This window comes from Erinaceus europaeus, chromosome 7 (genome assembly GCF_950295315.1).
Source record: "Erinaceus europaeus chromosome 7, mEriEur2.1, whole genome shotgun sequence".
In the NCBI taxonomy this organism is placed as follows: domain Eukaryota; kingdom Metazoa; phylum Chordata; class Mammalia; order Eulipotyphla; family Erinaceidae; genus Erinaceus; species Erinaceus europaeus.
In genome coordinates this window covers 50088683-50377040 of record NC_080168.1, presented here as the reverse complement: position 1 = coordinate 50377040, position 288358 = coordinate 50088683, and the positions used below count along the sequence as shown (strand labels likewise).

General features: G+C 44.7%; 6 protein-coding genes, 1 non-coding gene and 1 pseudogene across 12 annotated transcripts; 3 read left to right on the top strand and 5 right to left on the bottom strand.

Annotated features, from left to right (window-relative positions):
• Positions 1-9007: 9007 nt before the first annotated feature.
• HEBP1 (heme binding protein 1) lies at positions 9008-41665 on the top strand. Its single transcript, XM_007515778.3, has 4 exons — positions 9008-9169; positions 16778-16916; positions 19959-20139; positions 41227-41665. The coding sequence occupies exons 1-4, from the start codon at positions 9092-9094 to the stop codon at positions 41396-41398; spliced, it is 570 nt and encodes a 189-aa protein (XP_007515840.1). The 5' UTR covers positions 9008-9091; the 3' UTR covers positions 41399-41665.
• Positions 41666-60969: 19304 nt separating this feature from the next.
• Positions 60970-73966, top strand: GPRC5D (G protein-coupled receptor class C group 5 member D). 2 transcript variants are annotated; one of them, XM_007515776.2, is made up of 4 exons: positions 60970-61125; positions 64985-65940; positions 72185-72252; positions 73714-73966. In XM_007515776.2, the coding sequence occupies exons 2-4, from the start codon at positions 65028-65030 to the stop codon at positions 73783-73785; spliced, it is 1053 nt and encodes a 350-aa protein (XP_007515838.2). In that variant the 5' UTR covers positions 60970-61125; positions 64985-65027; the 3' UTR covers positions 73786-73966. The 2 variants fall into 2 exon arrangements, with proteins under 2 accessions (XP_007515838.2, XP_060050381.1); XM_060194398.1 differs by lacking the exon at positions 72185-72252.
• Positions 73967-78027: 4061 nt separating this feature from the next.
• On the top strand, positions 78028-78161 carry LOC132539704 (small nucleolar RNA SNORA26; annotated as a pseudogene).
• A 22053-nt stretch (positions 78162-100214) lies between these two features.
• Positions 100215-176849, bottom strand: GPRC5A (G protein-coupled receptor class C group 5 member A). 4 transcript variants are annotated; one of them, XM_060194412.1, is made up of 5 exons: positions 176765-176849; positions 120040-120131; positions 106810-107744; positions 102096-102154; positions 100215-101149 (listed from the first exon to the last, which is right to left on the bottom strand). In XM_060194412.1, the coding sequence occupies exons 3-5, from the start codon at positions 107735-107737 to the stop codon at positions 101057-101059; spliced, it is 1080 nt and encodes a 359-aa protein (XP_060050395.1). In that variant the 5' UTR covers positions 107738-107744; positions 120040-120131; positions 176765-176849; the 3' UTR covers positions 100215-101056. The 4 variants fall into 4 exon arrangements, with proteins under 4 accessions (XP_060050395.1, XP_060050397.1, XP_007515837.1 ...); XM_060194414.1 differs by lacking the exon at positions 176765-176849 and adding an exon at positions 124154-124327 and having other exon boundaries at positions 120040-120121; XM_007515775.3 differs by lacking the exons at positions 120040-120131; positions 176765-176849 and adding an exon at positions 124158-124317 and having other exon boundaries at positions 106810-107738.
• An 826-nt stretch (positions 176850-177675) lies between these two features.
• DDX47 (DEAD-box helicase 47) lies at positions 177676-207682 on the bottom strand. Of its 2 annotated transcripts, XM_007515773.3 has the most exons (12): positions 207571-207682; positions 206211-206304; positions 198297-198485; positions 197539-197610; positions 196525-196643; positions 194426-194497; positions 193411-193527; positions 192707-192853; positions 191856-191993; positions 182602-182672; positions 181477-181606; positions 177676-180492 (listed from the first exon to the last, which is right to left on the bottom strand). In XM_007515773.3, exons 1-12 carry the CDS (start codon positions 207655-207657, stop codon positions 180361-180363), a joined length of 1368 nt encoding a protein of 455 aa, XP_007515835.1. In that variant the 5' UTR covers positions 207658-207682; the 3' UTR covers positions 177676-180360. The 2 variants fall into 2 exon arrangements, with proteins under 2 accessions (XP_007515835.1, XP_060050390.1); XM_060194407.1 differs by lacking the exon at positions 197539-197610 and having other exon boundaries at positions 207571-207676.
• Positions 194214-194348, bottom strand: LOC132539680 (small nucleolar RNA SNORA14). The gene has a single exon (XR_009551009.1). It is a non-coding gene; the product is annotated as a small nucleolar RNA SNORA14 (small nucleolar RNA).
• A 21238-nt stretch (positions 207683-228920) lies between the features above and the next one.
• APOLD1 (apolipoprotein L domain containing 1) lies at positions 228921-234285 on the bottom strand. The gene is made up of 2 exons (XM_007515772.3): positions 234145-234285; positions 228921-232800 (listed from the first exon to the last, which is right to left on the bottom strand). Exons 1-2 carry the CDS (start codon positions 234268-234270, stop codon positions 232057-232059), a joined length of 870 nt encoding a protein of 289 aa, XP_007515834.3. The 5' UTR covers positions 234271-234285; the 3' UTR covers positions 228921-232056.
• A 45147-nt stretch (positions 234286-279432) lies between these two features.
• On the bottom strand, positions 279433-284900 carry CDKN1B (cyclin dependent kinase inhibitor 1B). The gene is made up of 3 exons (XM_007515771.3): positions 283801-284900; positions 283153-283282; positions 279433-280795 (listed from the first exon to the last, which is right to left on the bottom strand). Exons 1-2 carry the CDS (start codon positions 284270-284272, stop codon positions 283161-283163), a joined length of 594 nt encoding a protein of 197 aa, XP_007515833.1. The 5' UTR covers positions 284273-284900; the 3' UTR covers positions 279433-280795; positions 283153-283160.
• Between the last annotated feature and the right edge of the window lie 3458 nt (positions 284901-288358).

Genomic DNA, 288358 nt, shown 5'->3' with positions numbered 1-288358 from the left:
GTAAATTATGCCATACCTTGGGCATTGCTCATAATAAAAACTGCTTATACACCCACAAGATGCCTGTGACAAGATGCTCTGCTAAAATGGGTCCATCTGCCCCACTCTCCATCAAAAGGTCTCATCTCATATCCGAGCCTGGTAGCCCAATTGATAGTCAAGAAAAAGACAAGATCAAAAAAAATATTTAAAAGAGATATACAAAAAATAGTAATTCCTTACTCTAGGTTACAATTTAAACAATTGTTACAAAAAAGTGATGATTGAGGTTTGGCCTTGATGAGATATACAAGACAGATTAAATATCATCTGCCTAAGCACCCTATAATAAAATTTGTAAAAGCAGAGACAGGCTATAATTAAAAAAACTCATCAAGATGTAAAAACACAGATAAAAAAATTACAAAAAGCCAGCCCTTATTTAACCCCCACCATGTTTTGTCTCATGCCTTGTTTACTCTTAACCATTTAAATCTCAATGACACAGGCCAGTCAAAAATAAAGAGACATTAAAATCCTTCCCAAGATAATCCCAAACCCTTGGTAAAATAAAAAGATCAGCTTACAAGACTGTAAAAAGGGCCAGACCCTCTTATAACTTCAGGGCGAAGATATGCTTGTGTCTTTCCACAAGATAAAAAATCTCCCATCTAGATCCCAGATCGACTCATCAGACACGTCGCGACGCCCCAACCAAAACCAAAAAAAGATAAAACAGCTACAAAAAAAACTACAAAGGTACACACTGACGCCACAGCCGATGGCGAGATCGCTCCCAACCATGAGCCAGATACAGCGGTTGATCCAAGTGGCCACGCAGACAGTACATGAAGAAGAAAAACCCCCTTTTATGGCTAATATTTTCCTTGCTTACAAAAAAGAGTTTGATGTTATGCTGTTAATAAAAAGACCTGCTTATGTTATGATGCCTGTAGACCTTAAACAAAAAACATGGTTTAAAGATACAAGACTCATGGTTATACAAAGACTAAATAAATTATTGCGGCCAAAAAGATTTGTGACAACACTTATCCTAAAAATTTCAGCCTTAATAGCTATCCTTACCTCTTTCGCCGTTTCGACAACAGCTTTAGTAAAAAACATCCAGACAGCCCATTTTGTAAATGACATACATAAAAACATTTCCTTAATACTTGCTAAACAACATATTATAGATAAAAAGTTAAAAACAAAACTCAACGCTCTTGAAAAAGTGGTTATAGCCCTGAGACAAGATGTAGCTAACATAAAAGCTAAAATGACAACAAAGTGTCACGTCTCCTTTAAGTACATTTGTGTCACCCCAGCTAAATATAATGATACAAAAAATTAAAATAAGACAAAAACACATTTACTAAAAATCTAAAAAGATAATGATTTAACTCATGATTTTCAAGAAGTACAAGATTATATCACTGCTACCAACACTGCTCATTTAAATAATTTTAGATTCAAATCCCTAGCTCAACAGCTCTATGAAAATGTCTCTGCTCTCTATCCTTTCACTTGGTGACATTATACAATAGTGACAGCTGTTGCCCTAATAATAATCATAGTGGTTTTCATAGTGTTTCCTTGTCTTTTCAGAGCTCTCCTATTGGCCATCAAAACCACCCAGAGAGACCTAAAAAAATTCCGTCTTAAAAACAAAAAACCGAAAACTGCCACACCTGTCTGGCCAGATAGGCAGGCCACGACCGCGGTGTGACAAAACAGTGCGGGTGACCTGGTTAGAAAACCAGACAGGGGCCTTACAAGCTCCTGTACAAAAAACCATACCCAAGATAAGTGGTAGACAAAAGCCTAGATATTTGTGTAAACAGATCCCTGGGTCTCCCGGTTGACAAAAAGGCCTTAAAGGGCTAGGTAAACTTGGTTTCGCTTCTAAAAGCTTACTGTTGTTGTTTATCATGCTTTATACAGGCCACCCAAAAAATGTCCAAGAGACTCCAGAGACACTTACAGTACAACCCCCCAAGTCTAGTCTAGACATTCCAGATGAGACCCCACTAGATAAAAAGCCCCTTACAACAATAAATCCCAACACTTCAAGCCCCAATGACTTGGCTATCCAGGTTAAACAAAGACTAAACACTATTCTCAAAAATATTACATTCAATCATACAGACAATGGTCCTTTAGCTTTCCCAAAAAACATGTTACATAACAACCCTAAAATACACCTACATATTGTCTTAGGTAGATTACAAAAAAGTGAACTTGACATAAAGATCAAAACAAGGCGCCGTGTTCCCACTAGTGCCCCCCCTATTCTGGGTATTAAGGTCCAGTGCTTAAAAAAAAAAAATAGCCTTTTAGATAAATAAAAACAATAAAAACATTTAGTTCTTACTGATAAATTGACTTTTGTCTAAAACCAAAAAAATGTGGTTAATAACCCATAAAAAAACAATATAGCTGTGCTTTCGTTTTGCTGATAGTTATATGCCTTCAGTTCCTCCTGTCTGTGTTACTTATAAAAAATATACCCTACGTACTTTGTGGTCAACTGACTTGGCCAGCTTTTGATTTATGCTTCTTTGTTATGCTATTATAAAAAAAATCTCTATATCAATAAAAAATTACAACAACATTAAAACTCATGTGTCTCAGTGTTGTCTGTCGCGCCAAATCCACCTCCCACCTATAAGTCTCATTCTCCCTAGATCGGCCTGCTGAGCCCCCAGTTGGGTGGTCGGCGGCAACATCAGACAAGAGGCTAATAACTAAAATACAAAAATAGCTTGCCAAACTCAACAACAAGAAAATAAATAACCCCATCCAAAAAATGGGGAGAGGACATGGACAGAATATTCACCACAGAAGAGATCCAAAAGGCCAAGAAACACATGAAAAAATGCTCCAAGTCTTTGATTGTCAGGGAAATGCAAATAAAGACGACAATGAGATACCACTTCACTCCTGTGAGAATGTCATACATCAGAAAAGGTAGAAGTAACAAATGCTGGAGAGGTTCTGGGGTCAATGGGACCCTCCTGCACTGCTGGTGGGAATGTCAATTGGTCCAACCTCTGTGGAGAACAGTCTGGAGAACTCTCAGAAGGCTAGAAATGGACCTACCCTATGATCCTGCAATTCCTCTCCTGGGGATATATCCTAAGGAACCCAACACACCCATCCAAAAAGATCTGTGTACACATATGTTCTTAGCAGCACAATTTGTAATAGCCAAAACCTGGAAGCAACCCAGGCGTCCAACAGCAGCTGAGCAAGTTGTGGTATATCTGCACAATGGAATACTACTCAGCTATTAAAAATGGTAACTTCACTGGTTTCAAGCCCATCTTGGATGGAGCTTGTATCATGTTAAGTGATATAAGTCAGAAACAGAAGGATGAATATGGAATGATCTCACTCTCAGGCAGAAGTTGAAAAACAAGATTTGAAGAGAAAACACAAGTAAAACCTGAACTGGAATCAGTGTATTGCACCAAAGTACAAGACTCTGGGGTGGGTGGGTGTGGAGAATACAGATCCAAGAAGGATGACAGAGGACCTAGTGGGGGTTGTATTGTTATATGGAAAACTTAGAAATGTTATGCATGTACAAACTATTGTATTTACTGTTGAATGTAAAGCATTAATTCCCCAATAAAGAAAATTTAAAAAAAATAGGTGTAGGGGTAACTTAGAAATTGAAGGGAAGTCGGGCGGTAGCGCAGCAGGTTAAGCGCAAGTGGTGCAAAGCACAAGGGCCGGTTTGAGCCCCGGCTCCCCACCTGCAGGGGCATTGCTTCACAGGCGGTTAAGCAGGTGTGCTGGTGTCTGTCTTACTCTCCCCCTCTCTGTCTTCCCCTCCTCTCTCCATTTCTCTCTGTCCTATCTAACAATGATGACAACAACAACAATAACTACACAATAATGAAAAACAACAAGGGCAACAAAGGGGAAAATAAATAAATAAATAAATATTTTTTAAAAAAAGAAAGAAATTGAAGGCAGGGACAATAGGGAGAAAATGGGCAAAATATATATAGATATAGATACAGTTATAGGTAGATAAAGTTAGCTGATATCTGTGTGACCCTGGGAGAATTCCTGCTGTTTCCATTGGAGGGGATGGGAACACAGAGGTGGTGAGAACATTATGTAATTATACCTCTATGACTTATATATATACATACATATATGTATATATATATATTTATAATTTTTTAACAGAGTACTGCTCAGCTTTGGCTTATGATGGTGTGGGGGATAGAACTTGGGACTATGCATGGAGCCTCAGGCATGAGAATCTGTTTGCATAAACAGTATGCTATCTACCCTCACCTGATAATTTTGTAAATCAGTATTAAATCATTAAAAAAAAAAAAGAGAGAGAAAAACAGCTATAAACTTGGGGGGACTTTCACACTGACAAAAGATCTTATCAAATCTGCAGTCCTGACAGTCGGCCACATTCTTTACAGCATATTTTCCCTGTATGAGGCCCACTCCATAGTCACATAGGGCATTTAGTTGTCATGTCCCTTTAGTCCCCTTTACTCTGGACCAGCTCCATGCCTTTTTCTTGTCTTTTCAGATAAGGACACTTCTGGCTCCTCTAACAAGCAGCTTAACCTCTGCCTTCCCCTACTGCACTGGTGGCATGATGGACATATTTGGTTGTTTGTTTGTTTGTTTGTTTGTTTATTATTTTACTGCCATCAGGATTATCACTGGGGCACAGTGCCTGCACATGAATCCACCATTTCCAGTAGCCATTTTTTCCATTTTTTTTTCTTTCTTTCTTCTTCTTATCTTATTGGATAGAAGAAAGAAAAATTGAGATAGAAGAGGAGAGAGGGAGAGGGAGAGAGACAGACAGACCAGTAGACCTGGTCTCCCCTGCAGGTGAGGGCTTGGGCTCAAACCCAACTCCTCAAAGGGGAATTTCCTTCTAAGTCTCTTCCCTCTGAGCTGTGTGTCAGTCTAGGAGTATGGGGTACCTTCCCCATCCTCCCTGTCCCCTCACTCCTCTCTCCAATGCAGGCAGCATGGAAAAGCCAGAGTGTGCAGTTAACCAGGGCCCCTGCGTCACACAGAGAGTCACTCTGCAGTGCCAGCCACCTCCACTACTCTCTGCATAAGGAACATTCCCTGGGCTCAGCCATGGGTCCTGATGTTCTTATGGCAAGTAGTGATAAGGGTCTTGACCAATCTAGACAGTTATAATGGCAAGAAAGATAATACCATCTCTCTCATCCCCTCCCCCCCTTCACATCCAGCTCGCTGGATTCTTGTATTCTTTAGCAATTCCACTGCTCACTGGTCAATTTTTGCATCCCTTTTATTTCAGATATAGAGTGACAGAAAGAGAAGAGAGACACCACAGTTCTGCTCCATCATCCATGGAGCTCCCCCAGATGCTATGAGCTCCCAAGTGGTGCTGGGCTTAAATACAGAGTTCTATTAGATGCACGCCCTACATGTGAGCTATCTTTCAGTCCCAGAACATTTTATTCTTAAAGTATCATGTAAGCAATACATGTAATATCTTTTGGTCTATAGTGTCTCTGTGTGTGCGCACATACACATACACCTCCAAGATGCCAATACAATTTCAGCACCACTCAACCAAAACAGCAAATAAACTACAAAGTATCTCACAGTGGGTGATAGCACACCTGGTTAAGCCACAGGTTACCACTTACAAGGACCAAGATTCAAAAAAAAAAAAAAATCCGACTTCTCACTTACAGCAGGGAAACTTCACAAGCAGTGAAATAAGTTTGCAGGTCTCTCTCTCTCTTTCTGTTTCTCCCTCTCTCCTCTCAATTCCTCTCTGTCTTATCAAATTAAGAAGGAAAAAAAAGAAAAAGAAAAGAGATATGGTCACCAGGAGCAGTAGATTCATTAGTTTAAGCACCAAGTCCCAGTAATAACCCTGGTGGGAGAAAGAAAGGAAGGAAGGGAGGGAGGAAAGAAGGAAGAAAGAAAGAAAGAAAGAAAGAAAGAAAGAAAGAAAGAAAGAAAGAGTAATAAAAAAGGAAGAAATGGGAGTCAGGCAGTAGCACAGCCCATTAAGTGCAAGGACGGGCGTCGGGCGTAAGGCTCCTGGTTCAAGCCCCCGGCTCCCCACCTGCAAGGGACTTGCTTCACAGGTGGTGAAGCAGGTCTGCAGGTGTCTGTCTTTCTCTCCCCCTCTCTGTCTTCCCCTCCTCTCTCCATTCCTCTCTGTCCTATCCAACAATGACTACAACAATAAAACAAGGGCAACAAAAGGGAATACTAAAAAAAAAAACAAGAAAGAAAATTAAAAAAAAGGAAGAAAGAATCTCACAACATATCTTCAGGCAAAAAGAATCTAAGAATCCATGGTTTTAAGTGGTGCATCTGGACCACAAGACAGCTCACTCAGTACAGCATAGGGCTTATGCTGCATAAGACCCTGGGTTTGAACCCTGGCACCACATGAGAACATCATGATGGCACTGAGAGAGCCCCATGGATGGTGGAACAGTGCTGTGGTGTCTTTCCTCTGTCTCTTCTCTCTTTCTCAAAATAAATAATGCATCTATGTAAAGCTCTTACAGCAGGTGGGTTCAGTTCCTAGTCACTGAACAGACATGACCATGGTGCACAGGGGGATAGGAAAGAGCCCAGCCCTTCAAAGTTTAAGAAAAAAATTTAAGTACTTTTACCCTTTAGCCCATGAGGTGCCTCAGTACTGCAGGTGGAGACTCTGAGGCATTCAGTAAAAACTGTTACACTGTCAGGACAAAATTGATAGACATATGATTTTTTTTTTAACCAGATCACTGCTCAGCACTTATGGTGGTCCTGAGGATTGAACCTGGGTCCCTAGAAACTCAGACAAGAAAGCCTTCTTACATGGGTGGTGATGGACCCAGCTGAGTACACGTTACCATGCTCAAGGACCTGGGTTCAAACTCCCAGTCCCCACTTGCAGGAGGAGAGCTTTCATGAGTGGTGAAGCAGTACTGCAGGTGTCTCTCTGTCTCTCTCCTTCTTTACCCACCCTCTCTCTTCTCAGTTCCTGTCCTATCAAACAAAAAGAAGGAAAGAAAGAGAGAAAAAGGGAAAAGTAGAAAGAAAGAAAGAAAGAAAGAAAGAAAGAAAGAAAGAAAGAAAGAAAGGGAAAGAAAGAAAGGACTATCAAGAGTGGTAGATTTGTGGTATAGGCACTGACCGCAGATATAGCCCTGGTGGCAAAAAAAAATCTTTCTGCATAAATACTATTTTATCTCACCATCCCTAAGTCCCTATCTTTTGCCCCTTGTCTCCTGAACCCCAAATGTATCTACTGCCTGAGCATGCTTAGTCATAGGCCTTGTCCCACTGCACCTCATTAATGTGACTAGAGTAAGTGATTAGAGCTAATATCAAGGGCACTTCTGTTAATAATTCATCAGTTATTAAGCAACCTCCAGATGTGGTGAGTGATGGAGTAGCTGAAGGAAAACAGATCTTTGCACTTGACCGGATTCGTGTGTAATCCAGGAGGCATGGTCTTCAGAAAAAAAAAAAAAACCCAGGGACTCTGCAGAACAGCAGGGCCTGCAAACTGTGCTGCTTCACATTTAATGTCTCTGTGACTTGAATACCTTCAAGTTAACTGACCATCCAACTCTACTCAGTGGATTTTCTTTCTAGGTGGCACATAAAATAGTCAGGTTTCTTCCAAACACATGGCATCATAGGGTCAAGAAAACATACAGTAATTAAAGGACCATTTACTTTAGAGCAACGGGTATTTGCTTGTTGGAAAGTGAGCCTTTGTACAGGTAGTTAATAAAGTTACTGCGGAACTAGGGGTCATTGTATGGCTGTGATTGCTCCTTGCTGCCTGGCTCAGGTTCAAGGTTCCTACTCTCCAGAGTAGGCACAGCTGGGGGCAGGGGCTGGAGTAGGTGCCTGCACAGACCAGGCTGATATTATAGTTTCCGAGGACAATGGGGCCAGTGGGGTAAATGAACATACACAAAGAATCCTACTGGAGGCAGAAGTTCTGAATCAACAAGCTGCTTTGTGTGTGTAGACAGAAGAACCATGGGTGTTCAGAAGACAGAGGGAAAGAGGGCGCACAGAACAGCACACTATCCAGGATGGAGCTCCAGGCCTACAGGATTGGGGTGGAGGGCAGGAGCTGTCTGCTGGGGTATATTTTGATCTGCAATGAAGAGAGGGTGTGTGTGTGTGTGTGTGTGTGTGTGTGTGTGTGTGTGTGTGTGTGTGTGTGTGTGGTTTTCCCATCTTGGGAAAGGAACTTAAGTAATTTCCCCCTCAGATTCCTTCTTTGTGGGATGGTGAGCAGGCATCTGTGTTCAGTGGTGTGAGAGGGTTGGAATAGGAGTGCATGAATGAGCAAAGTCACTCGGTGAGAATTAAAGTGAAATCTGCCATCACAAAATATTGGAGGGGGGGTTGGGGAGACAACATAATGGTTCTGCAAACGACTTTCATGCCTAAAGCTCTGAGGTCCCAGGTTCAATCCCCCAGCACCACCACAAGCCAGAGCTGAGCAGTGCGCTAGCCTCTCCCCTTGTCTGAAAATTAAAACACTAATATCTTTTCACACACATTGTTTAAAGAAATACTAGAGGAAAGAAAGTGATGAAACAGAAAGCAGTTCGGCCCCTTCTCAACCATACAGATGGGGAGGGACAAGAAGGGACATGATGGAGAGTCTTGGAGTTGTGGCAGGTAGATGGCCACAATGGGCCCCAGCCAGGCTGCACCTAGAAGGGAGGGCGCCTTAGAGTGGAGGTTCGGAGAAGCGCAGGAGGGATCTGGGGGCTGTCAGGTCTCAGAGAGCAGACGCGGCTGTGGATACCAACAGTAGGAATAGTGATTTTTGTAGAACGTTTGCCACCACCTCCGCCTAAATCCAAACCACCGGAGAATCTGTTTCTGGCTTCCAGGCACAAACGTCCGATCAGGGGCCGGCAGAACTGCACCCGGCTGTCTACCCCGTGGAGGCGGAGCGTGCCCCTGTAGGTTCCAGGCTGCACGCCCCGCCCGAGGCCCTGGACCCGCCTTCTGAGTCCGCACAGTTCCTGGGCGGAACCCACGCACCCGCTCCCCTTGAGACCGCAGGCTCCCCGCACCCAAGTGCCGCGCCACCATGCTGGGCATGATCAAGAACTCGCTGTTCGGCAGCGTGGAGACTTGGCCGTGGCAAGTTCTGAGCACCGGGGCCAAGGTAAGCCGGCGGGGGGACCTGAGGAAGCTGCCCCACTGCTGTCGGCCGGGGGTAGGATTGACCTGGGCCCCCGGAAATGTGGGGGTCCCCGCTGGTGAGCGGGGATGGGGGTAGCTTTGGGTCGGGTTTCCCTGTTTAAATATTACAGACACCCCGACCTCCTAGGGGTTTGTGGGGGCGCCAGCCGCCTGTTGATTGCATGCCTTCATAGCTGCACGCCGATCTGCGGGCGAGGGGGCTCAGCTGCAGAACCATGCACAAGGCTCTGGGTTCCAGGCCAGGCTCCTCACGGAAACAGACAGAAACGGGGGCCGCACGGTGGTGCGCCTGGTTGAGTGCACATGTTACAATGCGCAAGGGCCATGAGTTCGAGCTCCCCGTCCGCTCTCAGTCCCCACCTACATTGGGGAAGCTTCAGGAACAGTGAAGCATTTCTGCAGATGTCTCTCCTTCTCTCCCTCTCCCTTTATCTTCTCCTTCCCCTCTCAATTTCTCTGTCTTATCAAAGTAAAAAAAAATAAGTAAAATTAAAACATTAAAAAAGAAAGAAAAATAGAATATCATAAATGGTAGAGCGATACTTTGCCCCCCCCACCTCAATTTAAGTTAGACAGAAAAGGACTAAGATTTCATAAAATAAGTATTCCGGGTTTACTGAGAGAACCCAGGTCACAAAACAGGCTGAGCAAGCCCTTGTCCCTGATTGTAAAGGATTCAGCTCTATTTGCAGAGTTCTTGTGGGTGGGAGCACTGGGAAGAAGCCCTCTTTTCTACAGAGGGTCTCCAGTATCTTCCCAAAGGCAGCATCCTCCGACCCCGCCCCCATAGATGTGTTGGATAGCATGTGAAAAGGCCAGGGGATGAGGGGGCACCCTGTGCTGTTGGTCATTACTGCTCTAGAAGGAGTGAGGAGGCAGAATTGCTGGATCCCCCAGATTTGCAGCAGTGCTAGCAGGGCACACTGGGCGCCCTCCCCCCAGAAGCCAGGGGTTGACTACTAGCTGACAGAATCTTTGCAGACACTCCACATGCTCAGCCTGGTAAGAGCCTCCTTTGGAGAAGGGTTAATATCTGGGGTCCAGGCTCTGCTACCACATACAGTGATGGTCATACAAAGCCCCCGCTAGAGTCTAGCCTTCTCTCCGAGTCACAACAACCAGGGACCCATCACTTCATGTCCCTTCACCCTTCTGCATCTCAGCTTCCTCCCCAGGAGCAAGAATAAGCCGCTTAGCTTGCTGGAGGGTTTTGTAGTCAAAGGCCCGCAGGCAGCTAGGTAGGCAGGCCTGGAGGTTCTAGACTAGAAGGCAGGGCGGGACTGAGGCAGATCCAGCCAGTTGCTATTCAGTAGTTACTAGGTTTTTAAGGAAAACCAGAAACTCAAGATTCTTTGTGCAAAATCTCCCCATTGACAATTCATTCAAGGATGGGAAGATGCCTCAGCAGAGCGCTGGCACTGCATGCGAGCACCACAGAAAACACCAGGCAGGATGCTGTGTGGTGAAATGGTGCTCTGGTGTCTTTTTTCTTCCTCTGCTCGCTCTCTCTCTCTTTCTCTTTCTCACACACACACACCTCGATCTAGAATAAAAAACTGTGCCGGGGGCCAGGCGGTGGCGCACTTGGTTAAGCACACATATTATAGTGTGCAAGGATCCAGGTTCAAGCCCCTGGTTCCCACCTGCAGGGGGAAAGCTTCACAAGTGGTGAAGCAGGGCTGCAGGTGTCTCTCTGTCTCTCTCCCTTTCTATCTTCCCCTCTCGATTCCTGTCTCTATACAATAATAAATAAATTAATTAATTTTAAAAAACTGGGCTAGGAAAGCCACTCACAGTCTCTTACATGTGCAGGGCCCTGGGTTCGTTCCCCAGCACTGCATTAAAGAAAAGAATCTATTCATTCAGCAAGTTATTTGTTGAGGGCCTAGGGTGTACCAGTCAATCTTCCAGGTAGTGGAGTTAAAGCAATGAACAAAACTGACAAAAGTCCCCGCCCTCTTGGAGCTACTGTTTCAGTGTGCCTAATGTTTATAGAGCAGTCAAATAAATGTATCACTGCTGTGAAGGAAAAACAAGCAGGGAATGGGGAGTGGGGAGGAGGAAACTGATATGAGGAGGTCAACTATGTCAGTATTAACTGCTGGCCACTAACTCCAGGTGTCCAGACACCACTGTCTGAAGAGCTGTCTGTGGACTTGGTTAGGGGACCTTGAGGGTCCCAAGAGATTTGTTGACGCCAAAGACAAAGCAACCATTTATTCCTCCAGTTAAATGGAGTTGTTTAGAATCAGCAACAAAAAGGCAGGAGCCAGCAAGATAGCTCACTTGGGAGGGTGGTTGCTTTGGACCTCTGTCCCTCTCAGTCTGTCTCTCTTGCTCTCTTTGTATCTGAAAAAGAGTCGGCCCAGACTAGTGAAGCCCTGCCAACAACAACAAAAAAAGGTAAAGGCAACATGGCCTATACCATCTCAGACAAGACAGGTACATTTCCCTAGAACAAAATCTAGCACCCCCTTATGTAACTCTTGAGGGGAAGTTCTTCCTTTCCCTGGGGGAAAGCCATCACTTCCTGTTGAAAAGGCAGGGCATGCTGGGTCCTGTAGTTTTAGTTTTCTGACTGCAGGGCTGGGCACTCTGGCCTCCTGACCTCACTTAAACAGGGCTTCTGAATATGTATTTTCACAAGTTCAGTAAATCCAGGTTTCACATTGTACTGAGTGTGGTCTTCATAATTTATAAAGGGGGGAAGCTTCATGAGTGGTAAAGCAATGTGGCAGTTTCTCCCTCTCTCCTCTCCCCTCTCAATGTCTCTCTATCCTATCAAGTAAAAGAAAGGGAAAAAAGGGGAAGAGGGAAGACCACCAGGAGCAGTGGATTCATCATGCAAGCCCTGTACCCCAGAAATAACCCTAGTGATTATAAAAGATAAGTAACATAGGGACCGGGTGGTGGTACACCTGGTTGAGCGCACACCTCACTGTGGAAGGAACTGGATTCAAGCCCTTGGCCCCCACTTCCAGGGAGAAGCTTCACAAGCAGTGCAGCAGGGCTGCAGATGTCTCTCTCTTTTCTCTACCTCCTCCTTCCCTCTCAATTTCTTCATATCCAAAATAAATGAATAATTTTTAAAAAAGTGATAGTAACTAAAATAATGATAAGTGCAAACCACCACCACCACCACCACCCCAAGAAGCAACCGCCCCCAACATCTAATGGGTGGAGAGGCCAGACTGCTGAGGACATTATCAGGGACCTGCAACTCTGTTTGCAGGGCAGGAGGGTGGGGACACCCAGCAGTCTGGGTTAGGGTTTGTGGGCCTTGTGGGTGCCAAGGGCAGGGCCAGTAATACTTAGCTGACATCTCCACAGACCTGTGTCTCCCTTGCTCTCCTTTAACATCATAGCTGTGAATCTGGGCACCTCCACTTGCCCAGAGGACTAGGGCACCTTGCTTAACCTCCTGTGCACCAGTGTCATCTGAAAATAAAGATTAAAACACAGGGGCAGGGGCAGGCAGTGGAACATCTGGTTGAATGTATTCATTACCATGAGCAAGGACCCAGGTTCAAGCCCTCGCTCCCCACCTGCAGGGAGAGGAAGCTTTATGGGTGGTAAAGCGGGTCTGCAGGTGTCTCTTTCTCCCTCTCTATCTTTCTCTACCTTCTCAATTTCTCTCTGTCTCATCTAATAAAAATAGAAAAAAAAAATCCACTGGGAATTCTTAGTGGATTCTTAGTGCAGGTACTGAGCTCCAGCGATAGCCCTAGTAACAATAAAAAAAATAAAAGTTAGGAAAAAATAAAGCACAGAAACTTGTCACATGTGCAAGGCCTGAGGGAGTGAATGGAAGAGTCCATGTAAAATGCCTCAAAGCAGACCTGACACTAGAGAGGACACAGGCTGACTGATGCTGGTGATGCTTTTCTTTAGAAGAAAGCTGGCCCCCAGATCATCATGGCCACCTGCCACAGTGATCTGTCGGGTCCTATAGGAAGAGGCATTCTCTTTTTTTTTTTTTTAATTTCTTTATTGGGGAATTAATGTTTTACATTCGACAGTAAATACAATAGTTTGTACATGCATAACATTTCCCAGTTTTCTATATAACAATAAAACCCCCACTAGGTCCTCTGTCATCCTTTTTGGACCTGTATTCTGCCCCCCCTCCCCAGTCTTGTACTTTGGTGCAATACACCGATTCCAGTTCAGGTAGCAAGAGGCATTCTTGCAAGATTGTCATTCTGGAACTTGAACTTGATCAGGGTTCCCACTGTATGCTACTTTGGTGGTGGGTGGGTGCAGTGTGAAGCTAAGCACTGTGATCTTACAATCTTGTAGCCCACTATGAATCACACATAACAATAATAATAAATAAAAGAATGATAGAGCCATCCTGTGAGCCTTAACCCCTTTCTCAACCGCCTGTCTTTCCTGCCTGAGGACAGAGCTGAAAGCCCCTGTCCCTAGAGACTCCTCTGCTCCAGACTCCCCTGGACACTGAGACCCACGTACAGAGCCTTCCCTTTGCAGCACACAGCTCACTGGACTTAGAGCAGGTGGAATTGACTGAAGGTCAGCCCCCCCCACCCCCGTACCTACAAGCCCTTCCACTGCTTGGCCAGACACCACCCACCTCTTCTGGCCTGCCGTGTGATTTCTTCACCACATCACGCAGCATCGCACTGCTCTTCAGCTCAGCTTCCCTTTTCCCAGGTGCCTGGCACAGTCCTTCCTAAATCAGTCATTGCATTGTACCTGCAGTGACTTTTCATGCAGTTCTTCTCTCTACCCATCCAGACTGCCCACATCATATTGACCTCCAGCTCTGTGGCACCGTATGGACACTTTCAGTAATTGTTGATTCCCTGGATCAAGGTGTCAATGGCTGAAAGGCCAGTTAGGACAATTCCCCCCACCCTTTTCTCTTAAAGATAAGACAGAGGCAGGAAGGCAAAGAGAGAAAGGGAAAGAGACCACAGCACAAAAGCTTCCTATGATGTGGTGGGGACCGGGCTTAAAGCTGGGTCCTGAACACGGCAGAGCAGCTCACTATCCAAGTGAGCTATTTTGCAGACCTCAGTTGGACAGTCTTCACCTCAAAGTCATTGTGGCCTACTATAATATGTAAATACACACACCCACTTCCCCTGCTCCCCCCAAAAAAAAAAAAACTAAGGTAAAATTTGTTTCAATGAACTTCAATACCTCCTTCAGGTGAGAGCTTTTGATTCACAAAAAGGCATTGCGGGAATCTCAAGCCAGGGACAAGACTCTTAGAGGATGAGGGTACTGTAAACAATGGTGAGCTCTGGCTTTCTCTGTTATGAGAGACCCAGAAAGCAAACCCCGACCCCCATGTTTACATGGTGCAGTTTGCTACTGGAAGCTCCCTGCAAGTGTCACTCAGCCTTTTGGGGAGGGGAAGGGCTCACAGCAGAAAGGAAGCAAGAACAGGACCCAGAGTCAAGGCCAATTTGTGGTGTCTGACTCTTAGTCTGGAGAAACCTCTTCTGGCCCATGTGAAGGGAATTTTGTGAAACTGGTGTCAGGGTTTGCTTTTAGCTGCCCCCTCCCTTCTCTCCCACAACTCTTCTGATTTTTTATCATAAGGAAACAGGTCTTTTGGCATTACAAGTATCAGACTGCAATACTAAACAAGCTCTTCTGGCATACTCAGGCTCCCCCACTCCAGCAGTCATGTCACTATGAATTGAGAATCTTGAATCTAGAATGGCCTGAGAAGGCCTGTTTGACCAGCCTGGGGCAGCCAAGTCCTCGACCTTCTCTTATTTTCCCAGTCGCCAAAAGAAGGCAGCTTCATAATCTGTCAGTTTGGAAGTGCCCTGAGAACCCACAGTGGAGCTGAGCATAGGGCTTAGCTGGAGGAGAGGTTGAGGCTTTGCAGAGTCCACGTACTCAGAGGGTAAGCAAAGGGCCTGACTTAGGCTGGGTTCTGGGCTGCAGGTAAACCCCACCTACCACACCTGCTAGTGTGGTAGTTCATCAGTGGGATGAACTAGGGAGATGCACCCACATCTGGGAAGACAGTGTGAACAGAACTCCACTGGGGCACGAGACAGCTAGGTGAATACAGCATATACCTCACTGTGCCTGAGGCCTGGGTTCATTCCCTGGCACCATGTGGGAACACCAGGACAGCTCTGTGGAAGGTCGAGCAGTGCTGTGGTGTCTCCCCCTCGCTCTCTTCTCTCCCGCTCTGTCTCTTTCTCCTCCTCAGAATGTATAATTTTTGGTGAAACTGGGTCAGTGGTGCTGCTCCGCAGTACTGCACATGTATAAGGTCCTTGGTTAATCCCCTGGTGGTGCTACATTAAAAAAATTAAAAATGGCTGAGAAAATAATATAGTGGTTTTGTAAAAAGAACCCAGATTTAGTTGCCAATACTATCATAAGTCAGAGTTTAAAAAAATACTGCTAATAAAAATTCTTAGAAATAAAAAATCGGGAGTCAGGCGGTAGTGCAGCAGGTTAAGCGCAGGTGGCACAAAGATCCCCATTTGAGCCCCCGGCTCCCCAGCTTCGGGGGAGTCGATTCACAAGCGGTGAAGCAGGTCTGCAGGTGTCTTTCTCTTCCCCTCTCTTCCCTCCTCTCTCCATTTCTCTCTGTCCTATCCAACAACGACAACAGCAATAATAACTACAACAATAAAACAACAAGGGCAACAAAAGGAAATAAATAAATATTTTTTTAAAAAGAAGGAAAAAAAATCGATTCTTCTTGAACTGTAACCCTGGTAAGCAGTATTGGGCATTTGAGTTTAGAACACTGTTGCAGGATTTCTTTCTCTCTTCCTGTCCCAGTTTCCTCCTCTCCTTTCACTGGCTCTCCTGCTACTCAAATGTTAGACTTCCTAGTTTAATCCTTTGATTTTCTTTCCTTCTCCTTTTTCTTTCCCCTGCACATAACTTTCTGGAAAAATTCCCTTTTATTTATTTATTTTTACCACCAGAGCACTGCTCAGCTCTGGCATATGATGGTGGTAGTGGGGGATGGGGGGGTTGAACTTGGGACTTTGGAGCCTCAGGCATGAGAGTCTCTTTGCATAACTATTATGCAAAGTTATTTGCATAACTATTATAACTATCTGTCCCGCCTTGGAAATTTACCTTCCAGCCTTCCTACTGATTTTTTGTTTCTGATGTATTTTTAGTTTCCAAGATATCTTCAATGTCTAGACATTTTTTTTAAAAAGCAATCTGGGTGTGTTGCAGTGGCAAGGGATACAGTATCTTCTCTTCTCTGTCTGAGAATGTTGATCATCTGCAGCCTCTTCTGCTGTTTTCCACTTGTCAGGAATCCCAGGGTCTATTCTTCATGGCCCTAAGACTCTAGCTCATTTCCCAGGTCTTGTCTTCATACCTTGGCTCATCACAGGTCCCCAATTTTACCATAAGCCAGAGTTTAAACAAAGAAATACTACTAATAAAAATTTTTAAAAAGAAAAAAAATCATTGATTCTTCTTGAACTGTAACCCGGGTGGTCAGTAGTCCTGGGCGTTGGAGGGGTATTTTGTCCCTCTGGCAGCAGGCCTGTTGCTGCTTCTGGAAGCATCACAGGTTGCTCCTATACACCTCTTCTCTGTTCAGGGAGAAATCTCCTATGAGGAGAGAACCTGTGAAGGTGGGAGGTTCGCCACTGTGGAAGTGACAGACAAGCCGGTGGACGAGGCTCTGCGGGAAGCAATGCCCAAGGTCATGAAGTACGTGGGTGGCTCCAACGTCAAGGGTGAGTGTCCTAATGGGTCCTGGGTGTTATTCATTTTTTTTATTAATTTTTTTTTAACCCTTGGCAAGGTACAGAAGAAACCATCCTATTCCCCTGTAGGTCCTTCAGAGGTTGGACAAATAACCAAAGAAGTACCAAACAGCCCCCACCTCTCTCCCTATCTCCACCTTCTAGATGTCTCTCTGTCTATATTCAGCAAATAAAGCATATATATATTTTTTTTTTCTCCCCCCACCTCCAAGGTTACCACTGGGGCTCAATGCCTGTATGACAAATTCACTGCTCCTAGTGGCTTTTTCCTCCTCATTTTATTGGGTAGGATAGAGAGAAACTGAGAGAGGAAGGGGAGATAAGAGAGGCAAAGAGAAAGATAGAAACCTGCAGATCTGCTTCACCATTTGTGACGCATTCCCCCAGCAGGTAGGGAGGCAGGGGCTCGAACCCAGATCCTTGTGTGTGTCCTTATACTATGTGCACACTGCTGCCAGGTGTGCCACTACCCGGCCCCCTAAGTAAATATTTTTTAAAAAGAAGCTTCAAACAAGCTGATTAAAGAGAAGGAGAGGAAGTTGGGCAATAGCACAGTGGGTTAAGTGCCTGTGGCATGAAGTACAAGGACTGGTGTAAGGATCCCGGTTCGAGCCCCCGGCTCCCCACCTGCAGGAGAGTCGCTTCACAGGCAGTGAAGCAGATCTGCAGGTGTCTTTCTCTCCCCTTCTCTGTCTTCCTCTCCTCTCTCCATTTCTCTCTATCCTATCCAACAATGACAACATCAATAACAACAACAATAATAACTACAACAATAAAATATAAGGACAACAGAAGGGAATAAGTAAATATTTAAAAAGAAAAACGAAAAAAAAAAAAAAGATATAGCAAGCCTACAGCCAACATCATACTCAATGGTGAAAAACTGGAAGCATTTCCACTCAGATCAGGTACTAGACAGGGCTGCCCACTATCACCATTACTACTCAACATAGTGTTGGAAGTTCTTGCCATAGCAATCAGGCAGGAGCAAGAAATTAAAGGCATACAGATTGGAAAAGAAGAAGTCAAACTCTCCCTATTTGCAGATGACATGATAGTATACATAGAAAAACCTAAGGAATCCAGCAGCAAGTTTTTGGAAATCATCAGGCAATACAGTAAGGTGTCAGGCTACAAAATTAACATACAAAAGTCAGTGGCATTCCTCTATACAAACACTTAAGTTAGAAGAAAGTGAAATCTAGAACTCAGTTCCTTTTACTATAGCAATAAAAAAACAATAAAGTATCTAGGAATAAACCTAACCAAAGAAGTGTAAGACTTGTATACTGAAAATTATGAGTCACTACAAAAGGAAATAGAAAAAGACACAAAGAAGTGGAAAGATATTCCATGTTCATGGGTTGGAAGAATTAATATTATTAAAATGAATATACTACCCAGAGCCATCTACAAATTTAATGCTATCCCCATCAAGATCCCACCACATTTTTTAGGTACGGGAGTCGCTTCACAGGCAGTGAAGCAGGTATGCAGGTGTCTATATTTCTCTCCCCCCTCTGTCTTCCCCTCCTCTCTCCATTTCTCTCTGTCCTATCCAACAATGACAACATCAACAACAACAATAACTACAACAACAATGAAAAACAACAAGGGCAACAAAAAGGGAAAGTAAATAAATATTAAAAAAAAAAAGAATATTCACCACAGAAGAGATCCAAAAGGCTGAGAAACACATGAAAAAATGCTCCAAGTCTTTGATTGTCAGGGAAATGCAAATAAAAACAGCAATGAGATACCACCTCACTCCTGTGAGAATGCCATACATCAGAACAGGTTGCAGCAGCAAATGCTGGAGAGGGTGTGGGGTCAAAGGAACCCTCCTGCACTGCTGGTGGGAATGTCAATTGGTCCAACCTCTGTGGAGAACAGTCTGGAGAACTCTCAGAAGGCTAGAAATGGACCCACCCTATGATCCTGCAATTCCTCTCCTGGGGATATATCCTAAGGAACCCAACATATGCATCCAAAACATATGCATCTGTGTACACATATGTTCTTGGCAGCACAATTTGTAATAGCCAAAACCTGGAAGCAACCCAGGTGTCCAACAACAACTGAGTGGCTGAGCAAGTTGTGGTATATCTACACAATGGAATACTACTCAGCTATTAAAAATGGTGACTTCACCATTTTCAGCCCATCTTGGATGGAGCTTGAAAGAGTCATGTTCAGTGAAATAAGTCAGAAACAGAAGGATGAATATAGGATGATCTCACTGACAGGCAGAAGCTGAAAAACAAGATTAGAAGAGAAAACACAAGGAGAACCTGAACTGGAATTGGCTTATTGCACCAAAGTAAAAGACTCTGGAGTTGATGGGGGGAGTAAATACAGGTCCAAAAAGGATGACAAAGGACCTAGTGGGGGTTGTATTGTTATGTGGAAAACTGAGAAATGTTATGCGTGTACAAACTATTGTATTACTGTCGAATATAAAACATTAATCCCCAATAAAGAAATTAAAAAAAAACACTCATAGCTAGGCTATGTTGCACTGTGTGCCTTTAAGGTACTTTGATATATCCGTGCTTTGGACACCTGCATGGCTCCCTGATTTTCACGGTCATAAATTCTGGTGCAGTAAATATCCTGCCACCTGTGGAGCCTTTTCCATATTTTGGATCATTTCATTAAAATTCATGTTTAGATAGAAAGTAGATACTGATTGGTCTTCATAGATTTTCTCAAATTTTTCCCCCAAAGAGCTGAGTCACTGCCCTTCCACCTCCAGCATATACAAACATTTTTTTTGTGTGTGTGTGATTGTATATCTTCATGTACATTACTTGCTAATGATTCCTAATGTAATTATAGTAGTAGTAGCTATTACAATGAAACAGAAATATAGACTAAACCAGTATTGCCTTATCATACTATGTGAGAAGTGTTTTGTTATTTTGTTACTCATCTTAAGAACAGATGGTCAGGGCAGAGCCTTGCGGAGAGCATTCTCTGCAGCACCATCTCACTTGTCTTGCCTGCCCACAGGAATTGGCATGGGGATGACTGTCCCCATCTCCTTTGCCGTGTTCCCTGCCCAAGATGGCTCCCTACAGAAGAAACTGAAGGTCTGGTTCCGGATTCCCAACCAGTTTCAGAGCGACCCCCCCACCCCCAGTGATGACAGCATCCACATTGAGGAGCGGGACTCCATCACTGTCTACTCCATGTAAGGAGCCTGTTTTTGCCCCCTTCTCCCCCCCAGGAGCGCTGAGCCCTCACCACCATTGCCAGTGAGTCTGTGTATTATTCTTATGTCTAGAGAGAAACATTAGGGACTGGAAGCCAGCTCAGCCCATCAGAGCCCCAGAACTGCAAGCCTGAGAGCCTAGGAGCAAGAGCTGAACACTGCTCTGCTTTCTCTTATGTGGCCAAGAGATGGCTCACCCCACAAAGCGCACACTTTACCATGAATGAGGATCCAGGTTCAAGTCCCTGGTACTGCTTGGAAACACCATGCACAGGTGAAGCTTCATGAGTGCTGTGGTATCTCACTCTCTCTCCCTATCATCTCTCAGCTTTTATCTGGAGAAGGGGCAGTGGAGTTGCACAGCTGTAAAACCCCAGCAGAGTCATGGTGGGGAAAAAAAAGAAAGTTTTAAAATGAAGCTATGGAGAGAGGGATGCAGTGGTAGTGTGTAGGAATTGCATCCAAGGGGCCCCAGGTTCAGTCCCCAGCTCTGTCATATGCCACAGCTGAACAGTGTTCTGGTCTCCCTCACCCTCTCAAAAATAAATCTAGAAAGAGAAAGAAAGAAAGGAAGAAAGAAAGAAAGAAAGGAAGGAAGGAAGGAAGGAAAGAAAGAAAGAAAGAAAGAAAGAAAGAAAGAAAGAAAGAAAGAAAGAAAGAAAGCCAGCCAGCCAGCCACTAGGGTTTGGAGAGGTGACTCAGAGGTAGTGCACATACTCTGCATGTATGAAGGGACCCTGAGCTCTGCCCCCAACAGTCCTTAGCAACAAGAAAGATAGAAACAAGCAGAGCATGGGGCCAGACAGTGGTGTACCTGGTTAAGCACACACATTATTGTGCACAAGGACACAGGTTCAAGCCCTTGGTCCCCACCTGTAGGGGAAAGCTTCATAAGTGGTGTAGTGTTGTTGCAAATGTTTCTCTGTTTCTCTTCCTCTCTATCTCCCTCTACCCTCTCAATTTCTCTCAAATTCTCTATCCAATAATAAAGTAAATAATTTTTTCTTAGTTTTTTAAAAAAATATTTATTCCCTTTTGTTGCCCTTGTCGTTTTATTGTTGTAGTTATTACTATTGTTGTTATTGATATCGTTGTTGGATAGGACAGAGAGAAATGGAGAGAGGAGGGGAAGACAGAGAGGGGGAGAGACAGACACCTGTAGACCTGCTTCACCGCTTGTGAGGCGACTCCCCTGCAGGTGGGGAGCCGGGGGCTTGAACCAGGAACCTTGCACTTTGTGCCAAGTGTGCTTAACCCACTGTGCTACTGCCCGAATCCCATAAATAATATTTTTTAAAAAGAAAAAGAAACAAATAGAGCATCACAAATGGCAGAGTGGTGCTCTGGTGGTCTTTCTCACACACACAATTAAAATGTGTATACATATTAAAAACAAATACTAATTCTGGCCCAGAGAGATAGCTCACGTGGCAGGGTGCATGTCTTGCCATGTACATTACCCAAGTGTAAACCCTGAGACCACAGGAGCACCATAGCTCCAAGGGAACTCCAGTGCTGTGGTGTCTTCTCTTTCTCTCTTTCAGTCCACCAACATTTGCATTTTGTCTGAATAAATGTCTGTGCCAATTGCCAAACTGCCTTGAGGAGAAAGAGAGAGTTAGAGAGAACTGCCTCTGCCTAAGCAGAACCCCTAAATGGGCAGGAGGAGGGTTCTGGAAAAATGAGAGACTCTCTGGATCAAGCTGTGGTGTAGGAATACCCACACATCTGGAAGCATTTTTTAAAAATTATTTATTTGTTTATTCCCTTTTGTTGCCCTTGTTGCTTTATTGTTTTTGGATAGGATAGAGAGAAATGGAGAGAGGAGGGGAAGACAGAGAGGAGGAGAGAAAGATAGACACCTGCAGACCTACTTCACTGCTTGTGAAGTGACTCCCCTGCAGATGGGAAGCCGGGGGCTCAAACCAGGATCCTTACTCTGGTCCTTGCACTTTGTGCCACTGTGCACTTAATCCGCTGCGCCACTGCCCGACTCTTGGAAACATTTTATAATCCCAGAATGCCAGAAGGTGAGAGCCCCTACCTTGCACCCCATTCACTGCCCCTGATCCCTGGGCCTTCAAGCAAAGCACATGTGCCACCCGTCACTCCAGTCCTGCTTCCTGTGCCTGACTGGGGCTCACAATTCCCTGACCATAGAATACAACTACCACAGAGCTGGGGAGGCAGCATAATGGTTCTGCAAAAGACTTTCTCAGGCTCTCAGGTCCCAGGTTCAAGCCCTAGCACCACCATAAGCCAGAATTGAATAGTACTCTTGTTTCTCTCTATAAATATAGGCATAGCTATAGATTATAGATATACACACATATATTATTAAAATAAAACAAGGGTGGGGTAGTTAACATAGTGGTTATGCAAACAGACTGTCATGCCTGAGGCTCCAAGGTCCCAGGTTCAATCCCCCATACCAGAAATATATATTATAAATAAATCTTTTAAAATATTTACTTATTTATTATGGATAGAGACAGAAATTAAGGGGAATGGGGAGACAGAAAGGAAGAGGGAGAGAATGAGAGACCTACAGCACTTCTTCACCTCTTGTGAAGCTATCCCCCTGCAGGTGGGGATGGGGGACTTGAACTCCTGTCCTAGCACACTGTAATATGTGCACTCAACCAGGTGTGCCACCACCCAGCTCCCAAGACAAAATATATTTACAAAAAAAGGACAGCTACAGATCACTGCATGTTTGCATTCAGATGCCAACCATGCCTTTCCCATAGAACCAGTGACTCCCCCTTTCATAAGAACACACTGTGTGCCAGCCCTGAGCCACACACCCACAGATCCCAGGACACACACATACAACCTCCACCCCAGAAGCAGCTGCCACTGGGGAGTTGGTTCTGTTGGTGGATACCCTCCTGAAAAATAAATCCATGAGAAACCTTGCAACCTTGCACTGGACAAAATTGGTGACCACTCCCACGGGCCTCTGAGTTTAGTTGTGTAGATGCTCTGCCCCGGTTCTGCAGCCTAAGGCCAGGTGGCACAGTGCCCCCTAGAGGCTGGTGAGTGTACTGCATCTGGGCTGCTGGAGCCTCCTCCTCCTGGATCTCCCAAGTCCTCATTCAGACTGTAGCCTCCACAGCAGAGGTTCAGGGGAAGCAGATTCTAATGAAAGAGTGTCTTTTCCCAGGGTGGCAGGTGCTTTTGGTGCAGAATATGCCAAAGTTGTCTGGGTACAGGAGTGCCAGTGAGACTGAGCCCTTCTGAGGGATGGGGGTGTGTCTGCTATCTCATGCTACTTACTACTACCTGCTTTGCTTTTTTTTTTTTTTTTTTTGCTCCCATGTCTTGGGAGGCAAGATATCTTGGTCAACCAAGCATTCTTTGGTTTAGATCTCAGCTGTCCTGCTTAGTAGCAAGGTGCTGTGTGGAAAGTTACTTAGTTTTTCCAAGACTGTTTCCCTCCTCTGTGGAGTGCTGATAATATAGAACCTCCCTCTTGGATGCCTACTAGGATTTACTGAGATATACTGTTTGCACAGCACTTAGTGTTTATGGCCTGCAGTGCCTTTCAGTCATTATTCTTTTCCTCTGTCTTCTTCTTAGTTCATAGACATGAGGATGATGTAATTAAATCAGGTCAGTGGAGATTCAAGCAGGTGGGCCAGCAAAATAGCTCACCTAGATAATGGGCTGCTTTACCGTGTGAGCAGCCCAGTTCAGGGCCCCCACTGCATTGAAGGAAATTTCAGTGTTGTGGACTCTTTCATTCTTTCTCTACCTTTGTCAAAATGGAGAGAGAGATGAGGAGAGGGGAGGGAGGGGAAAAGATTTCAAGAAGATGGGGCTAGTTTCTATTCATTGTTTTTTCTAGACCCAGGAAATGCATTGCTACACAGTCTGTGTGTGTGTGTGTGTGTGTGTGTGTGTGTGTGTGTTTTGCTACACAGTGTGTGTTTAACTACTTAGTAGGGGTGTGTTCTTCCATTTTGTGTATGTGTTCACTCTTCTTTTTTATTATTTTTTATTGGGGGGATTAATAGTTTACAATAGGGTGGGAATAAATAGCATAATGGTTATGCAAAGAGACTGTCATGCTAGAGGCTCCAAGGTCCCAGGTTCAATCTCCCCATACCACCATAAGCCCAGCTTTTTTTACTCTGGTAAAAAGAAAAAAGAATAATAGTTTACAATAAATAGAGTTGTTGGTCCATGTGTAACATTTCTGTTTTCTGCAAAACACTCTCACTCCCAGCCAAGGTCCTCCTTTACTAGCTTGCACCTGGACCTGAAAGTCCTCCCACCCCCAGAGTCCTTTACTTTGGTGCAATACAGGAATTTTAAAAATTACACAAAGATTGACTCAGATCATGGAACCCTCTGTATTCATCCCTCACCATCACTGAGAATGGACTTTAGGTCAATGTTGTCTTCTGCCCTCACAACCCATCTCCTGCCCTACATTTGTTTTTAGGTGAAACCCGGATGTTTTATTTCATTCATATCTCAGTGTGGCTACTGAAGACTTCTTAAAAACCAAATCCTAGGGAGTCAGGCAGTAGCGCAGCGGATTAAGCGCAGGTGGCACAAAGCACAAGAACCTGCTTAAGGATCCCAGTTCGAGCCCCCAGCTCCCCACCTGCAGGGGAGTTGCTTCACAGGCAGTGAAGCAGGTCTGCAGGTATCTATCTTTCTCTCCCCCTCTCTGTCTTCCCTTCCTCTCTCCATTTCTCTCTGTCCTACCTAACAAAGATGACATCAATAACAACAACAATAAGTACAACAACAATTAAAAACAATAAGGGCAACAAAAGAGAAAATGAATAAATATAATTTTTTAAAAAAATAAATGAATTAATTAATACTTTATTAAATAAAAACAAATAAATGAAAAAATAAAGTGAGCTGTTAAAATCAGATGCATAGATGTTCCCTTTTAATTCCCAGAATCTAAAACTGATAAAGGTGATAAGTTACTTGAGAGGCTGGCACCAAAGCACAACCTAGCCACCTGTGATGTCCTATCAGTTTGTGTTTCTCCTTTTTAGACAGTACTAGGATTTGAACTGGAGGCTCCACACATGTAAGGCATGCATTCTACCACTAATCCACCTTCTTAGCTCCTTGAACTTTATTTTAGTTTTGTATATGGTCTTGGGTTAGCAAATGGCCATTCCCCAACTAGCCACTTGGTGTCGCTGCACTGTCAAATGTAAGTTTAAAGACACTTTACAATGGAAGACCTTCAGCAAGGGAGCAGGAGGCAAAAGCACTATTACAAACAGAGTAAGTGCTCTTGAAGACATACATTTATTTATTTATTTATTTATTTATTTATTTATGCCTCCAGGGTTACCACTAAGGCCTGATGCCTGCACTATCAGTTCACTGCTCCTGCAGGCCCTTCCCCCCCCCCATTTTGTTGCCCTTGTTGCCGTTTTTATTATTGTTGTCATTGCTGTTGTTGAATAGGACAGAGATAAATTGAGAGAAGACAGAGAGGGAGAGAGAAAGATAGACACTTGCAGACCTGCTTCAGTGCTTGTGAAGCGACCCCCTCCCCTCCTGCAGGTGGGGAGCCAGGGGCTTGAACAAGGATCCTTACACTGGTCCTTGTGCTTCGTGCCATGTGCGCTTAACCCAATACACTACTACCCAGCCTCCCTCTTGATGACATTTAATTCTAGAGTGGAAGCTATCCATCCTTTATTCATTCTCTCTCTCTCTCTCCTCCTCTGTCTTCTCTGGGACTTCATCATTTTGCGAAATGGCTACAAGGCACAATGAGGCTCTGTGCTGGGCACAGGAAAATTAAGAGCAGGAACTAATGGTGATGATGAGGGGGAGAGGCCCAACTCAGCCTGAATTTCATTCTGTCAGGTTGAGCCAGGCTTATCCAATGTCATCGAGCACAGCACACTGATGGTGATGATGAGGGGGAGAGGCCCAACTCAGCCTGGAAAGGAACAAGGACATCTAACCCGCTTGTGAGATCTGCCCTCATGAGATCTGCCTCGCATGGTTAAAACACCTACAAAGGAAGACTTTATCTTATTTTTTAAAGATTTATTTATTTAGTTATGATGGAGAAGGAGAGAGATAACCAGAGCATTAATCTGGCCTATGTCATGCCAAGAGTTAAACCCAGGACCTCATGCTTTAAAGTTCATTGCTTCACCCACTGGACTGCCTCCCGGCCACCCTAGGAAGACTTTAGCTACTCAGGGGGAGGTGCAGTCAGGAGAGACCAGTGAGCATGTGCATTTAGCACTGGGTAGCATTTGCAGATGGCAGATTCCATCCTCACAGCCACACAAAGCCATGGGACGGTTTGCCCCATTGTACAGATGAGGAAACTGAGGCTCAGCCCAGAAGTCCCAATGTGGTAGAGATGGGGTTGGAACAGAGGCTACCTGATAATGACCTTACCATTTACAACCCTTTCCTTCTTTCCTCATCCTCCTCCACCTCCTCCTTCTTCCTTCTCTCTCTCACCAGGGTTATCTCTGGGGCTCTCAGTGCCTATACCACTCATGATGTCTATTTTTTAAATTTCCCCTTCCTTCCCTTCCTACCTCCCTCCCTCCCTCCTTTTATTGGAGACAGAGATCAATTGAAAGAAACAGGGAAGATAGAGACACCTGCAACATTGCTTCACCATTCGTGAAACCCCCCCCACACACACACTTTGGTAGGGACTGGGGGCTTAAACCTGAGTCCTTGTGTATGCGAATGTTTGTGCTCTACTAGGTGTGCCACCTCCCATTAGCCCTTCTTTTTTCTTTTTTTTTCTTTAATCTTTTTATTTATTTTTTGATAGAGACAGAGAGAAATTGAGAGAAGGGGAGATAGAGAGGAAGAGAGACAGAGAGATACCTGCAGCATTGCTTCACCACTTGTGAAGCTTTCTCCTTGCATGTGGGTACCTGGGGCTTGAACCCGGATCCTTGTGCACTGTAATATGTAATCCTCTAGGTGCAGCACCGCCTGGCCCCATGGCCCTTCTTATCTGCTGAGATATTTCATTAGACTTCTCACACCTCGTCCTGCAGCTGGGCTTTGCTGATCCAGTGTTAAATGCTGGAGTGGCCATCCTCTCTCTGATCCAGGTGGTCTAGAATGTGGCCACAGATCTAAGTCTGAGGGTAATACCATGCCGAAGGTATTCTGAGGATGCCATTATTCTCACAGTCATCTATTCATCTAAAGAGCACCTGTATTTTTGTCGTTGTTTTGTTTGTTATGATTCTTTTAATTAAAAAAAAGCACACCCCATAGCCCCTGGGCATGAGCTAAAATGCCATAAAAATAGTCTGTGAGTGTTAGCTCCACACTGCCAGCAGGCGGCATAGTGTGGACAAAGGCCCTGAAGAAACTTGCTCATCCTTATAGACAACCCCACTCCCACCCACCCCTTGCTTTCTGGTAGTAGCTAAGGACAAGAGGGGCTGAGGTGCAGAGTGGAGGGGCTGGCCTGAGGTTGGCTTGGAGAGGTGCTAGGAGCTGGCCAGAGGACGCCAGGCCTGCCCAAAGGCCACCCAGGTCCTTTGTGACAAATGTCCAGCAGGAAAAAACAGAAAGAAGCCAGTGTCTTTCTCTGAGTGACAGTGCTGGCTGGCTGTATGCATTGGGAAGAGTGTCATTGAGACTAATTCCCAGTTACCTGGGCACAGGCCTCCCTGGATGCCCGTCTCCACTGCCCACCATCTACACTGCTCCACCTAATAAGCCTTTTTTCATTGACTGCTCACTGCCAGGTTGGTGAGTGATGAGATTCACAAAAGCCTTTGCTCTTGCCCTCTGTCCCTGCATGATTCTCGTCATTGTTGGTCTCCTTTGTCCATCAAGCCCTCCTACAGGTTCAGCTGACCCCTCTGCCATCAGTAACCCTGCGGCCTGACCTCCGCATGGTTGGTAGCAGAGCCCAGGCCAGTTAGTCATCACAGGACAAGGGGTCAGCTCTGGGCTGGGCCTAAGTATGCGAGTTGGCAGGAAGCCTTGTAAAAACACCTTGTCATGGCATTTACAGCCTTCCGTGTTGTCCAGTCTAGGTCCCCAGTTGGCCTGGGGGTACGCCTAGCTCCCCAAACCCCCTGAAATACACACAAAGCATCCATTCCTTCCCTGCACCCCCAACTGGCTCCTGCCACATGCTCTCCCAGTCTCTGCTCACTGGAAGCTCATGAGAACAAGAAGTTCTCTGGAGAAGAGATCCTCATAGGATAACTCCTTATAGTCATCTCCTCCTTAAAGCCATCCCTTTATCCTCGAAGTCAGAAATGCTCCCTCTTCCGGAACCTTCTGTGTGTCCCCACCTTTCCCCTCCTAGGGCTTCCTCCAGTCCTCAAGAGTCTTTGTGGGTGTTTCAACCCTATGAGATAGACCGCACAAAGGGGTGAGATGTCCTCGCTCCTTTCCAGTCCTGTGGCTGCATGCTATGCTCAGTGACACTGACTTTGACAAACCTGGCTCAACCTGACAGAATGAAATCCAGGCCGAGTCAGGGCTCTCCCCCATGACCCGCCACCATCAGTTCCTGCTTTCAGATTTCCTGCACCCAGCACAGGTCCTCATTGTACCCAGAAGGTGCTTCACAGATTGGTGTTGACTCATTGATTGCTGAGATGTCATTTTATTTGTTTCTTTACCTTTGTGGAGCTGGAGCCTCATGCATGCGCGATTCTGCTGCTCCCAGGCTGATTTGGCATCCCTCTTATTTCATATTGAAAGAGAGAGAGGAGGGGGAGAGACACTACAGCACTGCCACTCTCCCCCTGTCCCTGTGCTGTCTGTCCATACTGCCCCATGTCTACTGGGTGAGCAATCTCCCAAGCCTGATCTTTAGTTAGAGCCCTAGCTCCAGTTAGGCTGAGAGGTGCTGTCCTTCTCTCCTCTCACGCTTCCACCAGACACGGCTATGCTTCTTTGCTTCCTGGGACCCAGGCCCACCAGGTCATCTGCCCCAGCACTTTCCAAGCCATTCCTTCTGGGTCTCTGGAGTGCTGGAGCCATGGCCCTCCTGGGCTCCCTGTGGCAGCCATGCTCTTTGTTGGAAGTGTAGGTCTGTTAACTCTACAGAGAGGTGGTGAGATGTGGCCCAGGGCCCCCAAGGGGAGCTCCTTTGCTCCTTTGAAGGTGGCGCCTATGAACAGCCCAGTGAAGACACTGCACGTGCTGTGACCTCTGAGGTGTTCGCAATGTCTTATGAACATTCCTGAGCTCACACGCCAAGCAGCAGGTGGCTTGGGAGGGCTGTGTTGGGGGGGGGGGTTCACCTCCTGATATGCTTGCAGGCCTGGGACTAGGGTCTGGGGGCAGCTGCCTGGACTAGCAGTGAGGAGAGCACAGGGGTTCATGCCACAGCTCCCCACATGGCTTCTTCCCCAGTGATGAGTTGATTTCCAGTCCCAACAACTCAAGCAGTCTGGGGCTTTTTTTTTTTTTTTTTAAATATTACTACTTTAAAAATATATATATTTATTTATTCTCTTTTGTTGCCCTTGTTTTATTGTTGTAATTATTATTGTTGTTGCTATTGATGTCATTTTTGGATAGGACAGAGAGAAATGTAGAGAGGAGGGGAAGACAGAGGAGGGGAGAGAAAGATAGACACCTGCACACCTGCTTCACCACCTGTGCTTCACTCCTATGTAGGTGGGGAGCCGGAGCCGGAGGCTCGAACTGGGATCCTTATTCTGGTCCTTGTGCTTTGTGCCATGTGCGCTTAACCCGCTGCGCTACTGCCCTATTCCCTATTACTAATTTTTTTTAATTTAATTTAATTTTTAAAATTTCTTTATTGGGGGAATTACTGTTTTACATTTGACTGTAAATACAATAGTTTGTACATGCATAACATTTCTAAGTTTTCCATATAACAGTACAACCCCCACTAGATCCTCTGTCATCCTTTTTGGACCTGTATTCTCCCCCCCCCCCCAACTCCAGAGTCTTTTACTTTGGTGCAATAAGCCAATTCCAGTTCAGGTTTTACTTGTGTTTTCTCTTCCCCCCACACACCCATTCCTGCCACTCCACACCACGTCACTTCACAATGTGGTCTCTGTCCTGGCCTCCAGGGGCTCTGTCCACTGCCACCAGAGGACCTGAGTCTGAGTATTGCTGGCCTATATATATTTTGTTTACTTATTTATTCACTCATTTATTTGGGGCAGAAATTGAGAGGGAAAGGGAAAGAGAGAGGAGAGTAAGAGAGAGAGACCTGCAACACTGTTTCATCATTCATGAAATATCCCCCCTGCAGGTAGGAACCAGGGGGGCTGAACCCAGGTTCTTGCACATGGTCACAGGTGTACTTTACTGGGTCTGCCACCACCCTATATATTTATTTTATTTATTTGACAAGAGATGGAGAGAAAGAGAGAGAGAGAGAGAGAGAGAGAACCAGAGCTGCACTCTGGCACATACAATGCTAGGGATCAAACTCAGGACCTTGTGTTTGTAAATCCACTTCTCTAGCCACTGCACCACCTCCCAGGCCGGGGCTCATCTCCATATTTTAAAACCCCAGTAAAGGTAACCCTTGCATCTAGGGTTGACTTCAGAGCCTTTTGACTGGCAGTCAATTTATGTCCCAATCTGGCCTCTTGTCCTGATTGAATTCCCGTCCTGTTGTCTCAGTCCATGTCTCAGATGTCTGTCTCATACGTGAGCGACCTTGAGGGAAGGGATGCAGAAGCAGGTGCTGCCCCTTCAGCTCTAACTTCCTGAAGACAATAACTGTGTTACCTAGTCCAGAACTGCTCCTCTAGCCCAGGGTGTGCTGTGTCAGGGGACAAACTGTGACAGGTCCTCTAGGGGCCAAAGGTGGCTCACCTGATAGAATAGAGCATTACCGTGCACAAGAACCTGGGTTTGAGCCCTCCGCCACCATGTGGTAGGGAGCTTCACAAGTGGTGAATTGGTGCTTCAGTGTCTTTCCTTTTGTCTCTTTCCCTCTCCATCTCTTTCTATTTCTCACTTTTTTATATATTTATTTATTTGTTTCCTTTTTGTTGCCCTTGTTTTTATTATTGTTGTAGTTATTATTATTGTTGTTATTGATGTCGTCGTTGTTGGACAGAACAGAGAGAAATGGAGAGAGGAGGGGAAGACAGAGAGGGGAGAGAAAGATAGACACCTGCAGACCCGCTTCACCACTTGTGAAGCGACTCCCCTGTAGGTGGGGAGCCGGGGGCTCGAACCGGGATCCTCATGCCGGTCTTTGAGCTTTGCGCCACATGCACTTAACTCACTGCGCTACCGCCCGACTCCCTGTTTCTCACTTTTTTTTTTTCCTCCAGGTTTATTGCTGGGGCTCAGTGCCTGCATCACAAGTCCACTTCTCCTAGAGACTATTTTTTCCCTTTGTTGCCCTTGTTTTATCGTTGTTGTGGTTATTATTATTGTTGCTGTTATTGTTGCTGTTATTGATGCTGTTGTTGTTGGATAGGACAGAGAGAAATCAAGAGAGGAGGGGAAGACAGAGGGGGAGAGAAAGATTGTGAAGCGACCCCTCTGCAGGTGGGGAGCCAGGGGCTCAAACCAAGATCCTTGCGCTGGTCCGTGAGCTTTGCACCATGTGCGCTTAACCCGCTGCACTACTGCCCGACCCCTTCTCACTTTTTTTTTTTTTTTTTTTTGCCTCCAGGGTTATCGCTGGGACTCGGTGCCAACACTATGAATCCACTGCTCCTAGAGGCTATTTTTCCCATTTTGTTGCCCTTGTTGCTGTTATTGTTCTTACAGCTATTGTTATCGTTGGATAGGACAGAGAGATATTGAGAGAAGAGGGGAAGACAGGGAGGAGAAGAGAAAGACAGACTCCTGCAGACCTGCTTCACCGCCTGTGAAGCAAACCGCCCCCCCTGCAGATGGAGAGCTGGGGGCTCGAACCAGGGTTCTTGTGCTCTGCGCCATGTGTGCTTAACCCGCTGCACTACCACCCAGCCCCTTGTTTCTCACTTTCTATCTAAAAGAAAAATAATGACCATCAACCATGTAGATACCAAGTCCCAGCTGTAATCCTAGTGGCAAAAAAAGGAAAGAAAGAAAGAAAGAAAGAAAGAAAGAAAGAAAGAAAGAAAGAAGGAAAGAAGAAAGAATGAGAGAAAACTTCCTTATATTCTACCATAATACAAGGAAGTTTTTAGCTATAAGCACTGAACACAGTATATAAATTACATAGGCAGGTGGGCCATGGCATGCCTGGTAGAATGCATGTTACCAACCATGAGGACCTGGGTTCAAGTCCCTGATCCCCACCTGCACTGGGGAAGCTTTATGGACAATGGAGCAGTGCTTCAGGAGTCTCTCCCTCTGTCTTCCTCTCTCCCTCTCCACTTCTCCGTTTCTACTAGAGAGAGAACAAGGAAGGAAGGAAGGAAGGGAGGGAGGGAAGGAGGGAGGGAGGGAGGGAGGAAGGAAGGAAGGGAGGGAGGGAGGGAGGGAGGGAGGAAGGAAGGAAGGAAGGAAGGAAAAGATGGCCATCAAGAGCAAGCACTGAACCCTTGCAATAACCCTGGTCGCAAAAGGTCTGGGTGGTGGCTCACCTGGTTGAGGGCACACATCACATTATGCAAGGACCTGGGTTCAAGCCCCCCGGTCCCTACCTGCAGGGGAAAAGCTTCCTGAGTGGTAAAGCAGATCTGCAGGTATCTCTGTGTCACTCTCATCTCCTCTTCCCCTCTCAAAATGCTCTCTGTTCAATCAAATAAATAAATAAATAGCCCTTGTGGCAAAAAAAAAGAAAGAAAAGAAAAAAATTGTGTAGTATGTTAGAAAATGGTAAATGCTGATTGAAAGAGGGAAGGAAGGGGACATGGAAGGAGTGAAAGATGGGACCCCGTTGAGCTCAGTGCTGAGCCAGCTCTTTAGCACCTACTGGGCTCTCTCACCACTGAGGTCCTCACCTGCTGGAGTTGGCAGTTGAACAGCTGATAAGAGTGAATGATGACGTTAACAGCAGCATCCGGTGTGCTGAGAGCTTAGCCTGTGACAGGCACCGGGCTCCACCATTTATAAACCTTTCCTCCTCTTTTATTTTATTTTATTTTGCCACCAGAGTTATCCCTAGGGCTCTGTGCCTGCTCAGTGACACCCCCCCCCGGGGGGGGCAATCTTTGTTTTTTCTCTTGATAGAGGGTGAGGTAGAGTGAGATGAGAGAAAGGGAGAGAAGTGTAGCTCTGCTCAAGCAGTGTCCCCCACAGGTGAGGACAGGTGGGATTGAACCCAGGTCTTCATGAATGGAAATGTGCACTTTACTAGGTGTGTCACCACCTGGTCCTTCTTTATTTTATTTGTTTGTTTATTTATTTATTGGTTATCACTGGGGCTCAGAGTGAGCAGTACAATCCACTGCTCCTGGTGGCCATTTTTCTTTTTTCTTTCCTGTTTTTTAAAATAGGTTAGAGAGAAATTGAGAAGGGAGAGGAAGATAGAGAGGGAGAGATACACCTGCAGGCTGGCTTCACTGCTTGTGAAACATTCCCTCTTCAGGTAGGGAGTCGGGGCTGGACCCACTTAATCAAGTGCGTCACCGCCAGGCCCTCCCTCTCTATGCTTTACAGCAGTCTCCCGAGATGGATGCTGTCATCACCTCCATTTAACAGAAGAGGGACCCAAAGATTAGAGAACCATAAGCTTGAACTTGGGAGCAGTCACACATATAGCTGTTTTCCTTCCAACTGGTTAGTGAGGACGAGGACCATGCCAAAAACAAAGGCATCAAGAACCACTAAGCACAGCTTGGTTCACAGCTCAAGGGGGTGCTAGAGAAAGCACTTAGACACACACACACATAGCTCAGGAGTGCTACAGAAAGCACTTAGACACACACACACACACACACACACACACCAGGGTCAGATATGTGGTTTCCAATCTAGAGATAATCCTCAGAACAGCGCCAACATTGTGCAGGCTTATATTACACACAACCCTTCCCGAATATTCTTCTACTAACCCCGTCTCCTCACTTGGAGGGGCAGAGATCCTAGAACTCCTCTCTCTTTGTCTGCCTTATAATCTTTCTTTGCAGAACCCAAGCTCCTCCATTCCAAATTGCTCTCAGCTCAGTCCATGTTGTGTAGCTGTTGTCTAGACATTAAAACAGCCAGTCCTGGGTGTTTTACATGGATAGCCCTATAATCAGCGTGACTGTCCACTTGTAAAAGAGCAAAGCCTGAGTCAGAGGGCTGCACCAAAAAACAAGGCATTTGGCCTCATCTTGGCCTGGTGTAGATTCAGATTTTTTTTTTTTTTGAGTCACAAAGCTCATTAGGAATGGGGATGCACTGGACTCTAATAAAGATTTTAGGGCAACCCAGATTTAGAGTGGTATATTTAGGGCAGGCCACGGGATGGATTTTAGAGCATAGGCAGATGACAGAAGGAGAGAAGAATCTTGAAAAGACAGGCTTTGTTGCTTCTCCTTCCCTGTCACCCCACTCCCACCCTCACCCACTTCTGCAATCAGTAGAAAAGCTGGTTTAGGAAAAATCATTTTAATTACTAGAAAAAGAGGCTTTCATAATTTGACCCAGGGAAGGAATTTATCACAGTGATTTCTTTCTTTCTTTCTTTCTTTCTTTCTTTCTTTTTTTTTTTTTTTTTTTTTCCCTGTTAAAATATTTTATTTTATTTTTTTTTCTTTATTTTTTTTTTATTTAAGAAAGGATTAATTAACAAAACCATAGGGTAGGAGGGGTACAACTCCACACAATTCCCACCGCCCAATCTCCATATCCCACCCCCTCCCCCAATAGCTTTCCCATTCTCTATCCCTCTGGGAGCATGGACCCAGGGTCATTGAGGGTTGCAGAAGGTAGAAGGTCTGGCTTCTGTAATTGCTTCCTCGCTGAACATGGGCGTTGACTGGTCGGTCCATACTCCCAGTCTGCCTCTCTCTTTCCCTAGTAGGATGGGTCTCTGGGGAAGCTGAGCTCCAGGACACATTGGTGGTGTCTTCAATCCAGGGAAGTCTGGCCGGCATCCTGATGATACCTGGAACCTGGTGACTGAAAAGAGAGTTAACATACAAAGCCAAACAAATTGTTGAGCAATCATGGACCCAAAGCTTGGAAAAGTGGAGAGGAAGTATTAGGGAGGTACTCACTGCAAACTCTAGTATACTTCTGCTTTCTTACTTTGGTGCCATACTCCAAACTCAGTCAATTTCTGCTTTGCGTTTCTACTTCTTCTTTTTTTTTTTTTTACATGCATAACATTCCCCAGATTCCCATTTAGCAATAAAACCCCCACTATTTCATTCATCATTTTTCATGGACCTGTATTCTCCCCACCCACCCACCCACCCCAGAGTCTTTTGCTTTGGTGTAATACTCCAATTCCATTTCAGGTTCGACTTGTGTTTTCTTTTCTAATCTTGTTTTTCAACTTCGGCCTGAGAGTGAGATCATCCCATATTCATCCTTCTGTTTCTGACTTATTTCACTCAACATGATTTTTTCAAGGTCCATCCAAGATCGGCTGAAAACGGTGAAGTCACCATTTTTTATAGCTGAGTAGTATTCCATTGTGTATATATACCACAACTTGCTCTGAATGACTCTGAAAATGTCCAATAGTTCTAGGTTATCTATCTCTTCATTTAGCTCCCTTATGTCTTTACTGATTTTCTTCCTGGATGATCTGTCAAGTTGAGATAGTGGGGTGTTGAAGTCCCCTACTATGATTGTGTTACTGTTAATATATTGCTGTAGCTCTTTCAGTAGAAGTTTGATGTATTTAGATGGCTTCTCATTGGGTGCATAGATATTAATAATTGTTAAGTCCTCTTGATTGACTGATCCTCTGAGCATTAAGTAGTGTCCATTCCTATCTTTTTTAATCTTATCTATTTTAAAGTCTATCATGTCAGATATGAGAATAGCTGTTCCTGCCCTTTTTTTGTGGGCCATTGGCTTGAATGATAGTTTTCCATCCTTTCACTTTAAGTCTGTGTTTGTCTTGTTGCGTTAGGTGAGTTTCCTGTAGACAACATATTGTTGGGTTGTGTTTTCTGATCCATCTTCCTACTCTGTGTCTTTTAATAGGTGAATTCAGACCATTCACATTTATTGATATCAAAGATTGAAGATATTTTAACGCCATTCTTGTAGAGTTTTAGAGTGTTTTGATATATGTTCTATTTGTGGTGGTCTGGTTGTTTATAGGCAACCTTTCAGAACTTCTTTCAAGGCAGGCTTGGTGATGGTTGCTTCCTTCAACTGTTGCTTGTCTGAGAAGGTTTTGATGCTTCCATCTAGTCTGAATGACAGTCTAGCAGGATATAGTATTCTTGGCTGAAAGCCTTTCTCATTGAGCACTCGATAGATATCTTGCCATTCTCTTCTGGCCTGTAGTGTTTGTATGGAGAAGTCTGCTGCTAATCTTATGGGTTTTCCTTTGTAGGTGACTCTTTGTTTTTCTCTTGCAGCCTTGAGGATCCTTTCTTTATCCTTATTCCTTTCCAATCTAAGTATGACATGTCTTGGTGTCTTTAGGTCTGGGTTAATTCTGTTTGGGACCCTCTGGGCTTCTTGAATCTTTATGTCTTTGGTGTTGTCTAGACTAGAGAAATTTTCAGCTATTATGGCCTGGAGAACGCTTTCTTCCTCCCCTTCTCTTTCTTCCTCTGGTAAGCCAATAATGCGTATATTATTTCTTTTGAAGTCATCCCATAGGACTCTGTTGTTGTTTTCAGCATCTCTTAATCTCTTTTTGAGATCTCTTACTTCTTCTTTAGTTGTCTCTAATTCATCCTCAATCTTGCTAATTCTGTCTTCAGCCTCATTGATTCTATTCTCTCTGCCCTCTACTGCTTTCTGGAGTTCATCTATTTTGTTGCCCTGCTCTGATACTGTTTTAGCTTGTTCAGCTAGTTGCCTTCTTAGCTCAGCAATTTCAGCTTTCAGCTCTCTAATAACCATGAGATAATTAGAATTTTCTTCCATATTCTCATTTGTTGTTCCTGCAGTTCTGATTACAATTTTTTCAAATTCTTTACTCACTCCTGTTATTATTTCCTTAGCTAATGTTTGGATGTTGAACTCGTTGTTTTGTGCTTTGCCCTCTGGAGGACTTTTAGCTGGACTCTTGTCCTGGTTCGAGTCTCCATTATTTTTTCTTGTTGTTTTAACCATTTTATATAAGTTAAGAGGTTTTTCAATCCCTGAGTTGGAGTTCAGTGGTGTAAAAGCCTTTTTTTTTTTTCCCCCTGTAGGCTATGGTAGCCTGAGGGCTTTTAAACTATCAATAGGCTTCTTGGCTTAATCAATGACTCCTGACCAAGAGATAAAGCAGGGTGTGGCAGAGATAATCCAGTGGTTATGCAAAGAGACTTTCACAGCCCTTCAGCTATGCCACCGAGGTATAGGTCTTCTCCTGAGTTTCCCGGTTAGATCTCTGTGCCCTGGTGTCCCTCCCTGTTGCTGCTCCAGATTCTGAGGGTAGTAGCAATGGAGACTCAGAGTTGTACTTGGTGAGTCTCTGGGGAGTCCTTTCCTCCCTTCAGCTGTCCCCTTGTTGGTGGAGCAGACTGGAGGTGTTGTCTCCACTGACAAACTGTCGAACTGTTAACAGTCACTTAATCTCTCCTTAGGCCCCTCTCTCCTCTCTGTCACCAGCCACGCGTGTTTGTACTCACGGGTGATTTACTGGGTTTCTGTGGTCATTCTAGTCCTGTCTTGTTTCGGTCCGGGTGGTCTCCTTTGGTATTCCTAGTTGATCCCTCTTTCTTTCTTTTTTTTAAGATAGAGACAAAGTAAAAGAGACCACAGCACTAGTGGTTCCCCAACACAGTGAAAGGTCACACACATGGCAGAGCAGTGCACTGTCCAAACTACCAATATTACTTTACATTAAGTTTTTTTTTTAATTATTTGTTTATTGGATAGAAACAGAAATTGAGATGGAAGAGGGAGGTGGAGAGAGGGAGAAAGAGAGACACCTGCACATCTGCTTCACTGCTTGTGAAGCTTTTCCCCACAGGTGGGGCCTGTGGGCTTGAACCTGGGTACATGAGTAATATGTACACTCCACCAGGTATACCACCTCCCAACCCCAGGGATTTAATTTCTTTATTCTTTTCTTGAGCACACTTAAATTCACATAGGTGTCCTCTCAGGTCTTCCTGGGATCCCTGTCTTTTTGTTTATTATTATTATTATTATTTATTTATTTATTTATCGGATAGGGACAGAGAGAAATTAAGGGGGAGATAGTGAGGGAAAGAGACAGAGAGACACCTGCAGCCCTGCTCCACCACTTGTGAAGCTTTCCGCCTACAGGTGGGGACCAGAGACTTGAACCTACGTCCTTGTGCACTGTAATGTATGCATTTAATCAGGCGTGCCACCGCCTGGCCCTTGTTTGTTTATATTGAAGTAACATTGGCTTATAGCATTGTATGATAAACATTATGTCTTATAACATACATACATGTGACACATGTACCTGATATAGACGTTAGGTGTATACGATAACACCTGTACAGACCACTGGAACCGTGGGCTTTAAGGGCCAGGGCTGGCTGGCACAGCCCTGGGGGGGGGGTAGCCTGCAGCTGGCAGACTGAATGAGGCTCAGGGACACTTGTCTCAAGCCACATCTGGAGAATAAAAGGACGGCCATCAGGCCTTCACTCCCATCCTGTTGCTGCTGCCCCTGCCCCTTCAAGTGATGAGCAATAGCTCAAACCTGTTACAAATTAGTTATAGGGGACAACTCACAGGGGGATCCAGGAAGATCATAGTAACCTCAAATCCCCATCCTCTGCCCCAGGTCCCAGCCTCTCCCCCCCCCCAGCTTTGTAAGGACCACCCCCCCCCCCCCCTTAGCTGTTCTCGGGATCAGAGGAGCAGGGAGGCGCTTTGAGCTTAGCTTCGGTCTCCATTCCATTCAGACTTCAATGACATACTTTTTTTTTTTTTTTAGAAATAATAAAAATGACATTATAGAAAACTTAGAAATTAAAAAATAGATATAAAGAAGTATATTAAAGCTGTACATTATTCCTTCAGAAATAACCAATCTCACTATTTAGATGTGAATATCTCATGCACTGTACAAAGCTGGGATCATACTGGATACGTAGTTTCATAACTAAAAAAAAATCAGCAGTGTATCATGGGGTGGTGTCCCTGCTAATAATATTCTTTTTTAAAAAAAATATTTTATTTTATTTATTTATTCCCTTTTGTTGCCCTTGTTGTTTTATTGTTGTAATTATTATTGTTGTCGTCGTTGTTGGATAGGACAGAGAGAAATGGAGAGAGGAGGGGAAGACAGAGAGGGGGAGAGAAAAGAGAGACACCTGCAGACCTGCTTCACCGCCTGTGAAGCGACTCCCCTGCAGGTGGGGAGCCAGGGTTCGAACCGGGATCCTTATGCCGGTCCTTGTGCTTTGCACCACCTGCGCTTAACCCGCTGCACTACAGCCCGACTCCCTAATAATATTCTTATACGTGAATGTAATGGGTTTCATATAACATGTGTACTAGTTATCCAATCCCCCTTATAGGAAATTTAAATGTTTGCATTTTATTTTTTTTAGAAAAACTGTATTTCTGTGCAAATCATGATTGTTTATTTCCTAAGAACTGTGTCAAATAACTGGGTAAATTATACTACCATGGATCAAAGGGTGTGCAAAGTGTTAAGCCTCCCCCCTCAGCAAAGCCTGTTGATAGCCATTTCTCTATTTCTCCCTTTCTCCTCTCTTCATTGAGAAGTCTTTACTTTGGCCCTGGTCAGCTCTGGTTTATGGTGGTGCGAGGGATTAAACCTGGGATTTGAGAGCCTCAGGCATTAAAGTCTGTTTGCATAACCATTATGCTATCTACCCCCTGAAAGACAGTGGCTTTCCACAGCATCCAGTAGGGAGCTGTATCTGGCCTAGACCTCATGAAGTCACTATCTCACCATCACAAGTCTAGTTTCCAGGTTGTTGTTTCCTTGTTTGTTTTTAGGAAGCTGCACCCGGCTGCAGTCTCTCCTTAGCTGTGCTCTGCGGGTGAGGATGTGATCCTGGCAGCCCCATCTAGACCCCACCCCCACCCCCATTGGAAGAAAAGAGGAGTGGGACAGTAGGGGGAGCTAGAGCACAGGGTGTGGGTCTGGCCTGGCACTGTATCTTGTGCTAACTGCTGTTTCGGGTGTGCACTGGAGTTTTCATATCCATTAGTGCATGTCATCACACTCATGACTGCCTTATCCCAGAAAGAACTCCTACCGTGTTTTCACAGATGAGGCTCCAAAGGGTTGGAGCCTCCCTCTGGGAAGTGGCAGGTTGGGATCAGACCAAGATAGGGGTGCTGAGTGACTGCTCTCAAAGACTCTCCTTCCTTTTTTCTTTCTTTTTTTCTCCTCCTCCTCCACCTTCTTTTTAAATATTTAGTTACCTATAAGAGCTGGCCAGTAGCGCACCTGGTTAAGCACACACACGTCGCAGTGTACAAGGAGCCAGATTCAAGCCCCTGGTCCCCACCTGCAGGGGGAAACTTCCTGAGCAGTGAGTGAAACAGTGCTGCAGGTCTCTTATCTCTATCTTCTCCTCCTCTTAGTTTCTCTGTCTTTATCCAAAATAAATAAAAATAAATGTAGTGTTCTCCCTCTTGATCTCCTCGATTCCCTCTTAATTTCTCTCTATCCCAAAATAAATAGAAAGAAAAAAGTTCTGGGCAGTGGCCCACCTGGTTAAGCATACGTGTTACCATGTGCAAGGACCCAGATTCAAGCCTCCATTTCCCACCTGCAAGGGGAAGTTTCACAAGAGGTGAATCAGTGCTACAGTTGTCTCTCCCTTTCTTTCTCCTTCTTCCCTTTCAATTTCTGCCTCTATCCAAAACATATAAATAAACTAGTTCTTAATTTTCAAAAAATAGTGATTTTTTAAAAAAAGTTTAGTTAATTATTTAGGTTTTTTTCTTTCTTCCTTTTTAAAAATTTACTTATTAATTTATCTAGCCATGCTGGGAATTGAACCCAGAGCCATACTCCAGCCCCAGGCATGCAAATCCAGTGCTTTGCTGCTGAACCACCTCCCAGAGTCCCTCTCAACAAGCCTCTTGCTCTTGTGCCCCTCCCAGGCAGTTCGGAGGCTACGCCAAGGAAGTGGACTACATGGCTCAGGCTGCCCGGCTGCGCGCCGCCCTGGAGGGCACGGCTACCTACCTCAGTGATGTCTACTTCTGCACCGGCTATGACCCCCCCATGAAGCCTTATGGGCGCCGCAACGAGGTCTGGCTGGTGAAGACCTGAAGGACTCAGGAGCCAGGGATGCCGGCTGGGGGTCCCACATGTGCTCACCCTGGGGCTGGGGGTGGGGGGGAGCCTCGCAGCTCCAACTCATCCCTGTTCCTGCCCATACCACCACTGCCACTTCCTGGGGTCAACAGGTGCCAGACCCTGAGGCTCTTCTCTCAGCAGAAAGGAGCCCATCACCTTCCCAACTGCCTTGGAAGGTTCAGTGGTGGACCAGGCCAACACTCTCTGATACCTGGGGAAATAAACCCTGATTACTAAGAATGGCTGAATGTACATTTCTATCATGGGGGTGGGTGGGTGTGGTTTTTTCTTTTTTTTTAATTCTGCCAGGGTTATTGCTGAAACTCAGTACCAGCACTGTGAATCCACTGCTCCTCAGCAGCCATCCCCCCATTTTCTATTTAATAGAATAGAGACAAATTGAGAGGGAAGGGCTGAAAGAGACACCAAGGCACTGCTTCACCGTGCAGGTAAAGGAAGTAACGGGGTGGAGGAGGTTCAAACCCAGGTCCTTGCATATGGTAGTGTGTGCACTCAACCATGCAGCCCCCAACTATGATATTTTTTCTAAGAACCTCTGTGGGAGACGTGCTAACTATACGCCTTGTCTTGATGCTGAATGCGAGCAACTACTAAAGCAGTATGATGAGTCGGGCGACCCAGATGTGGCTGACCATCTCATTGCCTCCCTGGATGCAGCACGCCAAGCCCGCTGGCAACAACTCACGGAAAGTCTGAACTTCACCCACTCAAGTAGGAAGGCCTGGAAGCTTCTTCACAGACTGGGTGCCGGTAGCCAACCCCCTCCCGTCTCCCATCCTCCCGTATCTCCAAACTCAGTGGCCAGTCACCTAACTCAAGTTGGACGTGCTAAGATCGACCCAGTCTGGAAAAGAGAAATTTCCCATGAGTGGTCATCCCACTTCCGGTTATCTTGTCCATCTCCAAAACTCCCTCCCTTTACACTGTCTGAACTGGAAGACGCTTTGAAGAGGGTTAAACCAGGAACAGCTGCTGGCTATGAACTCATTCTTAACCTGGGTCCCGCAGCAAAGAAGTGTCTTGCTTCATTCCTGTCCCACATCTTGGAATCTGAGTCTATGCCCAAAGTTTGGCGTCGTGCGAAGATTATAGCGGTTTTGAAACCAAAGAAAGACCCAACACTGGGAGAGGCAGACTGGGAGTATGGACTGACCAGTCAACACCCATGTTCAGCGGGGAAGCAATTACAGAAGCCAGACCTTCTACCTTCTGCAACCCACAATGACCCTGGGTCCATGCTCCCAGAGGGATAGAGAATGGGAAAGCTATCGGGGGAGGGGGTGGGATATGGAGATTGGGCGGTGGGAATTGTGTGGGGTTGTACCCCTCCTACCCTATGGCTTTGTTAATTAATCCTTTCTTAAATAAAAAAAGAAAAACAAACAAACAAAAAAAAAAGGGCACTGAAAGGGAATAAATAAATAAATAAATATTTTTTAAAAAGCAAAAAAAAAAAAAAAAAGGATTGGAAAAATGTGAATTCCAAGGCTTATTCATGATATTTTTACTTACCATGTACCCAGAAATATATTTAGCAAGGCAATTTACACCATCACTGGCTGATGGATTGTGGTTTTCTAAGTTGAGTTTTAAGATGTAAATGGGCTCCAATCAAAGCTTTGCTGGGAGAAGGCATTCCCCTTTGTAAGTAGCCTGGTCTCTGGGGCTCCAGCCTTACCTGGGCCACCCCGCCCCCCAGGATGAGCAGATGAACAAACAAACAGATAGAACGGTGGCCTGTGCTCCCACCCTCACAGAGGTCCTGCTAGGGAGACGAGAGCAGAGAGGAGAGGCTGATAAAAAAAAAAAAAGAAGAAAGACCCAACACTGGCAGCCAGCTATAGACCAATTTCTCTCCTCTCCGTGTGTTACAAACTCCTTGAGAGGCTGCTTCTGTCACGTATTTCTCCTCTTACAGAGAAATTCCTATCACCCGCCCAGGCTGGTTTCCGCCCAGGAAGATCTACCTGCGAACAAGCCCCGGCCCTCTCAACTTACATTGAAAATGGATTCCAGAAGAATTTAAAGACGGGTGCTGTCTTTGTTGATCTCACAGCAGCCTATGACACGGTCTGGCACCGTGGTCTCCTAGTCAAGATCTCAAGATGCCTGCCTCCATGGGTGGCCAACACTATATCGTTTCTTCTCCAAAACAGAAGATTCTGGGTGCATCTGGGTGACAAGTCTAGCAGATGGAGACCTGTCTCAAGTGGCCTCCTCCAGGGCTCTGTTCTGGCTCCTACGCTATTTAATATTTACATCAATGAACTCCCAGAAACTTCATCAAGGAAGTTCATCTACGCCGATGACATCTGCTGTGCAACTCAGGCATCCAAGTTCAACATCCTCGAGGAAACACTCACGAAAGACATGTCTCTGATATCTGATTACTGTAAAAAATGGCGACTAATCCCTAGCACTGCAAAAACAGTATCATCTGTTTTCCATCTTCACCATGCCTCGGCCTCGCGTGAGCTTAATGTGCAGCTTGGCGATACGAGAATCCGGCATGAAGCCCAGCCAGTCTATCTTGGCGTTACTCTCGATCACACTCTGTCATTTCACAAACATCTCATAAAACTGCAGCAAAGGTGGGCGCGAGGAATCACATCATTGCAAGACTGGCCAGCTCCTCATGGGGCACGAGCGCTTCCACACTACGATCATCATCTCTGGCATTATGCTATTCCACTGCAGAATACTGTGCCCCAGTATGGTTCCGTAGCCCCCATGTCCACTTGGTCGATTCCAAATTATATTCCTCCATGAGGATAATTTCTGGAACCATCCGTTCCACCCCGGTTCCATGGCTGCCGGTTCTTAGCAACATCGCCCTGCCAGATATTCGTCGGTATGCGGCATCATCTAAGTTCATTTCCCATATCTACGATCGACCGGACCTGCCAATCTACGCGGATATCTTCGTCCACCCTGTCCAACGCTTGACGTCTCGTCACCCAATCTGGTCCCCAAGCCTACACTGAACTTCTCTGTTCCAGTCTCTTGGAAACAGAGTTGGCAGTCAGCTGAGGTAAAGAACAAACACCTCATCACGGACCCCTGCAGGCGTCAACCCGGCTTTGACCTAGCACGTTATGATTGGGCCCTCCTCAATCGCTATCGAATAGGCCATGGCCGGTGCGCCGCTATGTTCCATCGCTGGAGAGCCAGAGACAGACTATGACCCACATAGTCAAAGACTGCCACCTCTCCAGATTCAAAGGAGGTCTCGAAACTTTACATCAGGCTCAACCTGACGCTGTTGACTGGCTACGGAAGAAGGGCAAATGCTAGAAGAAGAAGAACCTCCTGTATTTATTATTATATTTATTTATTTATTGGATAGAGACAGCCAGATATTGAGAGGGGCAGGGGAGATAGAGAGGAAGAGAGACAGAGAGACACCTGCAGCCCTGCTTCACCATTTTTAAAGCTTCCTCCCTGCAGGTGGGGACCACGGGCTTGAACTGGAGTTCTTGTGCATTGTAACATGTGCATTCAACCACGCGCACCATCTTCCAGCCCCTGAGAACATCCTTACAGATAATGTCGTGGTATTTACTGTCCCAGGAGTCCTCTAGTTAGCCTTCCCAAGCCCTCCAGGATAGAAACCCAAAGGTCCTGGTCTGGGAGCACATCCCATATGCTTGAATGTCTCTAACTCATGATGTTGCCTATACCTGCAGTGATTCCATAATCGAGATCGAGGGCTGTGTTTGTAGAGTTTAAGGGTCTCAACTGTCCTGAATTCAGACATGGAAAACAGAACCTCTAAGTCAAAGGTTTCTAATTGTCAATCCGCAGTGCAATAAGGCAGACTTTACCCAATTCTCCTGGGGATTTATTGAAAGGAAAGAAACACACATGTCTAAAGAGATCTATGTACACCTAACAGTAGATGAGTGGCTAAGAAAGTTGTGTTATATATACACAATGGAATACAATGTAGCTGTTGAAAATGAAGTCCTCTCCTCTGCCTTATCATAATTGGAACTTGAAGGCATCATATTAAGTGAGATAAGCCAAAAAGAGAAGGATGAATACCAGATGATTTTGTTATAGATGCAGCTGAGAAACAAGGACAGAAAGGGAAAACACAAGTGAATCTTGCCCTGAGTAGGGTTACTGCAGCAAAGAAAAGGCTCTCCGGATGGAGGGGAAGGGAGGAGGTGGAGAGGTCACTGGGTCAGGTGCACAATGGTGGGGGGGGAGCTTAGGTTGCGGGAGAGTGTTTTGCAGACGCCTATCATGGGGAGATGAGAAATCGAACCCAACAACCATCAACTGTACTGTAAACCATTACCCACAACCCCCTAGCCCTTCCCCCCAATAACAAGATTTTTAAAAAGGCAATCTTTACTTCTGACTCTTATCAGTAACATTTCCAAAACAGAAGATGCAAAGATCCTCGGCTCCACTTAAAGTCTCCTCTCCCTGAAACCTGGATCAGAGCATGTGACTAAGACTTTATGTTATTTATTCAGAGCCAGGGAATAAACTCAGGGCCTTACTATAGAGACTACTGAGCAGCCCTCCTGGCCCCATCTTTTATTCTGTTTTTTAGAGGGAGAGATAGGCCCAGGCACTACGCCACCATCCGTGGAGCTCCCTCCATGATGCTGTCCGTGGTGCGCCCATAGTACGCTGGGGTTCAAAGTCAAGACCTCATACACAGTAAGGGGTGTGCTCTACCCATTGAGCTATCTCCTAGCTCCTCTATGGCTAACATTTTAGACCATTTTATAAGGGTGTTGGGAGATGGTCCACAGGAAAAAATAGGTAACAAGGGACTAAACCCTGCACTGGTTTTACACTGCCACCGCCTTGGTGAAGTCACACAGATCCAGATGTTCAGCCACTGGCCCAGAAACCATCTGTGACAGTCACTCCCTGGTATATTTCATGAGCACCACCCTCCACTTTGTCCTGCGTATCCCCCGCACAGCCCTGCCATACCCCACTGCCACAAGTGCTCAGAGGTCATGCGGTGATTGTGGGCTCAAAGCAGTGGCCATTCAGCTTAACTCCCAGAGTTGGTCACTACTTGTTTGAAGAAGGCTTTCACATCTGGCTTCCCCACTCGTGACTAATCTCGCTTTGATCTGAGGCACAGTAATTGGAGCTTCCTGGCAGGCTGTGATGCTGAGTACTTATTTGACTAAATGCCATGGATTTTGTCTTTGCAATCTGTTTTTTCTCTTTGGGAATGCTTGTGTTTCTATAGCAACCAGCATTCTAGAGGAAGCTGGGGGGAGACCCACACAGTACCCGCACCCATAGAATCAATGGTAGCACCACATGAAGAGGGAGAGCCCACAAGGATGGATATGGCAAGGACTGGCCGGCCATGCAGGGCTCCAGGGAAGCATGAGTCAAACTGCCCACGGTCTGGAGCTGAACCACTTGTGTTGGCTTATGAACAATTCGTGCTCAAACCTCACTGACCCATTTGTTCATGGATTTTTTTTTTAAATGAATATGTGAAGCTTTTTCTATTATGATTTTCCTAACAGTATTTTCTCTAGCTTACTTCACTGTAAGAATACACTATGTGATCCATATAACATAGACAGTTTATATTAGGGCTGGCAAAACAGCTTACTTGGACAATGTGCTGCTTTGCCATGTGAGTGACCCAGGTTCAAGCCCAGCCCCTGCATTGAAGGAAGCTTTGGTACTATGGTCTCTTTCATTTTCTCCCTTTCTGTCTCATTACATATGTGCATATATGATATTTATAATATGTTCTATATATAAACCTATGTATATGTGTGTGTTAGTCTACTGTTTACACTATTGGTAAAGTTTCCTTTCGATAGCAGGCTCTAAGTTAAATTTTGAGTTGTGGCCAGTCAAAAATTATATGTGGTGGGCTGTGGACTAGCAGTGGTGAGGACTAACCTACTCTCTGAAGGGAGGCTGAATCAGCCTCCTCTGGTACTTGAAGAAGACTTGTACTGAAAGGAGTGAGTGCAGCCTAGAATGTTCCCAGATGTGACCAAGGACTGTGAGTTCAGTCTGACAAGGGTTTGGAAGTTACACAGGCTCTCAATGCATAAGGCTCTAAAGTCCCAGGTTCAATTCCCTGTACCACACTAAACCAGAGCTGAATGGATGTGGGGCCCAGGTCATATCAATGTGACAAAAGAGTTCACTATATTAATATATTTTCAAAATTGGGAGCTATTTTGTTTAAATATTTATTTTCCCTTTTGTTGCCTTTGTTGTTTTAGTTATTATTGTTGTTATTGATGTCATTGTTAGGACAGACAGAAATGGAGAGAGAAGGGGAAGACAGGGGGAGAGAAAGACAGACACCTGCAGACCTGCTTCACCACCTGTGAAGCGACTCCCCTGCAGGTGGGGAGCCAGGGGCTTGAACAGGGATCCTTATGCCAGTCCTTGCACTTCATGCCACATGCACTTCTACCACCCGACTCCCAGGAGCTATTTCTATTCTGAACTCTGATACCATCTTCCCAGACATTTCTAGTCGACCTCCATGTTAGCTATCAAGCTCAAGCAAAGATTATGAAAGTCATAGGCTTCTAGCAGTTTCTTTCCACACTAAGATCTCTATTCTTACCTGTTCTGTTCCTACTTTTTGGTTCCTGATTATTAAAATTTTGATCCTGCTTGACATCTCACCACCTTTTAGCCACCAAGTTGCAGTTGCTACTATGATTCCATTCTGACCTCCATGGTCAGACAACCTCACCTATGTGTCTGGGAACCTCAGGTTTCCAGAGCCCTACCCCTCTAGGGAAAGACAGAAACAGGCTGGGTGTATGGATTGACCTGCCAATGTTCATATCCAGAGGAGAAGCAATTATAGAAGCCAGAACTCCCACCTTCTGCACCCCAAAATGAATTTTGGTTCATATTGACAGAGAGATAAAGGATAGGAGAAGACCAAAGAGCTCTGACTCCCAGTTGCACCAGGACCCAAAGCATTTGTCACTAGGAATCTTGTTTTTCTACCATCATGGAAAGAGAACTGAATCTGGAAAACACTAGAGGAAGTCAGGCAGTTTCCCTTATCAGAGAGAAGAAAAAAAAGGACACTCAGAAGTAGTAAGTGGGGGTTAAGCGCACATAGCAAAAAGCGGCATGGACCAGCATTAGGATCCCAGTTCGAGCCCCGGGCTCCCCACCTGCAGGGGAGTCGCTTCACAAGTGGTGAAGCAGGTCTGCAGGTGTCTATCTTTCTCCCTCTCTCTCTCTGTCTTTCCCTCCTCTTTCCATTTCTCTCTGTCTTACCCAACAACAATGACAGCAATAACAACAACAACGATAATCAAGGACAACAAAAGGGGAAAAATAAAAATAAAACAAAATATGGGGAGTCGGGCTGTAGCGCAGCGGGTTAAGCACAGGTGGCGCAAAGCACAAGGATCAGCATAAGAATCCCGGTTCGAACCCCGGCTCCCCACCTGCAGGGGAGTCTCTTCACAGGCGGTGAAGCAGGTCTGCAGGTGTCTATCTTTCTCTCCTCCTCTCTGTCTTCCCCTCCTCTCTCCATTTCTCTCTGTCCTATCCAACAACAACAACAATAATAACTACAACAATAAAACAACAAGGGCAACAAAAGGGAATAAATAAATATTTTTAAAAAATTTTTTTTAAATGTAGTAATAAGTGTAGGAGTGTCTTAAAAAGGAAGTGAAAGCAGGACCAGAGAAAAAATGGGGGGAAAAAAGAGATAGTTATATAGAGTCAACCCTTGGGAGAAATACTGCAATCTGCAGAGGGAAAACTTCACAAGTGGTGAAGCAGTGCTGCAGGTCTCTCTCTCTCTCTCTGTCTCTCTATCACCCCCTTCCCTCTCAATTTCTGGCTGTTTCTATCCAATAAAGAAATAAATATTTTAAAAAAAGAAAGAAGGAAAGAGCTCTCTAAACATTGGAATGTGTCTACAAGAACTCTATGGAGGAAGTCAAGTCAATTTAGTTCTTAAAGAGACTAGATGGTGTGGGGTTACAAAATGTGTCTTTGGCAAGATAATTTCACAGGATGCTTGAAGGCAGGACCAAAGGTCACCTCAGAAACAGAACATACACATAAACATAGGCCCTTAAGGGATATGTTTATGTGTAAATTCCCTCCTGTACTGGTGAAGATCTAACCAGTATGGAGAAGGCAGAATTTAAATCAGAATGCCTGTCTCACTGAGTCTCCATGGGAACCTCCCTAACTGACTTTTCAGTTCTTCCTCCCAGCATCCTCTGCATTGGGCAAACATTTCAAGATGGCGGCTAAGATGGCATGGTCGGTTCTTCTAGGTTTCTCCCTTGTGTACAGGAATTACACACATTGTCAAAAATATTAATAAAAATAACCCCTTTATAAATCTCCCTCATGCCTGTTTATTTGCCCAGCCTCTGAAGAGCCCAGAGGGGACAGGATAATTGCTTGTGCTCCTCTAGCAGAGGCCACCCAAAAACCACACTGTAGCTCTCTCCCTCTCTCAAAGGATAATGTCCCTTGTTCCATGCAAGGTTACCCTTGGCACCTGTGCTGGTTGTTAGGGTTCTCACTTCCTTAGCCATCCCTGTCTGTTTTACTTCCTTCTGGTTTGCATCTCTTCCCTATGCCTTGGTTCCTCCTTCTCTACATGAAACTTAGCTGGTGTTCTCTAGTTAAAACAAAACAATTTGTAGGGTAATTTGTGAAAGGAATGAAACAACAGAGCTGGTACTCAGAAAGCAAGATAGGTTGGAGAGAAAGTAGTTGACTTTTTTTTCCCTTTATATTTATTTTCCCTTTTATTGCCCTTGTTTTTTCATTGTTGTTGTACTTATTGTTGTTGTTGCTTATGTCATTGTTGTTAGATAGGACAAAGAGAAATGGAAAGAGGAGGGGAAGACAGAGGGGGAGAGAAAGACAGACACCTTCAGACATGCTTCACTGCCTGTGAGGCGACTCCCCTGCAGGTGGGGAGCCGGGGGCTCAAACCGGGATCCTCACTCTGGTCCTTGCGCTTGGCGCCACGTGCGCTTAACCCACTGTGCTACTGCCCGACTCCAAGTAGTTGACTTTAAGAAAGAAGAAACGTGTTACAATTTCTCTAATTTCCCTTCATTCAAACTAGAATTATGTTCTAGTCTAGATATGGCAGCAATGTTGGAAACACATCCACAAGATTGTTTATGTTTATAAGGAAAATCTGAAGGTTCTAGAAGAATTATCCTTTCAAGGGAATACTGATACCTCTGGGATCCTAGGGGATCATAAGCCTTTGTTTCAATTAGGCTATTTATTTGGTTTTTCATGTGGCACAGAAGAGCGGTTCAAGGACCTACACAAACATAATACCACTGAGGGTCTCCCAGGCACATTTCTCTATACTTTTTCAGCTTGAGAGAGAGAGAGAGAGCGGTACCACAGCACCACTCCACCACCCATAGAAACTCTCCCAGTAATCATGTTAAGTGAGATAATCCAGAAAGAGAAGGATGAATATGGCATAACCCCACTCAGAGATTTAAAAATAATAACAGAAGGGAAAACACAAAGCAGAACTTGGACTGGATTTGATCTATTGAACCAAAGTAAAGTGCTCTGGGGCAGGGAGGTGGGTGGGGGAGTGTTCAGGTCCTGGAACACAATGGTAGAGGAGGACCTAGGTGGGGGTTAGAGTGTTATGTGGAAAACTGATAAATGTTACACATGTACCAATTACTGTATTTTACTGTTGACTGTAAACCATTAATCCCCATAATAAAGAAAAAAGAAAAAAAGAAGCTCTCCTAATGTCTCCAGGTGCCAGGGCTCAAACCCAGGGCCTCGCATACAGCAAGGCAGAGGTTGTAACTGGGTGACTAGACTTGACCCCTGACTAAACTATTTTAGAACTCTACAGAAATAGGCATGGACTGGATATGCAGCATAAGAAACTTCTTCAAGGAAGTTCATCTACGCCGATGACATCTGCTGTGCAACTCAGGCATCCAAGTTCAACATCCTCGAGGAAACACTCACGAAAGACATGTCTCTGATATCTGATTACTGTAAAAAATGGCGACTAATCCCTAGCACTGCAAAAACAGTATCATCTGTTTTCCATCTTCACCATGCCTCGGCCTCGCGTGAGCTTAATGTGCAGCTTGGCGATACGAGAATCCGGCATGAAGCCCAGCCAGTCTATCTTGGCGTTACTCTCGATCGCACTCTGTCATTTCACAAACATCTCATAAAAACTGCAGCAAAGGTGGGCGCAAGGAATCACATCATTGCAAGATTGGCCAGCTCCTCATGGGGCACGAGCGCTTCCACACTACGATCATCATCTCTGGCATTATGCTATTCCACTGCAGAATACTGTGCCCCAGTATGGTTCCGTAGCCCCCATGTCCACTTGGTCGATTCCAAATTATATTCCTCCATGAGGATAATTTCTGGAACCATCCGTTCCACCCCGGTTCCATGGCTGCCAGTTCTTAGCAACATCGCCCCGCCAGATATTCGTCGGGATGCGGCATCATCTAAGTTCATTTCCCACGTCTACGCTCGACCGGACCTGCCAATCTACGCGGATATCTTCGCCCACCCTGTCCAACGCTTGACGTCTCGTCACCCAATCTGGTCCCCAAGCCTACACTGAACTTCTCTGTTCCAGTCTCTTGGAAACAGAGTTGGCAGTCAGCTGAGGTAAAGAACAAACACCTCATCACAGACCCCTGCAGGCGTCAACCCGGCTTTGACCTAGCACGTTATGATTGGGCCCTCCTCAATCGCTATCGAACAGGCCATGGCCGGTGCGCTGCTATGTTCCATCGCTGGGGGGCCAGAGATGACCCGAACTGCCCCTGCGGCTACAGACAATGACCCACATAGTCAAAGACTGCCACCTCTCCAGATTCAAAGGAGGTCTCGAAACTTTACATCAGGCTCAACCTGAAGCTGTTGACTGGCTACGGAAGAAGGGCAAACGCTAGAAGAAGAAGAAGAAGATGGTTACACCAAAAAACTTTCATGCCTGAGGCATCAAAGGTCCCAAGTTCAATTCTCTACACCACCATAAGCCAGAGCTGGCCACTGCTGTGGTAAAAATAAGTAAGAAATAGGCATATAAGTAAGAAATAAGCATTAACTTGTAGAAAACTCATTAATGTTGGTACATACATTCTGTTCTGTAGTCTCCCTTTTCTTTCTTTCTTTCTTTTTTTTTTTGCCTCCAGGGTTATTGCTGGGGGTTGGTGTCTGCGCTAAGAATCCACTGCTCCTGAAGGCTATTTTTTCCCTTTTGTTACATTTGTTTGTCATTGTTATTGTTGTTGTCGTTGTTGGATAGGACAGAGAGAAGTGGAGAGAGGAGGAGAAGATGGGGGGGGAGAAAGAGACACCTGCAGACCTGCTTCACCACCTGTGAAGCGACCCCCTGCAGGTGGGGAGCCAGGGGCTCAAACTGGGATCCTTACTCTGGTCCTTGCACTTTGCGCCATGTGCGCTTAACCCACCACACTACTACCCACCCCCCTCTCCCTTTTCTTAGAAGAAATAGAAACCAAAGTACTGCTCTTTCATTTATGATATTCTTTTTGGTTTTGTCTTTTTTTTTTTTAATGCCATGCTGGGGATCGAACCCAGAGCCTCACTCATGCAAACCATATGCCTGGCTAAATGTTGAGTTAGGTGCCAGATGAACAGACAGCACAGGAGGGCCTGTTTCCCAGGTGGCTTTTCCACCCTGTGACCATGCCTTGTCACCTCCTTGGATGGTGAGCTCAGCTGGTGTAGTGACCAGAGGACCCTTGGGTGGCCTTTTGTATGGCTTGGGATTCTCAGAGCCAGTAGCTGTGTCTCAGAAGAATGATCTGGAGACCAGTAGCCCCAAAGACCAAAGCAGAAATGGCCAGACTCCCTTGGACCTGGACTCATAACTCACATGTCATCACTTCCACCACATTTATTTATTTATTTATTTATTTATTTATTTATTTATTTATTTATTTATTCCCTTTTGTTCCCCTTGTTGTTTTTTATTGTTGTAGTTGTTATTGATGCCATTGTTGGATAGGACAGAAAGAAATGGAGAGGGGGGGGGAGCAATACCACTCTTTTTGTTTAATATTTCTTTCTTTCTTTTCCCTTTTGTTGCCCTTGTTGTTTTTTTATTGTTGTAGTTATTGTTGTTGTTATTGATATCATCATTGTTAGATAGGACAGAGAGAAATGGAGAGAGGAAGGTAAGACAGAGACGGGGAGAGAAAGATAGACACCTACAGACATGCTTCACTGCTTGTGAAGCGACTCCCCTGCAGTTGGGGAGCCAGGAGCTTGAACCAGGACTCTTACACCGGTCCTTGCACTTTGCACCACCTGTGCTTAACCCGCTGCACTACCGTCCAACTCCCACTTCCAGTACATTTTATTGCTCACCAGAGTCACGAAGGCCAGCCAAGACCAAAGGGAAGGAGGAGGACTAGGCCCACCTCCTAAAGGGAAGAGTCAGATAATTACAGCAGCTTTTAAAACTGCCCTGTCTCTGGGATCTTTCAGTGTTGACAGGTTAAAACATGTCACGGTTTTCTGCTAAAAGTATAATTAAACAAATCCCCTAGGAGCCGGGAAATCACTAATTCAGTAGAGCACATATATGACCATGCATGAGGACCTGAGTTCAAGCCCCAGTCACCACAAGATAGCACCCTACAAAGATGAATCTTCCAGATGTGAGGGTGATCTGCTGCAACATCTGTCACCCCACTGACCACCAGATTTGATTCAGCTGATCTGGCTGGCTAGGCGAGTGTCCCCTTTCTCCTCACTGCTCCATGTGCATCCCTCCAGAAGATGCGCGTGTGGTCAAAGAGGATGGCCTTCCCTGAATAGAGGCAGACCAGTCTTCAGTCGAGGGTATACCAGTAACTGCGATCCCCTGCTAGAACCTCCAAACAAGCTCTCAAAGATGAATCTTCACAAGTGGCCAAGCTATGCTACGTTATCTCTCCTTCTCTCTCCACCTCTGTTTCTGTCTCTCATTCTCTACATGAAAAAAAAAAAAGCCCTCCAGGAGTATGGAATCATGTACACATAAATCCCTGACCAAAATAAAACATAAATAAAAAATCAGAATACCCCCGTATCAGCTAAACATGCATTCTTACTTCCCACTTCAAGATATTTGCCAAATGAGGTAGTTATTCCATTCAAGAAATTACCATTATTATTACAAACATAAAAGTAAAAAGTGAACAAGCACATGACACTATGTAGAAGTACTAAGGGGCTGGGTGGTGGCTCACCTGGTAGAGTGCACACATTACACATTACACATTACATTACTTGACTGGAGTTCAAGTCCCCAGTTCCCACCTATGGGGAGGACACTTCATGAGCAGTGAAGCAGGTCTGCAGGTATCTCTCTTTATCTCTCCCTCTCCATTTCCCCTCAACTTCTCTCTGTCTCTATTTTAAAAAACGCATGAAATAAGAAATCTAAATCTTCTTTATGGCTTTCACCTTACGTCAACTAGGAATTCAATCCCGTAGAGCAAGTACATTGGGTCAGCTCTAACATCTAGCAATGAAGGAGAGATGCAGGTCTTTCTCTTTCTCTCTCTATCTTCCCTTCCTCTCTCAATTTCTCTCTGTCCTATCAAAATAAAAAAAAATTAAAGGCCATCAGGAGAGGTGGCTTCATAGTGTTGGCAGTGAGCCCCAACAATAATCCTGATGGTAGTTCAAAAAAAAGGATGTAGGGGGTCGGGTGGTAGCGCAGTGGGTTAAGGCGTGAAGCACAAGGACCGACTTAAGGATCCTGGTTTGAGCCCAGGCCCTCCCACCTGTAGGAGGGTGCTTCACAAGCTGTGAAGCAGGTCTGCAGGTGTCTATCTTTCCCTTCCCTTCTCTGTCTTCCCCTCCTCTCTCGATTTCTCTCTGTCCTATACAACAACAACGACATCAGTAACAACAATAATAATAACCACAATAATGATAAGACAACAAGGGCAACAAAAGGGAAAAAATGTCTCCAGGAGCAGTGGATTTGTGGTGCAGGCACTGCCCAGCAATAGCCCTGGAGGCAAAAAAAAAATGTAGTAACTAAAGCAAATTTGCAAAAAATAATAGTAGTAATAGTAAAACTAACTTTTAGACTCTGTGATACTGTGATAATTATCAGAAGGAAGGTTGGAGAGGGGTAGGTGGAAAGTCACTGGTACAATGGCACTAAAATGTTGGGGTGGGGTGGGTGTGGTGAGTCAGGTACACAGGACAGATGTGAAAAGGTACCCCTAAAATTTAAAATACCACCAACCAATATTAAATCAATCAATGCATTGAGACAAATAAAAGTAGGGCCAGGAGATAGCTCAGAATTAGAGTTCAGGCTTGCATGCAGAGGCCCCAGGTTCAATCCCTGGGGTCACCATAAGCCAGAGTTGAATGGTTCTCACTCTCTCTCTCTCTCTCATCCTGTGTGTGTGTGTGTGTGTGTCCACCTCCCCCCTCCTTTAAAAATAATTAAATATAAATAAAATTATGATATTTTGTGTTAATATATATGAAGCCCATGCACAGAACCCTTTTAATTTTGAGGGCCATGATCTGAGTTTTACTGTTTCAGGTTGACTTTATCAGATACCGGGAGACAAAGAGACAAAGGGAAAGAGGGAAAGACACCACAACACCAAAGACTCCTCCGGTGCAGTGGGGACCAGATTCCAACCTTGGTCACATGCAAGGTAGTGCAGGCACTCTCCCAGGTGAGCTACCTTGCTGGTTGCAAGCACAAGATCCTTCTGAGTGCTAGGCCCTGTACAAGTGCACTGTTTGCTTCTCCAGGAAGCCAGCCCTGGAGACTCCTGTGAGCAGGAAGAACACGTGGCCTTCCCCACTGCTACCTCCAGCCTCACAAGAGCAGGCAGATAGCTGCAGGGTTTGCTTCAGCACAAAGAATAGGGGATGCACCTCTGTCCCCCAAAAATCTACTCTTTCTTTCCCTGTGTCATGTCTCAGCCTTCTCTCCCTCTCACTTTTTAATATTTTACTTATTTGTTTTATTGCTACCAGGTTTATTGCTAGGGTTCAGTGCTAGCACAATAAATCCACTGTTCCCAGTAGTTATTCCCACTCCCTATTTTATTGGATAGGACAGAGAAATTGAGAAGGAGAGAGAAAGAGACCTGCAGACCCACTTCATGTGCTCATGTGCAGGGTTTGCTGCAGCACAAGAAATAAGTGGCTCTTTGGCATCACCATCATGCTGTCTCCACAGCCTGTCTCATCTCTCTTGAGGCCTGTCCGCTGAGGCGGGAATTCAGGGCAGGCAACCTGGAGCAGAACGTGACTGGGAGCCACACACCCCAACCTGACTCCCCCAACACGTCATCCCCTGGGTTCATCCCTTCACCTCCCTGGGCCTTTGCTTCCTGATGCTCTAAGATTGGCTTCCCTGCTATGTGTTACATGAAAGGCACCGCGACCTCTCCCAGGCCCTCCAGCTCTGTTTCCTGGAGAAGGAAACAACCCCAAGAGGTGTTTGGCGGCAGGCGCTTGGCCTCTGGGCTGTTTTATCTCCATCTCTAATGAGCTCGCTGTAATCAATCTGCCAGGATTCATCAGAACCCTGCCTGAGCCATTAGGTGTGATGCTCTCACCACATAAAAGCCAAAAGCATGAGGTGGAGGTGAATTTGAGAAGGGGTGGGCCTTATTTCCTTTAAGGCCTAGCAGCTGAAGGGTTAATTTGAGAACTCCTGAGTTAAAAAAATAACAATAATTAACTATTGAGACAAGTTCTTTTATCTCAGGGGCTCAAAGGGCTTTGTGGTCATTACCCATCCAGCCACCAGCTTAGAAGACTAGAACCCCCAAAGCATCACACACGGTGTGAGGGAGCATGACTAACTAGCAGGATGGGGAGGGTGCAGGGAAGGGGAGCACCAGAATATGTCTCTGGGGGAAAACTGAATAGGAAACCCTCCTGCTATCTGACTGACAGCAATCAACCCCACTTGCTTGGTTCTTGGTATGAATTCTCACCCATGTCACAGCTCATCATCTAGAGAAAACGCTTCTGACACTTAATGTAAACTGGAGACCAGAAGCCAGGCAGTGGTGCACCTGGCTAAGTGCACACATTAGAGTGCACAAGGACTCAGGTTCAAGATCCTGGTCAGCACCTGCAGGGGGGAAGCTTTACAAGTGGTGGAGCAGGGCTGCAAGTGTTTCTCTCCCTCTTTTCCCTTTTTATCTCCTCCTCTTCTCTCAATTTCTCTTTGTCTCTATCCAATAAGAAATAAAAAATAAAAATAAAATAAATAATAAATAAACTGGAGACCAGCTTTTATAGTTTCCGTCCGCCCACAGTTCTGCCCCAAGCATAGTAACAAAGGGAACAACTCTCCTTTTAGAATATTCTTCTCTTGGAGGGGGGAAGATAACTTTCTAAAGCTAAGACTTCTTAAAACAGAACAGGGGGGCTGGGCACAGCGGGTTAAGCACACATGGCGCGAAATGCAAAGATCTGTGTAAGGATCCCAGTTCCAGCCCATGGCTCCCCACCTGCAGGGGGGTCACTTCATGGGTGGAGAAGCAGGTCTGCAGGTGTCTATCTTTCTCTCCCCCCACCCCCGTCTTCCTCTCCTCTCTCAATTTCGCTGTCCTATCCAACAATAACGACAGCAATAATAACAACAACAATGATAAACAGCAAGGGGAAAAAATAGCCTCTAGGAGCAGTGGATTCATAGTGCAGGCACCTAGACCAAGCAATAACCTTGGAAGCAAGAAAAAGAAAAAGAAAGAAAGGAAGGAAGGAACGAAGGAAGGAAGGAAAGAAAAAGAAACAGTGGGATATGCAAACAAGATAGCACTACTCTGCATTCAGAAAGGATGACATTGTACCATTTAGAACAAAATGGGTAGAACTGGAGGCGATTATGCTGAGTAAAAGAACAAGAGGCTAGGTGGTAGCACCAGCTGAGTGCACATGTTACAATGTATGAGGACTCGGGTTCAAGGCTGCTGTCTCCATCAGCAAGAGGAAAGCTCCACAAGCAACAAAGCAGCTGTACAGGTGTCTCCTCCCTCTCTCTCTATTTCCCCTTCCCTCTCTCTTTTTTTTTTCTTCCAGGATTATGCCTGGGGCTCAGTGACAGCTCTACAGATCCATTGCTCCTGGTGGCCATTTTTTTTTTTTTCATTTTATTGGACAGGACGGAGTGAAATTGAGGGAGGAGGGGAAGATAGAGAAGGGGAGAGAAAGATAGACACCTGCAGATCTGCTTCACCGCTTGTGAAGTGGTGCAAGATCTGCAAGTGGGGAGCCAGGGCCCAAACTGGGACCCTTGTGCAGGTTCTTGTGCTTCGTACTATATGTGCTTGACCCAGTGTGCCACCACCCAACCCCCTCCCTCTCCCACTCAATTTCTCTCTGCCTCTATTCAATACATAATAAATCAATACATACTTTTTTTAAAAAAAAAGAGGTTATGAATGACTACTTAATGGTTTCACGTGTATGTGGAATATAGATAACCAAAGAAAATAAACTTGCAAAAAAAAAAAAAAAAAGGAGGAGGAGGTAACCACAATGTCTCTTGTATGTAAGAACTAAACTAGTCACGGTGAAGGGAGGGAAACACAGAGGATGGGGCTGGGGGGCATAGAATATTGGTGGAGTATGTGTGAGTGGTGATTTAAACCATCATGTGTAGGTATGAAAATACTCCTTAAATCTGAGGATTTTGTAAAACTGTTAAATCACTAACAACAACAACAACAACAAATTTCAAAAAGTATCTTCTCCTATTTTTAATTTTTTAATCTTTATTTTATTGAATAGAGACAGCCAAAAATAGCTAAGGAAGGGGAAGATAAAGGGGAGAGAAAGAGAGACTCCTGCAAAACTACTTCACCACTTGCAAAGCTTTCCCCCTGCAGGTGGGGACTCGAACCCAGTACATTGTAACATGCACTCAACCACCATTCTGCCCCCAAAAGTATCTCCTCCTAGTGCTGAATTCTATCACTAGAACAGATCAAGCAAGCAATCCATCACCTGGTACATGCCCCCCTGCTCAAGCTCTGGTGCTGTGGGAGCATCAATAGTGCTCCTAATGACCCTCAGCAGTGACAAAACTAATCAAGGGGGTGAGACTAGAACAGTAGAGAGAACTGAACTTTTTAAAAATTTTCCTTAAGGAGAGAGAGAGAGGGAGAGAGAAAATGAGAGCATCATTCTGGTACATGAGTTGCTGAGGATCAAACTTAAGGCCTCATTTTTCTAAGTCCTGTGTTCTACCTCTGAGCTATGTCCCCTGATGTGTGTGTGTGTGTGTGTGTGTGTGTGTGTGTGTGTGTGTGTGTGTGTGTGTGTGAGAGAGAGAGAGAGAGAGAGAGATGTGTCTCCAGGGAAGTAAGTTCAGGATCTCATACGTACGTGATACTGTTAAGCAAATTCTGTACCCTTCTTTTTCACTTTTTCTTTTTTTTTTATTTGCGTATCCAGGGTTATTGCTGGGGCTCAGTGCCTACACTATGAATCCACTGCTCCTGGAGGCCATTTTTCTCCTTTTGTTGCCCTTGTTTATCGCTGTTGTGGTTATTATTGTTGTTGTTGTCATTGTTGGATAGGACAGAGAGAGAAATGGAGAGAGGAGGGGAAGACAGAGAGGGGGAGAGAAAGATAGACATTTGCAGACCTGCTTCACCGCTTGTGAAGCAACTCCTTTGCAGGTGGGGAACCAAGGACTCGAACCGGGATCCCTATGCCGGTCCTTGCGCTTTGCGCCGTGTGCGCTTAACCCGCTGTGCTACTACCCGGCCCCCCTTTTTTTTCATTTTTTATTTAAAGAAAGGAAAGAAGAAAAGGATACACACCACAGCACCACTCCCCCATCCATGGAGCATCCTCTGCCCATCCCTAGTGCTCCCATATTGGTGCACACATGTGGTATCTGGACTTGAACTTCACAGCCTAGTGAAACTCTTATTCCTTTGCTGAAGGGATGCTCCTTTCAATTATATGCTCAAGATGGGGGACAAATGGTAAATATGATTTTTTTTATTTGTTTGCTTTGTTTTATGTTTTGTTTTGTTTTTGCCTCCTGGTTATCACTGGGATTTTGTGCCAGCACTACAAATCCACTGCTCTTGTTGGCCATTTTTTCTACCTACAGACCTGCTTCGCCACTTCCTCACTGCAGGTGGGAAGCAGGAGGGGTTGAGGGGGAAATGGGGGGGGGGGAGGCTCAAACTCAATCTTTCCAAGGGTTCTTGCACTTAGTACTATGAGCACTTAACCAGATATGCCACCGCCTGGCCCCCAGGATTTTGGGGGGGAGAGCAGGCCAGAAGAAGAAAGGAGTGTCTTCATCTGAGGCCCATTTGACTTCCTGAAGACTCTAGAGAAGAAACATCATTTCCTAGAGTCACACTCCCTTAAGGAACTCTCCAAGGTCAAAGTGCCTCTGGCCAGCAGTTGAGTGAAAAGTCCTCATTCTCACCCAGGTGACCTCAGAAGAGAAGCTACTGTGGAACTGGAATAGGTGTGTCTTTCTGACCTTCCAGCTGTTTTTTATTGGTGCTGCAGCAACCTGAGTGAGGGCCTCCAATCCTTCCGCCCAGTTGGGGAGAGATTAAAGAAGCTGAGTTTGTCTCCTTCTTACTCATTTGGCAGTTACAACCTCGAAGCCACTCCAGCCTTAGGCTTCCCGTGTGGACACAGAGAAGGTGAGTTGGGACAGAAGGGGTCCAGCGCTCAGCACTGACCTGGGCTGCTCCAGCCATATGGCTTGGGACTAACTGAAGCAGAGCACAGGCAGGAGTATTCTTGCAAGGTGTTTTTCTTTTCTTTCTAATTTTTATTTTATTTACTAGCTAGAAACAAGATAGAAATCGAGAGGGAAGAGGGAGATAAAGAAAGATGAAGAGGTAAACACCTGCAGACTTGCTACACCACTTGTGAAGCTTCCCTGCCCCCCACAGGTGGGAACCAAGGGCTTGAACCTGGGTCCCTGAACATTGTAACATGTCTGCTCTACCAGGTGTGTCACTGCCTGACCCCCAAAAGCACTGTTCTCCAAGTGAATTCTTGAGACTTTTTTCTTTTTTTTTTTTTAACATTTTTTATATTTATTTATTTGTTGCCATTATTTTATTGTTGTAGTCGTTCTTGGATAGGACAGAGAGAAATGGAGAGAAGAGGGAAAGACAGAGAGGAAGGGAGAGAAAGATAGACACCTTCAGACCTGTTTTACTGACTGTGAAGCGACTCCCCTGCAGGTAGGGTGCCAGAGGCTCGAACTGGGATCCTTACGCCAGTCCTTGCACTTTGCACTACGTGCGCTTAACCCACTGTGCTACCGCCCAATTCCCAGGGACCTTTTTTTTTTTTTTTTTTGAGGTAACCTCCAGCAAGACAGATTTTGGAGTTAACTGTCCCAAAAGTTATTGTGTATAATTCTTGAATGAACCTATAGCAGACAGTTAATAATAACATATTGCTGCTCAAAGTAATAAAACTGCACATTTTGGCTCAGCAAGCCCTGAGCATGTACTGCTCTACGTTGAGTTGGTGTGTTCTACTTTTTTTTTTTTTTTTTTTTGCATTAGTTGCGTACTTGTTGAGCTGAACTCAAGTCAGATAAAAAGATAAGAGGACCAGACAGTGGCACATGCAGTTGAGCACACACGTTACCATGCACAGGGACTATGGGTCAAGCTCCTTAGTCCCCACTGGCATGGGAGAAGCTTCACGAGTAGTGAAGCAGGCCTGCAGGTGTCTTTCTCTCTCCCTCCCTTATCTTGATTTCTCTCTGTCTTATCAAATAAAAAAGAAAAGAAAAAAATTAGTTAAACAACATAAATTCAGAGTGAAATGTTTTCTAGGAAAATAAAAATCACAAAGGGTGTTTAAATCAACAATGAAATGGTGGTGATGGTGGTAGTGGTGTTAGTGGAGTGCTTAATAGAATACCAAAGAAAAGGTCTTCAGGGAGCCCAGGGGTGGCACACCTGGTTGAGTACACATGTTACAATACGCGAAGACTGAGGTTCAATCCCCACCCCCCATACCCACCTGCAGAAGGAAAGCTTTGCAAATGAAGCAATGCTGCAGGTGTCTCTCTTTCTCTCTCCCTCTCTATCTCTCCCCCCTCTTGCTTTCTGGCTGTCTTTATCCAATAAAGATAATAAAAAAATTTTTTAAAAAAAAGGAAAGACAGGTTCCAGATGCCATCAGGATGCTAGCCAGGCTTCCCTGGATTGAAGACCCCACCAATGTGCCCTGGAGCTCCACTTCCCCAGAGACCCACCCTACTAGGGAAAGAGAGAGGCAGACGGGGAGCATGGACTGACCAGTCAATGCCCATGTTCAGTGGGGAAGCAATTACAGAAGCCAGACCTTCTACCTTCTGCAATCCACAATGACCCTGGGTCCATGCTCCCAGAGGGATAGAGAATGGGAAATCTATCAGGGGAGAGGGTGGGATATGGAGATTGTGTGGTGGGAATTGTGTGGAATTGTACCCCTCCTACCCTATGGTTTTGTTAATTAATCCTTTCTTAAATAAAAAAAATTTAAAAAAAAAAAGGAAATAAAGAAAAGGTCTTCAGACTGAAGGAGATAGCATATGGTGATGCAAAAAGACTTTCATGCCTGAGGCTCTAAAGTCCTAGGTTCAATCCCCAGCACCACCATAACCCAGAGCTCTGGTAAAGTAGTAAATTAATCCATTTAATTTTAGTAAAATTCATGGCTTTAAATGTTTTACTTTCATTGCTTGTTATTTCTGTTCTTTTCATTATTTTTTTTCCTGGATATTTACAGGAAGTAAACAGTTTCTCATTCTTGAAATAATAAGTTGCATGGACTTGGGTTGTATTAAAAGTGACAATCATTAATTTTAGTGGGAACAGCCAGAGAGATTGCAGTTGTAGAGCACAGGGCTTGTATGTGAGAGGCTCCAGGTTCAATCCTTGATCCACCAAGAGCCAGGACTGAGTGGTGCTTAGGTTAAAAAAAAAATGGGGGCTGGGTAGTAGCACACGAGCCCCCAGCTCCCCACTTGCAAGGGGGTCACTTCACAAGCAGTGAAACAGGTCTACAGGTGTCTATCTTCTTCTCCCCCCTTTAAAAAATTATTTATTTATTCATGAGAAATATAGGAGAGAGAAAAAACCAGATATCATTCTGGTATATGTGCTGCCACGGATTGAACTCAGGACCTCATGGTTGAGAATCCAGTGCTTTATCCACTGTGTCACCTCCCAGACCACTCCCCTCCTCTCCCCCCCCTCAATTTCTCTGTCCTATCCCCCCCAAAAAAAAAATGGCCACAGAAGCAGTGGATTCGTAGTGCTGGCATTGAGCCCCAGCAATAATCCTGGAGGCCAAAATAAATAAATTAAATAAATTATATATATATAGTTTTTAAAGTAAAATTAAATAATTGGGGATAAAGCATCTGCCTGTCTCCTTCAAGCAGTGCATCCATGTCTTTGATGATCTAATATGTTGACAACATTTGTTCTGAAGCCTGATAGAACTGGAATCCCATCAGTCATGCAAATGTGGCACCTCATTTTAGCTTGTTTTTTAAGATAAGATTGATTTATTAACACAAGAAAAAGAAAGAGAACCAGAGCATCAATCTGGCATATGTGATGCTGAGGATCAATCTCAAGACTTTATGTTTGCAAATCTGGCACTCTCTGGGACTGCCACACCTCACTCTATTAAAAGAGATAGAGAGATGACTTTCATGCCTGAGGCTTCAAGGTCTTATGTTCAATCTCTCACATCACCATAAGGCAGAACTGGGCAGTGTTCTGGGAAAAAAGAAGGAGAAGAAGAAGGGAAGGAAGGAAAGAAGGAAGGAAATAAAGAGAGACTATCTAGCACCAAAAAAAAAAAGAGAGAGAGAGACAGAGACAGACTTCCCTGGGTTTCAAGAAACTTTGGTGAGATGAAAATGGATGGACAGTGGCCGGGTGGTGGCACACCTGTTTGAGTGCATGTTATAATGCACAAGGACCCGGGTTCGAGTCCCCAGTCCCCACCTGCATGGGGAAAGCTTTGTGAGTGGTGAAGCAGTTCTGCAAGTGTCTCTCTCTCTCTCCCTCTATATCACCTTCCCTCTCAATTTCTGGCTGTTTCTATCCAATAAATAAATATGGATAATAAAAGGAAGAAAGGACGAAAGGAAGGAAGGAAGGAAGGAAGGAAGGAAGGAAGGAAGAAAATGAATGAATTATCTAGAACCCACAAGGAAATATGGATCTGCCTTCCCCAGTAGAAGGGAGCTTAGCTTTGAGGGTTTGATGATTGCAATTAATGGGTCCTGGCTATTGCACCAAAGTAAAAAACTCTGGGGGTTGAATGGGGGGGTGGGGAGAGTGTTGAGAACCTGGAACATGATGGCAGAGGAGGACCTAGGTGGGAGGGGCTAGATTGTTATGTGGAAAACTGAGAAATTTTACATATGTATAAACTCTGTATTTTATTATCAACTGTAAACCATTAATCCCCTAATAAAGGGGGGGAGAAAAAGTCCAGGCATCTTAGGCCTACATCCTCTCTTTTCTGCAGGGGAACAGAAAACCATTCTTTGTGAGGTCCACCCTGAGTCACCATGTATGAGGATGAGTGCATCAAGTCCACGGAGGACTACTATCTCCTCTGTGACACCGAGGGGCCCTGGGCCACTGTTCTTGAGGCCCTGGCCGCCATTGGTATAGCGGTGACAATCTTGCTACTCTTGGCGTTTCTCTTTCTCATGCGAAGGGTTCAAGACTGCAGCCATTGGAATGTCCTCCCCACCCAGTTCCTCTTCCTCCTAGGAGTGCTGGGGCTCTTCAGCCTTGCTTTTGCCTTCATCGCCCCGTTCAGTGAGCAAACTGCCCCTGTCCGCTACTTCCTCTTTGGGGTCTTCTTTGCTCTCTGCTTCTCGTGTCTTTTGGCTCATGCCTTCAACCTGGTAAGGCTGGTCCGGGACCGAGTTTCCTACTCATGGCTCACAGTCTTGGGCATAGCCATCGGTGCCAGCCTGCTACAGATTGTCATCGCCATCGAGTATGTGACGCTCATCATGACACGAGGGCTGACCTTCATGCACATGACGCTCTGCCAGCTCAATCTTGACTTCGTTGTTCTCCTGGTCTACGTCCTCTTCCTCATGGCCCTGACCTTCTTTGTCTCCAAAGCCACCTTCTGTGGCCCATGTGACAACTGGAAAAAGCACGGCAAGCTCATCTTCGTCACGGTGCTGGTCTCTATCATCATCTGGGTAGTGTGGATCTCCATGCTCATGCGAGGCAACCCCCAGCTTGCAGCATGCTGCTCCCAGCAGCATCCCCAGTGGGACGACCCCATCATCTGCATTGGTCTGGTCAGCAATGCGTGGGTTTTCCTGCTGCTGTATGTCATCCCAGAGCTCTGCATCCTCTTTCGGGCCAGCAGGCAGGACTGCCCTCCACCAGGCATTGCCTGCACTGTGCCAACCTACCAGCGCAACCTTTGTGTGGAGAACCAGGAGCTCTCACGAGGTACCTTTGCTGGGGGAACTTGGGAAGCAGGGAGGCTCTCTTGTGGAAGAAGTAAGAGAGAAAGCAGTCAACAGGATAAACTAAGAGTGGGGAAAAGGAAGGGTTAGAATCTAGGCGATAACTTAAGTCATTCAAGCATAGAGAGGAAGGAACCTAGCATAGGCCAACTGTAAATTGATGGAGAGAGACTAAGAAATGAATAAAAAACCCTGAATAAAGTGGGTTGGCTGAGGGCTCTTACAGGGTAATGAGATGTACCCACAAGCTAGAGCAGTTATCAGGGAGAATGGAGGACGGTTCCAATTGGTGTGATGGCATAAGAACCTTTGGCAGTGGGTGTGGTAAGGAAAACAAGGACATATATCTTAGGAAGAAGAAAGACACTCATTATAAAATGAGTTAACCTGTACCCCCCCCCCCATCTGGTAGAGAGAAGGTTATGTCCAGATGTTTTGGCCATCAAATGCAGAAGTCCATTCTGGTAATAGCAGTTGTCAGTTTTAAAGCCTAAGTCTCAAATTAATTTCCCTAGACATCAAAATCAACTGATTCATAAGGCTCATTACCTCACGAGAGTCACAAAGCCCTGATAATTTCTGGATTGCAACTTTGCAAACCCATTCAGAGGGCTCACCAATAAAAACAGAGAGGAAGAGCCTTTAAACCAGAATTCTAAGAAAAGGCTCAGATGTATCATCATTAATAGAAATAAAACAACTTGCTTATGTGACACTTATGTAAAATGTTCTGGGTCAGAACTATAGCCTTAAGCCACTTGACAATACTTAAAGGGTGAAATCCATGAAAACAAGGAAGCTTGAAGCCCCAGTAACCCAGGGAGAAATGGTGGCTAATTTCAGTTAGCTGAAAAGATGTCAAAATTCATGAATTCCTTCCTAAAACATCTGGTCTAGTATTCAGAACTCACTATCACAATTTTACATCATTTTGGGGTCTTAATAGGCATCTGATTTCTCATAATATATTTCTGTATTGCCAAGATTATGGTTTGTTTTTTTTAAATATTGAATAGCACCCTTAATGCTCACCAGGTTCAAAGAATTAATAGAAGGTTTCCTTTTAAGTGTCACAGACTTTTTTGGAGCTGTAATCTATGACTAATTATGCATTCAAATTAAATCCTGCTCAGATAGAGGCAGTCATTAGTTCTTTTCACTTCAGTGTGCGAAGGATCGGAAATTGACAGCACACATCCTCCCTGTATGTTTTCACTGCTTGTTGATGGCACGTCATCAGAGTGATGAGGTCCATGGCAGAATTACAGAGTCAACTTTTCCTGAAATTACTTCTCATACTTCTCACCAAAAGACAGGAGAAGACACCTTGTATTTATTTTATTGTTATGTTTCTAAGAAACAAAGAGAGAGAAGGAGAGATGAAGAGTAGAAAAGAGAGAGAGATCATTAGAGTTTTTATAAGGAGCCAAAACACACTGGGACTTGAAGGGATCAATATTCCATAGTGCTTAAATATTAGGCAAGTGTTTTGAAAGTGATATAAGGAATGTCTTGGTTGAAGAGGCAAGATTCTTGCAAAAACACAGTGATCCTGGCTACTATTCTCTTGACTCCCATGTTGTTAGAAAATCCTGTTCTGAGCGGGAAATAGCCCATCAGTGATAGTCACGGTCCATGTAAGTCTGATAATTTGTAAAAGGGGGAAGCAATCTTGCCTTGATAGACCCTGCTTGGAATTTGCTCGCTAAATCTGGCCAGAACAATCAAAAACTTGAGCTGAGAGACTAGCAGTAGAATTGTAGTCACCTGAAGAAAGTGCAAGTATCAACAGTTGGAGGCAGGATTAAAACTCAAGGCAGAGAGTCGGGCGGTAGCACAGTGACAAAGTGCAAGGACATGTAGCACAAAGTGCAAGGACCGGCCTAAGGATCCCAGTTCAAGCCCCCAGCTCCCCACCTTCAGGGGAGTCGCTTCACAAGAGGTGAAGCAAGTCTGCAGGTTTCTCTCCCATTCTCTGTCTTCCCCTCCTCTCTCTATTTCTCTCTGTCCTATTCAACAACAATGAAAACAAGAATAACTAGAATAATATAACAACAAGGGCAACAAAAGGGAATAAATAATAAATAAATATTTTTTAAAAAACTTAAGACAAAGAACAGGATTGCACCCCATTTGGAAAACGTGGTAGACAGATTTCCAAAAGACCAGAGCTAGGCAAGTCCAATAGCAACTGTTTGAGTGCTGCTGTAGGTCATGAGCAGAGAATGGGAAAGAAGATTACCTTGTTTTTGTTTTCCTTTGCTCAAGAAGCAATCACAGTGCTGTGCAAGTATGCAGTCAGTAAGAACAATCAGGCCAGTATCCCCAGGATTGGCCAGGCTCTAGCAAGAATATCCATCCCACTTCTGGGATCCACTAATGAGCAGTGTGGGGAAGATGAAGAGGCTTGGGGGAACCACAAAGATAATTAAAAGCCTATAACACCAGACCTATGTGGCAAGGTTAAAACAATGAACCTGAGACTGTAGTTCTTAAACTTTATGTGCCTTTCTCGTAAACCATTCATTCAAGTCCCCCCTCAATTCTGCACTAAAATACAAACGTTCTGCTCGAGTCCATGTAGCCAGTATATGTCGTGTGAGACTCTTTTGATTAATGCTATTTTCAGCTAGGGCTCCAGTCACCTAATGATTTATTACCGGGTTGGAGGAACAGAACTAGTCAGCTGAAAGAAGAGTAAGACTAGAGTGGATTAGCAGGGAATTTCACAAGGATGAAGACCCCTCTCCAAGAGGCTGTTGTCCTGAAGTTGTCTGTCTCCCTTTAAAGGCAATAGGTAGATGACCTCCAACAAAAACTATAAAGGATTTAAATTAAGTATGAAAATAAAAGTTGATAAACACTGTCCCAAATCAGTAATGAGAATTAAGGACCCCATTTCCCCTGAATGTTTACAAAAGATGATTAGGCTTTATCTCTTTGAAGTAGCTTATGGACTTACTTCCAAAATATAAAAACATCTGGATGGGGGGTGAAAAATGCCAACAGCTACTACAGGACACAGAACAACTGGGTACAAAGCTTCTGAGTCTTGCTATAAAAGTGCTCCTAAAAACCAGTTGCCCTGGTAGCTGAGAATTTTTTTAATGTTATTATTTGCTGCGACTATAAATATGGTAGAAGAGCAACCAAGAATCGTCTTTCATGAAGGGAAAGCTCCCTTTGTAGGTACAAAGTAAAGATGCTAAATGTTTTAGGTCAATGAGACTACTGTCCTGTCGGGTCTGTGGAAGTACACCACATCATATTCAAGATGGGAAATGTGAAAGAGCCATAAGCATTTTCCATCCATGTTTGAATGTGGACAAGCTGTGTGGGATTCTTTGCAAAGGTATTAAGACAAAAATAATGAGTCTGGAGTGTGAAAATGAGTCAATGACTATAAAATGATGCAGAGAGAAATATGTTCCAGTATACCTAAGCCAATCAGGTTGCTTTCCTTACAGTAACTTCTAGCTCTTGCTGAATGCAGAATGCCTTTTGGACTGTTCACAGCACCCCCCCCCCCTTTTCAAGGTGCCCAGGAGAAACTCAATCTGAGTCATCCCTGGTGTGATCATTTTTGTTTGCTCCTTTATGGGAACAGACCACTAAATTGCTCCATTTTGACCTGTAAGAGTGACAGGTCCTGGCTTGGGGCTGGAACTTGGCACCAGAGCACATGTTTTCTTTTTGTGTGTGTGTGTGTGTGTGTGTGTGTGTGTGTGTGTGTGTGTGTGTGTGTGTGTGTGTGTGTGTGTGTTCAATCCCCAGAAGACATCTCTCCCAAATAAAAAGAGTTTGAGATCACAGAGAGACAACTGGCATAAAGTAGGGGAGAGGACAAATAACCTGAGCAGGACTTAGCTGGTCTGAGGGCAAAGACAAGAATAACACCATTCATAGAGACCTAGGGAGCACACGTAACTGAGCAACACTGTGAGGAGCAGTGAAACGGGGGCAGAGACTGCCCATGCCCAGAAGTTCAGCTTTCTTCCTGCCAACCTTGAGACCAAACTAACTCTTCAGCCGCTGGGAGTTCAGGCTCCTTGTCCTGAAGCATGGATTGGGATACCCTGCCTCCTTCACATACAAATGCATGGTCCTGCTTATTCAGCTCAGATTTCACAGCATGCACTGGGTGTGGGGTTCCTACAGAAGCATGCAGTTTTGGGCAGGCAAGACAGTTCACCTGGAAATGCACCTGCTTTGCCAGGTGTATGACCCAGGTGCGAGCCCGACTCCCATAGCACTGGAGGAAATTTCAGTGCTATGCTGTCTTTCCTTCTGTCTCTCTTTTTCTATCTTTTCAGTGAAGAAAACAAAACATGCAGTTTTAGGTGAATTTATAAAGAGAAACTAGATCTGGAGAATTAGGCTTCACTCATGTGTGGCCCCTGCTTCATAAGAATACTGAGGGAATGCTGGTTACTGAAGGGCTGGGTATGAAGGAGTCTTGTCACATAACAGACCAAGCTAAATCATGGATTGAACTCATTCAGCCACGAAGGATGTTAATTAAGGGTATTTGTTTCATTATTCACACAATCCAATAATTCTTTATAAAAAAATGTCCATACTAGAAAGATATCATAGCATCTATTACAGCATACCACCAACACCAATTAACACACACAGGATAGCACTGTAGTGTCTCTATACCCAGCCGTGTTACAGTGGGTGGAGACACACACACACACACACACACACACACACACACACAGCCACTGACTTAATCTTTAAGGCAATATTATGAAATACTTTTATATTATGGTAATCATGATGCCCCTTATGTCTCATTAGGAGACAAAGGTCACATAGGCCACAGAGCCAGTCCCCAGGTGATACAACTAACAGTGAGAGAGCCAGCCAGTGTGCTCCAGCTTCTACACACTCAAGACAATAGCCACTGAGTGTGACACCAGTAACACAGCTGTGTTCTTGGCCATCCAGCCACAGGCCTGCATCAGGCAAGGGCCTGCCTTCACAGAGCTCACAGTCTTACCGATAGAATAGACACCCTGCCAACAACCACATGTGTGCCTATTCAGGGACAGTACAAAATTTGGCTCTAGGGATAACCTTTATTGTGTTCATTTTTTTAAAGTTATCTTTATTTATTTATTGGATAGAGACAGCCAGAAATCAAGAGGGGAGGGGATGACAGAGAGGGAGAGAGACACCTACAAACACTGCTTCACCACTCGCAAAGCTTCCTTACAGGTGGGGACCAGGGGCTTGAACCTGGGTCCTTATGCCTTGTAACATGTGTGCTCAACCAGGTACACCACCACCTGGCCACCTTTATGTTTTCTTAATTGGATCAAAAACCTATAGAGTTCCCAGCCCAAAGGGACTCTAGAAATGACTTGGGTGAGACCTTTTATTTTACAGTAAAAGATACACAGCAAGAGACACAGAGTTAGCAAAGCCCCTGATCCAGAGCTAGCACTCCACCTCTAAAAAGTGAGGGTAATTATGAAGCTCAGAGGCAGAGTGCATGCTCTGCATGTCCGAGGCCCTGGGTTCGATACCCAGGCACCACAGAAGAGGAAATGATGCTGAGTTGTTAGTTATCACACACAAATGTGTTTCCCATGAGCACACAGATGCTAGCCACACAATCTCTCTTACAAACTTTAAAAACACAGATCATTTTCTTTTAAAATGACAATTTTTAAAAATTTTATGTTTATGGGAGGTGGGTGATAGCACAGCGGGTTAAGTACATGTGGTGCAAAGTGCAAGAATGGCGTAAGGATCCCAGTTCCAGCCTCCAGCTCCCCACCTACAGAGGAGTTTTTTCACAAGTGGTGAAGCAGGTTTGCAGGTGTCTACCTTTCTCTCCCCCTCTCTGTCTTCCCCTCCTCTCTCCATTTCTCTCTGTCCTATCCAACAATGCCAAAAACAAAAATAACTACAATAAAACAACAAGGGCAACAAAAGGGCATCAATAAATTAATAAATAATTTATGTTTATGAGACAGGAACCAGAGCACAGATCAGCTCTGGTATGTGAGGTGTTGAGAAGCGAACCTGAGACCTCAGGCATGCAATTCCTGCTTTCTACCACTCTATCCCTCCAGCCTTGTAGATTTAAAAAAGAAATTTGGGGAGGGAGGAAGAGCCTTAACTGAGAATTCCTTTTTAATAAGTCAGGAGCCTCTTTTCAAGTCACTGGGTTCTCAGAGTCCTACTAACCCAGCCCTTCCTCCTTTGGCTTTCAGCCCGAGACAGTGATGGTGCTGAGGAGGATGTAGCATTAACTTCCCATGGTGCCCCCATTCAGCTGCAGGTAAATGTCCTCTACTTTCCTCAGGGAGGAGCTAGCAATTAACAATTCTCTAGCAGAGAAGACAGGCAGGGTCATAGGGAATGTAACAGGTATGTTGAGCAGGAGCCACCCACAGGAAACCAAGCAGGGCCAGGTTTAAAGGCAAGCCTCCCTCTGGCCTCTACCCTGCCTCTCCCAGCCATGACCATCAGCAATGAATCCTGCTGCAGGCAGCTGTTCTTAGAAAGGAAAGGCAAGTTGAAAGGGTTATAAGAGCAGGAACAAAGCCCTGCTGCTTCCGTTTGCCTTGGGGAAAGCAGGAGTTGTAGACAGATTTGCATGACAGTATTTTTAGTATCAGTGGTCTGACTCTCACCACTATCATCCCCACCAGACCCATTGGTTGACTTTCTGAGTCACTGTCCAGCTCCAGTAGCCTAGGTTGCTCGCTCCTGCCCCTCCTCCCAAGAATTGGACTGGATCTGCCCATCATCAGTCTGGACATCCAGAAATAGTACTGATTTTAATCCTCTCAGTCAAAAACAGAGGGAGCACTACTGATAAGAAATGGAGGTCACATGTATGTGATGGCAGGGACACACACCGATCCTGACAGTCAAGAATGCCACAGTGACACCAATGTGTCCTGGAACACCCCCCCCACACACACCTCTCCAGAGCCCTACCCCAGTAGGGAAAGATAGAAACAGGCTGGGAGTATGGATTGGCCTGCCGACACCCATGTCCAGTGGAAAAGCAATTACAGAAGCCAGACCTTCCAGCTTCTGCAGCATAATGATCCTGGGTCCATATTCCCAGAAGGATAAAGAATAGGGAAGCTTCCAATGGAGGGAAGGAATATAGAACCCAGGTGGTGGAAACTGTATGGAATTGTACCCCTCTTATCCTACAATCCTGTCAATCATTATTACATCAATAAAGGAAATTAAATAAATAAATAAATAAATAAACCTTTAAAAAAAAGAATGTCACAGTGGGACAGAAGTCTTGTATCAAGGGGTAAGAAGTAACTGTCACTTGGGGCAAGTCATGCTCAGATGGTTTGCTCAACACACTACCCTGGGCAGCTCCAGCTAAGCCAACACCAATCCCTCTGGTGTTATCTGCCTTCTCCTGCAGTGATACTGGAGCAGGACACAGCTATACCACTTGCTGCCATTAACCCTCTAGAAGGCACTTACACAGTGAGAAAAAAAAAATCTAGATTGGTCTGTGAAAGAATGTCTGGATTACTTTCCATTCCCAGTGATTAGCCACTGAAGAATCTTGCAACAAAAAAATCCTTCCTGGTGACTGAAAGGGAATGGTAGAGAGTTCTGATATGGGAAATACATTTTTTTCTTTTTTTAAAAAAAGAAAGGATTATATGGTGGTGAGAGGATAATATTTTCAAATAGAGTTTGGCAGATTATTAACCCTTATATTGGCTCACACAGTTGATGATGGCCTCTTCCTTTCCAGAATGTTGATCCAACACAAGAGTATATCATCCCACGGGCCAAACTAAGCTCCCAGCAAGACGCAGGATTGTAAAGTCCACAAGGGATCGTGAAATCCCAGAAGACCAGCCCAGTGCAGCCCCCATGGGTCACTGGGGTGGCTACCGAATCACGGTACCAACAGAGTTTCTGTCTCCCTGTCCTTCCATTCTATCTGGACCTTTCATCAGAAGACTTCCCTGTTAAGCATAATTACAACCTTGCTGGCTATCCTACTTAACTGTGTCTCTTCCTTCATTTATCCACTTGTTGGGTTATTGGAAAAGTCATGATGCATTTTTGCATAGAAAAATACGTCATGAAGGGGCCAGGTGGTGGTGCACCAGGTTAAGCACACAAAGTACGAAGCACAAGGACTGGTACAAGGATCTAGGTTAGAGCCCCCAGCTCCCCACCTGCAGGGGGGTTGCCTCACAAGTGATGAAGCAGGTCTACAGGTGTCTTTCTCTTTCAATTTCTCTCTGTCCTATCCAAAAAAATAAAATAAAAAATAAATACGTCATGATTTTTCCAAGAGCCCAGGTCTGAAGAAGGTCCTGCCAGTGTGGGAAGGTCTAGAGGTCAGTAGCAATTTGCTATTGGGTCATGTCTTTGGTCATTTTTTATAAGGGGTCCCTAACTATAATTGGCTCACAATTTGTGGCAAAAATCAGTGCAGAATCCCCAAGGTCCTTGCAACTGGGTGACTTTAATAACATGGACAGTTCAGCGACCTACAAGCAGGCAGGTTTTCTCCCATGGTATCACCACCTGTGGCGGCAAGATGGTGGCAGACATGGCTGAGGTCAACGACCTGCTTTGATGAACCAACACCAGTGAAGAAGGGCCACCCTTCTTTAGGATGCTCATAAAGAATTTTGGGGGAGTCGGGCAGTAGCGCAGCAGTTAAGTGCACATGGCGCAAAGTGCAAGGACCAGAGTAAGGATCTCGGTTCAAGCCCCTGGCTCCCCACGTGCAGGGGAGTCGCTTCACAGGCGGTGAAGCAGGTCTGCAGGTGTCTCTCTTTTCTCTCCCCCTCTCTGTCTTCCCCTCCTCTCTCCATTTCTCTCTGTCCTATCCAACAACTACAACATCAATAAAACTACAACAATAAACAATGAGGGCAACAAAGGGAACAAATAAATAAATATTTCTTAAAAAAAAGAATTTTGGACGATGCACATAAAAGGCAGAGTCTGCCTATCTTGATGTTTCTAATGAGCCTCTGCCTTTGCACTAATTACTTTGCCTTCATTCCCAAAGCAGCTCTCCAGCCTTCCCCATGGGTTCATCCATCCTGTATGTGACGTGACATATCAGAGAACCAGAGTCAGAGGTGTGGCACCAGAAATGTCCCAAGGCTCTAGTTCAGCCCTCTCACCTTGAAGATAGAAGACAGAACGTAGAAGAAAAAGAGTGACTTACCAGAGCCACACACTTGTCAGTGGTGCAGCAGGTCTCCCAACTTTCTAGGCTACTCCTCTTTCCTTGCTACACAGCCTCTCTTCTTTAAGAGAGCTGTGCAGCCCCCCTGTGAACCAAATAAGATGTTTCAGGCCAGGGAGTTCCTATAACCTGCTGTATGTAAAACATTTTCAAAAGTCACTAGAGCTCTAAGCAAGAAGAATGCCCTTTTGGTGAGCAATGCATAGCATGGGTTGCTCAATACCAACAAATAATTCCTGAGCACCAGCAAGGAACCGGAAATGGTTCTTGAACTCAGCCCTGGGTGGGATATAGGCAATGATACTTTGGTGGAACTTGTGCTGTCTGTAGAGGAGATAACACATGCAGAAAAACTCAGGAACAAAGTTCATTTTACAGACAAAAAAGAGGGGGCTTGTCCAGAATAATATGGCAGACCAGCGGCTGAAACAACCAGAATTCAGGTCCACAGCAACTCACCCTCTACACACTTCCCAACATTTTCATCTGGTGTTATTGTTATTATTATTATTATTATTATATAAAGACAGAAATTGAGAGGGGAAGGAAAGGTAGAAAAGGAAAGAGCTAGAGATACACCTGTAGCCCTACTTCACCACTCATGAAACTTTCCCCCTGCAGGTGGGGACCAAGGACTTGAACCCAGGCCCTTGTGCACTGTAATGTGTGTGCTTAACCGGGTGCACCACCACCTGGCCCCATTTTCATCTGTTTTTATGCAAACTCAGGCTCAATGTTCCCTTCAAAAATCTGTGCCACTGGTAATACTGTCAACACAAACCAGTACCCTGATTAGTAACCAAAGTGTTTGATCCTTACTGGTAGTGAATAAATGGTACCAGTGGATAAAATGTTTAAACATTATTAAGTCTCTAACTTATGGGTTAGCTGACACTAGTTAACAAAACACATAAAGAACTTTATTTGTGGATGGGGACATAGCTCAGTGTTAGAGTGCCTACTTTGTAGACTTGAGGCCCAGGATTACACACACACACATGCACACGCATGCACACACATAATTTGAGAAGAAGCAACATGCCATGCAACCTTCTACCTGCTCTGGTAGAAAACCACCATCACTGACCCTTCCAAATGGTTGACAGTGGCACCTCCAACATGACTTTGCACATCTGATTGTAGAATCAGTTGACAAACTTCAATAAACCCATTGAAGTCATATACCACAGCTAATATCATTTCCCAAAATGTTACAGCTTCCTACAATTAGCAAGGGTAAAATAGGATCTTTAGTGCTTATGACTCTCTTCTGATTTTATATATCTGAAGGAAAAGGTATCAATGAAAAAAAAATGTCATCATAGAATACCTTCCTGGTGTAGTGGCTGCTCTGTTGATTACAGTATGGTTCAAATATGAATAGAATTGGTAGAATCCATATATCCTCATCTTGATGGATTTTGTTCATTTTTGCTTTTGTTATTACCAAAGCACTGCTCAGCTCTGGCTTTTGCTGGTGTGGAGGATTGAACCTGAGACTTTGAGACCTCAGGGATTAGAGTCTTTTTGCATAACCACTATGCTAGCTCCCCCACCCAATATTTTTTTCTGAGTCAAAGAGTAACATAGATTTCCCTCAAAAAAAAAATTTCCCTACACATTAAATTTTATATTCTCCTTATAAAATTAAAGAATCTCCTTTTTATCATGTCTTATCTAAGTCTGTGGTCAAATCAGGCTAAAATTTTCCACAGTCTCTCTATCTGTTACTTCTTCTTTCTTCTTGAAATAAATTCCCTCTTTTCCTAAACTTACATCTAATGATACTTCCCTCTGATCCATTTCATGCCATCTTATCATTCCTGAAGAAAAAAAATTTAAAAAGAAAATTTGCATATGAGCATAAGTCATGAAGATCTTGAGAGGACTCATTTGACATCTCAATGAAGAAAGAATTCTTCCTGGAGTGGTTAAAACTACCTTAATGGCTCAGGCCATTTTTTAAGCTGTTAAAGTTTTAAGTTCCTGAGAGATCCTGTTTTCTATCTCTCAATGATTAGTTAGGACTAAGCCAGCAACTTAATGTACAGTTAGAACTTCTTTACCCAGAGATTTCTAAGTGTTACTCGGAGGCAAAATGATGTTTTCATTCCTTAAATTATTATCAGAACGCCTTTTCTGGAATTGCCTTCAACAATGTCTCAAAGAAACCAGCAGGGATGGACTATTATGATAGTAAAATGTCAGATCAGAGAGGAAGTGAATTCAGTGATTAATTTCTTCACTTATCTTATCTATCACTACAAGAACTACCAAGTACACTCTGGTAATGCCATACGCTATCTTTCTAGGTTTTTGTTTGTTTTGTTTTTTGAACAGAAGTTGAGAGATGAGGGGATGAGGGGAAACATCTGCAGCACTGTTTCACCACCTGTGAAGCTTCCCCCTTTCAGGCGCACTCAACCAGGTGCACCACTGTCTACCCTCCCTACTTTTTGTCATCACAGGGTTTCAATGCTCTGGGCAAACTTTTCAGACACCATAGTTCCCAAGCTTCCCCCAGGCAACACAGTTCCCAAGCTTCTCCCTGTGTCATGGGGGCTGGGCTTAAGCACACAGCAGAGTAGGCACACTCCTGCTATCTTGCCAGCCCCTCTCTGGATTTTTCTAAAGCTAGTGGAACTGAATTATGCTTAGTGTATGGTTAAATCAAGCCTAGTTGCCCTTTTAAGGCTGATGCAGTGTTGTAACGAGGCTAACACAGGGTGGGGGTAGATAGCATAATGGTTATGCAAAGAGACTATCATGCCTGAGGCTCTGAAGTCCCAGGTTCAATCCCCCACGCCATCATAAGCCAGAGCTGGGCAGTGCTCTGGTGTTTCTCTCTCTCTGCATTTCTCTCAAAATTAAATAAATAAAATTTTTTTAAAAAGAGGCTAACACAGAAAAGTAAATTAAATCTCCATAAAACCCAGGGAAGAGATTGCAAAGCTCTTCTTTAGATCCTTTCTGGAGTCACAGCAAAAAAGAAGAAAAAAAATCAAGCCTAGTTTGGGAAGAAATCCAGAAGATTTAATTGGCTTTTGTATGTTCTTGGAGGACCACTCATAAGTAAAAGTTTGGAGCAAACAGTGGTACACCCAGTCAAATGCACATATTACGATGTGCAAGGATCCAAGTTCACGTCCCCACCTGCAGAGGGGAAGTGTCACAAGTGAAAGGGATCTGCAGATGTCTTTCTTTCTCCCTATCTCTCCTTCCCTTCTCAATTTCTCTCTATCGTATCGTTAAGGGAAGCCTGGAGGATTAGGAGACTTGGAACCCCAGTTAGCAAGGATTGTTTGATACTATGACCATTTTGTTTTGGTTTTGTCACCTGTTTCCTATGAGTGGGGAAGTTTTAAGATAGCACCAAGGAAGTAGAGCACAACAGGAAGCATTATTCATCATGGGAGGAGCTTTAGAAAGGTAACCACAGGGGAGTCGGACGGTAGCGCAGCGGGTTAAGTGCACGTGGTGCAAAGTGCAAATACCGGCATAAGGATCCCGGTTCAAGACCCCGGCTCCCCACCTGCAGGGGAGTCGCTTCACAGACGGTGAAGCAGGTCTGCAGGTCTCTCTCTTTCTCTCCCCTCTCTGTCTTCCCCTCCTCTTTCCATTTCTCTCTGTCCTATCCAGCAAGGATGACATCAATAACAATAATAACTACAACAATAAAAAAACAAGGTCAACAAAAAGGGAATAAATAAATATTAAAAAAAAAGAAAAGAAAGGTAACCACAGTGGTCTGGAAGGTAGCGTGGTGACAAAACTTTGGACTCTCAAGCATGAGGTCCCAAATTCAATCCCCAGCAGCACATGTGTCAGAGTGATGTCTGGTTCTTTCTCTCTCCTCCTATCTTTCTCATAAATAAAAATAAAATCTTTAAAAAGAAAGGTAACTACAGCTGGAAAACAGAAATCCAACGATATAAATAAATAAATAAATAAATAAATAAATAAATAAATAAAGTAGGTAATCTCCAGGAACCACTGAAAGGTTGGGGATATAATAGAAAAGGCGGGCATGGAGACGGCATTTCTCTCCCTGGCCCTTGAGTGACTATTGCAGAAGCTACATTGCAACTTGATTCTGTTTCTGTACATTTTCTACCTCACTTCTTTGAAATAAAAGTTTACACTTTGCCACCTGACTACAGAATCATTAGTGATTCTTCCGAAGCAACATTCATGAGTGAATCCAGTATCTCCCAGTAGGGAGATGGCTCTGGAACAGCCCCCCCTCTCCTCCAACACACACACTCAGACCCATGATCAGTCCTCCTGTTGAGGGAACATTCCGGATAAGGAGGTCCTGAGGACTATCTTTCTAAGATTGCACACATGGAATAGGGATATACGCTTATACATAGAGATGTTCTCACTGAATCTGCACATAAAGTGAGGAGATTCACTGGGTGAAGGGTTCTTTTTTTTTTTTCTCTATATCAAGGGGAAGGAGTTTACTCCATTAGACCAATGAAAAGTGAGCTCTGAGGTGACTTAAGCAGGGGCTATAACAGAGGGGTCTTTGGGGCCTAGGTCACTTGACTTTGGGATCTCGGGTCCATAGACCCTCTGGGTATAATTTTCCTGAACCCTTTTCTTTTTTTTCTAAACTTTTACCTTGCACATTTAAATAAAGAATTCAGGGGGTTGGGTGTTAGTGCAGCAGGTTAAGTGCACATGGTGTAAAAGCACAAGGACCGACCTAAGGATCCCGGTTCAAGACCCCAGCTCCCCACCTTCAGGGGGGTCGCTTCACGAGTGGTGAAGCAGGTCTGCAGGTGTCTTTCTCTCCCCCTCTCTGTCTTCCCCTCCTCTCTCAATATCTCTCTGTCCTATCCAACAACAACGACATCAATAACAACAACAATAATAACCAGAACAACGATTTAAAAAAATTTAAAAACTAACCAGGGCAACAAAAGGGGGAAAAATATCCTCCAGGAGCAGTGGATTCGAGCCCCAACAATAACCCTGGAGCCAAAAAAAAAAAAAAAAGAATTCAGAAATCGGTGGTCCAGGAGGTGGACCAATACAATAAAGACAATACAATAAAGTATTGGACTCTCAAGCATGAGGTCCTGAGTTCAATCCCTGACAGCACATGTACCAGAGTGCTATGTGCACTTTATCCCAGTGCACCAGCCCTTGCCCTCCCCCCTCCCGAATGTATTTCCCAGTTCACCAAAGATGTCTGGTTCTTTCTCTCCTTTTATTAATAAATAAAAATTTTAAAAAATTCAGAAATCATACACCTGAACTCATGTCTTTTAGGAATTCTTTTTCATCTGAACTATGATGAACCTGAAGGGAGACCCCACTTCCACACAGGGATACTATGCCCCCCCCCAAACACTCCTACAATACTATCAAGTAAAAGGAATAGAATGGCCAGTGAGAATGGTGGATTCATCATGCAGTCATCAAGTCCCAGCAATTTAAGAAATATTTTGATATTTCTACTCATTCACACATAAATTTTACAGATATGTTCTTTAATTTGGGGGTCAGATAATCTGTCATTTCAACAGGACTTGCATGAGGTAGCTGTGTCAATGTAGGGCTCAAGAAAAACTAAGCTGGTGAAAAAAAATTAGTTCCATTTATTATTGTCTACTAGCCACATGGTAATGAAGTATAATGTGGTTGAGCAGATATAGATGAAGTCAAGCAAAATATGTAAAACATATTTTAAAACTATAGCAAGTATAAACAAAATTTACATATATTAAACTTATGTAGTTTTTTTTTTTTTTAACTCACTTGCTGCTGTTTATGTGATATAAATACACCAGGGAGGACACAGTGCTCTTAACATTCCTTTTAAATGTGAAATTTACCACTTAATTATTCTGTTCGGTAAGAGTTTAAGGATTAGCACATCTCCCTAAAACAAAGCCATCTGCATATACTTTGAGGGCTTGGCTTTTTAAAACACAGGCTACTAAGAGAACTTTTGCTGTTGTTGTTGTTAGCTCCCAACTGGACTCTGTTTGCATGTAGAAGATACTGTGCAGACTCCATCTGCAATTCATTTTTGATTCCTTAGTGTCTTAATTCAGAGGCATTATTTCCAGGGCAATTCATCTCTTGAGGAAAAGAAACAAGCTTTTCAGTTTTTGTTTTGAATATAGAGCTGATTCAGTTTAAAAGGGTCTCTGAAGGGTGTGTGGGGGGTAGATAACATAATGGTTATGCAAAAACTCTCATGCCTGAGGTTTTGAAGTCCCAGGTTCAATCCCCTGCACCACCCTAAACCAAAGATGATCAGTGATCTGGATAAAAAAGAATGAAAGAAAAAGAAAGGAAGGAAGAAAGAAAGAAAGAAAGAAAGAAAGAAAGAAAGAAAGAAAGAGAGGGAGAGAGACAGAAAGAGAAAAAAGAAAGGTTTCTGTAGCTCTGTTGTTATTATTGGTGGGGGAGAGGGGGAATGCTACCAAAACAATGAAAAATAAGCAAAAAAGAAGCAAGGAGATACCTAGAGTAGGATAAGACTTTGGAACATAAGGATTTTTGGAATGACTGTTGCTTTAGGTTAATGGTGATTTAAGTAGCACTTTACATTGGACTCATTCTCCACTATTTTACTTCAGTTCTCTTGCTAAAAGGGCTAAGGCATCCTACCAGCAGTGCACTGAGACCACTACCACCCTGCTGGTTTCTAAACCATCAACTGAATTGCGTCTGTAGAATAAAATTAGAACCTACTCCCTGAGAATCCTTACTGAGGGATAGGGATGTCATTTGGGGTCCGGGGCTAACTATGGAGTTGTTGCCAGGCCCTGCTCTTGAGAACACACCTTCTCTAAACCCCAGAGCAATTGGCAGTCGTGGCTATTTGCAAAATAAGCATAGATCAGCTCTTTCTACAAAATGGGTCAGCTTTGGTCATTATAACTACCTTCTCCCCAAATGTTTCCAAACTTTCCCACCTTCCAGGGACACAGTAGGATTGTACTTTCAAGACTGGGTGGGACCACAAGACATTCTGGCTGATTAGCTGGAGCAGAGATTATGTTAGTTTTGGAACCAGGCAGCTGAGTGCACACATTACCATGTACAAAGCTCCTGCTCCCCAGGGAGAAAGCTTCATGATTGGAGAAGCAAGTCTGCAGGTCTCTCTCTCTCCCTCTCCCTCTCCCTCTCCCTCTCCCTCTCCCTCTCCCTCTCCCTTATCTTTATTGAATAGAAACAGTCAGAAATCGAGAGGGTAGGGGGAGATAGAGAGGGAGAAAGAGAGACACCTGCAGCCCTGCTTCACCACTTGCAAAGCTTTCCCCCTGCAGGTGGGGACCAGGGGCTCAAACCTGGGTCCTTGTGCATTGTAACATGTATGCTCAACCAGGTGCACCACCACCTGGCCCCTCTCTCTCTTTCTCTATTTCCCCCTTCCCTCTCAATTTCTGCTCTATCCAATAAATAATAAATAACATATTAAAAAAAAAAACTTCCCAAGTCTATTCTGGCAAAAGCAATCATTGTTGGTATAAGACCACCCCCCCAACACACACACACACACGCCCCCCCATATTTCTTCCCCCATCTTGCCCAGGCATGACAACAGGCAGTTTCAAGCAGTGGCTGCTCATCTCTTAGGGTCTCCAGGAAAAGGAAGCAGCATGAGTGAACAGTAAAGCTTTGGTACCTTTGGAGTCTTGGGGTTGTTGTTACCCCAGCAGCAGCCAATCCAGCCCATACCAACTGTCACAGCAACCGCATGGTTTGGTCTCTAGCAGTAAACCAAGGAGTCGCTTGTCTGGCTATTCCCCTTTAGCCTTTGCTAAGCCACTGTTCTTCAAAGAACACTTGAGATGAAAGCAGCCACCACTCTGTTCTTGACTAAAACATGCCAGGCAGACATGTGGCTCTGGCAGCTCAATTCATTACAATTCCCTGATTGCACCATCATCATAAAAGCCTGCAGAGACAGAGTCATTGGGTCTGGGAGGCCCAGGGAAAGAGAGACTTCACTGTGAAGGTCAAAGACATGAGCTCTACCACCTATGGTAAGTGTGAATCCATTAGGCAGGTGAGATAGGGAATGATCTTAGGAACAGTCACTACCAGGGAGCCTTTGGTGAACTGGAAAATATATTGGGGAGAGGGGAGAGCAGGGACTGGTGCACCAGGTTAAGTGCACCTAGAGGCACAGGACACATACAAGGATCTGGGTTCAAGCCTCTGGCTCCCCATCTGCAGGGGGAAGGCTTCACAAGCAGTGAAGCAGGTCTATAGGTATCTATCTTTCTCTATCTCCCCCTCCTCTCTCAGTTTCTCTCTGCCCTATTCAATAAAATGGAAAAAATAGCCTCCAGGAGCAGTGAAGTACCAACCTCCAGAGATAACCCTGAAGGCATATATATATTCCCTTGGTGGCCATGTATGCAGAAAGAGAAGTACCACAGGTCTTGGGGTTAGGGATACTCTGTAATCCAGTCACCAAACATGTTCATCTTTCACTCATTTATTCATTCACTCACTCATTTGTTTACTTAGTTTGTCAGTTATTTGCTCATTGCTACATTTGCTCATTTAATATATAATTAAGGGTCCACCCTATGTTATTGTGCCTTTTCCTTTAAGGTTTAATTTAATGAGAGAGAGAACCAGTGCACCATTCTGTCATAGGCAGAACCAGTGATTGAACCTGGGACCTTACACATGCAAGTCCTGAGCTCTACCACTGAGATATCCCCTCTCCAGCCTCCTGACTGCTTTCTTTAAAAGGTTCTTGCATCTCTCTTATAAGGGGGAAGCTTCACACACAGTAAAACAGGGCTTCAGGTGTCTCTCTTTCTCCCTACCTTCCCCTTCCTTATTGATTTCCCTCTGTCTCTATCCAACAAATACATATAATTTTAAAAAAGGTTCTTACATAGTGGAATAGATGAAGGGTATTGTCAGTCCCCTAAAGAAAATTGAAAAGAAAGAAAATGTGGCCACAGGCCCAGAGCTCAGGTCAAATGAGAGAGGCGGGTTCCAGGGGCAAGGTGGTAGTGGTATACCCGGTTGAGTACACACATTACTATAAATGAGGACCTGGGTTCAAGCCCCCAGTTCTCACCTGCAGGGGAGAAGCTTCGCAAACAGTGAAGCAGTTCTACAGATGTCTAACTTTATCTCTCCCTCTCTACCTTCCCCTCACCTCTCAATTGCATTCTATACTATCAAATGAAATAGAAAGAAAAAAGGGGGGCTGGGTGAAAAAAGGGGGCTGGGTTCCCACCCCACTCACCATCTCTGTTAGGTGTCTTCGTGCAGTGAAAAACAAATAAGCAAACAAAAAAACTAAAAAACTAAATAGCCCTCCAAAAACATGTATTAAGCACAAACAGTTGGAAAAGAATATATATATGTTGCTAATTATAATGATCCAGACTGCAGGGCAGAAGACATGCCTGGACCAAAGGGCAGCTGCCAGGAAAAGCAGAGCTCATCACTGCTCCAGCATCAAAACACAAAGTGATGAGGTCAGAGAGCGGAGCTGTGCAGGTACACCCAGGGCTTCTACCCACAAGATGAAATCTAGACACCATCTGAGGCTGAAAAGCATTACAGTGAGTCTTCACTTAATGGTCCACTTGCTTATCAATAGTCCAGAGTTCCAACCAGCTCTCTGAGGAGTTGGCATTGTGGGGATGGATGAGAACTCTGGTCCAGGAGGAGGGCAGGGTTGAGACTCAGCTTCAAGCTTCTCACCTGCCTCCCCATGGTGTTAGGGGAAAGGACAGGGAGTTCTGGAGTTCTTGGAGAGTGAAGGTTACACTACAGGCAGGGATTCCAGGGAAAAAGCCAAACTGCTCACTGCTGGTTGCTAACAGCTAACCACAGCCTTGAACTGCAAATATCCAGATGTCATCTTGAGCAACTCATCCTCGAAGGAATAACAGCATAACCACTGCCTTTGAAAATGATAAGACCACCTTAAAATGGATTCCTCTCACACCAAAGGCCAGGTGGTGGTGCACCTGGTAGAGTGCACATGTTACAATGCACAAAGACTTGAGTTTGAGCCCCCAGTTCCCACTTGCAGGGGGGAAGCTTCACAAGCAGTGAAGCACTGCTACAGATCTCTCTCCTTCTCTCTCTCTCCCTCTCTCCCTTCTTCCCTCTAGATTTCTCTATGTTTCTATCCAATAAATAATTGAATAATAATGTTATGATTGTCTCAGACTCTGGGATGAAGAGGAGAGGGGGTTAAATTTAAACATATTAAAGAGGCTGTAAAATCCTTGAGCTTCTCCAGCTCCAAGCTGGTCCACTTCAGAGTCTCTTGAAGTGTACTTTGCTTGCTAATAAACTATTTACCTGCTTCCTTAATAAATTACTTACTTGGGGCTGGACGGTGGCACATTCAGTAGAGTGCACATAATACCATGCTCAAGGACCCTGGTTTAAGTCCCTGGTCCCCACTTGTGAGTGTTTAAGGGACTTCACAAGCAGTGAAGTGAGAAATGACCACCAGGAATGATGGATTCCTCATGCTGGCACCAAGCTCCAGCAATAACCCTGGTGGCAATAAATAAATAATTCAATTAAAATCTTATAATAAAAGTTCACTGGTCCGTGCTGACTGCAGGGGCTTGCTAATTCACCTCCAGCCAGATTTCTTGTGGCCAAGCCTAAGACCATCTCTCCCACAACAATTGTACAGTCAGTTTTCTCCATTTTTTATTTCAGTATAGTACACAGTACACTTCTGAATGTGCATTTAAACTATATTCAGGGGCAAAGGAGACAGTATAATGGGTATGCAAAAGACTTTCATACCTAAAGCACCAAAGGTTCCAGGTTCAATCATCAGCACCACATAAGCCAGAGCCGAGCAGTGTTCTAGTAAAAATAAATAAATAAATAAATAAATAAATGGGCCAAGTGGTGGTGCACCCAGTTGAGCGCACATGTTACAATGCACAAGGACCCAGGTTTGAGTCCCCAGTCCCCACCTACAGGGGGAAAGTTTTGCAAGTGGTGAAGCAGTTCTGCAGGTGTCTCTCTGTCTCTCTCCCTCTGTATCTTCCCTTACCCTCTTAATTTCTACCTGTCTCTAATAAATATAATAAGTAAAAAATAAAAAACAAGAGCAACAAAAGGGAATAAATAAACATTTTTAAAGATCTCATCTAAAAAATTAAACAATACTCACACACATTCAAATGCTATGCTACAAATGATGCAAAAGTGGCATTAAATTAACTAAAGAGGATTGACAAACCCACTACCAAAATAGCACAGTATGCCTGAAACACCGGCCAAGGACATCTCATTGATTGCTAAGTTCACTGAATGAACAAAGCAGGGTTTCAGGAACACAACTTATTCACTAAGTGAGGACTACCTATAAAAGGGCTGAAAAAGCGAAGAGAAGTCAGGGTTCTAAATGGGGGACCAAGTGGATGATGAGTCCACTTTCTGAGAGTTGTAACCCAGGAGGAAGTTCTCAGGAGCAGAAACAGCCCACCACAGTGTTGTTTCTGACAACACAGATGGGACTGGAATAAGTCAGGAGGAGTGGCCTGGCAGGTGATGCAGTAGATGAGTCATTGGACTTTTAAGCACAAGGTCCTGAGTTCGATCCCCAGCATCACATCTGGTTTTCCCTCACCCCGCCATCATTCTTTCTCATCAATAAATAAGCTCTTTGTCGGTGTTTCCTTTTTATAAATAAAAATTAAAAAAATAAATAAGCTTTTAAAAAAAGTCAAAAGTGAAAAGACAAAATACCAGATACTCTAACTCACGTGTAGGATGCAAAGAAAACAAACCTGCAAAATAAAAACAAATCATGAAGCAGAGGGAGATAGCATAATGGTTATGATTATGCAAGAAAGACTTTCATGTCTGAGGTCCCAGGTTCAAGCCCCCTGCACCACCCTAAGCCAGAGCTGAGCAGTGCTCTGGTAGAAAAAAAGAGAAGAAAGAAAATAAAAAGAAAGGAAGAAAAGAAATAAAACAACCTAAAAACAAACCCTAAGATCTCCACTGCAGAACTGGGGCTATAATGAGGTGCAGACTGTAAAGGAAAGGTAAAGGGATGTGGGACTTTGGTGGTGGGCAAAGTATGGTAGCATACAGCTCAAAAAGTGTGACCTTGTACTCCTAAAACATAGACACTGTTTTAAACCTATGTTAGTTCAATTTTTAACAATTTATACATCTTTAAATAAAAAGGAGGAGAAACAGATCTGGGGGAGGGTGGAAATGCAAAGACCAATGTAAGACATGGATTTCCAACAGAGAGAGATTCAGGACTGAGTTTAGAGAAGGAGATGGAGGTTGGAGGGGGATGGGGTTGCACCAGGAGCAGAAGGTACCACAAGAAGGCTGCCTATCACTACAGCCACTTTCCTGATGCCTTTGCCACCATGCCCAGAGCCTCTTCTAGCATGGAAGTGGAGTCTCAGGAATATCTCTGAGAAAGGACCTGTGTATGGTCGCAGGACCACACTGTAGCTCCAAAGGAACACACAGGAGGATGCTTGGAGGGTCCACCAGTGGAATACAGTTAAAAGTTGAGAAAGCAGCTGTCTGGAAGATTAACAGGTCTGCCTGATCAGAGGAATGCTGGGATACTGATGAAAACTAATGATTTCCAGAGCCCTGAACTTTTTACCCAGAACCTCCAGGAGAGGAACCTAAGGACTCTGCTTTTTTTTTTTTTTTTTTTTTAATGGTTGTCAATATATATCTGAAAGCAAAAATAGTCCATAGTGAGTCAGTATAAAGTTCATAATGAAATAGTGCCTGCTTAGACTTAGATACCCTCCCTCACCTACTTCCTATTACAGTTCTCTCACTCACTCCAAAGTTAACCTCATCAAAGCAAAGACTGCAAAATCTGAATAAGGTCAAGAGACCGGCATACTTTAACGATGACTCTTTAGTCACTATCAGGCCACCACATCAGCTGGGTCCCTAATCAGGGAGTCCTGAGATTCCCAAACAGACATGATAGGTCTAGATGTCCAATAAATCCCTCTCTCCATTGTTACCAATCATTTCTACCAGGAACAACACAATAGCCCCCTTTGTGGGCCCCCATAGGACCTTGCCCTCAACTTGGATCAACAATAGTAGAGAATGTTCCATCCTCCAAAGGGAGGCTGGACAATATACTCTATGCTACACCTGAGGAAGATGGGTCCTGATATTGGGGCAGCTTGGAACATTCCTACTTATGACCACAGAACGTGAACTCAGATCTAGAGGGATGCAGAGGTCACATAGGCTCCTAAGCTGAAAATGGGCCCCAGATCACATCAAATTGATGGGGTTTACAATCAACAATATTGATACACCATCCTCATATTTGGGATCCTGCTACTCTCTTCCCTGATCCAGTTTTCTGGTCCTTCCGCCAGCCATGACATCATCTCCCCAGACAATAATTAGGATCCACCTGCATATCAGATTTCAAGTTCAGGCAAGAAAAAAAAACACTAGTATAGCCACAGGCCCTTTGGAATATAACTAAAATATGCCTACTAGCTATCTACAAAACGGAGACCCCCCACCAACTCTTCATCTGCACTATTCTAGCCTTTAGGTTCATGATTGGTCAACAATTTGTTTGGCTTTGTATGTGGCTTTTCAACCACCAGGTTCCAGATACGAGCATGATGCCGACCAGACTTCCTTGGATAGACAACCCCACCAATATGTCCTGGAGCTTCACTTCCCTAGAGCCCTTCCCCACTAGGGAAAGAGACAGGCTGGGAGTAAGGATTGACCTGTCAACGCCCATATTTAGCGGTGAAGTACTTACAGAAGCCTGACCTTCCTCCTTCTGTATCCCATAGTGACTTTGGGTCCAAACAGGCTAGGTCTCTCTAGTTTGGCCTCTGAAGGCAGGGAGTGATTAACTTTTTTTTCCCACCAGTTATATCTGGGGTTTGGTGCCAGTACTACAAAACTATTGTTCCTGGTGGCCTCCCCCCCTTTTCCTTCTATTTTATTTTCTAGGACAGAGAGAAATTGAGAGAGATGAGGGAGATAGAAAGGGAAAGAGTAAGCTAGACACCTGCAGGTGGGGAGCGGGGACTCAAACCCAGGTCCTTAGGCTTAGGTGAGTTCGCCACTGCCCAATCCCTGAAAGTGACTGACTTTTTACTATTATTATCATTATCATTATTATTATTTTATTTGTTAATTTAAAATTAGTGGTTTGTTGGTTTATTAGTTATAATAATTGCTTATTATTATTATTCAGCTGTGGCTCATGGTGGTGCTGAGGATTGAACCTGGACCCTCAGAACCTCAGGCATGACAGTCCTTTTATATCACCATTATGCTATCTCCACCGCTCTCCACGACTAACTTTAATAAAGCATAATCCAGTGGTCCGGGAGGTGCTGCAGTGGCTATGGTACTAGACTCTCAAGCATGAGGTCCTGAGTTTGATCCACAGCAACACATGTACCAGAGTGATGGCTGGTTCTTTCTCTCCTCCTATCTTTCTCATGAATAAATAAATAAATTATTTTAAAAATAAATAAATAAAGCATAATCCATAGATGGAGTCATGCTCCAGCTTATGTCTGGGAACCTTTGCACCCAGTTTGCATCTCCTCCCCACCCCAGGCAGGGTGAAGTCGCCCTGCCCTGCCCCGCCCCACAAGAACAGCATGCCTCCTGGTCCTGGCTCACCCTTGCTGTCACTCACCCACAGTTTTCCTATGAGAAAAAGGGTGCCAGATGCAGCTTGCCATGCAGGAAGTTGAGAGTTAAATCCTTTCTAAGCCCATTTTCTGGCTCTCATCTATCTCCACTTTGGCTGACAGTCTGAAAGGTCCTTGTTCATCCATTTGGGACAAGTCAGTTTAGAAAAGTCATGCACTTGGTAAAAGGAAAGATTGTAATCAATCTTTCAGGGGCTCATCTCAAATGCTTCTTTGATTTTTTGCTTTGGGAAGGGACGCTTCTCTCTTTCCTCTTTTTATAATTCCCACCACCACCACCCCAGATTTGATACTCATCTGTGTGCACTTCTCCTAAGAAACAACATCCCAAACTTGACACAGCAAAGCCTCCAGGAAATGAAACCTGGGTGTGATAAAGAGCACTCATCCCCCAAGTAAAGAATTGTCTTTCTTACCCCCCTTTCTTTTCTCAGGCTTGTGAGTAATTTTCATCACGCTGGATTTTAGTGTTCTCAGACAGAACCACAGGCAGAGCAGATGATCAGCTGAAATTCATCAAGATTGTTTTGAGGCTAAATTAGCAATAATGACACCTGGTCAGACAAGCAAGGCACCCAGGAGGCTGTTTTCTCTGAGATGCCATAATCAATCAACCTGTGACAAGCACAACAACAACAAAATATCTTTCCCCTTAGTTTATTTACAAATTTGACAAATGTTCTATCTGCACAGGTGCTGTCTTCGTGAGACAGAGTGAGAAAAAGATGAGTAAGACAACAGACAACAGTAACAGTCCCTGGCATTTGTTTTAAACATAGTGACAGAGAGACAGAAAGGCAGAGACAGGGTGAGTGAGATCACAGCTCTAAAGCTCCCTTCAATGTGGTGGAGGCCAGGCTCAAACCTGGGTCACACACATGGCAAAGAAGTACACTGTCCAAATGAGCTATTTCACCAGCCAGTCCTGCATTTTTCTGGGAAGTGAATGTTTACTGGAAAGCTGGCGAAAGTGAGACCATGCCCTCAGGTGTGACATAACCCTAAGGGGACGTGGGAAAGGACCTAGAAGACCAAGGTCACAGAGATGAGTCATCATCCTTGGCTGCATGAAACACTGTATTCTCTATTGCCATTGACTTGAATGGAGCTATTTTTCATTTGTCATAATAATATGTTTGCAAAATACAGTGGCCAGTTGGAGAAATGACTGAACCATACAACTCCATCTTACTATGCATCTACGTGTGTGTGTGTGCGTACAGTCCCAAGCAGACAACTCACATATAGCAGGGATTCCAGGGACTGTCACAGGCTGCTCAAGTATATCTAGAGAATGCATAAATGTTGGTGCTTATTTCTTATACACAGCTAATGAAGAACTGTTGTAGGGGCTGGGTGGTGGCACACCCAGCTGAGCACACACATTACCAAGCACAAGGATCCAGGCTTATCCCCAAACCCCACCTGTAGGGGGGAAACTTCATAAGCAGTGATGCAGTGCTGTAAGTATCTCTCTTTCTCACTCCCTAGTCTTTTTCAAATTCTCTGTCTCCAAAAAAATTAAATTAAAAAATGTTTTTTTCTCTTCTAGTTTTCTATTTACATCACTATTATTATTGTTAGCTGTTGTTACTAGCAATGCATAGACGTCACATTTACAAAATTTTACTGCTCTAAGAGGGCTGCTTTTTTTTTCTTTCCCCACCTCCAGGCTGTTTTTTGTTTTTTTTTCATTCACACAGAGGACACAGTACAGGCACTTCCTCCAGTGCCTGAGGGCTTAAGCCTGAGTCACACACATTGCAAGGAACTCATCATACCCAGTGAGCTATTTCTCTGGTCCTGGTTTTCTTTTAAAATTAAAAGCAGGTGGTCAGGCAGTAGCACAGTGGGTTAAGTGCACATGGCACGAAACGCAAGGACCAGTGTAAGGATCCCGGTTGAAGCCACTGGCTCCCCACCTTCAGGGAGGTCATTTCACAGGCAGTGAAACAATCTTCAGGTGTCTTTATCTCCCCCTCTCTGTCTTCCCCTCCTCTCTTGATTTCTCTCTGTCCTAGTCAACAACAATGACAGCAATAACAACAACAATGATAAACAACAAGGGCAACAAAAGGAGAAAAATAGCCTCCAGGAGCAATGGATTCATTGTGCAAGCACTGAGCCCCAGCAATAACCCTAAGGCAAAAAAAAAAAAAGTCCAAGCAGCTCAGCACATAACTCTATGTTATCACCATGTCCACAATGGAGAGACACGAAATATCTATCATATCCTCTGCTTGTGAACCTCCATTTCATAGCCAGACTACAGAGAACTGTCCTATAAAATATCCTTGAAGCCAAAAGATAGGTTGTGACATCAATAATGACTCTTGGTAAAAGGTGAGGACACAGCTAAGCAATGAAAAGCACCCTCACTTCGACCCGAGGCCATAGTCAGGGAGTGTGGGTGCAGAGGTGGGGAGCTGATGGTACCAGTGATGAGGGCTGGAGAGAGCACAGTGGGTGATATGAGTACATGTTATGTGTGTGACCCGGGTTCGAACCCTGGTACTACTTGGGAGTACCATGGCACCAGAGTAAGCTCTGGTGCTTGCCTGCCTGCCTGCCTGCTTGTCTGCCTGCCTGTCTGTCTGTCTATCTATCTATCTATCTATCTATCTATCTATCTATCTATCTATCATCTATCCTGCTGGAGCAACAGCAACCTAGAAGCAGTGAAATCCTGTATGTACAAGTCACCAGCTTCAAAAACAACAACATGGCAAGTCAAAGTCCAGAACCAGGGAGTCCAAGACTCCCAGGGTCATCTCCTAACCCAGAGCTCCTCATCGCCTCTGGCAGAGCTCTGAACTGAGCACAGCAAGAGTTAAGCTGCCACTCACCAGGCAGCTCTTTGGGAAACTACCCCCCACCTCCATTTCTAATCATTGATCTGTTTGTTAAATAGCCAAGAGGCAGATGGTATGATGAATGTACGACTCAGATAACCTGACACAAACATAATCCAAGTGGGGCTATGCTCATATAATCCAAACGGGTGTATGAATAATGACGGGGGTGTGTGTATGTAATGGAGACGGTGTACATCTGTAATCCAGATGGGGGTACACCTCCACAATGATGGGGATGTGTGTATCTAATCCAGGTAGAGGAATGCACATGTGGTGATGGGGTTGTGCATATGGGATCCAGATAGAGGTGCGCAGCCCCCCCCCCCAGCTCTCTCTGACCCTCAGTCCTCTCTTGAAGCTTCCACCACCATCACCCCTAGGTGTCTGTAGCTATTCAATGGTTTCATAGAGGTAAAGGCTGCCGCAGAGGGGTGCACAACAGATGCCAGCTGTGACAGCGATGCTACTCCTTGCAAAGACTTCCTTCTGCACAAACACTCTCCAGTTCCAACAGCCAGCCATTCTCTCAAGAGAGTTAAGCTCTTCTTCAGTAGTGAGTGGCACCAAGGTGGGTTTGATAAGCTGACATGAAAGGACATGCCCGATTCAGTGGGGACAGCACCTGCCTCGGCCTGGACTTCACAATTGCATCTGGCACTTTCTGTCCAATACGTCTTTTTTTTTTTTCCTCTAGGGTTATTGCTGGGGCTCAGTATCTGCACTATGAATCCACTGCTCCTGGAGGCCATTTTTCCCCATTTTGTTGCCCTTCTTATTATTATTGTTATTGTTGCCATTGATGTTGTTGTTGGATAGGAGAGAAATTGAGAGAAGAGAGGAAGACAGAGAGGAGGAGAGAAAGACAGACACCTGCAGACCTCCTTCACCACTTGTGAAGCAACCTCTCTGCAAGTGGGGAGCTGGGGGCTCGAACCAGGATCCTTACTCCGATTCCTGTGCTAAGATCACACCCACTATGCTAACACCTAACACCCTAGTAAGCCACTGTTGACCTGTCTTTCACTTTTCTCATGAGAGACTGTTCTGCTATTTATATTATAATTGTTTTGCCTTTTTTTTTTTTACAAACAAAGCTCTCACATATATATTTCTAAGCTACAAAATAGGAACAGAAGCAAACAGGTAAATGAGAAGACAAGCTCATAAATAAACATGTCCAAAGATCATAGTAGGGATGGCTTTTGTTTATTTATTTACTTTGCCCTGATATGACAAATGCTATTAACAAGAAAATCACAGCATAAATATGTCTACCGTCTCATCTGTGATTCCTTGGAGGCTCATCTTGGTATTATTTATTTATTTATTTTGCCAGTGGCTCCTCTGGGAGTTGTATCTGATTTTATTACTAGTTTTCAACCAGATCACAGACCCCTGCAAGCGTCAACCCGGCTTTGACCTAGCACGTTATGATTGGGCCCTCCTCAATCGCTATCGAACAGGCCATGGCCGGTGCGCCGCTATGTTCCATCGCTGGGGAGCCAGAGACGACCCGAACTGCCCCTGCGGCTACAGACAGACTATGACTCACATAGTCAACGACTGCCACCTCTCCAGATTCAAAGGAAGTCTCGAAACTTTACATCAGGCTCAACCTGACGCTGTTGACTGGCTACGGAAGAAGGGCAAACGCTAGAAGAAGAACCAGATCCACTTGGGAACGGGATGATTTGGCTTTTGTTTTGTTTCAGTCAGGAGTCTCTTGATCATAAAAATCTTGTGAGAAAAAAAGTGAGGTACATAGTAAGATAATGAAGAAAAAGAGAGCAAGGTCTTGCCTATTTTGATGCAAGATTGGAGGTGAACTCAGGGTTTCATACAGGGAAGGTTTCCACTGCACCTCCCCACTGATACATCCATTTTCTAAGACATCTAAAACTATCTAGTCTTTGCTCATAAAAGTCACTGTCAGTCACAGCCTCTCCAACCTGTATTTTTGCAGTTTATCTGGGGTGGTGAATACTTTCATATCTGCTAAATTAAATCCTTCTTCTGCAACCTTTATTCTGGTCTGCTGCATAACATTTGTGTTCCAGTTTTACTCAGCCTTTCCTCCTTTTGTGTCAAATATAAAGTGTGACAAACATGCTTTATGTTGATCCAAAGGGAGGATTAAAATGTCATCCAAACAGATCCAAAAGCAAAGCCCTTTAAGAACCACTCTCATAAGTGACTTCTTGCTGGGTGTTAGACTGAGGAGTCCACTTAACTCTCATCACTATCCTACCTTCTCTCATCTTGCTCATAGAGATTGTGCTGAGCTCAATGGTGGTGAATCTTGAACATGGGTTAAACTGCCTGGGTATTTACATGTGGCCTTTTTTCCCTCTTGGGCAAGTTCCATATTCAAGATTCAATCAAACAGATATCAGTTCATTGAAACCCAGTCTGTGGAACCTGTCTTTATGAAGCGGCCAGCTAGTTATACATGTATTTTAAAATTTTATTTATTTTACCAGAGTCCTGCTTAGCTCTGGCTTATGATGGTGCCAGGTACTAAACCTGGGACCTCAACGCATCAGACATGAAGGATTTTATTTAACCAAATGCTGTCTCCCACAGTAGGTGCTCCTAACCTGAGTTGTTCAAGAGCCAACTGTCTGCTTTTCTTATTTCAATTCCCTGTGGGTGAAACATAATTGAGCTGCAAGTTTTTCTTCCAAGGAAGGAGGCAGGTAGCAGCTTGACACGGTCATAGGGCATGATGCCAGCATCTACCACCATGCTTCAGAGCTTTGGGTGGGCTCAGTTAGATGGGCCCAGTAGTTTTTCTTTAACTGAAGTGATTTAAAAATCATGAAACTGAAAGACAGTAGCATGGAAGAGAAGACTGGAATGGAACTAGGAGCAGCTGACAGCAGGTGAGCTGGTGATGCTTGTGTGGTCACCAAACCCTCTCAAGTTTCACCTTCTCCTTCTTTCTGTTGGTGTTCGTGGCTGGATGTCATGCTTAAGCCACGCAGCTCTGAGCAATATGCACACATAGTTACTGCAAGGTTTGCCCAAGGACTTCCTCTGCACCCACCACCAGAAACCACACAGGAAGTGAGAGACTACAGCCATAACTCCATGTGAAGGAAACAGGGTACTGCTGTGGGATCTTTGACTCAGTGGAAATGGAAAGATTGTCATGCTGACTAAGAAAATGAAGAACTCTCACCACCAACAACCCCATCCCTTGAAAAACTTTTTTCCCAAGAGCAAATGCTCTTGACTTGGAGTCTGTGGGAGACCTGGCCTGCAGTCGACCAGAAAACATGCATTCTCCCCCAGACCCTTTACCCACAGCTCACATGCACAAGAGAGAAGAAAATGAGAGGAGAAAGCAGGGGAAGAAAGGCAACTGGGAAGGTAAAGGAAAATGAGAGGAATGTAAAACATACGGTGAGGTGAGCCTCATCGTTCTATTTGATTCTTTGCTCAAACAGCCCCTTGGAAAAAAGGGGGTCTGACCACAAAAGCGTTGACCATAGAAAGAACACAGGGCCAAAAATCTCATCCCCGTTGTATGAGCTCCATTAGACCTGAGTTCCCTGCCCTGTCAAATGAGGACTTAGAAGCAAGATTCTACAGCAGATCTGGAGATGGCACAGTGGATGAAGCATTACTTTCAAGCAGGAGGTCCTGAGTTTGAGTCCCAGCAGCACATGTACCAGAGGAATGTCTTGTTCTATCTCTCTCTTTCTTTTATTATTTATTTGATAGAGCAGAGAGAAATTAAGAAGGGAGGGGGAGATAGATAGGGAGAAAGATAGAGAGACACCTGCAGCCCTACTTCACCACTTGTGAAGATTTCCCCCTGCCGGTGGAGACCAGGGGCTTGAACCTGGGCCTTTGCACACTGTAATGTCTGCACTTAACCAGGTGTGCCACTGCCTGGCCCCTGGGTGTCTGGTTCTCTTTCTCTCTCGCCTGCTCTATCTCTCATTAATTAATTAATTAATTGATTAATTAAATGTTTATAGAAGGAGGAGAAGGAGAAGCAGCAGCAGCAGCAGCAGCAAACTATAATTTTAGACACTGATTGTTCCATACTGCAGGGTGAAGAAAGATGGAGCGGTCTGGGCATTGCAAAAATCAGGGCTTGGCACTAATACATGCTTTCCTCACCCACTGACCACCTGCATCCTCACATCAGCCAGAAGCCAAGGTGGAAAAGCACTGCCTTCCTGGAACATAAGGAATTCTAGAAAATGACCACAGGTTGGAGCAGAGGCTTTCCAGAGGCAATCTGGAGGCTGATTTCTCCAAACAATTGGGAACGCTTTATCTGAAGCCACCTCTAAATCTAAAATAAGCCCCTGCTTCAGGTTAGGGCTGGGACAGGGGCCAGCCTGCTGTCCTAGGAGTGACAATGAAGTGGACAAGGAGGGAGTGGTCCCTGGGACCAGCTCAGTTCTGGTGATCCTGATAAGTCTAGAAAAGGAAGGAAGGACATGTAGGACGTGGGCACTGCCGAGTTTCCTGAGCCAGGCTGGACTCTGTGTCTTGGCACACTTTTCCTGGCAAGGCCCGGATGTTCTCACCACATAAATCCTAGTCAATGCTAACAGCAGCAGCAGAAGAGAACGGTATCTAGATGGATGCCAGGTTGCATGCAAATGGGCTGGGAAGACTTTGGAGCATTTCACATTAAGACAGGGCAGGGGAAGTCTGGCTGAGGAAACAGAGAGTACGTTCTCTAAAGGTTGTGGGAAGGAGGACACACACATGCACACGCACACGCACGCACACGCACGCACACAGGATCTTTTAAAACAGGATGCATGTTTCCTCAAGCCTGCTGATGGCCTAGACAAAGGAGCTCTCCAAGTCTAGGGTTCAGGCCCTCAGGGCTGATGCCTGAGGCTTCACCACCATCTAGTGGCACTGTGAGGTATGGCAGCTGTAGGTAGCCTCCTGAAGAGCTAGAGGCAGAGGCAATTTTCTCACCAGGTGATGCAAGATGAAAGCTCGCTGAGCTTTGTCTCATTATCACACATCTCTTTCAAAGCAACCTGGTTTTGTCCCCATTCATCAATCAAAGGGCATCACTCAAGAACGGACAGGCTGGGCTAAGTGTGTTCATTCTACGTCCTCCAGTGGAGGTGGACACTTCACAGGAAGCACTCTGAGCCCTCCTTTTCACATCACAGTGATTCTCTGTCCCTGAAATGGAACTTCTGCCTGTTTGGTTCTTCTTTTTTTTCTTGTGCATCCAGAGTATTTCACTACTCCCAGGCCACTCAGAGAGAGAGGAGGAAGAGACGCCACCATATGGAACTTCCCCCCAATGGTACCTCTTACATGGTGCCAGGGCTTTCACATGCACTCCCACACACACCCTATCTCTCCAGCCACCCCTTTTCTTTTTCTTTTTGCCTCTGGGGTTATTATCACTGGGGCTCGGTGCCGGCAGTACGAATCCACTGCTCCTGGCAGCTATTTTTTCCATTTTACTGGATAGGACAAAGAGAAACTGAGAGGGGAGGGAGAGACGGAGAGAGAGACAGACAACTGCAGACCAGCTTCACCACTTGAGAAGCAGACCCACTGCAGGTGGGGAGTGGGGGCTTAAACCCGGGTCCTTTTGCTTAGTACTATATGTGCTTAACTGAGTGCACCACCACCTGGCCCTCTATTTTTATTTCTTTATTTTACTTTATTTTATTCTTTGCTGACAGGCTTATTGCTGGAGGCTTAGTGCCTTCATGATACTGCTCCTAGTAACATTTATTTTCCTTTCTTTTTCTTAAATAGAACGAGAGGGAGAAAGAATGGGGGGAGAGAGACCTGCAACACTTCTCCACTGCTCATGAAACTTCCCCCTTGCAGGTGGGGCCAGGGGCTTGAACACAGGTCCCTGTGCATGGCAGCATGTGTACTCTTCCAGGTGCATCACCACCTAGTCCCTTCCCCCTTTTTTTTTTTTCTTTTCTGGTGCTAGGAGCTGAAGTTAGTACCTCATACTGCAAAGCATGTACTGTACCACTGAGCTCCATGCCCAGCCAGACTGCTCTAATTCAACAAGAGTTTAAGTAGGTATAGAAAGCATAATTTCTGCTGACAGGAGAGTTGTCCTATTTGTAAGTAACACTCTTCTATCTCTTGGAAAGAAAAAAAAATCAGTGAGGTGACAGCCTACCTGTCCAAACTTGGAAGACAACTTATTTCTTAGAAGAGACTAATTTCCAGAGGTGGGCAATGTTTCCACGTCCCCTCCTGTTCTCGGGGTTGACTGGAAGGCTGTGGTGACAAGAACAGAAAGGCGGGCAGATTCTTTTCCCTGTGGAGAAGGTGGATCCAGAGGACTCTGTGGCTTCACCTGGCACTCCTCCTTCTCCTCTGCCTGGTTTGACAGGTAGAAGACCAGAGAAGGAAAGAAAAGCAGGGAGGGAACAGGCATCTCTTGAGTACCTATACTGTGACAGATAGTATACATGAAGCTAGACTTTTCTCTTTAAAATAAACATCCCTGGGTTATAGCCTCTTGGAAAAGACTAGAATATTCTCAAAGGATTCAAATCATTGTTTGAAATCTCCTCCCTTTTGATACAAAACTAGGCTGAGATGAGTGCAAAGCCACATGGAAACAACCAACCAAATCTTTGTGGCATGTACATGTCCCTAGCTAGGCATGTCATCAACTCCCCACCAGCATCCCTTCCCCATGCAGCCCAGTAGCAAGTTTTTTTTTTCATTTATTTATTTCTTTTTGTTGCCCTTGTTGTTTGATTGTTGTAGTTATTATTATTGTTATTGATGTCTCTGTTGTTGGATAGGACAGAGAGAAATGGAGAGAGGAGGAGAAGACAGAGAAGGGAAGAGAAAGAGAGACCTGCTTCACCTCTTGTGAAGCAACTCCCCTGCGGGTGGGGAGCCCCAGGCTTGAACCGGGATCCTTACACTGGTCCTTGTGCTTTGTGCCATCTGGACTTAACCTGCTGCACTACCGCCCAACTCCCTGCAGTGAGTTTTTGACAAAAAATAAAGCATCAGGCTCTTTGGAGGTAACTCCCAACTCAGTTACACATTCCTTAATGCCCTTCCTTTTCTGTGTGTGGAGATTTTCTTCTTCCTCTGACAGATTTTTCACTGCCCTGTTTCTGGGATTAAGGAATTGATAATTGTCAGGTACCATGTCTTTTCAGGAGGTATTGTGAACTAATTGTGTCAAAAAGGGATCTGGATTTGTCCCCTCCTATAATCAAATCGCAAGTGAAATGTGAATCTGGTTTTGAGGCCCCACCCTGGCTTTTTTTCTGGGTGGCCAACCCCACCCTAAATCACCATTCCTTTGCCTTCTGGGAGCAGAGCCTCAGGGACCCCCTCCTGACTCTTCCCCTCACACCTGCTGCTCACCCCCCAAAACTGGGGGAAGAACACTTGGAGACAGGTCAAGTTCACACCCCGTAGAAGTGAACCTTGAACTTCAGCTCAACAGCAGCCCGGGAGGAGTCCATCATCTGCCTGGCGCTCAAACTGCTGCCAACGCAAGAGAATTGCCACCACATCTTTATTAAAGCTGCTCCAGCTAGGAGCAGTGAATAAGTTATCACACAAGGGGAAGCCCCATTAGTAGACAATGCCCATTGCAGGAGCCAGGAGGTGGACTCAGTGAGTCTCCTCCCAGAGGCAGAGAAGGCGAGGGAGAGGAGCCAGCACGGGGAATGTGGAGTAACAGTGGTGCCCCTGGCAATGAGAAATGGGAACCACCAGTGAAGTTCAAGGGAGCCCCCCCCCACACACTGGGGTGGTGGAGCAGGTGAGGTGGAGGGTCAGCTCTGAGGTCCAGGGGGCCCGTTGGGGAGGCATTTTGGGGAGATGAGGGTTGGGGGTTGACAGCGAGTTTGGGAATGGTACAGGGAAGGTGTGGGTTATGAATGGTTTCTGAGGGCCTATAGAGACCCTGGTTCAGCCCCCACTGAGATGAGCAGATTGAGGGTGACCTGTAGTCACCCAACCCAGGCAATCAAAGGGAGGGTGCCAGTAGATAGCTCCCAGTGTATATTTTTGCAGGGTGAGGCTGAGAGACAGGCCTTTGCTGGTTTTGCTCAGATTTGGTTCTGCTTCACACCAACCCACCCCCACAAAACCAGAAGCTGAAGCTGGCTATGAGCAAGGCCTCAATCACGGGAAGTTAAGAGGCTCACCCTGAGACTCCCACTGAAAAGAAGTGTCCTAGAGTCTGAGATGAAGGGGGAGACACTGCTAAGAGCGCCCCCTGGAGTCCAGAACAGCAGAGCAGCGGAGCTGGGCTCTCCCCAAGGTTTTGTAGGGAGTCCTTGAAGCCCACATCCCTTCCAAACTCTCCACTTCTTCCGGCTCTTCAGACTGAAGCTAACTCTCCTCTTTCCTGCCTTCGTAGTTATTATAAGGGCTGGTCTGAGTCTGGGCCCGTGGGATGGAGAAATCCTTCTGGGAGGTCCGATTCTGAAAAGGAAGCAACGATGTGAAACCCACACCAGCTCCTGGCCATTTTGGCAACACACCCAAGTCTCACTTTCTTCCCCTTCAAAAAGGGGAAATCCTTCTGGCATTATCATGGATGGTGGAGTGGTACTGTGATGTCTCTGTGTCTGTGTCTTCATCTCTCAAAATAAATAAATAAATAAAGCATAGGGGACAGGTGGTGGTGCACCTGGTTGAGTGCTCACATTATAATACGCAAGTTCCCAGGTTAAAGCCCCTGGTTCCCAACTGCAGGCAGGAAATCTTCACGAGTGGTGAAGGAGGGCCTCAGGTGTCTCTCCCTCTCTGTCTCCCCTCCCTCTCTCAATTTCTCTATCCAGTAATAAATAAATAAATATATTTTAAATTAACGATAAATAAAGCATAAAAATTGTGTCATGAAGGCCACTTGGCAATATTATGTGTACACAGGTCTTGAGTTCATTCCCGTATGCTGCATTCAAAAATAAATAAGGACTGGTAAGATACTTAGTGTTAGAGCACAGGACTTGCACACATGGGACCCCAAAGGTCCCAAGTTCAGTCCCAGCCCTCAACATATGCCAAAGCCCAGTCTCCCTTCCTCATAAAAATAAATAAATAAGGCTTTAAAAATAAACAAATAGGGTGCAGAGATAGCATAATGGTTAAGCAGATGACTTTCATGTCTGAGACTCTGAGGTAAGAGGTTCAGTCCCCAGCACCACCATAAACCAGAGCTGAGCAGTCCTCTGCCCAAAAACAAAACATTCAAATAGTCAAATAAAGATGAAGTCCTCTCTGGCCACCCCACCCCCCACTCCTACTAACACTTGAGACCCACTGGAGGGAAGTGGATGCAGCATCCTTACAAAGTGACCATCTAGGGAACACTGGACGGCTGACACCCTCTTGGGATGCTGACATGGAGATGAAAAAGCTCACTCACCTGCAGCTGGAAGTGGGTAGAATAAGGAGCGTAGAGTGTGTCCCCCAGCTCTTCCTGACCTGAAAGAGACAGAGGAGAGGAGCCATTAGAGAGTGAAGGTCCCTCCTGCAGGCTCCCCCCCCCCAACACACACCTGTCCCACCCTGGATATATCAGTTCTCAGAGTGTGAAGCATGATCCTGTTAGCCACTCACTCCCCAGAGAAGTTTTGGGAAGAGACTCCTCCATCCAGGACCAGGCTCACAGGGAGCAAAGACGCCAGATGAATAACCAAGTAACTAAGCAGCAGAGGATCATGAGGGAAAACATCAGATGAAGGGAGGGCAGGCACCGTACCTTAATGCCTCTTCCAAAGCACACCTAAACCGACCTTCCTTTTCCTTTTAAAAAAAAAAAAACTTTTCTAAAAATATTTATTTATTATCCCTTTTGTTGCCCTTACTGTTCTTTATTGTTGTGGTTATTGTCATTGTTGGATAGGACAGAGAGAAATGGAGAGAGGAGGGGAAGACAGAGAGGGGGAGAGAAAGACAGACACCTGCAGACCTGCTTCACCGCCTGTGAAGCGACGCCCCTGCAGGTGGGGAGCCGGGGGCTCAAACTGGCATCCTTATGCCGGGCCTTGCGCTTGCGCCATGTGCCTTTAACCCGCTGCGCTATTTTTGGAGAGAATGAAAGATAAAGTGTCACAGCACCAAAGCTGGGGAGGTGGGGCGCGAATCTGGGCCACATACATGGCAAAGCAGCACAGTGTCCAAGTGAGCTATTTCACTGGCCCTAAACCAGTCTTCATGGACCCTGCCCTGGAATCAGGTGGAGTAGTGAGGGGTCTGTAGACAGACTTAGAATACAGATGAGAGAAGAGCATGGCAACACTTAACTAAAGTTCTAGCTGCACTTGTTGCCATGCACAAAGACTTGGGTTCAAGCACTCAGTCCCCACCTGTGCGGATGGGGAAAACTTCATGAGCAGTGAAGCAGTGCACAGTTATTTCTTCCCTCTCCTTCCATCTCAGTTTCACTCTCTATCCAATAAATAGGAGAAGGAGAAGGAGGAGAGAGGATTGAGTAGATAGCATAATGGTTCTGCAAATAGACTCTCCTGCCTGAGGCTCCAAAGTCCCAGGTTCAATCCCCTGCACTACAATAAGCCAGGCTGAGCATGCTCTGGTAAAAAAAAGAAAAGAAAGGAGGAGAAAAAGAAAAGTAAAGAAAGGAAAAGAACAGAAAAGGGAAGGGAAGGGAAGGGAAGAAAAGGGAAAAGGGGAGGAAGAAAGAGAGAGAAGGAAAGTAATTTAGTTGTAGTTGGACTGTGAGAAGACCTCTACTTTGTTTTGGGGCAGGGAAGTGTGGTGTGTGCAAACAACCCTCAAGTGATTCAGAAGCACCATGTGTGCTTACAGCTACACATCCACCTTCCGTGTGTGGATGTTTCGAAGAGCATAAAGAAGACCCAAGACCCTGCACAGAGGTGCACAGGGCAGCTGTGCCGGCAGTGTGGGAGCAGGGGCTGATGAGAGCATAGGGCAAAGTTGTAAGATTTCTGGGAGGAAGAGTGCCGGGGGTGGGGGAATATGCCATTCTGGAAAGAGACAGAGAGAGGGAAGGAGTCACCTGAAACCCAGGCACAGACTGGAAAGTGCAGTGGCATGAGGGAGGGGGGGTGGAAGTCTGGCCTGCATGCAAGGCTGGGGCTTGGGAAGGCCTGACTATGGAGTCCATCATGGAGTCCTAGCAGCCAAGGAGATGTGTGAGCAGGAGGGAGAGGAGCCAGGGAAGCCCCTGAGGAAGGGAGAGTCAGTGGCAGTGGCCTGGAGAGTAAGTGGAAAGGAGGATTAGAGAAAGGAGACTGGATATTGCCAGGGAGTCCCAGGAGAGAGGTGACAGACCATGCACAGGGGACACAGAACCCCTTCAATCCTCCCCCTCTGCCCTGCAGGCTTCCTGGTGTCCAGCAGGGAGAGCACAGTGCAGGGAAAAGCACCTGGAAGCCTCACACCTCAGCTTCCAGAGAAACTGTCAGCCACACCACAGAGGTCAAAGTGCACCCTGGAGAGCAAGAAACCAACCCCTCCCCCCCCCCAGGGCAAGGGCAGCTTCTGGCTATTAGTTTAGCCTCCTTTTGTGAGAAGAAATAGAAATAGAGCTTCCTCAAACTGCACACAAGAGTATGATCCTTTATAGCCACCAGATACAATCTCCCACCCCACCCCCAGACAGATAAAATAAAAAATAAAAAATAAAAAAAATGGCTCTTCAGCTCAATCAGACTTTTCAGTAACTTTACATAACCATTCTGCCATCTCCCAAGCCCATTTCTCAGAAACTCCCCTGGATTGTGGTAAGAGGGCTTTCTCTCTCTGATGTACTCTGTGATCACTGCAGGAAATAAATCACAGCTTGGCTTTACGTGCTCAAATCTGCACAGGTTCCATTTTTTGAGAAGGAATCCCTCCTTTTCTCCTAGTAGGAGTACGTTACACCTACTTTTAGCTTTTCTTTTTCCATTCCTTTACTCCACTTTATTTTAATTCAGAGAAACCTATGTGCTGAGTAGAAAGTACCAGGCTGAGAGCTAGGGAGGTATCTCTACAGTAGAGCACAGGAGGGACACAAGGCCCCAGATTTGACCCCCATTACCACATCTCAGTTCTGATGACTCTTTTTCTCATTCCTGGAAGTTCAGTGCTCTTCTCTGGCTAATGGGCCAGACACTCTGGTCTCTCTGTTTCCAAACATATGTTCAAGCCCCGGCACCATATATGAGTACCACAGCACCAAGACAAGCTCTGTGGTATCTCTCCCTTTCTATCTAAAAGAAAAGGAATGAAAAAGTCATCCCGAGAGCAGTGGAATCACACATGTGCAAGGTCTCTTGCACTGCATGAAAAAAAAAAAAAAAAAAGGAAGTCCTTGATTAAGATTCCAGAGGTCAATATCAAATTCTATTAGCTTGAGCCAGCAAAAAAGTTCACTGGGATAGTGCATGTGCATGACCCAGGTTCAAGCCCAGCACCCACACACTGAAGAAAGTTTTGGTGTTATGGATTCCTTCACTTCCTCTCTTTCTCCACCCCCCTCTCTTTTACCTCTAGGGTTATCACTGGGGTTTGGTGCCTGCACTATGATTCCACTGCTCCTATGGCCATTTTTTTGATAGGACAGAGAGAAGTTGCGAGGGGAGGGGAAGAAAGACAGAGGGAGAAAGAATGACAAACAGTTGCAGACCTGCTTCATCGCTTGTGAAGCGACCCCTCCTGCAGGTGGGGAGCAGAAGGCCCAAACAGGAATCCTTGTGCAGGTCCTTGCACCTCATGCTATGTGCACTTAACTGGTGTGAGAACGCCCACAGCCCCCAGTTTCCTCACTCCGTGTGTGTGTGTGTGTGTGTGTGTGTGTGTGTGTGTGTGTGTGTGTGTGTCTGTCTGTCTGTCTGTCTCTAGTTTTAAGCAGTTCTAGCCTTGGAAATTTTACTTAATCCATCATAATGATGACTTAGAGAATTCTACCTGTTTTCTCTCTTCCTTCCTTCCTTCCTTTTTCTTTTTCTTTTCTTTTCTTTTTTTTTTTTTGCCTCCAGGATTATCACTGGTGTTCAGTTCTGGCACTATCAATCCACTGCTCCTGGAGACCAATTTTTTCTTTTCATTTTATTGGGTAGGACAGAGAGAAATTGAGAGGGGAAGAGGGGATAGAGAGCAAGACAGAAAGACACCTGCAGACATGCTTCACTGCTGGAGAAGCAACCTCCCTGCAGGTGGTGTCCTGGGGCTTGAACTGGGATCCTTGCATGGGTCCTTGTGCTTGGTACTATGTGCACTTAACCTGTTGTGACACTACCACCCCCCTCTTTCTTTCTTTCTTTTCTTTTTTTTTTAATTGCCACCAGGGTTACCACTGGGGCTTGGTGAGGGCACTACAAATCCTCCTTTTCTGGGGGTCATTTCTCCCTCTTTTTTTTTTAATTGAACAGAAATAAATTAAGAGGGGAGAGGCAGAGAGACAGAGAGGGAGAGAGACACCTGCAGACCTACTTCACCACTCATGAAGCTTTCCTCCTACAGATGGGAAGCAGGGGTTCAAACCCAGGTTCTTGTACATGGTAACTTGTGTGCTTAACCAGGTGTGCCACCACTTGGCCTCCTGCCTGTTCCTTATGTCATAACTTCTTACAATTATTTTTTCTACTTTATTTATTTATATTTGATTGGACAGAGGAATTGAGAGGAGAAGAGGAGATAGAGAGGGAGAAAGAAGAGAGAGAGGGAGTTGGGCAGTAGCCAGTGGGTTAAGCGCACATGGCACACATGGTGCAAAGTGCAAGGACCAGAATAAGGAGCCCCAGGTTCCCCACCTGCGGGGGTCGCTTCACAGGTGGTGAAGCAGGTCTGTAGGTGTCTATCTTCCTCTTACCCTCTCTGTCTTCCCCTCCTTTCTCCATTTCTCTCTGTCCTATCTAACAATGACATCAATAACAACAGCAATAACTAGAACAACAATAAAAAACAGGGCAACAAAAATATAATATAAAATATAAAAAATTAAAAAGAAAAAAGAGAGAGACACCTGCAGACCTGTTTCACTGCTTGTGAAGCATCCCCCCTGCAGGTGGGGAGCAGGGATTAGAGCCTCATGCTCATCCAGATGTGCCCCCACCCAGCCCCCTTCCTACAATTCTTTCCACAAGGGACTGTCCCCGCAGTGGGCTCTGTACCTTGAGTTATCTCCTCTTGTGAGTAGGCCCTGTTCTCCACCCCATAGCTCTGCTTCATGAGCTGAGGTTTGCAGAAAGCATCCTCCATGGGGTAATCCATGGGGTTCCGTTGCCTGGTGAGCAGCCAAAACTCGGGCCCGACATAAACCAGCAGGAAGACCCAGCCATTGGCCACCAGCGCAGAGGCAAGGATGGTGTCATCCCACCTGGTTTCTATGTTGGGGATCAGGAGCAGGACAATCCAGGTGACCCAGAGGGCAATGGACAGGAGAGTGGTGAGGTAGATGTGGGCGCCATGTCTCTTCCAGCCTGAGAAGGAGCCACAGAAGGTGAAGGAGGAGGCAAGAAAGGTCAGCACCATGAGGCAGAGAACGTAAATGAGCAGCATGACAAAGTCTGCATTGCGCCGCTGGCTGGACAGCTCCTGGAAGATGGTGGTGCTGGTTCTGTTCATGGTGAGGACCAGGTACTCCACGGCAATGACATCTTGCACCAGGCTGAAGCCCAGAGCCAGGCCCAGCAAGCCCAGCAGAGGTAGCGACCTCTGGCCTCGGACCAGCTTGGTCAGGTTGAGCGCATGCGCCAGGAGGCAGGAGAAGCAGAGCGCGAAGAGGACGCCAAAGAGGAAGAAGCGCGTAGGGCCCGTGCGGCCATCCAGCACGATGATGAAGGCGAAGGTGAGGCCGAAGAGCCCCAGCACACCCAGCAGGAAGAGGAACTGGGTTGGGAGCAGCTTCCGCTTGCAGGAGTCCTGCACCTTGCAGACCAGGACCAGCAGCGCCAGCAGGAAGGCCACCGTGGTCACCACCCCAGCAGTGGCCAGCGCTTCCAGGACGATGCCCCACACTTCTGACGTGTCACACAGTCTGTGGTACTTGGAGTTCAGATGGCTGCCGCAGCCAGGGGCCACTGTGGACTTGGATGTCATTCTGGTCCTGTGGGAAAGCAAATTCGGGAGGGGTGTGTGAGTCTCCTGTGGAACTCAGACACAAAGGACCAAAAGAAAAGGACTGTGACTCGGAGCCAGGTGGAGGTGCACCTGGTTAAGCACACACACACTACAGTGTGCAAGGACCTGGCTTCAAGCCCCTTGTTCCCACCTACAGGGGGAAAGCTTCACAAGTGGTGAAGCAGGGCTGCAGGTGTCTCTCTGTCTCTATCTTTCCCTCCCCTCTCTGTCTCTATCTAATAACAAATAAATAAATAATATTAAAAAGAAAGAAAGAAAGAAAGAAAGAAAGAAAGAAAGAAAGAAAGAAAGAAAAGGACTGTGACCATGAGAAGTGTGGAGTGAGAAGAAAAGAGAAACACTGGAGTAGGAGGGGAAGGGTTAGAGGAAAGAAAAGTCCCTCTACAGTAAGTCCCAGTTCCAACCTGGGATGTGAATCAGAGGAAAAGGCCTTGAATTCTCAATGTGTGAAGCTGTCTTTCGGCTCCCAGGCATCCTGTATTCCAGAGATGTTCTGGTTCTCCTGAACCCCCATAAACAAATAAAAAAAATAGCACTGAAATAAAGGGAAGAGGGCTGGAGAGACAACAGAACGATGATGCAAACAACATTCATGTCTGAGGATCCCAGAACCCAGGTTCAAGCCCCAGAACCACCATAAGCCAGAGGTGAGCAATGATCTGGTCTCTCTTTCTCTTCACCTTTCTCTCTATCTCTCTTTCTCTCTCTCTCTCTGATAAATAAATTTTTTAAATGGAGGGGCCAGACAGTGGCACATCTGGTTGAACATACATTATAATGTGCAAGGACCTGTGTTCAAGCCCCTGGCCCCCACCTGCTGGGAGAAAGTTTCATAAGTGGTGAAGCAATGCTCTTTCTACCCTATTCATTTCTCTGTCTCTATTCAACAAATAAATAAAATAAATAAAATTTGGCAGGAGAGGTAGTATAATGGTTATGTAAAAAGGCTCTCAATCTTGAGATTCCGAGGTCCCAGGTTCAATCCCCAACCAACATTAGCCAGAGCTGAGGTCTAGTAATAAATAAATAAATAAATAAATAAACAAACAGCTATTAAGAACAATGAACCCACCTTCTCTGACCCATCTTGGATAGAGCTAGGAGGAATTATGGTAAGTGAGCCAAGTCAGAAAGATAAAGATAAGTATGGGATGATCCCACTCATAAACAGAAGTTGAGGAAGAATAGCAGAAAGGGAAATTCAAAGCAGGATTTGACTGAATTTGGAGTAGGGCACCAAAGTAAAAACCCTGGGTTGAAAGTGAGGGTGCGGAGACATGAAAGAATTCACAGTGGAGAGAAACCCTATGAATGAAGTGTAGTAAAACATTCAGTTATTGCAGTAGTCTTCAGTAGCAATAACAATAAAACCTATAATAAAAATGGAAAACAAAGGCAACAAAAGGAATAATAAAAAATAAAAACAACAAATAAAAATAAGAAAAAGACAAAAACCTTTAAAAAAAAAGTGAGGGTGGATGTTCAGCTTCACGGGGGGGGGGATGGATACTCACAGTCTTTTAGTGGTAGGAATGGTGTTTATGTACACTCCTATCAATTTGTAGTCATATAAATCACTAATTAATTACGAGAGGAGAAAAACTGATTGAATGTCTCAAATTTTTTAAATCACAGACTATCTTTTTAACACATAGGCTGAGTCTTTGATACGATGACTCTCTTAAAAGTTTAGACCAGGGAGAACAGAAGCAACCGGTGGCACAGCTATATACAAATAATAAATTATAGACATAAATTATGGTGATGTTGTGTATGATACAGCAAATCCTAACAGAGATGTTTCAAAGTTAACCCAATTGCCAAATAATGTGATTATAGCAATAACTATCTATTGTCTTCTTAAACCCTAAGACAGTAGGAACCTCCCGCTTCCTCTATAGAGCTTATATTTCCCCCAATCCTAGAACCTCTAGGGTGGGGCGCACTTTCCTGCATGCTTTTCTCAATTCATAGCAAATGATATTGCATCCGCCGATCCCAACCTAATCAACGCAATGAGTACCACCTCAGCATGCTTTACTTCAGACTGTGTCCAGAGACGTCAGGCATGGAATGTCAACCCTTCACCCTCATTACTCAGGTTCCAGATGCCAGCATGATGCCGACCAGACTTCCCTGGGCAGACAACCCCACCAATGTGTCCTGGAGCTCCCCTTCCCCAGAGCCCTTCCTCACTAGGGAAAGAGAGAGGCAGGCTGGGAGTATGGATCAACCTGTCAATGCCCATCTTCAACGGGGAAGCAATTACAGAATCCAGACCTTTCACCTTCTGCATCCCAACAATGACCCTGGGTCCATACTCCCAGAGTGTTAAAAGCTATCAGGGGAGGGGATGGGATACGGAGTTCTGGTGGTGGGAATTGTGTGAAGTTGTACCCCTCTTATCCTATGGTTTAGTCAATGTTTCCTTTTTATAAATAAAAAATTAAAAATAAATAAATAAATGGAAGAAAGGGAAAAGGAGAAAGAGGAAGAGAGAGGGAGAGGGGACAGGGAGGGGGAGGAGGAGGAGAAAGAGAGAGGGAAGACACTCAGTAAAAGAGCTCAACCTCCAGTGCCCACTAGGAAGTTGGGGGCAGAGAATATTAATGTGTGGACTGAGGAATCAACAACAGTAATGAAATCACAAAGCATAAAAACAAGTCTCAGTAAAAAGTTCTGTGCATGTGGTCTCTCTCACAATTAAAATAACTTGATGTCTCTGGACACAGTCTGAAGTGAAGCATGTTGAGGTGGCAATCATTGTGTTGGTTAGGTTGTGATCGGCGGATGCAATATTATTTGATATGGATTGGGAGAGGCATACGGGGAAGTGGGCCCTATCCAATGCTTCCAGGACTGGGGGAAGTAGAGGCTCTATAGTGGAGATGTGAGGTTCCTGCTGTCTTAGGGTTCAAAAAGATGATCAATAGTTAATGTTATCATCACATTATTTGTTAATTGGGTTAACTTTGAAAAGTCCTTTTGTTAGGGTTTGCTGTACAGTACCCAGTATCTTGTATATAGCTGTACTATTGGTTGCTTCTGATCTACTTGGTCTAGGCTTTTGAGAGAGTCCGCATATCAATTACACAGCCTATATATTGAAAGATTCAGTTTGTGTTTTGAAAAACTTCGAGACATACAATTAATTTCCCCCTCTCGTATTAATTAACTAGTGATTTATATGACTACATTTTACTAGGAGTGTACATAAACACCATTCCCACCACCAAAAGACTGTGACCCATCCCTCCCACCTACTCCCATTCCCCACTGGCCCAGGAAGCTGCATGTCTACCCCTCACCACAGGGTTTTTACTTTGGTGCCCTACTTACAGTTTGGTCAGGTCCTGCTTTTAGTTTCCCTTTCAGATCTTCTTAGTCAACTTCTGTTGATGAGTGGGATCATCCCATACTCATCTTTATCTTTCTGACTTAGCTGACTTAACATAATTCCTTCTAGCTCTGTCCAAGATGGGTCAGAGAAGGTGGGTTCATTGTTCTTGATAGCTGCATAGTATTCCATTGTGTATATATACCACAGCTTTCTCAGCCACTCATCTGTTGTGTGGAATGACAACCCTTCAGCTTCATTACTCGGGTGAGACCTTTCCTTTCATAGTATACTCTAATTCCATCTCAGGTGGTTCACTTTCTAACAAAGTCCCAAAATCTAGATATACACCAGTTTCTATGAGAGAGAGCATATGTTCACACGTATCTGTAAACTACTGCAAAATATATACCTGAAAGCAGAAGTACACTAGAGTTTGCAGTGAGTACCCTCCTAACACTTCCTCTCCACTTTTCCAAGCTTTGGGTCCATGATTGCTCAACAATTTGTTTGGCTTCGTATGTTAACTCTCTTTTCAGTCATCAGGTTCTAGATGTCATCAGGATGCCGGCCAGGCTTCCCTAGACTGAAGACCCCACCAATGTGTCCTGGAGCTCTGCTTCCCCAGAGACCCATCCTACTAGGGAAAGAGAGAGGCAGACTGGGAGTATGGACCGACCAGTCAACGTCCATGTTCAGCGGGGAAGCAATTACAGAAGCCAGACCTTCTACTTTCTGCAACCCACAATGATCCTAGGCCCATGCTCCCAGAGGGATAGAGAATGGGAAAGCTATCAGGAGAGGGGGTGGGATATGGAGATTGGGTGGTGGGAATTGTGTGGAGTTGTATTCCTCCTACCCTATGGTTTTGTTAATTAATCCTTTCTTAAATAAAAAAATTTAAAAAAAGATCTCAGAAACAAAAAAAAATAATAAAATAAAATAACTTGATGTACATAATATCTTTGGACTAGAGTTGATCTCTAGTAACTGAAAGAACATATTTGAGTTGGGGTGGGGGTAGGGAGGGAAGAAAGGATAGGCAAAGTCTGTCCACTCCAGTGGTCTGGGGAAGAGAGGGGGTGAGGGCACTCCCTGGTTTAGCCCACACTGCAGGGGTGAGGAGGCCCTAAGTCAAAGGGCACGGAGAGGGGTGGGGGGAAGGAGTGGGGAAGGGTCCTGTGCTTTCTCACCGCCTTCACCTCACCACCATGCTTCCACTCAGATGAATCATCAGAGTGGTAGCTGGCAGCCAGACAGGAAGGGCACCTCCCTCTCTTTTGTTCCCTTGCCTCCCTTCCCCTCCCTGCCCCACCCCTCAGCAAGGTAGTTGACAAGTAGCTGTTATCCTATTTACCAGATAATTATCAATATGAAGGACTTTGCACCTGATGACTCGAAATCTAAACAGTGACTGATTGACCAGTCTGAGGCTTTTGGAGAGTTCTAGTGATGGACAGAGTGACAGTAAGGCAGATGCCTTCCAGCCCCAACTCAGACCCCTGAAGGAAGAAGGGGGTGGCACCAGCAGACAAGCTTCCAGCCATGAGCAGTGATTTCCCAGGGAATTCTCCAAGTTCACCTGCACCTCCTGCCCCCAGTCATGGCCCAGAGATGGATGATCAATTCACTCCAGTCTCTGGAGCTAAGGAGGCGGCTTACCAGGACAGTGCTTGCCTGGCATGTGTGAGTTCTTGGCACCACTAGCCAGGAGAAAGGCAAGAAGTGGTCTCTATGTCTCTCAAAAATTTTTTTAAAAATTAAAACTCGATTTTAAAATGTTTAAGTTTGGGGGCTAGTTAGATAGCATAATGGTTCTACTAAAGACTCTTGAGACAAATGCTCATAGTTCCCACGTTCAGTCCCTACCACCACAAGTCACTGCTGAGCAGTGTTCTGGTCTCTCTTGGTATCTTTCTCATTAAAACTATATATATATATATATATATATATATATATATATATATATATATATGCACATATGTATGCAAATCTTCAGTGTGTATCTCTAAAAGATAAAGCTCCTCTTAAACTTAACCACACTAAAAAAAAAATTCATGGAGGTCAGGCGGTAGCACAGCAGTTTAAACGCACGTGGCACGAAGCACAAGGACCGGCGGAAGGATCCCAGTTAGAGCTCCCCACCTGCAATGAAGGAGGTCTTCAGGTGTCTATCTTTCTCTCCCCCTCTCTGTCTTCCCCTCCTCTCTCCATTTCTCTCTGTCCTATCCAACAACAAACGACATCAACAATAACAACAAACACAACAAGGCTACAACAACAAGGGCAACAAAAGGGGGGAGAAATGGCCTCCAGGAGCAGTGGATTCATGGTGCAGGCACTGAACCCCAGCAATAATCCTAGAGGCAAAAAAAAAAAAAAGTTCACAAGGGCCAGGCATTGGCACACCTGATTTAGTCCACGTTAAAATGCCCAAGGACCCGGATTTGAGCCCCCAGCCCCTGCCTGCAGGGGGAAAGCTTTTAAGTGGTGAAGCAATGCTGCAGGTATCTCTCTGTCTCTCTTCCTCTCTATCTCCCCTTCCATCTCAATTGCTGGCTGTCTTTATCCAATAAATATTTTTTTAAATCACAATAAACCTTTAATGTCGAATATCCAATTACAGTTCATATGTTTCCACTCCCTCATAAAAGTCTTTTTAAAAACTTTTTAGTAAAAGTTCATTTTAACAACAGAGTGACTGATTTTTTTTCTTTTGCCTCCAGGGTTATTGCTGGGGCTCAGTGCCTGCACCATGAATCCACTACTCCTGGAAACTTTTCCCCGCTTTAGTTGCCCTTGTTTTATCATCGTTGTGACAATTATTATTGTTGTTGTCATTGATGTCATTGTTGTTGGATAGGACAGAGAGAAATGGAGAGGGGAGGGGAAGACAGGTGGGGAGCCGGGGGCTCGAACTAGAATCCTTATGCCAATCCTTGCTCTTTGTGCCATATGTGCTTAACTCACTGCACTACCGTCCAACACTGTGACTGATTTTTTTATTTCCTTAATTCACCCCTACTAGCCCTCCTCCCCCTCCTCCAGTGTGACAGGGGACTGCACAAGAGGTAGGAGATGGTCTAAGTTCTTTGAATTTAGTCTAAGGAAAATAAAACTCACTAGACCCCTTCACAAGCATGTTTACACTGAGAAGGGTCTAGATTACCCAGAAAAAGATACCAGAAACAGGGGGAGGGGGTGTACATGCTTCACAAGTCAGGGTTCTGGGTTTGAGTGCTCACAGAGGAAGAGAGAGAAGGGGAAGGGAAGGAAGGGAGGAAGAAAGGAAGGGAGGAAAAGGAGGGACAGAGAAAGGGGAGAGGGAAGGGGAGAGTGGACATCATGCGAGGACAGGGTCTCATTCAAAGAACCTGAGAAGAGCTTCTAGAAGGCAGGTTTTGTGAAGAAAAAGGATTTGATTTAGGGTTCCAATCAACATTTGGGACCATGAGCCAGAGCTGGCAAAATATCCTTAGGGAGGACCCTGAAGATTGGAAAAAGAAAGAAAACAGAGTAAGACTGATAGCTCTGTGGATGGACAGCATGGGGCAGTGAGGACAAGAGAAGAGAGACTACAGCCCAGGCTCCAGCAAAAACCAAGTGGGATGGAGAGAAACAAGAGGGAAAGGAAGGTGTCCGGGTTGATGTGGCCATGAGTGTGTCCAGCCTCATGGTCCTAACTCCCTGAGCCCTCGAACCCACTGTCTGCTACAGCTCACAATAGCATCAGCCCTGCCCGTTGACTGCAGCAACTGAGGCTCATGTCAACTGACTCTCCAGCTAGAGCATGGTATGGCCAGGATTCAAACCCAGATTCTAAATCTGTCATCTTACCATCTTTGTCTGCTAAGAATTATGGGGGCTGGGAGATGGGTCCTGGCACCACTGGGAACTCCATGGATGGCACTGGGGTTATAGGGGGGGTGATTCCAAAAATGGTGGAGAAGGGAGGAGGGGGTGGTCCAGGAGGTGGTGCAATGAATAAAAGCATTGGACTCTCAAGCTTGAGGTCCCAAGTTCAATCCCAGCAGCACATAGACCAGAGTGATATCTGGCTCTTTCTCTCTCTTTACCTATCTTTCTCATTAATAAATAAGCAAAATGTTAGAGAGGGAGAGAGAAAGAGAGGAGGGAGGAGGGGGAGGAGGAATAAGGAGAAGGAAACGAGGGGCAACTTGGGGTGGTACCTTAAGGGACCTTTAGGGATGCCTTACCTGGATGCCCAAGTCAGGGAGAGATACATTCCATAAACCCCAGCCATGAATTCCCAGAGAGCTCCAGCTTCTCTATTTTTTTTTATATTTATTTTCCCTTTTGTTGTCCTTGTTGTTTTATTGTTGTTGTTATTGATGCTGTCGTTGTTGGACAGGACAGAGAGAAATGGAGAGAGGAGGGGAAGACAGAGGGGGGAGAGAAAGACAGACACCTGCAGATCTGCTTCACCGCCTGTGAATCGATCCCCCTGCAGGTGGGGAGCCGGGGGCTCGAACCAGGATCCTTGTGCTTCGCGCCACCTGCACTTAACCCACTGCACTACCACCTGACTCCCCTCTATTTTTATCTTTCAATTGGAAAGCAGAGAGATCACAGCACAGGTCCACCAGCCCTGGAGCTCCCCCTAGCACAATCCATGGGGCTCCCCTGTGGTGCTGGGGCTTGAACGCAGGCCTTCACATATGGTGGGGTCTGTGTTCTACCCAGTGAGCTATCTGCCGGCCCCCTGGCCTCGGCTTCTCCTACCAAGACACTCAGCACATAACCACTGCCCTGTGGTGATTCTGAATCTCCTTCTAGACTCAAAGGTTCTGAGAAAGTCAGACTGAGTGTGACTACAAATATTTCTCCCAGCAGCCTTTATGCTATGCTAGGGCTTAAGTCTGCCATTTTGCTTTGGGTTTTCTTGCGCTCTCTGTGGCTTCTGGGGTTTCTTTTTCCCTTCCTGGGAGGTACTTGAGCACTTTCAGAATTCCATTCTGCTTAATTCACAGTGTTTTGCTGTTATTTTCTCGTTGCCGGGGTTTTGCTGCTCTGCAACTGAATTTTTCAGATAGAAACAGGGCAACACAAGGAGAGAGGGAAAGACCCTATGGCATGGAAGCTTGGCCCTGTGCAGTGGGGGCCAGGCCTGAGCGTGGGTTCACATGAATAGCAAAGCAGTGGCCCTCCCAGGTGAGCTATCTCGACAACCTTCATAGTATCTCTTGACATAATATTTTAGTGACTGCTGTAGACATCACTTAAGTTATCACAGAACCTAGCCTGATGCCAGGAGTGGGGTGGGGTGGTGGTGGTGAGGGGGTGGATGAAAAGGCACGTGGCCTAGGAGAATGGAGTCTGGTGAAAGGGGGCTGTGAGGGATGAAGTGGGCTGGGCTATACCGGTCTCCTCCCTAGCTCACTGTAATTCTGAGCGCCACCCCTTTGTCCTCCTCCTCCCCAAATGGGCTGTCTAGGATCTCCCTGTGGGTCAGAGGTGAGGTGTTCTGGGCTCTGTCTGGAGTCCAGCTCCACTGTGAGCAGGAATCTTGAGCTTTTCCCAGAAAGCTGAAAGGGATTTACAGGAATCCACTCAGACACTCCCACCCAACAGCCTGATGACTAAGCCCCCATCCTTTGGAGGAAGACAAGAGACTGTATCCCATGTAGTCTCTGCCCTTGGACATGGGCTGAGCCATGAGGGTGAGACCCTTTCACTTATTCCAGCTGCTGCCTGAGCCGACCTCCACTGCCCCACAAATCAGTGAACTCTCACACGGAGACCTTGAAATCATTTGGTGCTGCCTTAAACCCCTTTGGAATGAGTCAGAGCATGAAAGAGGAAACAAGAAAAAAAAAAAGTAGGGAGAGGAGAGGAGAGGAGAGGAGAGGAGAGGAGAGGAGAGGAGAGGAGAGGAGAGGAGAGGAGAGGAGAGGAGAGGAGAGGAGAGGAGAAGAGAAACCGTGGGATGGCTCAGCAAGTAGAGGTAGAAGGCAGGATTGTCATGCATAAAAAGATCTCTGCCACTGCATGTGCCAGAGTAGTGCTCTGGCCTCTTGGTCACTCTCTCATTACATACTTTTAAAAAAATACTTTATTTTTATTGGATTGAGACAGAAATTCAAAGGGGAGGAGGGGGAGAGAGAGACCTGTAGCACTAGCACTACTTCACTACTTGTGAAGTTCTCCCCCAGAAGATGGGGAACTGGGACTTGAACTCAGGTCCTTATGCACTGTAACATATATGTTCAACAAAGTGTGCCACCACCCAGCTCTAGTCTTTTTTTTTTCCCCAAAAAGAAGAGGAGGAGGAAGAGGAGATGAACGGGAAGGAAAACAACAGGAAGAGAAAGATGAAAAGAGGAAGAGAAAAAAGCAGTAAGGAAGGGAAGAATCCTTTTTTTTTTTTTCCTTCTGAATATTGTATATATTATATTTATTTATTTGAGACAGACAGAAATCAAGAAGTGAAAAGGGGAGGGAAAGAAGGTGGGAAGGAGAGACACCTGTAGCACTGCTTCACCACTCACAAAGCTTCCTCCCTGCAGGTGGGGGCCAGGGATTTGAACCTGGGTCCTTCTACATTGTAATATGTGAGCTCGGTCGGGTGCACCACCCCCTGAGACCAGGGATAGCCACGTATTGGGCTCAATCCCATGTCCTCTCTCACTTCTTTCCTGTATCTTGGGAGGTGGCACAATGGATGGAGGTCCTAAGTTTGATCCCTGGCACCATGTGTGCCGGAGTCATGTTCTGGTTCCCTCTCTTTCTCTCTCATAAACAAATCTTTTTTTTTTTCAAAGTGAAGGGGCAGGAGGTTCAGCTACCATGATTATGTGGATCACTCTCGTGGCCCTGGCCAACATCAGACACAGACAGGTACACAGGCAGCCTTTGATGAGTCTCCCAGTTTCCAGTCCCCAATTTCGCAGACTCCTGTTTTCCACCAGGGAGGTAGGAAAGCTGTCTGGAGCCGCTTGTGTGTAGACCTGGAGGGTCACTCCAGCTGTTTCTGTGTCATCTGCTCCACAAAGAGTCAATTACTCGGGACTCTGCGCCCCGCCCTTACCTTCCTCCTGGGAAAACCTACCTCCTCTTGTCACCCAAAACTGAACAGGACAACGCTGACATCTTAGGACCACCAGGGGGATGGTGACAAGTGATTTCAATGTTTACTGAAGTTGAACCTTCACAACATTCCAGACTTCCCCTCCCCATTTATGATTTTTCAAACATTCTAACTTCCCCCTCTATTCTCAGGCTGCCAAATTCAAGCCATAGTCACAACAATCACAGTCACAAGGTAATTATGAGTCGAAATAATGACTAGGGACACATCAGAAGTCCTCGGAATCAGGCGAGGTGCTGAGTGTTCATGTTTGTGTGTCTTTTCTCATTTACATGCTTGTACACCTATTGTTTTACTTAATATTCCCACAACCCAGTTTAAATATTTTTACTTTATGCTTTTACATATTTATTTTGGATAGAGACAGAGAGAAATCAAGAGAGAAGAGGGGATTAAGAGAGAGAAAGAGGAGGCTGGGTGGTAGTGCAGCAGGTTAAGCACACATGGTACAAAGTGCACAGACTAGCATAAGGATCTCAGTTCGAGCCCCCGGTTCCCCACCTGCAGGGGGGTTGATTCATGGGTGAAGCAGGTCTGCAGGTGTCTATTTTTCTCTCCCTATTTCTGTCTTCCCCTCCTTTTTCAATTTCTCTCTGTCCTATTCAACAGCAATAGCAATAATAACAACAAGGACAACAGAAATGGGAAAAAATAGCCTCCAGGAGCAGTGGATTTGTAGTGCAGGAACTGAGCCCCAGTGATAAACCTGAAGGCAAAAAAAAAAAAAAAGGGAGAAAGAGAGACACCTACAACACTGTTTCACCACTTGTGAAGCTTCCCATCCTGCAGGTGGGGACTGGGAATTTGAACCTGGGCTCTTGCACACTGTAATGTTTGTGCTCAGTCAGGTGCACCACCACCCAGCCTCTCCCACAACCCATTTTATAAGTGAGTAGACTCATAGGCAGATAAGGCACATGGCCAAAGGCATACAGTTACAAATAATTTTTTTTTCTACCAGAGCACAGCTCAGTTCTGGCTTTCAGTGTTCTGGGACCTCAGTCATGAAAGGCTTTTTGCATAACCATTATGCTCTCTCCCCAGCCCTACAAATAATATTCTTTTATGAGTATTCTTGTTATAGTTTTTTTGGTTGTTGTTTATTTATTTTTACCAGAGTACTGATCAGCTCTGGCTTATGGTTTTGGGGGATTGAACCTGTGACTTTGGAGCATCATGCATTAGAGTTTCTTTGCATAATCATTATGCTATTTACCCCCACTCTTGAGTATTCTTAAGTATAATTCAACCCTTCATTTCCTCTCCAAATCACCATAAAGACCTCAGAAGCTTTGCTCCCTGACACCACCTTTTCTCCCTTCAGATCCAACAAGCAGCCATTCAGGTAGTCAATCCTCCTGTGATCAGACATGCAGGTGCCTCCCTCAGTGGGAGGTGGCACAGTGGATAAAGCATTGGACTCTCAAGCATGAGGTTCTGAGTTTGATCCTCAGCAGCATATGTACCAGAGTGATGTCTGGTTCTTTCTCTCTCTCCTCCTATCTTTCTCATAAATAAATGAATAAATAAACAAACAAACAAATAAAATCTTTCTTAAAAAAAGAACAGAAGGGGAAACACAAAGCAGAACTTGGATTGGGCTTGGTGTATTGCATCAAAGTAAAGGACTCTGGGGCGAGGCCAGGATGGTGTTTAGGTCCTGGTACATGATAGTGGAGGAGGACCTAGACTGGGAGTGAGAATGTTTTGCAGAAAACAGAGAAATTTTACACGTGTAACAACTGTATTTACTAATGAATGTAAATCATTCATCCCTAATTTAAAAAACTAAAAAAAGAAAAAAACGTGCCATACCACTGAAAGGCCTCCCTGATCCAATTTTCTTTTTCTCCCTTCCTTCGTTCCTTCGTTCCTTCGTTCCTTCCTTCTTTGCTCCCTTCTTCTTTCTGAGGGAGAGAAGAGAGACAGTCCCACATCACTACACCATCCACGGAGCTGCCCTACAGAGCTTGATCCTAGAGCCTCATACTTAGTAAGGCACATACTATACTGAGTGAGTTATCTCCTGGTAACAAATTAATTTTTTTTTTTTTTTAAGTATATGAGCAACCAGACTTTTCTCCACCTGGTACTCCCACTATCTCTTCCTGCCCTTCCTAATTCCCCTCCACCTCCATAAGAGGCAAACAGCTCTTTCCAGAAGATTCTGCATATGGAAGAGGTTTGGAAATCCTCTGATCTTCACCTCAACACATGCATTATTCTGCCAGCCAGGAAGACCCTTCCTCTCTTGTTCACAATCCTGACCCCCAACTTATTTCTAGCATGAGTTTTTTTTATATAGATAGATAGATAGATAGATAGATAACTCCATATTAAGCTAAACATGTATAGTAAGCTCTTCATAGTTTTTACAATTAAGTACTTCTTGGCACTGACGGCTGCCCATGGACACTATATGTTAGACATGAAAGCCAGTGCTGACTTGCCTACGAGAATCAAGCTTCTTCAGGAAACAGAAACTTAAATCTGTGGCCTCTCTTTGCTTCATTCTCTGTGCAGTGCTGGCTGAGCTCATGCTTTGGACTGAGACTACCCACTTGAGTATTTACTCAAAGCAGGTTATTTATTAGCAAGTGTGAGTAATGGGGAGGAGGAACTTTTTAAGTTGATTGTGAGCTGATGCTAATCCTCAGACTTTCATCGAAGTTGAGTTCTAAAATGAGGGTGGAGTGCCACAGGAATTCTTCTACTCTTGATGAAAGGTTAGTTCTAAGGAAAGCCTTTACAGGAAAATCTCTAGGATCCCCTAAATCTGGATAAGCTGTACCAATTTTGATGACACAAAAGTGAGGTATCCATAATGACCACTTATGAATAACATCTCAAGAACCTCCCCGAACTGAGTTTCTATGTAGTAACCGAGACAGAGAAACAAAATCATCATCCACCAGAGGTGGATCTAGACAAGCAGAATGGCAGAGCTGACCCAAATTCCTTTACTTTGGGGGAACTCATTGGTCCCAGAGAAAAAGCCTGGAATCTCACACAAGCAAGTCGGGCACTCTACTGCTGAGCCACCTCACCACCACTCAAACCCATATTTCTTTTTCTTTTTTTATTAGTGATTTAATAGTAATTTACAAAATTACAGGGTAATAGGAGTATAATTCCATACTGTTCCCACCACCAGAGTTTTGTGTTCTTATCCCTCTCCATTGGAAACTGTTCTCCCAAGGTCACAGATATGGGCTGACTTTATAGAAAAGTGAAAAAAAAAAAATCAAGAGTTTAGATACTTATATTGCACAAGTCTGTGGTTAAGGGAAAATGCTATAAAATGGAACAAAGTATTTATTTTATAATAATTAGGAATACTCCACAATGAAGAAACAAAAACTACTGAAGCTGCAAGGAGAAATTAAAAAGAAATACTGTCGCTACTGGAGACCTGAATGCCTCTTTATCAGTTCCCAACAGATGAAATAAACAAGATGAATGATACAGTCAGTTTTTGTAAATGGACAATGGATGCTTTAACTGAAATATCCTCTACCGGGGGCTAGGGATACAGCTCAGTGGTAGAGCATGTATTTCATGTGCATCAGGCCCTCAGCTTAAAATCCCTAAAACCCTCCCCACAAAATGTATAGAAAAAAGAGCTCGGGTCAAGAGGATACCTCATATGTGTGAGGCCCAGAGTATGATCCCCAGCTCCCCAGCATGGAAACAAAAAGGAGAGAAATATTGTCTCTATGCGTATCTTGCTTGGAGTCCACTATTCAAATATGCCAGATCCTTTCTACCTGCCACCAGCACACACTTTCTTTGGTGGGACACAAAACAGTTTCAGGCCTGTAGGCTACACTCGTGTAGCTGAGAACTGTCATAGAGAATAGCTAGACAAAGAGGCATGGCTTTGGCCCATGGATCTTAGTCTTTAGGTCTACTGAAGTAGTCATGAAACATTTACAAAAGTGGATCATAGCTTAGACCATGAGATGAAAAGTCTGAAATCCCAAGAATAAGAAAGGTAGGGGCCAGGAGGTGACACACTGGGTGAGTGCACACATTACAGTACACAAGGACTGAGGTTCAAGCCCCTGGTCCCTACCTGCTGGGGAGAAGCTTCACAAGTGGTGAGACAGTACTGCAGGTGTCTCTCTGTCTCTCTCCCTCTCTTCCTCTCTCCTCTCTCTTTGTTTATCCAAGAAATAAATATTTAAAAGAGAGAAAAGTACAGGCCATAAGTCATGAGGCAATAAAACAGAGGAAAATATAGACACAAGCACTGAAAACAATTCAGAAAATCTGAGACCCCCTGAAGCAAAAAATACTGTTCATTGCTTTTAAAGCTGCTGCCAGGCTGCCACATATCCTGCCTGTTTCCTCTGCTCAGTCTGGATCTTTAAGACAGCCGTAGGCCTAAAAACAGACTCCTGGAATGAGAAGAGGAAGAGCAGAAGACCAGGATCTTTGGGGTCCTGGTGCATGATGGTGAAAAAGGATCTAGGTTGTGGGTGAGAGTGTTTTGCAAACACCTATCATAGGGAAATGACTGTACTCATGTGTCAACAACTGGTAAACCATAAACCCCCTCCCCAATAAAATGATAAAGAGGGGGGAAAGGGGGCCAGGTGGTGGTGCACCTGGTTGAGTATAAATATTACAATGAACAAGGACCTAGGTTTGAGCTCCGGGTCCCCAGCTACAAGGAGAAAAGCTTTATAAGTGATGAAGTAGTGCTGCAAGTGTCTCTCTGTCTCTCTCCCTTCTCATTCCCTCTTTATTTCTGATTGTCTCTATCCAATAAATGAATAAAGATAATTTAAAAATGGGGGAGAAAGAATACCACCAGCAGAGTCAGAAACAGGAGACTCCCCTCCCTCAGAAAAAAACTCAAGACCCTGTTACTTGTGCCTGGGCCTCCCAGGAATGTTCCTTGCATTCTGAGCACTGCTCATTCCATGCTGCCCTTGGAGCCCTGCACACCTCTCCAATCATTACCTCTCCTGGCCCACACATCCCTTCCCTCTCCACTGCCCAGATCTGCAAGGCGGAGGGCCTACTTCCAACTCCCTCCTCCCATGGACACTGGTCCTGGGGTCTGAAGCAGCTCAGGGTAGCTGTAGCTGATTCCACACACAACCTACAAGCTCCCACAGGGTGTGTGATTTACAGAGCTCTCCTAGGAGGAAAGTGGGGTGGAAGGACCTCAGGGATGGAAAAGTCTCCCAGTTCCTTGATCCTCATCACACTGTCCCCAGTTTCCAGCCCTTCTTCCCCTTGTGGTAAGTGGGCTGGACCATCACCCAGCCTTGCTGTATGAGAGTGGGCTGTTACCCCTCATTCAGCTTCCATCTGTTGGGATTCCTGAAACTGGGGGGTGGGGGGTAGCAGGGGATGCTGACCAGCAGAGGGTGGGAAAGGCTGACCACCCCACTTTCACACCAAGACAAGGACTGGCTTCTAGAACCTACTTCCCCAAATTCAAAAGGATGACAAAAATGTGAGTTTTTTAGCAGCATCTGGGTAACATTCTCACCCACTCCCTCCTCCTGTATGGAAATCCTTCCCCTTTCTCTGAGATCTTTCTCCCTCCTTTCAGGTCCCTAGCAGAAAGTGACCCTGATCTGACTGGTCCCATTCTCTCAGGGTCTGCAGAGCTCAGCAGAGTTTGAGTTGTCTTTCTCTGCCCTGGTGTCTAGAATGAAACTTCTGGGCTAAAGGAGAGGATGGATTCCTTCCTTCCTTCCTTCCTTCCTTCCTCTTTCTTTCCCTTCCTTCCTCCCTTCCTTTCCTTCCTTCTTTCCTTCCTTCTTTCTTTCCTTCCTTCCTTCCTTCCTTCCTTCCTTCCTTCCTTCCTTCCTTCCTTCTTTCTTTCAATGTGTTTGTGACTCTCACTGGACTTGGGGTTGTCCCTTCCGCACCCCACTCCCCGCACTCTGCAGGACCAGCCCCTTCCCACTTACCCCTGGTCCTGGGAGGGTGACCGTGGCACAGGCGCCCCTGGGTGCTGGGAAAGGACCCGCCAGGCAGCGATTGCGACCTGGCGGCGCCGAGCAGTTATAAAGGCGGCGGTCGGCCAGGGAGGGACCCGTAGAGCTGGAGGTGAGCACAGGGACAAGGGGCGGGAGAGGGTCAGGGGAAGGACACGCCCATCCCAGTTCCGCCACTCCGCCTCCTGTTATGAAAATACAGTCCCAGTCCCGTGCCCGGGGACGTCAGCGTCAGTCACCCCTATGGGGGCGCGGCCAAGGGACCCACCTCTGCCCCAGGCGCAGCAGGTGGGCTCCGGACCCCGCAAGGCTGTGCTGGACCACAGGCTGTCACCTCCAGGAGCCAGCCACACCCGCCGGCCTCACCAGATGACTGGGGCAGGAGCTGGCCAGATGGCCAGACAGCCTCTTTATTGGGGGTACAGGCAAGTCCTTCCCTGCAGGACATCCCACTGTCCCGCCGTCCTTGTTTAACCTTTTCCCCCATCAGTCTCACCTACTGCTTGGTGAGAGGTAGGGCTGGGGGTGCAGGAGATGGCCACCAATTCAGCTCCCCCTCATAGGCCCAGCTCCAGCAGGAAAACTCCCTCCCCGGCTGCGCCCCCAGTTCCATTAGAGGGACCCTAAGTGCGGCCCCATGGTGGAGCAAACACACCCTGACCTGAGTCTGGACAGTGTGGACAGACGAGCTAGGAGACTCAGATAAAACCATGTCTCAAAGGAATTTGGGGTCTGGTTTCTCCTCCCTCAGTGCTTAGTGCCCGATCCTGGCCCATTATCAGCCTATCCTGCCTGAAACCGACTCTGCTGGTCAAACAGTCCTGGAGAGCTGCCGCTGGGGTGGGGGTGGGGCGGCTCCACCCACTGATGGGGGGGCCAGGAATCTGGTGTTTGCAAGGTGCCCATCAGTACACCCAGGAAGCCGACTTGTGAATGAAAATAAGAAGTGGCCTGCCCATCCCTGCCCCCCCCCCCAGCTTTTTCTTCCCTCCTCAAATCCTAATCATCCAGTGGCTTTGGGTTCCCTACCTGTGGGGGCCTGGGGGGCGGGGCGGGGAGGTGGCGGTGGGGGCGTTGTTTTACAAGTGGTAAAGGAGCTGCAGGTGTCTGTCTCTCTTTGTCTCTCACTCTCTATCTCCCCTTCCCCCCTCTCAACTTCTCTTTGTCCTATCAGATTCAATAACTATTAAAGCAAATAATAAAAAGAAAATGTGACTTTGAGGAGAGAACAACTCCACCTTTGTTAGGTGTTTATTTCTCACAAGAAGCCAGTGTCTCCACCTCTCCCCCAGTGCTCTGTGTCACACACATACACACACACACACACACACACCGACAGTGCTTCTCAGCATGTGCCAACTTTATCACAGGTCTCCTCCAAACTGGTAAAGGAGACAGTGGAACCAGACCAGCTCTGTCCAATAGATACATTACTCAGGTCACCAGCGAGAGCATCGTGTGATGTTCTCTCGTCTAGCACTCCTGTTAAAACAAAAGGAGGTGGGAGTGGGCAGCCAAGGAGATAGCATAATGGTTATGCAGACCATCTCTTTCCTCCTTCCTTTAGGCTCTTTTACTCCTGCCACCCCTTTATCAATGCACCTGCTCAGCAGCAGGCAAGGACTGGGGAGAGGCTTCCAGAGACAGAATTCAAGGAAACACACAGAGCCTCAGAGGTACCCTTGGAAGATGAAGACAGATCCTGTGCACCTTTGTGTCTTTCAAGGCTGCACAAAGAATCAAGTATGATGAGAGTAAAAAGTGAAGAGAACTTTTATTTTTCAGTAAAGAGAAGTCAATGAACACCGTGTACACTTCCTGTACACAGCAGACCCAGAAATTCCGACAATCTGCCCGCATGGCCTTAAGATATGATCTTGAGATAGCTTTGCTATTTCACAGGGTCTCGGGGAAAAGGGGCTCATCCTCCTTTCATTCTGTCCTCCAGGAAGAAGGGGAGGGTCAGCTGATTACCAAAAAGGCCACAGATGGGACATAGGTGTGGTGATCTCAACCCCACCTTGTCCTTTCCTTAGACTAGGTCCCTAGGAGGAGGCTTCAACACCAGGATCATCTCCACTTTGCCTCCAGGTCTGTTTCTATGCAATTAAGTCTTAGCAAAAACATATGGGGGCGGAGGTGGAGGTGGGGGATGGTGACAGACTATTCCTCTGCTGCCCCAGCTCTGCCCCTGGGACTGGCTGGGGGTGGGGGGAAGACTGAGTTCTGCTCTAGGAAGGGGGTTAGTAGATGGAAGAATCCCTGCTAAGAGGGTCTGAAAACCTGGCTGGGGACCATTGGAAATAAACAGAGTAGTCAAAAGAGGGTCTGGAGATGCAGGCATGATTCACATCTCCAGCCTTGGAGAGTCAACTTGGCTTTCAGTGACAAGTGTGTGCTGAGGGACACAGAAGGAATGCTGATACGACTCAAAGTGAGGAGATGGAATGAGAGTTTGCACACTAAGTCTCCCCCAAAGACAGGCTGGTCTTTCAGACTAGACAGGCCCTTCTTTCAGATGAAGGGGTCCATTCTTGTAAGAATGGGCTTCAGTGTGGGAATCCCAGAACCCAGCCTCAATCCCTAAGGATTCTCCCATAGACATCAATACCATGATCCCCATAATTTTTTTTTAATTACTACTGGGGCCTCACACCTGTACAATACTATTTCTCCAGGCATTTTTTTTTACCCCTTCTTTAATTTCAGATAGAGACAGAGATGGGGGGAAGACATCACAGCACAGCTCTGCCATTCATGGAGCTTTCCATTCTTCTTCTAGCATTTGCCTGAGCTTTCCATGATGCCCTGCAAGATGCTCCCACATGGTGCCAGGGTCTGGAACCTGGGTTCTCACATCTGACAAAGTATGCGCTTTACCTGATGAGCCATCTCTGGCCTTTGATGCCCACTCTCTCTAACCTGATTAAGCCTGATTTAGGAAACACTTGCCAGCAGCTGAGGCGGTGACATCATAGCAGAGTGAAGTTCAAGGCCCCAAGTTCAATCCTTGATATTGCATATGCCAGAGTGCTGCTCTGGCTCATCCTCTCAATGAGAAATAACTTCTAAATTTCTTTAAAATCTTACCCAAAAAAGAAGGAGAAGGAGGACCAGCAGCAGGAGCAGTGCCTAAAGGCCTGGGAGGAGGCTCAGTATTAGATCTCACGCCTTGCACAGGTGAAGCCCTGGGCTAGGTTGCAACACCACCTCATCGAATCAAAACAAAGGCACACCTGGTTGAGCGCACATGTTACCATGCACAAGGACCCAGACTCACACCCACGTATCCACCTGCAAGGGGGAAGCTTCATGAAAGGTGAAGCTGGGCTGCAGGAGTCTCTCTCTCTCTCTCCTTGCCCTCTCAGTTTGTCTCTGTCTTTATTCAAATAAATATAATATTAAAAATAAATAACAGAGAAAAGTAGAACACTGTAGATGACAAAGAAGAAGAAGAAAGAAGAAAGAACCTAGGGGCCAGATGGTGGTATACCCAGCTAAGTGTATACAGTATTAAGTGCAAGGACCAGCGCAAGGATCCAGGTCAAGACTCCGCTCCCCACCTACAGGCGGAAGCTTCATGAGCACCGAAGGTCTGCAGGTGTCTTATCTTTCTCTCTCCCTCTCTGTCTCACCCACTCCTTTCAATTTCTCTCTGTCCTACCCAATAAAATAGGGAAAAAATGGCCACCCCAGGAGCAGTGGATTTATAGTGGTGGCACTGAGCCCCAGTAATAACTCTGGAGGTTAAATTAAAAAAAAAAAAAGTTAAATAAAGAATAAAGAAAGAATCTGAGAAGTAGGGGGAAAGCAAAAGACAGGAAATTTCCATTTCCATGTTTACTATCTAGCAGCTGTGGTGACCTTTTCTGTGACTATGCCGGGGACTCCACAAGTGTGTGGTCTGGCACAGAGATGGGCTGAGTATCCACCAGAGCACACATATTCTCTCTTTCCCAAGCTGGTCACAAAAGGCCATCACACTGCCTGTGGAGTCCAGGGCAGCCCTTAGGGGGTATGGGGATGGAGGGGTTCAAGGCTGAGGAGTTTTTCAGATGAAGAGGGAAGAGGTTGGAGCAGTCACTGTAGGCAGAAGGTAGATTTGGTGAAGGCACAGAAGCATGGAGCAAAGTGTGAGCACAGGGAGTGAGTGGTAGATAACGCTGGACCAGAAGACAGGTCAGGTGTGGCGTGCATCCCAGACTCTTCTGGGGAGCAGAAGGGCATGGAAGCATGGAGCAGGGAAGTGCCACGAGGCCACCTGTGGAAGGGACAGTTGCTCTAGGTAGCTCTAAGTCCAGTGGCCAGTGTCCTTATAAGAAGGGCACACAGAACTACTGAAAATCACTAGTGATAAAATAATAAAGTCACAAATTAAGCTGAAAATAAAAAGAAGAAGAAGAGCACACAGGGCTAAGGAGATGGTTCCGTCTGTTAGAATACCTGCCTGCATACCTGAGCACCCGGAGAGGCTTCAGGTTCAATCCCTGGCCCCACCATATGTCAGATCTGAGCAGTGCTGTGGTCTGTCTGTCTGTCTGTCTGTCTCTCTCTCTCTCTCTCTCAATCACACAATAAATCATAAATAAGAAGTGTGCACAAACAGATGTACAAGCACAAAGGAGATAGACAGACAGACAGATGAGGCAGCCGAGGGAGGGGGTGTGGAGGTGGCTGAACAGCAGAGTGATGCCTGGCATCCTGGATTTGACTCCTGACACTGCACATGACTGGGTGATGCTCTGCATTCCCTCTCATTAAACCAATTAGTAGTAAAGCACTGTTTAAAAGAAGGTCATGGGGGTCGGTGGTAGCGCAGCAAGTTGAGTGCACATGGCACAGAGTGCAAGGACCAGCGTAAGGATCCCGGTTTGAGCCCCCGGTGAAGCAGATCTGCAGGTATCTATCTTTCTCTCCCCCTCTGTCTCCCCTCCTCTCTCCATTTCTCTCTGTCCTATCCAACAACGACATCAACAACAATAATAATAACCACAAAAAGGCTAAAACAACAAGGGCAACAAAAGGGGAAAAAATAGCCTCCAGGAACAGTGGATTCATGGTGCAGGTACCGAGCCTCAGCAATACCCCTGGAGGCAAAAGAAGAAGAAGGAGGAGGAGGAGGAGGAGGAGGAGGAGGAGGAGGAGGAGGAGGAGAAGGAGAAGGAGGAGAAGGAGGAGAAGGAGAAGAAGGAGAAGAAGGAGAAGAAGGAGAAGAAGGAGAAGAAGGAGGAGAAGGAGGAGAAGGAGAAGAAGAAGAAGAAGAAGAAGAAGAAGAAGAAGAAGAAGAAGAAGAAGAAGAAGAAGAAGAAGAAGAAGAAGAAGAAGAAGAAGAAGAAGAAGAAGAAGAGGAACGTCATGTGGAGACAGGCAGATAAAGGACAAGGGGAATGCAGAGAGTCACCAACAGGGTGAAGGAGATCACTTCCTGAATGTCCTCCAAAAGAAGCCAGCCCTGCTCATGCCTTGATGTTGGGCTTCCCCAATACCTAAACGAGAAACTTTGGGCTGAGTATATGATTCAGTGATAGTGTGTACCTTACACTACAAGCTACCCCTCAGTTCCATCCTAACACCAGAAAAAGGCGCTTCTGTTAGAGGACTGAGACCACAGCCTCTGGGAAGCGCTCACCTCAGAAATACACCTCTGACTCTGCCAGCTGTTTCCGTGACATGCTTAGAAGAGCCTGCCTGGGGGTTCGGGCGGTGGTGCAGTGGGTTAAGCGCATGTGGTGCAAAGCGCAGGGACCCGCGTAAGGATCCCGGTTCGAGCCCCCGGCTCCCCACCTGCAGGGGAGTCGCTTCACAGGCGGTGAAGCAGGTCTGCAGGTGTCTATCTTTCTCTCCCCCCCTCTGTCTTCCCCTCCTCTCTCCATTTCTCTCTGTTCTATCCAACAACAAACAACATCAACAATGGCAATAATAATAACCACAACAAGGCTACAACAACAAGGGCAACAAAAAGGGGGGGAAATGGCCTCCAGGAGCGGTGGATTCATGGTGCAAGCAACGAGCCCAGCAATAACCCTGGAGAGAGAGAAAAAAAAAAAAAGAAGAGCCTGCCTGGTCCACAGGGTGTCTAGGGCTTTGTCTCTAAGTGGCCTCAGTTTCATCTCAGTTTCCTCCTCTGGGGTTGGGGGGGTGGGGTGGGGAAGGAAGTAGAATGTGCCATGGGTAAACATGTGTGGTGGGGGCGGGGGAGAGAGAGGGAGGGAGAACACTTGAAACCCCCGGAATGTCTGTTAGGGGCCCAGCGGCTGCAGTCAGCACATTCTGGCCAGCCCTGCCCTTCTCAAGCCACTTGCTATCAGACTGTTAGAAATGCCTGGGGGCCTGCCCTGCTCTGCCTGCCTTTTCAAGGAGTGACTTAGATCATGCTCAGTCTCAGGGCCCTAATTCCAAGTGAAGTGAAATCAGGAGCTGCAGCCTACATGCTGAACCCAGAGACAGCCACAACCAGTAACCTCCAGGCTGGGCTAGAGAACCCCAAGAAGTGTCCAGACTGGTTCCATGATGTGAAACCCAATGCAGCTGCAAGAGTCTCCCTTTCCCAGTGAATCTGTCCATACTTACCCACCTCATTCTGGGTCAGGCTCAGACTCCCTGGTGGGGAGCCATTATCTGAGGCTCCCAGATTCAATGTCCTGCTCCACTATAAACCAGGGGAAAGGGGTCTTGGAGGCACGGTCATATGGAGTAAGGGTGGACAATCCAGACTCTCCCCCAAAACAAAAACTACCTACAGCTATTGATTTTTTTAAAAAATATTTTATTTGTTAATGAGAAAGATAAGAGGAGAGAAAGAACCAGACATTACTCTGGGACATGTGCTGCCAGGATTGAACTCAGGACCTCATGCTTGAGAGTCCAGTGTTTTTATCCACTATGCCACCTCCTAGACCACCCTACAGCTATTGGTCTTTTTTTTTTTTTTTCTTCAATAACACAGCTAATGATCTTAACAAACCTCACCAACTACAACTGAGACATACACAGAAGCACTGTAGCCTCAGGGCCGCCATACCCATGTTATGCTGCTACTGACTTGTCACTGCAGATTGTCTCCAGAGATGCCAAGCCTGTCAAGCTCCGAACTCCTCTAATCTGGTGAGATCCCTCCTAACACATGGGACTACCAAATTCCATTTCAGATGGCATATTTTCTAATATAGTTCTAGATACTAACTATAGGATAGGGCTTAGAATACTAGATACATGCATACATGTATTCACAAGCCAGAGGTAATTATATATCTCAAAGTAAAAGTCTTTAAAATCAGGGGGCTGGGCGGTAGCACAGTGGGTTAAGTGCACATGGTGCGAAGCACAAGGAACAGCATAAGGATATAGGTTCGAGCCCCCCGACTCCCCACCTGCAATGGGTTCGCCTCACAGGTGGTGAAGCAGGTCTGCAGGTGTCTATCTTTCTCTCCCCTCTGTCTTCCCCTCCTCTCTGTCCTATCCAACAATGACATCAATAACAACAACAATAATAATAATAGCCACAACAATTCTAAAACAACAAGGACAACAAATGGGAAAAAAATAGTCTCCAGGAGCAGTGGATTCGTGGTGCAGGCACTGAGCCCCAGCAATAACCCTGGAGGCCAAAAAAGTGTTCAAATCAGATTTAGACTAAGAAGCCTAGCATTCTAGTAGAGTGGCCTCAAGAAGTTCTTGACTCATATATTTATTGCTTAAGCCTAAACACCCTCCTCTCCTATGCCTTCACTTTCCTCAGTCACTCCATCAATTAACTATACAAAAGGAAGAAATATTCTTCCATCTTTTTTGCTCTCTTCTGACAGCATAAGCATTATTGATAAATTCTAGAAGAAACATTATGCAAATGGCCAAGAGTTATATTGGCAAAAACTAAATATCTAGTAAAAGCCAATCACTGTCTCTATGGGAACCTTTGTTAGAATCATCAAACAAATAAATGTAGAAACACTGAGACCCCCACTAGAATCCTGGGTCTATTTCCTAGCTTGAGGCTAGACCCCATAAACCTAACACTGATTTAGATACAACAAAGGACACTCAACACTTAAACAACTGGGAGAAAGCCTAAGCTTGTCCCATAAAGAAGTGACCACAAAAGCTGGGTAAGGGCAAGAGACTGGCTCACTTAATGATGGCCTCTTTGGCTACTTCCAGGCCACTGCATCACCCAGGGTCCTAGACAGGGAACCCTTGAATAATCCCATAGATAACATGGGCCTAGACTTCTGATAGAGCCTTACTTCTTTTTTTTTTTTTTAATATTTATTTATTTATTTATTCGCTTTTGTTGCCCTTGTTTTTATTGTTGTAGTTATTGTTGTTGTCATTAATGTCGTCGTTGTTGGCTAGGACAGAGAGAAATGGAAGGAGGAGGAAAAAACAGAGAGGGGGAGAGAAAGATAGACACCTGCAGACCTACTTAACCGCTTGTGAAGCGACTCCCCTTCAGGTGGGGAGCCGGGGCTCGAACCAGGATCCTCACGCCAGTCCTTGCACTTTGCACCACGTTCACTTATGCCCAACTCCCAGATCCTTATTTCTATCATCACACCCATTGGGAACGTCACTATAAGCCCTTTTATAGGCTCCTTCAGGACTGTACCGTCTCTATGAAATAGCAATGGTAGGGACTGCCCCACTCTCTGAAGGGAGGCTGGGTCATCATATTCTGCCACTCAAGGAAGACTAGCTCTGAAATGAGTACAGCCTAGAATTCCCAGCTGTGACTATGGACTGTGAGCTGTCTGACAGGGACTCATAAATTATACAAGTTCCTGTACTAAAGATGAATAGATATGGGCCCCAGGTTAGATTAGTTAACTGCATTTATGTATCTTCTACAAGTTTACAAGCAAGTCTCTGCCCTAATCCTGTTTCCTAGTTCTACTCTCAACTCTGACACCATCTTCCCAGACAATATTTCTGGTCCACCCCCATATTAGCTATCAAGCTCTAGCAAAGATTATTAAGACATAGGCTCCTAGGAACATTCCTAAAATAGATTTCCTAGCTTCCTTCTACTCTAAGGTCCCTACTATCATCTGCTCTATTCCTACTTTGTAGTTGCTGTTTATTAAACATTTTATCCTGTTTTCCATCTTACTGCATTTCAGACAAGTTCCAGATGCTACTATGATTCCATCCTGACTTCCTGGGATAGATGACCTCACCAATGCTTCCTGGAACCTCACCTCTCCAGAGCCCTATCTTTTCCACCAGGAAAAAATAGAAAGTGGCTGGTTGTATGGATCAACCTGCCAACGCCCATGTCCAGCAGAGAAGCAATTACAGAAGCTAGAACTCCGACTTTCTGCACCTCAAAAAGAATTTTGGTCCATACTCCCAGAGGGGTAAAGAATATGAACATTTCCAAATGGAGGAGATAGAACATAGAATTCTGGTGGTGAGTATTGTGGGGAATTGGGAGTTGGGTGGTAGCGCAGTGGGTTAATTAAGTGCAGGTGGCGCAAAGCGCAAGGACCAGCTAAGCATCCCAATTCGAGACCCCAGCTCCCCACCTGCAGGGGCATCACTTTCCAGGCGGTGAAGCAGGTCTGCAGGTGTCTGTCTTTCTCTCCCCCTCTCTGTCTTCCACTCCTCTCTCCATTTCTCTCTGTCCTATCTAACAACAATGACATCAATAACAATAATAACTACAACAACAGTGAAAACAACAAGGGCAACAAAAGGGAAAATAAATATAAAAAAATTAAAAAAGAATTGTGGGGAATTACATCCCTATTACAATTATACCCCTTACAATCTTGAAAATCACTACTAAATCACTAATAAAAATACATAAATAAATAATGCCACCTCTAAAAAAAATAAAAGGAAAGGGAAGGGAAAGGACAGGAAGGGAGGGGAGGAGAGGGGAGGGGAGGGGAGAGGAGGGAAGGGGAAGGGAGAAAAAGTTACTACCCAATTAGAGACAATGTGTTGGTATGAACTAGAACCTTGGAGTCAGGAAGAAAGACCTGGCCTGCATCCTACTAACAGCCCCCCTAGTCTATTTCCTCATCTAGGAACTGGCCTCATCACATCCATTCCCAGTGTCATGTGAGCATCAGATAGTCACACAGGCCCAGGAGATAGTCAGGATGGTCAGGATTCACTGGCCCTGGGCACTCTGGCCTTGAAGGCGAGGAGGCCGCTTCCTGCTGCACATGCAGTAGGCCCACTGAGACTGCCTCACGTGGGCACCTCACCTCCTCAGGCCTCTCCTGGCTTCCAGCTCCTCAAACACCCCCATCCTTTCCTTATGTTGCTCACCCAAATTAAAGAATTCTGGCCCAAGCATTAAGGGACTGGAAGGACTGCCCACTACACCTCCTGGGCAGTCTGGTATAAGAAAGGTTTACTGATCTCAATCAGCAATAAAGATGAATGATCTACTAATAATACACACCACTGGAACAGATCTCAGAAACATGCTGAACAAGAGAATGAAAGTGTCCATACTGGGACTGGCATGGTGGCTCAGGGGTTGAGCTGCCTTGCAGGCAGGCACAAGGCCCACGGTTTAGTCCCCCAGCACCACATGGGGGCCATGAAGACAGAAAGGGCAGGATTCCATGGATGGAACCATGGGCTTTATTTCACCCTCTCATTTTAAAAAAACACCTGGGGGTGGTCTGTAGGTGGTGTAGTGCATAAAGCTTTGTACTCTCAAGCATGAAGTCCTGAGTTCAGTCCCTGGCAGCACATGTACCAGAGTGACATCTGGTTCTTTTTCTCTTTTCCTCCTATCTTTTTCATAAGTAAGTAAGTAAATAAATAAATAAATAAATAAAAACTTTTTAAAAGGAGGGGGCAGGCAGTGGCACACCTGGTTAAGTGCACACACTACAGTGCGTAAGGACCCAGGTTAAAGCCTCTGGTCCCCACCTGCAAGGGGGAAAGCTTCATGAGCGGTGAAGTAGAGCTGCAGGTGTCTCTCTGTCTCTTTCCCTTTCTATCTCCCCCTCTCCTCTCAATTCCTCTCTGTCTCTGCCCAATAATAAATAAAATTAAATTAAATTTAAAGGGGGGGCAGGCAGTGGTGCACCGTGTTAAAGACACATAGTTTGAAGCACAAGGACTGGTGCAAGGATCCGGGTTCAAGCTCCTCACTCCCCACCTGCGGGGAGGGGGGTCGCTTCACGGGCAGTGAAACAGGTCTGCAGCTGTCTATCTTTCACTTCCTCTCTCAATTTCTCTCTATCCTATCCAACAACAACAATAACAGCAGCAACAACAACAACAATGGAAAAAAGATGGTCACCAGGAGCAATGGATTCATAGTACAGGCACCAAGCCCCTAGTGATAACCCTGGAGGCAAAATAAATAAAAGAAAATAAAAAATATAAAGCAAAGCAACACAATTAAATGTTTTTTCAAAGTATTTTTAAAAAGCATCTGAGGGAGAGGGGGCAGGCTAAGTGCAAACATTACCATGTGCAAGGATTGGGTTTGAGCCCCTCCCCACTTCCCACCTGTAGAGGGATGCTTCATAAATAGTGAAGCAGGTTTGCAGGTGTCTATTTCTCTCTCTATCTCTCCCTCCCCTCTCAAGTCCTCTCTGTCCTATCAAATAAAATAGAAAGAGAAAAAAAAAAGAAAAGAAAAAATGGCCACCAGGAGCAGTGAATTTGTAGTGCTGGTACTGAGCCCAGTGATAACTCTGGTGACAATAACATGTATATATTTATAGCATCTGGCATTGGGAGGTGTCTCAGTACTATATCCCATATGTGAGAGCCTCAGATTGATCTCTGGCACCTCCCTAAAACATGAGAAATGGTACCCCTCCTATCCTACGGTTTTGTTAATGTCTCCTTTTTTAAATAAAATAATTAATTTAAAAAACATGAGAAATGGGGGCTGACAAGATAGCTCATTTGGATAGTCTCTAAGTGACTCCCATGCAGGTGGGGAGCTGGGGGGTCGAACCAGTTACAATATTCCACTAATGCTTTGCATCACGTGCACTTAACCCACTGCACTACTGCCCAACTCCCCAAACCTTTTTTTTTTTTTTTGTGAAATAGAAATTAAAAGGAAATAAATAGGGAGATAGGAAGAATGAGCACTGCTTCACCACCCAAAAGCTTCCCCAGATCACACAAGTGGAGAACTGTGGCAAGGTGGGGGGAGGACAGAACCAGGGTCCTTGCACATAGTAATGTGTGCGCTCTTCTGTTGTGTCACCCACTGCCAAGCCCCTAAACCTGTTTCTTAGCATGATCAGTCCTGGTTTCCTGTTTTATCATATAAAAATGAAGCAAATGTTCAGCGGGGAAGCAATTACAGAAGCCAGACCTTCTACCTTCTGCATCCCACAATGACCTTGGGTCCATGCTCCCAGAGGGATAAAGAATAGGAAAGCTATCAGGGGAGGGGATGGGATACAGAGTTCTGGTGGTGGGAATTGTGTGGAGCTGTACCCCTCTTATCCTATGGTTTTGTCAGTGTTTCCATTTATTTATTTATTTATTTAACCAGAGCACTGTTCAGCTCTGGCTTATGGTGGTGCGGGGGAATGAACCTGGGGCTTTGGAGCCTCAGACATGAGAGTCTGTTTGCATAACCATTATGCTATGTAACCTCCACCCATCAATGTTTCCTTTTTATAAATAAAAAAATAATAATAAATAAAAAATGAAGCAACTGGACCAGCAAGAAAGTTCAGCTGGAGAGTGTGTCTCCTTTGCTATGCGTGTGCCCACGTTCAAGCCTGGCACCACCGCACTGGTGGGAGCTTCAGTGCTATGTTCTCTTCCTCTCTCCCTATCTTTCTCTTTCCATCTGAAAAACGAGACCTGGAGCAATCAAGCCCCAGCAATGACAAAAACAAAGAAAACAAATGAAGCGCCTGTGGGAAGAGGAAGAACTGACTAGTGATTGGCTACTGCAGGCTTCTCTGTGCCAGTTTTTTTTTTAATTTTTAAAATTATTTATTTTCCCTTTTGTTGCCCTTGTTGTTTTATTGTTTATGTAGTTATTATTGTTGTTGATGTTCTTGTTGGATAGGACAGAGAGAAATGGAGAGAGGAGGGGAACACAGAGGGGGGAGAGAAAGAGCGACACCTACAGACCTGCTTTACCACTTGTGAAGCGACTCCCCTGCAGGTGGGGAGCCGGGGGCTCGAACAGACATCCTTATGCCGGTCCTTGAGCTTTGTGCCACGTGCACTTAACCTGCTGCACTACTGCCGAAACCCTGCCAGTCTCCTTCTTATGGGAGAAGGATCAAAATTATGTGTGCATCATCTCTATAAATGTTCACACAACACTTACTCTGTGTTGAGCGTGTGTAGTACTTCAGATAAAAGTCAATGTATATATAGCAGGTCTTCCACCAAGTCAATAAATAACCTTGTTAGTTTTTGATGCCGGGGATGGAGTCCAGGGCCTTGTGTACATGAAGCATATGCCCTACCACTGAGCTACTTCCCTGGTAAATAAATCACCTTTATGTCAAAATGCCCCTGGTACTTTCTAGCCTAGGAGACTCTACTAGGCTAGAAAATCAGCTGATTGTCACCTGGCTTCACCTGTCCTTTCCAACACTTATGTGTTCAGGGGGCAAAGTAGTGGGCAGAGGGGAAGGGGAAGTTCCCAATGAACATGGCTAGAAACTGCAGTGAATGTAATGAGTGTTATACTATAGGGGTGTGTGTGTGCATGTGTTTGTGTGTGTGTGTGTGTGTGTCCGTGTCTGTGTCTCCAGTCTGCTTTTCAGCCCCCAGGTCATACTGGAGCTTCGTTCTGGTCTCACTTCAGAGCCAGGCCAAAACTGGGGTACCAGATGACACAAGAGACCAAAACACTGGCAATTCCAAGCACAACACAGACCAAACCAGAGTGAAATGCTTATGGAAAGACTCTGGACTGGACCTCAGAAAACACTTCAGGGCCTGTTTCTTGGGACACCCTTCCCTGGCAGCTCCCACGCCACCCAAGCCTGCGGTAGGTGCAGAGCAGAACAAGGGGCCGTTGGGCTGCCCGTTTCCTTAATTCTCTGCAACTACCCCAAACCACAACTGCTTGAATTGGCTTTTCAGGAACCCAACGGGTGTGCCCTTGGGAGGGGGAGAATCAACAGGCACTGACAAAGGTGAGTATTGAGAAGGAGAGACTAATTTTAGGAGAGAGAGAGAGAAGTCTGAGCACCACAATCTTGCTCAAGATTCGTCTAGGACAAATTCCCAGCTATTTCCAGGTCTGATGACCCAGTTTCCCATAATCAAGACTCATCCTACAGCCCTGAGAAAGACCTTCTAAACTAAGCCCCAGGGAAATTTTATTTTCCCATTGTGCAGTCCTCTGGCTCCCTTGGCAATACTGTGTGCATGTGTTTTGTATACACACACTGACTCTGAAATCTATCAGCAATAACATTCAGGGGAGGGGGCACTGCTCCCCCCTGCAGGTGAGGACTAAGGGCTTGAACCTGGGTCCTTGAACATTATAATGTGTCAGCATTGGGCCCATTAATTTTTTTTTTAATCCTCATCTTACAGGCGAGGAAGTTGAGGTTCACATCACTCAACTTTTAGGACATCGTGTGGCACCCAGCAGCCCAGCCCCTCACTCCAGAGCTATTCTTCTCCGTGGTCCTCGGTCCTCGGTCCTCAGCCCTCAGCCCTCAGCCTAGTGTGTCTCTGACTCTGGGGGACCCAAGAGGCTGTGTCCTCTGCCGTGTTCTCTCCAGAGAGCTCTGCCTGGCCTCCCCAGCTGACGCCTCGCCCTGCTGAGCTCACTTGCAGCTGGTGTGGCCTGTTGGCCTGGAGCAGCCCCTTTCTCAGACACTTGAGTTTGGCAGGGCCCACTGCTCCACCCTGCACTTCCCTTTCCAGAGCACACACAGCTGGCAAACTGACCTCTCTAGGGCCAGGCTGGCATCTCTTAGCAAACATCTCTGTTCACAACTTATTTTCTATGATTCATATCCAGTGCTATTAAGGTCTTTCAACAGTCTAAGATGCACAACAGAAATAAGGGGGGTCTTTCAATGTGGGATGATTATGTCAGGGGCTGATTTTTCTGGGCTCTTCATTTCTGAGGGTCCACTTCACTTGAGATCCTAACAGCTTAGAGCAGGCAAGGCCATGGAAACCTACAGAAAGGGGGGCCAGACAGTAGCACACTGGGTTAAGCGCACATAGTACGAAGTGCAAGGAACTGGGCAAGGATTCTGGTTCCAGCTCCCCACTCCCCACCTGCAGAGGGGTCGCTTCACAAGCAGTGAAGCAGATCTTCAGGTGTCTTTCTCTCTGCTATCTTCCCCTACCCTTTCAATTTCTCTGTCCTATTCAATAAAATAGAGAGAAAAAAAATGGTTGACAGGAGCAGTGACTTTTTTGTTGTTGTTGTTGCCAGGAGCCAGTGATCAGCATGGAGATAGAAAGAAAAAAAAGAAAGAAAGGAAGGAAGGAAGGAAGGAAGGAAGGGAGGAAGGAAGGGAGGAAGGAAGGAAGGAAGGAAGGAAGAGAGGAAGGAAGGAAGGAAGGAAGGAAGGAAGGAAGGAAGGGAGGGAGGGAGGAAGGAAGGAAGGAAGGAAGGAAGGAAGGAAGGAAGGAAGGAAGAGAGGAAGGAAGGGAGGAAAGGAGGAAGGGAAAAACAAACCTAAAGCAAGTAGGGAAGATGAGGCTGGAAGTCCTGGGATGCCTGCCCCCCTCCCACTCACACACATCTCTGTTCTCCCAATTCTTCTGCCTTTTAAAAATTATTTATCTTATTTTAATAGAAGAGAAAGACCAGAGCACTGCTCACCTTTGGTTTATGACTGGTGCTGGGGACTGAGACCATGAAGCCTCAGGCATAAGTCTTTTGCAGGGGGCCTGGTGGTAGCGCAGTGGGTTAAGGGTACATGGCACAAGGCGCAAGGACCAGCGCAAGGATCCCAGTTTGAGTCCCAGGCTCCTCACCTACGGGGGGTGGGGAGGTTGCTTCACAAGCAGTAACACAGGTCTGCAGGTGTCTGTCTTTCTCCCCCCCGCCCTGTCTCCCCCTCCTCTCTTGATTTTTCTTCTGCCCTATCCAACAATAGCAGTAACAACAATAATAAGGGCAACAAAATAGGAAAAATGGCCTCCAGGAGCAGTGGATTCACAGTACAGGCACCAAGCCTCAGCAATAACCCTGGAGGCAAAAAAAAAAAATTCTTTTGCAGACCCATTGTGCTGTCTCCCTAGCCCTCTCCCACTTATCTGTGTTCAGGTCTCCTGGCATTTCCAGTTAACATCTGCTCAGCACCTCTCTCATTCCAGGCATGCACCCCCTTACTTTACAACTGCTATCTCAATCAATCCTCCCCTCCCAGGAGGAAGCAGATAAAGAGGTGGCAAGAACTACAGGTCAGATAAGGCGTAATGGGTTAGCCCTGAGGCACTAATGTGGAAATCAGACCTGCACCAAGCACCACTGTCACTCTAAATATGAAATAGTGTAGGGTAGGCAGGAGGAAATGCAGGGTTAGGGCGGGTTGCAGAGGCCCAAGGCGTCTTCCTAGAATAACTTGCACTGTGTTACCAGGAGTTCACCTGTCCCTCTTTGGCAAGACTGTTGAAAAGTATCACCACCAGTTCCATCCAGCACAGCGGGGCAGAGGGCACTTTATGAGCAGGGGCTCTGGAGCCCAGACACTTTATAAGGTCTACTCCCATCTCCGACTCTGTAGAAACCAGCCTTTGGATGCCTGTTAGGAAGACCTGTCCAATTCCCAAATCTCCTACCAGAAGCCTGTCACCCATCTAAAGCAGTAAGGTTCTTGTTTTAAAATGCTAATCTAGGGCTGATGAAATAGCTCACTTGGATAACGTGCTGCTTTGGCATCTGTGCAACCCAGGTTTGAGCCTGGCCTCCATTGCATACAAGAAAGCTTCAGCAGCAACCCAGGTGTCCAACAATAGATGAGTGGCTGAGCAAATTGTGGTCTCTATACACAATGGAAAATGGTGATTAAAATGGTGATTTCACCATTTTCAACCCATCTTGGATGGAGCTTGAATAAATCATGTTAAGTGAAATAAGTCAGAAACAGAAGGATGAATATGGGATGATCTCACTCACAGGCAAAAGTTGAAAACAAGATCAGAAGAGAAAACCCTTAGCAGAACCTGGACTGGAGTTGGTGTATTGCACCAAAGGAAAGGACTCTGGGGTGGGGGTGGGGGGGAGTACAAGTACAAGAAAAGGATGACAGACGACCTAGTGGGGGTTGTTTTGTTATGTAGAAAACTGAGAAATGTTATGTATGTACAAACTATTGTATTTACTATGGACTGTAAAACATTAATCCCCCAATAAAGGGGGGGGAGAAAGCTTCAGTACTGTGGTCTCTTTCACTCTCTCTCTGACTCTCTGCTTTTCTATCTCTATCAAAAAGCCAGCCAACCAACCAACAAAAACTAATGCAGGAGCCTGGAGATGGCTCTGTGGGTAGAGTGCATGCTTTACCAGGCATGAGATCCTGAGTTCGATCCCCAGCATCACTTGGGAACACCATGGACAGCACCAACAGAACACCATGGATGGCAGAGTGGTGCTGTGGTATCTTTCCCCCTCCCCTCCGAAAACAAACAAAAAACAAAAAACAGAATAATAAGGAACTGATTGGGCTGGGGAGTGGTATAGTGCATGTGTGAGGTCCTAGATTAATTTCCAGATTAAATGTCATCCTGCGGATGATCTCACTCTCAGGCCGAAGTTGAAAAACAAGATCAGAAAAGAAAACACAAGTAGAACCTGAAATGGAATTGGCGTATTGCACCAAAGTAAAAGACTCTGGGGTGGGTGGGTGGATGGGGAGAATACAGGTCCATGAAGGATGATGAATGACATAGTGGGGGTTGTATTGTTAAATGGGAATCTGGGGAATGTAATGCATGTACAAACTATTGTATTTACTGTTGAATGTAAAACATTAATTCCCCAATAAAGAAATAAATTTAAAAAAATAAATAAATGTCATCCTGCCATGAAGTGTTAGCATATTAACCTGGTTATCAGGTTACTACTATTCATAGTTGGTGTGGAAGTCATAGTCCTATTCTTCTCTCCTTTCTAGATAGTCTCTTCTTTGAAGTCCACTCTGCCACCAAGAAAAGCCAGCAGAACGTGGGAAAGGAAGTCCCTCCCTGGCCAGCAGGATGGCTAATTTCTGCCAGTGCAGATGCAGGAGGATAAATCAGATTCCACCTCCCTTGTCTTCCTCTCACTCTCCACTCCAAGCTGCCTTAGAGGACCCGACTCAACATGTCCCAACAGAGGAGGAAAAGGCCTGGAGAATATGACAGTGGTTGGCCAGTGCTGCCTTGGGAATGCCCTGTGAGAGGGACACAGAGGCTGAAAGGCAGCCTGTGAGGACTGACTAGCAAAGCACTATAACACTAGCAAATAACTAGTGTTATTTTTATTGCTGCTCTTTCACACTCCTCTTGGGTCTTCTAAGACCCAAAAATTAAGACTGCCATCCCCACGGACAGTGTGACACATGAATTTTCTCATTTAATCCTCCCCTTTGAGGTGGTCATTATTTGCATCTCCACTTCACAGAGAAAGAAATATGGTTCCGTGCCATGAAATAACTGGCCCAAGACCATAATCCTGACCAGGATGAGAGCCAGGAACAAACCCAAATCTCTGACCAGAGACTGACTTCTCACCACCATGGTTGAGGTTGAGGTCAGTCTCTAAGATTTAGGTGGATTCACACTCATTTCCAAGCCAAAGGAGGGAGCCAGAAGGAAGGCCCAACTGACAAGTCTGAAGGTTCTCCACAGGGGAAGAGAAGATGCAGTATGGCTAATACCTCATCACAGACTGTGTATCTTATTGTCCAAAGGGTGCTGTCCCCAGCATCTTCCATCTTGACTGGAAGGCCTCTGAGGGCCACTGCCTTTCACTAATGTGTCCCCCTTCTACCCCTTGGACTGATAAGGCAATCTTATTCACCTCTACACCAATCTCCTCCCACAGGGCCTTCACAGGAAACAGGAAGTGGAGGGGGGGTTCTCTTCTCACCTGATGTCTGGTAGTATCACTGTGAGCATGAGCTCCCACTCTGAAAGGAGACAATCTAAGGTTGGAGACACAGTTCAGCAGCAAAGCACAAGGTCTGCATGCTTGAGACCCCAGGATTGAACCCTGGGCACCACGCAACGCTCTGGTATCTCTCTCATAAAAACATATAACTAGATAGATCTCGTTTTAGGGAGGTTAATAAGTCAGTCTTAAAAGGAGGCAATCTTGTCTCCTAAGGGATGTGTGCTGACTTGAACTGGACAGGAGTTTTTTTCTTGGTTCTTTATTCATGTAATGGTAACAATCCTTTGTTGAACACTGAGGAGGTTCTGAGATAGGCCCTGTGGTTACCATGATTAAAATTTAAAAACAAGTGCAGCTCTGTCTGAAGAAAAAGTTCATCTGGAGAAGAGAAAGATGCACTCCAGTGCAGGAAGTGCTAGAAATCAGCGGCAGGAAGGGGTAAGTCTGCCTGGGCTTCAGCTCAGAGTGGATTTGGCACATCAGTGCTTCAGAGTTATTGAAAGACTCTTGGCTTCGCTTTACTCGGCAATAAAATGTGGATAGCCAGACCTACCTCTTCAGGTTGTTGGAAAGATCAAACAACAAATGCATGTGAAATGTTTAACCGAGGACTGTTCCTGGTTCACTCCTGAGTCAACACCTTGGGCAAGTAACTTAACTCTTTTTTCCACAGCTCCCCAATCTGCAAATGAAGGCTTACACTTCTCTCAGACTTCTAGATCTGCCCATGAACAAAGGTTGCCTGAACACACCAAGAGGTAGTAGGAGGACAAAGGAGTGAAAGGCAGCAACCCTTAGAGGCCTTTTAGTCAAGATGGGAGACAGTGAGGTCAATATCTGCTGGAGAACTAGGTACATAGCCTGTGACTAAATATTCAATCATATGGCACCTTCTCTTCCCTGTGGTTCTTCAAAGGAGGTAGAGGTTGGGTATGGGGGTGACCCACAGGAACTGGCAAAGGGAGGGGAGGCCCCCATGAAGGGAACTGGGCCCTGACCCATGCTTTTAAGAACAGGTAAGACTCAAGGGGGCCAGGTGGTGGTACATCCAGTTGAGCACACACATTACCATGTACAAAGGACCTGGGTTCCTGCTCCCTACCTGCAGGTATAATGCTACATGATGAAGCAAAGCAGGTCTACAGGTGTCTCCCTGTCTCTCCTCCTCTCTATCTCTTCCTGCCCTCTCAATTTCTCTCTATCCTATCTAATAAAATAGGGAAGGAAAAAAAGGGGGGAAATGGCCAATGGGAGTGGTTGGATTCATAATATTGGCACTGAGCCCCAGCAATAACCCTGGTGGCAATAAACAAACAAACTCTATGGACCAAGGACCCATGTAGAATCAGGAAGAAGCATGGGCAAGAGAAGAGACCAGAGTGGATCCTGTCAATGCCACTTAGAATATAAAAGCCGGGAGTTGGGCGGTGGTGCAGCGGATTAAGCCCATGTGGCGAGAAGCGCAAGGACTGGCTCAAGGATCCCGGTTCAAGGCCCCGGATCCCCATCTGCAGGGGAGTCGCTTCATAGATGGTGAAGAAGGTCTGCAGGTGTCTATCTTTCTCTCCCCCTCTCTGTCTCCCCTCCTCCTCCTCTCTCGATTTCTCTCTGTCCTATCCAACGACAGCAATAACCACAATAATAATAACCACAACAATGATAAAACAAGGGCAACAAAAGGAGAAAAAATGGTCTCCAGGAGCAGTGGATTCATGCCCTGGCAATAACCCTGGAGGCAAATATATATATATATAGCCTGTGGGTCGTTCACTCAATGGAGGAGAGCACCACTGGTTTCAGGTCTTGTCCACGGCCCTCACAGCCACTCTCAATGCTCAGATGTCTCTCCTCAGGAGCCCACAACTCCCAACAGCAGCCTCTGGGGACCCCCATTCCCAGATGCCTCCATCCCACTGGGTTCCCCCATCATATCTGTCTACCAGTCTGAGCCCAGGATCCCTGAAGAACTGGGGACAATAACCAACCTAGCTCCATAGAGAATACTGGAGAAACAAGACTTGATGGCCCAGGTCAAAATGCTCCAAAGGAACAACCAATCATATCTTACTCATATTTTACATGCCACATAAAACAGAAAAAGCACATAATACTCCAAGACTAATCCAAGGGAGAAAAATGAGGCAGCTATGAGAAAATGGGGTGTGAGCCTATAAACATAAACCTGTGGTGCTGAAGAAGAAAAAAAAGGAAGGAAGGAAGGAAGGGAGGGAGGGAGGGAGGAAGGAAGGAAGGAAGGAAGGAAGGAAGGAAGGAAGAAAAGGAGGCAGTTCTGCAAAAGACTCTCATGCCCAATACTTCTAGATCTGATAACCCAAGTTCAATTCCCCAGTTGGACCACCATAAGCCAGAACTGAGTAGTGCTCTGGTCTTTCTTTCATTAAAATAAAATAAGTAATATTTTTAAAAAAGAAAAGTGAGAAAGGAAGGAAGAGAAAGGAAGAAAAAAAGAAAGAACAAACTCTCCTTCACAGAAAACCTCCTGCTCATTTTGCTCAGTTACCCTTATGTGCGAGCCAGCAGGGCGGGGTAGGGGTACCTACACAGGATTAGCAGTCACAGGCACCAGCAGTGAAAATGGAAACTCTGCCTCCCAGCTCCACCACCTCTGCCCAATTACTTGCAGCTCCTTATCTGTCTCCATCACATAGCACATATTAAACTCCTGCCTAAATAAACAGGCAGAAAGTACTAAAATTTCCTGGCAGGAAATTTCTGTGGAACCAGTCAACCACTCCAGGCCCTGGTCCATTACCAAGTAGTAATTGACAGGCCCGCCTGTCTCCAGTCCTGGAACCATCACCGCAGGTCAGGTCATCATTGCCCCTTCTAACTACCACTACTACCCCTGGCACCATCTTCTCCTGCCTAAGTGCCCCTTGCTTTGAAGACCTTCAGCCTAGAGATCTTCCTAAATCCCATATCTGGCCAACCTTCCCCTTCTTCAAGCCACTACAGTCTCTTCATTTGCTCTAGGATAAAGTTGAAGTGCTTTTATGTAACTGACAGCATCATGCTCTGGGCCCTGTGTACCATTGCAGGTGCCTATCTCCCCTTTTCCCATCTGGAATCCTATGTCCCCCCTCCCATACTTATTTCACCAGGTTTCCCAGAATAATGCTCACAATAGCCCACACTTCTTGAGTGTTTTCTGTGTACCAGATTGCCTGAAAGAACTCCGTGTTGTGGTCCAGGAGGTGGTGCAGTGGATAAAGCATTGGACTCTCAAGCATGAGGTCCTGAGTTCGGTCCCTGGCAGCACATGTACCATAGTGATGTCTGGTTCTTTCTCTCTCTCTCCTCCTATCTTTCTCATAAGTAAATAAAATATTTAAAAAAAGAAATAAATAACTCCATGCATTCACTACTTTTAACACATACAGTACTGCTAGTTCGTAACAGTGGTGATCTCCATTTCAGATGAGAAACCCAGATATGAAATGTTACCTATTTACCCAATGTCAGCCAGCTAGTAGAGTCAACCTGAATGCACAATGTCTGCCACCCCCAACCCCTTCTATCTCTGAATCTTTGGTATTTTTTTAAATATTTTATTTTAATGAGAGATACATAAATACAGAAAGACCAAAGTACTGCTCATCTCTGGCTTATGGTGGTGATGGGAATTGAACCTGAGACCTTAGAGCCTCAGGGATGAAAGTCTTTTACAGAATCATTATGCTGTCTCCCTACCCCTCTCTGAGTCTTTGTACAGGTGTTTTCTCTATCTAGAAGAACATCTGCTCTCTCATTTCTCTTTCCCACCCTTTTGTCAGTTAAGTAACTCTTCTTCATCCAAGTCCCCAGGAATGTCTCCTCCTCTCAACTTTCCCACTTGACTGCCCTTCCCCCACCCCACCCCCCAATGACAGTTAGTCTTCAACCTCCTCCCACCCCAGGAATACTGAGGCCCTGACGTGGCCCTCACACACTGAATCTGAGCTGGTCCTATGAATCACCACAGGCTGTGGCAGGTGTGATGCTAAGTAATACCCAGGGCTAGGTCATAAAATCTTACTGTTTCCACCCAACTCTTTCACCCTATGCCAAATCAGAGCCTACGTAAGAAGAACTTCATGCTGTGAGGATTTCTTGAGTGACTGGAGACAGAGATGCCCAGCCAAGCCCCGACTGTCCCAGCCATCCATGCCGCACAAACCAGAGGTGGGACGAAGAACTATCTGGAAGGTCCATCTTGGTTGGCTTTTCAGGTACTGCCAGCCTTGGTCACCACTTGATTACAACCCTCCAAGGGACCTCCCCCCACCCCAGGGGACCATGTAGCTAAGCTCACCCAACCCACTGAACTTTGATTTATTATTTTAAGTCTCTAATCATTATTAGGCTGTTTTGTGCTTCTGCCACCAGGGCTTTGCTGGGGCTTCACACTTATGTGAATCCTTTTTGTTTGTTTGTTTTTCCCAAACAGAGTGAAAGAGGGCAAGAGACAGAGAGAAGAGACCCAACTGCATTGCTCCTTTGCTCACAGAGCTTTCCCTTGGCAAGGTTGCCCATGTGGTGGTTGGGGCCCTAGCAGGGGTCCATCCACACAGGAAGGGGTGTTGCTGCCAGGAGAGCTAGCTCCCAGCCCCCAGGGTGGTTTCATTATGCCATACAGACATGTGTCATTCATAATAGGGATACATTCTGAGAAATGTGTCCTTGAGCAATGCTGTCATTGTGCAAACTTCATAGTGTAACTAAACAAATCTAGGAGGTAAAGCCTACTACACACATATGCCGCATGGGAGCGCCTGTTAGGACCGTGATTATTCACGTGGCCCACAGCTGGCCAAGATGCTAAGTAACGTGAGACTAATATAGACACACTTGTGAGCAACGAATGAACTGCATTTACATTCAAAGAAACCATAGTCCAGTGGTAAAGACAGTCCAGCAAACTATTGTTCAACACAGGGATATGAGCGTGGGTAGAAGGGAAGGGGCCCAGGAATAACAACAGTCGAGTGGGGTCCTAAACAACAAATGAAGGCAGTAGATGTGGTTGATAAAAGCATAGGGTGGGGCCAGGCAGTGGTGCACCTGATTAAGCACACATAGTAGGAAGTACAAGGACTTGAGCAAGGATCCAGGTTCAAGTCCTTAGAGGGGGAACACTTCACAAGTGGTGAAGCAGGAATGCAGGTGTCTATCTTTCTCTCTCCCTCTCTAACTCCCCCTCCTCTCTCAATTTTTCTTTGTCCTATCCAATAAAATGGCCACCAGAAGCAGTGGATTCGTAGTACAGGCACCAAGACCGTGGAAACAAACAAACAAACAAACAAAAAAGGCATGGGGCTTTGAGGTAGATTAGGTATTTCAATTAAATGTTGGATCTGAACTTACTTGTTGAATGACTTAAGCAAAGTTTCTCAAAGTCTCTTAGTGCCACCATCACTATCTAAAGAACAGGGATACTGCTTAGTTTAGAAGATAGTTGTGCGTATTGAGAGGGTGAAGGCACTGAACTTCAGTGGTGTGTGTGGTGTAGAACTATACCCTATAATCTTATAATACTGTAAACCATTATGATTCACAAATAATAAGAGGAGAAAGGGGAAAAGAAATAGGGGGAGGAGGGGAGAAGGCGAATAAAGGGACAAAGGGAAGAGAAGGAACAGGAAAAAGAGGAGGAGGTGGAGAAAGTTGTGCAGCTCAGGAGGTGATGCAGGGACTAGAATGTTGGACTTAAGAGAATAAGGTGCCAAGTTCAGCCCCCAGCAAACACATGTTCCAGAGTGCTGTGTTCTTTCTCTTCTTCTATATCTATCACATAAATAAATAAATATTTTTAAAAGACAGCTGAACAGTTTAATTAAGTACTGTATATAATGTTTATCACATAGTCTGTGATATGATAACTTTATTTATTTATTTTGCCTCCAGGGTTATTGCTGGGGCTCAATGTCTGCATTATGAATCCACTGCTCCTGGAGGCTATTTTTTTCCCATTTGCTGTCCTTGTTCTTTATCATTGTTGTTGTTATATTGTTGTTATTGCTGTCATTCTTGTTGGACAGGACAGAGAGAAGTCAAGAGAGGGGGGAAGACAGGGAGAAAGATAGACACCTTAGACCTGCTTCACCAATTATGAGGCAATCCCCCTGTAGGTGGAGAGCCGGGGGCTCAAACCGGTGTTTGCGCTTGGCACCTTATGCACTTAACCCGCTATGCTACCACCAAGCCCCCTGGTAACATTATTTACATGCCTGTACATATGCTCTCATGTTGGAGGAGTGCTATGGTGTCTTTGCTCTTTCTCTGTGTCATTTTCTGCCTCTCTTCCTCTCTCTGGAAAATAGGAAGAAGAAGAAAACAAAACAAATACAGACAATACTGCCTCTCAGTATTCTGCAACCTACCCCCTTTTACCTATATACATTTATCCTGAGACCAAAAGAATAAGGTTGATTTGAGCCTTGTTCAAATCTCCACTGTAAATTCCAAGGGCAATAAATAAGCATTTCTCCTTAAAAGCAAAAACAAAAGGTGATGGGGGGGTGGGAGGGGACACAATAACTGTCACCAAAGTACCAGAATGTGGTTGAGCATTCTTGAGTAGCCCACTTACTTCTTACAGCAGCACTCTGTGGTATAGGCAGCATGGTTTCTTCCATGAAATCACTTTACAATAATGATTAGCACACATTGAAACACAGACTCTGGGGTGATCTTTTCAGCAAGGAAAAAATGTGGTTAGATTTAACCGGCCAGAAAGAAGCTGCTCGCTGCCACACAGAGTTAATCTTCCAACCACTGTGTAAACATGTGAATAATCTCTGAAAGGGAAGATAAGCTGAAGAAGATAATATGGCTGAGTAGAACTGTTCAGGCATGCAGATCCCTTCAAGACTTTTACTAAATATTTGTGATTTGTGGAGGATGGAAATCCCAAACTGGATGTCATGAGACAAAGAACCTCTCTAGAAAAAGAGGCTCAGGGGTCCGGCTGTAGGTAGCACGGTAGGTTAAGCGCAAGGACCGGCATAAGGATCCCCGTTAGAGCCCCCTGACTCCCCACCTGCAGGGGGGTCACTTCATGGGCAGTGAAGCAGGTCTGCAGATGTCTTATCTTTCTCTCCTCGTCTCTGTCTTCTCTCCTCTTTCCATTTCTCTCTGTCCTATCCTACAACAACAGCAGCAATGACAATAATAATGACAACAAGGGTAACAAGGGCAACAAAATGGGAAAAATAGCTTCCAGGAGCAGTGGATTCGTGATGCAGGCACCAAGCCCCAGCAATAATCCTGGAGGCAAAAAAAAAGAAAGAAAGAAAGAAAAAGAAAAAGAGGCTCTGAAGCTTAGCTTCCTGTCAAAGAGGAAAGGTATCACTATCACCCTGGGTCCACACAGAAGACTGAAACCACACAGTAACTTATTTTATTTTTATCCCTTTGATGAGAACCCTGCTCAGCTCTGGTATCTGTTAGTGTTGGGGACTGAAAGTGGAATCTCTGAGCCTCAGGTATGCAAGTCTGTTGTGTGAACTACTTACTACACAATCTCCCCAGCTCTTCACACAGTAATTTAAACAGGCTAAGTTTAATGTCAAGAACTATGGAGGGAAGGGAACTGGAGAGGTGACTCAGTGATAGAGCACACTTTCTAAGAGTAAGGCCGGTGGGGTGGGGGTGGCGGGTGGTGGTGCACCTGGTTGAGCACACACAATGCGTAATGACCCAGGTTTGAGCCCCCCCCACCATCCCCACCTGCAGAGGGGAAAGCTTTGTGAGTAGTGAAACAGTTTTGCAGGTGTCTCTCTGTCTCTATCACCCCCTTTCCTCCTGATTTCTAGCTGTTTCTATCCAATAAATAAAATAATTTAAAAAAAAAAAAAAGAAGCAAGGCCCGGGATTTGATCCATGAGCCATATATGATAAACCAGTGCTCTGGTCTTTATCCCAATGAAAAAAATTGTTTTTTAATATTTATTTATTTACTGTATAGAAACAATACAACACTGCTTCACCACTTGTGATGGGGTTGGTGGGGAGGTTGGGGTGATGGGGCTTGAATCCAGGTTTCCTTGTGTAAGTGTACTCAACTAGGTGTACCACCCCTTTTCTCAAAACTTAAATTGGGAAGGCATCTGTTAAGATATAAAGAGAATTCTAAAAGAAAGATAAACTTGGAAGGGAGGGCTCTCCCCAAGGTTGGACTTCAGTGCTCACTGGAGAAAATCTGGTGGGCTGGGGAGACACCATAATGGTTCTGCAAGACTTTCATGCCTGAGGCTCTGAGGTCCCAGGTTCAATTCCCAGTACCACCATGAGCCAAAGCTGAGCAGGCCTCTGGTTTTTCTGTGTCTTTCTCTCTGTATCTCTCTCATTAAAATAAAATAAGGGTGTCAGGTGGTAGTGCAGCAGGTTAAGCGTAAGTGGCACAAGGTGCAAGGACCAGCTTAAGGATCCTGGTTCAAGCCCCTGGCTCCCCACCTGCAGGGGAGTTGCTTCACAAGCGGTGAAGCAGGTCTGCAGGTGCCTATCTTTCTCTCCCCATCTCGTCTTCCCCTCCTCTCTCCATTTCTCTGTCCTATCCAACAATGACAACATCAATAACAACAACAATAACTACAACAATAAAAAACAAGGGTAACAAAAGGGAAAATAAATAAAAATTAAAAAATGATAAAATAAATATTTTTTTAAGTGAGAGAAAAGGAAAAAATCTGGCTGCAACCTTGGGGGTGATTAATAACCTCAGGGCAGCAGGAAACAGCCCTCCGGTTGTGGGTGAGCTGAGACTAGTGGGCAGGTGTGCACAGGGCATTGGGGTGGGCAGCCTCTGACCAGAGAGGACCACTAGAAGGTGGTCAAAGGGTCTAGTGAGGGACTACATAGTCATCAAGATGCCACATTCTGGGCACAGAGTGGTGGTAGGGCACCAGAGATCCACAACAACAGCACAGGTTCAGTAAGAGCAAAAAAAAAAAAAAAAAAAGTATGATGTACCAAAGTTAGAGAGTGCCACCTGTGATTTCCTCTTTGATTTCTCAACTTTGTCCTCTCTCTACTAACCCAACTTCACATCATTCTCACCCAGCAGAAGTGCTTCAGGTCTAGTCCTTTAGCACACAGCAGCAGGTACTGAGGGAGGGTGGGGACACACAGGCCAAGAATGATAACTGACAAGGTGCCCAACATGGAAATAAAGAGTAAGAGGGGTCGAGCAGTGGTGCACCAGGCTAAGTGCAAGAACCCACTCAAAGATCACGGTTTGAGTCCCTCCTCCCCACCTGCAGGGGCGTCACTTCATAAGCAGTGAGACGGGTCTGCAGGTGTCTAGCTTTCGCTCTCCCTAACTCCCCCTCCTCTCACAATTTCTCCCTCTCCTATTCAATAAAATGGGGGGGGGAGGGGACAGCAGCCAGGAGCAGTGGATTCATACTGCTGGGACTGAGTCCCTGCGATAACCAAGGAAGGAGGATGGGAGGGAGGGAAGGAAGGAAAGAAGAAAGCCACAGTGAGGATTATCCTTAGTGAGACCTTGCTACCAGTGTTCTGACAGTGGCACACAGAGGCAGGCGTGGATCTAGGTGCCCAAGTTTACCTTACCTGTCAGCCACCACTGAACTTGAAGACAGGTCCCAAAATGTACTAGTTCTCCTTGGTGATTTTTTTTTCTTTTTTTTAAAGATTTTTTTAAAAATGTTTGTTTATTCCCTTCTGTTGCCCTTGTTATTGTAGTTATTATTGTTGTTGTTATTGATGTCATTGTGTTGGATAGGACAGAGAGAATGGAGAGAGGAGGGGAAAACAGAGGGGGAGAGAAAGGCACCTGCAGACCTGCTTCACGCATGTGAAGCGACTCCCCAGCAGGTGGGGAGCCAGGGGCTCGAACCAGAATCCTTATGCCTGTTCTCACACTTTGCACAACGTGCACTTAACCCGCTGCACTATTGCCCGACTCCCCCTCCTTGGTGATTTCATGTGGTCCTGTCAGCATTGTTCTTCTTGCATGCCTTATCAGACTAGATAGAGTTCCTTGAATATTTTTCCTGTTTTTTTCCCCTTTTTCTCTCCTTTCCTTCCTTCCTTCCTTCCTTCCTTCCTTCCTTCCTTCCTCCCTCCCTTCCCTCTTTCTTTATTTCATTCTTTTTCTTTTCTTATTGCCACTAGGGCTATTACTGAGGCTCAGTGCCTACACTACGAATTTACTGATCCCAGCAGCCATTTTTACCCAGTCTTTCTCCTTTTTTTCTTTCATTCTTTCTATTTTATTTGATAGGACAGAGAGAAATTGAGAAGGGAGAGGGGGGATAGAGAGGAAGGACAGGGTAGATAGCATAGTGGTTATGCAAAATACAGAGGTTCCAGCAATGCTCTGGTTAAAAAAGGGGGGAGGGCAGGGACCAAGGGTGGCAAACCCAAGATACATATTAACATGTGTGAGGACCTTGGCTTAAGTCCTCAGTTCCCAGTTGCAGGTGGGAAGTTTCATGAGCAGTGAGGCAGTGTTGTAGGTGTCTCTTTCTCTCCTTCCCCCATCCCTGTCTCTATTAGAAATAATAATAAACAAATGGGTAGTGGAGTTGTGCAGGCATTGAGCCCTAGTAATAACCTCGGTGACAAAAAAAAAAAAAAAAAAAAGAAGGAAGGAAGGGAGGGAGGGAAGGAGGGGCGAGCCAGCCAGTCAGCCAAACCCAGCAGGCACTGACACTATTCTCAGGACCTCTGGAGGCCATTGTGGGGTTTTGCTTTTAGCACACAGACATGCCAGATCACTTACAAACCATCTTAGTAGTTCCTGAATGCTTTCCTTCACCTCTGAAACCCTCTTCTACCTTCAGGTCCCTGCATATTCTAGATCAATCTTTTAATCAAGGTATAGTTCCACACCACCAAAGTTCTGTATTCCCATCCTCCCATCTCCTACATCTAACCACCACAGTTCTCCCAACTCTTAGAAACAGGTTGCTCACGTGTGTGTGTGTGTGTGTGTGTGTGTGTGTGTGTGTGTGTGTGTGTGTTTTGCCTCCAGGGTTATTGTTGGGGCTCAGTGCCTGCACTATGAATCCACTGCTCCTGGAGGCCATTTTTCCCATTTTGTTGCCCTTGTTGTTGCGCTTATTGTAGTTGTTATTGTTGTCAAGCTGTTGTTGTTGCTGGATAGGACACAAAGAAGTCGAGAGAGGAGGGGAAGACAAGAGGAGAGAAAGACAGACACCTGCAGACCTGCTTCACCACCCAAGAAGCGACCTCCCTGCAAGTGGAAAGCCGGGGGTTTGAACCAGTATCCTTGAGCCAGTCCTTGCTCTTCACACCTTGTGCGCTATCATTTGGCCCCTTTCAATCATGTTTAAAGAGGACACACTCTGAGAAATTATCACGAGACACTTCCATTGCTATGTAGACATCATAAGGAACGTGGACACAATGATGTGTGCTTACTGCCAGGCCACAGGATTCACTGTGCCACACCACCAAGTGTTCTAACTGGCAGCCTGTAACACCATCCCCAACCAAGACTGCTGCCCACCCCTTTAAAGTGTTGAAACCTAGGGGGCAGGCAGTAGTGCAGTGGGTTAAGCGCACATAGTACAAAGTGCAGCAGGGCGGTCACTTCACAGGTGGTGAAGCAGGCCTGCAGGTGTCCTCTCCCCCGTCTCCCCTCCTCTCTCGATTTCTGTCTTATCCAACAACATCAATAACAACAATAACAATAACGACAACAACAAGGACAACAAAATGGGAAAATATAGCCTCCAGGAGCAGTGGATTCATACTGCAGGCACCAAGCCCTAGCAATAACCCTGGAGGCAAAAAAAAAAAAAGTGTTGAAACCTGGCAGACTTGGTCTCCTATGGATGAAAGTCCTTTTAGGTTCTAGAACAGGGAGGTTTCATTTGTACTGAAGATCTTCTCAGGACGGGAGAGATAGCTCACTGAGGAGGGTGCCTGCATCGCCATGCACATGCAGCCCAGGTTTGAGCCTCGGTACCAAGATGGTGCTGGAGGAAAGCTCCAGGGCTACGATAGCTCTATGTTAATGGGGGTGGGGCATGGCTACGGAAAGAAGATTTGCTCTGATAAGTTCCTCCACAATCAGGTTAGTCTCCAAATTACTAAATTACTTATAGCTATCTTTACTTTAGCACTGGCAGATTCACCACTCATTTCACACTAGATTATGAAGAATAACCCAGAAACAGTAGTAAATTCAACAAGTTGAGGCCAGTCTTTTCTTTCAACATTGCAAACTTTTTGCTTTGGTCATGATCATCACTCTGCTGAGGATACACTTGAGTGTCTGATCTTCAACCCAAGTCGTTAGAAGTGTTTCCATATCTGGTAAAAGCCCTTCCTGAAATCTTGTTAGTTTCACTGTTTTCTGTTTAAGAGTTTATGTTTTCAGTGAAACAGCCTCCCTGACAGCTTCCATCATCATCTTCTTCTATTATTATTATTATTATTCAAGATGGTAGCTCTGTTGGAATGGGCCATGCCTGACTCGTGAGTAACAACCATCATTAATTTTCTACTTCTGTGATCCTTAATTGCATTTAGACTAGTTTCCAGGTCAGTCACTTCACATGGTCTCTTACTGGAAACTTAGAGGATTCTGTACACTCAGGGGACATGGAGAACAGACCACCAAGATTAAATCAAGAAGTTGGGGAACTGATGCCATCAAGTGATGGTAAGCACAAGATGCATGGGACTGCTGCTGCCATGGAACACAAGGATGCTGAGATGACTAAGTCACTAGTCACCAGTAACCTAGGCAACAGGAGATCCTGGACCCCTGCTGTGTATCTCTGACTGAAATGCAGCACATGACCACACATTCCACAGAGCCCTGCTACTTCAGAATAGGAACTCAGGTTCAGGTCTGGTAGGGATGGCCCGTAACCCCTTAATGTAAAATAAAATACTAAGGGGTTTGGGCAGTAGCACAGCGGGTTAAACGCACGTGCGCAAGGACTGGCATAAGGATCTCGGTTCCAATCCCTGGCTCCCCACCTACAGTGGGTCACTTCGCAAGTGGTGAAGCAGGTCTGCAGGTGTCTATCTTTCTCTCCCCCCTCTCTATTTTCCCCATCTCTCTCCATTTCTCTCTGTTCTAGCCAACGACAACAATAATAACAATAATAACAACAACAATAAAAACAACAAGGGCAACAAAAGGGGAAAAATAGCCTCCAGGAGCAGCGGATTCATAGTGCAGGAATCAAGTCCCAGTGATAACCCTGGAGGCAAAAAAAAAAAAAGAAAAGTTAACACCCTGCCCTCAGTGCGGCCTCATTCTTGTTCTTTGGTTACTTTTGAGCTATAACACTGGAGAGGAATATTATATAATTTTTTATAACAGCATACTGAGACATGTGCACTCGACCAGACCCTGAACTTTGTTTTCTAGCAAAAGCATTTAAAAAGTATATTTCCGGGAGTCGTGCAGTAGTGCAGCGAGTTAAGCGCACATGGCGTGAAGTGTAAGGATCCAGGTGCGAGCTCCCGGCTTCCCACCTGCAGGGGGGTGGCTTCACAGGTGGTGAGCGGGTCTGCAGGTGTCTATCTTTCTCTCCCCTTCTCTGTCTTCCCCTCCTCTCCATTTCTCTCTGTCCTATCCAACAATGATGATATCAATAACAACAATAATAACTACAACAACAATGAAAAACAAGGGCAACAAAAGGGAAAATAAACATTTTTTTAAAAAGTATGTTTCCCCAACACATTAAATACAGCAATCACTGGTATAAATTATATTTAATAAATGATAGTATGGAGTGTGAAGTCAGGCTATTATTAGATCTTAATCACATGAGAGTTTCAAAATTCATGTACTGACTAAATAAAATGAAATAGAAAAATGTAAAAAAAAAACAAAACCAGGAACTCAATAAGCTGTTTTGTGCTATTTATTCCTATTAATTTTTTTTTTCTCCAGGATTATTGCTGGGGCTTGGTGCCTGCACTGCTCCTAAAGGCTATTTTTCCCTTGTTGTTTTATCGTTGTTGTGGTTATTATTACTTTTGTTGTTACTGATGTTGTTGTTGGATAGGACAGAGAAATGGGGCAGAGGGTAGATAGCATAATGGTTATGCAAACAAATTCTCAGGTTCCAACATAAGCCAGAGCTGAACATTGCTCTGGTTAAAAAAAAGGACAGAGAAATGGAGAGAGGAGGGGAAGACAGAGAGGGGGAGAGAAAGATAGACACCTGCAGACCTGCGGCACCACTTGTGAAGTGACTCCCCTGCAGGTGGGGAGCCAGGGGCTCGAACCCGGATGCTTGCGCTGGTCCTTGTGCTTTGCATCATATGCACTTAACCTGCTGCGCTACCACCCGACCCCTATTCCTATTAATTTGATGAGTGTGCACATTCATGCACGAAGCCAAAGCCTCACACATGGATGTTTCCACAGTTCTAAACCAACTTTTCATTTAGATAGAAGGACAGAGAGCTAGAGAGAAGGGGAGAGACACCATAGCACTAGAACTTCCTCTGTTGCCATGCCACCTCCATGTGATGCCAGAGTTCAAACAACTTACCCAGTGAGCTGTTTCTCTGGCCCCTTTATTAGGTTTTGTTAAGCAAATGTCTTCATATTGTTCAGACCTCACATGTCACTTAAAGATGTATAAGGTAAAGAACTTCCCTTCCGTGACTAGGGGAATGGCTCAACTGATTTGAGTATCAGACTTTCATACCTGAGGTTCCCAGTCTGACTCCTGGCACTGCATGTATTGAAGTAGCACTATATATAGCTTCTCTCTCTCTCCCCCACTCCTGCCTCATGTGAAAATTCTCTCATGTAATAAGTGTCTTAAAAAAAAAAAAAGTGGTCCAGGAGGTGGCACAGTGGATAAAGCATTGGATTCTCAAGCATGAGGTCCTGAGTTCAATCCCTGGCGGCACGTATACCAGAGTGATGACTGGTTCTTTCTCTCCTCCTATCTTTCTCATGAATAAATAAATAAATAAATAAATAAATAAATAAATAAATAAATCGTTTTTAAAAAATGCCAGGTGGTGGTGCACTTGGCTACATGTCCACATTTCAGTGGGCAAGGACCCAGGTTCAAGCCCCTGGCTCCCCAACTGCAGAGGGAAAGTTTCACGAGTGATGAAGCAGGACTGCAGGTCTCTCTCTTCCCCTCTCTATCTCCCCTTCTCTCAATTTCTATCTCTATCCAATAAAAAATAATACAAATATTTTTAAAACAGAAACAAAAGACCCCCTTCCTCAGCCCACCTGCCCAGAGAATACCTGGTTCTCTCCTAAAGAACAATGGTACCTGTAACCTTTTTCTTGGAGAAGGGAAATACAGGAACTTCCAGGCATGTTAAAAGAATACAAGATTAGCATCCCTCTCTAACTGGGTGTTTTTTTGTTTGTTTGTTTTGCCTCCAGAGTTATTACTGGGGCTTGGTGCCTACACTACAAATCCACTGCTCCTGGAGGCTATTTTTTCCCATTTTATCACCCTTGTTGTTGTCATTATTGTTGCCATTGTGTTGTTGGATAGGAAGGACAGAGAGAAATGGAGAGAGGAGGGAATGACAGAAAGGGGGAGAGAAAGATAGGCACCTACAGACCTATTTCACCACTTATGAAGCAACCCCCCTGCAGGTGGGGAGCCAAGGGCTGGAACCGGGATCCTTATGATGGTCCTTGCGCTTCACGTAACGTAGCATGTGTGCTTAGCCCACTGCGCTACAGACCGACCCCCCTCCACCCCGTGTTGTTTTTTTAAAGATCTATTTACTGATGAGAGAGGCAGAGAAAACAAGAGCAGCACACCAGCATATACAGTGCTAAGATGGAACCTGGGGCCTCATACTGCAAGTACTGCACTCTACCTGCTGAACCACCTCCTCAAAAACTCCAACTAGACTTCCATGGAGATGACTAACATGCCCTAACAGTGAGTACAAGTTAGCATTTTTTTTTTTTTACAAGCTAGCTTTAAAAATCCAGTATAGATATGAGAATACAAAGAAATGAACTAAGAGTGGTACTTACAAGTTCCCAACAGTAAGTGGTGCAAGGCTGAAGAATCTGCTTAGAGATGGAAATAACAAAAGCAACTGAACTTTCAGTAAACATGCAATGGCTGTGAGAGGTTAAGGAACCCTAGCTACAGAGCAGCTTTGTACCCACCCATCCATGTTTTCCTATGGGCTTCACCAAAAGCACAGGAGTAATACCCTAAACACCGGCCAGGGGCGGGGGGGGGGGGGGGGGGGAGGCAGGCTTACTAAGGACAGTCCCCTCTGGTAGGCAGGGCTTCCTCATCCATGGCTGCCAGCATGAGAACAGAACAGAGAGAAATCACTAGAGGCACTCTTGGCCTTCTGAGAGTATACTACAGCTCTCCCCCACACTCCCCCCAAAAAATACTAGGGCAGAGCAACATGAAGGGCCTCTTAAGCTGAAGAATAAGAATTTTTCCACATAACACGTAACATCCAGCAGCTAAGTAGAGAACAGAAAGTACAGAGAGACTGTCATGGTTTTGTAAAGCTCATGGTTGAATACAGAGCACATGGGGGTCTCTCAGGTCTTGCTACTGGTAGATCCCAACTTCTGCTAAAGAGAAACTTGTGATGTTGCCCTTCTAATACGAAGTTCATGGTGATCTAAATGGAACTAGAACTGCAAAAAGTTCACACCCACTTTAGCCTCAGAGCATAATGATTCAGTTTCTTAGAGGGTGTGTCCTAGTGTCAGGGTAAATATTACTTCAGTCTCTAATGTTGTTATAGTGTCCAGAAATCAAAATTACACAGCATATAAAATAAGAAAATATAACCCAATATCAAGAGAAGAAACAGTTGATAAAAGTAGACAAGAGTAATTCCAATTTATAAGACAAGAACTTTAAAATCTACATAAGTATGGCAAGTGAATAAGATGGGCAGTGATGCATCCAGTTGGGTATACACATTACCAACCTGCAGGGAAAGGGTGGAAGCTTAGTGAGCAGTGAAGCAGGGCTACAGGTATCTCTCATTCTCTATCTCCCCCATCTCAATTTTTCTCTATCCTGTCAAATAAAATAAAATAAATAAGGAAAAATGGCCTCTGGGTACAGTAGGTTTTTGGTGCAGGTGCCAAGCCCCAGTGATAATATTGGTGGTAAGAAAAAAGAAGGAAGAGAAGGAGGAGAAGGAGGAGGAGGGGGAGGAAGAGGAGAAGGAGGAGGAGGAGGAGAAGCAGAAGAAGAAAAGTGGAAGAAGTAAAAACTATGCATGGCATAAGGAATTTTAGTAAAGGTTAAACACTAACTAGAAGGGATGCATGCACTCCTATGTTCACAGCCGCATTATTCATAATAATAGCAAAAGTGTGCAAGCAGTCAAAATGACCATCAAGAGATGACTGGCTAAAGGAGTTATGGCATTTATACTCCATGGACTATTACTCTACAAAAAAAAAAAAATGAAATTGTGTCCTTTGGGACAAAATGGATGGGACTGGAAGTGATACACATAAACTTGTGAAAACAAAAACAGAAGCAAACAGTTTCTAACACTATGAGAACTATGGTGGTTATCTTTGAAAGCATGGTAGGTGAAATTTGATGGTGGATGCAGTGTGGAACTATAACCTGTAATCTTACAATCTTGTAACTCTTAATCACAAATAAAAAATGAAAAAAAAATCAAGGTGGGAGAGAGACTGGACCGAGCAACTAAGATGCTGGAATGATATAAAATAGTCTAACGAATTTGTGTTTCAAGGGCAGGAACAGCTATTCTCATATCTGACATGATAGACTTTAAAATACATAAGATTAAAAAAGATAGGAATGGACACTACTTAATGCTCAGAGGATCAGTCAATCAAGAGGACTTAACAATTATTAATATCTATGCACCCAATGAGAAGCCATCTAAATACATCAAACTTCTACTGAAAGAGCTACAGCAATATATTAACAGTAACACAATCATAGTAGGGGACTTCAACACCCCACTATCTCAACTTGACAGATCATCCAGGCAGAAAATCAGTAAAGACATAAGGGAGCTAAATGAAGAGATAGATAAACTAGAACTATTGGACATTTTCAGAGTCATTCATCCCAAGAAACTGGAATACACATTTTACTCAAATCCACATGGATCATTCTCAAGGATAGACCATATGTTAGGCCACAAAGACAGCATCAGCCTATTCAAGAGCACTGAAATCATCCCAAGCATCTTCTCAGACCACAGTGGAATTAAACTAACACTTAACAATCAACAAAAGATTAGTAACAGTGCCAAAAGGTGGAAGCTAAACAGTACACTTCTTAACAACTTCTGGGTCAAAGAGGAAATCAAGGAAGAAATCAAAATGTTTCGAGAGTTCAATGAAAATGAAGACACAAGCTATCAAACTATTTGGGACACAGCTAAAGCAGTCCTAAGAGGGAAGTTCATAGCTATACAAGCACACATTAGGAAACAAGAAAAGGCACAAATAAACAGCCTGATTGCACATCTTAAAGACCTAGAAGAAGAACAACAAAGGAACCCTAAAGCAACCAGAAGGACAGAAATTACTAAAGTTAGGGCAGAAATAAATAACATTGAGAATAGGAAAACCATACAAAAGATCAATGAAAGTCAATGTTGGTTCTTCGAAAGAGTAAACAAAATCGACAAACCTTTAGCCAGACTCACAAAACAAAAAAGGGAGAAGACCCAAATAAATCGGATAGTAAATGAAAGAGGAGATATCACAACAGACACTGCAGAAATTCAACATATCATGCGAGGCTTCTATGAACAACTATATGCCACCAAGTTAGAGAACCTGGAAGAAATGAATGATTTCCTAGATACCTACCAACTTCCAAAACTAAGTAAAGAGGAAGTGGATAACATGAACAGGCCCATCACAGCTAATGAAATTGAAACAGTTATCAAAAATCTTCCCAAAAATAAAAGTCCTGGACCAGATGGTTTTACAAATGAATTCTACAAAACTTTCAAAGAAGAACTAATACCTCTACTTTTAAAAGTCTTCCAGAAGATTGAAGACACTGGAATACTCCCTGCCAGCTTCTATGAAGCCAACATCACCCTGATACCAAAAGCAGACAGGGACACAACCAAAAAAGAAAACTACCGACCAATATCTCTGATGAACATAGATGCGAAAATATTGAACAAAATTCTAGCCAACCGGATACAGCAGTATATCAAAAAGATTGTCCATCATGACCAAGTGGGGTTTATCCCAGGCATGCAAGGTTGGTTTAATATACGTAAATCAATCAATGTGATCCACCACATCAACAAAAGCAAGACCAAAAACCACATGGTCATATCAATAGATGCAGAGAAAGCCTTTGACAAAATACAACATCCCTTTATGATCAAAACACTACAAAAAATAGGAATAGATGGAAAATTCCTGAAGATAGTGGAGTCTATATATAGCAAACCTACAGCCAACATCATACTCAATGGTGAAAAACTGGAAGCATTTCCCCTCAGATCAGGTACTAGACAGGGCTGCCCACTATCACCATTACTATTCAACATAGTGTTGGAAGTTCTTGCCATAGCAATCAGGCAGGAGCAAGGAATTAAAGGAATACAGATTGGAAGAGAAGAAGTCAAACTCTCCTTATTTGCAGATGACATGATAGTATACATGAAAAAACCTAAGGAATCTAGCAAGAAGCTTTTGGAAATCATCAGGCAATACAGTAATGTGTCAGGTTATAAAATTAACATTCAAAAGTCAGTGGCATTCCTCTATGCAAACACTAAGTTAGAAGAAATTGAAATCCAGAAATCAGTTCCTTTTTCTATAGCAACAAAAACAATAAAATATCTAGGAATAAACCTAACCAAAGAAGTGAAAGACTTGTATACTGAAAATTATGAGTCACTACTCAAAGAAACTGAAAAAGACACAAAGAAATGGAAAGATATTCCATGCTCATGGGTTGGAAGAATTAATATCATCAAAATGAATATATTACCCAGAGCCATCTACAAATTTAATGCTATCCCCATCAAGATCCCAAGCACATTTTTTAGGAGAATAGAACAAATGCTACAAATGTTTATCTGGAACCAGAAAAGACCTAGAATTGCCAAAACAATCTTGAGAAAAAAGAACAGAACCGGAGGCATCACACTGCCAGATCTCAAACTATATTATAGGGCCATTGTCATCAAAACTGCTTGGTACTGGAACATGAACAGACAAACTGACCAGTGGAATAGAATTGAGAGCCCAGAAATGAGGCCCCACAGGTATGGACATCTAATCTTTGACAAAGGGGCCCAGACTATTCAATGGGGAAAGCAGAGTCTCTTCAACAAATGGTGTTGGAAACAATGGGTTGAAACATGCAGAAGAATGAAGCTGAATCACTGTATTTCACCAAATACAAAAGTAAATTCCAAGTGGATCAAGGACTTGGATGTTAGACCAGAAACTATCAGATACTTAGAGGAAAATATTGGAAGAACTTTTTTCCGCATAAATTTTAAAGACATTTTCAATGAAACGAATCCAATTACAAGGAAGACTAAGGCAAGTATAAACCTATGGGACTACATCAAATTAAAAAGCTTCTTCACAGCAAAAGAAACCACTACCCAAATCAAGAGACCCCTCACAGAATGGGAGAAGATCTTTACATGCCATACATCAGATAAGAATTTAATAACCAACATATATAAAGAGCTTACCAGACTCAACAACAAGACAACAAATAACCCCATCCAAAAATGGGGGGAGGAATTGGACAGAATATTCACCACAGAAGAGATCCAAAAGGCCGAGAAACACATGAAAAAATGCTCCAAGTCTCTGATTGTCAGAGAAATGCAAATCAAGACAACAATGAGATATCACTTCACTCCTGTGAGAATGTCACACATCAGAAAAGGTAACAGCAGCAAATGCTGGAGAGGGTGTGGGGTCAAAGGAACCCTCCTGCACTGCTGGTGGGAATGTCAATTGGTCCAACCTCTGTGGAGAACAGTCTGGAGAACTCTTAGAAGGCTAGAAATGGACCTACCCTATGACCCTGCAATTCCCCTCCTGGGGATATATCCTAAGGAACCCAACACATCCATCCAAAAAGATCTGTGTACACATATGTTCTTGGCAGCACAATTTGTAATAGCCAAAACCTGGAAGCAACCCAGGTGTCCAACAACAGATGAGTGGCTGAGCAAGTTGTGGTATATATACACAATGGAATACTACTCAGCTGTAAAAAATGGTGACTTCACCGTTTTCAGCCGATCTTGGATGGACCTTGAAAAAATCATGTTGAGTGAAATAAGTCAGAAACAGAAGGATGAATATGGGATGATCTCACTCTCAGGCCGAAGTTGAAAAACAAGATTAGAAAAGAAAACACAAGTCGAACCTGAAATGGAATTGGAGTATTACACCAAAGTAAAAGACTCTGGGGTGGGTGGGTGGGTGGGGAGAATACAGGTCCATGAAAAATGATGAATGAAATAATGGGGGCTGTATTGCTAAATGGGAATCTGGGGAATGTTATGCATGTAAAAAAAAAAAAGAAGTAGAAACGCAAAGCAGAAATTGACTGAGTTTGGAGTATGGCACCAAAGTAAGAAAGCAGAAGTATACTAGAGTTTGCAGTGAGTACCTCCCTAATACTTCCTCTCCACTTTTCCAAGCTTTGGGTCCATGATTGCTCAACAATTTGTTTGGCTTTGTATGTTAACTCTCTTTTTAGTCACCAGGTTCCAGGTGTCATCAGGATGCCGGCCAGACTTCCCTGGATTGAAGACACCACCAATGTGTCCTGGAGCTCAGCTTCCCCAGAGACCCATCCTACTAGGGAAAGAGAGAGGCAAACTGGGAGTATGGACCGACCAGTCAACGCCCATGTTCAGCGAGGAAGCAATTACAGAAGCCAGACCTTCTACCTTCTGCAACCCTCAATGACCCTGGGTCCATGCTCCCAGAGGGATAGAGAATGGGAAAGCTATCGGGGGAGGGGGTGGGATATGGAGATTGGGTGGTGGGAATTGTGTGGAGTTGTACCCCTCCTACCCTATGGTTTTGTTAATTAATCCTTTCTTAAATAAAAAAAAATTTAAAAAAAATCATACAAACAAACAAACAAAAAAAAAAAGAAACAGAAAAAAAAAAAAAAAGAAATCCCATAACTTCAGGGGGCTGGGCTGTAGCACATAATACAAATGCCATTAACTTCTTTGTCTAGTCATCTGTCAATGAGTATTTAGTTTTTGCACTTTAGCTATTGTGAATAGTGCAATTATGAACACAGGTATGCATAAATCCTTTCGAGTAAGTGTGCTTTCATGTCCTCTGGATACATGCCTAAGAGTAGTATCACAAGATCTTAGGGTATTTTTAAAAAATATTTATTCCTTTTTGTTGCCCTTGTTTTACTGTTGTAGTTATTATTGTTGTCATTGATGTCGTTGTTGTTGGATAGGACAGAGAGAAATGGAGAGAGGAGACGAAGACAGAGAGGGGGAGAGAAAGATGGACACCTGCACACCTGCTTCACTGCTTGTTAAGCGACTCCCCTGCAGGTGGAGAGCCGGGGTCTCAAACCGGGATCCTTATTCTGGTCCTTGCGCTTAAGCTGCTGCACTACCACCCAACTCCCGATCTTAGGGTATTTAAGGACTCTCCATTCTGTTTTCCACAGGGACTATACCAGTTTGTATTATCACCAATGGTATACCAAAATCCCTTTTTCTCAAGATCTTTTTTTTTTCTTTTTAAGATATTTTTGACCATATATATATTTTTTGCCTCCAGGGTTATTGCTAGGGCTGGGTGCCTGCACTACCAATCTACTGCTCCTGGAGGCTGTTTTTCCCATTTTGTTGCCCTTGTTGTTGTTACTGTTGCCATTGCTGCTGTTGTTGTTGGACAGGACAGAGAGAGGAGGGGAAGACAGAGAGGGGGAGAAACACACACACCCGCAGGTGGGAAACCGGGGGCTTGAATTGGTATCCTTACACCACATGGTCCTTGCGCTTTATGTGTGCTTAACCCGCTGTGCTACCACCCGGCACCCCTTATACATCTTTAGCAAAAGAATTAATCCACAGATCACGGCAGTATAATGAACTCCAAAGCAAGATAAATACAAAGAAAACCATATAGTGGCACAGAAGACACATTTCTCCAAAGAAAATAAGTCATCAATGGTCGGCAGGGTTGGGGGACAAAGATATAAAAAAGAGATTCACAGGGTGGTAAGAAAATAATAATCTGCCCAGTACTGTTAAGGTAGCTATGTATCATCACATATCTGTCTCAAACCACAGAATAAGCACTACTAAGACCAAACCCAAACTATTGACTTTGGGTGGTAAAGTTGTGGCAATACAAAATGAATCAAATGCTCCACTCCAGGGTGTATGAGTGTGTGTGTGTGTGTGGGGGGGGGGGTTACACTAATAAAGGGAAAGTTATACATGTGTAGGAACAGGAAGTATATGGAAAATTTCTGTGCCCACTTCTCAATTATGTTGTGAATCCAAAACTATTTTTTTAAAAAATTAAGTCTTTTTATTTCTTTTATTTATTTTTTTTTCTGCCTCCAGGATTATCCTGGGGCTCAGTGCCTGCACCAGAAATCCACTGTTCCTGGAGGCCATTTTTTCCCATTTTTGTTGCCCCTGTTCCTATTATTACTGTTATTATTATTGCTGCTGTTGTTATTGGATAGGACAGAGAGAAACTGAGAGAGGACAGACTAAGGAAGACAGAGGTGGGGAAAGACAGATACCTGCAGACCTGCTTCACCACCTGTGAAGCAATCACCCTGCAGATGGGGAGCCAGGGGCTCGAACCAGATTTCTTACACTGGTCCTTGTGCTTCGTGCCCCCTCCACTTAACCTGCTGCACCACCGCCCGACTTCCACGTTGCGCATTCTCTTGCTCTTCTCAAAGACAACCATAGTTCTGTCAGAAGTTTTTAAAATTAATTTCAGAATGAAACCATTATTTTTAATATTTTATTTATTGGATAGAGACAGAACTTGAGAGGGAAGGGGGAGACAGAGAGGGAGAAAGACAGACACCTGCAGATCTGCAACACTGCTCATAAAGTCCCACCCCCCCCATTCGCTTCACAGACGGTGAAGCAGGTCTGCAGGTGTCTATCTTTATCTCCCCCTCTCTGTCTTCCCTTTCTCGCTCCATTTCCCTCTGTCCTATCCAACAACGATGACAATATTAACTACAACAACAATAAAAAACAAGGACAAAAAAGGGAAAATAAATTATTTTTTAAAAAAAAGTTTTCCCCCTGCAGGTGGGAACCATAGGTTTGAACCAGGGTACTTGCACACAGATGCACCATCACCTGGACCCCTAGAATGAAACAATTATTTTAAGACTGTTGTTCAAACAATTCCCTAGGACAGTAGTTTCAAACTTTTCTGATAGTACATCCCTATTTGGCAATGACGTTTTTATCACACTCCCACATTTACAAAATTGTTATTACATTTTTATGTACATTATAAAATATGCAAAAGTAGGAGGGGGACAGAGTATAATGGTTATGCAAAAAAAGAATTTCATGTCTGAGACTCCAAAGTCCCAACTTCAATCCTCAATACCACCATAAGCCAGAGCTGAGCCACGCTCTGGTAAAAAGAAATAATATTACTAAAAATGTAAAAAATAAAAGGGGGCCAGGTGGTGGTACAACTAGTAAAGCACACAAGTTACCATGTATAAGGACCCAGGATCAAGTCCTCAGTCCATACTTGCAGAAGGGAGGTTTCACAAGGGGTAGGACAGATCGCTGGTATCTCTCTTTCTCTCTCCCTGCTTCAGTTTCTATCATAAATTTAAAAATAATAATAATTACAACAATAAAACACATACAAAAATAAAAATTACAAAGAGTTGGAAATTCATATATATAAAATTTTTGTTTGTTTGTTTTAACCAGAGCACTTCAGCTCTGGTTTATGGTGGTATTGGGGGGGGGGGTTGAACCTGGGACTTTGAAGCCTCAGGCATGACAACCTCTTTGCATAACCATTATGCTATCTACCCCCACCACAGTTAAAAGTTAATGTAAGTAGAAGTCCTAGTATCTTCTCCCACACTCCAGACTTTCACTCCCTCCCCTGGATGCATGTGTCCCATGCTGAAACCACCCCACCAGGCCATCAGGAAGAGAAATGAGCCCTGATCACAGGTCACTGGTCAGTGAGTGACTCAGGGAGTTTGGAAAGTGGAGGAAAAGGGGCAGGAAATGACTAAACTGCTATCAAGTTCCATGAAATCCTGAAGTTTAGTATGGGCTATAAATGTCAGCATGACTATCTCCCCCCTCCTTACACCCAACCCTAATGACCAACACAGTGGGATGCTAGCCTCTCATTCCCTCCACAAACTTCTCAGCCCAAGCTCCAGCCTTATAGGGTTTTTCACCTCCTTCCTGCTGCCTGAGGTGATCATACATTCATTTTGAGTTCATCTGGCTACAGATACTAAAGACATAAAATAAAAAATATAACATACCCATATTTCTCCCAGAATCTGGTTAGGGACAAGCCTGGCTTTCACTAGGAAAGACAGTTATCTAAAATATATTAGGAGGCTGGGCAGTAGTGCATTGGGTTAAGCACGCATGGAGCAAAGCACAAGAACTGGAGTAACAATCCCAGTTCGAGTCCCCAGCTCCCCACCTGCAGGAAGGTCATTTCACAAGCAGTGAAGCAGGTCTGAAGGTATCTATCTTTCCTCTCCCCCTGTCTTTCCCTCCTCTCTCGATTTCTCACTATCTTATCCAGCAACAACAATAACAACAACAACAAAATGGGGAGAAAAAATGGCTGCCAGAATCAGTGGATTCATAGTGCAGGTACCAAGCCCCATCAAAATAACCCTGGAGGCAAAATAAATAAATAAACAAACAACAAACAAACAAACACACATTTGCTACCCAACATCTTTCACCAAGGCTCTCATAAAAGGAAACTTTGGTCTGAACATGTTCATCCTGGAAAGCAAGTCTCTCTCCGTCCCCCAGCAGGTTCTAGATATAAAACACCACTAGAACTTACTGTCAAATATAAAGGAACTACTTTAGTATCTCTCTCGAAATATCTTTAATCTCATGAGCACATTAGAAAATGAACAATCTGGATGACCGTAAACGTTGCCTGAACCCTAAAATTCTGATTTGGTGTGAGGTTTCACACAAATAATATGGCAGATGTCAAATGTAGTCACTTTTTTTTAAGAAAAAAAAAATTTTTTTTTACTATGTATTAAATAGAGACAGAGAGAAATTGAAAGGGGAAAGGGAGATAAAAATACCAGCAGAGGGAGTCGGGTTAAGCGCACGTGGCACAAAGCACAAGGACGGGTGTACAGATCCCAGTACAAGCCCCTGGCTCCCCACCTGTAGGGAAGTCACTTCACAGGTGGTGAAGCAGGTCTGCAGGTGTCTATCCTTCTCTCCCCCTCTCTGTCTTCCCCACCTCTCTCCATTTCTCTCTGTCCTATCCAACAATGACATCAATAACAACAACAATTACAACAACAATGAAAAACAAGGGCAACAAAAGGGAAAATAAATAAATTTAAAAAAACCAGCAGCACTGCTTTACCGGTCACAAAGCTTTCCCCCTGCAGGTGGGGACAGGGGGCTTGAACCCATATCCTTAAGCATTGTGACATGTGCCACTGCCCAGCCCTAAAGACTTGGTGAAAACATAGAGCCATAACATCTTTCTTCTAACCCATAGCATTTCACCAATATCAATTAAATGAAAACAAAAGCCATGAGTCAATTCTGAAGTGGCCAGAGTTCTACTTCATTTAGTCAGCATCAGCTCATCCTGCAAAGTTCCCACACATTCTTGAATCAATTTAGGAAACTATGGAAGAGCAGAGCAAGAGGTGAACAGGGTGTGGTTTTTAAATATCAGAAACAAGTTTTTCTCTAGGTTCCCTCAAGAAGTGACTCACTAACTCCATTAAATGCAGTAATAAATGACAAGCACTAACAAATTCCTAGTACCCAGGAAGGAGGCTTGCCACCATCTTACGGTAGAGAAGCACAAACAAACCACTACAAATATACAAACAGAAATACACCAAATTAGAACGTTCTTATGGTCCCCGCTGTCAGGACCCACCCAGAAAACACAACAGGGATGTTGGTTTGTAGTTGGCACTGGACTTAAATAGTGTGGGTTAAAGCAAGTTTCTAAAATGTCAGAAGGTGTACTGAGAAGTCACTTGTACATCTTCCCCCAAGAGAATGTTTGGGAAAAGGAGCCAGGCCCAAACCAGTGAGGGAGCCCAGTGTTTCTGACCACCAAGCCAACCACTGCTACAACTCTTCTGGAAACACTATATTCCCCACCATTCAGTGCTGAATGACATGACTTTAGGACATAATGAACACAGAGGTAGCTCACCAGTAAGTCAACACCTAGCCTATTTGCTGGTAACTCAAGGCTGAGGAGACAGCATACTGGTTCTGCAAAAGAGACTTTCATGCCTGAGGCTCTGAGTTCCCAGTTTCAAGCCCCAGCACTACTGAATGTCAGAGCTGAACAGTGCTCTGGTCTCTCTGTATGTATCTCTCTCATTAAAATAAAAATAAAGAAAATATTATAAAGAAAAAGAGAGAAAGGAGGAAAAAAAGAAAATGAGTGAACAAACGAACGAACTCCGGTAAAGGGTTTTTTGTTTACTCAGGTAAACAAAGCTTACTAGCAGATATGCAAGTTGAGAGGGAGACAAAAAGGAGGGAGCTAATGGTTCAGAGAATTTAAACTCACAAACACAAGCAACATGCATTGACATAGGTGGCTTAGGAAGATCAATATTCCTAGGCTACAGTGGGGAGGGGGAGGAGGCATAAACAGGACAAATGACTGAATCAAAATCCTGTAAGGCAGGACCAGGTGGTCGCACACCTGGTTGTGTGCACATGTTACAGTGCTCAAGAACCTGGGTTCAAGCCCCCGGTCCCCACCTACAGGGGGAACATTTGGCAAGTGGTGAAGTAAGGCTGCAGGTCTCTTCCCCCCTCTCAATTTCTGACTGTCTCTATCCAATAAATAAAGATAATAAAAAAAAAAAAAAATCCTGTAAGGAAAGACTTTTGAAAAGAACAAAGCTGCTTGAAAGTTGAAAGGAGGCTGGGAGGATGCAGATGGTGACCATAAAGAAGAGATAATGATGGAATGCAACTTCTTATTACATCTAACTTCAGTTCTGCCAATCTCCATCTGGGTCAACTTAGTAGATTTTCCTAAAGGCCAGCACCCTTAAGATACCTGCAAGTGAATTTCATACTCAGCGTCACCCTGCCCCTTAATCACTTTGGGCCAGACATGACACAAAGAACCCTTTTAGTTGTGTCCCAATCTCTGCACACCATAAATCATTCTGCTCAGAATTAAAAATGTTGCCATTCCCTGTTCCATATCTTTTTTTCCTTCTGCCATCTACTGGTGGAAATAAAAATGACATGTTTTCTCTACTGACTGTTGCCAATTCGCAAGTAAGTTTTATAACCTAGATGGAGTCTAAAAGCTTACTCATTTACTATATAGAATAGATTTTTCCAAAGGAAAAAAATATGTAAATGTTTCATATCATTCATTTAGTTAGCACTTGCAGAATGAACAGTATGAAATATCTCACTCTCACACACACATGGTACTTGGTGCAATAGTACAGGGTTAAAATCAAATTTAGTTAAGCACTGGTGGCGCAAAGCACAAGGACCAGCATAAGGATCCTGGTTCAAGCCCCTGGCCCCTTGGAGTCACTTCACAAGTGGTGAAGCAGGTCTGCAGGTATCTATCTTTCTCTCCTTCTCTCTGTCTTCCGATCCTCTCTCCATTTCTCTGTCCTATCCAACAACGATGACAATAATAACTACAACAATAAAACAACAAGGGCAACAAAAGGGAATGAATGAATGAATGAATGAATGAATAAATAAATAAATATTAAAAACATAAAATTAAAAAAAATTTAGATTTAAATTTTTATTCAGTACCTTACCATCTGTACAACCTGGGAAAACTCTGCAATTACTTACCAACTGTAGCAATAATGACAATTACAATGTCTAACACTAGTATTTTACTCCATAGTAAATTTTACTCTCACAATTCTGTGAGTCATCTATTATTACTGTATCTGCAGATAATGACATTCATAACTAGGAAGGGGAAAACTTGCTAGTCCAATTCCATAGCTCATAACAGAACAGCAAAATGTGCCTCTTTGGACTGTTCAAACAACTAGAGACAACACATTCTCAACATACAGTATGCTCTAGACAATGACAGTTAATTGTTTACTCTGTGCAGGGCCCTGCAAGATGTTAGTTACATCTATGCATGAACCACGGTCTCTGCCCTCTAGCAAGCAGTCACGGACCAATGCAGAGGTCAGCAAAGAGAGCATATGAACTGTTAGCACCAGCACTGTCTTCCTAGCTCCTGGGCTCAAAGGCTAGAATATAGCAGACACTGAAAGGGAAGGAGAAAAATTTTTTTCTTAGTCGTTTTTATTATTAGAGGAGAAAACTAGGTTCAAAAAAAGTGAAGTATCTTAAATTATGAGTTGCTCTGTCACATGTGTGACCTAGGACACTTTAGTGCTGTGGTCTCTCTCCATCTCTCTGCCTATCTCTATCTAAATAAAATAAAACCCATGACCTACCCTTTAAAAAAAAAAAAAAGGAAAAGGAAAAGGAAGCTAGGTTCAAAACTAGCAAATAGAACAGACATTATTTTCAGGTTAACAAACAAGAGAAATCAAGGTTCAAAAACTCACAAGACCACACAAGAGTAAGAGGTCCTCATACTCCTTCCCACACTCTACTGCATGCCCACCTACCCCCACCCCTCCAATTTCCCGTTTCCTCCAGCCTCTAGATGGTAACCACAGGCTAGCGAAGGGGGGTCATTTGGGGAAGATGTAGATGGATGACTATGAGAAGATAGACATTTCAAGAACAGGGACAGACATTGGCACCCATGGCCCAGAGACTAATGGTCTCAACATGAGCCTATTTTCCTGGCTCTCTTCCTTACAAAGGAAACATTTACTCTAGGTAAAACTGTTTAGCGCCATTCCTCAGAGCTCCAGTTTCTTCTAGTTATTTTTAGCTATACTTCTAGTGCATACCTGAGACAGGTGAGGCATGAAAAGGAATGTGGGTGTGGGTAACCCTGGAATCTCTATTGCCAGGGTCTGGGCCTCTTGTCATTCCAGCCAGAGGGGTGACTCACGACCTGACTTATTATCTGCCCTGGGGCCAGGTTTCACCTGAAGAACTATGTGAACTAAAACTTGTTGCATATTCTCTAATTTGTATTTAGAGTGTGTTTCTCTACATGTGCTGTTTTTGAAGCGTGCTTTTCTGATGTTGCTTCCTTTTAAGTTGGATGCCTTTATTTTCTTTTTTTAAAAAAATATTTTACTTATTCACTTTTGTTGCCCTTGATGTTTCATTGTTGTAGTTATTATTTTATCTTTATATGTTTATTGGATAGAGACAGCCAGAAACTGAGAGGGGTGATAGAGACACCTGCAACATTGCTTCACGACTTGTGAAGCTTTCCCCCTACAGATGGGGGCCAGGGGCTCAAACCTGGGTCCTTGAGCACTGTAATGTGTGCACTTAACCAGGTGCACCACCATCCGGCTCCATTGTTGTAGTTATTATTGTTGTTATTGATGTCGTCGTTGTTGGATAGGACAGAGAGAAATGGAGAGAGTAAGGGAAGACAAAGGGGGAGAGGAAGATAAGACACCTGCAGACCTACTTCACCGCTTGTGAAGCAATTCCCCTGCAGGTGGGGAGCCAGGTGCTCGAACCAGATCCTTATGCCGGTCCTTGCACTTTGCACAGCCTGTGCTTATCCCACTACTCTACTGCCAGGCTTCCTGCCTTCATTTTCTTTATCTAATGCCACTGCCTCTGGTTCTTTACAGTACTACTTCCTAGAGCTTTGGGAGGCCTGGAACAGAAAAGTCTCTGACTTCACTTTTATTTTTTGATATATCTACAGGTTGGCAGGGATCTGGAAAATACCCTGGCTATATGCCAGATGTTTAAGAGTCAAATTCATCTTCTGCACCCACAAAGAATTTTGGTTCATATTCCCAGAGAGAAGAATAGTGAAGTTTCCTATGGAAGGGATGAGACATAGAACTCTGGTGGTGGGAACTGTATGGAATTGTACCCCTGCTATCTTACAATTTCGTTAATCATTATTAAATCACTAGTAAAAAAATTTTTAAAAAATCATCAAATTCTAAGTCATCACACGTGATATTTCTCCTTCTTTAATTATCTTTATTAATTAAATAGAGACAGCCAGAAATAGAGAGGGAAGGGGGTGATAAAGAGGGAGAAAGGTAGAGACACACCTGTAGCTATGCTTCACCACTCACAAAGCTTTCCCCCTGCAAGTAGGGACTGGAGGTTTGAACCCGGGTCCTTGCTCATTGTGATATGTGTGCTCAGCCAGGTACGCCACCACCCGGCCTCGAAGTCATCACACATGATTCTCAGAGAACTAATGCCACTCCACTGCCTCTAGCTCTTTACAGTCTTACTTCCTAGAGTTTTGGGAAGCCTGGAACAAGAGTCTCTGACTTCCCTTTTATTTTGTGATATATCAGATCCTGTGCCTGGAGGTCTGGACCTGTGTAAAACCTGTGATAGCCTATGCAGCTAAAACCCTGTCACTGGACTCTGAAGCCCCCTTCATAAAGCAAAGTAGTGGTTTCCTCACCTCACTTTCAGTTCTAAAGAAAAGGACGTAAACCAGACTAGTTAATTATCATGAAACCATGATGTAGTGACTATTATATAAAATGGTGTTACGGTTCAGATGAGAAATAAGGGAGAAATTTTCTCTGGGTCAGCATTGCATGACTGACTGCAAAGAAATTCCTATCATTCAGTAATAAAGTTGCATGTGTTGATATATGCCTGAAGGAGGGAAGAGGTTGGTTGGTTGGCTAGCTGGCTGGCTGGTTTATTTTGACACTATCTCAGCAGCAAGACTCCTTGCTTTAAAGGACAAGTGGGTAGGAAGAGCTCTGATGGATGTTACTAACTCACATTCATGTCCTCAAGTACTAATGGATCCCATTCACTTCTTTTTCTGCCTCCCGCCCTTCACAATGGTTTTACTTGTTCTACTTCGGATTCTTTGGTGTGACCCTGAGAATACGTCATTCACATTCCTTCCCTTAGTGTCCTATCTTCCCATTCTAGTGAAGCATAATTGTGTATATGCTCTAGAGACAACAGCTACACTTTATTTTATTTTATTTTTTCCCTTTTGTTGCCCTTGTTTTTTTATCATTATTGTTGTTATTGCTGTCATTGTTATTGGATAGGACAGAGAGAAATGGAGGAGGTGAAGACAGAAGGGGAGAGATAGACACCTGCAGACCTGCTTCACCACCTGTGAAGTGACCCTCCACACAAAGGTGGGGAGCCAGGGGCTCAAACCGGGATCCTTACGCCAGTCCTTGCGCTTCATGCCACCTGCGCTTAACCCGCTGTGCCACTGCCCGACTCCCAACATCTACACTTTAAGGTCACTTTATATCATATTTAGGTTCCCCAGAAATATATTTATACCCCAATGGTCCTCAGATCATAGGCTAGAGATCCCTATTTGGTATGGGGTAAAACTGGACACAATTTGCAAGTTTTGAGTCAATCATAGAAGTATATTCTTGCCCTTTGACTATGAAAGTTTTGTTTTTTTAAAATAAGATTTTATTTATTTATGAGAAACATAGGAGAAAGGACCAGATATCACTCTGGCACATGTGCTGCTGGGGCTCGAACTCGGGACCTCATGCTTAAGAGTCCAAAACTTTACCACTGTGCCACCTCCCGGACCACGGCTATGAAAGTTTTTACATGAACCTTCTATTTCCCACCTCCTCTCCTCACATGGACAAGATAATGCCTTTTTTTTCCCCAGAGGTCTGCATGACGGGTTCCTAGTTTTACCTTTTCCTGAAGGTCTGTGTCAAACTTCTCGTTCAACTTTCTCAGGAGACACAAGGCAGAGGGGAATGAGTTGATTTTAAAAAGCACATAAGTAATGGAGAGCAAGATGGACTCAAAGCACTTGTCTGCAAGCACAGATAGTAATGCCTAACAACAACCTGGCAAAATAATGTAAATCTGGGCTCAAGATATGTCGCTTAACACCTTACCTTTCTAGGTGTAGGGAAAAGCAAATTAAGAGACAAAACTCTTTAAGGTGTTTTGGTTAAGGTGAAAGTCTTTAGGTTTCAGTTCTGCTCAGAAGTTTTTGCAAAAGACAGACCACCAGGTTCCACTGACTCATTTCATGTGACCAGACCCCTTCCAGATGAATAGCCACTTGATAAGACACTTTATGTCCACCAGATGGCTGTGTGGCTGGACCTCTTCTACCCCAGTGACCCAGTGGCTTTCTGAGAAGCAAGTCTAATCTTCCATTTGTTAACAATATGTGATTTCTTTTCCTTTACATTGCATAGTTGACTTGTTTCAAAGTAGTTGAACCTACCCTTGCATGGTGGGGGAGTCAGCTAATTCTGAGTCCTCTCTGTATTGGCTCGACTTTTCTCCTGGCAACTCTCAACACCAATGCTGAAATAAAATAAAGTTCCTTTATCTCTCCATGCAGTAGTGATATTTTTACAAAGAAATTTGTTATTTGTGAGAAACATAGGAGAAAGAAAAACAGAGCCTCACTGTTATGTGCGCCGTGAAGGATTGAACTTGAGAGTTCACTGAGCCACCTCCCAGAACACATAAAGGAACCTGGCTTTTTTTTTTTTTTTTCCTTAACCAGAGCACTGATCAGCTCTGGCTTATGGTAGTATGGGGACTGAAGGTAGGACTTTGAAGCCACAGACATGAAAGTCTCTTTGCATAACCATTATGTTATCTAAACCCACCAGTGGTGATATTTTAACATCAGAATGTTCAGCTACCTTTAAGATAGTCTCCCCATCACCCATGGCTAATTTAATTTTCATTTGCTTCTGAAATCCTCCATAGAGTTGAAACAGCAACCCTTTCTTTACTTTCAACTCAGAAGCTCAGGGACAAAGAGACTAGTTATTATTCTATGGAGAGTTAGGAGGCACAACTCACATCAAATGATCACAGTATGGCTCTACTCAACTATTTTTTAAAAAATATTTATTTATTTATTCCCTTTTGTTGCCCTTGTTTTATTGTTGTAGTTATTATTGTTGTTGTCGTTGTTAGATAGGACAGAGAGAAATGGAGAGAGGAGGGGAAGACAGAGAGGGGGAGAGAAAGATAGACACCTGCAGACCTGCTTCACCGCCTGTGAAGCGACTCCCCTGCAGGTGGGGAGCCGGGGTTCGAACCTGGATCCTTATGCCGATTCTTGTGCTTTGCGCCACCTGCGCTTAACCTGCTGCGCTACAGCCTGACTCCCTCAACTATTTTAAAAATATTTTTATTTACTCAATATTGGATAGAGACAGAGAAACTGAGAGAAGAGGAAGAGATAGGGAAAAAGACAGAGAAACATGGTCCAGGAGGTGGCACAGTGGATAAGTCATTGGACTCTCAAGCATGAAGTCCTGATCTTAATACTCAGCAGCACATGTACTAGAATGATGTCTGGTTCTTTCTCTCCTGTCATTTCTCATGAATAAAATCTTTAAAAAAAAAAAAAAAGAGACAGAAACACCTGCAATCCTGCTTTACCACTCATGAAGCTTTCCCCCTGCAGGTGGGGACTAGAAGCTTGAACCTGGCTCTTTGTGCACAGTAGTGTGAGCATTTAACCAGGTGTGTGCCCCAGCCAGCCCCCCCCAACTATTTGCCTCTCCTTTCCTTTACCTCATTGCCTTCTGAGTACTCTGCTTATCTCAAATCATGAGTAGAAGTGAAGTTTAAAACAAGCTAAACAATAAAGTAGGCCAGGTGTTAGAATATATTGGTGGCAGGAAGAACTCCAAACATTTTTTTCTAAGATCTTTGGTGCCAGGGAGCACACGAGTTACTGCAACCTGGGTTCAAATCACCAGTCCCCACCTGCAGGGAAAAAGCTTCAGAAGCAGTAAAAAGGGGGAAAATGGCTGCCAGCATTGGACTTATGCCACAGTAGTGCCACTGAGGCCCACCAATGACTTTAGTGCCAAAAAACTAAGATTAAAAAAATCTTCCTGCAGTCAATAACTGACACCTGACTACCATAGAATTTTACTGACATCTATTTTTTTGCATCTCCCTTGACTCTTGGATTCTTAAAAAAATGCATTCTTTAAAATTTAAGATTATAAGCTTCCCTGAAACCAAGAGTTTCTGTGAAACTTTCCATAAATTCAAATGGTATAGGCAAAGAAGCAAATCCATTAATTTGAATAGAAACATCTTTTGGTGTTTCTAGTCCCCTCCCCAAAAAGGTGTATAGAACAAAGGCAGGAATGGTACATACATAGCCTATATAAAGCAAGCAGTTCCTAGGATGGGATTAGCGGAGCCATTCTTGCTGCTCAAGATGCCATAGCTTCTAGAATAACTGCTGTAAAAGAAATATGCTAAGTTCATTTTTCACCTTTTGGCATAACTTTGAAAGCAAAGGATACTTCTATATGGAAAGATTCTCTCCAACCAAAACTCATTTGAGCAACTTTGAATGTGGCTCCATGGCAGAGTACAGGACTTGCATGTATGAAGTCCTGATTTTAATCCCTGGCGCTGTACGTGCCAGAGTAATGCTCTGGTCTCTCTCATTAAGATAAATGAATCTTAAAAAAAAAAAAAGAAAAGAAAAAAAGAAAAAAAGCCCACCTCATTTTCTCATTCTCACAGCTAAGGTGGTACAGCAGGTAAAGTACTTGGTTTATAGGCGTGGGGTCTGAATTTGATCCCCAGCATTGCATATGCAAGAATGATGCTCTGGTTTACGCTCTCTCATTAATTATATATATATATATAGTTATATTTTTAATATATCAACATATTAATATCGTATCTGTCATTCTTAAGCTACTGAAATCATCATGATGGTTCTATCACTCCAGACACACACTTCTAATAAAAATGCTACATTAAAAGTATGTAGGCATCATCTATGTAAAAGCCTTCACAACATAGATGACTGAGAAACTCAAAGTTATTTCTCCTTTCCACCTACTCTGTCTTGCCCCACCCAGTCGCTAAAGTGCTCAGGTTTACTTCCTTCCCAGGATCTGTCAACATAGCTTTACGTCTTCTAAACTGAATCACGCAGTAGATGGGGACAAAAGGATGAAGGTGGAAACTAATGACAAGTAGGTGAAATGAAGTCTTAAAACTAGCCTGCAATTCAGATGCTTCCTGATTTTGTGACTACCTGGGAAGAAGAGAACCAGTTTTCCTACCCCACATCACCCCATTCCTCAGCCCCTTAATCCATGAAGTCAGGGAAGTTAGTCTATACAGGGATCTAAAAGACTGCAGTGTTAAGGACTCTGCTCCATTCTCAAGAAAAAAATGCAAGCTCCCTTTAAGGACTTTCCTTTCAAAAGCAACCATCATCTTGTCCCTTTGTTGATTTTTTTAGTCGTAAATGTTTATGTTAAATTGAGACAACCAAAGAAATCTGTCATGTAAGTTACTAGCATCAATCAGTTTCTGACCTATTATCAAGCTCTTACTCAAATTTATAAAGTCCTTTAATCTATAACAGTCCTCAAGGGGCATAAATCTTTAAAAAAAATATAAATTCAAATTTGTTATCTCACATTAGGCCTGATGAAACACAAGTTGAGGGTGCTTAAGCATCAATTATTTTATAGGCAGAAGCTTCCATTCTTTGTAATTACAGGTCAAGTAATTTCAGCCTGCCTTTGACTTGCAGTTGAAAAAAAGCCAAAGGTCTGTGTGAAGTGACAAGAGCACCAAAGTTGGAAAGCAGAGATAGTCTTGACATCAGCACTGTGAAAGAAAAAAGAAAAAAAAGAAAAAAAGTCTGCAGTGATGGTGCTCCAATACATGGAAAAGGGGGTGAGCACTGAATTAGCTGGAGCAGAGTCTAGATATAATTCCGACAGATAATTCAGTCTCAGGAACTAATGTTGGAGATTTCATCCTCTTATTCAATCCTTTTCACAGACCAGAAGGCAGAGATCAAGATCAACGGCCTTTTCGTTTCTTCATTTTTCCTCCAGCCACCTTGTTCCTGACACCAATAGCACCCTCTGTGTCATCATTGTCCCCAGTGTCCTCCCGAGATCGTTTCTTCTTCTCTCCATGTTCCCTTAGCTCCTGTAAGAAATCAAACAGGATAGGATTGAAAACGAATTACCATTACTGGGAATAAAGTATCCTGGTCTCCCCTCCTTAAAATGAAATAGCCAGCAACTCCTAAGACCTCACATTAGCAAATAAGTAAGACAAAATTTCCAAAATACAAAAAGTCAATCTTGTCAGTAATCAAAGACAAGAAAACTAAAACAATAAGCTACTACAGTACATCCACATGGCAGACCTACAAAGATTTAATAGAATGGTAATAATACATATTTTTCAAAGTTTGAAGACATTCACTTATGTTGTTGCCTAGAGTAGAAAATGCAAGTTTTTCTAGGAGGGAAATTTAACATCTTGTAGTTCAAATTTTAACTTGGTGGGGACAGAAGTTCCATGCACTATTCATCTTACAGTGATCACTATTCATCACCTGCATTTTCTGATTTTCCTCAATGTACATGTTCATATCAGCAATAGCAAAAATACCAAACTAAGATATCCATGGGGGGAAAAAGTCTACACCTCTGATCCCAGAAAGCATCCCCTAGACCAAGTGTCTCCATTCCTCAGTCTGACTCCAGGGAGCACTTCCACTAATGGTCTTACTATTATCATGTATGCAATTTATACTAACTTAATCTGCTCCAAATCCCTCTAAGGTACTCAAATATAACTCATAAATCACAAGTGAGATGCTGGTTCTGAGAGGACACATCATTGTTCATCCTCACTGTTTACATCTGGGTCTTCTCAAGTCCAAAGCTTTTCTTGCCACATGAGAAACCAGAACAGTGGTTCAGAAGGTGGTTTCTATAGTTAGGCACAGTCCAAACTCTGACTCAACCACTTAGTTGTATGGCCTGTCTCTATGGCTTAATGTGTCTATATTAAAATTTGGATTAAACCAACATCCAGTTCCTGCAGTTGGCTAAGTTTTAGCACAACAAAGTGCCTAGCATGTAGCTTGCATACAAGTTAGTGAGAAAACAAGCTGCATACCATTCTCGCAAATCGCTGGGCTTCCGTCACACGTTCTGTCAGCATCATAACCTCATCATCCTGTGTTGGAAAGACGGGCAGCTTCTTCCCAATTAAGTGTTCTATGCGCTGGAAAAGCTCCACATCATATCTATGGGAGGAAAGTCAGCATGGTTTTGATTGGCTGACAGTGTAAATGTCTCCCCATTCCAGAACTATATAATGTAACAGGTGGCACACTGTATTTTAAAAAACAAAACAAAAAATATTGCCTCTAACAGTCTTTTAAGAATACTAAATATCTCTGCACAGCCTGTTAGAAAATTGCCCATGATCTTTTTCACTCACAGAAGTCTTCCTCCTTTAAAAACAAAATGGGGGCAGGAGGGTGGCAGTGTGGCACCAGGTAGTGGTGCACCTTGTAAAGGTCATTTGTCATGGACAAGTACCTGGGTTTAAGGCCCTGGTCCCCACCTGCAGGGGGAAAGTTTCACAAGCAGTGAAGCAAGAATGCAGATTGCAGGCATCTCTCTCTCACTAGCTTTCCCTCCCCCTCAAATTCTATCTCTATCCAAAATAAATACATTAATAAAATATATTTTTTAAAAAATCAGGGAGGTGGTTCATCAGCAAAGCACACACCATGCATGTGTGAAGTCACCAGTTTTACCCCAGAGCCACACTAAGAAAATAAAAGGGGGAGGGGACTATGTGTCTGGATAAATGATTCAACTGGTAGAAACTTGCATGCCTGAAGTTCTTGGTTCGATCCCCAGCACCAACAATGCTTTAGCTTTTTTTTTCTCTAATAAATAAATGAATCATAAAAAAAAAAGTTTAAAAAATCAGAAAGTTATTCTAATACTTTGGGTTGAAGGAAAGTCGCTGCTTAGGCTCTAAGAAATAACTGGCATCAGGTGTTCATAAGTTTCTATGTGTCAAATATTAGAATGAGGATGGATATATATACAGTCTTCATTAAAACCCTGTTAGGCTGGTGCTATTTTCATTTTACAGATGATGAGAATGGGCAAAGGAGGTTAAGTGACTGTTATAGTAAATAGCTGCATCAGGTTCCAAGTCAGTCTGGCCTCAGGTTCTGCTCTTTTCTTCATACTACTCTGACCAAAAACCTGATTTACTTACTGAGTGACAAAGGTAATAGCCTTTCCAGAGCGCCCTGCTCTGGCTGTTCTCCCCACTCGATGGATGTAATCCTGAAACAAACAAACCAGAAAGGGTAAATAAATTTGAGTTTAATAGATTAAAACTAAGTCCTACTATATAACTCATGTATACATCAGAAAGAAAATGGATTTATTAGAAGCTAAAAATAGATTGAACAATTTGTTGAGATAATTATACTTCATCTTTTTAGAGTTCTCCAGCCCAAAATGTATACCGTTTTTCTTTTTTTTCTTTCCCTTTGATGAAAGACAAGTAAATAAAGCATATCTGCATGGTTAGCGATAACACAAAGTAGAGGAAAATACCACAACATCAAGAGGCAGACTGAGGAGATTCTATGACTTGCAGATGACAGTTCTGGTTTTACCACCTTTTATCTGCCAAGTCATAGAACCATCTAACCTTGCACTTTATCTATAAAACAGAGATAGAAATACATGCCCAACTCAGCAACAACAACAACAAAAAACCAAACTAAAATGACCCCATCTAAAAGTGGGGAGAGGATATGAACAGAATATTCACTAAAGCAAACAGATAAGAGAAAAAAAAAAAAAGCTCCAAGTGATGGTCAGAGAAATGCAAATAAAGACAATAATGAGATATCACTTCAGTCCTGTGAGAATGGCATACATAAAAACAAAACAAAACAAAAAAACAGCAACAACAAATGCTGGAAAGGTTGTGGGGACAAAGGAACCCTCCTGCACCATTGGTGGGAATGTCAATTGGTCCAACCCATGTGGAGAGCAGTCTCAGAACTCTCAGAAGGCTAGAAGTGGACCTACCCTATGATCCTGCAATTCCTCTCCTGGGGATAGATCCTAAAGATCCCAACACACTCATCCAAGTAGATTTGTGTATATCTATCTATGTTCATAGCAGTAGTTTGTAATAACCAAAACCTGGAAGTAACTTAGGTATCCAACTACAGATGAGTGGCTGAGAAAGTTGTGATATACACACACACACACACACACACACACACACACACACACAAAATGGAATGCTACTTAGCTATTAAGAATGATGAATTCACCTTTTTCATCTCATCTTGGATGGAGCTTGAAGAAATCATGTTAAGTTGAGATAAGACAGAAAGAGAAGGATAAATATGGGATCATCTCACTCATGGACAAAAGTTGAGAAGAACAAAAAGGCAAACACAAAGCAGAACATGGACTGGGCTTGATATATTGCACCAGAGTAATAAAGGACTCTGGTGGAGGGAGGGGGATTTCAGGTGCAAGATAGTGTAGGAGGACCTAGGCTAGAGATGAGAGTGTTTTGGAGAAAACTGAGATTTTACACATGTACCAACAACTGTACTTACTGTCTGTAAGCCATTAATCTCCCCATGTTAGGAAAGAAAAAAAAAAGAAGGAAAGAGAAAACAAGAGAGATAGACATACCCAAACTCAAGAGTTACTGAGAAAATCAAATAAAATAGCCAGTGTCTATAGTAGTTAAGTACAAAGCCAAGAATTCACTGACCACGGCAAAAAAAACAAAAACAAAAAAAAAAAAAAACCCTAAGATATATTAAGAACCACAACTGGTCGTTTCTTTTTTAAAAAATATATTTACTTATTTGTATTACTGGATAGAGACAGAAAGAAATCGAGCGGGAAGGAGGAGTGAGACAGAGAGATACTTGCAGCCCTGCTTCACCACTGTTGAAACTTTCCCCTGGCAGGTGGGAACCAGGAACTTGAACCCGGGTCCTTCCTTGAGCACTGCAATGTGTGCACTTAACCGGGTGAGCCACCGCCTATCCCCCACAACTTGTCATTTCTAAAGAAACAGACTAATAGGGGTCATATGGTGGCACACCAGGGTAAGCGCACATATTACCAAGTGCAAGGACCCAGGGTCGAGCCCCTGCTCCTCATCTGCAGGGAGTCCACTTCATGAGTGGTGAAGCAGGTCAGGTGTCTTTCTCTTCCCTTTAACTCCCTGTCCTCTCTCAATTTCTCTCTGTCCTATCTAATAGAAAAACAAAACAAAAAAAAAACAGGGTTGCTGAGAGGGGATGGATGTCAGGAGCAGTGAACTCACAGTGCCAACAACAAGCCTCAGCAAAAATTAGTTACGAAGCTCAAGGACCTGTGCAAGGATCCTGTTTTGAGTCCCTATATGGGGGGGGGGAGGGACTGGTCTTACTTCACAAGTAGTGAAGCAGGTCTGCAGGGGTTTATATCTCTCCCTATATTTCCCTCCCCCTTTCAATTTTTCTCTGTCCTATTCAAAAAAATTTAAAAAATGGCCACAGGAGCAGTGGATTCATAGTGCAGGCACCGAGCCCCCATGGTAACCCTGAAGGCAAAAAAAAAAAAAAAAAAAGATCAGTATATGCTACACTTGCCCCTCTTGACTGAGAATTTCATGTCTCTCCTTGGCCACCATAGTTCATATTTATCAAAGTCACATTCACAGTTATGTGCAAGACAATGAGAATAAATACATCAGGAGTTTTTTTTTCAAGTTTTTGGTATTTAACCTGGGACCAGAAATGTGGCTCAGGGCAAAATTGCATTACTTGCATGTGAGAGGACGAAGGGTCAATCCCCAATAAAAAGCAAATCAAGGATGGGGGGGGGGAGAGTTAAACTGGGAGTCGGGCAGTAGCTCAGCTGGTTAAGTGCACATGGCACACAGCGCAAGGATTAGCAGAAGGATCCCGGTTCAAGGCCCCGGCTCCCCACCTGCAGGGGAGTCACTTCACAGGCGGCGAAACAGGACTACAGGTGTCTATCTTTCTCTCCCTCTGTCTGTTTTCCCCTTCTCTCTCCATTTCTCTCTGTCCTACCCAACAACAACGACATCAATAACAACAATCAAACAACAATAAAACAAAACAATGATAAAACAACAAGGGCAACAAAAGGCTAAATATATATATATATATATAGCCTCTTTTAAAAAAAAAAAGTGTTAAACTGAAAGAAGTAGAGAAAACATTACATTAAGAAATAATGTGGTCCTCTCCTCTCCCGAATCAACTAGGAATACCAAAGGAGACCACCCGGACCGAAACAAGACAGGACTAGAATGACCACAGAAACCCAGTAAATCACCCGTGAGTACAAACACGCGTGGCTGGTGACAGAGAGGAGAGAGGGGCCTAAGAAGAGATTAAGTGACTGCTAACAGTTCGACAGTTTGTCAGTGGAGACACCACCTCCAGTCTGCTCCACCAACAAGGGGACAGCTGAAGGGAGGAAAGGACTCCCCAGAGACTCACCAAGTACAACTCTGAGTCTCCATTGCTACTACCCTCAGAATCTGGAGCAGCAACAGGGAGGGACACCAGGGCACAGAGATCTAACCGGGAAACTCAGGAGAAGACCTATACCTCCGTGGCATAGCTGAAGGGCTGTGAAAGTCTCTTTGCATAACCACTGGATTATCTCTGCCACACCCTGCTTTATCTCTTGGTCAGGAGTCATTGATTAAGCCAAGAAGCCTATTGATAGTTTAAAAGCCCTCAGGCTACCATAGCCTACAGGGGAAAAAAAAAAAGGCTTTTACACCACTGAACTCCAACTCAGGGATTGAAAAAACTGTTAACTTATATAAAATGGTTAAAACAACAAGAAAAAATAATGGAGACTCGAACCAGAACAAGAGTCCAGCTAAAAGTCCTCCAGAGGGTTAAGCACAAAACAACGAGTTCAACATCCAAACATTAGCTAAGGAAATAATAACAGGAGTGAGTAAAGAATTTGAAAAAATTGTAATCAGAACTGCAGGAACAACAAATGAGAATATGGAAGAAAATTCTAATTATCTCATGGTTATTAGAGAGCTGAAAGCTGAAATTGCTGAGCTAAGAAGGCAACTAGCGGAACAAGCTAAAACAGTATCAGAGCAGGGCAACAAAATAGATGAACTCCAGAAAGCAGTAGAGGGCAGAGAGAATAGAATCAATGAGGCTGAAGACAGAATTAGCAAGATTGAGGATGAATTAGAGACAACTAAAAAAGAAGTAAGAGATCTCAAAAAGAGATTAAGAGATGCTGAAAACAACAACAGAGTCCTATGGGATGACTTCAAAAGAAACAATATACGCATTATTGGCTTACCAGAGGAAGAAAGAGAAGGGGAGGAAGAAAGCGTTCTCCAGGCCATAATAGCTGAAAATTTCTCTAGTCTAGACAACACCAAAGACATAAAGATTCAAGAAGCCCAGAGGGTCCCAAACAGAATTAACCCAGACCTAAAGACACCAAGACATGTCATACTTAGATTGGAAAGGAATAAGGATAAAGAAAGGATCCTCAAGGCTGCAAGAGAAAAACAAAGACTCACCTACAAAGGAAAACCCATAAGATTAGCAGCAGACTTCTCCATACAAACACTACGGGCCAGAAGAGAATGGCAAGATATCTATCAAGTGCTCAATGAGAAAGGCTTTCAGCCAAGAATACTATATCCCGCTAGATTGTCATTCAGACTAGATGGAAGCATCAAAACCTTCTCAGACAAGCAACAGTTGAAGGAAGCAACCATCACCAAGCCTGCCTTGAAAGAAGTTCTGAAAGGTTTCCTATAAACAACCAGACCACCACAAATAGAACATATATCAAAACACTCTAAAACTCTACAAGAATGGCGTTAAAATATCTTCAATCTTTGATATCAATAAATGTGAATGGCCTGAATTCACCTATTAAAAGACACAGAGTAGGAAGATGGATCAGAAAACACAACCCAACAATATGTTGTCTACAGGAAACTCACCTAACGCAACAAGACAAACACAGACTTAAAGTGAAAGGATGGAAAACTATCATTCAAGCCAATGGCCCACAAAAAAGGGCAGGAACAGCTATTCTCATATCTGACATGATAGACTTTAAAATAGATAAGATTAAAAAAGATAGGAATGGACACTACTTAATGCTCAGAGGATCAGTCAATCAAGAGGATTTAACAATTATTAATATCTATGCACCCAATGAGAAACCATCTAAATACATCAAACTTCTACTGAAAGAGCTACAGCAATGTATTAACAGTAACACAATCATAGCAGGGGACTTCAACACCCCACTCTCTCAACTTGACAGATCATCCAGGAAGAAAATCAGTAAAGACATAAGGGAGCTAAATGAAGAGATAGATAACCTAGAACTATTGGACATTTTCAGAGTCATTCATCCCAAGAAACTGGAATACACATTTTACTCAAATCCACATGGGTCATTCTCAAGGATAGACCATATGTTAGGCCACAAAGACAGCATCAGCCTATTCAAGAGCACTGAAATCATCCCAAGCATCTTCTCAGACCACAGTGGAATTAAACTAACACTTAACAATCAACAAAAGATTAGTAACAGTGCCAAAATGTGGAAGCTCAACAGTACACTTCTTAACAACTTCTGGGTCAAAGAGGAAATCAAGGAAGAAATCAAAATGTTTCGAGAGTTCAATGAAAATGAAGACACAAGCTATCAAAATATTTGGGACACAGCTAAAGCAGCCCTAAGAGGGAAGTTCATAGCTATACAAGCACACATTAGGAAACAAGAAAAGGCACAAATAAACAGCCTGATTGCACATCTTAAAGACCTAGAAGAAGAACAACAAAGGAACCCTAAAGCAACCAGAAGGACAGAAATTACTAAAGTTAGGGCAGAAATAAATAACATTGAGAATAGGAAAACCATACAAAAGATCAATGAAAGTAAATGTTGGTTTTTCGAAAGAGTAAACAAAATGGACAAACCTTTAGCCAGACTCACAAAACAAAAAAGGGAGAAGACCCAAATAAATCGGATAGTAAATGAAAGAGGAGATATCACAACAGACACTGCAGAAATTCAACATATCATGGGAGGCTTCTATGAACCACCAAGTTAGAGAACCTGGAAGAAATGAATGATTTCCTAGATACCTACCAACTTCCAAAACTAAGTAAAGAGGAAGTGGATAACATGAACAGGCCCATCACAGCTAATGAAATTGAAACAGTTATCAAAAATCTTCCCAAAAATAAAAGTCCTGGACCAGATGGTTTTACAAATGAATTCTACAAAACTTTCAAAGAAGAACTAATACCTCTACTTTTAAAAGACTTCCAGAAGATTGAAGACATTGGAATACTCCCTTCCAGCTTCTATGAAGCCAACATCACGCTGATACCAAAAGCAGACAGGGACACAACCAAAAAAGAAAACTACAGACCAATATCTCTGATGAACATAGATGTGAAAATATTGAACAAAATTCTAGCCAACCGGATACAGCAGTATATCAAAGAAATTGTTCATCATGACCAAGTGGGGTTTATCCCAGGCATGCAAGGTTGGTTTAATATACGTAAATCAATCAATGTGATCCACCACATCAACAAAAGCAAGACCAAAAACCACATGGTCATATCAATAGATGCAGAGAAAGCCTTTGACAAAATACAACATCCCTTTATGATCAAAACACTACAAAAAATAGGAATAGATGGAAAATTCCTGAAGATAGTGGAGTCTATATATAGCAAACCTACAGCCAACATCATACTCAATGGTGAAAAACTGGAAGCATTTCCCCTCAGATCAGGTACTAGACAGGGCTGCCCACTATCACCATTACTATTCAACATAGTGTTGGAAGTTCTTGCCATAGCAATCAGGCAGGAGCAAGGAATTAAAGGAATACAGATTGGAAGAGAAGAAGTCAAACTCTCCTTATTTGCAGATGACATGATAGTATACATGGAAAAACCTAAGGAATCTAGCAAGAAGCTTTTGGAAATCATCAGGCAATACAGTAATGTGTCAGGCTATAAAATTAACATTCAAAAGTCAGTGGCATTCCTCTATGCAAACACTAAGTTAGAAGAAATTGAAATCCAGAAATCAGTTCCTTTTTCTATAGCAACAAAAACAATAAAATATCTAGGAATAAACCTAACCAAAGAAGTGAAAGACTTGTATACTGAAAATTATGAGTCACTACTCAAAGAAGTTGAAAAAGACACAAAGAAGTGGAAAGATATTCCATGCTCATGGGTTGGAAGAATTAATATCATCAAAATGAATATATTACCCAGAGCCATCTACAAATTTAATGCTATCCCCATCAAGATCCCAAGCACATTTTTTAGGAGAATAGAACAAATGCTACAAATGTTTATCTGGAACCAGAAAAGACCTAGAATTGCCAAAACAATCTTGAGAAAAAAGAACAGAACCGGAGGCATCACACTGCCAGATCTCAAACTATATTATAGGGCCACTGTCATCAAAACTGCTTAGTACTGGAACATGAACAGACAAACTGACCAGTGGAATAGAATTGAGAGCCCAGAAATGAGGCCCCACAGGTATGGACATCTAATCTTTGACAAAGGGGCCCAGACTATTCAATGGGGAAAGCAGAGTCTCTTCAACAAATGGTGTTGGAAACAATGGGTTGAAACATGCAGAAGAATGAAGCTGAATCACTGTATTTCACCAAATACAAAAGTAAATTCCAAGTGGATCAAGGACTTGGATGTTAGACCAGAAACTATCAGATACTTAGAGGAAAATATTGGAAGAACTTTTTTCCGCATAAATTTTAAAGACATTTTCAATGAAACGAATCCAATTACAAGGAAGACTAAGGCAAGTATAAACCTATGGGACTACATCAAATTAAAAAGCTTCTTCACAGCAAAAGAAACCACTACCCAAATCAAGAGACCCCTCACAGAATGGGAGAAGATCTTTACATGCCATACATCAGATAAGAATTTAATAACCAACATATATAAAGAGCTTACCAGACTCAACAACAAGACAACAAATAACCCCATCCAAAAATGGGGGGAGGAATTGGACAGAATATTCACCACAGAAGAGATCCAAAAGGCCGAGAAACACATGAAAAAATGCTCCAAGTCTCTGATTGTCAGAGAAATGCAAATCAAGACAACAATGAGATATCACTTCACTCCTGTGAGAATGTCACACATCAGAAAAGGTAACAGCAGCAAATGCTGGAGAGGGTGTGGGGTCAAAGGAACCCTCCTGCACTGCTGGTGGGAATGTCAATTGGTCCAACCTCTGTGGAGAACAGTCTGGAGAACTCTTAGAAGGCTAGAAATGGACCTACCCTATGACCCTGCAATTCCCCTCCTGGGGATATATCCTAAGGAACCCAACACATCCATCCAAAAAGATCTGTGTACACATATGTTCTTGGCAGCACAATTTGTAATAGCCAAAACCTGGAAGCAACCCAGGTGTCCAACAACAGATGAGTGGCTGAGCAAGTTGTGGTATATATACACAATGGAATACTACTCAGCTGTAAAAAATGGTGACTTCACCGTTTTCAGCCGATCTTGGATGGACCTTAAAAAAATCATGTTGAGTGAAATAAGTCAGAAACAGAAGGATGAATATGGGATGATCTCACTCTCAGGCCGAAGTTGAAAAACAAGATTAGAAAAGAAAACACAAGTCGAACCTGAAATGGAATTGGAGTATTACACCAAAGTAAAAGACTCTGGGGTGGGTGGGTGGATGGGGAGAATACAGGTCCATGAAAAATGATGAATGAAATAGTGGGGGTTGTATTGCTAAATGGGAATCTGGGGAATGTTATGCATGTAAAAAAAAAAAAAAAGAAGTAGAAACGCAAAGCAGAAATTGACTGAGTTTGGAGTATGGCACCAAAGTAAGAAAGCAGAAGTATACTAGAGTTTGCAGTGAGTACCTCCCTAATACTTCCTCTCCACTTTTCCAAGCTTTGGGTCCATGATTGCTCAACAATTTGTTTGGCTTTGTATGTTAACTCTCTTTTCAGTCACCAGGTTCCAGGTGTCATCAGGATGCCGGCCAGACTTCCCTGGATTGAAGACACCACCAATGTGTCCTGGAGCTCAGCTTCCCCAGAGACCCATCCTACTAGGGAAAGAGAGAGGCAGACTGGGAGTATGGACCGACCAGTCAACGCCCATGTTCAGCGAGGAAGCAATTACAGAAGCCAGACCTTCTACCTTCTGCAACCCTTAATGACCCTGGGTCCATGCTCCCAGAGGGATAGAGAATGGGAAAGCTATTGGGGGAGGGGGTGGGATATGGAGATTGGGCGGTGGGAATTGTGTGGAGTTGTACCCCTCCTACCCTATGGTTTTGTTAATTAATCCTTTCTTTAATAAAAAAAAAAAAAAAAGAAATAATGTGGTCCTGGAAAGTCAGGCCAGCAACAGAGCTTACCTTGGAGTGGGTAGGAATGTCAAAGTTAACAACTACGTCCACATGAGGTATGTCCAAACCCCGACTGGCCACGTCAGTTGCTAGAAGAATAGAACGAGCCTTTGCTTTAAACTTATTAAGGGATCCTAGGCGCTTGCTCTATGATAAAAAGAAAAACAAAAAGAATTTTTACCTTGGAATCTAAGCCATGCAATGTAGACACATTAAACACAAGAACCAAAGGAGACATTTGAAAAAGGCCTCTTAGTCCAGACTGGGCTTTACAGTCCAAAATGAAATGTGAAATCAGCAAAAATAATAGTAAAGACCAGGTAGAAAGGAGCCATTTTAAATGACAGAAAAATAACTATAAAGTAATTTATGAAATGTCATTGGGAACCAGAGTATCATTAGTAGTACCACATAGGCTGAAAAAAAATCAACTTAGCAACTTCCATAGCAGGCAACTGCCTAAACCTGTAAACTCCAAGTCTCTTGTTATCCTGAGAGGAGGAAGCATCGAGCAGCACTTCAAAGCAATAAAATCAGAACCACTATCAAAACAGACAATAAAGTCATATGCTGTCAATGGAGGGCCCACTGCTCTAAAATTTATCTTTCTTTTTATCTACTGGATAAAGACAGAGAAATTGAAAGGGAAGGGGGAGATAAAGAGGAAAAGAGGCAGAAAGATATCTGCAGCATTGCTCCATTGTTCATGAAGCTTCCTCCTGCAGGTGGAGACTGAGGGCTTGAACTGAGGTCCTTGGGACATTATAACATGTGCACTCAACCAGGTGCACCACTGTATGGCCTAGGTAGTTTTTCCTCATACCATCTGTCCAGAATTAATGATAACAAAGAACCTTTACCTGACTCATCTGTCCATGGAGAGGGATGGCAGTAAATCCAAGATTTCTGAGCAGCAAAGCAGTTCTCTGAGTATTGTTACAGGTGCTGCAGAATATCATAAAGGAGTTTCCAGCCAATTCATTCAGAATATAAACCAGGTAGGTATCCTAAGTCACAAACCCAAGACAATATATTGATACATAATTGACCCAGAGGAAAAAGCTCAGTTCTGGGCATATAAGTTGAGTAAAAGACTAAGCCTACAGCTGTGTCTCACTTATCCAGACACCCCAACTACCAGCTTTGCACACCTTCACCAGTATAATCATCTTTGTGGGCTATGCATTCATTCCACACACTGCCCAAAGCCACACACAAGAGCTGTCCTCTGAAAACCGGGGGTGGAGGTTGGGGGGTTGGGGGGAATCAAAACACAAAACTAGGTTCCCTGCCTACCAAAAAAAAAAAAAAAAACTACCTCAAGGATAAGCATATTGGGAAGGAATGATATCATGACTTCATTTATTATGGCTTAATATGTTGTGAATTTCTGGAATGTTTGACTTTACCCATGATAAAACAGAAGCACAACATGTACTCTAAAGCAAGCAGAAAGGATTTCAATCTGAACACAGCTCTTAGCTAATCAAGAGTTGACATATTTTCAAATGCTTTAGTGAAAAAGGAGAGGGAGAGGCAAAAATGATCAAAGTAAACACTTTACCTTGAATTTAGAGGGAATAAAAAGATAATATTGCTGTAATTTCTCAACAGTCTGATACTTAGAGGAAACAGCACATTTCACAGGATTCTTCAGAGCTGCCCGCTGAAGTTTTTGCACCTGAAGAGAGAAAATCTTGACTTAAGTACACTGATTCCTAAATGTCTTTTTTTTTTTTTTTTTTTTTTAACCAGAGCACTGCTCAGCTCTGGCTTATGGTGGTGAATGGGGATTGAACCTGGGACTTTGGAGCCTCAGGCATGAGAGTCTCTTTGCATAACCATTATACTATTTACCTTTGCCTATTGTTATAATGATCATTTTTTTTGAAAACTTTAATAACTACTATAATCAATTTTAACCTCAAATGCTGTATTTGACTGAGCAATTTAGATAAAAGATAAAACTACTTCGGGAGTCAGGCGGTAGTCAGCGGGTTAAGCGCACATGGCACTAAGCATAAGGACCCGTGTAAGGATCTGGGTTCGAGCCCCCAGCTCCCCACCTGCAGGGGAGACGCCTCACAAGCGGTGAAGCAGGTCTGCAGGTGTCTATATTTCTCTCCCCCTCTCTGTCTTCCCCTCCTCTCTCCATTTCTCTCTGTCCTATCCAACAACGACGACATCTATAATAACTACAACAATACAACAACAAGGACAACAAAAGGAAATAAATATTTTAAAAAAAGATAAAATTATTTCTTAAGCATCAAATTTGGTCTTCTGTTACAAATGAAAGTGCTTCTAAAATTCAAAGATTCCAATGACTTTGGTGATAGGATTTCCTTCTTGCTAATCTTTCTTAAAACATGTTGCAGGTATGAAATAAGACTGAGACATAGGAGAATCACAGCCCTTTGGATGTCCCTACAGTTTCTATAGCATTCATTCATATCTTGGAAGCATTTAGAGTATAGCTACCAAGAGAAATGAAGAATGCACTAATCATCAGTACTATTACTGCTTTTATTTATTGACCCTTGTTAGAAAATATTGAGAGATATCCAAGAAAATCTCACCTTCTTGGTCATGGTAGCAGAAAAGAGAAATGTTTTCCGATCTCGGGGAATCACCTTGAGGATCTTGTCAACCTAAATCACAAAGAGGAAAAGAGATCAATATAATGTTAGAAGCAGAGACCTGCAAATCTTATTTGTGAAGGAGAATAGCAAATTGAATCATCACTGGAGACTTGAGGACTCAAAAAAATTCAGCTAAAATTTGTTGAATATTTATAATCAGATGTTATTTTTAATAAATGATAACACCATCTTGTTTCAGGTGGAAACTCAACAGGTTAAGCACACAAGGAGTGAAGTGCAAGGATGGGCGTAAGGATCCTGGTTCGAGCCTCCGGCCGCCACCTGCAAGGGGTTATCTCACAAGCAGTGAAGCAGGTCTGTAGGAGTCTATCTTTCTCTCCCCCCCCTTGTCTTTCCCATCTCTCCTGATTTCTCTTTGTCCTATCCAACAACAATGACATCAATAACAATAATAACCACAACAACAATAAAACAACAAGGGCAACAAAAGGGAAAAAATAGGGAGTCAGGCAGTAGCATAGCAGGTTAAGCAGACGTGGCGCAAAGTGCAAGAATCGGCTTAAGGATCCCGGTTTGAGCTCCTGGCTCCCCACCTGCAGGGGAGTCGCTTCACAAGTAGTGAAGCAAGTCTGTAAGTATCTATCTTTCTCTCCCCCTCTTGTCTTCCCCTCCTCTCTCCATTTCTCTCTGTCCAATCCAACAATGACAACATCAATAACAACAATAACTACAATTAAAAAACAACAAAGGATAACAAAAGGGAATAAATAAATAAATAATTTTTTTAAAAGGGGGAAAAAATAGCCGCCAGGAGCAGCGAATTCGTGGTGCAGGCACTGAGCCCCAGAAATAATCCAGGAGACAAAAATAAATAAATAAGAAAATTTCACACTCTACAAAAAAAAAGATAGCACCAGAGAAAAGCAAATCTTAAATTAGTAGATCAGAGCTAAGAAGTAAATTGGTGGCAATTAAAAAAAAAGATTTTGGGGAGTTGGGCAGTAGCTCAGCGGGTTAAGTGCACGTGGCCCAAAGTTCAAAGACCAGCGTAACAATCCCAGTTTAAGCCCCCAGCTCCCCACCTACAGGGGATTCATTTCATAGGCAGTGAAGCAGGTGTACAGGTCCCCCCATCTCTTGTCTTCCCTTCCTCTCTCCATTTCTTTATCCTTTCTAACAATGACATCAATAACAACAACTACTACAACAATAAAACAACGGCAACAAAAGGGGGAAAAAAGCAAATCTAAAAAAAAAATTATAAAAAAATAAGTGAAATCATGAAAGAAATTACAAAAATATGTAAAAGAGGTCTAAATCAAATGAAATGCTCTGCAGAGGAGCTGGATAAACAGCTGGCTGCCAGAATGAACACCAGTTAACAGCAGGCAAATCCACAAGTGGAATAGACCTGGATTTCCTATCTGTGCAACAACACTTCAGACTGTGACTACACAGCCAATATTGAATTTGTTTCCCTTGTGGTTTAAAATAAGATTTAAAAACTCATATAAAAGTTCTTTCTTTCTGTCTTTTTTTTTTTTTTTTGACACCTGCAGACCTGCTTCACTGCTTGTGAAGTGAGCCCCCTGCAGGTGGGGAGCGGGGGCTCAAACAAGGATCCTTATGCCGGCCCTTGCGCTCTGCACCATGTGAGCTTAACCCCCACTATGCTACTTCCCAACCCCTTTTCTTCCTTTCTCTCTCTCTCTCTCTCTCTCAATTCTGAAACAGAACTGTTTTGTACTGAGCTATTTAGGGGATAAATTTTACTAGTTGCTGTGATGGAGTTGGTGGCATTTTCCCCCCTTTGCAATAATAAAATGAAAGTATGTGTAGAGCTACAATAAGTAAGTGGAATGGGAAAAAAGCAGTAGTTTTGGCACTGCTCAACTCTGAATTCAAATGCAGACTGTATTTGAAAGGTAAGAGAATACGGAGGCTGACAATGTGAAGACACTAAGAATGAAAAGGCCACAGTAATGTTTTAAACTGAGTGATACAGTGCTCCACATAAAGATGTGCAGTGAACTAAATCTGGGGCTCTAGGAAGAAGATGAAAATTAAGAGCTCACCTCTGTCTCAAAATCCATGTTTAATATTCGGTCTGCTTCATCCATGACCAAGTACTTGAGAGCTCTTAAGTTGAAACCTTTTGTATTTTCCAGGTGGTCAATCAGTCGGCCAGGAGTTGCTACCAGGAAAGGTTTAGTAGAAAGGACAATGTTTCAGAATCAGGACAAAAAGAAATGTACAAAGTCCTCCCTAAATTTCAAAAAGTAAACACAAAGCAGAACTTGGGAAGGAGACAGCATAATGATTATGCAAAGATAGACTCTCATGCTTGAGGCTCTCAAGTCCCAGGCTCAATCCTCCACACCACCATAAACTATAGCTTAAGCAGTCCTCTGGTAAAAAAAAGAAAGAAAGAAAACAGAACTTGGGCCGGAGTTGGTGTATTGTGCCAAAGTAAAAGACTCTGGGGTAGGAGAAGGGTTAAGGTCCTGGAATATGATGACAGAGGAGGACCTAGTGAGGGTTGAATTGTTATGTGGAAAACTGAGAAATGTTACATATGTATGAACTATTATATTTTACTATCAACTATATCCCCCAATAAAGAAATTAAAAAAAATAAAATAAAAACAAAAGTTTTTCAGAAATTAAAAAATTAAACAGAGTGGGTCTGAGAGATGGTGCAGCATCAGAACACGTGCCTCTTAGAAATACTTCATTATTTAAATTATCTCATCATGAAAACACCCAGATGAACAATCTTGCTTTGTACTTTCGTATGTTATATACATGTAAAAATTTATATGAGAGGAAAAGAGTGAGAAAGTTAGGAGAAGTAACTGTCTTGGGTGATTCGATTTTTGACTCCCTATACCCCAATTACATTTTATAAGCTAAAATACAAAATCAGGGCTGGGGAAATGGCTCAACAGTAGAAGCAAGGTCTTACATATGTGAGGCCCTGAGTTCCAGCCCTGACACCTCATAAAAAGAAAAACAACAAACAATTATCATACACGTCTGGGTATATGAATATGAATGTCAGCATATTTTACCTTTTGTCAATCACTTACCTATTACTATATGTGGTTTCTTTGCCAGTGCCAGAGATTGGGACATTGAATCAATTCCACCTACAATCACAGCTACAGAAATAAAATTTAAAAAAAAAAAAAGCACTAATTTTTTCATGGTTCTAAGTATCTAAATCAGTGCTACATTTTCTTTTTTTTTAACTTTTTTATATTTATTTTCCCTTTTGTTGCCCTTTTTTTTTATTGTTGTAGCTATTGTTGTTACTGATGTCGTCATTGTTGGATAGGACAGAGAGAAATGGAGAGGAGGGGAAGGCAGAGAGGGGGAGAGAAAGACACCTGCAGACCTGCTTCACCGCCTGTGAAGCGACTCCCCTGCAGGTGGGGAGCCGGGGGCTCAAACCGGCATCCTTTCCGGTCCTTGCGCTTTGCGCCACATGCACTTAACCCGCTGCGCTACCACCCGACTCCCTATATTTTCTTTTCTTTTTTTTTTTTGAGAGGGGAGAGGAGAGAAAGATAAAATGTCTGCAGACCTGCTACATGACTTACAAAGCAACCAACCACCACCCACCCCCTTCCCCCGCCAGGGGCTCAAACCAGAATCCTTATGTGTGTCCTTGCACTTGGTACTATGTGCACTTAACCCAGTACACCACTGCCCAGGTCCCAGTGCTAGATTAAGTTTTTCTTCACTTATAAGAATGAATTTTTCCCAAAGATAAAATGTAAAACTAGTCCTTTAGGTCAAAGAACTTCAAATTGTACAGAAACTCTAAAACTTTCCTCTCACTTACCACACTGCACTCCAATAGAAGATCCCAGAGCTTCAAACTGCTCTGAGATCTGAAAGGCCAACTCTCGGGTGGGTGTGAGAACTAAAGCAAACAAACGCTGTGGTGTATCCAGCAGAGCATTCAGAATGGGCAAAGCAAAGGCCCCTGTTTTTCCAGAGCCAGTTTCTGCCAGTCCAATAATATCACGGCCTAGAAGAAAAGGAAAGCATTTATTACAAATTCTCTTTGTGTTTCTACCATGTTTTTGATATGGACAAAATACTAGGCACAGAATACATACAAAACTAGGAGTAGGACAGGGTAGATAGCATAATGGTTATGCAAAGAGACTCTCATGCCTGAGGCTCTAAAGGCTCAGGTTCAATCCCCAGCACCACCATAAACTAGAGCTAAGCAGTGCTCTGGTAGGTAGGTAGGTAGGTAGGAAAGAAAAGAAAGAAAAGGAGGAAGAAGAGAAGAGGAAGTACAGGAGGAGGAGAGGGAAGGGTGGGGAGGAGGAGGAAACAAAACAAAACTAGGAGGTTTAATAAACAGAAAACCTGGGAGTCGGGCTGTAGCGCAGCGGGTTAAGCACAGGTGGCGCAAAGCACAAGGACCAGCATAAGGATCCCAGTTCGAACCCCGGCTCCCCACCTGCAGGGGAGTCGCTTCACAGGCGGTGAAGCAGGTCTGCAGGTGTCTATCTTTCTCTCCTCCTCTCTGTCTTCCCCTCCTCTCTCCATTTCTCTCTGTCCTATCCAACAACGATAACAACAATAATAACTACAACAATAAAACAACAAGGGCAACAAAAGGGAATAAATAAATTAAATAAATAAATAAATAAATAAAATAAACAGAAAACCTAATCTCTGTGCTGGGTAAGGTCAAAACTCAGTGTTGAGGAATCAGGAGACAGATCATCTGGCAGAAAGCACTTTACCATGTGCAAGTACCCAAGTTGGGAGTCCTGATACCACTTGGAAGCACCCGCAAAGGAAAGTCTAGAAATGGTGGAGGAGTACAATGTGTCTTTCCTACTGTCTCCTACCCACTGCCTAGGGGAAGGGAGAGGTGGGAAGTGTCCACCAGCAGTGGTAGAACTGTGTAGACACAAAGTCCCCTGGTGGAAGGAAAAAAAAATTCCAGAAGTGAGATATACAAATATATTATAATGATATGTAGGTTTAGCATATGTTCTTACAAAACACAGTAAGAACGCAAAGAATGGAGTGAGGGGAGAGTCTACAGAGGCAATGGGTAAGTTAAGCCAGGACATAAAGTTGGAAAAGGCAGGGCATCCTCACTAAGGGAAGAAACTGGAGGCTTGAAACTGTATGCAGGGGGACTAAAAGAACAAAGTGCCCCACCTGCAGGGCAGTCACTTCACAAGCGGTGATAAAAGTTGTCTATCTTTTCTCCTGTCTTCCCCGCCTCTCTCCTTTTCTCTGTCCTAGAAAGAAAGAAAGAAAGAAAGAAAGAAAGAAAGAAAGAAAGAAAGAAAGAGAAAAGAAAAGAAAAGAGAGGGAAGGAGGGAAAAGGAACAAAGTGAACGGGATGCAAAAATCTTAATACGGGAGAAGTCGGAAACTCAAGCCACGCTAAGAAATTTTTATCTGTTTCTCTGAGGGAGTAAAGCTGCCAAATAGCTCACCTGGACAGTGTGCTTGCTTTGTCATATATACAACTGGGGCTTGGGCCCAGCTCCCACCTCACTGGAGGAAGTTCATATATATATATGAGAGAGAGCGATATATATATATATTTTTAGAGAGAGAGAAAGAGAGAGATAGACAGATCTGAAAAAGTGAGTCTGGAGCAGTACAGTCAGTGATGACCAAAAAGAAACCTGAAAGGAGGAAGAAGCCAAGGACTGTGTTGGGATCATCATGCTCTACATCATTCTTTAGGAAGATAAAACTCTAGACCTGACAACGTCAAGAGGTCAGGAGCCTAACCGTGCATGCCCTTTCCACTGCTCCTTCTGAGGAAGGAATGCCTCAGTAAATCAACAATGGTCCCCAACGTATGTTATCACTGGCTATTATCTGATAACTGGCAACCCTGGTAAATTAATTCCCAGGCCAAGACTGCCATCTCCAGGCTAGCTGCAGCCCACAAAGTAGCTAAGGACTAGAATAGCACCCAGAAGGAATGCTGCTCATGGAGTTAGAACCTCCAGTGTTATAGCCCACATTCTTCCCTGATTATGCACCTATGGAGGTCTCCTCACTAGAGATTATCCCTACACTAAATTCCATTTCCCTGGGACAACTGGGACATGAAATCTGTTCCTAAGAATCTAGTAACCTAAGAGACGAGAATGGAGAACATTTTAAGATTTCCACTAATGGGGCCAGAGGGTGGCGCCCATGAGTAAGCACATGTTATAATGGTCAAGGTCCTGGGGTCAAGCCCATGGTTCCTTGCAGGCAGGGTAGAAGCTTCACAAATGGTGAATCAGTGCTGCAGGTGTCTCCCTCCTTCTCTATCTCTGCCCTTACATCTCAATTTCTGTCTTCATCCTAAATAACTAAATAAAAGAGTTCCACTAAGATACCTAGAGACTTATGATGGTGGACTAAACTGAAACAAGGCACAAGTTTCAGAAGTAAAAAAGTACAGTTGACTACCATTTTTAGATACAGGTTCAGACCCAGCCCCCACTGCACTGAAGGAAGTTTAGGTGCTGTGGTCTCTTTCACTCTCTCTACTTTCTGCCTCTCTGAGTCTATGAGGCGGTTTTTTGTTTTGTTTTTTTGTATAGCCAAGGAAGTGGCTCAAGAGGCAGAGGAAGTGGCTCAAGAGGCAGAGTGCAGGGCCAGTATGTACATGGCCCTGGATTTCACCCCCAGCAATACATATGCTCTAGTGTCTGTCTCATTAAATAATTAAATCTAAAAAAAATATATATATATAAGGACCCAGTAGAATGATCACCTTCCCGGAGGCCCAGGGTTCAATCCTTGGCACCACAAGGAAGCTCCATGGATGATGTGGATAAATGATATTGAAGTCAATCAGTCAGCACCTCTCTCTGTGTCTCTCTTTCCTCTATCCAAAAATAAAAAGTGAAAAATGTGTGGTGCTGGGTTCATTTTCCTTGCTGTATTAAAAAAAAATGAAAATGACTGATACACAAATTTCTAGCTCTCCTTCCTTTATTGGAGAGGGAGGGAGAGGAAAAATCTGACTGATATAGTGAAACCTTGACATAAGTTATGCAGTGTTCTGGTCTCTCACTTCCTCCCCTCTCTCAACATTTTTTTTTTTACAAAGGAGAATAATCACTATCAAATAGATTTGAAATTTTAATATTAATCTTTTAGAATATAACTTAAATCACCTCAGCTAGGATTTGCTATCATAGGTAAAACAATATGACAGGCCAAACAACAGTCAATTTATTTCAGTAAATTCTAACCTTCAGCTTTATTTTTTAAAAATATTTATCCCTTTTTGTTGCTCTTGTTGTTTTTTATTATTATAGTTATTATTGTTATTGATGTTGTCATTGTTGGATAGGACAGAGAGAAATGGAGAGAAGACGGGAATACAGAGAGGGCAAGAGAAAGATAGACACCTATAGACCTGCTTCACCGCTTGTGAAGTGACTCCCCTGCAGGTGGGGAGCCGGGGGCTCAAACTGGGATCCTTACACTGATCCTTGTGCTTTGCACCACCTGAATCTTCAGCTTTCTACTTCATTCATCAATGCTTTCCATAAAAAACACATACATAAATGTAAATTACAATGGACTGCAACCACACCCATCTATCTATGCCTGTTAAACCAAGGATTGTCAGGGCCGGGTGGTGGCGCACCTGGTTGAACGTACATGTTACAAAGTGCAAGGATCCAGGTTCGAGTCCCCGGTCCCCACCTGCAGGGGGAAAGCTTTGCGACTGGTGAAACAGAGCTGCAGGTGTCTCTCTGCTTCTCTTCCTCTCTATCTCCCCCTTCCCTCTTGATTTTTGGCTGTTTCTACCCAATAAATAAATAAAGATAATTAAAAAAAAAAAAAAACCAAGGATTGTCAAAACTTTTTAATTTCCCAACTCTTAGAGATTCTGTTTTTGGGGACTAGAGGACAATTTGCCTGGTAGAACACACACTTTACACACGAAGACCCAAACTGCTGCCCCCAATCACGACATGGGAGCACCTACATAGGAGGTAAAAGGGGAGCAGGCGAGCAAGAGACCAGCATACTTTAATAATGGCTTTTTGGGTCACTACTAGGCCAAATCATCCAGGGCCCTCTCAGAGAATCCTGGGATTCCCATATAGTATGATGGGCCTAGACCTCTAACAGATCCCTCTCTCCACCATCACTACTCACTTCCATCAAGAACATTGACAAGGACCTGGGTTTAAGTCCTCTGTCCCCAGGAGTCAGGTGGTAGTACAGCAAGTTAAGCACAAGTGGCACGAAGCACAAGGATGGGCATAAGGATCCTGGTTCGAGCCGCTGGCTCCCCACCTGCAGGGGAGTAGCTTCACAGGCGGTGAAACAGGTCTGCAGGTGTCTTTCTCTCCCCCTCTGTATTCCCCTCCTCTCTCCATTTCTTTCTGTCCTATTTAAAAATAAATAAATAGATTAAAAAAAAAAAAAAAGTCCTCTGTCCCCATCTGTGGTAGTGGTGGATGGAGGGCCTTCACGAACAGTGAAGCAGTGCTGTAGGTTATATTTCCTTCTCTATCTCTTTCTCCCCATTTTTGTCTCTCAAAAGCTTCCTCCCATGCAGGTAGGGAACAGAGGCATGAACCCAGGTCTTCACTCATTTGCTCTACTGGATATGGCACCACTCAGCTCAACTTTAAACTATTCTACACAGCTATGACATTAATCTTCCAAGACAACCGAGACATGAAATCAGTTCCTTACAAAAACTCTTAAGGGTTTTATTCTTCAGCTAAAAATTAATCTCCAAGGCACTCCACCGTCTACAGAACAAAGACCAAATTCTTTTACCCAACACTCAGTCCAGCCTATTCTGGCCCCTATCCAGTCACCTTGCTAATCTTTCTCACCACCCTGTTAAGAACTCACAGGTTTCCACATAATCAGTTTTCCTCCAACTTCTTTGGCTTTTTTCATGTTGTTCTCCACACTTAGGAAGCCCTCCCCTCTCCTCACATTTGAAATGTTTAAATCCTCTTCAGGTTCCAAGTTCACTTATTTTATTAGTATATATTAATAATATATTTCTGACTTCCCCAGCAAAGAAAAACTACACTATCCGTATTCCATTAGAAGTAATCTATTCTACTCCCTCAAAGTGCTTTGAATGGAACTTTTCATGGCCCCATTCATTCTACTATAAATGTAGTCATCTCCTTACTAAACTATAATCTTCTGGAGGGTAGACTCTTAACTCTCAATGCCTTACACTTACATCAAATATTCAGCAACTATGGGAGAAACATACAGAACTTCAAGAAGTATGCCTTAATTTCTCTTTCACTACAACCAATTATCATATTCCACCCTCTATTCTTCAAATAGTTCTTTTTACTATCTCTGACTAATCTTGGCACTATGTCACAATTCTTGCCCCTCAACTGGTACCTAAAAACTATGCACTGTAAAGCCAAGCCTAGTGGGGCCGGGCGGTGGCGCACTAGGTTAAACACATATAGTACTAAGCCAAGGACCCAAACAAGGACCTGGGTTCGAGCCCCTGCTCCCCACCTACAAGGGGACGCTTCATGAGTGGCGAAGCAGGCCTACAAGTGTCTATCTTTCTTTCCCTTTCTCTAACTTCCCCTTCTCTGTGTTTCTCTCTGTCCTACCCAATAAAATGGAATAAATGGCTCCCAGGAGCTGTGGATTCATAGTGCCAGCACTGAGTACTCCCAATAATCCTGGAGGAAAAAAAAAAAAACACCAAGCCTAGTATTCTAACCAGTACAAAGCTCTATTCTCTCTCTAGAGCTAGCTCAAGTGTCCTTTTTAAGACAAGTTTTATTTATTACTGAAAGAAAGAACTATAGCATCACTCTGCTATATGTGATGCCAAGGATCAAACTCAAGGCCTCGTGTATAGAACTCCTTTACCCAACCCACTATACCACCGCCCAGGCCACATTTTATTTTTATTTGATTCTCAAATGAATAAGGGACCCCCCAAATTTTCACCCTTCTCTTATAATAATGTAGCCAAGATTACACTCTAATTAATTAATAGTCCTGAGTCATTTACCATCCACCCTCATAATGTAAAGTTAGTGTCTGGGAGTCTTTGAACAGAACTTTACCTCTACTTCTATTAAAGTTCATCTTACTAATTCTGTTCCCATTAACCATCAACTAACACTTGAACTATTCCTCTCCAAATCCAATGTCTCCCAGCAAGAGTTTTCAACTCCTCTGAGCACCCTTATGAAAATCTTACTGATTCATAATTTTTAGGTAGATTCAACTCCATGTCTCTGCCCTTAACAAAAGCTCAGAGGCTAGAGATGTAGTTCAGTTGTAGAGTATGCACTTCACATGTATGAAGGACTGAGTTATACCCCTAGCAATACATACAAAAATACATGTACACACACCCAAAATTAACATATATATTTTAAACTTTTTTTAAAAAAATTATATTTATTTATTTTCCCTTCTGTTGCCCTTGTTTTTTACTGTTGTTGTAGTTATTATTGTGGTTGTTTCTGATGTTGTCGTTGTTAGATAGGACAGAGAGAAATGGAGAGAGGAGGGGAAGACAGAGGGGGAGAGAAAGCTAGACACCTGTAGACCTGCTTCACCACTTGTGAAGTGACTCCCCTACAGGTGGGGAACCGGGGGGCTCGACCATGGATCCTTACACCAGTCCTTGCACTTTGCGTCACATGCGCTTAACCTGATGTGCTACGGCCCGACTCCCAATATATATATTTTTAAAAGCAGCTAAACTGTCTGTAAGACTTTATGAGATCTATGGTGCTTATTATATCATGGAGGAGAAGGAGACACAAGTGCATAGAACTCTTGGTGGCAGGTTGAATTATACCTCTGCAATCTTATAATCCTGTAAAGTACAATCAAATCACTAAAAATAAAATATATCTCCCAAGACAATAACTTGGGTCTATTTGCATACTAGGTGTCAGGCACAGGCAAAAACTAGTAAAGTCATGGGCTCCTTGAAATATACCTAAAATAGACCTACCAGCTTTTTCCAAAACGGAGACCCCAAATCTTCAACTGCAATATTCTTGCCTTTAGGTTCACGATTAGTCAACAATTTGTTCTGCTTTCTATTTTAACTTTTTCAGCCGCCAAGTTCCAGATGCTACCATGATGCCAATCTGATTTCCCTGGGCAGATGACCTCACCAATGTATCCTAGAGCCCTGCCTCCTGAGATCTCTGGCCCACTAGGGAAAGACAGGGACAGGCTGGGGGTATGGATCAACCTGTCAATGCCTATGTTTAGCCAGGAAGCAATTACAGAAGCCAGACCTCCCACCTTCTGCACCCCATAATGACCCTGGGCCCCCAGAGGGATAAAGAATAGGAAAGCTATTCTTTATCATGGGACAGGATGGGATATGGAGTTCTGGTGGTGGGATGTAGAACTGTACCCCTCTTATCCTATGGTCTTGCCAATATTTCTATTTTATAAATAAATTTTAAAAAATAATAATAAAATATATATTTCATCTAAGTTAAAGTCTCTGGTCTCCTTATAAGAAGTACCAGGCAGGGAGGGGGAAGCTTTACAAGCAATGGAGCAGTGTTGTAGCGCTCCTTCTTACCCCATCCCCACCTCTCATCCTCTAGCTAAAAATATATATAAATCAATCAGTCCACAGGGAGCAGTGGAATCATGCAGTTTCAGAGACCAACTGATAACCCTGATGGCAAAAGGAGGAGAAGATTTTGAGTAAAACTTCATATTGAATCTGTATCAGCCTACAGATTTAGTTTCAACTTACCTTGTAATGCCAATGGAATAGCTTCGATCTGGATCTTGGTGGGTTTTGTCCATCCCAACTGGTCACAAGCTTCACAAAGCACATCTGTCACACCCTTAGAATTCAGGGAACAAACAAGCAAAAAAGCACTTTAGTAAAGAACAGCATATGCTAGCCTCCCTCTAACTGAAGAACTGTCAGAGCCACTCTGTTGGGGACATGTGCCTCCTTTGGACCTGAACTCAAAAGGGTGTTTCTCGTGAGCCTCCTCAGTTTGTTCTATGAGCTCTGTGGCCAGCAGCTCCATTTAACCATTACTACTCACCAGGGTCACTGCTAAGGTCCTCACATGCCTTATTTCACTTCTCCCCATTCTAGGTACTCATTATCCCCAATGTATAGTTGTGAAAAAGGAGACCAAAAAGAAAGTGAGAAAAGGGTCTGCGAAAGGGGCTGGGTGGTGTGCACCTGGTTGAGCATATACAGTACAGTGCATACGGACACAGGTTCAAGACCTCAGTCCCCACATGCAGGGAGGAAGCTTTGTAAGTGGTGAAGCAGTGTTGCTGTCTCTCTCTCTCTCTGCCTCTCAACTCTGTCTCCATCCAATATACATACACACAGACACACGCACAGCACAGTGGTTATGCAGGAGACGCCAAGGTCCCAGCATCAGTTTCTGGCATCATCATATCATAACCGAGAAATGAGCAGTGAACTGAGAGAGGTGACAACCTATGTCCAGACTGGGTCGGAATTCAAACGTGGTTCATATCACACCAAAATCCGATATATATAAATATATAAGATGTGCTTATATATGAGAGACAGAGAGGGCGCGAGAGCGAGAACACAGAGCAACACCCGGGCACATGGAGGCGGGGCTGAGCTCCAGACCTCACACTTGCATTCTTCTGCTCTAGCCAAAGTGCCACCTCTCTGGCCACCCAAAATATTTTTTAAAAGTTGACTGGCCGCTTGTACAACCTCCAGGACCGACACCAGTGACACCACGACAAGATGCTATTAAAAAATAATAAGTAGTGGTCTGGGAGGTGGTGCAGTGATAAAGCTTTGGACTCTCAAGCATGAGGTCCTGAGTTCGATCCCCGGCAGCACATGTGCCAGTGATGTCTGGTTCTTTATCCTCCTATCTTTCTCATAAATAAATAAATAAATAAATAAATAAATAAATAAATAAATAAATAAAATATTTTAAATAATAAGTGTAGATGAGAATTTTCACGGGCCCGCCACCCCACCAACTCAGAGGCTGAGGGAGCCGCCGGAACCGAGCTCCAGAGGGGACACCGGGAGAATCCTAAAGCGGCCTCAGCTGGTGGCAAGAGGTTCAAAAAGCAGCCAGCGTCGTCCACCTCACCAGGTCTTTAAATGTTTTCGTTTCCACCTCCTCGAGCGCTGGCTGGCTTTCTTCAGACCCAGGGTCATGCTCCTCAGGCGCCGCCATGTTGTCCGCCGGTCCCGGAAGTGCGTCATCAGCGCACAGAGTACTGGGAAATGTAGTTTTATCTATCCCTGGAAAGCGATCTGCGACGCCCTCTTCGGGCATGCTGGAGATTGCACTAGGAAATGGGAAAATCTGGAAATGCAAGTAAACTTGAGACTTTAAGGCAAGTGAGAAGCGGGCTGGCGGCCCGGACCTTCGATCTATCCTTTAGGTCATTTTGTAAAAATATTACCCATTGGGCAGGGTAATATTTGCATAATGGTTGTGCAAACAGACTCCCATACCTGAGGCTCCAAAGGCCCAGGTTCAATCCCCTGCCCCACTATAAACCAAAACTGAGCAGTGCTCTGGTAAAAAAAATATATACATATATATATATATATATATATATATATATATATATATATATAATCCATGGGTGGGGATACAGAATTTTGATGGTGGGAGTGACATGAAACTATACTCCTACCTATAATAATCTTGTAAATCACTAATGAAAAACTAAATGAGGGGGCCGGGCGGTAGCGCAGCAGGTTAAGCGCACAAGGCACAAAGCGCAAGGACCAGCGCAAGGATCCCGGTTCGAGCCTCCACTCCCCACCTGCAGGGGAGTCGTTTCACAAGTGGTGAAGTAGGTTTATAGGTGTCTTAACTTTCCCCTTCTCTGGCTTCCCTTCCTCTCTGATTTCTCTCTGTCCTATCCAACAACAATGACAACAACAATAACAATAAACAACAAGGGCAACAAAAGGAAAAAAATGGTCTTCAGGAGCTGTGGATTCCTAGTGCAGGCACCAGACCCAGCTATAACCCTGGAGGTAAAAAAAAAAAAAAAAAAAGTAAATGAAGGGGCCGGGTAGTGGCATACCTAGCTGAGCGTACATGTTACAATGCTCAAGAACTGAGGTTCGAGCCCCTGGTTCCCAACTGTAGGGAGACCACTTCTAAAGTGAAGTAGGGCTGCAGGTGTCGCTCTGTGTCTCTCTTCTATCACCTTCTCTCTCAATTTCTGGTTGTCTCTATCCAATAAATAAATATTTAAAAATTTAAAAAACATCACAAAAAATTTAAAAGAGTAAATGAAGGGGGCTGGGTGGTGGTGCACCTGGATGAGCACACGTTACAATGCTCAAGAACCCAGGTTCGAGCCCCTGGGCCCCATCTGCAGGGGGAAAGCTTTGCAAGTGGTGAAGCAGTACTGCAGGTATCTCTCTTTCTCTCTCCTATATCTCCCCCTGCCTCTCGATTTCTGACTGTCTCTATCCAATAAATAAAGATTATTTTTTAAAAATAAATTAATAAAGTTATTCCCCACCTCTCACACTCATTTTCCTCCTAGCTTCTCTTAAGTATAGAGTTGTGAAGAAACTGATGGGCTATGCAAAGAGACCCGTACCATGGGGTTTTACATAGTATTCTACAAAATAATTCACTTGAGGGTTTTAAGCAGGGGCATGGCATAATCTATACTTTTCTCTTTTTTTGAATTTTTAAAAATATTTATTTACTCTTTTGTTGCCCTAATCTATACTTTTCAAGTATCATTCTAACTCTGTGTGAATACAGGTTATAGAAAAGAAAGAATGGTGATCTGGGAGATGATGCAGTGGATAAAACATTAGACTCTCAAGCATGAGGTACCAAGTTCAGTCCCCAAAAGCACATGTACCAGAGTGATGCCTGGTTCTTTCTCTCCTCCTATCTTTCTCACTAATAAATAAAGAAAATATAAAAAGAAAAGAAAGAATGGGAAAAAAGAAACCAAGGGCTGGGGTAGTGGCATACCTAGTTGAGTGCACATGTTACAGTACAAAGGACCGGGTACAAGACTGCGGTCTCCACCTGCAGGGGGAAAGCTTTGCGAGTGGTAAGGCAGTGTTGCAGGTGTCTCTCTGTCTCTCTTCCTCTCTATCACCTCCTTCCCTCTTGATTTTTGGCTGTCTCTATCCAATAAATAAAGATAATTTTTAAAAACATTAAAAAAAAAAAGAAGAAACCATAGCGGTAAGAGATTTCTTTTTTCTTAGCACAGCACCTGACACAAAATACTGGCTGTGTCCTTGCTGCATGATTGAATTACAGCTCAGCAAAGCATTGGGCTCAGATACAAAGACAAGGAGCTGAGGAGATAGCATAGTGGTTATGCAAAAAGTCTTCCATGCCTGAGGCTCTAAGGTCCCAGATTCAATCCTTGGCACCACCTTAAAGCAGAACTGGTCAGTGCTCTGGCTTCTCTCTCCCTGTCTCTTTTTTCTCATTATTTATTTATTTTTTTTAACCAGAGCACTGCTCAGCTCTGGTTTATGGTGGTGCTGAGGGACTGGATCTCAACCTGGTACTTTGGAGCCTCAGGCATGAGAGTCTGTTTGCATAACCATTATGCTATCTCCCCTGCCCATAAATTAAATATTTATATGTATATTTAAAAAAGATATAATGACAGACTGATGGTTGCTTCTTTAGACTAAAGTTGTTTCTATGTTTGAAATAACAGTCCTGCAGAGCAGGCTGTGGTCTTCAGGTTTTTATTATCACTTCACACCCAATTGAAGCAAAGGAGAAAAAACAGAAAAGACTATAAAACAAGAAACTGGCTCCACCAGGCAGTCACCAGGATGTACTTCTGACGACACATCCCAAACACTCCAGTTCTCAATTCAGCTCTCTCTCATGACTACCCTCTCCATCTGCCTGGGACTGGAATTACACGACCCAAGCCATCACCACAATGGACAAGACGCTTCTGGATAAAGGGAAGCTGCCTGATCCCTGGGGCTCAACCAACCCAGCTCTGGTCTCACTGCAGACTGTCTCGCTGCAGACCTCTGGGGGAATGTCTGCTCCTTATTTGACAAAGGAGGAACTCAAGGCCCAGAGGGTTAAGAGACATGTCACCCAGTGAGAAGACAACAGAAAAGTCTAAAAGGCAAGGTTCTCAAAGCCAAACCAGCACTTTTATTGAAGAGAACTTGGATTTTTAAGATCACAGTTTTCTCCTGCACAGCCACACTCAGAATATGTAGGTCACATAGATTTTTCTGTAGAAACAAAGAGAGAAGCAGCTAGAGGATTTATTTTGCATACCAGATGACCTCACTCACAGATGGGCTCTAATAAGCAAAGCGAAGGACAATACAGGATGAATCCTCAGTGGACTGTACCCTATTGCAACAGATGAGGAATACTAAGGGGAGAGTGGGGCTCAAAGACTGTGCGATGAACAGGGTGATGGCTTGGTGAAGGGTGAGATATACTGACATCTCTCCAAGGGAGGTGCATAAATGTCTCCAGCTGGCAACATGGACCCTGTAAATCAACATTTCTTTAATAAAGTGATACAGAAAAGTGAGAGGAGAGGGAAGATAGGACAGAATTTACTTTGCTTCCCTTAGACTCATTTTCTGATTCAGGATAGTGGCATAGGAACTGAAAGAACGCGAGAGACATGAGGAGGAGTGAGGAAAACAGAGGTGAGAGGTCTGAAAATGGGATCTGGATGGGAACAATTGGCAAGACTTAAAAAATTGTACTTAGAAAAAAAAATGGGGTTGGGTGGTGGCACACTGGGTTAAGCACACGTAGTATGAAGTGTAAGAACCCCCATAAGGATCTCCGTCCCAGTCCCCAGCTCCCCACCTGAAGGGGGGTTGCTTTACAAGTGGTGAAGTTAGTCTGCAGGTGTCTCTCTTTCTCTCTCCCTCTCTATTTCCCCCTCCTCTCTTAATTTCTCTCAATCCTAGCCAATAAAATGGAAAAAATGGCTGCCAGAAGCAGTGGATTTATAGTGCCAGTACCAACTCCCAGCAATAACACTGGAGGCAAAAAGAAGGAAGGCAGGAAGGCAGGAAGGGAGGAAGGCAGGAAGGGAGGAAGGGAGGAAGGCAGGAAGGCAGGAAGGGAGGAAGGGAGGAAGGGAGGAAGGGAGGAAGGGAGGAAGGGAGGAAGGGAGGAAGGAAGGAAGGAAGGAAGGAAGGAAGGAAGGAAGGGAGGAAGGGAGGAAGGGAGGAAGGGAGGAAGGGAGGAAGGAAGGAAGGAAAGAAGGAAGGAAGGAGAAGGGGGATGGAGGGAGGAAAAGGAAGGAAGGAAGGAAGGAAGGAAGGAAGGAAGGAAGGAAGGGAGGGAGGAAGGAAAGAAGGAAGGGGAAAAGTGAAACTGTGGTCTGGGAAGTGGCCCAGCAGATAAAGCATTGAGAGCAAGCATGAGGTCCTGAGTTCAATCCCAGGCAGCACATGTATCAGAGTGATGTCTTGTTCTTTCTATCTCTTCTATCTTTCTCATGAATAAATAAATAAAATCTTTAAAAAATTGTACTCAGGGGGTCGGGCAGTAGCAACAGGTTAAGCACATGTGGCATTAAGTGCAAAGATCAGAGTAAGGATCCTGGTTCGAGCCCCTGGGTCCCCACCTGCAGGGGAGTCTCCACAGGCAATGAAGCAGGTCTGCCGGTGTCTTTCCCCCTCTCTGTTTCCCCTCCTCTCTCCATTTCTTTTTGACCTATTCAACAATGACGACATCACTAACAACAATATTAACTACAACAACAATAAAAAAAACAAGGGCAACGAAAAAGAGAAAAAAAAAAAAAATATATATATATATATATATATTTTTTTTTTTTAATTGTACTTAGGGGGCAGAGGTAGATAGCATAATGGTTATAGAAATAGACTCTCAGGGAGTCGGGCGGTAGCGCAGCAGGTTAAGCATAGGTGGTGCAAAGCACAAGGACCAGCATAAGGATCCCGGTTTGAGCCCCTGGCTCCCTGCCTGCAGGGGAGCCGCTTCACAGGCGGTTGAAGCAGGTCTGCAGGTGTCTCTCTTTCTTTCCCCCTCTCTGTCTTCCCCTCCTCTTTCCATTTCTCTCTGTACTATCCAACAACAACGACAACAACAACAATAATAACTACACCAATAAAACAAAAGCAACAAAAGGGAATAAATAAAGTATTTTTTAAAAAATAAATAATAAAAAAAAAAAGAAAGAGACTCTCATGCCTCAGGCTCCAAAGTCCCAGGTTCAGTCCCTTTCACCACCATAAGCCAGAGCTGAGCAGTGCTCTGATAAAAAATAAATAAATATAAAATTGTACTTAGTGGGGGTCGGATGATGGCACACACCCAGTTAAGCACACACATCACCATGCTCAAGGACCTGGGTTCAAGTCCCCACTCCCCACCTGCAGATGGGATGCTTCACAATCAGTAAAGTGTCTCTCTTTCTCACTCCCATTTATTTATTTATTTATTTATTCCCTTTTTGTTGCCCTTGTTGTTTTATTGCTGTAGTTATTATTGTTGTTGTTTTTGATGTCATTGTTGGATAGGACAGAGAGAAATGGAGAGAGGAGGGGAAGACAGAGAAGAGGAGAGAAAGACAACTGCAGACCTGCTTCACTGCCTGTGAAGTGACTCCTCTGCAGGTGGGAAGTTGGGGGCTCGATCCAGGATCCTTACGCCGGTCCTTGCACTTTGCACGGGTCGTTGGGCTTTGTGCCACCTGCGCTTAACCCGCTGTGCTACCACCGGACTCCCTCTCCCTTTTATTATTTTTTATTGACTCCAGTGTCATTGCTGGGACTCAGTACCTCCACATGAATCCTCGTGGCTATTTTTTGTTTGTTTTTCTAATTTTTTCTTTTTTTTTTAAAGATTTTATTTATTTATTCATGAGAAAGAGGAGGAGAGAGAGAAAGAACCAGTCATCACTCTGGTGCATGTGCTGCCGGGGATTGAACTCAGGACCTCACTCCTGAGAGTTCAGTCTTTTACCCACTGAGCCACCTCCTAGACCACTTTAATTTTTTTTCTATTAGATAGGATAGAGAGAAATTAAGTGATGAGGGGGAGATAGAAAGATAGACATCTGTAGACCTGCTTCACCACTCGTGAAACAACCCCCTCCACAGGTGGGAAGCGGGGGATCTAGCTTGGGTCCTTCCGAATGCTGATATATGTGCTTAGCCAGGAGTGCTACCACCTAGCCCCATTCAATATCTTTCTTGTTGTAGCTCTATTTCATGAAAAATAAATAAATAGAATTTTTTTAAAAATTGTACTTAGGGCTCCATGAGATAGTTCAGCTGGTAGAGTGTGCAGGTTACCATATGCAAGAACCTGGCCACCACATGGGTATATGAGGGTAGGGGAGCTTCAAGAGCAGTGGAGTGGTGCTGCAATGTTTCTCTCTCCCTCTCTGCTGGATCTCACGTGGGTTAGCTCTCAGCCAGGAAGGTAAACGACCGGTTCTCCCTTGCTCATTCAAGAGATGACGCGATAGAGGCAAGAGATACCAGGGAAAATTGGGACACTCTCGTTTAATGTCAGATAGACATAGGTTTAAATAGAGAACCAAACAAAGAACATTTTTCAAATATGTCAGAAATTACAGGTTTCTTAAAGGTCAGCTTGCCCTATGGTAGGGGGCTGTTATGACAGGAATTGATGAGATACATATAGGTCAAGACAATTATTCTCCATGATGCAAGCAACTTAATTATCCAAAGGTATTTGAGAGAAACATAGGGGCTAAACCAGCAGGGTGAGATAGAGAGAAGATAAACAGAGCATGATAGTTATCAAAGCTATAAGGAAATAAAGTTTGGAGTTTCACTGACTGATGTCATGGAGGTGTTTGATGGAGTATGCTTTCTTTAGTGATCAAAAGTGAGGTGATTGTGTGAACTCTGGGTGACTATGTGAACTCTGAATGAACTTTAAGGCAGGCAGCCATGTGGCCTGCAGTTAGTGGGGAGAGGCAGTGAGATCTCTGTGGGCTTCAGAGTCTGAAAAGAGAGAACTGAGTCTGAGAGACTGTTTTTCCCCTTTGCTCATCTCGGTGAGAGAGGCTCACAAGGTGGTGTCTTTCCCAGACCTCCATCCAAGGATGGGGGGAGTTTTCCTTAAGCTCTATCAAGCTTACACATAGTCCCACACCTCTCCATCTCTCTCTGTCTTTTATTCTATATTTTAAAAATATTTAAAATAAATAAATTTGTATCTAATCTAGGGTCTGTGTTGTCCTAGTTTTAATGTTAAAAGGTATTACAAAAGAAAGAAAGAAAGAAAGAAAGAAAGAAAGAAAGAAAGAAAGAAAGAAAGGAAGGAAGATCATACATGATTTCTGGGGCCCTGGGCCTGCTCTAAATGGAAACCAGTAGAGGCCACTCGACTTGCTAGTCTAAAATAAAACTTTTATCTGAGCCAAGCAAGAATCTTTTGTTTGTTCTTGAAGGATCTGGACAGCTGCTATTTTTAAATTTTCCCCTAGTGCCAGGGTCCCTGAGGCACAGAGAGACACCAAGAGGGGCGGTGCAATGGTGTTTGCAGCTAGGCTCCCAATTGGCGCCCACCCACCGCGTGACAGGTGTGGTGTCCCATCCACAGGATGGCCTGGCCAGATGAGCTGCTGAGAGCGTGCACTGCTGTTGGTGCCTCCCGCCCAGGCGGAAAGAAGAGGGGGCCCTTCTAGTAACTGACCCCTGTCACATCCTGTCCTCTAGAACAACGAAAAAGGTTGAAGAGGAAATCCAAGTACACACTCAGATGCTGGGGGGCTGATGGGAGCAAGGCTAATGAACACTGTTCTGGCTGCAAGATAGGTCAAGGCTATTGCCCCTCACCCCACCCTCAACCCACTATCAAACACCTGAAAGTCATTTCGCATAACCATCACATGCTCCCTCCCTAGCCCTGTAAGATGATGATTTACGAAGAAGCTGTCAGTATAGCTCTTCTTGGACTTAAGATGGGTGACTCCCTAATAAGAGCCAAGTGGAAAGACAAAATTGTAAGTTATAAATAAAAAATATATATTAATGCACTTGATACATCTAATCTACTGAATAGCATAGCTAAGCCTAATTTATCTGAAACACCTTCAGAACACTGGCATTATTAGCCCACAGCTGGACAAAACCATCTAATACAAAATCTGCTCTATACTAACAAGATTGATGAGCCAAGATAGAGTCTGTTAAGCTAACTTGTGCTTGTTCTGTCAGGGAAATGAACTTCTCTCCTCAAGGGAAAAGACAAACAACAGATGGTCACATTCAGCAAAGGCTTCAGGACTGCTCCGGTGACGCCCCTCCCCCAAATCCCAAAGCCTCCAGAAACAATGAATGGGCAACCACCCACCCAAAGATGGACTGAGAGAAAAGCCCAAGGTCTTGTTAATAATGGATCTGGTGGCAATTGATAAAAGAAAAGCAAGCTGGGGAGGCAGCATAACAGTTATGCAAAAAGTTTTCAAACCCAAGTCTCTTAAGGCCCAGGTCCAGTCCTAGCACCAACATAAACCAGAGCTGACCTCTGGCCTCTTCCTCTCTTTCTCTCTAATTAAAAATAAATTAATTTAATTTAAAAAGAAAGAAAAGGAAAAGAAAGGAAAGGGCACCCGGGAGGTGCAACAGAAGAGCATAGGACTTGCAAGCACAATGTCATGAATTCCATCCCCAGCACCACTGGTGCCAGAGTGATGCTCTGGTTTGTTCTCTTTTTCTTTCTCTCCCATTAGTACATCATCAAACAAACAAATAAATACATAAATAAGACTTTATAATTTTCAAGGAGCTTAAGCCAAAGTGTTCTATCCAGCCTCTGGGGTGTCTCTTCTGTGGATAATTAGTTGCCTATCTCAATTGGCCCCTCCCCCAGTGAAAGTTACTGAAAGTGACATGTAGCTTTCTCCCTCAAGTTTGCCCTCATCCTTTCAGTCTCCCCCCTCCACCCTCCTGCAGCCTCCATTGCACCATGGCCTGGACACTCAGCTGCCATTTGTTGAATGAGGTACTGAGGGTAGGAACCAAGGTGCGCGCTTGCACATGTGCTCTCTCTCTCTTTCTCTCTTTATTTATTTATTCCGGATAGAGACAGAGAAATTGAGAGGGAAGGGGAAGATACAGTTAGGGAGAGAAAGACACCTGCTTCAGTGCTCACAAAGCTCCCCCTGCAGGTAGAGACTGGGGGCTTGAACTGAAAAATAGGGCTTCCCTGGTTCAATTATGCTGCATTGTTTTTTCATATAGAAAGACAGAGACAGGGAGATAGGGAGATAGAAAGAAAAGCACCACAGCATCAAAGCTTCCCTCAGTGAGGTGGGGGCCAGTCTCTAACCTGGGTCATGCCCACAACAAAGCAAGAACACTATCCAAGTGAGCTATCTTGCCAGCCCTCATTCTACATCTGTGTCCTAGCTCTTGAGCTGCCAAAAGCTGTCGTGAATCCCTCTGCTTCTCCTCCCTCTCTGCATCTGTCACCAGAGTCCCAAAATCACTTCCTCACACCTGAGCTAGTCACCACTGCAGCTCCCAGTCTCTGACGGAAAACAGGCTCTCAGCAAAAAGCTGTGCAGCCGATATCTGAAACTGGTTTGGAGCTTAGTCTCCTTTGAGCATGCTCCTCAGTTTCTTTTCTTTCATTCTTTTTTAAAATTTTTTTAAATTGGGGTTCTAATGTTTTACAGTTGGTAGTAAATGCAATAGTTTGTACATGTATAACATTTCCCAATTTTCCACATAACAATACAACCCCCACTAGGTCCTCTATCATCATGTTCCAGGACCTGAACCCTCCCCCACCACCCACCCCAAAGTCTTTTTTTTTCTTAAATATTTATTTATTTCCTTTAGTTGTTCTTGCTGTTTTATTGTTGTTGTTGTTGATGTCATCATTGTTGGATAGGACAGAGAGAAATGGAGAGAGGAGAAGAAGACAGAGAGGGGGAGAAAAAGACAGACACCTGCAGGCCTGCTTCACCGCCTGTGAAGCAACTTCCCTGCAGGTGGGGAGCTGGGGGCTTGAACCGGGATCCTTAAGCCAGTCCTTGCACTTTGTGCCACGTGCGCTTAACCCACTGCACTACTGCCCGACTCCCTGCCCCAAAGTCTTTTACTTTAGTGCAATACCTCAGTTTCTTTTCTAATTACAAAGATCACAGGGAGTTTCTGACTCTGAAAGAAAACTTGGGGTGCAATGACTTCACAAGACCGCCCTCACCCATGGTGGCAGAGGGTGGGGCTGGCTCTATACACCTTAGCCAGGACTCCTAATACACCACCACCATGCTGGGGCCTTTAGGGTAAGATGTATTGAATGCCCAGTACCCAAAAAAAACTCTGCCATGTCAGACTGAAAGTGACAGTTGAGGATAGACAGAGATTCTCCAAGGTGTAAAAACATCCAAGGAAGAAATGGGTTTGACCCACAGGCAGCAGCCAGCAAGAAATTCAAATGGCATATTGCTGGGCTGACAAAATAGCTCACTTGGATACTGCACTGCTTTGCCTTGTGCAAGATCCAGGTTTGAGCCTGGCCTCCACCATATTGAAGGCAGCTTCAGTGCTGTATTCTCTTTCACTCTCTCCCTCTGTCTATACCTTTTTTAAAAATGCATATATAGGGGCTGGGTGGTGGTGCACCTGGCTGAATGCACATGTTACAATGTGCAAGGACCCAGGTTTGAGCCCCTGGTGCCCACCTGCAGGGGGAAAGCTTCACAAATGGTAAAGCAAGGCTGCAGATGTTTCTCTGTCCTTCCCTCTCTATTTTCCCCTTCCCTATTAATTTCTAGCTGTCTCTATCCAACAAACAAATAAAGATAATAAAAAAATTAAAAATGCATATACACACACATATCACATTGTATCCTTGCATGAAAAACCACAAAGACTGGAGTTTCAAGGTCATCACATACTGTAGGCTGATTGAGCAAGGACAGGAGCCTGACTCATTTCCTGGTGATTGGTTTGTTTTGCATTCCTTTGACACAAGGGATTTTTTTGAAAAACGCATGCACAATTTCTAGAAAAACAAACTGCCAGTCATGGAAGTGTTCCCGATATCATGATACCATAGTCACCAGGAAATAATACACGTGACACAGAAGCATCCAAGCAGTTTGGAAAGGAAGTCTGCCAATTTAGGTGACGTGAGCTTGAAAACTAAATGTTCAGAAACATTTTCGGCATGGCATTTATTTAAGACTTGTTTATCTACTTAACAAGAGGTTAGTGCTTGAAATCATAGTTTACACTTCACTGGATTCATGAGACTAATGTTTAAAATTTTTTATTTCCTTTGTTGCCTTGGTTTTATTGTAGTTATTATTGTTGTTATTGGTGTCATTGTTGTTATTGGTATTGTTGTTCTTAGATAGGACAGAGAGAAATGCAGAGAGGAGGGGAAGACAGAGAGGGGGAGAGAAAGATAGGCACCTGCAGACCTGCCTTACCACCTGTGAAGCGACACCCCTGCAGATGGGGAGACGGGGAATAGAACCAGGATCCTTATACCAGCCCTTGCGCTCTGCGCTTAACCTGCTGTGCTACCACCTGACTCCCTATTTAAAATATTTTTATATCTTATTTAAGTTTTTCCCCTATTTTCACTCCCCCCCTTTTTTTCTTTTTTAAGGTCATTTTTCTTGGAGAGAATGAAAAATTTACAGTACAGTTATTGACAAATGAGCACAATTTCTATTTTTTTCCATTGGCATTCTTTTCTTTTAAATTTCTTCATTGAGGAATTAATGTTTTATATTCGACAGTAAATACAATAGTTTGTACATGCATAACATTTCCCAGTTTTCTACATAACAATGCAGGCCCCACTAAGTCCTCTGTCATCCTTCGTGGACCCGTATTCTTCCACCCCAGAGTCTTTTACTTTGGTGCAATATGCCAATTCCAGTTCAGGTTCTACTTGTGTTTTCATGTACATGAATACAATTTCTATTTTTTTAAGAGTAGGATGTCTTTTTTTTTTTTTGTCCCCAAGTTTATAGCTGGGGCTCTGTGGCTGCACTACAAATCCACTGCTTCTGGAGGCGACTTTTTCCTTTTGTTGCCCTTGTTGTTTATGGTTGTTGTCATTATTAGTTGTTACTGTTGTCATTGTTATTGAATAGGACAGAGAGAAATCGAGAGAGGAGGGGAAGACAGGGGCAGAGAAAGACAGATACCTGCAGACCTGCTTCATCACTTATGAAACCACCCCCCTGCAGGTGGGGAGCTGGGGGCTCCAACCAGGACCCTTATGCCGGTCCTTGAGCTTTGCCATGTGCGCTTAACTCGCTGCGCTACCCAGACCCCCCAGAGTACAATATCTTATCTCACTATGATGAGTGTATATAAAACACTATCACTGGGAGTCAGGCGGTAGCGCAACGGGTTAAGAGCACGTGCCACGAAGCGCAAGCACCTGAGTAAAGATTCTGGTTTGAGCTCCCGGCTCCCCACCTACAGGGGAGTCGCTTCACAGGCGGTGGTGAAGCAGGTCTACAGGTGTCTTTCTCTCCCCCTCTCTGTCTTCCCCTCCTCTCTCCATTTCTCTCTGTCCTAACAATGACGACATCATTAACAACAACAATAATAACTACAACAATAAAAAACAACAAGGGCCACAAAGAAGGAAGGAAAGAAAGAAAGGAAAGAAAGAAAAAAAGAAAGAAAGAAAGAAAGAAAGAAAGAAAGAAAGAAAGAAAACACTATCACCCCCAATTTAGGTCTTTTGTCATCATCATGTACCAGGACCTGAAAGCCCCCCTTTCCTGACTCCTCTCTCTGCCTTCCTTCCCCAGAGTCCTTTGCTTTGATGTAATACACCAAATCAGTCCAAAGTTTACTGGGTTTCTACTTTCTGTTGCTTTTTTTTGCTTCTAGGGTTATCGCTGGGGCTCAGTGCCTACACTACAAATCCACTGCTCCTAGAGGGCTTTCCCCCCCCCCCATTTTTTTGTTTCCCGTGTTGTTACAGCCCTTCTTATTGTTGCCACTGATGTTGTTGGATAGGGTAGAGAGAAATTGAGAGAGGAGGGGAGACAGAAAGGGGGAGAGAAAGACACCTGCAGACCTGCTGCTTGTGAAGCTGGGACCCCCTTGTAGGTGGGAAGCAGGGGTCGGGGGGTGGGCGGGGGGCTCGAACCGGATTACTTCAGCCAGTCCTTGCGCTTTGTGCCATGTGCGCTTAACATACTGCACTACCGCCTAACCCCGTGTTCCTGTTTTTCTTTCTTTATTATTATTATTATTATTATTATTATTATTATTATTATTATTATTATTTTAACCCGCCCGACTCCCCTGTTTTTCTTTCTTTTTTTAAAAAATATTTATATATTTTCCCTTTTGTTGCCCTTGTTGTTTTATTGTTGTTATTGATGCCGTAGTTGTTGGATAGGAGAGAGGAAAATGGAGAGAGGAGGGAAAGACAGAGAGGGAGGAAGAAAGGCACCTGCAGACCTGCTTCACCGCCTGGAAGCGACTCCCCTGCAGGTGGTATCCTTATTCCGGTACTTATGCTTTGCACCAAGTACGCTTAACCCGCTGATACCGCCGGACTCCCCGTGTTCCTGTTTCTTAAGTTCCACCTGTAAGTGAAATCATCCCTCATTCATCCTTCTCTTTCTGGCTTATTTCACTCAACATGACTCTCTTTCAAGCTCATCATGGATAGATGAGGTGAAGAAGGTGAATTCATCATTGTTAATAGCTGATTAGTATTCCATTGTGTATATATACACCACAACTTTATTTCATTTCACTTTATTTATTTATTTGTTTGTTTGTTTATTGGGTAGGTACAGAAAGAAATTGAGAGGGAAGGGAGAGATATAGACAGTGAACCACCTGCAGCACTGCTTCACCACTCACAAAACTGTCCTCCTGCATGTGGGGGGCCAGGGACTTGAACCTGGGTCCTTTGGATTGCAACATGTGCACTTAACCAGGTGCACCACTACCTGGCCCCTACCACAACTTTCTCTGCCGCTCATCTGTTGTTGGACACCTAGGTTGCCTCCAGGTTTGGGCTATTGCAAATTGTGCTGTTATGAACATATAAATATAAAGATATTTTTTGGATGGGTGTGCTTGGTTCCTTAGGATATATCCCCAGGAGAGGAACTGCAAGGTCATAGAGTAGATCCACTTCTGGCTTTCTTTTTTTTTTTTAATATTTATTTATTTATTTATTCCCTTTTGTTTCCCTTGTTTTATTGTTGTTATCATTATTGTTGTTGTTATTGATGTCATTGTTGTTGGACAGGACAGAGAGAAATGGAGAGAGGAGGGGAAGAAAGAGAGAGGGAGAGAAAGACACCTGCAGACCTGCTTCACCGCCTGTCAAGCCACTCCCCTGCAGGTGGGGAGCTGGAGGCTCGAACCAGGATCCTTATGCTGGTCCTTGCGCTTTGCACCACATGCACTTACCACGCTGTACTCTGCTTCTAGCCTTCTGAGAGTTCTCCAGAATGCTCTCCACAGGGATTGGATCAATTTACATTCACACCAGCAGTGTAGAAGGGTTATTTTAGCCTTCTGAGAGTTCTCCAGAATGCTCTCCACAGGGATTGGATCAATTTACATTCACACCAGCAGTGTAGAAGGGTTATTTTACCTTGAAATCTCTCCAGTATTTATTGTTACCATCCTTTCTGATGTACGGCATTCTCACAGGAGTGAAGTGGTATCTCATTATTGTCTTGATTTACTTTCCTTTGATAATCAGTGACTGAGCATTTTCAATATGTCCATTTGCCCTATGGATCTCTTCTTTGGTGAAAATTCTGTCCATATCCTCTCCCTACTTTTGGATGGGGGTATATAAATATTTGGTAGGTTTGGTGAATCTTTATATATTTTGGTAATTAACCATTTGTCTGATGTGTGGCATAAAAAGATCTGTTCTGTAAGGAGTTTGTCTGGGTGGTAGTTATTTTTGGTGTGCAGAAGCTTTTCAATTTGATTTAGTCTCAGTTTATTTTTGTTTCTGTTATCTTTGCAACTGGATTTGAGTCACTGAAGATGACTTTATAACTTAGATCGAAAAAATGTTCCATCAATGTTTATCTCTAAATATTTGATGGTTTCTCATTTAAAATCCAAGTCATTGATACATTTGGAATTTACCTTTGTGTGTAGTGAGATGTTATAGTAGTTTCATTCTTCTGCATGTTTTAACCCACTTTTCCCAACCATTTGTTGAAAAGACTCTCCTTTCTCCATTTAATATTTTGAGCCCCCTTGTCAAAAATTATATGTCCATAGGTGTGGGGTTTCCCATTTGTCTTTTATTTGATAAGACTGAGGGAAGTCAAGAGAGTGGTAGGATAGAGAGGAAGAAAGAGGGGGCCAAGTGGTAGTGCACTGGGTTAAGCACACATAGTACAAAGTGCAAGGACCCAAGCAAGGATCCTGGTTCAAGTCCCTGGCTCTCCATCTGCAGGGACATCACTTCATAAGAGGTGAAACAAGTATGTAGGTACCTCTCTTCTCTTCTCTTCCCTTCCTTTCCCTCCTCTCCTCTCCTCTCCTCTCCTCTCCTCTCCTCTCCTCTCCTCTCCTCTCCTCTCCTCTCCTCTCCTCTTCTTTCTTATTTCCTCTCCTCTTGTCTCTCCCTCACCTCTTTATCCCTCCTCCTGTCTCAGTTTCTGTCTTATCCAACAAAATGAGGGAAAAATGGCCACCAGGAGCATAGTGCCAGCACTGAGCCCCAGTGATAACCCTGAAAGAGAGAGAGAGATGCATCATGATTATGCAAAGAGACTCTCATGCCTGAGGCTCCGAAGTCCCAGGTTCAATCCCCCACAACACTGAAAGCCACAGCAGAGCAGTGCTCTGGTAGGAAAAAGAGAAAAAAAAATTGAAAGTCTAAAGTGGTTTTGGAGGTGGTACAGTGGATAAAACCTTAGATGCTCAAGCATGAGGTCCTGAGTTCAATCTCCGACAGCACAGCAATACCCACACATGTTGCAATCCAAAGGACCCAGGTTCAAGTCTCTGGCCCTCAAATGCAAGGGGAAAGTTTTGTGAGTGGTGAAGCAGTGCTGCAGGTGACTCTCTGTCTATCTCTACCTCTCCCTTCCCTCTCAATTTCTCCCTGTCTCTACCCAATAAATAAATAAATAAATAAAATGAATTTGTGGTGTGTATATATACAAAATGGAATACTACTCAGCTATTAACAGTGATGAATTCACCTTCTTCACCTCATCTTGCATGGATGGATCTTGAAGGAGTCATGTTAAGTGAGATAAGACAGAAAGAGAAGGATGAATGAGGAATGATTTAATTTATAGGTGGAACTTAAGTGAAACAAAGTGATTCCTGGTTCTTTCTCTCTCTCCTCCTTTCTCATCAGTAAATAAAATGGGGAGAGAGAGAGAGAGAGAGAGATAGAGAGAGAGAATAAGGCATGCCATACCAGAGCTCCTGTCAGGAGACAGCAGTGTAGACCATGATGTCAGTACAGATGCCCAGTTTCGGGGACACAGGCTGAAGTCTGTGCGCTTACAGGTGGGGTGTCTTGGCTTGGAGGCAATGACATTGCAGTATAGAAGGAGGAGGTGAGCTCACACCATAAGCTCTAGATCTCCTTCCAGCCCTGAGTCCCCAGGCCTTGCTTCTCTCTCTCTCTTAGACACTTCCTGAGCTTCTGGGTAAAGCTATGTATACTAGATCTGCTTCCTGCTCCTCCAGCTACAGGAGTATCTGCCCTAGGCATCTAGGAGTCCAAACTTGCATAGTTGCTGGTACAAGGAAGCCATGCCTCTCTGATGGAACATGTGGCCTCCCTAGTTCAGGACCCTGCTGCCTTTTTTCCCCTCATAAAAATGAAGAGAACAGGAACCACTGGTGGAGCTGAAGCACATATATTACAGTGCTCAAGGACCTGGGTTCTGGTCCCTTCTGGCAGGGAAAGCGTCACCAGAAAACAGTGAAGCAGTGCCACAAGGGTCTCTTTGCTTCCTCACCCCCCTTTTTGTTGCCCTTGTTGTTTATTGTTGTTGTGTTGTTATTGCTGTCATTGTTGTTGGATAGGACAGAGAGAAATGGAGCAAGGAGGGGAAGACAGAGGGGGGAGAGAAAGATAGACACCTGCAGACCTGCATCACCACTTGTGAAGCAAACCCCCTGCAGGTGGGGAGCCCAGGACTCAAACCAGGATCCTGATACTGGTCTGTGTGCTTTGTGCCAAGTGCGCTTAACCCTCTGGTCACCACCTGGCTCCCCCTCCTTTTTTTTTTCCCTCCAGGGGCTTTATTACTGGGGCTTGGTGCCTGCACTACGAATCCACTGCTCCTGGAAACCATTTCTTCCCTTTTGTTGCCCTTGTTGTTTATCATTGTGGTTGTTGTGATTATTATTATCGCTGTTGGATAGGACAGCAAGAAATTGAGAGAGGATGGGAGAGAAAGATAGCCACCTGGCAGATCTGCTTCACCGCTTGCGAAACAACCTCCCGCCCCCGCAGGTAGAGAAATGGGGGTTCAAACCAGATTCCCTGAGCTGGTCCTTGAGCTTCGCACCATGTGTGCTTAACCCACTGCCCATCCCATTGCACTACCGCCCGGCCCCATTTTCTCCCTCTTGATCTCCCCCTTTCCTCTTGATTTCTGTCTCTATCCAATAAATAAATAAATAAATAATTTAAATGAAGAGAACTTCCAGGGAGTCCCTACCTCCTTCCCCCCATCTAATCACCTGCCTGCCCCACCTTCCCTCGAGTCCTGGAGATGTGGTTTATGTGTTTTTTGCAGGGTGGTCACTCCCACCACTTGTGCACCTGGGCTAAATCTCCATCTGCCCCATTACTTTCTGGCATATACTCCTCTAAAGGAGAATTTCTCTCCTAGACCATCAGCTGGACTATTCCCACCACTTACACTGTGCTATTATTTCTCTTCATCTTCAGACAATACTTTTCAGGGTCAGGCAGTGGCACACCTAGTAGAGCACACACATTTCCATGTGCAAAAACCCAGGTTCAAGCCCCCGGTTCCTACCTATGGGGGAAAAACTTCATGAGGGATGAAGCAGCACTGCAGGTGTTTCTCTTTCTCTCTCCCTATTTCCCCCCTTTCCTCTCAATTTCTCTCTATCCTATAAGAAAAAAATTACCAGGAGCAGTAGATTTATTGTGTAGGCACTGAGCCCCAGCAACAACCCTGGTGGCAACTTATTGCTATTATTATTATTCTGAAATCAGGAAACTAGCACAGCAGTTACACAACAGGCTTTTGTGCCTGATGCTCTGAGGTCCAAGGTTCAATCCCCAGCACTACCAGAGCTGAGCAGTGCTCTGGTGCAAATAATACAATAAAATTAATTCTTATGACCCTTCCTTCCCCTCCAGCTACTGGGCAACTGGAATTCTGATGCTGCCTTTGACAGTGACAGAAAAGTGGTGAAGTTCGGCCAGTTTTCAGAGAAGGAGGAAACATGAAGCTCTAGGTGTTCTGTGAAACAATTTAAGGCTAGAAGGCCCAGCTCCTGTGCCCATTCATCACACCAGTGCTTACAGGGCATGTCCTGCAGGGGAAGCTAGAGAGACACTAAGGGGTCTCCCCATTGGTGTAGTAGACACAAGTCTCCTCCAATAAAAGGTAGCACGTGATAAGCTAAGTCTGTGTAAGAGACATTGCCCTTAGACATTCAGATAAGAACTAGACCACATCAGACTGAGCTCAGTGAGACAGCTAGCAATTCCCTTTTTTGTACATTCTCCCTGCAACCTGCTCTAGTGGGTCAGAGGTCTCCACATTCAATGTCATCTCCTTTAATAGCCACCCCCCAAGTGCCAATCTTAGGCGTCCCTATACCCAGGCCTGGAGTGGAGAAGCAGGGGAGTGGACACCGACTGGGCAAAGGCCATTTGATGGAGGGGAGTTGGGCAGCCCAGGGCTGCCCAACTTGAGTGTCAGGGACACTCAAGGTTGAAGAGAGAGGAGGAGGAAGTGAAGCTAGGAAAGAGACAAGAAAGGCCAATGTTCAGAGACATGAACCTTCCGAGGTGCAGTAAGCTCACAACACCAAAAGCTTCAGGGAAGTCAGAAGAAAAGCCCAACAGTGTCTGAACAGAAGCTCAGGAAACAGTGTGAAAAGCAAATGATTCAGACACAGCCTGGTTATGTTGAACAGTAATGAGTTCTGATGCCTTATTCCTAGGTGCACCTGTCTGCTTGCCCTCAAGTTCACGGGGGTCATGCTAGAAGTCTAAAATGGGATCACAGTTTTCTGCAGATTTCCTTATGAGTAGATAAACCCTAAGGCTGATGCCACTCAGCATCAGAACTGGGGTACTGAGGGCCCCCAATGCTTCAGCCCCTCAAGGGCTCCTATTTTATTATCTACGATTCTCTTCTCCTAACAACTCTCTGGTTGCTGAGGCATCATTTCCAAATCTTAGAGCTCCCTCTGTCCCACTCCCAACCACAGCAGTTTCTTCTCCCCCTCTCAGGAGTATTCCAGGAGCTAAAAGGGACAGCCCAGCCTCCTGTTTGCCCACGAAGCAGAGACTAACAATGGATGAGAAAGACCCTGGAACCCAATTGGTGGTTGGCATTTGCAAACAGTTGGAGACCTGCCAAGACAGCCCATATTGAGTTGCACAGTGGTCCCAGGAATGTTTCAAGGTGGAGACTCCCGAGGCAGGCTCTCAAAGAATGATGTCACTGCCAGGGCAGTAGTTCTTTTGGGTTGTCAGAAAAGTCATGACCTATTTTTCAATGCTTTTCTATGCAAAAATCCATCATGACTTTTCTAACAACTCAACACATGAGCTACAGCAGCCTCTACAGGCTCTTTGTTTGAGTTGCTGGAAACCAATGTCTGCCCTCCTTCTGTCCCTGACAAACAGAATCCTACATACAATGGGAGCCACAGATGCTTGGTTACAAGTACTACACTTCTCAGCCTGCCTTGCCTGGCCAGCATCAGTGACTTAAGAGGTCAACTCCTCTGAGATTTCTGGGACAGGCTACTTAGGATAGAGGCCATCCCTCTCTCTTTCTGTCTGTTTGGGTTTTATGAAGGCTAACTGGGCCAATTTTTTTTCTTTTTTATTTAAGAAAGGATTAATTAACAAAACCATAGGGTAGGGGGGGTACAATTCCACACAATTCCCACCACCCAATCTCCATATCCCACCCCCTCCCCTGATAGCTTTCCCATTCTCTATCCCTCTGGGAGCATGGACCCAGGGTCATTGTGAGTTGCAGAAGGTGGAAGGTCTGGCTTCTGTAATTGCTTCCCCGCTGAACATGGGCGTTGACTGGTCAGTTCATACTCCCAGTCTGCCTCTCTCTTTCCCTAGTAGGGTGGGTCTCTGGGGAAGCGGAGCTCCAGGACACATTGGTGGGGTCTTCAGTCCAGGGAAGCCTGGCCAGTAACTGGGCCAATTTTAGGTTTCAGTTCGCTTCCAGGTTATATTTTTGTGCAAAGATTTTGAAATAACCTAAAGTTTGATGTCTTGAGAAGATAATTTGTCGATAAACCCTGTTACTTTTTGAAATTGATATATACAATTTGATTCTGAATAGTCTTGGGGAAAAATGATTAAAAATCTGTTGTTGAGTGGGAGAGATAGCATGGTGGTTATGTGAAAAGACTTTCATGCCTGAGGCTCCAAAGTCCTAAATTCAATCCCCAGCACCACAAGCCAGAGCTGAACAGTGCTCTGGAAAACAAACAAAGTCTAAAGTTACTAATTCATACTTTAGTTAAAATAATTACAGAAGGGTCAAAAATAATTGAGGAATGGATAATTTGCTACAGTAAAGAAAAATGTGGGATTTAAAAAATGGCTACATTTAACTGTATCCCCATTTATCTCTGCACAATGCCTTCATCTCAGAGCCTAAATTCCCTCTACTTGCTTTTCATAACAAGACACTGAATGAGAAACGTATTACACTGACTGGCTGTTTGACGTATCTGATCTAGAGTGACTTTTAAACTACCCTTCTCACATTTTTCTCCTAGTAAAATATTTTTGACTTCAGCATCAACCATATTGAAAATGACAGGTGCCTGAGGCCAAACACATCAAAGCAAGTAAGATCAGAATGCTTGCTGAGGATTATTATTTTTTTTTCCTCCAGGGTTATGGCTGGGCTCGGTGCCTGCACCATGAATCCACCACTCCTGGAGGCTATTTTCCCCCCCTTTTTTGCCCTTGTTGTTGTAGCCTCGTTGTGGTTATTATCATTGCCATTGTTGATGTTGTTCATTGTTGGATAGGACAGAGAGAAATGGAGAGAGGAGGGGAAGACAGAGAGGGGGAGAGAAAGATAGACACATGTAGACCTGCTTCACCACCTGTGAAGTGACTCATCTGCAGGTGGGGAGCCGGGGGCTCAAACTGGGATCCTTATGCCGGTCCTTGTGCTATGCGCCACATGCGCTTAACCCACTGCGCCACCGCCCGACCACCCTGAGGATTATTTTCTGAGTAGAGCAGAATGTAATTTTGTTGAATCTTTGAAGTGCAGGACCAAAATGAACCTCCTTTATTGTGGGAAAAAAAATCCAAGTCAATGTAAAGCCAATAAAATAGCAGGAGCACTTAAACCTTTAGTATATGTATTTCAAACTGGCATGTTTCTGAAGTACACTTGTAATATAAATAGTCCTCTTCTTTTTAAAAATTTGTTATATTTATTTTCCCTTTTGTTGCCCTTGTTTTTTATTGTTGTTGTTACTATTGATGCTGTAGTTGTTAGATAGGACAGACAGAAATGGAGAGAGGAGGGGAAGACAGAGAGGGGGAGAGAAAGATAAGACACTTGCAGACCTGCTTCACCACCTGTGAAGCCATTCCCCTGCAGGTGGGGAGCCAGGGGCTAGAACCGGGATCCTTACCCTGGTCCTTGCACTTTGCGCCACATGTGCTTAACCCGTTGCACTACCACCCAACTCCCAACAGTCCTCTTCTTGCTTGCCTTTACAACATACCATTTCCATGCTTGTGTATAGAATGAAGGCATTAAGAAAAAAAATGTATTCACATTCCCACACATACAAAAATAAATATTGGTATCTAGGGTCCACTGAAATGAGACTGGCTAAATCCAGGTACAAGTGCTATTCTTTTTTTTTTTTTTTTGCCTCCAGGGTTATCATTGGGGCTCAGTGCCTGCACTCTGACACTGCTCCTGGAGGCCATTTTTTCCCTTTTGTTGCCCTTGTTGCTGTTATTGCTTTTGTTGTTCTTGGATAGGACAGAGAGAAATGGAGAGAAGAGGGGAAGACAAAGGGGGAGAGAAAGATAGACACCTGCAGACCTGCTTCCCTACTTGTGAGGTGACCCCACTGCAGGTGGGGTGCCGGGGGTTCAAACCCGGATCCTTGCGCCGATCTTTGTGCTTTGTGCCATGTGCATTTGACCCCCTGTACTACTGCCTGGCCCCCTACAAGTGCTATTCTTTACAACCAGTGTGTAAGAGGATGAATGGCCTTTCATTATAAACATGTCCCTATCGGTAGCACTAAACCGATCACTAAACTATTCTAGTGCATTTACTGACCACACTTCTCGAGATGTAAAGTGGGCCATGGGAATGATCTGAGTTTAGGACTTGGAACTACTCAACATCCCCTTCATGATAGGGAAGTTTGCTGATTCAGATGACCTCTGGCCACTAGCTCAGCATTGGAAGACTATTCAAAGTTGAACATTAGTAAAAGATGAAGCTAGTGAATGGCTGTACCTTGAGGACATAAACCCAGCGACAGAGCGAAGTACTTTCTGGTGAACTGAAAGCAAGGCAGTCTAGGATATGACATCCCTTTAAAAAGAAACAGAGGGTGGGGGAATAAAGCATAATGGCTATGCAAACAGACTATCTTACGCCTGAGGCTCTGAGATCCCAGGTTCAATCCTCCACAACCCCATAAACCAGAGATGAGCAGTGACCAGGTAAGAACAAAGGAAAGAAAGGAAGCAAGCAAAACCAGGATTAACTTAAACATAAACCAGGCTTTTAGTTGCAAGTTACAGAACTGACCCAAAAAATGCAGAAACACCAACCCCTCTCTGTAACACCGACGAAGTCACGCTATCTCTGACACAGTCATCACTGGGAAGCCCAGGGATAGAGTGGGGGAAATTGGAGACACCTTAAATAATTAAACAAAGGGTTCTAACAGTTACCCTAACAAGTTAAGTTCCCAACAGACATTACATCTCAGGATGTCTGGTGCCAAGATCTGACTTCTTCCTTCACATGTGGGGTGGGGGGTGGGGGTGTTCCCCCCTAAACTGAACTTTGCAGGTCAAGTGTGATCTGCTGGCAAAGTACCTTGGGGATAAGTATGTCTGCTTCATGTTCAACCCACAAGCCAAGTCTCCTGGAGTCTGCCTAAGCTCCATCAAGATCTCCATACAGAACTCCTCATACTCATTTAAAAGGATCATTTAATGCACCCCCTCAGAAAAGAGAGATTTATTCCAGGGGAGCGATGCTTCATCACCTGAAGAGCTTTCAGTAGCTCCCTGCTCAGGAACTCGCTGTTCTTGTTATATTCCAAAAGTGATTAAATAAACTTAAATTCAAATAATAAACAGTAATTAAATAACAGGTTTAAATAAATTAAAATAATAATAACAATACGTGGGCAGGCGGTTTTTTGGAGACGGTAAGGAGGGTCAATTTAAAAAAGTTTGCATTCCTCTCTGTACCAATTTCTGCAGCGCGTGGACAACACTGCCCTCTAGAGGGCTTTGGCTGTTGTATCCCTTAGTTCACAAGGGGAACCGTCCCCAGGACACTGACTGAAGTGCACACACATTCTTTCATTTCGGGCACACTGTCCTTGACTTTCTAAGAATGATTCTGCAAACCCTGTAATAAACCCAGAACTGTCTGCCTCCAAATCCATGTCTCTCTTCCCTGTGATTTCAATCAATAGCATAATTTATTTCCGGGGGTGGGGGCTGGGGAGGGAAGGTCTTAGCTGACCATTCAATTGATGTCCCCTCTGAGGGACTGGAGGTCCAGCTAGGAAGCCAGCCCTGTCTCTCCACCACCAGGCTGGCCCTGTGAGTGGACAAGCTGAGATGGGCGGGTAGAGCCTGGCAGAGGAGTCACTGCCCTTGGGTCCTGCAGTCAGTCTCCCAGGGGTGGGATCTGCTCTGGCCTCTACAATTCCTTCAACTCAGCTACTCTGGGGGAGGGTCTACAATAAAGCTTGGGTCTCCTCTCACAGGCCTGTTGAGCACCCCAGGTCCTAGAAGGGCTTGGAGAGGAGTCCCATAGCGGGCATGTCTACACCCTCCCCGGCCTCAGCTCTATCCACCATGCAAAGGCAGGACTCCCAACAACCTGACATCAGGAGAATGAAGCAGGGTCGTGTGATAAAGGGAAAACAGGACTTTCAGGTCCCATCTCCCACTGGGATAGACAAAAAGTCCCAGCATGGCTCGACAGTGATGGAAAGGGTGGGGCTCTGAGGACACCCTCACTTTAAGCACAGTTTTTGTTTTTTCCCCCTCATCCTTTGCATGCGGCTTCCAACTCGAGTTAGGTGTTTTCCTGAGGGAGCTACTCCTCTGGAGCATCCCACCGGGGTGGTGGGGAGGAGTTTTCTGGCCTCAAGTCATGGGGGGGGGGCATGAACGTTCTCAGAAAAACACCCCTGGGGGCCGCTCCGCGGAGATCTTGAGGTCGCAGCCACCGGTCTTGGTGCGGAGCTGGGCCCTGGCCGCCAGCTGCTCGCTGAGCTCGTCCAGGGCCCCCGTGCAGGCCTCCAGGCTCTCGGCCAGCTTCTGGATCTTCGCCTTCAGCACGGCCTGGCTGACCTTGCTGGCCCCCTCGGCCCGCCTGGGGATGAGGAAGCCGCGCGAGCCGAAGAAGACGATGAAGTAGACGGAGTTGTAGAGGGCCATGGAGGCGTTCCTGCCGCACTGCAGCAGCCGGAGGTCGCCGCCCAGGCCCTGCCCGCGGCAGAACGAGTCGAGGCAGCCCAGCAGCTCCCGCATCTGGTCCTGGCAGCAGGCCGCGATCTCCTGCACCCTCCGCAACTCCCGCGAGTTGCAGAAGAGCAGGGCGAGGTCGGAAGTGATGGTGACGGCCCCGCCGGCGGTGGCCACCCCCAGCCCGACGGCCGAGGCCATGAGCGAGACTCCCAGGGTGACGGGGCTGAGCGACAGCCCCACGATGGCGGCCACGGCTCCCGCCGCGCTCAGCGAGCTGCCCGCCACGTTGGCCGCCACGGAGCGTCTGCGCAGGCGCTCAAGGCGCCGCGCCACGTCGCGCAGGCGCAGAACCTGGCCGTGCAGCCGGCCGCGGCGGTCCAGCAGTAGGCCCTGGAAGCGCCGCAGCGAGTCTGCGCCCTGCAGCTCCCAGGCTGTCGGCCTCTCCATGCCCTGCGGGGACACAGACACGAGGTTAACTCGCAGCTACTGTGCCCCAGGCTGCTCCACTCACTCGCGCCTCCCATCTGCCAGCCAGAAACAGACAAACTGGAGACAGGGAGCCTTTCCCAGGGGGTCAGGTGCCAAGTTCTCAAAGACCGATTCTGCAGTCTGGGAAGAATCACGGAACTTCTCCAGACCCGAAGAACTCGCTCATGTAAAAAGGAAGGAATATGCGCTCCTCTGCCTCTCTCTGAGTTGGGGGATAGGGTGGCAGAGTAGAAGAGTTCAGGGTGTGTTTTAACAGCTGGCTCGACAGGAAAGCCTTGAAAGACAGCACTATATTTTAAGTGAAAGAATGCACCATCTTACAAGACCCTCTCTCACTACAGTGGGGGGTGGGGGTATAATGATCATTCTATGGGAGAAGATTGCCTACAACTTTTCTACCTGTCATTCTCCCAGGCTGTAGCCTAGAATCAAGTCAGAGATGCTCCTTTTTTTTTTTTTTCCTGTAGAGAGCTCTCTGGGTCTTCAGATGCCTGGCTCTTTGATGGATACTGAATTAAAACTACAGTAAATCAATACCTCCAGGTCTCTTGAGTATAAACACTTCCTTTAAAAAGATAAATGATGGTGGACTAGAATAAGGAAAATGGCCAAGACTTTGATCTAATAACTTGATGAGTTCTTGATAACAAAATTTAACTGAAACTAAGATGACTAACAAAAGCATCCATCCTGGGGGGTAAAAGCCCATCCTTCCAAGTTGCCATAGACGTCCACCTCCATAGCCACTGGAATTCCTCAGGTTGCCAATAAGGCGTGGAACTAGAACGTTTCATTACAGGGAGATGGCTCAGCCTGCTAGCACTAGATTGCACACCTGAGGATTCAGAAGCCAGCCACAGGTTGAATCCCTGACACCACTTTATGCCAGAAATGAGCAGTGCTTTGGTGTCTCTCTGTCTCTGTCTCCCTCTTTTATCATTTTTCTTTCTCTCATAAGAAATATATCTAAAAGGAAGGAGGAGGAGAAGATTTCGATACTAAGATGCTAGTGCAGACATCATTACTGTCATCTGGAAGATGAAAGTGTCCAAACAGCTACATTTTAGATGCAGCTGATTCCTCACAGAACACAGGATACAGAACAGTATGGAATCTAAGTATATGACTCCTGGGTCTTTAGTTTACTTACAAGCTGCTTAACCAGCTCAGTACTGACCAGTTTTCAGGTAAGCACACCTCTTAACAAAATAAGAACAAGTCATTCATCCTACAAAAAAAGATGGAGGAGAGAAGCCCAGGATCAAATTTTCAGGCACCCAGAATCCCTCTAAACTCCCCACTCACCATGGTCTCCAGGCTACTACCAGGAAAGGAACATCCTAGGCTGTTTCTGGAAGAGCCTTGCTTTATAGTTCCAGAGAACCAATGAGGGCCCTGGGAAAGTCGTGGCTCATGCTGAGAATTTGCCATTTCCTGTCCTGGCCCTTGCTGCCTTCACCCAGAAGGATATGACATGGTGGAAAACGACCTGCCAGCCACCCCAGCACATCCCGTATTTAGGAAATGAACATTGTGTGTGTGTGCTTTCCCCCCTTCCACAGGAAAGGAGCCACAGGTTCTTCCCTGCCCTGAATTAAATGTGGTCACCCTCTCCGGGAGGCATACCCTGCTTTTCCTCTCCTGAGAATAGCTGATGACGTGATGGGGAGGACATCAAATGCAATCCCAGGGAGGGCCAACTATAGTATTTCTTGAGAGGCCGCTATTCCAAAGTCAGTTTAAAAAAAAAAGAGGAAGGAGGGTAGGGACACCTTCTCAGGCTTGGAATTGCCAGTCTGAAGTCGATTCCTCTGCTTTCCAAAGCGTTGAGGATCTGTGAATGGTGGACACGGGTGAGGCAACCATCTGTGCCGCCCCAGGAAGGCCCGGCCACACCCACGGGAAACGCTGCGTGAGGTTCCGGGCATCTCCAGCTGGGGACGAATTCTCAGGGGTCTCGGAAAGGGCACGTCGCAGGCCCAATGCGTCAGAAACCTCTGTGGGGTCAGGCCACGCCAGGAGCTAATTATACACTTTGCACAGCAGCAGGGCTGGGGGCCTCCCGCCTTTTCATGGGAAGCAGCAGCTGTCGCCGTGCAATGGTGAAATGAATGGCTTCTGTCCCCAGGTCAGTGAGGCATGGAATGAAGGCAATTATCTGGATAATTCGCGAGGGACAAAGGAGTCCGTAGCATCTGTGGTTGCTTTCAGAGACAGGGAGATAGGTGGTCAGAGCTCAGCCCCAGTTCCATCCTCTCCTTAACCTCCTCCTCCTCCTCCTCACACTTCCCTTCAGATAAAGAAGACCAATCATCCGCTGCTTTTCACTTCAACTCAGATCTGTCTCAACTCTGATTTATCTTACCAGCCAGATCGTTCTGGGACACAGTTTAATCTTTCACCTTTTTGAGGTGGAAACTGGATCCACCAACTCATCACCATTTACTACTAATCACAATCATAGTCATTTTCTTTCTGTTTTTGAGTTTTATTATCCTTCATTTCTGTGACACTGGGAAATGAAATGGCAATACCAATAGTTACCTCCCCCAGGTTAAAAAAAGTTTTTTTTTCCATTCTATTTCATTAGAGAGAAAGAAGACAGAAAAGGAGAGACACAGAGGTATAGATAGACACAGTGTACTGATCCACCATCCAAAGAGTTTCCCTGAGTGCTGTCCCTGGTGTTCCCATGTGGTGCTGGGGATTCAACCCAGGACTTCACAGCCAGTAAGGCCTATGCTCCATGTACTGAGCTGCTCCCAGCCTATCACAGTCCATTTATTTTATTTTATCTTATTTATTTGTTTATTTACTAGGTTATCACTGGGGCTCAGTACCTGCACTATGAATCCACTGCTCCTGGCGGCCATTCCCCAGCCCATTTTATTGGATACAAACAAAAGAAACTGAGAGGAGAAGGAGAGAGAAAGATAGACACCTGCAGATCTGTTTCACTACTTGTGAACTTGGATCTTTGTGCAGATCCTTGCACTTGTACTATGTGCGCTTAGACGGGTGAGCCACTTCCTGGCCCCCATCATAGTCCTATTAAAGGAGATTATTAGTTGAGAGGCAGATGGCTCAGCAGGTAGAGGGCAGAATTTGTATGTGGGAGGACCCAAGTTCCATCCCTGCCACTGAATATACAGGGACATGGCAGTGGAAATAGGCCACAGCTGGGGAGACAGCATAGTGGTTCTGCTTCTCTTTCTCACTAGAAAAATATTTAAACATGATTAATTTCAGTTTGGTTCATGTCCAAGTCATCTGGTTACAGCACAGGGGAGAAATAGAAGCTTCGTTGAGATGCCATCAGTATCTAACTCTGCTTCTGAAGAAATGGGAAACCACCTCTCCCTCTCCCTCCAGGCTTAGTCACTCCATATGGGATGTAAGCCAGGATGGGGGGTGGGCAAGGACTGACTCTTCAGTTCTCATCTATTCTTCCAACTCCTCTGGACATTTTCTTGTGTGTTTTGAGTGTAGATCCATGCAATTAAATGGTACTGCCTGGGTAGGAAATTCTTCCAGGACAAGGAATCACCTTCATCTTCACAGTATCAATAGTCAAGGTACAGAACCAGGAAGAAAGCATCCCTGGAGAAGGAACTACACCGTCTCTCACACTATTTACATGAACAGACACTTGAGCACAACACTTTGGATTTAGCATTGCTTTTATATTGATATGCAGTGATTTCCTTCTCATAGGTATTTAGGCACAGTAAGATCTTTGAGAAAAATAGAAGGTATTTGATCCAAAATTTTCTGTGCATACCCCCTCAAATCTGTGGTCTGCATCCTCAATTTTCTTTTCCTTTCTTTCTTTACTTTTTGCCTCCAGGGTTATTGCTGGGGCTCGGTACCTATGCCACAATTCCCCTGGTCCTGGTAGCCATCATTTTCCTTTTTTTTTTTTTTTTGATAGGACAGAGAGAAATTGAAAGAGGAGAGGAAGAGGAAGACACAGAGAGGGAGAGAAAGATAGACACCCAAAGATCTACTTCCCGTTTGCAAAGTGGGGAGCTTGAGCGGGGATCCCTGCACAGGTCTTTCCACTTCTACTATGTGTGCCTCACCCAGTGCCCAGCCCCCCAACCTCAATTTTCTGTTGTTGTTTGCTTTGCTTTTTTATCTTGTTTTTATTTTTATTTTTTTAATGTTATTTATTTGAGAGACAGACACCTGCAGCCTTCACTACTTGTGAAGCTTTTCCCCTGCAGGTGGGGACCAGGGGCTCAGGGGCTCGAACCTGGGTCCTTGAGCACTGTGGTGTGTGCACTTAACCAGGTGTGCCACCGCCTGGTCGTTTGCTTTGTTTTATTTTTAGAGATAGAGAGGCAGAAAGAGAGAGAGAGAATAAGAAACAACAGCCTTGAAGCTTCTTTCAGTGGGGCGGGGGGGAGGGGGTTGCGGTGACCAAGCTTGAATGTGTGTTGTGCACATGGCAAAGCAATTGAATTTCTTTTCTTTTTTTTTAATTTATTTTTTATTTAAGAAAGGATAAATTAACAAAACCATAGGATAGAAGGGGTATAACTCCACACAATTCCCACCACCCAATCTCCATATCCCATCCCCTCCCCTGATAGCTTTCCCATTCTCTATCCCTCTGGGAGCATGGACCCAGGGTTGTTGTGGGTTGCAGAAGGTGGAAGGTCTGGTTGAATTTATTTTCTTATTTCTTTTTTTTATATTTCTTTTATTTATTTTTTTCCTTTTGTTGCCCTTGTTGTTTTATTGTTGTAGTTATTATTGTTGTTGTTGTTGTTGGATAGGACAGAGAGAAATGGAGAGAGGGAGGGGAAGACAGAGAGGAGGAGAGAAAGATAGACATCTGCAGACCTGCTTCACCGCCTGTGAAGCGACTCCCCTGCAGGTGGAGAGCCGGGGTTCGAACCAGGATCCTTATGCCGGTCTTTGTGCTTTGCGCCACCTGCGCTTAGCCCGCTGTACTACAGCCCGACTCCCTGAATTTATTTTCTAACTGATGGTGGGGGATTGGTAATATCCCACCCCAGAGAAATTACAGTAAACCATCTCATTAATAGTACTGGTCTGAGTCCTAAGTTCTGGAACCATATGGAAATCCAATGCAGGTAGGGTGGGAAAGAGAAAGTGAGACGTAGCAGTCTCCAGATCCCAGCTTGTGGAGCCTGAGCAGGCCAATCTGGAGTAGGGAGTAGGGTTGGAAGTGGTGGGTGATTCTGACTGCAGTCAGGGGTGTGAGCTCCAGAAACCATCAACTCCACTACCTCCAGGGACATGGCAGTGGAAACAGGGCATGAGCTAGGGAGACAGCATAGTGGTTATGCAAAACAACTTTCATGCCTGGGTCTCTGAGGTTCCAGCTTAAATCCCCAGTACCACCACAAGCCAGAGCTAAGCATACTCTGGTAAACAATCAAATGCAACAGGTGACCCAGTAGAGAGCTGTTTGCTAGACATCTATCTAGATGTGTTATTAACAACCCAGTAGTGTTAGGCCACTAATTAAAGCACTTACATCTGTGGTCTGGGAGGTGGAGCAGTGGTAGAGCTTTGAACTCTCAAGCATGAGGTCGAGAGGTCAATCCCTGGCAGCACACGTGCCAGAGTGATATCTGGTTCTTTCTCTCTCCTCCTATCTTTCTCACAAATAAATAAAATCTTTTAAAAAATAATAATAATGTGGTCTAGGTGGTGGCGCAATGGCTAAGGCACTAGACTTTCAAGCATGAGGTCCTGAGTTCAATCCCTGGCAGCACATGTACCAGAGTGATGTCTGGTTCTTTCTCTCTCTCTCTCTCTCTCTCCTATCTTTCTCATTAATAAATAAATAAAATCTTTAAAAAATAGTAATAATAATAATGCACTCATATTTAAAGATAAAGTGATGACTCAGCATTAAAAATGCAACAAGAATCTATAATAAGTGAATGAATAATGTAAAAATTTTTAAAAAGTGATAGCTATGCTTAGAACCTCCCAGAGGTGTGCAAAGGCCTAGGCCACCTCCACTGTTTGAAGCTTTGAGTAAAAAATAAAGAAGAATTTTTCTTTTAAATAATTTTTTGTATTATCTTTATTTACTGGATAGAGACAGCTAGAAATTGAGAGGACTGGAAGAGACAGAGAGGGAGAGAAACAGAGAAACACCTGCAGCTCTGCTTTACCACTTGTAAAGCTTTCCCCCTTCAGGTGGGAACTGGGGGCTTGAACCTGGGTCCTTGTACACTCTAATGTGAGCACTTAACCAGGTGCGCCACCACCCGGCCCTGAAGACTTTCTTTTTTAAAAAAAGATTTTATTTATTTATGAGAAAGATAGGAGGAGAGAGAAAGAACCAGATATCACTCTGGCACATGTGCTGCCGGGGATCGAACTCTGGACCTCATGCTTGAGAGTCCAAAGCTTTACCACTGAGCCGCCTCCTGGACTACAAGACATTTTATAAACAAAATCTTTAAAAATGTGAGGCCTTGGGAGGCAGGCTGTAGCGCAGCAGGTTAAGCGTACATGGCACAAAGCGCAAGCGCTGGCATAAGGATCCCGGTTCAAGCCCCCAGCTCCCCACCTACAAGGGGTCGTTGCTTCGCAAGCGGTGAAGCAGGTCTGCAGATGTTTCTCTTTCTCTCCCACTCTCTGTCTCCCCTCCTTTCTCGATTTCGTTCTGTCCCACCCAACAACAGCTATGACAACAATAACAATAACTGCAACAAGTGCAACAAGGGCAACAAGATGGAAAAAATGGCTTCCAGGAGCAGTGGATTCTTAGTGTAGGTGCCAGCTATAACCCTGGAGGCAAAAAAAAAAAAAACTGTGGCGTGGTTCGGGAAGGTGGTTCACTTAGTAAAGAACACACACGTAACTATACTGGAATACCCGGATTCAAGCCCAGGGCCATCACATGGGAGCACCTGTAGGGGGAAGCTTTATTAATGGTGCAGTGAAACTACGATGTCTCTCATTTGCTCTCTAACTCCCCTCCCCCCACTTCTGCTTTCCCTCTGAGAGGTGGTGCCATTTAGGCACTATGTCTCACCAATAATCCTGGTAGCAAAAACAAAAAACCAGAAGCAAACAATTTTTTAAGCCTTGGTGAGAACTATGATGGTTACCTTTGGGAGGTGGGAAGGTGAGGCTACAGAACTCTGGTGGTGGGTGTGATGTGGAAGTATACCTTGTAATCTTACAACCCTGTAATCCACTATTAATCACAAATCAAAAATGGTAAAGAAAAATTTAAAATAATAAAATAAAATTTAAAAAAATCTACATTTCCCTAGGCTACAATGTAATGTATCTTGCAATGTCTGCATTTTACTATTCACAAGATAATCACAGGATATATAAAGTATTAATTTAAAATTAAATCAGTATTGATTAAATACATTGACAGTATTTTATAATTAAATCTAATTCAACACTAACTCATTCAAGCGCACTACAGAGGTAATGTGACGCAAGTTTAGTTATAAGATGGAATCTTTTCCCTTTTAGTTCTTATCAGTATGTCTCCGTGACTATAATACACCCTCTTTTGAAGACCACATCAAACACATAAAATTGAGACAACTTGAAAATGTGAGGCTTAGGCCAAGACTCTCTCCAATTTTCCCTTGTAGTAGGTCCGAATAGATACAGTCACCCAAATAAATAAAAGTAAGTCACAATAACAAACATATCCGCCTGAAGATTTCTGCTCATGTTTCTTGGTAAATCTCACGGGAATGAGAGTGATTCAACACACAGTTAAGCTCTCACAGTTGTGGCTAGATTGAACTAAAGAAAAATATTCTGGGGGGCAGGTGGTGGCGCATCTGGTTGAGCGCACATGTTACAATGTGCAAGGACCCAAGTTCGATCCCCTGGTTCCCACCTGCAGGGGGAAAGCTTCACAAGTGGTGAAGTAGGGCTGCAGGTGTCTCTCTGTCTCTCTCCCTCCCTATCACCTCCTTCCCTCTCAAGTTCTACCTGTCTCTATCCAATAAATAAAGATAATTAAAAAAAAGAAAAAATATATTCTGTGCTATTGAAGAAATGCCATGACTGTCCTAATCACACCATGCGAATATAGCATTAGAACCACACCAGCTTTTTGAACATGTAGCCTGTTAGATGAGGGACAGGAGTTACTCTGCACTCAGCTCTGGTGTGTGGCATATATATATCTTTTGAAGTGGTCCAAGAGGTGACATAGCTGATAAAGTATTGGACTTTTAAGTATGAGGCCCTAGGAGCTCATGTGCCAAAGTGATGCTCTAGTTCTCTGATTCTTTTTCTCTCTCTCTTGTCTCTCTCGTTAATAAACAAAATATTTTAAACAAAATTTTTATGTTTAAGATTTATTTTTTCTGAGTGAGAAAGAACCAGAATACTATTCAGTTCTGATCTGGCATGAGGTCACCACCAGCAAGGAAGATGATGCTCTGACAGGCTGAGCTATTGCCCCAGAGCCTCTAATTTTTACTGTTAAAGGCAGATGCTGGCACGGGAGGTGGCCCAGTGGATAAAGCACTGAAGTTCCAGACGTGAGGTCCCAAGTTCGATCTCCAGTATCACATGTGCCCACATGATGCTCTGGTTCTCTCTCCCTTCCCCCCCTTATTGATTGATAAATAAATCTTGCTTTAAAAAGTAGATTCTAAGGGAATCAGGCAGTAGCGCAGCAGGTTAAGTGCAGGTGGTGCCAAGCACAAGGACCAGCCTGAGGATCCCAGTTCGAGCCCCCGGCTCCCCACCTGCAGGGGAATCACTTCACAGCTGGTAAAGCAAGTCTGCAGGTGTCTCTCTTCCTCTCCCTCTCTCTGTCTTCCCCTCCTCTCTCCATTTCTCTCTGTCCTATCCAACAACGACGACATCAATAATAACTACAACAATAAAGCAACAAGGACAACAAAAGGGAATAAATAAATAAATATTAAAAAGAGAGAACAGTGTTAAAATAAAAGTCAATTCTAGGGCTGGGGAGACAGCATAATGACTAAGAAGTGATTTTAATGGGGGCTGGGCAGTGGCACATCTGGATATTATTATTATATACTTATTACCTTGTTCAAGGACTTGGATTTGAACTCTCGCTTCTTACCTACAGTGGGGAAGCTTTACAAATTGTGATTCAGGGCAACAGGTGTCTCTTTTTCTCTCTCCCTCTTTATCTCCCCCACCCCTCTTAATTTCTCTCTGTCCTATCAAATATAACAGAAAGAAAATAAATAAATGAAAAAATGTGCCAACACCAAGCCCCAGCAATAACCCTGGTGGCAATAAAAAAAGAAAGAATGAATGAAAGAAAGGGAGAACTGATTTAATGCCTGAGACTCTGAGGTCCCAGGTTCAATCTCTTGTACCACAGTAAGCCAGAGCTGAGCAGTGCTCTGACGAGAAAAAAAAAAAGGCTATTATCATTCCCTTTTTCAGGGGAGTTGGAGGTAGGGGGACAGTGGGGATGTAGCCCTCCTTTCTTGTCCTTGTGGTTAAATCTGACCTTGGGAGCACTCCAGTTCCTAATGTGGCCCACTGAAGCCAGCTGACATGGTCCCCTTTCCTCTCCCACAGGCGCACACATCTGCACAGAACACCTGGAGTCCTGAGGCTGGAACCCACATTGCATCATTCAGAGGAGCACTTGCCCCAGGGCCCTATTGCAACCTTTCACTTTACCACATGCCTTTTCCTCCCCAGCCTGCAGGATTGCAGCTGAGTCCCCTTCCCTCCACCAGCTGTAAAGATTCTCTTATCTCCCAGGACACCCAAGGGTCTTTGTCTCTCCCTTCACTGCCTGAGTCATTATTTCCAGACACACAACTCATTGTAGCCTAGATTATAGCACCTGCCCACTTTGAACAGAGGCGTATAAATCTTAAACAAGCTCTCCCTCAACTTTTCCACTCCTTGAATTGCTTCTTTGTTAGCATGCCTCTTATGGACAAGATAATGCTGGTCTTAGGTTTTCTTTTTTACTTTGATTAAAACCTATTTTTTGAAAGAGGAGCCCAGTCATTTACATTAAGCTTATAGTGAAGCAAGGGTTTATTTTATTATTGCTTTATTAATTAATTAATTTATTTCTCTCCAGGGTTATCGCTGGGGCTCAGTGTCAGCACTCTGAATCCATTGCTTCTGATGGTCTTTTTTTTTTTTATTGGATAGCACAGATAAGAGAGGAGGGGGAGATAGAGACGGAGAATGACACCTGCAGACCTGTTTCACTGCTTCTGAAACATTCCCCTTGCAGGTGGTGAGTTGGGGTCTTGAACCTGGATCCTTGTGCAGGTCCCTGCATTTCATACTGTGTGCAATTAACCATGTATGCCACCACCCGGCTATTTATTTATTTATTTATTTATTTATTTTACCAGAGCATTGCTCAGCTCTGGCTAATGGTGGCACCTGGGACATTGGAGCCTCAAGCAGTTTCTTTGCATAACCATTACGCTATCTAGCCTCACCTGCAAGGGTTTGTCTTTATGCACCAACACCTTAAAAGTTGATTTGCTGTTTGTTCTAAACACCTCATCACAGACCCCTGCAAGTGTCAACCCGGCTTTGACCTAGCACGTTATGATTGGGCCCTCCTCAATCGCTATCGAACAAGCCATGGCCGGTGCGCCGCTATGTTCCATCGCTGGGGAGCCAGAGACGACCTGAACTGCCCCTGCGGCTACAGACAGACTATGACCCACATAGTCAACGACTGCCACCTCTCCAGATTCAAAGGAGGTCTCGAAACTTTACATCAGGCTCAACCTGACGCTGTTGACTGGCTACGGAAGAAGGGCAAACGCTAGAAGAAGAACTGGGGCTTCAGACCAATTTTTTCACAAAAGAGAGAGAGAAGAGAAGAGAAGAGGAGAGGAGAGGAGAGGGAGAGGGAGAGGGAGAGGGAGAGGGAGAGGGAGAGGGAGAGGGAGAGGGAGAGGGAGAGGGAATGGAAGGAGAAAAAACAGAGCATCAAAGCTTCCCCCAGTGCAGTGGGGACCAAGCTCACACCTGGGTCACATTCATGGCAAAGCAGGCCCTCCCACGTGAGGTATTTTGCCAGCCAAAATTTCATTGTTAATGTTTTTTGTTTGTTTGTTTTTGTAAGTGGCTTCTCTGTTGGGTTTTAAACTTTAATTTGGGGGGCTTTTTATTTGTTTTGTAATTTACCCTTCCCCTTAAAAATTATTTGTCTTGTGGCCTGGTAGGTGACACAGTGGATATTGTGACTGACTTCTGAGCATGAATTTGATCCCCAGCATTGTGCATGTCAGAGTGATGCTCTAGCTCTCTCTCTCTCTCTCTCTCTTTCTCACTCATAAGAATGAGTGAGTGACAATTTGTAATAGCCAAAACCTGGAAGCAACCCAGGTGTCCAACAACAGATGAGTGGCTGAGCAAGTTGTGGTATATATACACAATGGAATACTACTCAGGTGTAAAAAATGGTGACTTCACTGTTTTCAGCCGATCTTGGATGGACCTTGAAAAAATCATGTTGAGTGAAATAAGTCAGAAACAGAAGGATGAATATGGGATGATCTCACTCTCAGGCCGAAGTTGAAAAACAAGATTAGAAAAGAAAACACAAGTAGAACCTGAAATGGAATTGAAGTATTACACCAAAGTAAAAGACTCTGGGGTGGGTGGGTGGGTGGGGAGAATACAGGTCCATGAAGATGATGAATGACATAGTGGGGTTGTATTGTTAAATGGGAATCTGGGGAATGTTATGCATGTACAAACTATTGTATTTACTGTTGAATGTAAAACATTAATTCCCCAATAAAGAAATAAATTATTTAAAAATAAAAAAAAAAGAATGAGTGAGTGAGTGAGTGAGTGAATGAATGAATCTTTTAAAAATGTTTCCAGCTTTACTTGCTATGCTAGAAACTACACTGCCTCTAAGGGAGGAAATCTGATTCCATAAAGGCAGATGTTTGAGTGCTAAGTGAAAACATGGGATTTGAGTCCTGAATCTGCTGTTTCTGTGTGGCTTTGGGTAAATCACTTAACCTGTTTGAATCTCAAATACCTTCCCAGGGTTTTCTGAAGCCTATAAAATGAGCACAAGTGTAGGTTATTAGTAATACCCTTTTCCAAGGCAATGACTATAATTTCTGACTAGCTATAGCATTTTAAATAATTCACCATTTTTAGTTTATTGTTTGGATAGAGTATTATGTGATATGTCTTCTTTTTTTTTTCTTTCTTTCTTTTTTCAGGGAAGGGAGTGCCAAGGATTGGACCCAGGACCTCACGCATATCACTCTCCCATCAAGCTACATCCTCAGGACAATTTTATTTTATTATTTTAAAAATATTTTATTTATCAATGAGAAAGATAGAAGGAGAGAGAGGAAGGGAGTCAGGCGGTAGCGCAGCGAGTTAAGCCCATGTGGCGCAAAGCGCAAGGAGCAGCATAAGGATCCCGGTTCCAGCCCCCAGCTCCCCACCTGCAAGGGAGTCACTTCACAGGCGGTGAAGCAGGTCTTCAAGTGTCTATTTCCCCCCCACCCCCATCTTTCCCATCTCTCTCCATTTCTCTCTGTTCTATCCAACAACGACATCAATAACTACAACAATAAAAAAAAACAAGGGCAACAAAAGGAAAGAATTAAATACATATTTTAAAAAATTAAAACAAAGAGAGAACTAGATATCACTGTGGTATATGTGCTGCCAGGGATCGAACTCGGGACCTCATGCTTGAGAGTCCAATGTTTTATCAACTGCACCACCTCCTGGACCACAAACAACTTTATATCAATGTCTTACCATTACCTCTCTGTGACTCCCTCAGAAATGTCTTTTTTGGGTGGGGAGGCAGCATAATGTTTCTGCAAAAGACTCTCATGCCTGAGGCTCTCAGGTTCCAGGCTCCATTTTCAGAACCACCATAAGCCAGAGCTGAGCGGTGCTCTGGTCCCTGTCTCTGTCACTCTCTTCCTCTCATTAAAATAAAATAAACAAGGGGCTGGGTGGTAGTGCAACGGGTTAAGTGCACATGGCGCACAGTGCAAGGACCCGCATGAGAATCCCAGTTGGAGCCCCTGGTTACCCACCTGCAAGGAGGTCATTCACTTCACAAGTGGTGAAGCAGGTCCATAGGTGTCCATCTGTCTCTCCCCTTCTCTGTCTTCCTCTCCTCTCTCCATTTTTCTCTGTCCTATCCAACAATGACAGCAATAATAATAATAACAACAATGATAAACAAGGGCAACCAAAGGGAAAAAAATAGCTTCCAGGAGCACTGGATTTGTAGTGCAGGCACCGAGCCCCAGCGATAACCCTGGAGGCAAAATAAATAATAAAATAAAATAAAATAAAATAGGGGTCGGGCAGTAGAGCTATGAGTTAAGTGCACAGGGCACAAAGTGCAAGGACCAGTGTAAGGATCCTGTTTCGAGCCCTGGCTCCCCACCTGCAGGGGGGAGGGTGCTTTACAAGTGGTGAAGCAGGTCTTCAGATGTCTATCTTTCTCTCCCCTTCTCTGTCTCCCCTCCTCTCTCCATTTCTCTTTGTCCTATCCAATAACAGCAATGACAACAATAATAATGACAACAGCAAGGGCAACAAAATGGGAAAAATGGTCTCCAGGGGCAGTGGATTCATAGTTCAGACACCAAGCCCCAGCAATAACCTTGGAGGCAAATAAAATTAAAAAAATAATAATATAAAAAAGAAAGCAATATCTTTTTTTTTCACCTGTGGGGCAGATCAAAAATGATTTTTTTTTCTTATCAGTGTATGTTATATTTCTCTGCCCCTTTTGCAACTATAGTAAGTAACTTGGGCACATACACCCTAGGTTTGAACTAATAATATCTCATAATCTCCACACAAAGGACTCAGATCTGTGTCCTATCACCTTACATGATCCTGTCTGGACATCAGGACCAGAGCTGGCTTATCAAATTCTTTGTCCTGGGATGTTGGAATTTGCACTGAGAGTTGAATCAGTCTTCTCAGCAGTGGTAACTGAAATGTGGAATTCAAGCTCTGTGAGGCAGAGGCTGGGAGGTAGCTCAGCCTGTTAGAGCACCAGCTTGTCTACTTGAGACCCCAGTGGCTGCAGGTTCAATCCCTGGTACCACTTTATGGCATAGCCAAGCAGTGCTTGGGTATTCTCTCTCTCTCTCTCTCTCTCTCTCTCTCTCTCTCTCTCTCTCTCTCTCTCCCCTCCCTCTCTCTCTCCTACCCTCCTCTCTCACAATAAATAAATAAACCTTTTTTTAAAAAAACTTTGGAACAACAGGTAAAATAGCTCACTTAGTGCACTGCTTCATCATGTGCACAACAACCCAGCCAGGGTTGTGCCTGACCCCCACTGCCTTAAAGGAAGCTTCAGTGCTGTACTCTCTTTCACTCTTTCCTTCTGATTCTCTCTAAAAATAAAAATAAAATAATAATAATAATAATAATAATATCTGTGGATCTGCTGCACTTTTGCCCACTGTGTCTTCACCTTCTAGAAGTAAAGGTAAAATTTATAGTTTGCTGTGTGTTCTTATATGTATAATCATATAGCACATTGTTGAGTATACTATTATTGTTACGTAACATTTTCCCACTTTAACCATATAACAAAGGCTCTGCCTGTCACACCCTCTGTCCATAGGTTATTCATCACCTGCTCCCTCTGACCTTCTCTTGCCCCAGCAGCTGACTCCCCTAGACAGGCAGGCCTCTCCTGCCAGATGTTTCTAACTGGGGTCAGCCAATGGCAGGCACCAGCAGGGTCAGAACAAAAGAGGAGAGAGGAGTGTATCCCGTCCCTGCTTCCCCCACGTCAGTCCTGTCTGTTGCAGTAGCTGCCTCCCTCCTTGGTTATCTTTGCCCTGACTGGCCCTGTTTCTGTGGTTCCAAAGTTCCTGTTATAGATGTCCTCTCTCTGTGACTTAAACCCCAGGAATGGTCAGAGTTTTCCATTACTGCTCCTCCCTAGGGATGTCTCCATTCCTTCTTTGTCTACCACTGTCAGCCTCTGTATAGAAATCCTTCTTCAGCCTCTCTTTATTTGAACCATCTGGGGGTGTCTTGTGTCCTGCCAGGACTCTCTCTTACGCAGACATCTCTGCCCCCCCACACCCCACCCCCACCCCCAGTGATACACAGAGTTGTCACTCGTTCCAACGGACCACTTGTGATTGACTTCATCATGTCTTTGTTGGTGGACACTGGGGAGAGTTCCTACCTTAAAGCATTTATTAAAAATAATGGTGCAGGGAATATGTTTGGGGGTTATAGGTATGCTCCTATATGCTTTTGGTGAGAATCTCTGTAGAAGAGAATGCTACAATTGTTTAAGTGCTGGAACAAAAGATACACATACTCCATCCGCACTGCTACTCCCCCTTAGGCAGAGAAGCAACAATTTTCTCTCCTCAGAGCATGCTTATATTTTAATAGGTGATAATCTATAGCTATGATAAATGAGAAAAGCAAGGCTCTAGGAAAACGTGCATTTTTGGACCACTAATCCAAAAGAAATCATGGATATTTTTAAACCTAAAGATAAAGCAGGTCTCTAAAATGGAGTTTCTGCATTTTAACAGCTACTCAGACTAACATAATCCTTCAATCAGCTTTATTTCAAGGAAAAAGAACAATTTCTGACTGTTTTTTTTTAACTAATCTGACCAGAAAAAAAAAGTGCCAGTATTCCCTAAGTGTATTAGATTAAGCACATGATTAAGAATAAATCCAAAGAATGAGAAAAGGTGAAATCTTGCCTTGTGCTACGACAAGGATGGATCTGGAAGGGATCATGCTAAATGGAATGACTCTGAAGGAGCAGGACAGATGCCGGATGATCTCACTTATATGGGGGATATACAGAAACAAGCGCTTTGACTCTGCAGGTCTGTGGCTGCCCTAATGATAACCAAGGTGAAGAGTGAAGGGAGCCCTGTAGTCTTTTGGAGGGAGTTACTGGTACTTTGGTGGAGGGCGTGGGGTGATATAGCATACATCAGGAAGAGAAATTGTACCTCTAAGACATACAATCTTGCAAACCAATGTCACCTCACTATCAAAACAAATAAATAATTTAAGGAACATTCTGGAGGTAACTTAGAGTATATTCACAAAATATACAACTTCTTTTGGGGGCTCAGAGCTCAAGCCATTTGCTTGTGCTTCTCCCCCACCACACACACACCCCTACCATTGCTCTCTATCTGAAATAAAAGAATGAAAAAGCCTGGCCTGGGAGTGGAAGAGTCACTCATGTGAGACCTTAGCACTTGCACAAACCAACAGGAAACAAACAATATGTTCGCTGCCATATTCCTGATTGAAACTTTCGAGGTTAAGAGAGAAACAGACACTGGCAACATTACTTCACAGATCATAAGCTCCCCCCCCACACCCGAAGGTGTGGGTTGGGAGATTGAACCTAGGTCCTTGAACACTGTAACATGTACACTCTACCAGGGGCACCACCACCTGGCCCCAATGTTTGAAATGTACTTGAAGTGTGTACTTGCTTGCTTACTCGTGAAGTTGGGCACTTTGATACATTACATGTCTTTATTCTTTTCTCTTTCTATATCCTTATGTGAATATCTACTCACATCCTCTACCCATATTCCTCCTGTGTCATCTTTTTATATTATTTACATATAGAGGTTACCTATAGCTTTAACACATATAGTTATTTTATTTTATTTACCAGAGCACTGCTCAGTTCTGGCTTATGGTAGTACTGGGAATTGAACCTGGAACCTTTGCTGCCTCAGGCATGAAAGCTTTGTGTATAACCACTATGCTCTTTCTCCAGCCCACCGCTATTAATTCTTCATATATATTTATTTATAAAAAGGAAACACTGACAAAACCATAGGATAAGTGGGGTACAACTCCACACAATTCCTACCACCAGAACTCCGTATCCCATCCCTTCCCTTGATAGCTTTCCTGTTCTTTAACCCTCTGGGAGTATGGACCCAAGGTCATTGTGGGATGCAGACGGTGGAAGGTCTGGCTTCTGTAATTGCTTCGCCACTGAACATGGGCTTTGACAGGTCAATCCATGCTCCCAGCCTGCCTCTCTCTTTCCCTAGTGGGGCGGGGTTCTGGGGAATCGGAGCTCCAGGACACATTGGTGAGGTTGTCTGTCCAGAGAAGTCTAGTTGGCATCATGCTAGCATCTGGAACCTGTTGGTTGAAAAGAGAGTTAACACATAAAGCCAAACAAGTTGTTGACTAATCATGAACCTAAAGGCTGGTGTAGTGCAAATGAAGAGTTGGGGAGGGGGGTCTCCATTCTGTAGATAGCTAGTACTAGTGTTTTTTTTTTTTCCTTCAGCCTGAAATCTGATATGCAGGTGGATCCTAGTTATCGTCTGGGGAGATGATGTCATGGCTGGAAAAAGGACAAGATAGCTGGATCTGGGAAGAGAGTAGCTCCCAAATATGGGAAAGGTGTATAAATACTGTTGACTATAAACCCCATTGATTTGATCTGATCTGGGGCCACTATTAATTCTTGACATATATGTATCACTCACTTCCACTCAGTTGTCTTTCAACTTCCTTCACCGTTTCTTTGTAGTCCTGACACCACACAACAAAACTGGCAATCTGTCTAGTGGCTTTTCACCTTTCAGTGTCTACTAGTAGCAATAGTAGACTTGGTTTTTCAGGACCACTTCAATTAACATTAGTGAGTGGCAAGAAGTAGAATCTGACTCTCTCCTCCTGAATGGAAGAACTGTTTTCTCAACATCAGTTCTAGAGTGCCAGCAAATTGTCCTCATCTACTGTGGACTGTGGCCATGCCATCTCTAAACCAGTCTCTGTGAACGGTGACAGGGATGCTAGTTGGCTTAAGTCAATCAAGGCAACAGCAGATGGGTCGGTCTCTCTCAACTTCAGTAGGGCTGAATGAAAAAAGTGTGATACCCAAAACAGATTTGGGGGACCATGTCTAATGGAAGTATGATTAATACTAGCAGAAAACAAGAGCAAAAACAAAAACCACACTGATGTCCACTGCAAAATCTTAGGATTTACCAAATTTCCCTACCTCTATTAATCTATTTGTTCATTCCTACACCATATCATATAAGTTAAACCACAGCCCACAGTAGGCTCATCAAACCAGATAGCAAGCAACTTAAGAAAAGCATAGCTGTGTCAAAAGGTCGCTGGTCAGGGGTCGGGTGGTAGCGCAACGGGTTAAGCCCATGTGGCACAAGGCGCAAGGACTGGAGTAAGGATCCTGGTTCGAGCCCCCACCTGTAGGGGTGTCGCTTCACAAGCGGTGAAGCAGGTCTGCAGGTATCTATCTTTCTCTCCCCCTTTCTGTCTTCCCCTCCTCTCTCAATTTCTCTCTGTCCTATCCAACAACAACATCAATCACAATAATAATAACCACAACAATGATAAAAAAAAAGGGGGGGGAAACAGCCTCTAGAAGCAATGGATTTGTGGTACAGGCACTGACCCCCAGCAATAACTCTGGAGGCAAAGAAAAAAATGTGGTGACGCAGTATACCAGCGACCATGGATGGAAGTCCCGACATAGTATGCAATGGTCTGCAGAGGCACATGGTGGACTGTGGGCAGATCCAGTCTGTGCTGGTGTACAAAGCATTGTAGATGGGCTGGATAGACTAAAAAGTACAACCAGCCGGAGGCCACGCTCTCTTTGGCTGCTGCTTCTTCTCCTGGTCAGAAGCATCTTGGCAGAGGTGTGCCATGGCTACTTCTCCTGGGAACTGAATACGTGTGAGTCTACTAATTGGTAACCTTTTAGACACCTCTACAGCCATGTGCAACCTATACCAGCGCTGATAATTGTTTATCTTATGGAACTAAACTTTTGATAACTATACTCAGACTTCATGGACCTAGTATACTCTTTTTTTTTTAAACTTTTTTTTTTAATTTAATTTAATTTAATTTTATTTATTCCTTTTTGTTGCCCTTGTTGTTTTATTGTTGTAGTTATTATTATTGTTGTTGTCGTCGTTGTTGGATAGGACAGAGAGAAATGGAGAGAGGAGGGGAAGACAGAGAGGAGGAGAGAAAGACAGACACCTACAGACCTGCTTCACCGCCTGTGAAGCGACTCCCCTGCAGGTGGGGAGCCGGGGCTCGAACCGGGATCCTTATGCCGGTCCTTGTGCTTTGCGCCACCTGCGCTTAACCCGCTGCGCTACAGCCCGACTCCCAGACCTAGTATACTCTTAACCCTTGATGATAAGTGCTTGTTTTGCCTTTTACCTGTTTCACCTTAATAAACCTTGTATTGCTTAAACCAGTTCCCAGCTCCCCGCAGTGAATCCTTTTACATGCCGCAGCAGCCCCCGACCTTTTTTAAGTTAAAAAAAAAAAAAACACAAAAACAAGGTTGCTGGCTAAGATGGAACTATTGTGGATGTTAGTTTCAGAAAGAATAACATGAGCTGGGAGGTAATTCACCTTGCAGAGTGCACACTTTGCCATGAGAAACGACTTGTGTTTGAGACCCTGGCACTACACGGGAACACTACCCATGGCACTAGAAGAAGTTCCACTAATGATGACTAGGTGCTGTCGTGTCTCTCTTTCTTGGTCTTTTTCTCCACTTCAATGGTACACTGTTTTGCCGTGTGCACAACACAGATTCGAGCCTGGCCCTCACTACGCTACTGGAAGTTTCAGTGCTGTGGTCTTTTTCATTCTCTCTTGCCCGTCTCTCTGTCTCTATCTAAAAATAAATAAATATAACAACAAAATAATAATAATAAAAGGAAGGTCTACTGAGAGCAAAGGAATGACGCACATGCTAGGCCACAATATAGAAAAAGAAAAACCCAGCAGTCGGGTGGTAGCACAGCGGGTTAAGCGCAGGTACACAAAGCGCAAGGAACGGCATAAGGATCCCGGTTCGAGCCCCGGCTCCCCACCTGCAGGGGAGTCGCTTCACAGGTAGTGAAGCAGATCTGCAGGTGTCCATCTTTCTCTCCCCCTCTCTGTCTTCCCCTCCTCTCTCCATTTCTCTCTGTCCTATCCAACAATGACAACATCATCATCAACAATAATAACTACAACAATAAAAAAACAACAAGGTCAACAAAAGGGAATAAATAAATATTAAAAAAAAGAAAAGAATTTCAGACTTTATCAAAAAAAGAAAAAGAAAAACCCAAAGAAAGTCAAAATCTAACAGGCACGTTTCCCAACTTCTTAGTCTACTGCCTGAGTGGGGTGTGCTTCAATGCCTGACTTAGTAGCTGCAGCTCACATGACATCTTAGTGGCCTGAACACAGGCTTCAGGGCTTCCAAGTCTGGGACAGGCTTTTTATTTTTTTCCTGCACAGTCTACAGACTTAGTAGAACACACACATGATCAAAGCACTGGCTCTACAGGCATGACATTCAGAAAACAAGTTAACTCTTACCAGGTACCTCAACACAACCACACCCCAGCAGCAGCACCCTGTTACAGAAACCGCAGGCTCAGCGAGATGCTGGTGGTTGATTGGTGCCCTGAGTCCAGTATCTGTGTCCCATGATTTTTTTTTCTTTTCTTATTGCCATCAGAGTCATTGCTGGGGTTCAGTGTTTTTGCAAACAGAAGGTAACAGAAGTGTGAGCACCAGTCCTGGAGCCCAACTAGATCTTTAGAGGCTGCAGGGGAGCATCTGCAGAAGAAATGAGAAAGGGGCCAGGCAGAGGCTCAGCTGGTAAAGTGCTCATGTTACCATGTGCGAGGACCTGGGTTCAAGCCCCCACTCCCCACCTATGGGGGGGGGGGAGTTCACAAATAGTGAAGCAGTCCTGCTGGTGTCACTTTTTCTCTCTCCTTCTATCTCACCCTTACCTCTTAATTAATCTCTATCAAAAATAAATATTATTTTTAAAAAAAATAAAAGTGATGACAAGACACTAGCACAGTGGGGGATGCAAGCGGGAGGGCTCCCTGAGAAGAGAGAAGCACAAAGGAAAACTGATGACCACCGAATTCCTTCTCACAGACCTGCTCAAACTCTGTGCAATTTGCACCCCCAGTGCCAAATGCCTCTCAACTGTCTGTGCTTTGTTATCAGGGTTTGGTGCCTGCACAACAACTCTACTGCTCCCAGGACCTTCTACTTTCCTTTTCTTTTTTTTTCTGATAGAGACAGAGAGCTGGAGAGGGAAAGCTAGAAGAGAGACATACCTGCAGTAATGCTCCACCAACTGTGAAGCTTTTCCTCTTGCAGGTGGGGGCCAGGGGCTTGAACCAGGGTCCTCAACCATGGTAATGTGTGTGTTCTACCAGGTGTGCCACTGCGCAGGCCCCATTTCAGCTGTCTTAATGCATCAGCAAGATAACGGCAGACTAGACCATGCCAAGTGCTGGTACAGATACAGCATATAACACAGCCTGACTCTCATTCAGTGCATCCAGCCAGCACTTAGGAGGGCTCAGACCTAGCACAGTGGTCATGAAGGCAACACACCAGGTCCATGTAGGGCCCCCTGTGCCTCAGATTATTGAGAAATACTACAACATGCCCTTGACTTTTGAATTGTTTGCAGGTCCCTAAAATAAAGAAGAGTATGTAGTTAAGGTGGTGAAATAGCTCACTTGGATAATGTGTTGCTTTGCCATATGAGTGACCCAGGTTCGAGCCTACTCCCTACCTCATTAAAGGAAGTTTGGAGAGGGGCGGTGGTGCACTGGGTTAAGCGCACAAAGTATGAAACGCAAGGACCCGTGAAAGGATCAGGGTTCGAGTCCCTGGCTCCCCACCTGCAGGGAGGTTGCCTCACAAGTGCTGAAGCAGGTCTGTAGGTTGTCTATCCTTCTTCTCTATCTTCCCCTCCTTTTTCAATATCTCTCTGGCCTATCCATTAAAAATGAAAGAAAAAAAAAATGGCCACAGGAGCAGTGGATCCATAGTGCAGGCACCCAGCCTAGCGATAATGGGGAGCTTTGGTGCTGTAGTTTCTCCTCTTCTGTTCCCTTCCCTTCCCTAACTTTTCCTTCCCTTCCTTTCCCTTTCCTTCTCTCCTCTTCTCTTTCTCTCTCCCTTCCTCTATTAAAATAAAGCAGAATGTGTGGTCAACTTCTGTATTACTCATGAAAGGACGAGCAAGGGAAAGCAGCACAGATGAATGCAGGAGTATGGCCGTGTGAATCCAGCTGCAAAGGGTATGCTGGGAAAAGCTGCCACATGCTCCCGCCAGAGAGCCATCACATGACTCACATCCCGTGACCACTCGCCGACATGGCGGAAGACTTCCAACAGACAACAGCCTCCTGCTCTCAGACAGGAAGCGCCAAAGGCAGCTTGGGATGCATTATTTCAGTGGATCATGACAACAGTCTTGCTAGGAGGTATTGGTTTCCCGAGTGCACTTAGAGAGAACAGGCTGGGCAGTCTACACAAAACCAAGAGCCCAGCCTCCAAGTGCCAAGTGGCTTAACTGGTGGAGACACTGGAGATGTCCCAGGGGGGCGACTGCCTTAGATTTCAGCTGGGCAGCTCCAACCTCCTCCCACCCCAGCCCACAGTGTCTGCTGGAAAGCTTGTCCCTCTCCCAGGCCTCGGCGCCAGGCTGAAAAGAAGACGTAGGGCGTAACTGTTCTTTTACAGAACTCACTCCCAGACTGGAACCAAAAAATAGATAAATGAGAAACCTATCCTTGGAGGTTTTCAAAACACACAAAGGAACCTCCTTCTTTTCTTTTCTTTTCTTTTTTTTTTTTTTTAAGCAAGAGCTAGGGGAGCAATCTTCTTTCCTTTGTCCCATTTGTTTCTGTCTTTCCTTTTTATTTTTTTCTTCCCTGCTAGCTTTTTTAAAAAAAAAAAGATAGAGACAGGGAGAAACTGAGAGAGGTGGGAGAGGTAGAGAGACACCTGCAGCCCTGCTTCACCACTCATGAAGCTTTTCCCCTACAGGTGGGGACCAAGGGCTTGAATCTGAGTCCTTGTGCACTTTAATGTGTGTGCTTAACAAGGTGTGTCCCCGCCTGGCTCCCCCTGCCAGGGTTTTTTCTGGAGCTTTGCACCAGCACAATTTCACCACCTCCTGCAGAGCCCCCCCCCATTTTCTTATGATTGAGGGGAAGGAGACAAAGAGAGACACCACAGCACTGTTCCACCGCTTAAACTTCCTCCTTGCAAGGTACTCCCATGTGGTGGCTGGGGCTCGATCCCTGTCCTTGAGCATGGCCAAGTGTGAGCTCTCTTTGCCCTATGCCTGTGTCCTTTGTTTTTATGTGAGCCAGCGGTCAAAACCAAGGCCTCATGCATGCAAGGCATGCACTTTACCACCTCAACCTAGGACATCACCTTTTAAAAAATTTTTAAATATTTATTTATTTATTTATTTATTTATTTTTACCAGAGCACTTACTCAGCTCTGGCTTATGGTGGTGTGGGAGATTGAACCTGGGGACATTGGCATGAGAGTCTCTTTACATAACTATTATGCTATCTACCCTCTACTAAATATTTTTAAAATATTTTTATTTATTATTTGATAGAAACAGAGAGAAATTGAGAGAGGGGTAGGAGATAGAGGGACACCTGCAGCCCTACTTCTCCCTCTCCCTCTCCCTCTCTTAGTGTCTAGGTTTATCTCTGGGACTCGGTGCTAGCACTATGAATCTATTGCTCCTGGTGGCCTTTTTTTTAAAAAATTCTATCCCCATTTTATTGGATAGGACAGAGAGAAATGGAGAGAGGAGGTGAAGACAGAAAGGAGGAAAGATAGACACCTGCAGACCTACTTCACTGCTTGTGAAGCGACCCCCCTGCAGGTGGGGAGCTGGGGACTTGAACCCGGATCCTTGAGCAGGTCCTTACACTATATGCTTAACCGGGTGCGCCGCTGTCATGGTCCCCCTGGTGTCTCTCTCTGTGTCTCGAGAATTCTTTTTTTAATTAAAAAAATTTTTTTAAACGTTTTATTTATTATTGGACAAGGACAGAGAAATTGAGAGAGGAGGGGGAGATAGTAAAGGAGAGAGACAGAGACACCCACAGTCCTGCTTCACTACTTGTGAAGCTTTCCCCCTGCAGGTGGGGACGGGGTGGGGGGGCGTGGGCTTGAACCTGCGTCCTTGTGCACTGTAATGTGTGCACTTAACCAAGTGTGCTACCGCCTGCCCTGTATCTGTCTCTTTAAGAAAATATTTTTACTTATTTATTATTGGATAGAGACAGAGAAATTGAGAGGGGAGATGGAGCTAGAGAGGGAAAGAGACACACAGACACCTACAGCCTTGCTCTGGGACCAGAGGCTTGAACCCCGGTCCTTGGGCACTGTAATGTGTGCACATAAGTAGGTGCGTTACACCTGGCCCCTTCTCTGTATCTTTATATCTTAAAATATTTAGCAGAGGGGGCCAGGTGGTGGCACATCTGGTTAAGCACTCACATGACAGCGTAAGGACCCAGGTTCAAGCCCCTGGTCCCCACCTGCATGGGGGAAGCTTCACAAGAGAGGGAGAGGGAGAGAGAGAGGGAGAAGGAGAGGGAGAGGGAGAGGGAGAGGGAGAGGGAGCCCACAGCACTGCTCAGCTCTGGCTTAGGTGGAGCCTTGAACCTGGGGCCTGGAGGCTGAAGGCAGATGAGCCTTTTGCAGAGCCATCATCTCATCGGCTCCCCCACCCGAAACGGCCTTTTCAGCCAAGTCTTCCCTCTGGGTTCCCTGCCCCGTGAGGAGGCAGCGGAGCCCCAGAAATCTTTCATGAGTGGAAATGAGTGTAAAGCGAAGAAGCTTCCTTCGGGTGGGAAAATGGTCGCCAGTCCCCTAAGGCCTTACAGAAAGGCACACGCGGTCTGGGAGCACCGGAAGCACAGGGACAAGGCGGGAAGGCTGGCAGCGCAGCATGGACACTGCGACTCCCCTCACCCCCGGAAGTGTGGAGCGGGACCTGCGGTGGCTCGCACCAATGTCGTCACCTCTGTCGCAAAATGTCGCACTGGCTGGGTGCATTTTTCGACCTCTGTCGTAAAAGAGAGATTCCTGCTGGACTCTGTAATCGCGGAGGCAGGTGGTCGCCTAAAAGGTCCCTAAGAGCGAAGTGGCCTTGACTTGCTCGTGGGACTAGCCAGTGGCAGTTGTCGGAAGCTCTTGAGCAGGGTCTCCTGACGCAGCTGGCCAGAAAGTGGCCTTGGAGACACGCCAGAGAGGAAAGCAAAAGGAGACTCGAGGTCGGTGCAAATACACATACGTATACGAATATACATACATACATACATACACATACACATATACATCCTTTCTCTTTTTTATTTTACAAACCAAAGCACTGCTCAGCTCTGGCATATGGTGGCACTGCGTATTGAACTTGGAACTTCAAAACCTAAGGCAGGAAAGTCTGTTTGCATAATCATTCTGTTATCTCCCCAGCCCTGCAGTAGTTCTATTTTTACTGTTTTTCTTTTCCATACGAGAGAGAGAGAGAGAGTGAGTGAGTGACTGACTGACTGAGTATAGCTCAGCTCTGGCAAATAGAAGTGCCAGGAATTGAACCTGGGACTTTGGAGCCTCAAGCATCAGTCTTTTTGTAGAACCATTATACTACTTTTCCCCACCTATGTCTACATAGTTTAAGATTTATTGCTTACAAATGGTGGAGAGAGAGCCAGAGCATCATTGGCACATGCAGTGCTGGAGATCAAACTTGGGACCTCCTGTTTGAGAGTCCAACTGCACTACCTCCCTGGCTGCCACTGAATAGCTTTTTAGTCCATCCTTGCACCCTCCAAGCTTCTCTTATCACAAAATGGCCTTCATCCAGGAGGAAGGGTTTTCTGTGGCTGAGAGATGGGAGTGGGGGACCAGGATAGCACACAGGACTTGTATGTGTGAGGTTAGGGTTTCAATCCCCAGCACCATATATGCCAGAGTCATTCTCTGGCCAATTTCTCTTATTACATAAAGATTAAACAAAATAAATAATAAAAATAGGTGCTCTCCAACTTTAAACTGCCCTATGGTGTGGTAACCTGCCCAGAATTATCTGCTAACTAAACAGCATCCTTTGTTCATCTTTACCCGAAAGTACCTCTGGAAAGTGACACTTTATCCCCCATCTTGGGGAGAGGGTGGTGGGCTGAGGAACACAGAAGTCCAGAGATTTTTCTTTAGTCATTCCAAATGTTTAGCAGACTTTATTTTTGTTCAGAATGAAATACTTATTCAAGAGTTGGGGGGTATCACTTTTCCATAAATGGCAAGATATTGCTGGCCAGAAATATTTGATCACGATTTGGTCTTCCAATCTGGCAGAATGTGAAAGAGAACGACTTGGTATCAAATGTTGAAGCCAGGGGGTTGACCTTGTTCTTGTGGAGTGCAGTTACCAGAACCACAGGACAGTCCGAGATTCAGCCTTGGTTCAGCTGCTTCGTGTGATCTGGAACGGGAACTCTAAGGCTGTTTCCTCATCAATACAGCCTTTTCTCAGAATTCCCATCAGGATTAAAAGAAAGAAGGCAAGTACGTGGCTGAACACACACAGGGTGCACTGTAAACCTTGTCCAATGTTAATATTTACTTAACTGTAAACATCTGCTTATCAGGGTCCTGGGATTTCTCCCCGCTGTGTGCAGACTATAACAAATGCAACCCAGGCACTTCCAGGAGGTGCCAGTCCAAACCAAATACTTGGCACATTTCCCATATTTCATTTCAGCAGAACCCAGAGACAGTCATATGTGACTTTAAAACTGAATGCTTTTCAACAGGTAGTTCCTACTTCCATCCTAGTTAATCACCAGCCACTGGTATTCTAGAATTTTTTTTTTTAAACTTCCTAAAGCAAGGAAAGAGCGAGGGTAACACTATTAATGAACAGGAGTTTGTATATAATAGAGAGCACATTTGCCCTTCTGGGGAAAGACAGAAAGGCTACAACCTTACATGAAATCTATAATCTGGTCAAATTTTCTAATTACCTACTCCAGCCAGTTTGGGAAGGTACTTGAGAATTAACAACCCTTTTTTGTCATCTTTTTCTTTTTGCTCCCAGGGTTATTACTGGGGCTCAGTACCTGCATGACTCTACCACTTCTGTGGCCCTTGTTTTCCTTTCATTTACAGGGTGAGAGAGGGATAGAAACCAGGGAGATACCACAGCACTGTTTAACCACTCCTGAGGCTTCCTTCTCTGCAGGTGCTCCCATGTGGTGGCCTGAGGCTCAAATCTAGGTCTTTGCACATGATAACATGCATGTTATACCAGGTGAATCATCTGCCAACCTCAATAACTTTTTTTCTAGTGCACTGCTAGTTCTAGATTATGCTGGTGCCAGAGATTGAACCTGGAACCTTAAGCATCTCAGGCATGAGAGTCTCTTTTTGCACAACCATTATGCTATCTCACCCCATCCCCCAATAAACCATATTTTACAAAACAAAAAGACAGGAATATTAACACATCTGGTTCAGAGGAACAGTCTGCTATATTGTAACTATATTACAGGTCCAGGAGGTGGTGCAGTGAGTAGGACACTGAACTTGGGAGTATGAGGTCCTGACAGATCCCTGGCATCCCATGATGCTCTGGTGTCCTATCTTCCCCCCTCCTCCCCCCATCCTCTTTTTTCCCTCTCTCCCACTATTTTGTGTAAATAAATAAAATTTTAAAAATTAACTATGTTGGGGCTGGCAGGCAGTAGTACACTGGGTTAAGCACACATAGTGAGAAGCACAAGGACCAATGCAAGGATCCTGGATGGAGCCCCTAGATCCCAACCTACAGGGGGGGTCGCTTCATAAGCGATGAAGCAGGTCTACAGGTGTCTGTCTTTCTCTCCCCCTCTCAGTCTTCCCCTCCTCTATTTCTCTCTGTTCCATCCCAACAACAATAACAGCAGCAACAACAACAATAATGGAAAAAAGATGGCCACCAGCAGTTGTGGATTTGTAGTGTAGGCACTGAGCCCCAGCAATAACCCTGGAGGCAAAAAGAAAAAAAATAACTATGTTGGGATTCAATGGTGGCACACCTGATTGACACACACTTTACCATGTGCAAAGACCTGGGTTCAAGCCCCTGGTCCCCACCTGCAGGGGGGAAGCTTTGCAAGCAGTGAAGTAAAGCTGCAGACATCTCTAGCTCCCCTTCTCCTCTCAGTTTCTCTGTCTCTAGCTAATAGATAAGCAAATAAATATTTTTTCAAAGTTAGCTGTTATTCTGTTTTAAAACCCACAATATGAAAAAATATATAACAATAACTAAATATTTTCTAATCTAAGAGGTGTGGAATTACCTACCTAGCTCCAGATGAAAAGCCCACTATTACTTGGCAGAATTATCTGAAAGAAATTATCTGATAAATAATTACTGAATTATTTATCCAGTAAAGTTAGATTTTTCCTACTGAGAAATGTTTAGCATATGAAGTTATCTTTACCCTGCATCTTTACTCCAAGATACATTTTGAAAATATTATTTACAGTTTCTCTTCAATCTAGGCTACATTACAATATATCTTGATTAGTCACAATTACATGTAACAAAAGTTCCTTTTCTTGAAAAACCCTGCTGCAAGATGAAGAAAAATAGAGTAACTTCACTTTCTGGTAACACTGATACTCTCTTCCTGCTCCAGCTTTTGCTTGCTTCTTTTTAAGACACAATGAATTCCCATCTTCTCCATCTCCCAGCTTTCAGGCCACTTGACAATGGCAGGATGCAAATTACTTCAAGAACAACCTTAAAGCCAGTTTCAGTAACTGGTGCATAATAGTAGTTTAGTAGAGGTATCCTGGGGGTGGTGGTAGTGGTGGTGGTGGTGGGGGGGGTAGACTTAATGACCCAGTGCCTCATGTGTATTGTTTCCCCATTCATAGCCTGTCCCACCACCCCCCAACCTGCCAAGCTAGCTTTATCTTTTAATGTGCTCCGGGAACACACCCCTGCTCCCCATCCCCCACCCCAATCTGTCTCCTGCACAACTACCAATCAGAAGCAGGCCCTTGCTCAAACGTCCTCAAGGACTTCTCTATCAGTTAAGATTTGCATTTGGCAGCTAGTAACAGAGCCCAGAAAGAATAGTGGCTTCCACCAGATAAAAGTTTATTTTTCTTTGCTGTAAAGGCATTCTGGAGATAAGCAGTGCCCAGCCGGTGTGGCATCGCCTATGGTTCCTGTATCTTTCTATTCCACAATGCACTTTCTATCCTGGGGAACAAAGGCTGCCTCCTCAGGTTGCACCCCTTATCCACCTTCCAGGCAGCCAGCAGGGACAGACTGGCAGATGTCAGACTCCTTCCCAAAGGCTTCAGGGCTTAACGCAATCCCACAGTTCCAGAGCACTCCTTAAATAACCACCAGATTTGTGAACAAATTAATTCTGGAGTATTCAGTAGGGTGATGTTATCATTTACAAAACTTTAGTAAATTTTAAAAGCATCATAAGGGCACCATTAGAAACTCTTAAGGTGTCACTTGAATCTCTTAAAAGAACGTCACGCTTTCAGATGATCTCTGTGATCAACTTGCCAGGCTGTCTGCAATCCCCAAAGTCAGAGGTGTATCCTGTTGGTTTAAGAACCTATATTTCAGGAAGTTGGGTGGTAGTACAGCGGGATAAACATAGGTGGCACAAAGCGCAAGGACCGGCTTAAGGATCCCTGGTATGGTACAAGCCCCTGGCTCCCCACCTGCAGGGGAGTCACTTCACAAACGGTGAAGCAGGTCTGCAGGTGTCTATCTTTCTCTCTCCCTGTCTTCCCCCTCCTCTCTCCATTTCTCTCTGTCCTATCCAATGATGACGACATCAATAACTACAATAAGGGCAACAAAAGGGAATAAATAAGAACCTATATTTCCGGTAGAAGGCACTGTATTCTTGGAGCTGGGGGAGGTTCCTCTGTGGGTAGAGCACTAGACTTGCATGTGTGAGGTCCCTGGTTCAAATCCTGCCACTCCATCTGCCAAATCAGTGCTCTGGCCTTTCTATCTCTCATCAAAATAAATAAATATTTTAAAAATTAAATAAAATTGCCACCAGGGTTATTGCCATGGCTTGGTGCCTATACAACAAACCCACTGTTCCTAATGGCCATTATTTGTTTTTTTGATAGAGGTAGATAGCATAATGGTTATGCAAAGAGACTCTCATGTCTGAAAGTTTCAAAGTGCCAGGTTCAATCCCCCACCCCCACACCACCATAAGCCAGTGCTGAATGGTGCTCTGGTAAAAAAAAAAAAAAAGAAGAAAGAAAGAAAGAAAAGAAATTGGGGGACAGGGACAGAAGAGAAGAGAGAAACACCAGTAGCACTGATTCACCATTTGTAAAGCTCCTCTCTTGCAGGTGGCCAGGTAAACAGGTGGCTTGAACCTGTGTCCTTGTGCATAATAATGAGTACACTCTACCAGGTGTGCCACTGTCCAGTCCCATAACTTATTTTTTTAATTTATTTTATTTTTAAATTTTTCCCTTTTGTTGTCCTTGTTGTTTATCGTTGTTATTATTGTTATCGCTGTCATTATTGTTGGATAGGACAGAGAGAAATGGAGAGAGGGGGGAAAGACAGAGAGGGGGAGAGAAAGATAGACACCTGCAGACCTGCTTCACTGCTTGTGAAGCAACTCCCCTGCAGGTGGGGAGCCGTGCTCATACCAGGATTCTTACCCCATGTGCACTTAACTCACTGCGCTACACTACTACTCGTCTCCCCCCTCCTTTTTTTTTAAGGAGGAGAGTGAGGTTGGGAGGGAGATAACTCAGGTAGCAGATGATAGTTCTGCTGATTATAGTCTCGCAGTGGTTGAGATCCAGGCTTTGATTCCTCGTACCACATGGAAGCACCATAGATGGCACCAAGGAATCTCTAATGGATAGTGGAGCAATGATATAGTATCTCTCCTTTTTCTGTCTGTCTCTTTTCTCTCCCTCCTCTTTTCTCTCCCTCTGTCTCTCAAAAAAAAATGAATTTAGACTGTAGAATCCACTCAGTAGTATCTTGTCTGTACAAGGTCCTGAACTCATTCCCCAGAATTACATAATGACAGGGAGAAAAAAAAAAAGGAAGAAAGAAAGAAAGAAAGAGAAAAGGCACTGTATTCTGTTCTGGGGAAAATTAAAATAAAGCACTGTGTTCTGTTTGGGGGAAAATTAAAAATAAAACTCCATATGATATCAGATCACAATGTGAGCTGGAGAGATAGCTCACCAGAGTGCATACTTTACCACATATACTACCCAGGCTTTTGCCCTGGTGAGATGGGAGATGTCACATAGCCAGAGGAAGCATACTGCTGTGGTGACTCTGTTTCTCTCTGTTTTTCTGTCTGAATGAAAAGTGGCCCAGGAGCTATGGATTTGCTCATGTGCAGAGCTCAGCTTCACAAAAACAAACAAACAAACAAAAATTTATAAGGTGAATTTAAAAAATACTCAACACTATCAAGCTGAACAGCAATGCCAGTGGACATTTCAGAAAAGGACAGAAGGTGACAAATACCTTTTGTTGAATATGTGAGTTCAGAACTTTGTTAGACTCTCTCTCCATGATTGTGCACATTCTCACTGTTGGACAAACCCATCAGAAGCTGTCAGTCAGATCCACCATCCTCCTCAGGCACACAACCCCAACCCTGGGCCCCAACTCTCAAAGTTCAATAGAGAGGGCAGGGGGAGACAGCATAATGGTTATGCAAAGAGAATCTCATGCTTGAGGCTCCAAAGTCTTCAGTTCAATTCCCCACACCATCATAAACCAGAACTGATTAGGAAAAAAAAAAAAAAAAAGTAGAAAATACACTACAGGTAAATGGCTAGTTCCCACATCACTTTCTATCACCACTGCTCTCTCTGGGTCAATATTTGTTTTGTTTTACTGAAGGATGGGCAACTGGAAGGTAGAGAACACAAAAAAAGAAAGGAAATGAAGATGCAAAAGTTATTTTGGTCCAGGTTTTGATTGGGGCTGATATTAAAGCTATTTAGTGTTCTATAACATGAGACTAGCACTGCCCTTAAAAACTGAAACAGAGGACTGGTGGAACAGCTCACTTAGATAGTGTGCTACATTTCCAAGTGCAAGACTAAGGCTCAAGCTCAGCCCACCACCCCCACTGCATTGCAGGAAGCTTCCATGCTATGATCTTTAACACTCTCTCTTTGCCTTCTCTGCCTCTATCTAAAACAACAACAATTTGAGACAGAAACTACTGGGACTGGGACTGGAATTATAATTCACTTTGATTTTCCGTGAAAGAATACTCTGGGGGGTTGAGCGGTAGGGCAGTGGGTTAAGCACACATGGTGCAAATTGCACTGACCCGCGTAGGGTATGGGTTCAAGCCCCCAGCTCCCCACCTGCAGGAGGGTCACTTCACAAGTGATGAAGCGGGTCTGCAGGTATCTATCTTTTCCTCCCCCTCTCTGTCTTCCCCTTCTCTCTCGATTTCTCTCTGTCCTATCCAACGACAACAACAATGAACAACAAGGGCAACAAAAAGGGGAAAAAAAATAGCCTCCAGGAGCAGTGGATTCATAGTACAGGCACTGAGCCTCAGCAATAACCCTAGAGGGAAAAAAAAAAAGAATATTCTGGTGATTTCCCCCTGGTAACCAAGAAGACAATTTACTGACACCTGAAAAAGCCTAACTGGACAGTTTCTTGTTGGGTCATAGATGGATTCTAGGGTGTGATACCAGTTTAGCCAGCAGAGGTCTCTCTTTTACTAATCTTCAATTTAAAAACAAACAATACAAAACAAAAAACTCTTTCTTATCCCTCCTTCGAAGTCTTTTTCCAAACCAAACAAATGATCAACCATTTGGCCAGAATAATCGTGAACACGGAATCCAGTCCTCAGTAAAGATCCTAAGATGCTGAACTGTTAGAGGAAAATGATCCAGCATCACCCCCGACTTGTTCACGTGCATAGCGCACACCAATCATACAAGAAAAGGGCACCTCTAAGACATCATGTGGAACCAGCTCACTGTGACGAATAAAGAAGAATGCCAGCTGGAACCAGCAGTAGCTGAAGGAGCAGGGTGGAAGAGCAAGGGTGAAGCCCACCTGGACCGTTCACTCATTCAGTTCAGTAGCCTGCCAACAGGCCATGGAGCTGCTCTAGATCCAGATCTACCTTCAAAACCTCAACTACATAGCTAAGAAGAAAGGAAATGGGAAGAACTGAATTTTCCTTCCCATATTTCACTGGCATGACTCCAAGATGAGACTAAGTTTGTTTATTTTCTGTTTTAGAGTCTTTTGTTGTTGTTGTTGTTGTTGTCTCCAGGGCTTCAGTATTCTGGGCTGACTTTTTCAAATAGGAAGAGGAAGACAGAGAGGCAGAGAGAAAGGGGAAAAGACCACAGCATTGAAGCTTCCTTCAACACTGTAGGGGCTGGGCTCAAACCTGGGTCACACACATAGCAAAGTGGCATGCTATCCAAGTGAGCTATTTCACTGGTTTTTAAGTTTGTTTTAGTTTTGGGTTTTTTAAAAGATTTATTTATTTTCTTGAGGGAGAGGGATACAGAGACCAAAGCATTGCTCTTTTCTGGTATATGGTAGTGCCAATTGTTGAAAAGGGGCCTCTGGGGCCTCAGGCATGCAAATCTAGTGTACTACCACTATGTTATGTCCTTGGCCCAAGACCAAGGATTTTTTTAAAAATTTTTTTATCTTTATCCATTGGATAGAGACAGCCATAAATTGAGAGGGAAAGGGGTGATAGAGGAGAGAGACAGAGACACCTGCAGCCACTACTTCACCACTCGTGAAATTTCCACCTGCAGGTTGGGACTGGGGGCTCAAACCTGAGTCCTTGTACATTATAACATGTGTGCTCAACCAGGTGTGCCACCACCTGGCCCCACAGGATCTTTTTTTTTTTTTTTTAAGGATCTTTACTAGAACTAGATACAATGGTGAAATAATCAATCTCTCTACTATTTTATATTTATATTCATTTGTTTATCAGCACTGCTCAGTTCTGGCTTATGGTGATGCTGTGAATTGAACCTGGGACCTTAGAGCCTCAGACATAAAAGTCATTTTGCCAAACCTAGCCGCATTTTCCTTCTTTCTTTCTTCTTTTTATTTTACATTGGTATACATCATTGTACATTCCTGAAGTACTCTTTCACATCTCAAAAGTGGCTATAGGGGGCCTGGCAGTGCAGCAGGTTAAGCGCACATCATGAAGCATAAGGACAGGCTTAAGGATCCTAGTTCGAAACCCAGTTCCCCTCCAGCAGGAGGGTTGCTTCACAAGTGGTGAAGCAGGTCTGTAGGTGTTTTTCTCTCTCCTTCTCTGTCTTCCCCTCCTCTCTCAATTTCTCTCTGTCCTATCCAATAAAGTGGAAAAAATGGCCACTAGGAGCAATGGATTCTTAGTGCCAGCACCAGGTCCCAGTGATAACTCTAGAGACAAAAAAAAAAAAAAAAAGTGGTTACACTGTGTGGCTCAGAAGACAGTGCAGTAGGTAAAATACTGGCTTCACAAGCATGAGATCCCAAGTTAAGTTCCTGGCATTGCATATACCAGAGTGATGCTGATTCTTTCTCCCCCACATAGTTTTTTATTTGTTTGTTTATTGGATAGAGACAGCCAGAAATCAAGAGGGAAGGGGGTGATACAGAGGGAGAGAGACAGAGACACCTGCAGCACTACTTCATCACTTGCAAAGCTGTCCCCCTACAGATGCAAACCAGGATCTCAAAACTAGGCCCTTGCACATTGTAGTGTGTGCTTAACCAGGTGTGCCACCACCCAACCCCTCTCACACTTGTTAATAATTTTTTTAAATTATTTTTTAAGGGTTGAGGAGATAGCATAATAGTTCTGCAAAAGACTCTCATGCCCAAGGCTCTGAGGTCCCAGGTTCAATCCCTAGTACCACCATCAGCCAGAGTTGAGCAGTATCTGGTCTCTGTTGCTCTGCATCTTTTATTAAAAAAAATAAAATAAAATATTACACCCACCAATAAAGTGCCCAAATCCCTCCATTGCCACCTATTGGTGACAGAGGAAGTGATCAGATTCTACTCTGGCTTATGCAGTGCTAGGGTCAGACCTTAGGCCTCACACATTCACTTCTGTGCTCTACCACTGAGCTCTCTCCCAGCTGGGAAGACGATCCTAAAGGCTCCATCCATTTCAGTGGTCACAGGCAGGCCTGGAGAATGTCATCCTCTGCTCACTCCCTTAGCTGTTCACTCATATATGGGACATCAACTTCTGAAGCAACTAGCTAGCAGAAATTCAGAGTGCCCATCATCAAAACACACAGCCAAATCTCACTAAGTCAGTACAACTATGGTTCCTCTTGCATTATCTCCAAGAACCCATACTCCTGTTTGCCACACTGGAGACAAGAGCTAGAGATGTAACACTGAATCAGGGTTTGGTTCCACTGAGCAACCAGTAAGCTTTGCCTTTACACACTTTTTTTTTTTCTAGGAAAAACATTCACTTTTCAGTCTACACTATTGCACCATCATCTTCCTTTGACTCGTGTGACCATGTGGCTTCCCTCCAGAAACTAGAACTCTAGCTTTCCTGGAAAATAACCTGACCCACAGTGGGGGAATGTGTGATTGAATTGACTAGGAAACCAGAACTCCAGAATGGTAAGTCAGAAGGAACCTATAAATCATCTCCTTTAACTTCCCCCACTTCACAGGAAACAGGATTACAACACTCAGCTGTGAAAATGAAGACTGGGTGCCATCATTTGCCCATCCCTTATATCTTGAGATTCTCAGACTGGCCCGGGTCAGTCAGAGGGAGAGTGACAGCTCAAGACTGGATTGCTAACTTGAAATTTAAATCCCCACCCCCAATATCCTAAGTTACTAAGTGAAGGCAGGGAGTTGATCTGCTGAATTTCGTCTGTGCCAGATGCCAATGATCATCTGGAATGTGAGGCTTAGGATAATGTTACCAGTCTGATCCCATGTGGCACAGCAATGGAATAGGCTCAATTCTCCACGGTTTGTTAAGGCACCCCTGAGCTAATGGAGATATTTATACATCAGTTATGTGTCCTGAAAGCAAAACCATTTACCCAAACAGACACACACTCCTCATAATTCAAGGGTGGATTTAATGCTATCTAAAACTAAATAGACGGAAAAATGGAGGGGAAGTGAATTCTAGAAACACCCAAGGGACGGTATGTGAGACATGATGAGGCACTTATTCTGCACTCAAGACTTGTAAGGACAATTTATTGTTCAAGTTGGCGATACCTTCATGATTTTTCTAGTGAAAATCCATTGTGAACTAATGCAGCCAACGTGTATATTACAAAGTGAAAGTCTCTTTGTAGCACCACTTTCAAAAATAGGAGCTATTAATGTGAGAGTTAGCTTTCCAGACTGGTTCAAGTCACAGATGTAAATGAGGGAAATGCCTGCTTTGGGGGGGGGGGGTGGAGAACAGGGAGATGACTCATCAGTAGAGCACATGACTTACACACACAATGGCCCAGATTCACACGCTATGTGAGAGATGGAGTGGTCCTCTGCTATCAGTGAACTTCAAATAGATTTCTTTTTTCTTTTTTCTTTTCTTTTTACAAAAATAGGATCATGGGCATCGGGCAGTGGCACACCTGGTTAAATGCACACATTTCAGTGCTCAAGGACCTGGGTCAAAGCCCCTGATCCCAACCTGCAGGGGTAAACTTCCCCAGTGATGAAGCAGGGCTGCAGGTGTCTCTTTCCCACTCTTTTTTTTTTTTTAATAATTTTTTAATTTTTATTTATTTTTATATTTATTTATTTTCCCTTTTGTTGCCCTTGTTTTTCATTGTTGTTGTAGTTAATATTACTGTTGTTATTGATGTCATCATTGTTAGATAGGACAGAGAGAAATGGAGAGAGGAGGGGAAGACAGAGAGGGGGAGAGAAAGACAGACACCTGCAGACCTGCTTCACCGCCTGTGAAGTGACGCTCCTGCAGGTGGGGAGCCGGGACTCAAACCGGGATCCTTATGCCAATCTTTCCGCTTTGCGCCACGTGGGCTTAACCCGCTGCGCTATCTCTCGACTCCCCCCCACTCTTTTTTAAAAAGTTATTTATTTATTTATTTTCCCTCTTGTTGCCCTTGTTTATTTTTGTTATAGTTATTATTGCTGTTGTTGATGCTATCGTTGTTAGGTATGACAGAGAGAAATGGAGAGAGGAGGGGAAGACAAAGGGGGAGAGAAAGATAGACACCTGCAGACCTGCTTCACCGCTTGTGAAGCCACTCTCCTGCAGGTAGGGAGCCAGGGGCTCGAACCAGGATCCTTATGCAGGTCCTCGTGCTTTGCACCACATGCGCTTAACCCGCTGCAATACCGCCCGACTCCCGCCACTCTTTTATCTTTCCTTCTCAGTTTCTCTTTTTCTATCCAGTTTTTCAATAATTTGAAAAAAATGTTTGAAAACAGGATCATGCCATAATGTTCTTTTAAAAACATTTTATTTATTTATTGCTTGGAGGCAGAAGTCAAGAAGGAAGAGGGAGAAAGATGGACACCTGCGGTACTGCTTCACTGCTCAGTGCTAGTGAAACTTTCCCCTTGCAAGTGGGGATGAGGGACTTGAATGCAGGTGCTTGCCCATTTTAACAGTCTCACTCTACAGCCTGACCCCACAAATACTGTTCTGTGTCTGTTGTACTATTATGACCCCCCGACCCATTAATCAATATAAAGCTACCTGGGGTGTTTTAGTAGCTACAATCTGTGTCATTCTTGGAATATTATAGTTGGTTCAGCCATATCATCAATCCTGTAATTCTTGTCTAAGACGTTTCTTGCTTTCTGGCTTTTTTTTGGCCTCCAGTGTTATCACTGGAGCTCAGTGCCTGCACTATGAATCCACTGCTCCTATGGCCTTTTTTTTTTTTTTTTTTTAGATAGGACAGAGAGAAATTGAGGGGCTGAGGGGAAGATAAGGCAAGAGAAAGACACCTGCAGACCTGCTTCACCGCTTGTGAACCGACCCCCCCTGATGGTGGGAATCCGGGGGCTCAAACTGGGATCCTTATGTGGCTCCTTGCTCATCATATTATGTGCATTTAACCAGCCACCCCCCACCCCCAGATTTTTTTCTAAAATGGAACATGTAACTTTATAATAACAATCACTCCAGTAGATAGTTCTCTAGGCAGGCATCTTGTTATTCCACAGTAATAAGTTTGTAGAAGAGAATTGCTCAAAAAGAGTAAGGCCAGGAGTCGGGCGGTAGCGCAGTGGGATAAGCACATTTGGCACAAAGCGCAAAGACCAGCGTAAGGATTCCGGTTCGAGCCCCTGGCTCCCTACCTGCAGGGAAGTCGCTTCACAGGCGGTGAAGCAGGTCTGCAGGTGTCTATCTTTCTCTCCCCCTCTGTCTTCCCATCTTCTCTCCATTTTTCCTGTCCAACAACAATGACAACAATAATAGTAACAACAACACCAATAAACAACAAGGGCAACAAAAGTGAAAAAATGGCCTCCAGGAGCAGTGGATTCATAGTACAGGCACCGATCCCCAGCAATAACCCTGGAGGCAAAAAAAAAAAAAAAAGAGTAAGCCCACAGCAGACCATGTAAAACACAATGTGTGAGTGGGTGTGTAGGAGAGTACAGCCCTCCCCTCTTGGTTAGCTATAACCTAACGCCATTTGCTGCCCAATGCAGTAAATCAGGTTTATGATGCAATGGATTCCTCTTAATCCAGTAAATTTGCTCAGACATACCAAGTTTATGATAGAACAGATTCTACTTGATGCTTTTGAAGAGAACAAAGAGCTTGGAGGAAAACCCAGAATAAAGTGATGATTCTGAAGAGACTCAGGCTATCAGACAATACATAGGCATTAACAATAGGAATAGATGTATCAAGAAATGTTTCTGCACCTGGTTGAGCGCACAGGTTACAATGCACAAGGACCAGGGTTCAAGCTTCCAGCCCCCATCTGAAAGGGGAAAGTGTTGCAAGTGGTGAAACAATGTTGCAGGTGTCTCTCTCCCTTCTATCACCCCTGCTCTCTCAATTTATGGCTGTTTCTAGCCAATAAATAAATACAATTAAAAAAATAAAAATAAAGAAAATCTCCACTTAGAAAAGAAATGTGTCTCCATTGCTAGTACAGAAGCAAAGGCTGATGCCCCATACCAGAAGGCATAGTGCTAGGGCACAGGACTTACACAGCTTGGGCCCTCGATTTGATCCCCTGAATCACATATGCCAGAGCTGAGCTGCTCTGGTTTCTGTCTGGCCCACTCAAAAAATGAATAATATTGTGATACTGGATGTGGCATAGCAGATGGAGCACTGGACTCTCAAGCATGTGGTCCCAAATAATAGCCCTGGCATTGCATGTGCCAAAGTGATGCTTTGATTCTCTCTCTGCCATATTCTCTGATTAATAAATACATCTTTTTTTCTTTTTGATAAGACAGAAATTGAGAGGAGGAGTCAGGTGGTAGCACAGCAGGTTAAGCACAGGTGGTGCAAAGCACAAGGTCTGGCATAAGGATCCCAGTTTGAGCCCCCGACTCCCCACCTACAGGAAGGTCACTTCACAAATGGTGAAGCAAAGCTTCAGGTGTCTATCTTTCTCTCCCCCTCTGTTTTCCCCTCCTATCTCCATTTCTCTCTGTCCTATCCAACAACAAGGACAACAATAGTAACTACAACAATAAAAAACAAGGGCAACAGAAGGGAATAAATAAATAAATATTTTTTAAAAGAAAGAAATTGAGAGGGAATTGGGAAGATAAGGTGAAGGAAAAAGACTCCTTTAGCTGTGCTTCACTGCTCCTGAAGCTTCCCCCTTGCAGGTGGGAAGAAAGAGTTCAAACCCTGGCCCTCAAGCAAGGTGATACATGTGCCCACCTGGGCGTGCCACCACACAGCCCCTAAAACATTTAATTAAAAAATATATTTTATTTATTAATGAGAAACATAGGAGGAGAGAGAAAGAGCCAGACATCACTCTGGTATATGTGCTGCCTGGGATTGAACTCAGACTTCATGCTTGAGAGTCCCATGATTTATCCATTGCGCCACCTCCTGGACCACAACATTTAATTTTTTGGCAACCAGAGCTGTCACTCCTGGAGCTTTAGCTTGCACTCTGGCTCCACCTTTCTTGGTGACCATTTTTTCTCCCTTTTTCTTTCTTTCTGTTAGAAGATGAGAAACAGATAGGAGGGGATGAGGAAGGAGAAAGAGGGGAGAGACATTTCCACCACTTCTGAATAGACTGGGGGCTTAAACCCAGGTCTTCACACATGGTACCATGTGCCACCTCCTAACCCCTTAGTGATACTTATTTTTCTTTTTGTTGATATTTATTTATTCCCTTTTGTTGCCCTTGTTTTATTGTTGTTGTTGGATAGGACAGAGAGAAATAGAGAGAGGAAGGGAAGACAGAGGGGGAGAAAAAGATAGACACCTGCAGACCTGCTTCACCACTTGTGAAGTGACCCCCCCCTGCAGGTAGGGAGCTGGGGGCTCGAACCAGGTTCCTTAGACTGGTCCTTGTGCTTTGCATCACCTGTGCTTAACCTGCTGCACTACTGCCCGACTCCCCCTTAATAGTATTTTTAAAAGAGGCTAATTAATACAGGGGAACTCTGTAGGTGGAGTGAGATGATGCACTAAACCAAGATGGTATCATTTGGGTGACGAGACTTTATATTGAATTTGAAAGGTGGTCATGCTCTCCAAACATGCAAACTCCTGGCTTCTTTGACTGCCAATGAAGCTGGAAAAAGAAAAGCACTCAGACCTGAGCAGGAAGGAGGGAGGCAAAGGTTAAACTATTGGGAAAGGGTAATGACTTTCCCTCAGGAAGTCAGCTTGGTGGTTGGAAGTTTCCAGCTTCTCTTCCTCACTGTTACTAGTCTCCACTCTCAAAAGTGGAGCTTCCAGTGACCAGAGGTGTAGGTTCAGCACAGCAGTGGCCACTAGAAATGGAATGCAAGTCACAGCTGCAAGCTCCAGCTGGCTAGCCCTTCCACAGCAATGGAAAGGAAACAGAGGGAATTAAATGTAATATCCTCAGGTGGGGAAGACAGCACAATGATTATGCAAATAGGCTCTCATGCCTGAGGCTCAGAGGTCCCCAGTTCAATCCCCAGCACCACCATAAGCCAGAGCTGAGCAGTGTTCTGGTAAAGATAAATAAATAGTTAAAAAAATAAGTAAATAAAAGAAAGCACTTTGCTATAGTCCAGTCTGTCAAAAATAGAATCTCAGGGATGGGCAGAGGTGTACCTTGTATGACGGGATACCATGCACAGTGACCAGGGTTCAATAGATCAGTCTCCACCTGAAGGGTGGAAACTTCACAAGTGGTGATACAGGTCTACAGGTGTCTCTCTATCCCTCTTCCTTAATTCTTGCTGTAACAAAATAATAATAACAACAATAACAACAACAACAACAACAAAAAGGGGAGCTGGGCAGTAGCGCACAGGGGTAAGCACACACAGTGCAAAACGCGAGGACCAGGGTAATTCTGGTTCAAGCTGCCGGCTCCCCACCTGCAGGGTAGTCACAAGCAGTGAAACAGGACTGCAGGTGTCTATCTTTTCCCCTGTCTTCCCCTCCTCTCTCGATTTCTCTCTGTCCTATCCGGCAACAAGGGCAACAAAATAGGAAAAAATTGCCTCCAGGAGCCATTTTTTGGATTCATAGTGCAGGCACCGAGGCCCAGTGATAACCCTGGAGGCAAAATAAATTAATTAATTAAATAAAATAATCTAAAAAAAAAGTCAGACAGGAGTGGTGGATTCATCATACTGTATCAAGTAAGCCCCAGCAATAACACTAGTGGTAATAAAAATATAAAGAAGTCATTAAAAATAGAATATTTACATACAAGCAACATTAAAACCCACTGCAGTGGGGAGTAGGGGGGTAGCGCAGCAGGCTAAGCACATGTGGTGTGAAGTGCAAGGACTGGCATGAGGATACCAGTTAGAGCAGGGGAGTCACTTCACAGGTGGTGAAGCAGGTCTGCAGGTGTCTTTCTCTTCCCCTCCTCTCTCCGTTTCTCTCTGTCCTATCCAACAACAATGACATCAATAACAACAGCAACAACCACAACAACAATAAAAACAAGGGCAACAAAAAGGAAATAAATATTTTTTAAAAATTTTTTTTAAAAATCTACCGCAGTGTTTAAGGCCTTTTCCCACACTGATTCTTGGAACCCGGGTCATTGCACATTGTAAAATGTGTGTTCAACCAGGTGTACTGCCACCCAGTCCCTTGTAAAATATATTTTCAGGAGCTGGGCACTGGTGCACCTGGTTATGCACACTTGTTACAATGCCCAAGGGCTGAGGTTCATGCCCCCAGTCCCACCTGCAGTGGGGAAGTTTCATCAGTGATGAAATAGTGCTGCAGGTTTCTATCTAACTACCTACCTATCTATTTCCTCTTTCCCTCTCATAAACAATAAACAACTGTTTATTTTCTAACAAACAATACATATCAATATATATTTTTTTTCAAAGAGTGGAGGAGATTGTGTCAGGAACTGTTGTCTAAAGGCTAGAATAGGAATCTGGATGAAATAATTAGCTACACCATTAACAAGAGTCCTAGACACACACACCCCACAAAAAAAAAAAGGCATATATGCCAACTTCAATAACCTGAAGCAAAGGAGGTTTGGAGGATCACTTGCAGTATAATAGACTTCAACTTTTTCAGAGGCAAGTCAAAGATAACTGGGCTATAACTAATAAGGGGTGTCACTTCTATTAGACTTGTGCTACAAATATCACTATCCTAAATCTGACTTTGTCACGATAACTTCCAGACCCAGGAGCCAGTATTATTTTTCCTGACTCAAAACAGGGAATTAGACAAAAACAAACAAAAAAACCTATCTTTTTAATTTACTAGAAAATGACAATGACTGACTAAAATATGATGGATTCGGACTGGGTAGCACTTGAAATAATAGACTTTTTATTGTATTTGTCTCTCTTCTGTTTCTTTTCCCTTCTTGAAAAACTGGCTCTTTTCTGGGACCCCCTCACCCCTCTCCTACCTCCCCCCCAGCCCCCTCTTCCAACCCTACCCCCATTCTACCTTTCCAAAGCTTGGACTGTGCATCCTGGGCAGGGCTCCGCCGGCGCCTCTAGCCCAGGCCTTCCAGAAACCTTCCCTACCGCCTTTCCGCCCGCGCTCCGTACCCGCGGGCACCCAGAAATCCACACCCCGGAGAGCGGAAGGGGCTCATCAAAAAAAAAAAATTGGGGGTGAGTGGAACCGAAGCTTTGCCTTGCCTGAGTCCTTTGCACAAACCAGCTATACCCTCCAGTCACCGAGGACAGTTTCCTCATTCGATCTTTTTTTTTTTTTTTTTTTTCCCTAAAAGAAAACAAGCACCCCCAGGAAAAAAAAAAAATTCAAACTTCATGCGCCGGCCAATGGGAGGAGCGGGAGTGGGCGGGGGCGCGGGGAATGGGACCGCAGGGGATGAGTAAAAGCGCGCGGGTCCGGTGTATTTTTTTTTTGCTCCCTCCTCTCTAAGCCCTCACTGGGGAGGCCCCGCCCACCACTGCCGCCGCCGCCTCGCCGATCCACCTTAAATCTTCCGGGAGGGAGACTCGGCGCCGGGGTCAGTGGGCGCAGCCAGTGCCAATCAAGTTTACAACCACCGCACTCGGGAGGAGGAAAAAAAAAAAACAAGTCCGTGCTCCGCAGTGCGCGCTCACACCCGCCGGGGGCGCGCGCACACACACGCACACTCCCATACACTCACACACTAACAAAAGGAGGGGGAGCGTTTGCACCAACGGCCCGCGCGGGGCGCAGCACCCGCAGCTGAGCGCCCGGGACCGACGGGCGCGGGAAGGCCACCGAGCGCCATGATGGTGGCGGCGGCGGGTGATGCAACCCTGGCCCCGGTCCTGCGCGCCCGGCTGCCGGTCCGCCTCAGCGGGTGCGTCGAGTTTTCGCGCCCAAAGCGCCCCGGGCTTTCTGGGGGTGTCCGAGGCGCTCCAGATCCTGCTAGCGTCGTCGGCGGGTGTCCCCCACGCAGCGCGGCCCTAGGGCGCCAGGGCGCTCGGTTTCCGTGTCTACAGCGCACTTTCGCTTCGGCGGGAGGGCTCACCCCAACCTCACCGCACCCCTGTGTCTCCATCCCCGATCCTGGAGGTTCCCCCCGCCGACCCCCGCCCCGGGCAGGAAAGATTCTGGCCCGACCCAGGGCCCCTTTCCCACTTCCCCCGCTTCGACAGCAAAGTTCTCGCCCCATGGTCTGGGAGCAGGCAAAGGGAAGGGGGGCGGCGGGCGCAGGGTGTGGCTCAGGTGGAAGATGGCAAGTCCGCAGTCTGACTCGGGGCCCGGGCTGTGTGGACAGCGCGCCTCCGACCCCACGTTGCCGGGGAGCAAGTGTGGGCGCTAAGGAGGCTGCGGACTTGGTGAAGGCTGCGCCTCGGGCCGCGGGGAAGGTGGATCTGCGCGGCTGGGGCGGGGGCGCACCCAGGCTTGAGCCGGCCGTTGAGGCCCATTTTCACGGTCCTCTCAGCGCCCCAGTCACGCGCAGACACCCACAGTGCCCTCGTGCTTCCCTGCCCCCGCGCCAGGCACCCAGGGGTGCATGTGATGGGGGGGGCTTGCCATCCGAGTGTAAGGAAGGCGGTGACCCCCACCAGCGGCGGTGGCACCCGATACTTCCCGCGCCCCTGCGGGCCTCGGGCGAGCCGAGGTGCCTTTCGAAATGCGCGGGGCTGAGGATCATTGGAGCCCAGGGCGGGGGTGGGAGCAAGCTAATGCCCGGGAGGGTCCCCGAATCCAGTCAGGTTATCTGTCCCCTTCGCTCCAGTCCCCTCGCCGTTCTGAGGCGGACAGGGGACTGATGCGGTGTTTTGGGAGGTGTCTATGTGCGGAGATGAACTGGGGGGCGGGAGGGAAGAGGACTTTCTCTTCTTTCTAAATCCGAAGAGACGGGATCGAGGGTGGCAAGTTTCCGAGCAACCGCCCAACCCGGCCCCGCAGCCTCAGGACGCGGGCGCGTCGAGCGCGGGAACAGCGCTCAGCACAGGGCGGTGCGGGAGCCGCAGGTCGCCCCGGGGGCCTGCCTAGCTCGAGGCCTCATCCCGCAGCCGGCGCCGCGGGAGGGCGGGCGCGCGCGGCGCTGCGGGGAGGTTTGGCCTGGCGACCGCTCAGTGGCCCGGGGAGCAGGGCGGGGGGGGGGGGCAACCAGTGCGGGTGGCCGAAGCTCTGCAGGGAGGACGCCCGCCGCGGGCCCCCGGCTGTGTGTGTGTGTGTGGGGGGGGAGGATGGCGAGCCGCTGGGGATCGCGGGGGGGGGGGGTGGCGGAGCAGGCTGGACCCCGGAGCGACGCTGTGACTTGGGGGGCAGCAGTCCCGGGAACGTGCCTGGCACTGCCGTGCGTCCACTTCTTGCTGGCCCACCATGCCTAAAAGCGCAAAATAAATAAATTAAATATTTTAAAAATCACATTAAAGATGCTTCTTTAAGGGAGATGGAGTACTGGCAGCAGTTAAAATTGTTCCTGTTAGTGACACTTTGTATTAAAACAAGAAAGTACACTTTGGGCTCAGAAGAATTTTATTCAGTAGCTCCCCATCTTCCACCCCACTTTAAACTGTTTTTCTTTCTTTCTATGTCTTCCTGAAAAATACCCTGTGTGCGTGTTTTGAATAGCATCTCTCTCACACACACACACCCCTTTAGTCTTTTAATTAAAATAACACCTACTTGGAAGATGTAGTCCAGAAGACCTACTTTTCTCTTCCTGGTCGCCGAAAGTCAACCCTGCTTTGGAGAGGGAAAAAAAAAAAAAAAAAAAAAAAAAAAACTTCTGGTCAAAATCAGCAGAAATTATCTTATTGAGAGTCCCTTTTAGGCTGTAATTAAATAAAGTCAATTATTTGAGGAAAGCAATTTAACCCAATTTCAGGTTTGTATGATTGAACTATTTTACAGATTTCTGGTAAATAAAAATTTAATTTACACCCTAGCCACATTTCCAAATCATGTGAAGTTACAGGAGTTATTTTAGCAAATCTGACTTTAAAATGCCTTAATTTTTTTTTTTTATGTAATTAAAAAAAAATCCCTGCTAAATGGATATGGGGGCCTGGTGTTTAACCAGTTTTTAGCTGTGTAGATTATAACCAGGAAACTGAGAAATTAAGGGGTATGTGTGGCTAGTTTAACATGAATTTACATGAACATGTGTTCTAAATAGTGTGCAGCACACACCAATTTCAAAGAACCTATGTATCTGAATGTTTTTGACAAGAGGTATAAATTCAATGTTATAAACAATCTAGTTCTTCATAACACTGCATGTGTAAATACAGAATGTAGAGAAGTTACTTTCGTTTTCAATCCTACAAATGTGTGATCACTCTACACTTATGTAAGAAATTTTTGGTTCTGACATTCACATCCTAGAAGACATAAATATTTAAACCAGTGAAGACTTTGACAATCTCCTTTATATGAAAATGTGCCATTTCCACTTTTCACTTCTAAAGCACTGTCCACCCAAACAGCAGGACTAAGTGGAAAATACTAACTTCTACATTGGACCCACCCACATAAACTTCATCAGACTAATGAGTCTGAATAATCTAGGTATTTGCCACTTCATATTATATCAGAGTAAATATTACTAGAAATGCCACGCCAAATACTTCAAGTTTAGGAAGGCACATTACAACTCAATGAGTAGCTATGGAAGTTTTCTTTATTGATTGCTTGTGTGTAACAATAATTGGATTTTTTTTTCACACATTACAAAAAAATTATACTTGGCTCAGTATGCAAACTTTTAAGCATAGCCATATTATTTAACATAAGGGGGGAAAAACTATTCTACCCAACACAGCATTTACAAATGCACAAAACATGCCACTTTGGCTTGTATATTGTCTAGATTAAAAAAAAAATCTTTTTAACATAAATAAGTTAGTATAGTTTTTCAGTGTCTTTACAGAGTTATGTACACAGGTACACTTCAAATAATTTTGTTTCATACACATACACAAGCAATGTAAAAATACTGTTTAAAGATGTAGTATCCATTCACTTGTCCCATGAGTGTGCTTTTTCTCTAGCCACACTTTCCTTTAAAAAACACCACTTTCCTTTGGGCAGATGAACAAACCGAATGAGAAACTTTACATTAAAACTCATTTCATGATTTTGTACATAGTTACTTCTAGATCTTTTAAAAATATGCAAAGATTTAGACTCTGTGCCTACACATCCCAAAGTAAAAAAGAAATGCCTTCAACAAACCTTATTAAAAAATTTAGATGGTCACTTCTGAGCATTCAGAAGTCCCAAAACAGGGCAGAATTTTGCCAAGAATTACCTGTAGTGAGTGATTATTTAACCACCGAATAATTAACTGGTAAATCCCATCTTTAAGGGGGACTTGGGAAGGACACTGAGAAAGAGTGTTTTTTTTTCGCTTTTTTGTTTTGTTTTTATTGTCATTTTTCTTTTTTAAAAAGCCATTTGCTGCTACTACATAACAATCATCAGAGCTCCCAAATTAGAGTTTCATGTAAAAATAAGTAGCACTTATTTTGTAGCTGGTGTTGCAATTTGGATGGTTTTTAAATGAAGTATCAGTTCTTACTGAAAGGGACATTACATCTTTAAAGAAAACAATTCCAAACCCACCCCATCCCCCCAATTGCTTCTCTTCATGCAAGTCCAGTATTTTTTTCCTTGCTGGAAACTGAAGCAAGTTCTTCATACCCACCCCCATACCAATTCCTCAGTCCCACCCTGCCCGGTTCCCTAAAGTTTATTTGCTACATAGAACGTAAAAACTATATACACAGGTAGTACAATGAAGCAAATAAGGAAAACCTAATTGCATGATGCTACATCCAATGCTTTTAGAGGCAGATCACTTAAGAATGCCTATAATTTTAGTGTTATTGTGTTGTTGCTTTTCAGTGCTTATACAGGATGTCCTCTCCATGGAGTCATCGATATGTATTTAAACATTTCTATCTTCCTTGCTTCATCAAGTAGTGATGGATCTGCCAAACAAGGAAACATACTCCTAGGTCTGCAAAAGAAACAAGGAGAAAGAATTAGGGAAAAAAAAAAAAAAAAAAGCACTTCAGTAACATTACCAGTAAAGTTCAGGAATTACTTGGTGACTGTCTTGAGTTGGGAAATTCCTGAGCTGTGGAAAAGTACATGCTGAGTGGACTCCAGTCTTCTCTATCCACCACTTCCTCCACTGGAGTTTTTATTTTTCTCCCTGGTGTGTGTGTGTGTGTGTGTGTGCATGCGTGCTTTTGTCTAAAGCTGCTGTTCTCAATATTGGGCCATTTTGCCCCCGGGGGACATTTGGCAATATTTGGAGACATTTTGGGATTGGCACACTGGGGGATGTGGGTATGGAGGAGGGAATGCTACTGGCACCCAGTAGGAGAGGCCAGGGGTGCTGCCAAGCATTCGACATTGCACAGCCCTCACAACAAAGAAGAATTACTTGGGCCCCAAATGTCAGTGGTATAAAAAAATATTGAGAAACCCTGGCCTACAGAATTGGGGTCAAAGATAGTAAGAAGAAACAGAGATATTAAGAAATTTAAAAGTAGCAACATTGTCTAAAGGTGAAAAAAAAAATACTGGGGATATAACTAACAGACTCTCCAAAGAAAATTTAATGACATTCCTTTTTCCTAAACATTCTAGTTTCTTAATCATCGTTAAAATATACATGCAAATTGATATTCTCCGAATTGGCAGTATTTACTAACAAATGCCTCACTACATGTCAGAATGGGCAAGATCAGAATCCAGGTGTGATTCACTGTGGTTCATCTGGTGGGCTAGGCCACAAGTCCCAAACTCAAAAGAGCCACAAGTTATTGAGGCTGCTTCAGAAAAACTTCACCTAATTCTGCTACTTCAGACACAATTCTAATATGTATTATATAGTTATACTTTAATCTAAGCTCTGAAAAATGGCTGAATATGAAGAAATAATGTATGTGACATGATTGGCAATCAATCACTTTAATGCCTATGTTTAACTTTATTTTAAAAATTAGGCTTTTAAAAAATTTCTTTTAATGGGGGGGAGTGAGAGATCGGAGGGGAAGATCAGAGAGAGTACTGTTCAGCTCTGGTTTATGTTAGTGCTAGGGATAGAATCTGGAGCCTCAGAACTTCAGGCATGAAATTTAAAAAATTTTTTGCCTTTTGCAAAACCATTACGATGTCTCCCTATCCCTAATTTCTGTCCTTCCTAATAAATGAGGATTTAAAACCTCAATCCATCAATGTACTGATGTACAAAGAACAACAAACAAACAAAATAAACCCTAATGCCAATACCTATCATAAAACACTAGGTTGTAGGTGTTGGGGGGGGGGCGTGGTGGATGAGCATGAGCCTTGTCTCTAAGATGTATACAGGTACTCTGAACAGTTTGGAGAGCAGCCAATCCGTGTAAAGGTGGGGCTGAATTATTCAAATGAGCTTTGCATCTTGATTGGATTTTAGCAGATGGAAAAAAAAAAATCTCCACTGCCCTTGTGTGGAGTGTAGGATAGACCTACCCTTGGCAACCCTGATAGCGACTGTCCGTTTCCCCTGTAAATATCCAAATCATCTTGTTGTAGCACATGCTGACGAATGCCTGCATTGCTGACATGGGCAGAGTGAACTTCACTTCTGCTTTGCAACTTGAGTGTTATCAAGAACACTGCAGCCACCTCTCTCTCGCCTGAGCTTTCCTTTTTGATACTTAGGATACGATAGCCCCTACTGTCCCCTGAAAACTTACACGAGAAGACAGGGAAAGTGACAGTTTGTGAAAATGACAGAGGGATGCAATATACGTCCCTACTCACATTTGTCATCTTTTTAGCCAGCTGTAAGATATCTGTCCCTAACTTTCCCTGGAAATGTGTCAATGTAACTATGCACTTAGTCATTGTCCTACGTATGACTTAAGGTCTGTTTATAGACTAAACCTGAATGTGGGCAAAATGAATTCTGCTGAAATGGCACCAAGTTAAGCCCCAGTTCTTGCTCAGGCTGGGACAAGACCCTATTGTTCCTAATTCATCTGGGTGCCACTCACAGGGAACTGACCTTCCTACCCAAGAAGACAGTTCCAAGTACCTGCCTGGAACACTTGCTCTAATCATTTCACCTTTCAGGAGGCCAATTATCTCAGAACTTAGAAATTGAAGAAATACAGTATCAAACCCCACCCCCAGCCCATGATAGTCCTGCCTTCTCTATTCCTCCTTTTATGATTTCACAAAATAAAAATAAGTAAATAAATAAAACCCTACATGTACAATTCTGGCCACCACCACTTAGTTGAGAACTAGGGGTCTGCAGGCCATGGGGCCCTGCAGCCTCACTGGGGTGTCAGCAGCTCTAACTAGTCAACCCACCAAGCCATTTACGTCTGCCGTCTTCTGAGCCCGGGCTTCTTGGGCGTCTGCTCCACTGAACCAGCATTCGGGGAACCGTCTGAAACATTTTCTTCTGTTCTGTTGGCTCTTTTGTTTTGAGAAGAGGAATCTAAGGGAAAAGGAGGAATGTGGGTGGGTGGGGGGGAGAGAGCACACACAATCTTTATTAGAAAAAAAAAATGGTTAAGATAAGTTGGTATCACAGACAAGGGGGATGACAAACCCACCACCTCCACCCACAGACTTGAGGCCATTCTGGGGAGGGGAGGCACGTAAAGGGCATTTCTGAGAACATGAATGTACCCTAAGCCCTAAAGCCCTAAGCCCTAAAGTTCTCCTTTCTCCTGGGGGAGGGGGGAACCCCAACTTTGTCACCTCCCTAGGGCTGGCCGAGGTGTGGGGTGGGGTTGGGCCACGGGGTTGAGACCTTTTCAGGGAAGGGAAGTGAACAGATAACACAATCACAGGCTTCTGACTTAAGAAATTATAAACAAACCCGCCGTCAGCTTCACAGCCTTGCAAAGCCTGAAAGAATTCCCTCCCCCACCAGAGTTAAAGCGAGAGCGCTCAAGAGAAAGTTGAGGACGGAGCCTCAGACAGACAGAAAGACAAGACACACAACATTACCATCTGCTGCTGACCGCTTCCTCGCCCCCGCGCACTGGTCCCCGAGTCCCGCCTGGCTGTCCGCGGCATCAGTCTTTGGGTCTAGGTGTGTGTCCTCTGAGTTCGCCGGGGACCCATTCAAAGGTCCGGGCTGGCGGGTTCCGTTGACATCCAGGCTCTCCAGCGCCGGCACCTTGCAAGCGCCCTTTGGGGGCCGCGGGGGTCGGTAGTAGAACTCGGGCAAGCTGCCCTTGTCCACCTCTTGCCACTCGTACTTGCCCTCCAGGGGCCTGTGGTTCTGAAAGTCGAAATTCCACTTGCGCTGACTGGCTTCTTCCATGTCTCGGCAGTGCTTCTCCAAGTCCCGGGTCAGTTCTTCGTGGTTGACCGGGCCGAAGAGGTTCCTGCAGGCGGAGGGTTTGGGGTACTCGGCCTGCCGGGGGTCCATGCGCTCCAGGCTCGGGCTCGCGCTCGACACACGCACGTTTGACATCTCCCTTCCCCGGGTCGGGGCGACCGCCTCTCGCGCGCGCCCTCGGGAGACAAAACCGAACAAAAACAAAAACAAAAAGCAGAACGCCGGGGACCCCCCGCGCGAAGCCCTCCGGGTGCAGCCCTGCTATGGCCTGCCGAGCTGCAGTCGAGCGAACGTCCCGGGGGGGGGGGCGGCGCTCCGGGCCTGGAGGGGGCGAGGGGAGCCCCGAGGCTCCGGCGATCAAGTGTCCGCGGCGGCGGCGGCGGCGGCGGCGGCGGCGGCAGCGAGCGGGCGGGCGGGCGGGAGGGCGGGGAAGGCTGAGCGCAGAGGAGGGTGGCGGGGCCGGTCCCGGCCGCTGCGGCCCGCGGCTCCCCCAAACCTACCGGGCGGCTCGAGCGCGGAGCGGCGAGCGGAGCAGGCCGAGGGGAGGGAAGAAAACACCCCGAAAAAAAATAATAGAAGGCGAGCCCCCTTTTCTACTTGCCAATATGGCGGTGGAAAGGGAGGCTGACGAAGAAGAAAATGATTGACACCGCGAGTCTATTTAAACAGAGGCGGCGAGCCATTGGCCGCGGCGCCGGGAGCCGCCCCGCGCGGGCTGGCGAGCGCGGTCTTAAGGTGGCCCGGCGCCGCCCCGCCACCCGCAGATTGGCTGCGCACGGGACCGCTGGAGGTGCGCGGCTGCCAGCAGACCTGCTCCGGCTGGCCTCGGAGAAATTAAAAATAAAGACAAACAAACGAGCCAAACGGCCGGGAAGCTGGGGAGGGGCCTGAGCCCGCAGCGGCGGGACGGGACGGGTTGTGGGGGCGGGAAGAGGCTAGTCCCGGAATGGAGTGTCGTTGGCCAAAACGGGGGGTGGGGGGGAGGAGAATCCACCCCTCAAACTTCAGGCGTGTGTGTGGGGGTGCTGGGGATTTGGGCGTGGGTGGCGATTAGTTGCTGGGGGTGCGCAGGTGGACGGTGGGAACGCCCTCTACCCCAACACGCACGCACGTAGCCTTTCCCTGTATTACAAGGGAGAGGAGAGCATTCGAGGAGGGGCTGGGAGCCCCCAGTCTGGGTGCCATAGCTGGGGGCGGGGAGCGGTGAGCAATAGTTAGCTCACCCTTATCTAGAAGTTTCTAAGCTCCTGGCAGAGCCATGGGGGGCGTAAGGGAAGAAGCCCCTGCGAACGTCTTTCTATACATTAGCCTGATGTCTTCGCTGCACTGACAATGTCCACAATGTATTCGGAGTCCGAGCTGACCCTTAATGGAAACAAGAGCGTCATTGAAGATCAAAAAGTTGGTCTTTCCAAGTCCCTAGTGAACGTTGTAGCTGTACGGGACACTTATCCGTAGTGAGGGTCTGGTTTTCCCAGCGCAGCGAAGGCCACTGGCTGGGGCTGCTTGTGAGAACTCTCTCCTTTCTCTGCATTTTTCAATTCTTTCCCGGCTAGTACCAGTTTCCTCTACCTGTGCCCTCCGGCCAAATACAACAACTCTTTCCTTCCTCCACCTTTCCCTCTTCCCGGATTGCCTGTTCCAGCCCACCCGGAACGGTATATTCACACGCATCTGAGGTGGTTGGAGAGTTTGAAGTGATTTACAAACCCCGGAGCAGCCCTGTGCCTGCTGATTCTGTGCTCTCACTCCTCAGCTGCCCTTACTTGAAATGTCTATCCCCCTAGTCTTCAGCCTTAGTGGTGGGAGTTCAAAACTGGATGGACAGGGCTGTCAGATCAGAGCTCCTTCCCTCTCCCCTCCCCCACCGGTAATTAAAATCCTGGTTTGCGCCAGCTGTTAATAATTTTTCCTGGAAACTGACCTCCTGAGTGCAGAGCAGCAGCAATGCCTATTGTTATGCACTCCTGCTGCCCAGGAGTTGGCTTTTGAGCCTGTTTTCTTAGCCACATATTGTCCACTTGCTGGGCCTGCCTCATCTCCCAGATACCCTGGAATGAGAGGGAAAGGGAGAGGGAGAGGGAGAACCAGCAGAGCGCTTCAGAACTCCGTGGTCCAACCCTCTCTTTGGACTTCTGAGGAAACTGAGACTCATTTTGGGGGGTGTGGGGTTGGGCGTGGTGGCACCGCCTCAGTTGGTAGCAGAGCCAGGGCTAGATGCAGGTCTCCCTCCTTCCCTTGCTCTCTCGAGGTCCCTTTCCTTCCTGGTAGCCACAAGGGCTCAGGCTTGTATCTGGGTGCCTCTGGGTCGGATGGAACCCAAGGGTCCTCCTCACTTTTCACAAGTGACCTCAAAATGGCTTCTTCTCAGGCCTGGGCTGCCTGCAGATGTTTCCTTGATGTGGCCTGTGGTCCTTGACATGTAAATGCAGCTGCCTCTGGTCTTTGATACCCATATCACCGTCCACTAAAATGCAGATTCTGAATAAAACAAAACAAAACAAAACAGTGAGCCAGGCCCAAAGCCTGCTGCCAAGTCAGGACTTTCCACCTGATAAAAAAATAGTGGGTCTCATCTTACTTATTTTTTTTCTTCACTGAACACCCCCACTAAAGCCCTGCACTGGAGAAGGTGGAGGGTCAGGGCAAATAGAGGAGGCCTCAAGCCCATCATTTCCACTCTGAAATCTGATCACTGTACAAACGTTTAAATAATTGGTAGGCTACACAAGAATTCTGTACTATATACTCACAAGCCTGGATACACACTCTGATGTGATATATGTAATTGGAGAGTCTAGAAGATCCCTACATCTTGCCACAGAAGTTTGACTTTATTCATGCAATTAATAGCTTACATACACACATAGAGAAAATTAAGAAATGGCTCCCCCCCACCTCCCCCCTCCCCCAGCTGAATCTTCGAAGGAGCACCATTTTGTCACTCTAGTTCATCTTGAAAAGTCAACGAGTCACAGTCATGCCACCTTAAGACGTTTGGCTGCCAGCGGAGAGGCTGTGTTTACGTCGACCTTGCTATGTTCTGAAGTGTTTTGTTTACAGTCAAGGCACCAGAGATCTGTCCCTCAAATAATGAGAAGGCGGGCGGCAGCTGTAGTAGCGACCAAGCGTGAAAATAAAATAAAAATACTCCCAGAGTCGAGGAGGGAAAGAGGGGCCGGTCCGAACGCCAGGGTCCTGCAGAGAGTGGGCGGCGGCCAGAAAGCAAGCCAGCAAGGAAATTTTTCAGATAAACAGCGGCGAGGCGGAGCCTGGGGAGGAGACCGAAAGTTCCAGCCGGCAGGGCTCTAAAATGGACCCTGCTTCCCCCGCCCCTCGTCCCCCCCTCCCCAAGACCCAGAAACTGGTCCCCGGGCGATGTTTTCGTGGTTGCTGTCGCTCCGGGAGTTTCCTGCTTGCTGCTTTGAAGTGTCACACAGGCCTCCCAAGATTTCTGTGCCCTTTGCAAGCCGGGGAGAGAGGCAAAGACCCAAATAACTGAAAAGAAAACACCTGTGCAGAACAAAAGTATGCAAATGGGGTGGTGGGGCGAACAGCCCGCTCCTCCGCCTGCTTCAAAGGCAGATGCAGCCCCAGAGGCTTCTGCGAAGGTACCAGTTCCTGCCCCACCTCCCCCCTTCCCCGCCAGCCACCAGTTCAGGACTGTGGACCTTCCTGGCTATTTGAAGAGTAGCAGCGTTCACTCCATTTCTGTATTGTCCTAAACCAAGTTCCTCTGAGTTGGGAATTTTCCTGTTTGTTGCTAGTCCTTTTCATTCCATTTACCAAACATTTCTTAAATTGCATCTATTAATTGGCTCCTACTTTTTACTTTTTTACACACACCCCCCTTTTCAATCAATATTTACTAAATGCCTTGAAGGTGCCAGACAATATTCTAGGTGCTGGAGATACAGAGTAAAGAGTTAAGCTAGGATTAAATTGACACTCTCCTTGAGAGAGGGGAGACTGAAAGATAAACATCTAAAGAGTGGGGCGGTAGTGCAGCAGTGCAGCGGGTTAAGCGCAAGTAGCTCAAAGAGCAAGGACCGGGGTAAGAATCCCGGTTCGAGCCCCCGGCTCCCCACCTGCAGGGGAGCCACTTCACAACCAGTGAAGCAGGTCTGGCCAGGTGTCTGTTTTTCTCTCCCCCTCTTTTTCTTCCCTCCCTCTCCATTTCTGTCTGTCCTATCCAACAACATCAATAACAACAACAATAAT

What these genes read in the sequence shown, in the direction of transcription:
- HEBP1 (XM_007515778.3), top strand. Translation starts at nt 9,092, where the DNA reads ATGCTGGGCATGATCAAGAACTCGCTGTTCGGCAGCGTGGAGACTTGG. An exon ending in TTCTGAGCACCGGGGCCAAG is followed by an intron (nt 9,170 to 16,777) that starts GTAAGCCGGCGG and finishes TTCTCTGTTCAG; the next exon opens with GGAGAAATCTCCTATGAGGA. An exon ending in GGGTGGCTCCAACGTCAAGG is followed by an intron (nt 16,917 to 19,958) that starts GTGAGTGTCCTA and finishes GCCTGCCCACAG; the next exon opens with GAATTGGCATGGGGATGACT.
- APOLD1 (XM_007515772.3), bottom strand. Translation starts at nt 234,270, where the DNA reads ATGGCAAATTCTCAGCATGAGCCACGACTTTCCCAGGGCCCTCATTGG. An exon ending in GTAGTAGCCTGGAGACCATG is followed by an intron (nt 232,801 to 234,144) that starts GTGAGTGGGGAG and finishes GTGTCCCCGCAG; the next exon opens with GGCATGGAGAGGCCGACAGC.
- CDKN1B (XM_007515771.3), bottom strand. Translation starts at nt 284,272, where the DNA reads ATGTCAAACGTGCGTGTGTCGAGCGCGAGCCCGAGCCTGGAGCGCATG. An exon ending in GAAGCGGTCAGCAGCAGATG is followed by an intron (nt 283,283 to 283,800) that starts GTAATGTTGTGT and finishes CTTTTCCCTTAG; the next exon opens with ATTCCTCTTCTCAAAACAAA.
- GPRC5D (XM_007515776.2), top strand. Translation starts at nt 65,028, where the DNA reads ATGTATGAGGATGAGTGCATCAAGTCCACGGAGGACTACTATCTCCTC. An exon ending in GAACCAGGAGCTCTCACGAG is followed by an intron (nt 65,941 to 72,184) that starts GTACCTTTGCTG and finishes TTTGGCTTTCAG; the next exon opens with CCCGAGACAGTGATGGTGCT. An exon ending in GTGCCCCCATTCAGCTGCAG is followed by an intron (nt 72,253 to 73,713) that starts GTAAATGTCCTC and finishes CTTCCTTTCCAG; the next exon opens with AATGTTGATCCAACACAAGA.
- DDX47 (XM_007515773.3), bottom strand. Translation starts at nt 207,657, where the DNA reads ATGGCGGCGCCTGAGGAGCATGACCCTGGGTCTGAAGAAAGCCAGCCA. An exon ending in TTCTATTGGAGTGCAGTGTG is followed by an intron (nt 197,611 to 198,296) that starts GTAAGTGAGAGG and finishes TTATTTCTGTAG; the next exon opens with CTGTGATTGTAGGTGGAATT. An exon ending in CTGCTACCATGACCAAGAAG is followed by an intron (nt 193,528 to 194,425) that starts GTGAGATTTTCT and finishes TTCTCTCTTCAG; the next exon opens with GTGCAAAAACTTCAGCGGGC.
- GPRC5A (XM_060194412.1), bottom strand. Translation starts at nt 107,737, where the DNA reads ATGACATCCAAGTCCACAGTGGCCCCTGGCTGCGGCAGCCATCTGAAC. An exon ending in ACAAGAGGAGATAACTCAAG is followed by an intron (nt 102,155 to 106,809) that starts GTACAGAGCCCA and finishes TGTCTCTTTCAG; the next exon opens with GTCAGGAAGAGCTGGGGGAC. An exon ending in CTACCCACTTCCAGCTGCAG is followed by an intron (nt 101,150 to 102,095) that starts GTGAGTGAGCTT and finishes CTTCCTTTTCAG; the next exon opens with AATCGGACCTCCCAGAAGGA.